This window comes from Xyrauchen texanus, chromosome 21 (genome assembly GCF_025860055.1).
Source record: "Xyrauchen texanus isolate HMW12.3.18 chromosome 21, RBS_HiC_50CHRs, whole genome shotgun sequence".
Classification (NCBI taxonomy): Eukaryota; Metazoa; Chordata; class Actinopteri; order Cypriniformes; family Catostomidae; genus Xyrauchen; species Xyrauchen texanus.
The window spans coordinates 18,329,239-18,617,596 of NC_068296.1; the positions used below are offsets into that span (position 1 = coordinate 18,329,239).

The window sequence follows — 288,358 nt, forward strand, 5'->3', positions numbered from 1 at the left end:
CATTTATAATGTAATATTTAAGCAACTCTGGTTCATCAGATATTAATGAAACATGTCAATACTATATCAAAATTATATACAGGCCATGTTGGAAAAATGTGTGCATCTTCCTGAAAGTTATAATATTAAAACTTAATAAAATATTTTCGGGTGCTGAGGGACATTGATCAGCAGATTATTCTATTTAACCATCACACTCAAATAGATATAGTTGGTTAAAGTGTAAAAGTTTTACTTCCCTCATTTAATCACTCTCAGACTCAATGCTGACAACAAATGGAACACATGGGAGGGAATTGTCAAGTAAATGAAAAAAGATGATTTAATTGCACAAATGGGAACAATGGTACAAGAGTACTAGCAAATCACTGTTATTGGCTCAAAACACAGTAGCAAAAGTAACACAGAAATTGAAAAAGAATAGACTTGTGACAAGATTGCTGAAATGTTCATATAGTTGCTGTAAGCTTTCACCTCATGATGAACTATTTTTGCCAAGAATTGCCAAGCACGTGCCTCAGAGCTGGCAAAAGATGTGGGAAGCCAAACTGGAGGGATTGTTTCATCTCACACAGTAAGACACACTCTGCAAAGAAGTGGAATGCATGGTTGTCATCCACGCAGGAAGGCACTGCTGAACCCAAAGCATAAAAAGATTGTTTATCTTTTGCCAAGGGCCATACTGAAGGTGAAGACCATTGAGAATCTATAAGCTTGTCTCATGAGCCCAAAGTCATTTTTTGTTTTTGGATCTGATGGAATCCAAAATGCATGGTGTCTCACAGGAGTAGTGCAAGGTACCCACAGTGATGTACAGTGGTGGTAAAGTTATTAGGTGTGCTGCAGCTGTGGGGGAATTGTAATTCTTCAATTGCATAATGAACTCACAGATGTTTTTTTTTTTGTTGTTGTTTTTTTCAAAACCTTAAAAGAGAAGATGCCACACTCACTTCCCACCACAAAGTCAGGCATTTTTTTTTTTTTACCATGACAACAACCCTAAAATGTTTCCAAAGCCACTGCTTCATTCCTATGGATAAACAAGACAGTATGTCACCCAACCTCAACCCTGTTTAAGCACCTGTGTGGTGCAAGTCGGGCATCACTTCTCATTAGTCAGAATACTCAGAGGTTATCCTCCAGGAGTGGAAGAGGATGTGTGTCAAAATATGTCATGAACTTGTACACTTGATGTCAAGAAGGGTCAGAGCAGTATTTAAAAGTTATGGAGGTCTTTCTAAGTACTAAATATTGTACACTATTTGAATTTATTTAAAGGTGTACTCATTTTTGCAACCCTTTACTTCAGCAAAACTGCCCAATTTCATTATTTTACAGGTATTGTAAACATATATTTAGATTATGTTTTTAAGTATATGTTAAATACATTTCAGTTTTGTCATCTTTGCATAAATTGTAATAGTAAAAATGTAGAAATAGTGTTATATCTTTATGTTCAGAGGGGTGTACTAATTTATGCTGCGTAATATTTATATATATATATATATATATATATATATATATATATATATATACACACACACACACACACACACACACACACACACACACACACACATACACACACACACACTGATCAGCCAAAACATTAAAACCACCAGCCTAATATTGTGTAGGTCCCACTCGTGCCACCAAAAGCACCAACCCTCATCTCAGAATGATATTCTTCTCACCACAGTTGTACAGAATGGTTATATGAGTTACTGTAGATTTTGTCAGTTCGAACCAGTCTGGCCATTCTCTGGTGACCTCTCTCTTCAACAAGGTGTTTCAGTCCACAGAACTGCAATTCAATGGATGTTTTTTTGTTTTTGGCACCATTCTGAGTAAATTCTAGAGACTGTCGTGCGTGAAAATCACAGGAGATCAGTAGTTACAGAAATACTCAAACCAACCCATCTGGCACCAAAGATCATGCAATGGTCCAAATTACTGAGATCATATTTCCCCCCATTCTAATGGTTGATGTGAACATTAACTGAAGCTCCTGACCCGTATCTGCATGATTGTTAGCACTTCACTGCTGCCATATGATTGATTGGCTGATTAGATAATCGCATGGATGATTGTTGGTGCCAGACTGTCTATGGTAACTCAGATAACTGCTCTGTACAATTCTGGTGTGAGGAATAGTATCTCAGAATGCTATTTTGAGATGCGGGTTTCTATTCTGAACAGCGGGTTGGTGCACAAGGGGGACCTACACAATATTAGGCAGGTGGTTTTAATATTGTGGCTGATCAGTGTGTATGTACATATATATATATATATATATATATATATATATATATATATATATATATATATATATATATATATATATATTATTACAAACATTATTTAAATCCAGTGCCAGGTATCACAAAGAAAGCTGAACAAACTCAGGATTGGTTTTAGTTTAGTTTTAGGTGATGAACCCTGATGAAAAACTAAATTTAAACTTTCCTAGCTAGCCACTTGCTTTCCAACCTAGCTGTTACCTGGTTTGTAACATAGGCCACAGGTTATTTAAAGTAAACAACCAAAATGTGACGTAGTTTACATTAAAGTAATGCTCATATGCAATCATGGTCAAATAAATAATTGTCTTCCTCGTTAATCATGTTAATACCTCTTCATGTGTTTGTGTTTGATTATCTGACGCAAGTTAAATGTTATCAATGACTGTATCACCTGTAAACACAAGTTTCGTTTAGGCTTAGGTGCGGTGCACTGTTTACACAATGACTCGAGTAGTTAGCCATTGAGAGACTAAAAAAAAAAAAAAACATCAGAACCCATTTTAGGATATAATCCAGATGGATAACAGTGGGAACTGCAATTTTAGGTTTACTTTTATGATGATAATCTGACTGCAACTCAGCTAAAAGATCTGTGAAGTTCACTGAAGATGAGAAATTGCCTCTACACTATTGGGTGTAGCCAAAGGTTGTGGCACGGACATCACCAAACAAAGGCTGGCAAATGGCCCTCAGTTGATATGGTCAGTCCACTCCTAAAAGGGAAATAAAGTAATGGTACATATTCAACAGAAGGTGACAACCGCAGTGGTCCATGGCACATCTTTGTCAGGGGCATTTGTAATGTCATTTCATGTTCATTCGTGCTGTTCAATAATTAAATACATTTGTGGTGGCACTATCCAGCTTTATCCGGAATGCGGAAGTGTTACATATCAATAATGTGATGTATAGCATATTAAATGTGTAAAAAATTACCAAATAAAAAAATTTATCTCAATAGTGCTGATACTTTAGTGCCACACTCAAGTAGGTAACTTAGTGATGGCCCAAGGATAGTTACATTGATATCATTAACTACTGGCAAGTTATGACAGCCAACAACTGCACAAGTTGAGCCTGAACTAATTTTTACTCCAATTAACACTTTAAATGGTTGTTGTTCTCCATTTGGATCACTCATTTGGATGTGGCCTGCAGGTCGCCTATTGAAGAATCCTGCCATATGCTTTTCTGTCAGTTCGAACCAGTCTGGCCATTCTCCGTTAACCTCTCTCATCAACAAGCCATTTCTGTCTGCAGAACTGCCGCTCACTGGATGTTTTTTGTTTTTGGCACCTGTGACAGGGCGAAGGGCGGGCCGGGTCATGATTCTACACACCCGGCCCCTTATCAGGCTAATCAAGCCTCCGAGAGGGATAAAGGCAGACTGCGGACAGTGGTGCGACAGAGAGAGAGCTTTTACAGGCAGCTGTCTGTCATATGTGTGTGTTTGTGTCTTTTGGGTTAAGTTTGTCATTAAATATTATTTATATTGTCAAGCCGGTTCTGGCCTCCTCCTTTCCATAACTGCCATTACAGCACCATTAAGAGTAAACTAGAGACTGTTGAGCGTGAAAATCCCAGGAGATCACCAGTTACAGAAATACTCAAACCAGTCTGTCTGGCACCAACAATCATGCCACGGTCGAAATGACTGAGATCAAATGTTTTCCCCATTCTGATGGTTGATGTGAACATTAACCCATATCTGCATGTTTTTATGCATGGCACTGCTGCCACACAATTGGCTGATTAAATAATTGCATAAGTAGGTGTACAGGTGTTCCTTATAAAGTGGTCGATGAGAGTATATCCAGTGCAAAACTTGTGATAGTATATAAATTAAGTTTAAGTTTGTTGCTTATATAGATATTAGCCAATGCATGGAGCACTGAAGCCATCAACTGGTCATAGTTGTCATTTCATGTCATTGATATTTTTATTCCTGCAGATGACACCAGAGTGCAATGCATGAAGTATTTTGATGTTTTGACACTCTTTCGATTCACTGAAATTAAGTTTTTTTTTTATAGAAGTGAAGATAACAGAAATGTATTTGAATATGAATGGAGTAATTGTGTAGAAGTAAAGAGGATAAAAAAAATTACTTTCATGTTTTTACTTTATTTAAGTTAGTGTTATTACATTTATTTCATAAATAATAACGTTATATATTAACGTTTATTGTTTTCAGGTCAAATTTGAACTGAACAGTACAAGTGTTATTTTAAAATGAACAATGCACAAGGTTACGTGAATATTAGCAGTCTATGTCAGGGACTGTTCACACCAAACTTGTTCTTGTGCGAAAAGGCAAGAGACACCAACAGGGGAATAGAACGCAAGTGTCACCTGACATGTTTTTAAAAGTTAAAGTTCCTTTTAACCTGACACAGCGTTTACAAACAGCGAGTTGTGGCGCAATGGTCAAAGTTGTCCGTTTAGCGCATGTTTACATTGGGAAACAATTTAACTATAACTGATAATGTTTCACCCATTAAACCAGAGACTATTTAGCAGAGACGGGCCACTTCTATTAAAATGAATGAGAGAAATTGGAACGCTGAAACAAGGAGCTCTGAACACCTAACGGTCAACTGATGTAGAAAGGAAGTCCCGCCTTAGAGTTAAAAGAGCCAATCGTCTTTAGGTTTAGACATGTCCTGCCAATCAACCCTAGAACGCGCATGCGCATTAGCTCTACAAGCCGGGTAAGTATACAAGTTTTTTTTAGCGTAATGTGAGGTAAAGAATTTATGATACCTTTCTTGTCAGATTTTATTGTTGCTTTGAAATATGTCCTTTGATCGTAATCTTGACCAACAGTATTTGAGAGTTTGGTCTTTCTCCTTTCAAGTTAATAGGAGCTGCACTGGTATGACAGAAAATAACCACCCGAGAGAGTTCCAAAAATGGCCGATAGTGGACTGACTTGCTAAACAAATTGCTTTAAATCCAGCAAACACAGAAAGTTCTCTTAGCGCTAGGCTAGGTTATGAACCATACTGTTTTGTATTTTATAAGGGGCACCAATTCCTAACTTTCTAGGAACGTTCTCTTATAAATATCCAAAACCTAACGTTCCCAAAACGTTCTGGGGACCAAAAGTTGATAGTTAGAAATATGGGCTGGTCCTGAGATTATTGAGGACATTTAAGACACGCCTACCTCCGCAGCTATCCAATGGCACACTAGAGCACAACTTGTCACACGGAGAGATAATGACCTATCATCATCCATTCGCTCATGCCTTCATGTACCTGTCTCTAGTTTCAAGCTAGTTTTCTGCGCACCTGTTGGTGATGTGATGGGTCTGGTAGATATTTAGTGTTCATTTACTTCACAAATTTCTCTTTTATTTTCTTCTGTTTTTAATACTACTACTTTTTGGAGGGTTGCCGGTGTACACAGGTGGAATTTGTTTGTTCTTTGGAAAGTTTAAAGATGGATCAAGCTGATCTTCGGAGACTTTTCGCGGCGTGTGATGGAAACAGTTCGGGAAGAATCGAATACGTGGACTTCATCAATGTTTGTCGAGAGCTTAATGTCCCTGCTGACGAGATCAGGACTTTATTCAACAAGTTCGACCTGGACGGAGACGGATCCATTAATTTCAACGATTTTTCGTCCAGTTTTCAGGAAGTTTCCGAAGCCCTCAATCTGGCTTTGTTGGGCAGTAGTTTGCAGAACCAGAGAAGCGCTTGGGATGAATTTGAAAACACTTTAGACGGCGATGTGGCCTTTTATTTGGGAAGGTATGAAAAATGTTGGGACATGAATATTTTGACATATGAAGTGATGTAGGCTACCACAAAACTGTTCCTGTTCACAACTGAGAAGCATTCCGATGTATCTGAAGGAAAAAATCATTTGTTTCATTGTCTGGTGATTCTCACGAAACCTGGCATTAAAATGGCCTAGTCCTACTTTACTCCACAATTATAAGATACAAATAAGGAATTGTATTTTGCATACTGTAAAGGAAGCCATTAAAGAGATTGTTCACCCAGATGTTTGACTTTTGTTTCTTGTGCAGATCACAAACGAAGATTTTTAGAAGAATATTTCAGCTCCGTTCGTACAATGCAAGTGAACGGTGACCAGAACTTTTAAGGTCCAAAAATCACAAAGGCCATAAAAGTAATCCATAAGGCTCCAGTGGTTTAATCCATATATTCAGAAGTGACATGATGGGTGTGAGAAACGGTTCAATATTGAAGTCCTCTTTTTACTATAAATGTCCACTTTTATTTCGATTATTATTGTTTTATAGTATTTTATTTTTGGCTATTTGCATATATTCATGAATATCGCCACAAACCGAACAGGGAGGAAAATGAATCGTAAAAAAGGACTTAAATATTTGTTTCTCACCCACACCTATTAAATCACTTTTGAAGATGTTGATTTAACCACTGGAGTCATTTGGATCACTAATGCGCCCTTATGTGCTTTTTGGATTTCCTAGTTCTGATTATCATTCGCTTGCATTGTATGGACCTATAGAGCTGAGATATTCTAAAAATCTTTGTGCTCAGCAGAAGAGAAATTATTTTTGAGGTTAATAATTTTTTTGCATTTTGACTATTTTCATAACAGTTTGGAGTAAAATGCACTTATGATTTTATTTTCTCTTAAAACACTATGGCAACAAAAACGAAGAGAACTTGTCTTTCCTAAACACTATATTTCATTTTTTTTTTTCTTTTTTTTTTTTTTGGTCACTGAACTACAAAATGATTCTGATTTATCTTGTGTAAGGTCCACGTAAAGGATGTAATTGATGTAATAGATCAACAATTTTATGTTTTTAAAATGTTGCAAATATACGTCTTGATGATCACTGAAAATATCACATTTGATATTCTCAAATTAAGAGGCATTGGAACTGTCTTTTAATTTGTACCTATTTTAACTTGAAACATTGTAAAACGGTATCTTTCATAATTGAAAACAATGGGAATAGAAAAAGGAAAAACCTCTAGACGAGTTATGTTAATGAGAAAAGTTGGAGTTGAATTTCATTTTTTCTTTGTATTTATTTAGGGTTAAAAATGATTGGTACATTTTCTTGACAAGTTTCATAAGATGTTTCGTGGGGGCCTTTTGTTCAACTCGTTCATCTAAATTGTCTATACCCACATAGACAACTGGATTCTAGATAACTAGATATCCTTGTGGATTATATTGTTCCTTTTTATTGTCTCTGCAGGCAGTTGGATCTATTGAGTGAGTTGTATGAACAGATCCACTCCACATCAGATGAGCTGTTACTGCAGCAATATGAGGATCTCATCAAGTCCCTTTTGGCTGAGAGCAGAGAGCACAGGATGGAGAGTGAACAACTGGAGACCAGTCTGCGACGGTGAGGGTGCTGTTGTGAAGATAAACCAATGTTGCTACAGCTGATTGTGCTCTGAGATTGTTAAATGTACAATATCTTGGCCAAGGAGTTCCCACTACAACGGATATTATGAAGGACAATCATACTTGTGACATGCTTCTCAAAGTCTTTGAATAATCCCATCACACTTCTGATTGGGTTTGTCAATGGCCATTCCCTTTACAGTACTTTAACAGAGCTTAGTACTTAATTACTAGTATTGTCACTAGATAAATTCAATCAAGTGCAATTGTGCTTTAATGTTTTTATTGCTTTAGCACTGGCCCTGCTCAAGCTACAAAAAGAGTTTCCGGACAGTTGATGGGAGTGTTGCTTGCCATGTCTGGCCAGTGACTCATCGTTACTAAATGTTACATTAGTTGTTCTTGGAAATTAAGTTGATCGAACCTTTCAAACTTAATCATTTGAATTTCGGTGATAAATTTTGAATGTTGTGACTTCTGCTTATTTCACTTAAATGAAACTGAAGTTTATTCTATTAATCTTAAAACCATAACATTATCTAGCTGGCAAATACAGAAGGTTTTGTTGAAATTGTCATAATGATTTGTGATTGTCTTTAAGGTAAGAATGGGTGGAAAATTGATCATTATTGTTTTTATTAGTACGGTGTAATTTTCCAGCAAAGCTAGTTTATTGTAAATAAAACATAACATGAAATGGAAAAATACAAATATTATTCCTAGCATATATATATATATATATATGTATGTATGCGCTATCTCATTGCTAGAAATGAATTAAAAAATGTTGTGGTAGGAAAAGCTAAACTTTTGGCAGGGCAAGGAACTCCTGATCTGACCGGCCCAACAAAAATAAGCCTTAATGTTGATTGTTGTATGATGAATCAAATGTAATTGTGCTTTAGTATCTTTTGCAGGCTTAGTATGTTTTTATTGTTCAATATTGTACTTTCAAGGATTATTCAGGGTTCAAAACAAAATTAGCTAATTTCATAAAATTTGTGGCAAAGTTGATTAGCACAAGATTAATTTGACTTGTCCCACCTTTTCTATAATAATAAAATCAAAGTTACAGTGAAGCACTTCCAATAGATGTGGATGGGTCAGTTTTTAAAGGGTTTAAAGGCAGAAATGTGAGGCTTCTTAAGTACTTGCATTAATTCTCTTAAAAATCATGTATTTGTGCTGTAAAGTTTAAGTTAAGGTTTTACATTTCATCGTCATGTCAACAAAGTTGTAAAATTGGATTTAACTTTGCACTGAAAGTTAAGCTTTTTTTTTTTTTTTTTTTTTAACACAAATCATGTTTACATGCATATTGTTTGTCTTGTGGTGCTATATATATATATATATATATATATATATTACACAAACAATGAGTTTTAACATTTATATGTATTGCCCCCATTCAGTTCCATTGTAAGTGCCTTACTGGAAACCAGATGGTTTTTTTAAAGACAAAGGAGGGTCAAGTCAAAATTTTTTGGTAATCAATATCATGCCATAAATGTTTTCAATGGAGCGTAACTATTGATCCTGAAATATTCCTTTAACACCACTTCAAACTTCCTAATCTACTACATGGTAGGGTGGTAGGGTAAGCCTGAATATCATTTCATTCTATAAGCATTTAATGGCTTCAGTTTCTAAAGCTTTCATTCAGTTTCATTTAGATCTGTTTCCTTCTTAAGGAAGAAGGAAATTGAAAAACCGTCTTGGGGTTAGGGTTACTAAGCTTGCATATCTCCACTTTTCTCAGAAACCTTTGTAAATTATTGGCAGAGTGCTTTAATAGGTGTGGATGCATTTTGAGAGCTCTGTTTTCTCTAAGATATAGTCCAGGGCCTTTACTGTGTGTTTAGTGCAATGCTGTTTGTTTCATACTTGCGGCTCCTGTTCTCAAGAGCCCTGCCTTCTTTCCTCCCTTTCCTTTCGTCAGAGGTTTGCTCAACTGCACCCACTTGATGATTACTGTATGATAAAACTTTGTAGCTTTAAGCAGTAATTCATCACTCCTCCGGGAGCACGATTATTTTGAGATCTGGATGTAGGTGAAGCTGGATGCATTAAATGGTATCCATAGAATAAGACTGGGATAAAGACTTCATAGTTTGCACTGGGTGCTAATAGTGTGCTGTTTGACGAGCTGTGCTTTTGCTTGTTATCAACAGAACAGAGGAGCTGAGCTGCAGTCAGGTAGCAGAGATGGAAGAAGACTTGCAGCAGCAGCTGGCCCATACAGAAGAGAGGGTCAGGGAAGAGGTGAGAAGACTGAAAGGTTTGGTGTGCAATGATCCGAATGATTATGAATTGGCACATTTGCATATTGCATTTTATTTATTGTTTAAAATGTAAAGGAATAATTTCTTGAAATAAAAATTGTCATTATTTACATGGCATTCTAAACCTGTGATTTTTCTTTCCTCTGTAGAAAAAAAATCAACAATATTCTGGCTACTTTTTTCTGAGAATATCAAGCACCAAAAATTAGTCCAGTCCATTTGAATTGTGCTATATATTCCAATTGTTATGCTGTCATAAGATAGCTTTGTGTAAGGTATTGACCGAAATGTAAGTCACAAATTTTCATATGGACCACAATTTGTATTGTGTTTTTACAGTCCTGGTTCTCCTTCACTTCAATTACATGGAAAGAGTGCTTCGAATATTCTTAAATTAATCTAGTTTCAAGTGACACAGTTTTCATTTTTGAATGAATATACTTTAACAAGAGAGAGCAATACTTTTCTGAATTCATGGGGACATTATTAATATAGTTTCACAGTTTCATAGATTTTGTTCTGTCTTTTTGTAAAGGGGAAAAGGGAGCGATTTCAGGTGCGACTTGCTGATTGGTTCACCTTTATTCTTGTAGCCAAGTGTGCAGTTTTTAAAAGGATGGCCAGCCATACGCAGTGCACACAAAGGCTTCTCTATGAGAGCTTGTAAATGCCTCTTTATTAGACCTGTGCATATAAAGAAAACACTCTTCTTTGGTTTCATGCATACAGGAGCAAAAGAAATTGGACGAATCCATTGCTATGCTCCAAATCAAGCACGAAAATGAGCTTGCAGACCTGCAGGCAGCAATAGAGGAGCTCACTAAGGTGAATGATTTGGTGTTTTCAGAAAGGAAGTGTGATTCTTGTTTTATGACATTGCATGTGTTTGTTTTTTTTGTTTTTTTTATATTTGGTTGTTACATTCTGTGTAACTAATGCATTGTGTTGCTCACATTGCCTCCAACATTAGCAATATCAAGAGGAGTCCAAATTAAAGAGCCCCAGAGAAGATGCTATCAAATTGAGAGTACAGATTAAAGATCTAACGCAGGTACTGTATGAATAAGATATTCTGCCCAAACCCAAGTGCTACTGTCCAAATACGTTTGTGACCTTGTCAGCTTTCATTTCTGCATTTTTCTATAGGAGAATGAAGAGCTGAGATCATCTTTCATGAAAGCCCAGATGAACATCTCCATTCTCCAAGTAGAGTTGGACAGATTAAAAAATGCCTTCACAGATCAGAAACTCCAACATGAGAGGTAAGAACATTAATTCCTGAATTGATTAATTAGTGTTGCTTGCTAAACTAATCTAATGTAATGATACCTCAAATTGTGCGGCTTGGGGAAAGGTGTGCACCCATATTCACCCACAACACATAGCATTCTAACGGCAAAATTTGCACAAGTGCCTCTAAAAAAAAAATACAACTTAAACTTGGGCTTCTCGAGAATAAGTGCCTGAGACATTAATGCAGTCATTTGTTTTTACACTTAAACTCAAAGAATTCTAATCCTATTTTCTTTAGGAAAAAAGATTGTAATGGGTGTCAATTTTTCTCACAGAGAATGTGATGACCTTCAAAAGATGGTGATGGAATATCAGTCTTACTCCAGCCATATAGAAATGCTCCAGTGAGTCTCCAGTTTTATTCTGTAATGGTCACTTTCAAAGTTTGCTGTTCTGTTGCTCAGTGTTATTGTAGTGGAGTAATGCATTCATTACATAATGTGTGTTTTAAAGGAATAGTTCACCCAAAAATTTAAGTTCTCATTTACTCATGCCATCCCTGATATGAATACCTTTCTTCTGCAGAGCACAACATTTTTAGATGAATATTACATCTCTGTGAGTCCATACAATGCAAGTGAATGGTGACCAGACCTTTCAAGCTCCAAAAATCTAAAAGACAACATAAAAGTAATCCATATGACAATAGTGGTTAAATCCATGTCTTCAGAAGTGATTTAATAGGTGTGGGTGATTTAAACTGATCAATACAAAATATCACTGTCACTGACTAAAATTTATTTAATTGATTTATTCATTTAGTTCATGTGGCTTTTTTTTAGCAAATCAACTTAAGCACAAAAAAGAAAAATCTGTTATGACCATTAGAGATTCTGCAGGGAATTTCACACAATCACCAGATGAAATGAACAAACAGATATCTTACCTTTTTACAGCAGTTTATACTCCTTCAAAAATGATCTGGATACAACAGATGTTAAATCTTTTTTGGATAATATAACTACCTAATTTAACAACAAGCAGACCTTTTAGACTCTCTGAATTACATAATGCATTAAATCAGATGACTAATAATAAAAGCCCCAGGACCAGATGGATTCCCTGCAGAATTCCTGAAACATTTCTGGCATATGTTTGAGCTTATTATTCTTCACAATGATTACAGAAATAAATGCCAAAGGCCAGATACCATCTCAAATGAATACGGCAATAGATAACTATTATTGAGCCATTCTGAAAATTCTAATATAAAAGTAATATCCAAAACTCTTCTCTCACTTAAGAGATGGTAATCAATTATCCTATCAGAATAATAAACTTCAGGTAGGACTGGACACACCTAATGTTTTTTTATATATATATTATTTGGCAAATCAATGACCATAAATATTGGATACATCCTAACATATGACAGAATATTATCAAATATAACATAAACAATTGAAAAAATCAGTGCAAAATTAAGCTATACTACACACAATCTGTTTTAGTGCATATCTTTTTCTAAGCCAGGAACCCAGAGATAGGCACAGGGCCCCTATTAGACTATAGGGCTTAAACTGGATTTTTGTTGTGTCAGACCTCACTCATCTGCTAGCGATAAATTGTAATTTATCATCAGATGCAGAGGCGTTTCCAGCATTGAAGGACATCCGTGGCTTAGCCCAGACAATTTTATTTTCATACTAGCAACCACTTCCCTGTAGTCCAAAGCTGGTGAGAGGGTATTCTTTGAGTTTTGCTCTGGCTGGGCCTGTTTCTACAGTTCCTAAATCTTCCACTCTAGTACTATCCTCAACATCCTCTCTCCTCCCTGAATCATCTGTGATGCAAAAAAACAGATACAGCACATAAGTTATTGCAAATCCGCTTCAAACATCTAATTCATCAAGTGCTACATATGTCAAATTGTAGACCAATACTATTGAAGAAAATGTATTGGGATGAGCAGATCAGTTGGATTGCCCTAATATCTATCATGATTCTTGAATTTTCATGTACATTAACAAAGTCATCGCAAGAGTTATATTATAGTGAGTAATAAAGTGAGGTAAAAAAAAATATTGAATATAAATAATTTATATTTTTTGACATAAATAGTCAAAATGATGTATAAGATCCTAAGTTAAAGCAATACATGAATGACTTTAGTCAAGTTCATTGACACATCATGGCATCGAACTGTATATAATTCTCATAATCTCTATGAGAATAATTCATCTGTCAAAATCCTTTCATTATGATCATTGAGAGAAACAATGTTTCACTTTTAACTTTCTAAAGTAAAGTGACTTATTAATTGTTAGCAGTTTCCATGCCTGATTCTGGCACAGCTGCTGCTGCTGCTCCTCAGTCTGTAGCTCATCTTTGCTACACTCTACAAAGCCATTTACTCAAATCAAAGTGTATATTTCCTACAAACTAATATCACAAAACAAGTCACACATACATTTTATGTTAATGCTTATTGGTTATCCTTAGCGAAAACAAACACCTGATAAACAAGAAAAGTACGCTCTGAACGGGGCTCAAACCGCGGTCTCCGGCGTGAGAGGTGACTGCGTTAACTCGGAGCTACCAAGCTGCGTCAATCTAAACAAGGAGGTTAGAGGCTACAACTCTTGAGGTTTAGCCTACTGTGGGTGAAAGCCAGCTAGATGATGATCTTAAGACTTTAAGGACAAAAACAAATGTGAATTCTTACCCACTGACTTCTTTCGGAAAAATCCCCAAAGCCTCATTTGCTTAATTTTTGCTGTATTTCCTGCTAATTGCTGTTAACTCCTAAGTAACGTTAGTTGATGTCAACGACTGTGCAAGCTCCTCCTCTACCTGCTGCATATTCAACAGAGAGGAAGAAACTGAGTCGCCCATAGGCTACCGACAGCAAAGGAACTTATTCTATAGGCTAGATTATGCCTATGTCTATATTTACAGGCTGTATGCAGTATGTGCAAAGCCAAAGCACAATGAAATAAGGCAACTTATGATTGCGGGGGTTTACATAGGCTTTTGTCCGGTTTCATATTTGTCAGTCAACTATTCAAAATACATTCGTGGCTACACAAAACATTCGGGTCTGAAGCCCCAGTAAAATCGGCTGCCGCCGCCTCTGATCAGATGGACAGATTATTTCTCAAATTTTCAGGGAAGGCAGAGCTTATCCTAGGGGAGGCACTGCCTCCCCCAGCCTCCCCCTAGACATGCCCCTGATACCAATTATTCAATCTCTTTACATATTCATAAATGGGGGTCTTCTCCTGACCCAAACTTCTGGTGTGAGATTTGTAAAAATACAGTTTCAGTGATTTAAGCAATACACAAAATAGGTTTATCTAACTTAGGATGTTAAGATTACATTGAGTACTGTGCTGCTTCTCTTGTAAACAATGTGCTTCCTGTCTCCTATAATAATTACCTAATAATGACGAGCTTACATCATCCCTCTCGCGCGCGTTACAGGGATGTAAAAAGTGTACGTTTTGTTTCTAAAAATAATCGGTTGGGTTCAGAAGTACATTCACTTGCATTGTTTAAAGGAGGAAGCCTGAAATAAAATCCTAAAATTCTTATATTCAGTTTTGATGAAGAAATAAACTTTGACCTTGGATGGCCTGAGGGTGAGTTAATTATCAGCTAATTTTCATTTTTGGGTGAACACTTCTTATTAAGCAGAAAACAGTCACATCTGGGATGGCATGAGGGCGAGTAAATGAGAATTTTCATTTTTGGGTGAACTAACCCTTTAATGGATGGGATGTGTTTTCAGTGACACTCAGTCAAAATATTCTGAGGAAGTTGATTTTCTTGTAACTTGCATATTAGAAATGCCATGGACTTTAATGTGATTCTTGTTCTCCATATCAGGGACATGAACAAGAAGTTGTATGACAGCAACGATGGGTTACGCTCTGCTCTGAGCCAGGATAATGCCTCTGCAAATAGACTGGTAGCTATTTCATTGGTTTTGAATAAAAAAAAATAATAATTCACTTGTGTTTGAACCTAGATACTGTCATCAAATTTTCATTTAATTTTTGACTGGGCTAAAGTTTGGAAAACGGATAAATGTTGTGGTGAGTAGTTGTTTTCAACTAAAGCAAATGGCCAAATTAAAACCTAATTTAAGGATCTGGAGAGAGTTATCCATTCCTTAATCTCATCTAGACTTAACTATTCCAATGCAGTGTATATGGGTCTAAATCACTCATCTCTGTATCGCCTGCAGTTGGTTAAATGCTTCTAGGTTGCTTACTGGTGCTAGGAAGAGGGAAAACATTTAACTGGTTTTAGCATCTCTCCACTGGTTACCGGTGCAATATAGGATCCATTTTAAAATCGTATTTGTTTTTAAAGCTTTAAATTATATGGCCCCTTATCTGTCAGAACTTCGGAGCTATCAACAATCCCCTAGAACCCTCAAATCTGCTTTATCTGTTGCTGGCCTTAGATTATTGAACAGTATACCTCTTATAACATATATACTGTATACATTAGGTCTGCCCCTTCCTGTTTTTAAATCGCACCTGAAGACATATCTGTATTCCTTGGCTTTTACATGAATGTTATTGTAGATTCTATGGGTTATTTCTTGTCTTTGTGGTGGTGTCTATCATCTTTTATTCCTCTGTATCCTATTATTGTTTAATTTGCTTTATGTACAGCACTTTGGTATACACTAGTTCTTAAATGTGCTATATAAATAAATTGACCTTTACTGTTGCACATGAAACTGGTGTTGAGCGGGTAGAATCCAATGAAGCTGTCAGCTGAGGACATGTGAGGTGTCTATTTCTCAAACTAGAGACTCTGATGTAATTGTATTTTGTTCAGTTGTACATCTGGGCCTTCCACATCTCTTTCTGTCCTTGTTAGAGCCAGTTATCATTTGATAAATGACTTTTTTTTTTTTTTCATATAGTGATAGTGCTGTTTACATCTGTAATGTCCAGACTATGCTTTGTGATCAGTTGAATGCCACTTTGGTGAATTAAAGTACCAATTTCCTTCTGAAACAGCTAAATATGTACATTATTCCAAACTTTTGGCTGCCAGTGTAATTTTTCAGTTGTGTTTTGGAATGTTCTGGAACTCATTTGAATGTACATAATAATGTCATTAAAGTATTTACTCTTCTGCAGCCCTCCCCCAAAAATGATGTCCCTCCTAGGAAAATGAAACCAGTTCGGCAGAGCACAATGAATCGGAGCAGGTGTTTATGAACCCTATTCAATATTTGTTGCAGTTATACCTTATGAGAAGGAATATAGTGTAACAATGCCACCTTGTTTCATGCCTGACATATGTCTGGCACTTTAAAGTTTTGCTAATGAAGAAGACTCCATGGCCCTGGTTAAGAGCTGGGCTGATAAGTATTTGGACAGTGGAGTATCTCTACAAACGGACACTGAGCCAATGTCAGGCAGCGATTATGACAGTGATGACAGCCATCATTTAGTGGAAACGGTGCATCATAGCTACTCTTATATTCCTACTGAGCTGGAGGTAAGCCTGCAATAAGCTTTAATATACTGTATGATGTAGTTGTAGATTTGATGTAAAAATAGAACATGTTAATGTAGTAAATGCATATCCCTTGGTTGAATAACAATGTCTCATAGGTTTCAGACCTGAAGTCTGAAGCTATGGAACCTGTAGCTCCTAGAACAGTTGGCTCAATGGCTTCTTCACTACGACGGCGGTTGTCAGCTTTTCCAGTTAAGGTACTAGATGCACCTTTTAGCTTGCACAGATGTGGTTGGAAATCTGAATTTGTATGACTGCAACAATCATTTTTGCTCTATCGCATAATATTTGTGTTCTCTGCTGAAAAGTCCATCATTACTGGTCACCAGCTTATGTTGTGTTTTGGGTGCTGGTTCCCCAGCATGGGTCGCTGTGGTGCTGGTGTCTCTACCAGGCTTTTAAGTTGGCTTAGCCAGCTTCATCAGAAAGACTGGTCAATCAGCTTCAACAGCTAGTTTTTGCTGGTGAAAAGCATGGCTATGCTGGTCCACCAGCTAGACTAGCATCAAACCAGCCTAGACCTGCATGGCAATTGCATGCTGGTTAAACTGGTCTTTTTAGAAGGGTTGGTATAAATACACTGCCTCAAAGTTACTTTCCTTTTTAAAAACATCGATTCCTCCATTTAATGTTTTTGCTGGGCAATTTTGTACTCTACAGCAAACTGAAGCAAACCTGTGTGACACAGATGACCTTGCTCCAGTGTACCGTCTGGTGTTAGCTGGGGATGCTGGTGCAGGAAAATCCAGCTTTTTACTACGACTGAGTCTCAATGAATTCAGAGGAGATATACAAACCACTCTTGGTGAGCAAATGAAAGACATAGTCAGTTGTGTTTTAAACATACCCTGTGAATACTGCATAAGTATTGAGAATCCGTTTAGCACTAAGAATTAATTCTTGCAGGTGTTGATTTTCAAATAAAGAAGATGCTTGTGGATGGAGAGAAAACAAACCTTCAGATCTGGGACACTGCTGGACAGGAAAGGTATACACTTGCCTTTGTGTGGTTGTGTTTAAAATCTTTAAGGTATAACTCACCCAGAAATGAAAATTCATTATTTACTCATGTTGTTCCATTTACATTACATTTACGCATTTGGCAGAAGCTTTTATCCAAAGCGACTTACAGTGCAATTATTACAGGGACAATCCCCCTGGAGCAACCTGGAGTTAAGTGCCTTGCTCAAGGAAACAATGGTGGTGGCCGTGGAGTTAGAACCTGTGACCTTCTGATTAACAGCCCTGTGCTTTAGCCACTACGCCACCACCACTCCATTTTTGTTCCAAAACCATATCTTTCCATGGAGCATAGACTGATATGTTAGGCAGAATGACAACCTCAGTGACCATTTACATTCATTGTATATAGAGAGAAAGAGGCAATAGAAGTGAATTGTGACTGAAACTAACATACTGCTTTGTGTCCTTTTGAAGGAAGACAAACAGGTTTTGAAGAACATGAGGGTGACTAAATGATGACTTAATGTTTGGGTGAATTGTCCCTTAATGTTGTGTGACCATGCATCTGAAGGTTAGGCAACACCTGCTTTGTCAACCTGGATTTTATTAAAAGCTTTCACACATTCCTTTTTAAATGCATTTGTTATTAATAGCATTTAAGTATCTTGGGTTGTAAAGTGGGTTGTGCCTCTAGATTTACTGTTCTGTAAATGTATTTTAAAGAGGTTAAGCAAAGAGTCTTATGATAACCCTTAACTACAGGAATGATCTGGGTTATTTTTTAACCTAATATTTATGTTCTGCATCTCTGGCATGCTGTTGATTACCACAGACAGTTTTGTACTGCTGTGTGTATAAGCAAATCGGAAAGGTTTATTTTAACTACTCAGACATTTAGCAGGCTGGCGGGTTTAAAAGAAGAAATTTGAACCTTGTATTTTGTTAGAAGCACTGGAATTTTTAAAGGAATAGTTCACCAAAAAAAAAAAAAATCCCTCATGCCATCCCAGATGTGACTTTTCTTTCTTCTGCTGAACACAAAGATTTATTGAACATCTCAGCGCAGGAGTCATATGGATTACTTTTATACTGACTTGACGTGATTTTTAAAGCTTCTAAGTCTAGTCGCCTTTCAGTTGCATTGTATGGACCTTCAGAGCTGACATTTTCAAACAAAATCTTTGTTCTGCAATAAAAGTCATGCACATCTGAGAAGGCATGAGTGTGAGTAAAATGAGAATTTAAATTTTTTAGTGAACTATTCCTTTAAGATGTTTGTTGGTTGATCTGTGCAGTTAAATGTCCCTGTTGAGGTGGAACTTGAGTTTGTATGCGATTTTACAGCTATGCTACTTGTTTAATTTATGTTCATAAGCTACTTTTTAAACCGTGTGGTAAGGGCATATATTTAGTTTATTTGTGGTTCTACCCACTTGCCTGTTAAGTTTCCATAATAAGCATATTTACTGTAAATGGATTTCCTGTATATTTATAAACACGGACACTTTGACTTTGAAAATAACTCTGAATTTTCCTTTAAACTTAGAATGTTTATACGAATGTAATAAAAATTATGTAAAATGTTACAGCAGGTAGAAAATTATTTTTCAGTTATATTCTTCTGGCAAAAATGTATTTATTCTTTTACAGGTTCCGCAGCATTGCCAGGTCGTACTTTCGCAAAGCACATGGAGTGCTACTCCTGTACGATGTCACATCTGAGAGCAGTTTCCTAAATGTTCGTGAATGGGTGGAACAGATTCGGGTACACTGACTCATTGTGTTTTTACATTGTATCAAAATGTGTTGTCAGAATCCTGTTAATGCATGACAATTGTGCTGGTTGAGCAAAGTACCCTTTTCTCTTCACAGGAGTCTACAGAGGAGGACATCCCAATGTGTGTGATAGGCAACAAGGTGGATTTGAAGGCTGAGAAACCAGAGGCAAATTGTGTGAGTGCATTCCATGGGGAAAAGCTTGCTATGGTGAGTCATGTCAGTTTTGTGTAGAAAGAATGTAATGACTATCATGACAATTCTAATGGCTGCTCTTTGACATTAGGCTTACAATGCCCTGTTCTGTGAGGCAAGTGCAAAAGAGGGGACAAATGTTGTAGAGGCGGTTTTACATTTAGCAAGGTAAGAAATCTTATCAGTTCTTTCAAACTCATTCTAACACCATTTAGAGGCTTTAAACCAGTCATTATTATCACAGGGAAGTAAAGAAACATGCAAAACTGAGACGAAGATCACAGTCGCAGGTTAAGCTGAGCCTTCACAATCGGAGGAAGACGCTGAGCAACTGCTGTGGAGTTTAAGTCTTGCTGGTCATTACTTGGATACACCCTAGTGATGCCATGATTACATTTCTTAAAATTATATTTAAGTCAGTGCTTTTTTTTTTTTTTAAAAAACCTCAATGGTTGTTAATTCTACCACAATAAGTAAAGTCCTTTTATTTGAACAAAGTTGTTGCAATAAAACTTGACTTGGTCACTTAAGATTTGTTTTTTAAACTTTGACATCTTGGTATGTTTAATAGTCATTAGTGTCTTAGGTGTTTTAGCACACTGATCAAATGTATATTTGTATATTTGCCTATAAATTATCAAGTCACTTCAGGGTTTGTTTGTTTTTTACATGCTGTAATTATTTGATTTATGTGTTTCAAAGGACATGTCCATATAAATGTTTTTAACGTTTGTTAAATAAAAAGTTTTAGACTCGAATGATTTTTTTTCTCATTATTTGGTTTTAATTCAGAACCTGGAAACCCTGCAAGTTCTGATGTGATCTGCAGCACTACTGATTTTTGCTTTCTATAGTAAACATCCAGCTTTCAAGGAAAACCGGTTTTATTTTATAAAACATTTTGCATATCTTTTGAAACAAAAGCGCACTCTAGATTTTATGTACACTTTATTCAGCAATTTCAAGAAAAGGAATGGTTTATATAAAATACAAGATTATGTAGTTCCAAGATGATGTTATTCTTGGTTTTTACATTTGTAAATACTGATCAAGAAAAGGAAGACCTGTGCACAGTGAAGTAAATGCCCAATCAACCAAAATCAGTACTGTATTAAATGCTCTGAAAGAAAAGAACATTGGTAACAGGTTTGCTTTTTGTCTTCGGACTATTTGGATGTAGGTTCCATTTTCTCATTGGCTTTCTTTTGTTTCTGTTGCATTATTTCTGCATCTCTAGAAAAAAAAAAAGAATTGAGTACATGCAATAATGTGTCCAAAAATAAACACAATAATGTGTAGCACATTTTGAATGCTTTGATTCACTGGAACAAGGCAATATCAACATCAGTTGTAGGTTACCTCTGCTTTCTGGCAGCAGCAGATAAACCATCATTTCTCTTGCCCTTGTGCATGTCAATATGCTTTTTGGCATTTTTCTGGCGAGCAAGTTCACGCTGATTTCCCCCTACAGTGGACACAGTCAGTGCTGAATATCAGTAATTTCATCTAAATTGTGCATGCATGATTAAGAAATTTAAAGTGACATGGGGAATTTTTTTATTTTTTATTCAACAGACCAGCATTATTACAAATATTAAACATTATAAAAGATATGTATGAAAATGCTTATTAAACCCAGTTTAAAAAAAAAAAGAATGAGGTTTCCAACTTTCCCTAATAACTACAGAGGCTGTGGCATGAGGCATGTTATATAAAGTATTTGATTAGAGAACAATCATTATAATGAGGCTGCAGTTGAAGAGGCGTGTACATGACGTATCATGACACCAAAAATACATGTCTATAGAAGCACGCATATGGATTTAGGATAAATATAACGTTTAAAAAATATGCGGTGTAGCAACTACAACGACATTGTTTTAATACGAATTTAGACTTTAATTCCGTCCATTCAAGCTTAAAGCTTGAGTCAGTCAAACCCACAGGCCTCACGCGTCACAACCTGAGACGATCGCTCATAAACATATTGCTATAGTGAACCCAAGTGAGACCCAGTCATTTATACTCACTGGTCATTGTTTTTATTTTTTGTCAGTTTTATCCGGTTTTCAGAGTAGCTCACCCAAAGGGCCGCTATCTTATTTCCTCGCCAACGAATCGTTGCTTTGCAGCATCACGAGAAATATCAGAACGAAGGGTAATGATTTGATTGGATGAGATGGGTGACGTCATGCACGAGAAGTGTTCTCATTGGTAAAAGCTGGTCTTTTTACTGCATAATGTTGATTAGGAGTACAAAATAACTTCAAAACGTTGGATTGATCATGAAATCCTCACAATTAAAGCTTAGGTTCTGATTATATTTCGTTGATGATATCGCTCTCTGGATATTGAATAAATGTTTACACGTACGAGTAGCTGAAGTCAACAGGTGAAAAATGTTAGACAGGTGTGGAAGAACATTAGAAAGAGCTTATTAAAGGGATAGTTCACCTAAAAATAAAAATTCTCTCATTTCTTCACCCTCATGCCATCCCAGTTGTGTATGATTCTCTTCTGCAGAACATAAATATTTTTAGAAGAATATTTCAGCTCTGTAGGTCCACACAATGCAAGTGAATGGTAGCCAGAACTCTGAAGGCCCAAAAAGCACATAAAGGCAGCATAAAAGTTATCCATATGACGTCAGTGGTTAAATCCATGTCTTCAAAAGCAATTTGACAGTATTATAATATGAAATACATGAGATCAATATTTAAGTCCTTTTTCAGTATACTTGGTACCACTTTCACTTTTAGTTCTGCATTCTTCTTTTGATTTTGTCAATTCACATTCTGCAGGGCAGGAAGGAAAATTTATAGTAAAAATGGACTTAAACATTCATCTGTTTTTCACACATATTGCTTCTGAAGATATGGATTTAACCACAGAAACCATATGGATTACTTTTATGATGCTTTTATAGCTTTTTTTGACCTTCAAAGTTCTGGCCACCGTTCACTTGCATTTTATGGACCTACAGAGCGGAGATATTTATCTAAAAATCTTTGTGTTTGGCAGAAGAAAGTTATGCACGTCTGGGATGGCATGAGAGTGATTTTTCAAACATGTTCATTTGTGGGTGAACTATCCCATTAATGGAAGAATAAAGGAACCTATTTAGCTGCTTTGTGGAGTGGTTTCAGTTTAACAAATTTCAACTAAATACTCCTAAAACACAAATAGTAGTCTCTGACTCAGATTGTATGCCTATGGTGGACTTTCAGAAAAAAAGCCTCTGTTGTACCATGTCACCTTCCTGGGTACTTAGGACTGTAACTAGGGTGTTATGCAAAAACAGATACAAGAATAAAATACCAGAGACACTTCAGTCAATTCCATTTGAGATATACAACACCTGGTGTGCTGTTAACTGGTAACAATGATCTGTGATTCAAAGTGACATGTCAGAGCCTCCTCCAACATGTCACACCAATTGGTTTGGGCAAGACAAAGGCAACAGTAGATTCATCAGCTTTAGCACCAGGCGTAAGATCCTCTGTACAGATGAATCACTTTTCAGTCTGTTTACAGGAATGCCAGAGTGTGGAGGTGGAAGAGAGAGCAATGTTTGATGATTGTGCCCAGGTAATTGATCCCTGGATTGGAACCAGAGTATATTTTTTGGGGGTTAAGCATTCAAGACTGTATGCAGCTCCACTTCACTGAGGTGCGTTATAGGGATTGGAAATGTGGGCTCATTAGCTTTTTACATTAGAAGCATCAAGCAGTGGTGCTGATGGCATTTTACCTTTTTACCATCAATAGGTATTATACATTTTAGATATTAGAATATAATAAAAAGGTCAAACATGGAAACCGTGTGCACTAAAGATACTCTTATAAAAACTAAACAATTGGCAAATAAATGTGTTATACTTAAGTAATGCAGTAATTGATTGATTATTTTTATATTTTTATTACCGAATGTTATTTTCTTCAACACATTTAGTTTATTTTATGTTAACTATTGTTAACATATGTTAACACATAAAACCTTACTATAAAGTGTACAACACAGCATGTGATGCTAAAAAAAGCTAAACAAAACTCACCAATCATATTAATATTTTTATTGTAAATATTTGAAATGTGTTTGCCTTGCCCTTGGTTTTTGTGCATACATTCTGCTTTGCACAATTCGGTGTGCCAACGGTCAGGCCGCTCATGCAGCAGCTCTCTAAACAGTTGAGTGCATTTTCCCTCCTCCTTTCCTGGCAGTTTTGTGGAATGTTTGTTTGTGAGACTCGTAGTTGATTTGCAAGTAGGTTGAGAGATCTAGTTCCATGCGGTCAGGACCACAGATGTGACTAAACTGCCCAAGGCCACCACCAAAGCTCCAAGCAGAAACTTCCAAGAAATTCCCTGAAAAAGAAGGAAACATATGACCAAAATATGGAGGCACTTGGAAGCCAGCTCTGGCACATTTTGAAAGGAAGTCTCCAGCACTTTTATTCTCTTCACTAGGTGGTCACTTACAGATGGCTTCTTTTTGGTGGGAGGCATCTGAAAGGGTGCTACATTTTCCCCAAACACATGGGCTGGTTTAGCTTGCCAATTCTGGGTCTCATTTTCGCCCGCCTGTCTTTTTACCAACTTTGACAGTTCAGCATGTATGGCCTATAAAAATACAATATTGAAGAAAAAGATTAGTGGTGGCTTTTTTGAATGCTTAAGTTTTGTACAATTCTGAGTTGTCCACCAGATGGAGTCATTTCACTGACTGTGAGCTTCATTTCAGGAGAGTCATGACTGGGTGTGCACACACAAAACAACAACACTGGCATGCAATCATGTTGTAAAAGCAACTCTCACTTAGGTTACAACCCATGACTACTTCTCAAATGTAACCTGCACATTAATGCAGAGTTTGTTGTGTAATCCCCAGGAACAGCATAAGTAAAAGGTTTGTTTGTAAGTGGTAAGAAATAGCTGTTTACTGCATAAGGTCTCATTAAGTTTTCAACACTTAAATCTATAATGAACACCTGCTTTTATCCTTGAAGATTAAACAGTTTCTTGACCTAATTTTATCAGTAGAAAGTATCTGGAATTAAATTCTGTCTGGAACCTTATTTGTACCTGAAATCCCTTTATTGAACCTAATACAGTGTTCTTTGCTTACTTTAAAACTAAATTGTCAGCCCTGACATTCTCACTTTCATCTCTTTTTGTGTTCCACAGAAAGTATACAGTAGGTTTGAAAAAACATGTATAAATAATGATGAAATCGAAATATTGTGGGTCAATACAAGTTAAGCTCAATCAAAAGCATTTGTGACTATGTTGGTTAAAACAAAAATAATTTAGACTCGTCCCTCCTTTTCTTAAAAAAATAAAATAAAAAAATCTAGGTTACAGTGAGGCACTGGGAGTGAATGGGGTACATTTTTGGGGGGTTTAAAAGTAAAAAAGCACTTACATGAATTCTTCAGTTAAAACTCATTTATTAATTGAGCTGTAAAGTTGTTTAAATTGTCATTTTTACAGTCATTTTATTGTTTGTTGACATTACATTGTCATGGTAACGAAGTTGTAAAATTGGCTATAACTTTACACAGAAAAGGTTATTTAATGATTTTATCACACTAAAAGCATTTTAACATGCATATTGTTTAAGTCTTCTGGCTATAACTTTGAAAAAGTAAGTATTTTCATGTTAACAGATTGGCCCTATTCATTTCTATTGTGAGTGCCTCACTGTAACCCAGATTTGTCTTTTTTTAAAGAAAATATGTCATTTTTGTGGTAATCAACATTAGGCTATGCCACAAATGCTGTCGATTGAGCCTAACTTATAATGAACCCAGATCATTCTGACTATTTCTTCCAACAGATAATCAGCAAAGAAGTGTCATGATTATTATAATATTTAGGAATGTCCCCATACCGATACTGGTATCAGAATCATGCTCATACACATACACTTGTATTCGTAAAAATGTTCTGATTAAAAAAACACCATCATGTGCGTCACACCCTCTGTTTGTAGCAGATGACAACAGTCAGAGCATGAGGCACATACAGTTTACATACAATATTTATTGAATTAAATAGTAGCCTTTTGCGCTTTTATATTTTCTTTGAGTCATGTAAGACTGGCTTTTTCGCAGTGGGAAGCAATAGTCATTACGTCAAAGCTCCTTGGTCTACAACACAAACACTTCTTTTCCTCCGTCAAAATAAAAGATACATTTAAAGGGAAAAAATTACTACAGAAATAGATCACTACTGTATAGTTATGCAATATTCATTAGTCTTTTAATACTACTACTACTACTACTAATAATAATAAATCAGTAGTAATTGTATTATATTTAAGTAATATTATCTGCAATGCTCTGTTATGCAGCACTTTTTGGACACAAAATAACACCAATGTTGTATTTTGGATTGTGCTGTGGGGTTCTGTATAAAATCACTTAATTTGATAAAAATAAAATACTATCATGTTGAAAATGAATTAATATAGTTTAATTTGATTAAAGTTTTAATGAATGAATTTATTTAAACATCATTTTGATGATAAAAAAAAAAAAACAGGTATCGGACATGGTATCGGCAAGTATCAAAATAGTATCGGTACTCATACTCATTCTCAAAAAAACAAAATGATATCGGGACATCCCTAATAATATTTAAAAATTAATTAAGGTTTTATATATATATATATATATATATATATATATATATATAAGTCTTAAGATGGTTATTTATATCTTCAGCTTTAGTAGACTCAAGCATTACTTTTGCACATTGAAAATATTAGAATAGAAGAACAGGACGCTCTGCAAGAGATGGTATTGCCCCCACAAACCCCCCACTGAACATTGAGTCAGTCTGGGACTACATGAAGAGACAGAAGCAATTGAGAATAAACAGATAGAAGAACTGTGGTGAAATCTCCAAGAAGCTTTGAACATCCTATCTGCCAACAACCAAGAAAAACAGTGTCCAGGTGTACCTAGGAGAATTGATGCTGTTTTAAATGCAAAGGCGGTCACACCAAATTCTGATTTAGATTTTGTATGTTTACTTGACTTTGTATGATGTTAATTGATAAATGGCATTATTTCTTTTATGGCATTCTTTTTTAAGACATCCTCACTATGCAAAATTTTTCACAAATGCCTAAAACTTTTGCAAAGTACTGTATATATATATATGTATATGCACACACAGTATATACTGTATATCTTATTTTCTTCACAGGCCCCCTTGAACTACCATTATGGGTGCAGATTCAAAGTTGCATACACTTCTAATTATCATCAAAACCCATCAGGTGACAAGCGCAGAGTAAATGCTAAAGAGACTACTAATAGATTAAAATATATCTGCACATGTATTACCATGCTTTCAATCCCATGCTATTCCTGACTCTATGATCCTAATTTCAATTTTGCAACAAGTTTTCTCTTGAGGCAATGTTTTCTCTCTGCCTTGCCATCCAGATGGGGGTGTCATTATAGCAACAGCAGATATTTTAGTTTTGTCTAGACAAGACTCAGTCTTCACCATGAGCACTCTGGGTCAAAGCAGGGTGTGAGAGGAGCTGAGTCCACTCTAGTGGAAAGACAAATGCATCTACTGCTTATGTTGTGCAACATTGCAAGAAAACATGGAACAGATATATCTTGTTACTAACTTTTAAAAGTAGAATGGGACATTATATTCTTCAGTTTTATGAATAAAGGTGATTATTCTGTTTATTGCTTCTTTCTTGTGATACACATCCACACTGTATACAGTGCTGATTCACAAGACTTTGTTTGTGTGACTTTGTGCCCATGTGGTGGCTCCAGACGGCTTTAATCTAAGTGGCTGCTCTGAGGATTTGGCAGACTAACTATTCACAAAGGCATGACAGAACAGGTTTGGGTTGTGTCAATTTTAACGCCTCACCAAACTATGTTATTCCCCAATATTACAGCAATGGGAACAAATATTGTTTTCATGTTCTACTGTATGTAATCATACTGACCCTTGAACAGTGCATCAGTTGTTTAGATTCTGTGAAATTTATTAGCACAGGATTCTTACTTCCTTGTCATTACTTTGTGCTGTAAACAAGTCTCAAACAGACCAGTTTGACGTCTACACAACACTCAACTTATAGTCCACACCTGCTGGGGGAAAAAAAGGATAACTGTTGTTCTTAGGTCTTAGCTGGTTTAAGCTGGGCTAGCAGGTCTGACAGCCTGGTCATGCCATATATTACATACACTTTCTTTAATACATAAACACTTAATACCAACCCATAATGAATTTGAGTTGGCAATGAAACTGATAGCTGTTTGGAAATGCAAAAATAAATAACTCTGTTCCAGTTAGGCCATGTATTTTCTCAATTATGTGGCCTTGGTTGATCTGTAAATAGCTACTGAGGAATTTTCTGTTGCTAGCTCATGTGAAATGTAGATGAGTTCAAGAGATATGAGAACATTTCTCACCTTAGTGGACGGCTCCAGTTTCAAAGCCTTCTTCAGGGTCTCCATGGCCTCCTCATACTCGCCCTTGTCCGATAAAAGCTGCAGACAAATATCATTGTCAGGTATGTCAAATACTTCCAGGTGACAATTAATATATTAATAGGAAAAGTGTAATCCAAATGTACAAACAAACCTTTTAAGATTAATTAACACACCAATGATGGGGCTTACACAAGCATCCATAAAAGATCTCAATAAAGTCTGACCATATTGAATCAGAATGTATTAACGCACAAAACTCCTAACTCCTACCTTCCCTTTCCTGAAGAGTGCTTTGACATTATTGGGATCGAGGAACAGCACATCTTGGCTGGTGTGTAGCGCCTCATCGAACTGTCCAAGCTTCAGCTGCGCTGCTGCCAGGTTGTTCAGACATTTTACCCGGTAGTCGTTTACCTCCTCTTCCTCCTCTGGCATACAGCTTTGGCCTTCTGTAGATGGACACAGTTGTAAAGCCCCTTATAGTAACATTTCTCCCAGAGTTCAAGGAATGTGAAAGCCATAAGGAATTTATGTGTTTACTTAAGATAAATTAGCAAATCAGATACAGATTTATCCTGATTGAAATACTTTGGGATCACCTTAGGAGAGCGAATCACTCCAGACATGCCAAGAATATTGGTGATCTGAAACAGTATCATTGTTTGTGTGTTATCCGTTTAAGCAGAATGTTTGTCTATTGACTAGACTTAGTTGAAGAACAGACCAGAACAGATCTGGGGTTCACATACTTTTTTCCTACAACTGTATATCATTCCACTGTAGACAATATACTGTAATATTCCTTGATGTTCTTTTGTAGATGCCTATACCAGTTCTTAAGCCAACACCTACAGGCAGACTTATAGAGGCAAAAATATTTTTTTGCAGAATCAGGCTTACTGTCGTAAGGTCCTGTAAAGTGTTGACGTGAATGCGTCCGATTTGGTGCAAAGTCAGAGTATGTACTGCATCTGATGAAGAACCTACTTCTGTGCCTTTAATAAAGTGTGTTCTTTAGGTATACAGTTTAGTAGTATGAATACATTACTGGACATACTTCATACAGGAACGAGGACATTGTCACGTGACCCGTATACACTCACTGAGCACTTTATTAGGAATGCTATGGTCTTAATAAAGTGCCTTTCTGCTGTTGTAACCCATCAACATCAAGGTTTGACATGTTGTGAATTCTGCAATTGTACAGAGTGGTTATCTGAGTTTCCATAGCTTTTCTGTCAGCTCAAACCAGTCTGGCCATTCCCCGTTAACCTCTTTCATTATTAAGGCGTTTCTGCCGCACACTGAAAGTGTTTTTGTTTTTGGCACTGTTCTGAGTAAACTCGTGAGACTGCTATGAGTGAAAATCCCAGATCAGCAGTTACAGAAATACTCAAACCAGCCCACCTGGCACCAACAATCATGCCACGGTCAAAATCACTGAGATATTCAAATATTTTCCCCATTCTAATGGTTGATGTGAACATTAACTGAAGCTCCTGACCTGTATCTATGTGATATATATGCATTGCACTGCTGCCACACGATTGGCTGATTAGGTAATCACATGAATAAGTAGGTGTACAGGTGTTCCAATAAAGTGCTCCATGAGTGTATATGACATAGTAACAACAACCAAGAAAATAATTTACTCTGGTATTGTTAAACAAGTACAATTTAACCAGAAGGATCAACTTTCTTGGTATGTTGTATATAGCACTTGATATATAGCACTTGAAATGAGTCGTCCGACTCACAGTTTCAAGCCTTATGGGATAATAAATTGTCAAGTGGATGCACACTTCAGAACCTCGGCAGACATAGTAGGTCATTGCTATTTCTCGCCTACTATTTTATGCACACTAAGGATTTGGACATACTACTCAACTGACATACTGCTTTTTACATACTATATAGGAGGAAACTATGCACATTCAGACATTGGGTTAGAGCTGCTTTAATCCTGAAGAAAACATAGCTAAATGTTTTAAACAGATAACGTTCTGTATTTATCATTGTATATCACTGATGTAGAGTGACTTGGGTAGGATCAATACATAAACACATGTTCTCTTGTGTCTGCTGACACAAAATCTCATTTATAAAATTACTACTTCGTGGTTAATGGGATATATATATAAATTAAATTTAAATGCAGAATAACAAGCCGTACCAAATTGTGGAGAGTCTAATATGTGATGCAGCGATGTGGAGTTCACAGCTTTATACATGGTCATTATCATGGTCTAATCCAAAGCGGCGCTTTGCACTTTACTGTCTCATTACTGTCAAACGTGCCTCTTAAGATGGGCCAGGCTTTCCAGCAATTACCATGATTAAGGAGGTGGAAATAACATGCCGATTTATTACGTTTGATTAGCTTAGGGTTTAATAAGAGCGTTATTCAGGATGGGCACAGCTTGCAGACATGACTGAGCATTCCGATGACATGATTATTGATCAAATACACTAGCTGAGCTGCTAGCTGTGGTTGGATTGAATTGAGAATTATAAGAGGTTTCCTGTTAATGGTTATTATAATTCGCCATTGAATTTTCTACTTCACCATTCATTAGATATGATGAAACCGATAGAACATTTGTGTATGTGGGTATACTTAGCTAAACATTGGGGAAAGTTCTTCCTCAGAATCCCTTTTGGGGACATTTTGAAATGTACTTATTTGGAAAAACAATTCATGAATGAAATAAATAATATATATGTATAATTAGCATTATATAAAAACAACAGAAGTCCATATTATGTCTTCATTTAAATAGATAGAAGTAAACAGGTCAACCCCACAGTGTGGGTGCCAAATGACCTGACATCATCTAGGCAATAGAAAATATAATTAGCTCAGAAAAACAAAAAAGAACAATAGAAGTCAATAGAAAATCCCTAACATGATAGAAAAACAAGCGTGTGTGTATGTGTGTAGGGGTGTAGATCTTGTGGGGATGGGGGACATATCCTTATTTACGCACATTGTCGATATTACAGTCAATATTATAAAGAAAAAATCTATTTGTTGTCCCCCCCAAAAGTTCAAATGAGATCTGTGCACCTGTTCATGTAGGATTGTTTCAGCATGTACTGCCATGTGCCTGCTTAATGCATTATATTACACAGGGGTTTACAGGTGATGGTGGGTTGGATTACCATACGTGCATGTCATAAGCACATCCAAAGCCATGCAGTAAGCTTGTGCAGCCTTGCTGTATTCTTCCCTTTGGAAGTACAAGTTGCCACGCTCTCGTTTCTGGTTGCCAATGCGGATCCGATCAGGGATGGCTAGTGAAAGGGGGTCTGGCTTGTCTCTGAAGTCTAGGAGCTGTAGCTGATAGAGGAGAGGAGCCCAGGCTGGTATATCAGGCTCCCTGCCAGTGAAACACACACAGAAAGGCAGCAGCATTATTTCACAAGATCTTAGTCCACTGCAAACATAAATCAATCAATCAATCAATCAATCTATCTATCTATCTATCTATCTATCTATCTATCTATCTATCTATCTATCTATCTATCTATCTATCTATCTATCTGTCTATCTGTCTATCTGTCTATCTGTCTATCTGTCTGTCTGGTACTTTACAAAAATCCGACAATTGTGGACATGTTGGCAGTTTGTCAATGTTATTTTTATTCTCATTAACTGTATAGATATATCTCCTTTTGAATAGGTCTGCTATTTTTGTGCTTATGGTATTGTGGTTGTTTTTGTTTAAGAGCAGGAAAGTAAGAAAAGGCTGGAGGGAGGGAGAGAGAGAGAGAGAGAGAGAGAGAGAGAGAGAGAGGGCAGTGGTTGAGCTGCTGTTTGGACACTGGTTGCCTGCTGTCTGTCTGTTGAGAGGGAAAGGTCTTATGTCCAGGGGGTGTGTTCTGTCCTCACTTTGCCCAGATCTGAGCTCTAGTTCAGGCAGAGGCTTATTTAGTAGGCCATATGTTTTGACAGGCCATGGATTATGTCAAAAGAGAAAACTGAACTATTTCAATGGTCTTTAAGCTTGTAGATGGACAATTTTAGCTTGCTTGTCTGGTGACAAATGTAAAAGAACAAAAAGGTTAGGAACAGTTTCTCTGTAATATTCTTTGAGCATTGTTATTTTCTCACAACTACACAAAACTCCACTCTTCCCCAGCTGTAAAGACAAACAGAACCCTTAAAGGGATAGTGCACCGAAAAATTTAAATTGCTTCATCATTTACTCATCCACATGCCATTCCAAACGAAAATGACTTTCTTTCTTCGGAACACAAACTATGATCTTTAGAAGAATATTTCAGCTCTGTAAGTCCATAAAATGCGAGTGCACAGTGGGCAGACCTTTCAAGCTCAAAAAATCACATTAAGGCAACATAAAAGTAATCCATATGACCCAAGTGATAAAATCTATGTCTTTAGAAGTGATAAGTGTGGGTGAGACACAGATCAATATTAAAGTCATATTTTACAATACATTTTCACATTCTGATAAAGTGGCTATTTATAGTAAAAAAAAGTATTTAAATATTGATTTGTTTCTCACACAAAGTGATTGGATCGCTTCAGAAGATATATATTAAACGACAAATTTATTAATTTTCTGCTGCCTTTATGTGATTTTTGGAGCTTGAAAGGTCTGGCCACCATTCACTTGCATTGAAAGAGCCCTAGAGAGCTGAGATATTCTTCTAAAAATCTTTGTTTGTGTTCAGCAAAAGAAAGAAAGTTATACACATCTGGGATGCATTAGGGTGAGCAAATGATGAGATGATTTTCATTTTTGGGTGAACTATTACTTAACCAAAAAATTGAAATTCTTTCATAATTTACTTTATTTAGGATCTTTTGTCATCCATATTTCAAAACACAAATGGTAGAATGCTAGGGATTGACAGCCTCAGTCACCATTCACTTTCAGTGTATGGGAAAGAGCAGCATCAACACTCTTCAAAATGTCTGCTCTTGTGTTCCACAGAAGAAAGGAAGTCATACCAATGGACAATAACACCCTAGTTCTCTCCATCACAAATAACAAGCATGGCTCTTTCCATGTGATTGACAGCTTGATACATGATATCTGCATCCCTCTATCGCATCTCTGAGCACATCAATATGTCCATCAATATTTATCATCCAAGGCATCAGTTACAAAACAAACTCTTGAACGGTCTGTTTAATGTTTTGTGATAGATAACCTTCCGATCTCATTTCCCAGCCACATATGGCAATAATAATAAGTAACCCCATTGATTTTACTCTCTGCTTTTTTCTGCCTGCATAGCACTAGAATCGGAGTGCATGTTGCTGCATAGGGCTGAGTAAGATCATGAACTTCATGGGGTTAATAGAGATTTTTCTGTAGCTGAATAGTGACACTGAAAACAGGCCATATATAGGCCCCAGGGACATACCACCTTTCCCACACAACTTTATGTGCCCTTATTATTGTCAGTACTTGGTCACATGCCCATGCATAAATCAATACGGTGAGAAATAAAAAGGCTGAAACTGAGTCGATTGAACTGTGCACATTTATTAAGTGTGCTCTCATGAGATAAAACAGGATCAAGCACAACATGAGTCAGCCAACCTGGTAGATAGTCTCAGTGTGATGTTCTACAGCCCAAACACACATGTTTGTACAGCTGGATTTTTCGCAGAGCAGTTCATAGTATTCCAGTAAATTGTAGTGTTAATATCAGAGTCAGCTGGTAAGCTGCAGTCTGCAAGTTAATCCAAGACCTCTTAAAGGCATAGTTTTCTGAAAATGTAAGAAATTCTGTAATAATTTATTCACCCAAATGTTGTTCAAAACCATGATTTTCTTTCTTCCATGAAACACTAAAGGTAGAATGTTAGCCTCAGTCACCATTCACTTTCATGATTTGTTCCAATGCAATGGAAGTGAATGGTGACTGAGGCCAACTTTCTGCCTAACATCTTTTGCATTTCATTCAAGAAAGAAAGTCAAATGGATCTGGAACAAAATGATGACAGAAGTGTATTTTTAGAGTGGAGTCTCCATTTAAATGTAACTAGATAGAATACTAGTGTAGTTGTTAATTTATGTGTGTCTGTCTGTATTAGTCTGTGAATGCTTGCCAATATGCCATTCAGGGTCCATTTTAATCAGTTAATCAATCACTTGATTGGATTTTGGTTGGAGAGGGAAAGGGGGCAATGTTAGGTAAATATTTGATCAAATTTCCACAATCCTTGACAGCTGAAAGTTTGCCAGCTTTCAGTGAACTTTGATCTTGTATAGACCTAGGCACATGAAAACACACAGAAAGCCATCTGCATGCATATTGAGAATACAGAATGTAAAAGAGGAAATGCAGACCATACTGTATTTATGCTTTATATTTATTGTTCTCAGAATCAAATTCAGAATGAGCTTTATTGCCAAGTATGCTTACACGCACAAGGAATTTGCCATGTTTCCATCCATCCATCCATCCATCCATCCATCCATCCATCCATCGTCAACCGCTTATCCTGTCCAAGTTTCCAGTACAAAGATAATTTTTTACATATACAACATATACATACAAACATTTTAAATATACATACAAGAATATGTTTAAACAGTGAAACAAAAATAAAAATAAGTTACAACAGATAAATATATAGAGGAAACTAAAGTAGGGCAAATAAATTGTTGTTCAACTATGTTATATACAGATATACATTTATGTGCAAGGTGATTTATTGTATTTTGCAGAAGAGGTAGGATATATCAAATAAATAGAAATGGAATATAAATATCATTGAATAGTTGAATATACACATGATTGTACTGCTACAATGGAGAGTATTGGCCTGAATGGCCTAAGGGAAGAAACTGTTCTGGTGCTCAGTGCTCTGTAGCGCCGGCAAGAGGGCAACAGTTCATAAAGTTAGTGTGCTGGGTGAATGGGGTCCAAAGTGATTTTTCCAGCCCTTTTCCTAACTCTGGAGGTGTACAGTTCTTGGAGGATGGGAAGGTGAGAACCAGTAACCTGTTCAACAGTCTGGACTATCTTTTGAAATCTTCTGATGTCTGACTTGGTAGCTGAAACAAACCAGACAGTTATAGAAGTGCAGAGGACAGACTCACTGACTGCTGTGTAGAACTGCATCAGCAGCATCTGTGGCAGGTTGAACTTCCTCAACTGGTGAAGGAAGTACAACCTCTGCCGGGCCTTTTTCACTGTGGAGTCAATGTGTGTCTCCTACTTAAGGTCGTGTGAGATGGTAGTGCCCATGAACCTGAATGCCTCCACTGCTGCCTCAGTGTTGTTTATAATGGAGAGCGGGGTCAATGTTTGGGGTGTTCCTCCTAAAGTCCACTATCATCTCCACTGTTTTGAGCGTGTTCAGCTCCAGGTTGTTTTGACTGCACCATTGAGCCGGCCGTTCAACCTCCCTTCTGTAAGCAAACTCATCGACATCTCGGAAGAGGCCGATGAATGTAGCGTCATCTGCAAACTTAAGGAGCTTGAAAGAGGGGTCCTTGGCAGTGCAGTCCTTTGTGTACAGGGAGAAAAGTAGTGGGGAGAGCACACATCCCTGGTGGCAGCATGGTGGTGCTGATTGTACATGTGCTGAAAGTGAATTTCCCCAGTCAGGAGGAAATTATCTCTCACTAATTTATCCTTATTAGCACATTTTGTCTTCATTGAAACCATAAAAACATTAGAACAATAGAAAGCATGAGTTCTAATCAAAGGCCCTGTAATGCGAGTCAGTTCACTCACTGACCATCATGGCAACAGAAGCTATTTTCATTCTAGGTATTAGGCATGCAAGTCAACATGATCACACAGGAAATTAACATGTTGCTTCCGAAAGTTCATGTACCCTGAAATCAATCCCATTCAGCAAGATTACTTCATCCCCCATCAGACAGTTTTGCATCAATTCAAGTGTGAACACATGTCCCTCTAGTGCTACTGATAGCACATTGCAATGGCAAGCGCAATTCAGAGGTTGCATTTTTGCTCAAATAACTAACAGACTGATTTCAGCTGAATAACTTTCGAACTTCTGTTGCCAAATTCACAGTGCAATCAATCTGCTGTCTCTGCCCTAATATTTTCTGCCCTGAAAATCAATCACATTATTTGGACTTGATTTCAACCAGATTAGAACAATAACTCTTTTTTTCAGTCAGCTTCCTTCCCTTTTCAGTGAAATTAGATCCAGTCACTGAGCCTGTATTGTTATTGACATGCAAGGCAAAGTGAAAGGTGATAGCTCTGTTGTGTGTCAACTCATGCATATTTTAACAGCGTTGTGTATTGACACATTTATGTGTGTCTAACAGAGTCTATGCATCTCTGAGGGACAGGCAGGCAGTGCGGGACAGATCTCAGTCATGTTACCCTTTCACCTCTCCTCGCAGGCTCTTCCCCTGTCTTGATATGTCTTATGCAGCTGGTGAGTTACGAGCCCCTTAGCACCAAGGGCTGATCTGTTTATCTAGGATAGATAAAGGCGAAGAGGCATTTGCACATTTTGAAATGTTTATTTTTAGGCATAGCAAGCAGGGTGAGAAAAAGGGAGTGTCAGTAGTAAGGCCACTTTTGAAATATACTACTTCCATGCTATCTTGATATTGATTAAATAAATATATCCACATGATCACATGGGCAATCGATATGTTGCTTCTGAAAGTTCATGTTGCCAGAAATCGACCCCATTCTGCCAAATTACTGGCAAGCACCATCACCCATCAGACATCTTTGCGTAGATTCAAATGCAGTCATCTTTTCCTATGGTGCTTCCGATAATATGTTTGTGAGCATTCTTCAAGACACAGGTTCTAATCCCATGGGAACCATGAGGAATCACATTCACAATAACAATGATGCGTGCGATTCGGAAATAGCACTTTCACTCAAAAATGTTAATTTGACACAACTGACGTTTAGGTGTAGGGTTGGGATTTGGTGTAGGGTTAATAAAACTGTAATACATAATTAACAACTAAAAAGACAACTTTCTTTTGGTGCCACTCATTGGACATCAGGAAACTAAAGTGCACACATAACCTTGCACACCAATGACAATACAGGCTCAATGACTGGTGCACACATAACCTTGCACACCAATGACAATACAGGCTCAATGACTGGTGCACACATAACCTTGCACACCAATGACAATACAGGCTCAATGACTGGATCTAATTTCACTGTAGAGGGGAAGGAAGTGCACTGATAACCAAAAGAGTTGTTCTAATCTGGTTGAATGCTGTGTCCAAGTTCAACAAAACTTCCAGCTTCAGCCACTGGGGAAATGGTTTTTGAATATCAGCCCAGTTTCAGCAACAGAACGTTCAACCTACTCTCGCCGAATTTACAATGCGATCTGTCTGAAGTTATACAGGTTTGAAAGACCAGCAAAGAAACCAATGTTATATACTACAAGGCCAATAGTATGTGGACACACTCTTCTAATTAATGGCTTTGGATATTTCTGCTATACCCAAATCTAGCTGGTGCATAAAATAATATGCCTTGCAATCTCCTTAGACAAAATCTTTCAGCAAAACGGGAAGTACCAAAGTCTCAGGATGCTGCCAGACAAATGGTTTGATGTGGAAGAAATTGACTGGTGTCCACAGATTTTGATTGGTTTATTTTTGTTTGCCATATAAAATGCCACCTTGTGATACAAGGGATCTGTCAAAGGGACAAGAAACTACATATTTCTATTGCCACTTGTATTTTTTTTTTTTTGTTTCAATTCAGCAGGCTTGATTTTCTTTTGTAATGCACTTGTGTGTGTGTGTGTGTGTGTGTGTGTGTATATATATATATATATATATATATATATATATATATATATATATATATATATATATATATATATAATTTCACTGAATATAAAAGAAAGGTTATTTGAGGTTCAGTTTATGAGTAATTGATCTGTTGGCTCAGTTCAACACTTCAGGCTATGCTTCGCTTTTATTTGAACTCTCTCTCTACAGTAGCTAATCCAGGGGAGAAAAGCAATGTTTACATTCATATGAATGAGAGTTTTACACAACACAGACAGAACAGCCTCATATGACCATACTCAACAGACATAAGCCACTGTAAATACACCTTTCTGTCAGGTCAAAGGTAAATAGCAATAAACCATAATAGAGCAGTCCATATAATGACAAGCTAGCTAGACAAATCAGGCCGAAGACTTCTTAATTTCTCAAGATGTCAAAGTATATTCATTATGTAACGTGGCACCACATTGGAAGAGAGCACTTTGGGATTGCACAGAGTACACACGGTCATTGAGTGAGAAAGGGCATTGTACCATAATCAACCACTTCCCCCTCTGCTTATCCTGGCCGACTCTGCAAAAATAAGGATTTGTTTCTGTGACCTTGATATTTCTTTGCTATGACTAGTCTTTTATCTAGTTGGACTCTTTATTGTTGCACTTATTATGGAATAAGAAAAACAAGTCACAAAATGAAAAGAAAAGCTGGATTTTGACATTGACACTCTTTTGATGTAATATTTGTTTACACCTTTGTCAGTGACTATTTCCGTTTCTTTGTGTGGAAGTGAGTGTGTATGCTCTTTTTGTGTTCTGTTATCAAAGGAGGATCTGGGAATTGGACACTGTCCATCACCTGTAACCATGACCCTTGTTGTGACTGACTGCCTTCTGCTTAGTATAGGACGGTACATTTATCTGCCTGGTTTGTTTTTAAAATAGTTAAAAAGTGGTTAGGTTAAGGGGTTGGGGTAGAGTTAAGGGATCTAAAATACTAATTAAATAGTAAAAATCTAACTATAAAAATAAATGTGTATATATATATATATATATATATATATATATATATATATATATATATTCATAAATAGTTTTTTAATTTCTAAAGTTGTAAATACGTAAAAATGTTTACTATTTTGATGTCATTTATGGTTTAAAATAAGTCCATATTGAACATTTTAGCATCTATCCATGTGTAAATGTTACGCATCAGGCTGGTATTGGAGCCATAGCAAAGAAACATGCTTTTTTTAAATCTTATGTAAAGATACATAGGGAAATATTAGTATAGCACATACTATAAAAATATGATTAAAAATATAAACATTTAATGATTAAATAAATTATATAAATTAGAAATGTATTTAAAATATTGCAGTAGTGATGTCCCTGTTTTTATCTCAATAGTTTCTTTCTACCTCGTTCCATAAGACACCTCTGTTTTAAACCCATCCAAGCATATTTGAATGTTATTGGCTCTTTATAATTTTTTACTTTCCTCTTACTTTCCAGTATATACTTAATAACTAAGTTGATCACTCAGTTCTTTGTTGTGACTCGCCAAACTTGTCAAAACTCAACACTGGGCTGGTCAGCAGACAGATCCTGTTGTACTAACTACTTTACCAAGTAGTATTAGTATTAGGTCTCATACTTTTGAGAAGCATATTAAGAAACACATATAGTACAAATGGAGGAATTGGCCTTAAATTGACGTCCTTGTCTCACCGGATTTTAGAAAACATCATAAAATAATACTCTTCTCTTAGTTGCGCAGAATAAATCGCTGTTTTCAAGGCATTGCGTCCTCATCATTACAGCCTTCCCTTGGGTTTGTCTCTAAAAAAGATTACCATATGACGTGACGTGTAATCTTTGTCCAAAGTGCTCCCCTGGCACATTTAAAAGCATGACTTACATGCAGGTGTAAGAGGCCTTTTATATCGCAAGTAATAACCCTTGATTGTACATACAAAGCATCCTTGTCAGACAAATGGCATGAATTGGGCTTTCCTCTGGTCCTAGCAAATTAAATTTGGGAGCACTGGATGACATCACTTTGAGCTTGAATTGAATCGACAGCCAGATTAATAAAAGTATCGTGATAATGCTAATTTGTTTCAAACTGTAGGAGTTTAATGAGGTCTGAAGTGTGATCATTATGAAATGAAACCCTGACAGCCCTCCTCACCCATGAGTCATGATTTGCTGGCCAAAAGATGTAATGCATTTGCTTTGTGCAGGCTTGAGTCATTTTTCAATTAAATCAGTTTGCTGCTTCCACCTGCTAGCTGTCGATTCTGACAGATGCAGCTTTCAAAAAGGGTAGGGCTATCACATGAACTGGCACGATTTCAGACACAGAGCAAAAGTGATATATGTATTTGTGCATGTCACTGTATCTAATGCAAATTATTTTGAATATATCTAACATAGTTGTAAAACTGTTCCATCAGGTCTCGCATCATTCGACTGCAGAACAGATTCTTCCTTCAGGCCATCAGACTACTGAACACTTACAACCAATAAAGACTATCACTGCACAACCCCTCTTCATATTTCCAGGCACATCACTTTAATAGTTTTATACTGGACACTAGATCAGATTAGCAATGCAAAGGTTGTGTGTTTGATTCCTACACTTACTAAAATGTGCCTCATAATTGTTTTGCTTTTACATTTAGCTGAAAATTCATGTGTAGATTTAAAGAGAAGCATAGATTTTGTTGTGGTGTTTGTGAAGGAGATACTGTACATACTGTGCATATATACAAATGGTACTATCACTTTGTTCTCACTTGAAAAGTACTTGTCCAGTTTTCGTACTATGTGTACACTGTGTATTATGAGTATATTTAGCATATTGGGTATTATATATTTACTGTACATTGTGTACATACTGTACATTGCATATTGTGTATATTATGGTCTGATTAACTACTACACCACTGCGTTGTTTTGTGAACATGTACCCAAGAATTTAACCCACCATTCCATATAACTGATTTATTTGATATATTTTCGATTCAACAGATTCCCACAAACAATAAATAATACAGATGGAGTACACTTGTAGTTACTTGGGTCAGGTGAGTTAACCATTTCAAGACAAATCCAGTAAGCCACAATTGACCACAGAGGTTAAAGATCACAAGAGAGTATGAAAGTGTCCTTTTATAAAAGTCCTTCTGCATCTTTTCACCTGCTACTGAAACTGTGTCACAAGCCGAAATCCATTCATATCTGTTTCTGCAATTTAACAGCGAGGAAGTCTCAGTTCTGCATTGTCCTCAAATCAAAGTTAATCTGTAAAAAGCTCCCAGCTTAAAAATTAAATATTGCATAATTCCCATGGTCCGTTGCACAAATCTGTTTTCCAGCTAGAAGTTAATGGGAAATGTGAGAATTTGATGAAGCCCTGAGGACATGAAACTGGAGAAATTTAGGTGAGAAAGGGAGGTAGTTGTAAAGGGTCCATGCATAAAGCCCCAGGGCTGATTGGTCCTCAAGGGTTTATTTGAGCACAGAGGAACCTAATTTGAGAAGAGCTCTTTGACATTTCCTAACCTTCATTCACAACATGCCTGCCAATAAACTTCAGTCTCACCTCTAAAACTCACAATCAAAGTGTATGATTCAGCAACAAGTCACTGTTGTTCAGCTTGATTCATGAGAACTTAATATTTGATAAAAGCTTTTGAAAAGTGCCAAAGAAAAGACTTGAATATGGTTAATTTTCTACAAAGATTGTCCTGCCAAACTGCAGTTTGTAAGACCAGTTAGACCAGTAGTTCTCAAGCACCAAGACCTAGATTTCAATATCAAGTGGCGACCAAACACAGTTCTAGAATTGTTTATGAAAATATCCTTAAAATCAAACAAACAAAAATAAATAAATGATTGAAAATGTATATATTTTTATTTATTTAACAAGACAAGTCACTTAAGAACAGAATTAACAAGGCAACACATATGAATTTGTGCCAAAATAACGTAGTAACATCAGCCTTTGACATCGACAACAAAAGATATAGGTTGTAAGTGTTTTCTCCTCCCATTGATAAGTTGATAAGCCTATTTATTGTACTATCCACTACTGTGTAATCATGTACAGGTGAAACTCGAAAAATTTGAATATCGTGCAAAAGTTCATTAATTTCAGTAATTCAACTTAAAAGGTGAAACTAATATATTATATAGACTCATTACAACAAAGTAAGATATTTCAAGCCTTTATTTGATATAATTTTGATGATTATGGCTTACAGCTTATGAAAACCCAAATTCAGAATCTCAGAAAATTAGAATATTACATGAAATCAATAAAAAAAAAAGGATTTTAAATACAGAAATGTCGGCCCTCTGAAAAGTATAATCATGCATATGTACTCAGTACTTGGTTTGGGCCCCTTTTGCATTAATTACTGCCTCAATGCGGCATGGCATGGATGCTATCAGCCTGTGGCACTGCTGAGGTGTTATGGAAGACCAGGTCAGGCGAGTTTGCTGGCCAATCAAGCACAGTAATACATGGTCATTGAACCAGGTTTTGGTACTTTTGGCAGTGTGGGCAGGTGCCAGGTCCTGCTGGAAAATGAAGTCAGCATCTCCATAAAGCTTGTCTGCTGAAGGAAGCATGAAGTGCTCTAAAATGTCCCGGTAGACGGCTGCGTTGACTCTGGACTTAATAAAGCACAGTGGACCAACACCAGCCGATGACATGGCTCCCCAAACCAACACAGACTGTGGAAACTTCACACTGGACTTCAAGCATCTTGGATTGTGTGCCTCTCCATTCTTCCTCCAGACTCTTGGACCTTGGTTTCCAAATGAGATGCAAAATTTGCTCTCATCAGAAAAGAGGTCTTTGGACCACTGAGCAACAGACCAGTTCTTTTTTCTTTAGCCCAGGTAAGACGTTTGACATTTGAAGCCCATGTCCAGGACCCGTCTGTGTGTGGTGGCTCTTGATGCAGTAACTCCAGCCTCAGTCCACTCCTTGTGAAGCTCCCCACACATTTGAATGGCCTTTTCCTGACAATCCTCTCCAGGCTACGGTCATCCCTGCTGCTTGTGCACCTTTTTCTTCCACACTTTTCCCTTCCACTTAACTTTCTATTAGTGTGCTTTGATACAGCACTTTGAGAACATCCAACTTCTTTTGCAATTACCTTTTGAGGCTTTCCCTCCTTGTGGAGGGTGTCAATGATGGTTTTCTGCACAACTGTCAGGTCAGCAGTCTTCCCCATGATTGTGAATTCAACTGAACCAGACTGAGAGACCATTTAAAGGCTCAGGAACCCTTTGCAGGTGTTTTGGATTAATTAGCTGATTAGAGTGTGACACTTTGAGCCTACAATACTGAACCTTTTCACAATATTCTAATTTTCTGAGATTCTGAATTTGGGGTTTTCATAAGCTGTAAGCCATAATCATAAAAATTATATCAAATAAAGGCTTGAAATATCTTACTTTGCTTGTAATGAGTCTATGTAATATATTAGTTTCACCTTTTAAGTTGAATTACTGAAATTAATGAACTTTTGCACGATATTCTAATTTTTCGAGTTTCACCTGTATACTACTGTATACATGATTATATGGTTAGTTACATTTTATTATAAATTTGCATTTAGCATTGTATTTTTTTCCTTGCTGTCTATAATCCTTTCAGAGAAGACCTGCAGCCCAGTTTTGGAACACGGCTAACCACAGAGAACCACTGATTTTGCCGTCTGAGACACATTTGGAAGATCGTAAAATATTTATCTTGTCAAGGGGCAAAATTGTCAGTCTTTGATTGCTTAGTGTGACATTTTCACAGACAGCCGATTTATTGCCTTTGCAATGAATCTTAGTCTAGGTTGAAGTTCGGGCAACATGATCACACAGGAAGTTGATATGTTGTTAGTGAAAGTTCCAGTACATTACATCGACCCTGTTCTGCCGAGAGACTTACAAGCGGCATCTCCCATCAGTCATTTTTGCATCAGTTCAGTAGTTCACTCAATCAATGATAGCAAGCCCGGTTCTAGATTAAAATCACTAAAAGAATCAGAAACTGATTATTGCCGTGGCGGGTTTCCCCGTAATATATGATCTGTCCCTGTTTGCTTACAGGGATATATAAAAAAAAAAACAATGCGTGGATAAAGGTGTCTGAAATTGTTGGTGTGCAGGTGAATTGATGAAGATAATGGTCGACATGTCTGGATCTTTTGTGGCCCCTTTAAATATAGTTAACAAAACCAAGCATTCTGAACGAACGTTGCTGCTTATCGCAACTACGTCAGAGCCTCCACGAATCTTCCATTGCGTTGTTGGCAGGGCCGCCAGAGTGAATTTTGATGCTCTCGCCACCTCTGGTCTGTTTGTCTTACATATTCAATTGAGCAGGGGTATGCAATTATTTTGGTACATGTGCCACATCAGCCATTAAGTAGAACATGGAAGAGAGAAGATAAAAGATACAACTGTGCAGAACTTTTTAAGCCCAGAAGTAATAGTGCACTCATGCACTCAATAAATGATGCACAATTTTCTGAAGTGTATACTGATGGGACCACTCTGTGATTGCTTGAAGTTTTGCTGCTACATTTCTAGTTAGTAAAACTGAATAAAGACTGACTATAATTATGAATTAAAAGGTTTATCTGGCAACCCTGAGCATATTAAAAGCTTGTAGATACGCGATAGGTCCAAAAGCCAGATAAATGAAAGATCTAATGAAAAACTTTCATGATAAATCGCCCGTGGTCAGTAGTTTGCCCTGGTCTGCAATTGAGGGTGCTCTAAGGTTTGTTTAAGCACCCCCATAGAACCGGCCTGAATAACAGGTGTGATTCGAAGGTTCCATTTTCCCTCTAAGAATCAATTTTTACTCCACTGATGGTTGAGGTTTGGGGGTAATAAAATAATATAATAAAATATACATTCCTCTTCACCTTATGACATCATTTACAACTAAAGCAAACTTGCTTTACAACTCACTTTTGGTGCCCCTCTGTGGACATCACACCTGGAAACTGGAGCTCATCCGTTCTAAAACACTTCACGCTTTGGCTACTGGGGCAGTGGTATTTATTTTGGTATGCACAGACTGATTTCAGCGGCGGAACATTTAACCTACTGTCGCCGAATTCACAGTGAGATCAGTCTAAGAGTAGCAGTGCTCAGAGGCAGTTCTCTGAGAAGAAATGCTAAACTTTCACAAGTGCTCAAATGTTTTGGGTTGTGTTGGAGCCACAACGTATAACTGATGTATCATCAGGATCAACCAAGACTCCAGTAAGGCGGCATGCCCAGTCTGATTCCAGTCAATGCATTTACTGGTGCTCATTTTGCCAGCCTAGGCCAGTCTGTTTAAAAACAGCCTTTGTGGTTTTTTGATGGCAGCACAGTGGACGGCATGGAGTTTTCAGAATAGAGTGTGGTTAGACACTGTGATAGTTAGTCAAAAAAGGAGGGGTCAGCGCTTTGGCAGTTGCTATAGAGATGAGACAGAGAGCAGCGTGGGAGACTGTACACTGTGGGAGAGCAGATGAGCGTTTCAGGTGACGCTCGCTAACATCAGGAGGGCTATTAAAGGTGGCAGTATTCAGGTCACATTCAGATATTGAAGCTAGATATGACACTCTGCGTCAAAGAGTCGAAAAAAGAATGTATCAAAATGAGGTGTTTTTGGGGGTGATTCTTATGAAACTTGTCAAGAACATGTTCTGGAAAAATATAATAATAATAATAATTATTATTATTATTATTACACCCCGACCCTCTGCCAAATGCATAAATGTAAAATGTAATAATAATGATATATATATATACACAGGTGGCCAAAAGTTTGGAATAATATACAGATTTATCTTTAATTTAATTTATTTCAACAAAGTGGCATTCAACTGATCACAAATATAGTCACGACATTACTGATGTAAAAAACAGTGGCATCACTTTTTGAAAAAGTGCATCAAACAAAGAAAAGAAAAACATATATACACAGGACCAACATTTAACCCCCATTATCACCCCTTCCCCTCCCAAACCCCACCCCGACCCTCAACAAACACCCCTGTGGTCACATGTAGGCACATACACAAATAAATAAAATAAAATAATAATAATAATCACACACATTAATAACTACACCTCCCTCCACTGCCCCACCCAAGAGCCCTCCAAGAATGCCAAATATTAGCCCAATTTTCCAAACAAATCCAAATTCTCCAGTTTTCTAGATGACCCTTCTTCAAAAGCCGCCACCCTTCCCATCTCCAAGCACCACTCCTGAAATTGGGGTGCTCCAGCCAACTTCCATCTCCTAAAAACAACTTGTCTGGTGATCATTACACTGGTCAGGATCCAATTTTTTATGTGTTTATTCCCTATATTAATGTCCGCTCCATCGCTTAAAATACAGAGTCTGGGACACAATGAAATTTGAGTGCCCAATACGCCACGCATTAAACTCTGAACCTTAAACCAAAATTATTGGATTTAACACACCACTAAAAAACATGGGTTGTGTCTTCCAAATGAAGGACTTTGCTATGTGTAACACGTTTCCAGTGAGGAAGGGACGGAAACAGCAAGCGGGTTCAGGTAAGGTTGTTTGTTTTATTTTTACACACAAATATTACACTAATATAACAGCAGGCTTCTTGGCCTTCGTGTCCGGCTCTCCTTGGGCTCTGTTGCTGCTGCTTTTTATGCCACTCTCCTCAAGCTACTGCAATGAGAGACAGGTGTTAGACATAATTTAGCTCAGGTGTGAGCCCTTACCGCTTTTCTCCGGACGGGCGCTTGACCACGCCCCGCTGCCACATACCCCCACCGCCCGACTCAGGCCGGGCGTCATCCGGCCTGCCTACCACTCCCCATTTCTGGAGAGGAAGTCAGCGGCAGCCATCTGCACCCCGGTCTGTGGACCACCTTGAACTTAAAAGGCTGGAGGGCCAGATACCAACGGGTGATCCGGGCGTTAGTATCTTTCATGCGGTGGAGCCACTGCAGTGGGGCGTGATCCGAGCAGAGGGTGAAGGCCCGCCCCAGCAGGTAGTATCGGAGGGTGAGGACCGCCCACTTGATGGCCAGACACTCCTTCTTTACGGTGCTGTACTTAGTCTCCCTCAAGGAGAGCTTCCGGCTAATGTACAGCACCGGGCGTTCCTCACCCTCCACCACCTGCGAGAGTACGGCCCTCAGCCCTCTGTCTGAAGCGTCCTTCTGCAAAACAAAAGGGAGAGAGAAGTCAGGTGCATGCAAAAGCGGCCCCCCACAAAGTGCAGCTTTAATCTGTATAAACACCTGTTGGCACTGCTCCGACCATTGGACCGGATCTGGAGCCCCCTTTTTAGTGAGGTCAGTCAGCGGGCTGGTGACATCCGAATAATTAGGCACAAATCTTCTGTAATAGCCAGCCAGCCCCAGGAACTGCCTCACCCCCTTTTTGGTCTTGGGTCTAGGGCAAGTCGCAATCGCCGTGGTCTTATCAATTTGGGGACGCACCTGGCCATGACCCAAGTGGAACCCCAGATACCGTACCTCCACACGTCAATCGCAGCATTTCTTAGGGTTTGCTGTGAGCCCGCCGCCGCAGCGATCTCAGGGCGGCCCTCAGATGTTGCATGTGCGCTGCCAATCATTGCTATAAATGATAATATCATCTAAATAGGCAGCGGCGTCGCGGTGTGAGGTCTGAGGATCCGATCCATGAGTCGCTGAAGCGTGGCGGAGCCCGAACAAACCGAAAGGAAGCGTCACAAATTGGTGTAATCCAAACGGCGTTGTGAAGGCTGTTTTCTCACGGGACATTGGTGTCAAGGGGATCTGCCAATAGCCCTTCGTTAAATCCAAGGTCGAATAAAATCGAGCAGTACCTAACCGATCGAGCAGTTCATCAACACGGGGCATTGGGTACGCGTCAAATTTAGACACCGCATTGACTTTTCTATAATCCACACAGAATCGAACAGACCCATCACTCTTGGGAACAAGAAGAACCGAGCTGGACCAATCACTGTGGGATTCCTCTATTACGCCCATATCAAGCATCGCATCTAATTCCTCCCGTACTATTTTCTTTCTATGTTCGGGTAAGCGATAGAGGCAACGCACCACCGCGCCCGGCTCGGTCTCGATGTGGTGCTGTATGATGTTTGTATGGCCCGGTAGAGGGAAAAACACATCCGCAAATTCCTTTTGTAATTCGGAAACCTCTGTGAGCTGCCGCGGTGAGAGTTGGTCTCCACAAGTAACCGGAGTGTTAAGATTGTAGTCTTTGTTTACCTCCGGTCCGAGCTCCGCCCTCTCGGAACTACCGTGGCCAACGTCACAGAGGCCGCCTCCTCCCTCCATAATTTCAGGAGGTTGAGGTGATAAATTTGGCGTCGCCCCCTCCATCGGTGCGTTTAACTTCATAATCGAGATCCCCTACACGTCGTGTGACCTCAAAGGGTCCTTGCCACTTGGCAAGTAATTTAGAGCTTCGATGTTGGGAGTAATACGAGTACCTTATCCCCGGTGCAAATTCCGTGGCCGAGCACCCCTGTCATACAGCCGGCGTTGGCGTTCTTGAGCTTGGAGCAAATTCTCCTGTGTTAATCGCCCCAGTGTGTGGAGTTTTGCTCTAAGATCGAGAACGAACTGAATTTAATTTTTGCTATTAGAAGGCCCCTCCTCCCACGCCGCGGATGACGTCAAGGACACCACGGGGCGTCAGCCCGTACAGCAGCTCAAACGGGGAGAACCCTGTGGAGGCTTGTGGGACCTCTCGTGACTGCAAACAACAGGGGTCTAGCCACTTATCCCAATTTCTAGCGTCATGCGTATGCAATTTACTGAATCATGTTCTTGGCGTTTTATTAAATCGTTCCACTAGGCCATCTGTCTGCGGATGGTAAGCGCTAGTGCTGAATCGATTTAATGCCCAAGAGCTCGTAAAGTTCGCGAAGTGTTCAGTGACATAAAAGTCGTGCCTTGATCGGTGAGGATTTCTTTCGAATCCCCACCGGAGATTATCTTGAAGAGTGCCCCGCAACACTACGTGCAGAGATGTTGCTCAGAGGCACTGCCTCCGGATATCGCGTTGCGTAATCCACTAGGACTAACACGGCGATGTCCGCGTGCTGACCGTTCTAATGGCCCGGCGAGGTCCATCCCAATTCTTTCGAAGGGGACCTCGATTAATGGTAGAGGGCGCAATGGCGCTTTTGGGGTGGCCGGTGGGTTTACCAGCTGACATTCACGCACGCCGCACACCACCTGCGGGCGTCACCGCCAATGCCCGGCCAATAGAAGCGGGCTATTAGACGGAGAAGTGTTTTCCGTTCCCCTAGGTGACCGGCCATAGGATTATAGTGAGCCGCCTGGAAAACCATTTCCCGGCGGCTCCGTGGAACCAATAATTGTGTTACTTCCTCCTTTGTTTGAGCGTTCTGCGTCACTCTATATAACCGATCTCTAATCATGGCAAAGTATGGGTATGTAATGGCGATGCCCGGCCGGAGCTGTTGACCATCAATTACTCTCACTTGGTCAAGAGCATGCTTAAGGGTTTCGTCCCGCGACTGCTCTAGAGGGAAGTCCCCCTCAGGGAATTCCCTGAGAGGAGGGGCGGCCACCTTGCCCCTTTCCTCGTCATTCTGAGCAGCCGAGGACGGCCCCGGATCCGCCTCCCCTGCCAAGGCCTCGCACACCGCACACCTCTTTATGCAGGACCCATCCGCACAAATACCCTCTAAAATATCTTTAAACTTCGGCCAATCGGTACCCAAGATTAGTGGATGGGTGAGGCGGGGACTAACCGCTGCCTCCACACTATGTTTTTTTTTCCCTTGAATTTAATCGCCAAAGTCACCATGGGATACTTGTGAACATCCCCATGCACACACCTCACCCTCACCAGTTTAGCCAATCCCAAAGCCCCGGGTTGAACCAAGCGTTGGTGGATGGTGGTCTGGTTACAGCCGGTATCCAGCAATGCTTGGTATGTACCCCCCTGGATCCTTACCGGAACATGGTACGCTCCAGCCCGATCGGGGGCAGCCTGCGGGAAGTCGGAGACCCGCACCACCGTCCCTATTTCCATCAGCGGACACTGATTCCGGAAGTGGTCCGGGTCTCCGCACCTCCAGCAGACCAGCCCAGGCGCCACGGCTGCACCCGTGCTGGCGGGTGCCCCCACCTGAGGAGGAGAGCGGCTGAAAGACGGGGAAGGGGTAGGCGGGTTCTCCCACAGCCGGGACGTTGGTCTCATGAATCCTCCGTGCCTGCGGGGGGCAGGAACGGACCCTGGGGAGAGGGCAGAGTGAGAGGGAAGAGGGGAGGGGAGAAAAACAGGGGAAGACACAGGGGAGAGAGAGAGAGAGGGCTCATCCGCCCTTGGAATCGCCGCCATGTGGTCCTCCGCGAGTCGTACGGCTTCCTCCAGCGACGCCGGGCGGTGGCACTGGACCCACTCCGCCGTTTTCGGGGCAAGCGCTGGACAAACTGCTCCAGTACCACTTGATCGACGAGCTCCTCAGCGTCGCGGTCCCCGCAAGCAGCCACCTCCGACAGGCATCACGGAGCCGTTAGGCGAACGCATAAGCGGGCGGTCGGATTTATCCAGTTTCATGGCCCGGAAGAGCTGGCGACTTTCGTCCGGAGTCCGACCAACCCGTTGCAGGATGGCTCTCCTCAAGTTGGTATAAGCCAGGAGGCTTGTTGCTGGAAGTTGTTGTGCCGCGAGTTGGGCTTCCCGGACAAGAGAGGGACGAGGCGGGCTGCCCACTGGTCGCGTGGCCAACCCCAAATTTCCGCCAGTACACTCAAAGAGGTCCAGGAAGGCCTCTGGATCATCTGCCGGCCCCATCTTCTGTAGCGTGGTGGGGGCAGTGTGGCGCTGGCGTCGGGGTCGTGGCTGCGTCTGGAGCAGCCTCCTGGCTGAGGAGGCTCGGATGGCAAGCCGGTCCTCTGCTTGAGCCCGCATGATCTCAAAGAACCGGCGATCCTGGTCCTGTCGGAGCTCAAGCAGAGACTGTTGGTGGCCCTGATGGAGCGTAGCGAGGGACTGGAGGACTTCCGCCAGCTGGGAGGACTCTATGGGGCGACTCTGTTCCATAGCTTGGAACCACTGTTTCACGCAGATATTCCGGGTTTCGGCACCAGTGTAACACGTTTCCAGTGAGGAAGGGACGGAAACAGCAAGCGGGTTCAGGTAAGGTTGTTTGTTTTATTTTTACACACAAATATTACACTAATATAACAGCAGGCTTCTTGGCCTTCGTGTCCGGCTCTCCTTGGGCTCTGTTGCTGCTGCTTTTTATGCCACTCTCCTCAAGCTACTGCAATGAGAGACAGGTGTTAGACATAATTTAGCTCAGGTGTGAGCGCCCTTACCGCTTTTTCTCCCGGACGGGCGCTTGACCACGCCCCCGCTGCCACACTATGCTATCAAATTGCTTGAAATAAGAGAGGGGGACATCTATAGGTAGAGACTGTAACAGGTAGGAATTTTGGGATACAATTAATTTTAATAAAATTAACCTTCCTAATCATAGATAAATGTAATGAAGCCCGTCTGCCCACATCACTCAAAAAACGTTTTATTAAAGGGTCAAAATTAACTCTAAATAAACCACACAAATTTGCTGGAAATGAAATACCCAAATACTTGCCCTGTTTGGGCCACTGGAAGGCGCCCAGCTGAAAAGCCATTACCAGGCAGTACGCTTTGTCAGAGACAAAGCTTCGGATTTAGACCTATTAACTCTGTATCCTGAGAAATTAGAAAAGGAATTAATAATTCTGTGGAGGCAAAGCATAGATCTAGTAGGGTCAGAGATAATAATAAAATATAATCTACATAAAGCAAAAGCTTATGTGCCACACCTCTCACCACCACCTCTGGAAAATCATCCTCCTTTTTTATCGCAGCTGCTAATGGTTCCAGAGCAAGACAGAACAATAATGGGGAAAGAGGGCAACCCTGCCAGGTGCCCCTATTCAGAGTAAAATAATCAGAAATTAATCCATTAATTTGTACCGCCGCTAACAGGTGTCTATAAAGTAACTTAATCCAACCAATAAAAGTATTCCCGAACCCATGCATTTCCAAAATCTTAAAAAGAGATTCCCATTCTACCATATCAAATGCAGTTTCGGTGTCAAGTGAGATGACAGCGACTGGAGTCTGATCATTCGCCATTGACCACATGATATTTATGAAATGACTAATGTTATCAGAAGAGCTACAGCCCAGAATAAAACCCACCTGATCTACTTGTATAAGAGATGTCATAACTTTATTTAATCGGTTAACAGATTTTTTTTTTACAATATTTTAATATCTAGCTGGATCAGGGAATTTGGACGGTAACTCTTACACTTGCTTGGATCTTTGTCTTTTTTAAGAATCAGACTTATCCGGGCTTGCATCGTGGTTGGCGGAAGCTTTCCATTCTTTAATGATTCCGTATCAACTTCTAGCAAAAGTGGAGCCAGTTCTGTAGCATAAGATCTAAAAAAAATACAACAGCAAAGCCATCTGGCCACGGAGACTTGCCTGTAGGCAAGGCCATAATTACCTCGCCAAGCTCCTCCCAGTTTATCTCAGACTCAAGTGGATTTGTTTGCTCAGCCGTCAGTTTTGGAAGTTCTAATGGTTCCACAAAGTTTCCAATATCCTCATCAGTAGACAAGGACGTGGAACTATAGAGATCAAGATAGAGTTGTTTAAAAGCATTATTCATTTCAATTTCTGAGATAAATATTTCACCACCAGCATATTTCACTGAGGGAATTGTAGGAAAAAGACTCTCTCTGTTTTATAAATCTAGCAAGAAGTTCCCCGTCTGTCGCTCTCTTCGACGGTGTGTCAGAGAAGCAACACTAGGGGTCTCTACTACTAGGGAGCACTGAATATACCTCTGATCTATGAAAAAAGGCCAATGAGAAGTTGGCAGCCAGTATTTGCATACCCCGCCCCGGACATAAGGGTATAAAGGCGAGGAAATACTAGAGTTCATTCAGAAAATTTCTTCGGAGCCGATGGTTGTGCATGCTGTTCGCGTGAAAACACACCTGTTCCTGTATTCCTCTGACGCTCTGTATGCTGTTGGATTAAGGGTGCATTACAGCTGCGATTTCGCCTTCTTGCACGGCAGTGCAGATTGCCCCTGGGCGCTTCGACAGTGCAGAAACCCAAACTCTAGAGAGTTATTTAAAAGAGTGATTTCCTCTAAAAGAGTGATTTTCTCTAAAAGAGTGATTTTCTCTAAAAGAGAACGCGTCTTTATAAAGATGCCCTTCCGCCCTGTGTAGTTCCTGGATGTGGTAGAGTGCTCTCCGCTTCAGACGGCCACAGGCGTTGTCTCATGTGTCTGGGTAGTGATCACACCGAGGCTGCGTTTGTGGATGGTTCATGTTCTCACTGCGAGGGCATGACCATGACAACGTTGCGGTCTCGGCCACTCCAGCCGCCCCCCACATTGCTCCTTCTTCCCATGGGATTGAGGACAGTGCGAGTGGTGCTGGAAGCGATCTGGGGATGGCTGCGGGTGCGGCTCCGTCGGGTACCCCCCCTCGGACCACCCGTCCCCCGGCACGCTTGTTTGACTCCAGTGTGTGCTCAAGGCAACAGCAGCTCGCCTCACAGCCAGCCTGCTTATCCACTGGAGCTCAAAGCAGATGAGCTCGCCGCTGCATCAGAGAGCGCGGCGTCTGACGCAGATGACTCCCTTGGGCTGTCGTCTTCGGGCCAGCACGCCCAAGCTGAGGCTGACGCTCAGATGTCCGACATACTTTCACGGGCTGCCGCCAGCGTGGGCTTGGACTGTAACCCTCCATCCTCCCCACAGCCATCGCGGCTGGATGACTGGTTCCTGGGGTCCGGGCGACGCTAACGGCTGCGCCCCCACCCCCCCAGTCTCGTTTTTCCCGGAGGTTCATGATGAGCTGAAGTCACTGTGGAGGGCACCTTTCCCCACATGACATCACAAAGCCACACGCTCATCCACACTTGCTAAACTTGACGGTGGAGCGGCCCATGGGTACACGGTGATTCCCATGGTGGATAGGGCTGTTGCGCTCCACTTATGCCCCAGAAACCCTACCATCTGGCGGGGTCGCCCTGTACTCCCTTCCAAGGCCTGTAGGACAACATTCTTGCTGACAGCGAAGGCCTACAGTGCCGCCGGAAATGCCGCTTCCGCCCTGCACGCCATGGCCCTCCTGCAAGTCCACCAGGCCAAGGCGCTTAAAGAATTGCACGTGGGTAGCCCTGATCCCAACGTGCTGCAGGAACTCGGGCAGGCAATGGCCACTCTCGTGGTCCAGGAACGACACCTGTGGCTGAACTTGGTTGAGATGCGTGAGACCGACAAGGTTCGCTTCGGTGACACCGCCGAGAACTTTGCCCAGCAGTTCTGGGTAAAGCAGGTGAAGAAACAGACGGAGGCGATCTCTCGTATCCTGCCCCGCCACAAGCCTGCCGCCATGGGCTATGCCCCGTCTGCTTGCCGTGGGCGTCCCCCTGCGAAGAAACAACAAGCTGCTCCGCCTCAACCTGGGCCCAGCTCTCAGCCCACGCGTTGAGCGCTCCGCAGGAATCAGGCGCCCCGTCTCACGGACCCCCTCGAGGACCCGGAAGGCTCTCAGGCGCTCCTGAGACGGACAACCCAGAGCCCAAGACATTAGTTTGGAGATGGTAAGACCACTCCGTCCCCCGGTGGAGGTCTGGGAGGAGAATCTTCTTTTGAATTTATTTCATTTGCCGCTCCCCTTAAACCGGGGAACCAAAAATTCTCAATAAAAGAGCTATTTGCTTTGTCTCTGGGTCATCTGGCCATTCTCATGGCACTCTGCCACCAGATCTCAACAATCCCGGCATGCTGGACACGGTCCCAGATCCGCATTCAGCCCCACGACTATCCCCTGGCCGGCCGGTTCTGACGAGACCAGAGGACGCCATTATAAGACCTCCTCCTCACTCACTAACCCGCCCCCTGCCGGGTGTGCGGAGCAAGGTAATTGCTTCGAGTGTTTTCTCAACACCAGAGCCTCGGGACGCGTTCAGTTTGCCAGCCCCCCGCCTCCCTTCGCGGGCGTCCACTTTACCGCAGTACACGGCGAACATTCCAAATTCCTGCGCGCAGAGATCGCTACCCTTTTACTCAAAGACGCGATAGAGCCTGTACTTCCAACCGAAATGAAGAAGGGTTTCTACAGCCCTTACTTCATTGTACCCAAGAAAGGCGGCGGTTTATGACCGATCTTGGACCTGAGAGTTTTCAACCGAGCTCTGCTCAAACTCCCGTTCAAAATGCTCATGCACAAGTATCTTAATGTTCATTCAGCACCTAGATTGGTTCCCAGCGGTAGACCTGAAGGACGCGTACTTCCACGTCTAATTTCTGCCGCGTCACCGACCCTTCCTACGGTTCGCTCTTGCCCCGCTCCGAGAAGCCGGCATCCACATACTCAATCGACAACTGGCTCATACTGGCCCACTCCCGAGAGTTACTATGTGCTCACAGAGACCAGGTACTCAAACACCTCAGCCGCTTTGGGCTTCAGGTCAACCGAGAAAAGAGCAAGCTCACCCCGGTTCAGAGCATCTCCTTTCTCGGCATGGAGTTAGACTCAGTCTCAATGTCCGCACGTCTCACCAACGAGCGTGCGCAGTCGGAGCTGAGATGCCTTGCCAAATTCAAGCCGGGCACAACGGTCCCTCTAAAACTCTTCCAGAGGCTGGGGCATATATCATCTTCCGCCGCAGCCACGCCACTGGGGTTGATGCATATGAGACCGCTTCAGCACTGGCTTCAGACTCAGCCGCGGCACGCGCCGTGTGACAATCACCCCCTCCTGCCGAAAAACACACAAACCCTGGACAGACCTCTGCTTTCTACGGGCAGGTGTGCCCCTGCAGCAGGTGTCCCGATGCGTCCTGGTCACTACCGATGCCTCAAGATTGGGTTGATCACATCCTCGGCAAACTCAATGTGATGGCGGATGCACTGTCACGACAACGCTTGCCCAGTGGAGAGTGGAGGCTTCACCCCCAGTCTGTCCAGCTGATTTGGGAATGATTCGGCTACGCAAGTACGCATTCCCCCCAGTGAACTTTCTTGCACAGGTGCTGTGCAAGGTCAGCACCTGTCAACGCAAGGTCTAAAAATCCATGTCTCACTGTCATCGCTTTCGACAGATCTGATGTGTTTGGTTTGCCGGTTAAGGCACCAAACGCTTGCTGACTCATTGTGCAATCTGTCATCCAGTCACCTTGTCAGTCTAAATGAGCAGAGCAAATACTAACAGAGGAAGGAGGAAGAGAGGAAGAAAAAAAGGATAAACAGTCGGGCCTCTGACGTCATAATGGAACATAAATGATGGAAATTCTGAAAGTGTCTCTGAGTGGTTTCCATAGCAATCACCTACATGCTGGCAATAAAAATGCTTTGTAGTTTAACATATGTTTGCTTGTACCAAGAGGGGAGAAGGAGGACACAAGGATTTATGTGTAAGTGTTGTGAAAAAAATGTCATCAAAAGATATCCAAAGTTTTGTTAAGATGCTTGTTTTTTCTCTCCTGTCGAGACATGTTGGTACACCACACAAGCTGGACAGTTTAATCTTCAGCTCAGTGCAGTGCAACAGATGTTTTCCTGTTACCTCTTCATCTATTATACATTTACTACAAAAGACACAGACTATTACCAAATTGCCACAATAATGGCCCATCCTTTACACAGCAGTTATTTATCAAGGGGAACTTTGCTTGTCAAATGCTTACTGTATTGTGTGTTTTTATTTGCTCCTTCTGTCCAGGCAATGATGGTGTAAACAGCAGGGATCAAGGCGGCAAAGTGTGCAGTGCCTCAGGGAGAGCTTTTGTGAAGTGCTCATATAATGTGGAGCAGGCTTCTTCAGCCCTTTAAAACAAACCCAATCTCAGCCTTGCGGCCACTGGTGCCAGCACCACAGCCTGTTTTATGGGTCTTTAGTGCTGTATTTGTGTATGTGTGTGCGTACCGCCAGTCATAAAGGTCTCTTTGAGGGCTGATTACTTTGTAATCATAGATGAGGAACATGGTTGTATGATGGAGGCTTTAAAAATACAGCTGTCAAATTTCATGATGACGTGTGACCAAATAGAGTTCTAACCACAACAGACAAACAACCAAACAGACTTGTCTTCTGTGCATTGCTACAGCTTTTTTCACTGCTGCAATTCTGCAGACAGATTTCCTTCTTAATGCCACCTAGGCAAGGTGACAAGTTGACAGTGCTACAAAAGACTGAAAGTGATCTTATAAGGAACTAAATGCTGATGTTTAAAAGTTACACACTTGGGATTCACATAAACAAAGTTCTGTAAGATTTCATTACAGGTCATTATTCCACTCTATATACCCCTTTATTATGTGACACAATAATGGTTTCTAAAAGAAGAATGAGTTTGGAAATGTGGGATTTCATTCAAAGAGTTCATGTACAGTAATGCAAAGATACAGTTGATTCTGTGTAACTCATAATCCTTTGCTTAGTCAAATAATAATGCCTTGATGACAGATTCAAAATTTACATACACCTTAGCCAAATACATTTAAACTCAGTTTTTCACAGTTCCTGACATTTCATCATAGAAAACATTCCCTGTCTTAGGTCAGTTAGGATCACTACTTTATTTTAGAATGTGAAATGTCAGAATAATAGTAGAGAGAATGATTTACTTATTTCATCACATTCCCAGTGGGTCAGAAGTTTACAAACAATGTGTTTGTATTTGGTAGAATTGCCTTTAAAGTCCTTAACTTGGTCAAATGTTTTGGCTAGTCTTCCACAAGCTTCTCACAATAAGTTGCTGGAATTTTGGCCCATTCCTCCAGACAGAACTGGTGTAACTGAGTCAGGTTAGGTCAGGGCTTTTTGATGCCTTGACTTTGTTGTCCTTAAGCCATTTTGCCTCAACTTTGGAGGTATGCTTGGGGGTCAATGTCCATTTGGAAGACCCATTTGCGACCAAGCTTTAACTTCATGGTTGATGACTTGAGATGTTGCTTCAATATATCCACATAATATTCCTTCCTCATGATGCCATCTATTTTGTGAATTTCACCAATCCTTCCTGCAGTAAAGAACCCCCACAACATGACACACGGTTGGGATGGTATTCTTAGGCTTGCAAGCCTCACCCTTTTTCCTCCAAACATAACGATGGTCATTATGACCTAAAAGTTAACTTTTTGTTTCATCAGACCGGAGGAAATTTCTCCAAAAAGTAAGATCTTTGTCCCCATGTGCACTTGCAAACTGTAGTCTGGCTTTTTTATAGTGGTTTTGGAGCATTGGCTTCTTCCTTGCTGAGCAGCCTTTCAGGTTATGTTGATATAGGACTCGTATTACTGTGGATATAGATACTTGTCTACTTGTTTCCTCCAGCATCTTCACAAGGTGAAGATTTTTTTCCTTTGCTGTTGTTCTGGGATTGATTTGCACTTTTCGCACCAAACTACATTAATATTTAGGAGACAGAATGCGTCTCCTTCCTGAGCAGTATGATGGCAACGTGGTCCAATGATGTTTATACTTGCATACTATTGTTTGTACTGATGAACATGGTACCTTTAGGCATTTGGAATTTGCTCCCAAGGATGAACCAGACTTGTGGAGGTCCACAATTTTTTTTCTGAGGTCTTGGCTGATTTCTTTTGATTTTCTCATGATGTCAAGCAAAAAGGCACTGAGTGTGAATGTAGGCCTTAAAATACATTCACAGGTACACCGCCAATTCAGTACACCTCCTATCAGAAGCTAATTGTCTAATTGTCAAGGCTTGACATCATTTTCTGGAATTTTCCAAGCTGCTTAAAGGCACAGTTAACTTCTGTAGTGTTTGTAAACTTCTGACCCACTGGAATTGTGATATAGCCAGTGAAAATCTACTGTAAATAATTGTTGGAAAAATTACTTGTGTCATGCACAAAGTAGATGTCCTAAATGACTTGCCAAAACTATAGTTTGCTAATATTAAATCTGTGGAGTGGTTAAAAAATGAGTTTTAATGACTTCAACCTAAGTGTATGTAAATTTCTGACTTCAACTGTATAAATTTTAGAGGCCATATAGATTTTTTTTTGTCAGGATTAAAATTTAAAATTTCTTTGGTAGTGTAAAAGTACAGCCAAATTTTCTATTTCAGTGTCTTGGGAAAAAACGTTTCATATTATTTGATTCTAGCTAAAATAGACAGAAAATCCTGATGACAGCTTATTTATACCAGCTCTGCCTTTTAATGTGTAATATTCTGTCAAGGAAATGTAAATTATCAAAACAGATATTCATTTAAAAATGTATTTCCTTTCTTTTAAAAAGCCAAACCAGTTGCCCATTGCTGCATCACTTATGAAATCTAATGATAAGGTGATCAAAGAAATGTCACCAATATCATTATGGAAAATAATTAAGCCAGTGGAGAATACAAAGTATTGCTCCTGAACCATCCACTTTGGACATGCACACCACAGTCTGACTGTGGTGTGCATGCCCAGATCTGCACACTTTGCTGCTAATGAGGGGGATGTGTTAGGGGTTGTCAAGGAGGAATTCTCCACATCTGGGAGGCTAATTATAGCAGACTTATTAGGCTGACCCACCGCATTCTTCCTCCTCTGATCACTGTAGGAAGGATGGGACCTGCAGGGCCAGCTTTAAGAGGCCAGGGAATAAGTTCCAATAGACAGGATTTGACTGAACTTGACAGCTGGTTACTTAAAGTTGGAAGGTTGTGTTTATTGCCAAGGCCTCCAGAGAGCAACTTTCACTAGAAGACAAGCACTGGAGGCTTTTGAGATAGTTAAAGTGTTTTCCTTATATACTGTATATCAAATTATACACTGGCGACCAAAAGTTTGGAATAATCAACAGATTTTTCTGTTTCAGAAGTAAATTGGTACTTTAATTTACAAAAGTGCATTCAGCTGATCACAAAGTATAGTCACAGTATGCAATAGACTGGGATGTCTTAAGGTCAATATCAGGTCAGAAATGGCAAAAAAGAAAGAGCTTTCTCTAGAAACTCAACAGATGATTGTTTTGATGAACGATACAATGCTTGAGATTGCAGAAAGATTTCATACAAAGGTGTACACTACAGTCTTCAAAGACAAAGGACAACTGGCTCTAACAAGTACTAAAAGAAATGTGGAAGGCCCAGATACAACTAAACAAGAGGATAAGTACATCAGAGTATCTAGTTTGAGAAATAGATGCCTCGCATGTCCTCAGCTGACAGATTCTTTGAATTCTACCCACTCAACACCACTTTCAGTTTGTACAGCAGTAAAGAGAAGACTCAGGGGTGCAGGCCTCATGGGAAGAATTGCAAAGAAAAAGCCACTTTTGAAACAGAAAAACTAAAAGAAAAGGTTAGAGTGGGAAAAGAAACAAACATCGGACAACAGATAATTGGAAAAGTGTGTTATGGATCTTAACCCCATTGAGCTTTTGAGGGATCCGCTAGACTGTAAGGTGCGTGAGAAGTGCACGACAAGACAGCCACATCTATGGCAAGAGCTACAGGAAGCGTGTGGGGAAATGTCACCTGAGTATCTGGACAAACTGACTGCAAAGCTGTCAGTGCTGCACATGGAGAAGTTATACACATTTTTTATAAAAATATTGTAATAGTAATTTTTCATGTATAAATGTCCTGACAATACTTTGTGATCAGTTGAATGCCACTTTGGTACATTTTGGTACCAATTTCTTTCCATAAGAGCAAAATCTGTACATTATTCCAAACTTTTGGCTCCCAGTGTATATTTTACTTGAATTAAACCAATTAATTTAGATGTTACCACATGGAGCACATTTTAAAGTTAACATTTCTTTCCAGTGCAATAATAGAGGCACAACATCCTGAATTAAAAATATAAAAATAATTTGGTGTTATAGGTGTCACCACCAGACATCATAACTAGCTTAACCCAACAATATTTGCTTGGTCAACAAGCTAAAACCATGCTGAATGAACATTTTCATGAACAAAATTTAGCTGGTCAACAGCGTGATTGTGCTAAAACACTAGATAGACGAGCACCAAACATGCACTAACCATCGTAAACCAACTTGGATCAGCATAGAGGTTCATTGGATTTCAAGCATGGTAGTTTGGTAGTTTTATTCTAAATGTTGTTATCATTTCAATGTATTTAATTTAAATGTGTGTGAAAAAATTTTCTCCCCAATTTGGAATGCCCAATTCCCGATGCACTCTAAGTCCTTGTGGTGGCGTAGTGATTCGCCTCAATCCGGGTGGCGGAGGACGAATCTCAGTTGTCTTCAAGTCTGAGACCGTCAATCCATGCATCTTATCGTGTGGCTTGTTAAGCATGTTACCACGGAGACCACGTGCCCCACTGAGAGCGAACCACATTATAGCGACATTATAGTAACCTCGAGAAGGTTACCCCATACGACTTTACCCTCTCTAGCAACTAGGCCAATTTGGTTGCTTGGGAGACCTGGCTGCAGTCACTCAGCACACCCTGGGATTCGAACTCGTGAACTCCAGGGGTGGTGGTCAGCATCTTTACTGTTAAAATAGTTTTCCTATTCCAGCTTAATATAGAGAGACACTACATTATGCTGTAAGTAAGCCATTCATAGGTTAATAAACACAAACATTAACACCAATAGTGTTCAACCAATGGTGGATAGAGGGATTGTTTGTGATACCTGTTTGAAAACCAGTCATTATTTTTGGAATTTAATTTGGTGATATTGGAAATTAAGGTTAAAACATGCTGTACTCAAATATGTGAAAGCAGATGCTTAATGCTACGCAAGCTTGATTTTGTGCATAGTTGCATTTCAAAAATCTGTCAGACCACAATTAATAACAAAATGCAAGTACGCACTGCTTTCTTAGCATTGTCACAAGGGATGCTATAGTGAGCATTAGCGTGAACTGTTCGCTTCTACTGAGAAGTTTCTTTTTGAAGCCAACCACTGTCATGGAGGAGCAATAGTTTGAAGATAATATTGCTAAGCAAGTAAGACCACTTCTATTTAAATGAATGGAAGAAATTGGAAAGCCCAAAGGTCAATGGATGTAAAAAAAGAAGTACCGCCTTACAGGTAAAAGAGCCAATCAATCATCAAAAAGCTTGTCAGTCAACTTGAGAACACCCAAGCGCATTAGCTTTACAAGCCGAGACGATTGTGTGTATTTATTTTTATTTTTTTTGCCTAAACTGAGGTAAAGAAGCTCATTTTATTTTCCAGTGTTGCCAGATTTTACTGCTGATATGAAATATGTTCTTTGATTGTAATCTTGACCAACCCTTTTGAAGATTTGGTCTTTCCCCATTCAAGTAGATAGAGTTGCTCTCGTATGTCACTTGTTTATATAGAAAAATAACTGCCCGAGAGCGTTCCAAAGATGGCCGCCAGAAGACTGATTTGCTAGATAGACTTTAGGTAAAGCCAGTGTATTTATAGCACCTTACCTGATTAACAAGGCATCCTGTTTAATGGCACAGACTTTTGAATGTAACTCTGTTGCCCTTTTGATTACTGAGGTTTGTTACTGCCAAAGTTCCACAAGAACGCATGTTACGTATGTTCTACCGGACCACGCATTAGCAATGCTTGCATTTGCAAAGGGCTTGCATTTGCTTACGCATACTCAAAGTATGTTTTTGGCCTTACACACTTCACTTTACAGATCCTTATTCTGAATACTGAGCATTTAGTAAAATGCAAGATTCGATTAATGTGTGTGTGTGTGTGTGTGTGTGTGTGCCAAATCAGTGGCTAGCTTGTAATGGATGTGTGCTGAAGCTAAGGGCAGTGACGATGATCTGACGTCTCAGTCTGACTCATTGCCATTGTGTCTGTTTGTGCGTCTGTCTGTGCATGTGAGCGTGCAAGAGGGGGATGCACCGCCCGGCATTATGCATTCTACCGTGAGTCCGCTCTCTGAGCTCAGTACCTTTAGACGATTCACCAGGCTGCTGCGTTCTCAGAGGAGAATAGCTGTGTGACGCACTCACCAGACTGACCGTCATGAATTTACGCAAGGGAGCAGACCAGAAATGACTCTCCTGTGAACATTCCTATGTGCTCTCTGAGATCAGTAGTTATATTTGCATGTGGTCGCGTGTGCATGTTTGTGTATCAGTGTCTCTGATGGGATCTGGTCAAACAGGTTGCTTATTTCCTGCATTTGTTGTGGTGCTGCACATAATTATGCATTAAAAGTAAAGAGCTGGGTGGCCTTGAGATGGTGATTTTCATTCAAACACAGCTTCCACATGGAAAACACAAGGAAGTATTGGGACCAGCTATGAAAACACAGGCCGGAACAACATATGGTTTCTTTACTGCAACAGGAGCTTTTTTCTCGATTTAAAGCATGAGAAAAACATGGTGTGGCTTGAGAAACAATGTTGTGTGCCAACTAATTTTAGCTGGTCCTTGCTATCTGTCACTTCATGTATTCAAAAACCAAAAATAATGCAACACATTGAGTGATATTTATCACGCATCCCTAAAATTTACACTTTTTTGCATATATTTAGAGCATGGTAAACATGACAAGCAATAATATACCCTATTTCAGCAGTACACCAGTTAAATTTCTATTAAATGCTTAGTAAAAAAAGACCCCGCACAGTATGTACAGTGGCCCCAACAAGTATTAATGTTTTTTCCTTAAAGGAATATTCTGGGTTCAAAACAAGTTAAGCTCAATCAACAGCACTTGTGGCATAATATAGATTACCACAAACAATTGAATTGACTTGTTCCTCCTTTTCTTAAAAAAAAGCAAAAATCTGGGTTACAGTGAGGCACTTACAATGAAAGTTAATGGGGCCAATCCATGTTAAAATACTCACTATTTAAAAAATATAGCTACAAGACATAAACAATATGTGTGTTAACATGATTTTAGCTTGATTAAATCACTTACTAACCCTTTCTGTATAAAGTTGTTATAGCCAATTTTACTACTCCATTGCCATGATGATATAATGTGGCAAAAGTGAAAATGTGAAAAATAAAATTGCGACATTTGCCGCCTTCTGCCCGTTTCCATTCAAATGGCCTTTTATCGATAAAATGGCTGTGTGTGTGATGAAATCATGCCTAAAAAAACACTTTGTCGCATTAGTTTTGGTTTAGTGCAAAAGAAATCTGCCATGAAGTCATTTCCATTCAGAAATGTGTGTTTATAGCTAATTCGCCGCCCAGAAGTCCCTGTTTTTGGTAAAATGGGGAGAGTATTGAGACAATTCATAAAAATTTGCCAGTTTACTATCATTTTAATTACACAAATAAAAGCAATCAGAAGATGAGGAATTGCAATCAAAAGGGAGCTGTTGCCATTCTGATAGGACTGTTATATTGATCCTGATGTTATGTCTATCGCAGGTTGTCATCAGTTCTGACCCAAAAGCGGATCGTCATGGCCCTGTTCAAGCTGGCAACCTGCACCAAGTAGTGGCGGAAACTTTCTGTCTCAGTATAAGGACCAACAATCGATGTGTATATGCTGTGTGCACAGCTAATAAAGAAAAAATAATATGCGGTGTAATATCAGGGTTTACATTTATGATACATTCCTGATATTCAATATTTTGAACTATCTTCTAATCAAAAGCATCGCCATCACAACTGCATTATGTCCCGCCAAAAAATTTTTTTAGTTTGGTAATATTTTTTTTTATTTAATGCTTTTTTTCATTTGGTAATAAAAAAAAAATAATTTAACGTTTTTTATTGTTTGGTAATTTATTTAATTTAATACAGGGGATTTTCCCAGCATTTTTTCAAAAGTAGACTAAACAATAATTTAATAGAATTGGGCTGTAAAAAAGCACACCGAAGCTTTTCACCTAGTATTGTGTATTTATTCTTAATTTAAAACATCTTTGTTCACAGAAATTATATGTTTTTTGTACTGTGGGCTGATTCCGTGACTACCGTCTATTATTTTGAATGGTGTGGAAAAGCAACTTTAATAAATAAACAGATGGATACTGTGATTAAATTCATCGTAAACAGTGGCCGTTCATTTGTTCAATATGCACAAGATATTTGTGTTGGCACCCCTGGAAGTGTCACGTTTGCAGATCGGCTCTATATGCCATAAAAATCAATCAATAATCACGTATAATAAATTGGTTTTCAATACTGTCGTCACGATAACATAGGCTAACAATTGGTGCAAACTCTATCATGTGACACTACATTTTATGTGCGATAATGTGCATTTCCATCAGCTTTATTTTAATGCACTAAACCTTTTTTTTTTTTTTTAATCCTTGGATGTAAACATAGTTAGTAAGAACCTCACTGTAACCTCGATTTTTGACTTTTTATAAAAAATATTAAATAAAGTTGCATGTGCTTTAAAAAAAGATAGCACAAGCATACTTTGCAAGCAAATCATTTCACAAAAATATTTTTTTTGTGTTTCAAATAATTGAATAATAGATATATTGTTCAAAATGAAGACAAATGTGTTTGGACACTCTCTGGTTGGCAAATGTTATTGGAACATGCATATAATTAATGTGATGAACTACACCTGTGGTTACTCTGCTAGGACACCTGTGTGAACATCGCCTATAGACCAGTTGATTAAAAGTAATTGCAAAAATGGCCCAGAAATAGTGAAATTAGCTCTGAGTAAAGCATCATTAAAATCTGTATAACATAAGTGTTGAAAAGTGTCTTCTTGAGTGTAAGGCCACTCTAATAGTAAGAACTGAGATTCAGCATATCCTTTCAGTAAATGGCTATGTTTGTGTGTGTGTGTGTGTGTGTGTGTGTGTGTGTGTGTGTGTGTGTGTGTGTGTGTGTGTGTGTGTGTGTGTGTGTGTGTGTGCGTAGAAAAGCTATTCATTAGCTACAGACCTTGAACTCTAAGCTGTAATCTGTGTAAATTCAGGCTCTCAGATGTCCCATTTAGCCCTTTCTAAGATCTTGAGAGAGAGCGCTCAGCTCTGGGGCAGGATGACTCTCTCTGTTGCCTTGACAGAGTTGATTCCAGGGCCACCACACATGCCCCATCGGTCCTAACCATTCTTTATCGCTGGTCTATTAACTTTATCTTTTTTAAGCAGGGCTGGGAAGTGGCGAGGGGTGAGTGGCTCTGACGTGTAATATGACGTTTATTGTTCTCACACATATCATGCTACGGTGAAGATGTTATCTCATTTATGTCACCTCACAAAGACCATTCTGTCCTGAGCATTATGATAACATACTTTACATCCGCTTGACAAGGCAAATCTTGCCATGAATCCTCGTCATACTGTATAGTCTGGTCCATTTTGCAGTTTATTCTTGTCAAGAATCACAGTTATTAGGACTGGCATGTAAAGTGACCAATCACAGTTTGTTTTATTTGTACATGCTGTTTAGGTGATTCTACAATAATAAACCACTGTGGAAACAGCATGATCACACAGGAAGTTGACATGTTGCTTCCGAATGATCCGGTACCCTGACAACAACCCTTTTGTGACAAGTTACTGACAAGCACCATCTCCCATCTCTGCATCAATTTAAAAGTTGTTTACCCCATTGCACTAATAGTACACTGCACGAGACACTGGTTCTGGTTTGACTGACGGTAGTACAGAACAAAACAGAAGAAGAAAAAACATGTTCAAATCAAATTAAAATCATGTCTATGAGTGTTAATAACTTCAAGACATAAATCATAAAACAAAGTGGTAAGTAATATGTAATTTTGCATATTGCATATCTTATTTACTAGCTAATAGGTGCCTTAAACAAAGACTCTTAGTACCTTTCAAAGATCTATTTGCTCTAACTTAGTAAATATTGCTAAATCCATTGATTAGTTCTTCCTCAAAAGTGCTTATTGTATTGTATTGTATTTTACCAGTTGTCTTGTAGAAACAATTTTGTTTTCAGGGGGACTGGCAAAAAAACCTGTGGACCTGTACTGACTCCCAAAACTTCTGTAAAGCCAGCAAATAAAATTAGAGATTGTCAGATCAACAATGTGCTTACAATATTCATCAGACAGTCAGTGAACAGACTAACTATCTCTCCATTTGTCTCTGACAACCCAAAGTTAGTAGAAAACGTAACTCATTCCATACTGTAAATACAAAGGCTTATACATTCATATACAAGCCACACAGGGAAAACGACTCGGTTACTAACGTAACCTCGGTTCCCTGAGAGGAAGGAACGAGTATTGCGTAAGTAGCTTACGCTATGGGAAAACTCAGTTTCTCGAGAAATAATGAAGTCTTTATGTAAAACGCATTGCAGCAGCACAGCAGACAGTAATGAGCGAGGCAGCTCGGTCATTGGCTGTGCTGCGCAACTGCTCGAACCAATGACGGGGCGACTCTGAACGCGCGCCTCGCGTTCGCTCGCTCAGAGCCCGCCGAAATTAGCATAGCCAGGCTATATAATGGGCACCCCGTCATACGAGTTCCTTTAGGTTCAATCGACTGAAGCGAACTGACCAAGCACAAGCACTGCAGCTTACGCAATACTCGTTCCCTCCTCTCAGGGAACCGAGGTTACGTTAGTAACCGAGTCGTTCCCTATCGAGAGGTCTCTCCTATTGCGTAAGTAGCTTACGCTATGGGAACACCATGTAAAACGCCGTGCGTACTGACTTCGCTCTATAAAGCCAGAGGCAGATGCCTGAGCCTTAAAGCAAAGTGATTATTCCACGAGCCGCCAACGGCGAGCTACATAATGGGATAGTATAGAAGCCCTTCCAAGGTGGTCCATGGTGGGGCGCTCATAGTACAAACACAAGCACATATCTTATGTACTGAGTTTTCTATGTGCTGATATGCATAAAAAATCCTTTAAGTCAGTCAGAGACGGACCTTGTAAGGGAGGAGATAATGCTCAGCATATACATACTCCAGTCCATTCTACAGTCAGGCTGATAGAATGTTGGAATGCATTTTTCTATGTACTGGCATGCATAAAAAATCCTCTGAGTCGGTCAGAGACGGCCCTTATAAGGGAGGAGATAATGCTCAGCATATACATACTCCAGTCCATTCTACAGTCAGGCTGATAGAATGTTGGAATGCATTTTTCTATGTACTGATATGCATAAAAAATCCTCTAAGTCGGTCAGGGACGGACCTTTTTAGTGAGGAGATAATGCTCAGCATATACATACTCCAGTCCATTCTACAGTCAGGCTGATAGAATGTTGGAATGCAATGAGGGGACCTGTAGGTTATAAAACCTGATAAATGTCGAAGGCGAGGCCCAGCCCGCCGCCGCACAAATATCTTAAATGGGTATCCCAATCGACCAAGCCCACGAGGAGGCCATGCTCCTCGTAGAGTGAGCTCTGACGCCTAAGGGGCATTGAAGGCCCTTGGCTTCATAAGCTAGCGCTATAGCATCCACTATCCAGCGTGATATTCTTTGCTTTGAGACTGCGAGACCTTTAGTGCAGCCGCCAAAGCATACGAATAATTGTTCCGTCTGTCTGAACAGGGCAGAACGTTCCAAATATACTCTGAGCGCCCTGACGGGGCAGAGTAAATTAGCGTCGCTTTCGTCTGCTGGGGACGATAGCGCTGCCAGAGATATCACCTGTGCTCTGAAGGGTGTGGAGAGCACTTTAGGAATATACCCGTGCTTTGGCCTAAGGACAACTCTGCAGTCGTTAGGTCCAAATTCCAGGCAAGCAGAGCTTGATGACAGCGCGTGCAGGTCGCCCACTCTCTTGACTGAAGCGGCGCCAGCAAGAGCGCAGTTTTGCTGTTTAAGGTGCACGGTTCGGAGAGGTTCTAACGGGGCACTCTTGAGTGCGTCCAGGACCGTGGCCAGGTCCCAGATCGGCACCGAGGGGGGGCGAGGAGGGTTCATCCTCCTAGCACCTCTTAGGAAACGAATGATTAGATCGTTTTTCCCTAATGAATGTCCTTTATCAGGATTGTGCGACGCGCTATGGCAGCCACATAGACTTTGAGCGTGGAGGGTGTGCGACCCGCCTCCAGCAGCTCTTGCAAAAAGGCGAGTACACTTGGTATCTCACACGATTTGGGGTTCAAGCTCTTGGTATCACACCAGTCACTGAACACTTTCCACTTTTGGGCATATAAGAGCCTCGTAGAGGGTGCTCGCGCCTCAGTGATGGTTCTCAAAACTCCACTGGGGAGGTTCTCGGGAACCCGTTGAGGGGCCATGCATGGAGGGCACTCCATAGAGTGCAGGGAGCTCAATCTAAGTCCACCCTGGCGATTTATATACGAAACTACCATCATGTTGTCCGTTCGGACCAGGACGTGTTCGTTTTTCAGGTACGGAAGCAGGGCTCTGAGAGCCAAGGCGACCGTCTTCATTTCCAGACAGTTTATATGTAGGCGCTTTTCCGGGTTTGACCAAAAGCCGGAAACAGGCCTGCCCTCGTAAAGGGCCCCCCATCCTATTTTGGAGGCATCTGTCGTGATCATTTTTCTCCGCGTGTTCACGCCCAGACTCACACCGGTTTGATACCAGTTGATGGCTTTCCAGGGCGTCAGGGCTTTTATACAGCCGTGATTAGCTCTGATCAAAAAGTGGCCCGAGCGCCACGCGTGAGTGGGGACACGGCTCTTGAGCCAGCGCTGGAGAGGACGCATGTGCAACAATCCTAGCTGGAGTACAGCTGATGCCGAGGCCATGAGACCGAGCATTCTTTGAAATTGTTTGACGGGGGCGCGCGCGCCCTTTCTGAATGATGTTGCAAGGCGTCGAATAGAGAGCGTGCGCTAATAGAGTCTAGCACTATTCCCAGAAGAGATATTCTGGCTGGGGGATAGCACGCTCTTTGCAAAATTGATTTTCAGACTGTAGAGTATGAACGGAGAATCATGAACTCATTAATTCTAAATACAGGGCACACATTGTGTGCTAGGGGTCCTAAAGAAAACCCCCACACTGTTTCTCCCCATCTAAATCACCGGGAGCGCCAGCGAGTCTGGAGTAGAATGTGCTATTGACGTTTTTACGACCCAGAGAGACACTCCAGAGACCCTCGTGACTTCGCCTTCTGAACCCGTACCATGTGAGAAAGGAATGTTCAGAGAAGTGCTGACCCTCACTTCATTCTCTTACTGAGAAAGAGAAATGAACCCTGTTAATCCTATATATATATTCTATATATCCATGTGATAAATATTGACATGTATCTAATGTGCCATCTCACATTTTCCCTTAAATGTGCTTGATCTATGTTTTCTTGCAAACTAATGGGTTAATGTTTCAGACTTTGCATACTATGGTTAACCGAAATCATATGTGTGTCATGTTTGGTCTCTATAACTTGGTATTTTGAAGATCGAATTGACTGTGTACATGATATGTCGATAACAACAACATATTAGTATTACAAGTATATTTCCTAGTTTCTTTCTTGCTCATGCAATGAGAAATGTGAGAACAAAGAGCAAATAAACCAAATTCCCGCCTGGAACCCAAACCCTTCTCATTGGTCGAGCCAATGAGAGGTGGGACATGTTTTCTAAGGGTATAAAACTACTGCGCCCACTTCCTTCTCTCTCTACTCTTAGCCCTCTCTCTTGTCTCTTATCTCTTGCTTTCTGGTTCTCTGAGCCTTGTGCTCTCTTACTCTCTTGGGCCTTCCGGAGAAGTCCTAATGAAGATGATGCTGAACTAGAGGCCCCCAAGGACTCCCAAGCGTGTGCCAGGCTACGGCCTTGTCTTTCCATTCACCAAGATCCTCTGACTCTCACTGGTTCTCTCTCTCATCAAGACAACATCATCAAAGATCAACTCAAGCCATCAACAAATTGCATCAGGACAGTTTAATTCAAATGGGACATGCAAGTATCAAACTTAGTCTCATTATTTGATACATTAAGTATCCTTAACCCCTTTCTAAAAAGGGCGTGTCAGAACTAATATGATGGTTTGCTCAGGCTGTTGATCTGCTGAACTTCAAACAATGCTATAACTTCTTGCCTTCCTGTATTCTGCTTCAGCCCTCTCTCCCTTGGTAAACTGTATGAATGTATGTATATGTATGTTAGAGTAGTTTAAATGTTTAGTCTAGTTAATAAAGTCTTGTTCATGTCACATGTAAAGTTGTCTGTGTCTCAAGCTCATATCTAAAGTCACTAATCATAGATTTTGACTACTTGCTCTTAATACTTAGTAAGAAAGACATTTCCCTTGCCCCGAAATGTACATTTCTATTAATTAATTAATTAATAACCAAAATTGAGTGTTCACGGGATGAACCGAGTATTTGGTTGTAATGTTAATGTAGCTACATCAAGTTAACCCGATTAACTGATCCAAATATTCATAATCGATTATAACAAGTTATGATTGATTATTAATATTTCATAGAGCTGATTCGCTACCTAATGGTGGAAGAATGTAGAGCTGATTCGCTACAAGACCCAGGCATTCTAGATGGCTGATAATCCAAGATCTGTGCGTCGTTAACTGACCCTCTGATTGTGCTATGATTAGCCAATCGTCGAGGTAATTCAGTATTCGCACTCCTCGCTGTCTCAGGGGGGAAAGTGCCGCGTCCATACATTTCGTGAATGTACGGGGGGCCAATGATAGGCCGAATGGTAGTACTGTGTACTGGTATGACTGTCCCTCGAAAGCGAATCTCAGAAAAGGCCTGTGATGAGGCGCTATCGGAATGTGAAAGTAAGCGTCTTTCAAATCCACTGATAGAAACCAACCCCCGGGGCGAACTTGCGCAAGGATATGTTTGGTTGTTAACATTCTGAATGAGCGACTCATAAAAGCTTTGTTCAGATGTCTGAGATAGAGGATGTATGCACCCCCACTGAAAAGCGGGGTGGTCTGCGAGCGAATTGAAGTGAGTAACCGTGTTTTATTATGTTCAAAACCCATTTTGGCATGTCGGGGATTTTTTCCCAGGCTTTTGCTCGCACAGATATGGGCTGAATGTTGGCTGGGGGCGTGTCGCAGTGACGTATGGGCCCCACCGGCAAATTGCCTTGTGCTAACACTGAGTTTACAGCTCCCAGAGGCGCAGGTGCGCTCTGAGCAGCTGTGTTGAGTGCCGAGTGCAGGGGTGCGTGTGAGCTTACAGGCACGCACGCTATCTCCGTAATGCTCGCATCGTGAGCTGGAGAAATGTTTGAAACTGTATAGACAGTGTTTACAAGTGGGGGTGCATACATTGTAATAGGCAAGCGCCACTTTCATAAAGCGGGGAGTTTCTTGGCTCGTGCGTCGCATCTGTGATGCTTGCGGCATGAGACAGAGAACTGTTTAAAACTGTATGTGCAGCGGGGGTGCATCTACTGTAGTAGGCACGCGCGCCACTTTCATAAAGCCTCCCGCTCGCGGCAGGGTGTTTTTGGCCATGCATACAGTGTTTGTAACTGTGGGAATGCGCACTTTAGTGTGGACACATGACCCCTTAGTAACACAGGCAGAAAATGTGCTAACACTGAGCTTACAGCTCTCAGAGGCGCGGGCGCGCGCTGAGCAGCTGTGTTGAGTGCCGAGTGCAGGGGTGCGTGTGAGATTACAGGCACGCGCGCTATCTCCGTAATACTCGCAGCCGGAGAAATGTTTGAAACTGTATAGACAGTGTTTACAGGTGGGGGTGCATACATTGTAATAGGCACGCGCGCCACTTTCATAAAGCTTCCCGCTCTTAGCGGGAAGTTTCTTGGCTCGCGCGTCACATCTGTGATGCTCGCGACATGAGCCAGAGAATTGTTTGAAACTGTATGGGCAGCGCTTATGGGTGGGGGTGCATATACTGTAGTAGGCACGCGCGCCACTTACATCAAAACTCCCGCTCGCGGCGGGGTGTTTTTGGTCATGCATACAGTGTTTGTAACTGTGGGAGTGCGCACTTTAGTGTGGACACGTGACCCCTTAGTGACACAGGCAGAAAATGTGCTAACACTGAGCTTACAGCTCTCAGAGGCGCTGGCGCGCTGAGCAGCTTTGTTGAGTGCAGGGGTGCGTGTGAGATTACAGGCACGCGCGCTATCTCCGTAATGCTCGCAGCAAGAGCCGGAGAAATGTTTGAAACGACAGTGTTTACGGGTGGGGGTGCATACATTGTAATAGGCACGCGCGCCACTTCCATAAAGCTTCCCGCTCTTAGCGGGGAGTTTCTTGGCTCGCGCGTCGCATCTGTGATGCTCGCGGCGTGAGCCAGAGATCTGTTTGGAACTGTATGGGCAGCGCTTATGGATGGGGGTGCATCTACTGTGGTAGGCACGCGCGCCACTTTCATAAAGCCTCCCACTAGCGGCGGGGTTTTTGGCCATGCATACAGTGTTTGTGTGTAGGGGTGCGTGCAGGACAGCAGGGACGCGCGCTACATTTATAGTATTTCCCGCTTTTACTGGGGAAGTGTTTATAACTGTGGGAACAGTGCTTGTGTGTAGTGGTGCATACATGACAATAGGCACACGATCTACATGTATGGGGAGTCCAGCTCGAGCTGGGAAAGTATTCGGCACTGTTTGGACAGTATTGATATGTGGGAGTGCGCACTTTAGTGTGGACACGTGACCCCTTAGTGACACAGGCAAAAAATTACTCTTGTGATTTCTGTGTGTTGCCGTGAAAACGGCGTTTGATTGCAGGTGAGCGAGTTCTGTGACTGGCCCATTGACTGCTGTACAGACATTTCCAGCCGCCTGTAAGGGGACTGTGTAATGTTTTACACGTTTTGCTCGCTGCAGTGAAGCGTTCAGCGAACTCTCTTACCGTGCTGGTGCCCGTGCTCGTGTCCGCTAATGTCGACGCCGCGGGGTCGAAGGCCGAGCCCGGCCAGTCGTCGGATGCAGCGCCAATTGGAAAGCCTGTCATCCTTTTCACCGTCGTCCCCTGGCGCGCCGAACGAGATGAGACCCATCGCTCTGTTGGAGGGGTGCTGGTCCGTCTGCGTGAATTGGACTGGCGGCGGGGAGTTCTCGGGTGGTGGTGAAGCACGCGTGGACTGGCCCGGCGTGACATCACTGAAGTCCGCGTGCTCTGGCGGCCTCCGTGAGCGGCGCTTTTTCTTGCTCGGCTCGAACAGAGGGGACGGCAGCATGGTGGTAGCAGGCTCGTTCACGGTGAAGGCGGCGAAGCGAGCGCGCGGCTCGTTGAGGCCCAGGGAGTCACATTCGGGGCATCCGCCTCGAGTGAAAGCAGCTTCTGCGTGGTCAGGTCCCAGGCAGCGAGTGCAGATAATGTGACGGTCCCTGTCAGGAAGAAGGCCTCTGCATGAGGCGCAGGTCGAAGGCATTTGGAACAACACCTCGAATTTGCTCTTTTACTAAATACAAAAAGTGTCGCAAAGGCGAACACTTGCAAAGTAGCTTAGTAAAAAGGATATAGTGATGCACGCCGGATGGCGTAGCAGAAGGCTTCGAAGGCGGCTGAAGGCGCCGGCGTCCTCTTAGCAGTCCTGCTGTAGGCTTGTCAACGGCGGGCGAAATGACTCCAACAATCCGGAAGATCCAGCGAAGAGGAGGTCTTCGCTGAAGGAGATTAAATCTAAAGGAACTCGTATGACGGGGTGCCCATTATATAGCCTGGCTATGCTAATTTCGGCGGGCTCTGAGCGCGCGAACGCGAAAACGCGAACGCGAAACGCGAACGCGAAAACTCGAGAAACTGAGTTTTCCCATAGCGTAAGCTACTTACGCAATAGGAGAGACCTCTCGATAGGGAACTGACTTTTTCTGCTTTCTAATTATTTATGTATTACTCTGACAGGAAAGGGTGATCTTTCTCACACATGGATAACGTTCTAGCTTCTAAAAAAGAATAAGGTCCCTGTAACAGTGGTCCTCAACATACTATATGAACTTAAATGAACCATAAATAGATGCTGTCTTAAATAACTTGGTGCAACTACGAAATCAGACATCAGAAGACTGCAGAGGACAGTTCGGACTGCTGAGCGGATTATTGGTGAGGAAAAAGTCTGTAAAAATCACTCTGGATCACACTCACCCTGACCATTAACATTTTGAACTGTTGCCTTCTGGTCGACACTTCAGAGCTCTGAGCACCAGAACCATCAGGCACAGGAACAGTTTTTTCCATCAGGCTATCCATCTCATAAACAGTTAAAGCAATAATTATGTGCAATACACAATTTAGTCTATATTATCTAACATATCCTGTTCTGTCATTACATACAAAGGGGAAAAAAAACTTTTTGCACTGTGCATAACATTCTGTATTTTTGTACTTTATATAACAGATTTGTTTTAGATTTGCACTACTTATGTGTGTATGTATGAAGGTGTGTGTCTGTGTGTATGCACGTATATATATATATATATATATATATATATATATATATATATATATATATATATATATATATATATATATATATACATATATATACATACATATATAGCATATAGTATAAGCATATTTGGCAGTAAAGCTGATTCTGATTCTGATTCTGAAACGGTTGAGTTGTGGAAGAAATATTAAAAGGAGCTCCATTATCCATCAACTTCACTCATTGCTGGAGCATGCAAATGAATACTCATTGTTTCAAAAGTATAGCCACAAGAAATAAACAATATGTGTGTTAGCATGATTTTACTTTCTAATCTTTTCTGTGTAAAGTTATAGCCAATTTTATAACTTGATGATGTAATGTCAACAAACCCCAAAATCCTAAAATGACTGTAAAAGTTACAATTTAAACAACTTTACAATACAATACATCATTTTTATCATAATAATTAATGCACATGCTTTTAGAAAATGAAAAGCTTGTGCCTTTAAACTCCATTGGCCCCATTCACTTTCATTGTAAATGCCTCACTAACCTCAATTTTTGCTTTTTTGTTTTTAAGAAAAGGACGAATGAGTAGATTTGTGTGTGTGTGTGTGTGTTAACCAACTTTAAGCAACAAATGCTGGTAATTGAGTTTAACTTGAACCTAGAATATTCCTTTAATCCCATTATGTACACAGAGATTTCAGTTATTAACAGTAATGACAACCACATTCTGCAGCTAAAATCACTCAACCATATTTTCTTGAATCATTCGCAATTTGTACATTCTGACAGTTCATAAATTACAGTCGAGGGAAAACACAGTTTAAAAGCAACATAAACAAAACATTATGTCTCTTGTCCCTAATATTTCCTTTTTCAAAAATAGCAAACACCAAACACACTGGTCCATGTTTGCATCCTTATTACCCTGATTGTGTGTAGTATGTAAACACATATACCAGTGTTCTTACCCGCTTATCCTATGCCTGTTTACATTTTGACATCAAAACAGAGAATAATCAGATGATTTCAATACTTATGTAAATATGGTTCCCTATCGAGAGGTCTCTTCTATTGCGTAAGTAGCTTACGCGAGAAATATTGAAGTCTTTATGTAAAACGCATTGCAGCTGCACAGCAGACAGTAATGAGCGAGGAAGCTCGGTCATTGGCTGTGCTGCGGCAACTGCTCGAACCAATGACGGGGCGACTCTGAACGCCCATTGGTCGCGCGCCTCGCGTTCGCGCGCTCAGAGCCCGCCGAAATTAGCATAGCCAGGCTATATAATGGGCACCCCGTCATGCGAGTTCCTTTAGATTTAATCTCCTTCAGCAAAGACCTTCTCTTCGCTGGATTCTCCGGATTGTTGGAGTCTTTTCGCCCGCCGTCGAAAAGCCTACAGCAGGACCACTAAGAGGACGCCGGCATCTTCAGCTGCCTTCGAAAGCCTTCTGCTACGCCATCCGGCGCGCAACGCTATATCCTTTACTGCAAGCGCTCGCCCCTGCGACGCTTTTGATTAGTAAAAGAGCAATTTTTCAAGGCGTTGTTGCAAATGCCTTCAGCCTGCGCCTCGTGCAGAGGCCCTCTTCCTGATGGGGATCGTCACATCATTTGCACTCGCTGCCTGGGACCGGACCACGCAGAAGCTGCTCTCATTCAGGGCGGATGCCCCGAATGTGACTCCCTGGGCCTCGCCGAGCTGCGCGCTCGCTTTGCCGCTTCGCGCAATCGAGCCTGCTTCCACCGTGCTGCCGCCCCCTCCGTTCGAGCCGCGCAAGAAAAAGCGCCGCTCACAGAGGCTGCCAGAGCACGTAGACTTTGGTGACGTCACGCCGGCCCAGTCCCCGCGTGCTTCACCGCTGCCTGAGATCTCCCCGCCGCCAGTCCATTTCATGAAGACGGACCAGCACCCCTCCAGCAGAGCGGTGGGTCTCGTCTCGTTCGGCGCGTCAGGGGACGACGATGAAAAGGATGACAGCCTCTCTATTGACGCTGCATCCGACGACTGGCCGGGCTCGAGTTTCGACCCCGCGCCATCGACATCAGCGGACACGAGCACGGGCACCAGCATGGACTCTGAGATCGTCCGCATCCTGTCCAAAGCCGTAGAAGACCTCGGGCTCGACTGGTCTTCTCCGGAAGAACCCGCCCGCAGCCGGCTGGACGAGTGGTTCCTGCAGGGCCGCCGGCAGGCCCCTCAACAGAGACCTTCTCCTTTCTTCCCCGAAGTGCACGACGAACTCACAAAGTCGTGGAAAGCCCCGCACTCTGCTCGCCTGAAGCCTTCTTTTTCTTCCTCGCTCTCCTCAGTGGACGGCGCAAGAGAAAGAGGCTACGAGGGAACTCCGCCCCTCGAGGAGGCTGTGGCCAACCATCTGTGCCCACCCTCCACCGCCAGATGGAAAGCCAAAGCTTCTCATCCCTCGAAGCCCTGCAGATCCACCTCAGCTCTCGCCGGTCGCGCATACGCCGCCGCCGGCCAAGCTGCGTCAGCGCTTCATTCAATGGCGGTTTTACAAGTTTACCAGGCCAAACTTCTCCGCACCATGGACGAGTCTGGACCTGAACCTGAAGCTTTCAAGGACCTGCACAGCGCCACTGACGTAGCCCTGCAAGCCACGAAGGCCACCGCCCAATCCATCGGCCGGGCCATGGCTAATTTGACTGTCCTTGGGCGCCATCTGTGGCTGACGCTAACAGAGATGAAGGACGCGGATAAGGCGCCATTCCTTGACGCGCCTATCGCTCCAAGCGGCCTGTTCAGATCAGCGGTAAAAGAATTCGCTGAACGCTTCACTGAGGCCCGGAAGGATTCGCAAGCTATGCGTCACTTCCTGCCCAAGCGCTCCAGCTCGTCTCACCAGAGACCGCCTCAGCAGCAGCAGCGAGCCAGGGCGGCCCCTCCCGTCTCCCAAAAGCCGAAGAGCAGACCTGAAACGGACGCTCGACGCCGCTCACGTTCCGCTGGCCGAAGAAAGCCGCCTGAGCAACGAGGTCCTTGGCCCAAGATCGCGCTGAACCCGGAGCCTCGTAAGTCTTCCTAGCAATAGGAAGAAAAAGAGAGAGTACGTGTCTCGCAAAGGCCGGACCACTCTCTCTAAAACATGTAAAACATTACCCAGTCCCCTTACAGGCGGTTGGAAATGTCTGTACAGCAGTCAATGGGCCAGTCACAGAACTCGCTCACCTGCAATCAAACGCCGTTTTAACGGCGACACACAGAAATCAAGAAAAGAGTCATTTTCTGCCTGTGTCACTAAGGGTTCACATGTCCACACTAAAGTGCGCATTCCCACATACCAATACTGTCCAAACAGTGCCAAATACTTCCCCAGCTCAGGCTGGACGTCCAATAAATGTAGATCGTGTGCCTATTGTCATGTATGCACCACTACACACAAGCACTGTTCCCACAGTTATAAACACTTCCCCAGTAAAAGCGGGAAATACTATAAAGGTAGCGCGTGTGCCTGCTGTATGCATAGCCAAAAAACCCCCGCCGCGAGCGGAAGACTTTATGAAAGTGGTGCGCGTGCCTACTACAGTATATGCACACCCACCCATAAGTGCTGCCCATACAGTTTCAAACAGTTCTCTGTCTCATGCCGCAAACATCACAGATGCGATGCGCGGGCCAAGAGACGCCCCGCTAAAAGTGGGAAGCTTTATGAATGTGGCACGCGTGCCTATTACAATGTATGCACCCCCACCCGAAAACTCTGTTCATACAGTTTCAAGCATTTCTCCGACTCATGCTGCAAGCATTTCGGCACTCAACACGGCTGCTCAGCACGCACCTGCGCCTCTGAGAGCTGTAAACTCAGTGTTAGCACAAGGCAATTTGCCGGTGGGGCCCATACGTCACAGCGGCATGCCCCCAGCCAGCATTCAGCCCATATCTGTGCGAGCAAAAGCCTGGGAAAAAATCCCTGACATGCCGAAATGGGTTTTGAACATAATAAAACACGGTTACTCACTTCAATTCGCTCGCAGACCGCCCCGCTTTTCAGCGGTGGTCGAGACAAAAGTGAGGAAAGATGTGTCACATGTTCTACGCACCGAGGTGCTCAAACTGATAGAGAAGGGTGCTATAGAAACTGTTCCTCCCTCTATGAGCGAGGCGGGTTTTTACAGCCGCTATTTTCTCGTCCCGAAAAAGGACGGTGGCCTCCGCCCCATCCTAGATCTCAGACATCTGAACAAAGCTTTAATGATTCGCTCGTTCAGAATGTTAACAACCAAACATATCCTCGCGCAAGTTCGCCCGGGATTGGTTTCTATCAGTGGATTTGAAAGACGCTTACTTTCACATTCGATAGCACCTCATCACAGGCCTTTTCTGAGATTCAGCTTCGAGGGACAGTCATACCAGTACACAGTACTACCATTCGACCTATCATTGGCCCCCGTACATTCACGAAATGTATGGACGCGGCACTTTCCCCTGAGACAGCGGGAGTGCGAATACTGAATTACCTCGACGATTGGCTAATCATAGCACAATCAGAGGGTCAGTTAACGACGCACAGATCTTGGATTATCAGCCATCTAGAATGCCTGGGTCTGAGAATCAATTTTGCAAAGAGCGTGCTATCCCCCAGCCAGAATATCGCTTTTCTGGGAATAGTGCTAGACTCAGTGCAGATGACAGCGCGCCTCTCATCAGAGCACACGCTCTCTATTCGACGCCTTGCAACATCATTCAGAACGGGCGCACACGCCCCCGTCAAACGTTTTCAAAGAATGCTCAGTCTCATGGCCTCGGCATCGGCGGTACTCCAGCTAGGATTGTTGCACATGCGTCCTCTCCAGCGCTGGCTCAAGAGCCATGTCCCCACTCACGCGTGGCGCTCGGGCCACTTTTTGATCAGAGCGAATCACGGCTGTAAAAAAGCCCTGACGCCCTGGAAAGCCATCAACTGGTATCAAACCGGCGTGAGTCTGGGCGTAAATACGCGGAGAAAAATTATCACGACAGATGCCTCCAAAATAGGATGGGGGGCCCTTTACGAGGGCAGGCCTGTATCCGGCTTTTGGTCAAACCCGGAAAAGCACCTACATATAAACTGTCTGGAAATGAAAGCGGTCGCCTTGGCTCTCAGAGCCCTGCTTCCGTACCTGAAAAACGAACACGTCCTGGTCCAAACGGACAACATGGCCGGTAGTTTCAGTATATAAATCGCCAGGGTGGACTCAGGTCGAGCTCCCTGCACTCTATGGCCAGGGAGCTCATCTTATGGTCACAACACCACCTGTGCTCGCTGAGAGCAGCGCATGTCCCAGGCCCTGAACCAGGGAGCAGACATGCTGTCCAGAGACAAGGTTCTCCCAGGAGAATGGTCTCTCCACCCCTGACGGTTCAGTGGTTATGGCAAAACTTTGGCGAGGCAGAGGTCGACCTCTTAGCCTCCAGGAAAGCGCGCAATGCCCCCTTTTCTTCTCAAAGAGCACGGACGCTTCGCCCAAGTCTGGCCGAGCCGCCCCTTGTATGCTTTCCCCGATCACGATGCTACCTCAGGTCATCAGTCGGATCAGGGAAGTGAGATGTGCAGTGCTCCTGGTAGCCCCACTCTGGAACAACCAAACGTGGTTTCCAGAACTGATGCAGATGATGCAATCTGCCCCATGGCCGATTCCGTTGAGGCTAGACCTCCTCAGGCAGGCCAACGGGATGATTCTTCATTCCCGCCCGATCTGTGGGCCCTCCATGCATGGCCCCTCAACGGGTTCCCGAGAACCTCCCTGTGGAGTTTTGAGAACCATCACTGAGGCGTGAGCACCCTCTACGAGGCTTATATGCCCAAAAGTGGAAAGTGTTCAGTGACTGGTGTGATACCAAGAGCTTGAACCCCAAATCGTGCGAGATACCAAGTGTACTCGCCTTTTTGCAAGAGCTGCTGGAGGCGGGCCGCACACCCTCCACGCTCAAAGTCTATGTGGCTGCCATAGTGGCGTCACACAATCCTGATAAAGGACGTTCATTAGGGAAAAACGACCTAATCATTCGTTTCCTAAGAGGCGCTAGGAGGATGAACCCTCCTCGCCCCCCCCTCGGTGCCGATCTGGGACCTGGCCACGGTCCTGGACGCACTCAAGAGTGCCCCGTTAGAACCTCTCCGAACCGTGCACCTTAAACAGCTCTCGCTCAAAACTGTGCTCTTGCTGGCGCTCGCCTCAGTCAAGAGAGTGGGCGACCTGCATGCACTGTCATCAAGCGCTACTTGCCTGGAATTTGGACCTAACGACTGCAGAGTTGTCCTTAGGCCAAAGCACGGGTATATTCCTAAAGTGCTCTCCACACCCTTCAGAGCACAGGTGATATCTCTGGCAGCGCTATCGTCCCCAGCAGACGAAAGCAACGCTAATTTACTCTGCCCCGTCAGGGCGCTCAGAGTATATTTGGAACGTTCTGCCCTGTTCAGACAGACGGAACAATTATTCGTATGCTTTGGCGGCCGCACTAAAGGTCTCGCAGTCTCAAAGCAAAGAATATCGTGCTGGATAGTGGATGCTATAGCGCTAGCTTATGAAGCCAAGGGCCTTCAATGCCCCTTAGGCGTCAGAGCTCACTCTACGAGGAGCATGGCCTCCTCGTGGGCTTGGTCGAGTGGGATACCCATTGAAGATATTTGTGCGTGGCGGGCTGGGCCTCGCCTTCGACATTTATCAGGTTTTATAACCTACAGGTCCCCTCATTACATTCCAACATTCTATCAGCCTGACTGTAGAATGGACTGGAGTATGTATATGCTGAGCATTATCTCCTCCCTTATAAGGTCCGTCTCTGACCGACTTAGAGGATTTTTTATGCATGCCAGTACATAGAAAAATGCATTCCAACATTCTATCAGCCTGACTGTAGAATGGACTGGATTATGTATATGCTGAGCATTGTCTCCTCCTTACAAGGTCCGTCTCTGACCGACTTAGAGGATTTTTTATGCATATCAGTACATAGAAAACTCAGTACATAAGATATGTGCTTGTGTTTGTACAATGAGCGCCCCACCTTGGGGCAAAGGCGCTCTGTGTTATCCCGTTATATAGCTCGCCGTTGGCCGGCTCGTGGAATAATCACTTTGCTTTTAGGCTCAGGCATCTGCCTCTGGCTTTATAGAGCGAAGTCAGTACGCACGGCGTTTTGCAGGGTGTTCCCATAGCGTAAGCTACTTACGCAATAGGAGAGAGGGAACGAGTATTGTGTAAGCTGCCGTGCTTTTGCTTGGTCAGTTCGCTTCAGTTGATTGAACTTAAAGGAACTTGCATGATGGGGTGCCCATTATATAGCCTGGCTATGCTAATTTCGGCGGGCTCTGAGCGCGCGAACGCGAGGCGTTCAGAGTCACCCCGTCATTGGTTCGAGCAGTTGCCGCAGCACAGCCAATGACCGAGCTGCCTCGCTCATTACTGTCTGCTGTGCAGCTGCAATGCGTTTTACATAAAGACTTCAATATTTCTCGAGAAACGGAGTTTTCCCATAGCGTAAGCTACTTACGCAATACTCGTTCCCTCCTCTCAGGGAACCGAGGTTACGTTAGTAACCGAGTCGTTTTCTTGCATTGTCGGATTTCTTAAATAAACTTTTATGATATTTATTTATTCGCGTATCTGTGCGCATGTAAACATATTCACAGCTATAGTGTCATAGGACCCTAATTAAGCTGACACAGCTTTCATTAACTGCTTAATGTAGCACTGGAAAATATTCAATATTCTAGTGTATAAGACGTTTCAGAAAAAAAAGGTTTTGGAGTCAGAGCAGTATCATGCTACAATGAATGTCAAGTTGATGTGGGTGACACAAGTTGCCTGAGGTTGCCAGGACAGTACAAGTACAGTACAAGTCAAGTACAAGCAGTAAACAGAATGGAGAAGAGGTGCACATGCACAGGTCAGACAGAAGCAAGATTGCTCAAGATTATCAAACCAAATATTTAGTCTTGCATGGAACGAAAAAAAATAATTTAGTGGACAACATTTGCTGTAAATATCAGAATCAGAATTCGAATGAGCTTTATTGCCAAGTAAGCTTACACACAAGGAAATTGTCTTGGTGAAAGAAGCTTCCAGTGCAGAGAATATAAACATATACACATACATACAAACATATACATTTAAACATATATACATGTAGTGACAAAAATAAATAATAAGATATAACAGATAAAAAAAGAGAAATATACAATAGAGTATGCAGCCAAACACTAGCTGGTTTCTATTGAGTTCAGGTTTTACTGTGATTTGTGTCAGTACACAATACAACACACCTGAGGCATGAACAGGTCACTGTTATCATTAGCGATTAATCTGAGAGATAGTATATCTGAGGTTCAGTGTACATTAATTAGCAGGTATGTGTGGGTGTCTCTCTCTGTGTGAGTGTTTACCAGTGGCGTAACTACAGGCAGTGCGGGCAGGGCAGCTGCACTGGCGCCCACAGTCTAAGGGATCCCGTGATTACCTTAAAATTTTAAACTGTCTGCACAGTTTAACTGACTATACCTTCATCAGCATAGAACGCATGCAATAGACCTTTTTCACAGACTGTGTTGATGCATTTCCGCCTTATTTTTATAGGAGTGGTGGTGGCGTAGTGGGCTAAAGCATATAACTGTTAATCAGAAGGTTGCTGGTTCGAGCCCCAAAGCCACTACCATTGTGTCCTTGAGCAAGACACTTAACTCCAAATTGCTCCGGGGGGATTGCCCCTGTAGTAAGGGCACTGTAAGTCGCTTTGGATAAAAGCATCTGCCAAATGTAAATGTTATTTAGCAGCGTAAATCTCGCAATTTTTTTATGTTATAAATCTTCTAAATATTGAGTGTAAATCTATAACATTATTCTTTGTGTTATATTACCCTGGAATTAGTTTTAAAAAACAAATTACCACAGGAAATGGCATCTTGCCGGTGGCACGAGGTGCCCTAACAGACAAGTGTGCGCCCTGAACTTCACCAGCCATCTCATTTACAGTACAATCACAAGTACAAGTTACGCCACTGGTATGTACATGTAGTCCAATTGACGTGCGTGTGGTTTCATCTGTCCGGTTCACATTTGCCCATTTGTAGGAATTTTTGAAGGAAGTGAATTGACATGATCTCATGAAAACTTTTACTGTTTGCTCAAAATGTTAATACTGGGCAATTGTTCTTTTTTAGGTTGAAGGTTCACTAAAGTATTCATGTTTCCTTGAACGATTGCTATAAATACAATAATTTTTCAGGTTAATAAAGTTAATGATGCATTTTAGAACACCATTGTAATTACTTCATAATTCTGAAGAGTTCTATAACAATGATGACGTGAGTTTTTGTCAGAAATGTAGACAGTACAGTACAGTAATTTGATGTGTCCACAATAAGAGCACAATGTACCAAATGATACAGCCTACCCTCATAGTGTAGTGTAAGGCTATAATCATTAGATTTTTTTTGTGGCAAGAATTTGTGTGTGTGTGTGTGTGTGGGCAGATTTGGGTGGTTTACGAGGATATTTTTTTAGGTTAGAAACTGGTAATTACAAGGATTTATGCTATAAATGTGGTTTATGAGGACATTTCTAGTGTCCCCATAATTCCAATAGCTTTAAAAACATACAAATATATATATATATATATTGTATGTTTTTAAAGCTATTGGAATTATGTTTTTTTGTGATGGTTAGGTATAGGCAAAGGGTCAGGTGATATAGTCTATAGTTCGTACAGTATAAAAATCATTATGTCTGTGGAGAGTCTTCATAAGGATAGCCGCACTAACTGTGTGTGTGTGTGTGTGTGTGTGTGTGTGTGTGTGTGTGTGTGTGTGTGTGTGTGTGTGTGTGTGTGTGTGTGTAGCCAGACCATACTGTGTGACAGTCGGGTGTGGCTCTGATTCAGTTTTCTGCATAAGTTTCAGCTGGATTTGACAGTCTCTTAATCTCTGAAATCACGTGACACCTACAGCTCACATCATAAATCTGCTGCTGGAATGTTTCCAAAACTGACTCTGAGTAACTCTGAGTGACAACATTTACGCTTATATTTGCATGCATTTCAAACATGTGTTTGTCTCTCTCTAAAATAGAATAGGCAGATAACAGGAATGCATCAGCATTAGCTGGAAACCGTGTTGTTTTTTTACATATCAACAATTGCACTAATTGGCTGACTGTTTCTCATATGAATATCTGCCCTTCATAACAATACAGTGTAACTACTGGATTGTACACCAGCAGTGATTGGTCAATCACCATGAGTCATGCAACCTCATGCATTCTCTCTCTGAGACACACACATGCAGTGATGCATTAGTCATATTTAATGTGCCACACTCCCACACCTCTTTGTTAAGCAATTCGCTTATTAACTACTTATTAAAAACATACTGTACAAATCATACAAATTGATAAAAGCACAACATTCTTTCACATTTATAATGAAGTCTATTATAAAGTCTCAGACAGTCATTTGGAGAGACAGGTGAATTTTGATGGTTAAGATGGTTATTTGTATGATTGAAAAGAAACATGGCTGTGGAGGATTAGCCTCATGTGTTAAAAATATTGGTATTCACTGGCCCAAAAAGTATTTGGACACTTAAACTACACTTTAAAATGTATAAATGACTTTGCGTTATATAAAAAATATATTAAGCCAAGTGGTATTTATTTTAAAGAAATATAGCACAAAGAAAATTTACTACGTTTAAAATAATATATATATAGATTTTAAGTGTGACTTAAAAGCGTCACAATACTTTTTGGGGTCATTGTCAGAGGTCAACCGATAGTGGATTTTGCTAGACTGATAACGAATTTATTGGACGATAGTTTCTAAAATTGATTTATATAATGTTAAAAATGCCATTCCTTACTATGACTGGTACAAATATAGAAGCTACAAGTGTACAAAATTAATAAAACCTCTTTATTGTGAATCCAAAACCAATAATAAACAGAAAACAAATTTGATGGGACTATGAACAACCCCCAAAATACACATAATTATCTCTCATATTTTAAATAGAATGTAGACTTGGTTGCGTTACAATGCTCTATACATAATATTTACCAAATTAATCTTTTACAGACTATATATTTACCAGATTAAGGATTATATATATATATATATATATATATATATATATATATATATATATATATATATATATATATACACATACAGAAGTGTGGCAGCAGAGGCGTGGTCGAGCGTCCACCCGGAGAGAGAGAAAGTGGTAAGGGTGCATACACCTGAGCCAGATAATGATTGACACCTGTTTCCAATGGCAGAGAGCTTGGGGAGAGCAGTATTAAAGAGACGACGCCAGCGGCAAGAGGATAGAGAGCTACCAGTCTGAAACAGTCTGTGTTGAGTTAAGCTAATGAGTGTGATGCTGAAGTGATTTTGAGTTTGTTTATTAAAAGTTATACCTTTGAGTTGAAGTATCCAGTTCCCTGTGTCCTCCTTTCTCTCCCTGCGTGAAGTCTTTTACAAGTATATATAAATTATTTCACCAGATGAGGTTTTTTATTATTTTTCGCAATATAAAGTTGGAGACACGATGTGTGTGCTGACGGGGCATGTTTTCATATAGTCACATTTTTCTTTTCAAGTTCATGTTTCAAATTAGAACACTTAAGTTATCTAATCAAAAAAACAAATTTGTATTGTAGTGAGAATAAAAATATGGATGAATATTGTGTGTCAGTGGTTAGTTGTATTTCATGTCTAGAGGCAGAGGAACACAGAGGAATAAAGAAAACTATTGGTAACTATCTGCCGATAACCGATAGTTACAAAGAGCAACTATTGGCACTGATTAATCGGTAAAATTGTCTACATCTAGCCACTGTTGGTAAATGTCAAATAAATTCTCTACCTCCATAGTGTTATGTCTCATGATGTAAGATGCAATTTCTGTTTTGTTTGATACTTTTGCAGCCTTTTGACTGATTAATCCATTTGAGTTGCAGAGAGATATTTTCTGAGTATGATGTGCAGAGGTTACTGCCAGTTCTTTTCCTCTGCTAATTCTGGACTTTCTCAAGACTTGGCCAACAAACAGTCACCAGAACCCAGGACTTTGTGTGTTGATTAAAAAACCATGCTGTGAACAGACTCATCACGTGGCTGTATGCGTATGAGTGTGTGATTATGATTGTGTGCATGAGTACGTGTGTATGTGAGAATGTGTCATATGTCAGTGCAGCCGGAAGATTGTATCAATGGCACATTCACTAACAAAATCCTCATCACATAATTTGACATTCAGATGAGAGAAGAGACATCTCATCATTTTGCACACCTACACAGCTCACACAATGTTTGCTTAAAGGCTCAGTCTGTTTGCATCTCTCTTGATGCTTCTGTCCCTCTGTAGCTCAAAGGTAGCAACATTCTCTAGAAATAAGAGTGCATGAATTTGAGTACATAAGGACCTGTGTATATCACTGGAATGTCACATATAGTAGTACTTGCGGCAAGAGTGTTGATAATTTCGCTGTACCATTTTCTGCTGGAAAGTTTTCACTAGTATTTACAAGCCAAAAGTTGTAATTATGTGTGCTTTCAAGAGATTTTGATCTGAAAAAAAAAAAAACATGAATAGTCTGGATTTCTTAATTTTTTTAAACATCCACTTGGTATGTCCAACTTTATTCTGCCCTTCATGTGCAACGAACTCGATTATACGTAAATACGATAATTCTGACATATCATGAATGTGCAATAGATTGTATGGTCGCCACACATCAGTTAGCAGATACTGAAGGTCAACAGAAGAAGCACTACAGTGATTTCATTATTATTCATTAGGTTTGTTCAGGTCAAAGTCAAATAGAAGAGATCATATCACAGGCAACATTAAAGTATATGCAAAAACTTTCCTTCAATAAAACAATTAGTTTTCAGTACAATTAAATAATCCCACGTTTGGACAAGATTTGAGTGAGTTACATTGAAAAGTTTAAAATCTACCTTAAATGCTGAGCTGATTTGCAGTTTACCGCCCCATGACATATGGTAAGGATTTGTTTTGAGCTTTATTATGGTTAACTAGAGCTTTCCCAGGAAACATGCCATAATGAAATGGGCTTAAGTGAAATAATACAGGCCAATAAGAGGCACGGTGTCTATAATACCCCAGTGACCTTTGGTTTACCTTAAGTTCTAACCAAGCACTCCACTATGCCTTCATATTTGCTTTGCTCATTGCAGCTCACTCTAGCAAGCACTGGGCCTGGTTAGGGGTCATTTGGGGACTGGATTTTGCTTAAAATGTAGCACTTAACTGAATAAAACAACTGGATTGGTTTGTGTCTGAAATTATTTCAGATTAAGCAAAGTATATTGATATAATGTTAGTCATCCACTCCAGTTCATCCTAGGCCATCTGGGCGATTGTTCATAAAATTTTATGGCATGTCCGAGTAAATACTCACTTTCCTCTCTAGCACAGCTCACTGAATCTACTGTGCTTTTCACCAAGACCAACAGGGAGGCAGACCTCGTCATCTTGTCATATAAAACAGCATCATATTCCTGCCATAACACACAAAACACTTGCACACGGCTCTGTTTGGCATGAGAACTTTAGTACTTGGCTCACACTAATTTGTTATTTGTTCATTTGTATTGTTCATGTTTATTTGTGGGAGGTATTGAATTCCAGCATGTGGACAGATAAAAGCTAGAGAGACTAAATAGGAATGTGGTTTAGAACGAGGGTGTTTGTCTATCTATGTGTGTCTTTTAGTGTGCGATAGTGAGAAAAGAGGAGTGTGTTTGTTTGTGTGATGGGGTGTGAGTGCGTGAGCAGTGATCTGCTATCGTGTTTTCCAGCAAAATGGGTGACTCATTTCTATTAGAAGCAATTTTAAAGCTGCCTGGGATTTCTGTATCTTCATTGTCTTCAGCATATTCTATGCAAATGTGAAGCACAAATCAGCCATCTATTAAATGATTGCTTGGGACAGTATGAGTCATAACAAACTGAATGTGATTGGAGGACTCTTCTTAGCACTTAAAGGGTAAACATATCAGCGTTTCTGCCATCTGCTCCAGAATGACATCATACATAATTTTTGTTTAACATACCAGCTTAGACCAGCATGAATTTCCATGCTAGTCCAGACTGGATTGGTAGTGATAATCTGGTGATGGTCTAGAGAGCGGACCTGGACAAGCTAGTTAAAGAGATAGTTCACACAAATATTTCAATTTTGTCATCATTTACTCAACTTTCTTTGCTCTGTGGAATACAAAACGAGATGTATGGCAGAATGTTAGGGACTGACAGACTCAGTCACCATTAATTTTCATTTAATCTTTTTTCCATACATTCTGGGCTGTCCTTCTGCCTGACATCTCCTTTTGCTAGTGACAAGCTATGCAAGTAATTTCAGCAGGTTCTTACACTGTTGGTCTTGTGTGAGAGTAAAGCTTTGCAGATACTGCCTACATGCATTTGTAAGCCTGCTCAGTGGGTCTTCCCAATGTCTTCGACTTTTTGGAAACTCTTGGTGACCTTTGTGTCTCTTATTTGGTCTCGGACTTAGAATGTTGAGAAAGTGATGATCAGAGTTACTTGGTTATTTCTTTGTTCTATGCTGGCAGATCAACATTGGTGCACTTTATCCTCCTTAATTCATCTCTATTAATTACAAAAATAGTTTCCTTGCTGGTCCATACAGGAATAAGCTTGCTAATAACCCTGCTCTGATAAATGCATTAGAGACGAATGCGCAAGAGAACTGCCACCCACTCTACTCTGCAACTCCTATCACAGTCAGTTGAATTAGTCTGTCTGCAGACGGCTCAAACAAAAAGCTGTGAAGTGCTCTTGGAGGACACAGGGCTGTCTGTAACAGGCTACTGACAAGGCTCAGTCAATGCGTGCTACAGCCACTGAAGAGAAACTAAATGAGATTTTCTCTCAGGCTCCTTTTAACTCTACCTTCCTCCCATCTTCCCCCAGTAGCTTCCTCTCTTTCCCTCTTTCCACCCCCTCCATCTGCCAGACTGCCACTTTAACAAGCCGTCACAGTTGTCAAATAAGAAAAACATGTTGGAGATGATATTTTTGGAGGTGAGTGTTACTTGTCAAAGGAGCCTTTTTCATGCTCGCTTCTAACCGAAAACTTGAACAGGCCTATTTACATTATGTTGACTTTTTAGAAGAGTATTATGCAGTTTTCAGTACTAGTTATATTTATTATTAAAGCTAAATTGTGCAATTTCTGGGACTGGACTGGGTGCTCAAACAAACAGAGGAAAGTTTTGATAGCATGACTGGGCAAAACTGAGCGTGTTTACATGCAGGTTCTTACACCGATTATGCTTAATAAGTAGACAATGCGTGCCGTCATGTAAACGCAATAAACTGTGTTCCTTTATCGCCATTAAGGCCATAAATGGCTTATGAATAATCTGATCAACACGGGAAATTTTTGCCTACTATGCAGATTTTGTGTGACATGTAAAAACCTTACCCGGTGTTCTTACCGGCTCACCCAATGTGCGCACATGTTGAGCGTATGCCTCTTCATGGTTTGACATCAAAAGCAGAGAATAACTCAATTATTTCAAATGTCATGTAAACACAGATTTCTTGCCTTGTCAGATTTTTTAAATAAGCTGATTTTAGAGAGTAATCCGCATAATGGTTTGCATGTAAACGGACTCACTGTTACACTTTTAGGTGAAATCAACCTACATATGGTTTACATATAGCTTTCTCTGCATATTATGCTGGGATAGAAGAAAGAATTTTAAAGGAATATTCCAGATTCAATAAAAGTTAAGCTCAATCGACAGCACGTGTGACATAATGTTGATTAACAAATATTATCCTAATTTCAACTTGTCCCCAACTTGCACTTACAATGGAGGTAAATGGGGCCAATGTGCAAACATTACAAACCTCACCATTTCAAAAGTATAATCACAAGACTTAAATAATATGCGTGTTAACATTAACAAAAAAGGGCCTACTACCATTTTCTGTGTAAAGTTATATCCAAGTTTACAACATAGTGCCATAACCCCTTAAACTCCAAAACGACCATCATATTTTAACAACTTTACAGATAATACACAAGTTTTAGAATGCTTTTATAAAATTATAAGATACACATTTCTGCCTTTAATCCCTACACAAATTGGCTCCATTCACTGCCATCGTATAGAAAGTTATTTTTAAAGAAAATAAGAAATTAGTCTAAATAATATATATATATATTATATATTTTTTTTTTTGGTAATTAACATTATGCCACATTTGCTATCGATTGAGCTTAATTGAATCATAACATAATTCTGGAATATTCCTTTAACATTGGATAAATTACACACACCACATTAAGGGGTTTAAGTCAAAACAAATATGTATTGGTTTGCTTTTAGCACCACTATTAAATGCTGCTGATTTTTAGGGAAGCATTGTTTGTTTGTGTGTGTGTGTGTGTGTGTGTGTGTGTGTGTGTGTGTGTGTGTGTGTGTGTGTGTGTGTGTGTGTGTGTGTGTGTGTGTGTTGTACCCATTCAGATCCATGGGAGGAGATGTTGTCACAGTGGCTTTGCTGTCACCCTTTTAACTGTTGGCAAGAAGACTGCAAGGTCTACCTTAGGGCCATGGCTAAATTTAAGTTTGCCGTTCACATCCCTAATCAGTAGCATCAAAACAACCATTAACTGTGGATCTGTCTGCCTCTCACAGCAGCCTGCTCCCAGTGGAGGACACTCATAACAGGGCCAAAGAGAGAGAATCACACAGGAGCATGTCCCATCAGCCCTTGTGTCTGCATTGCTACTGCCATACCTAACGATCACTCCAGAGCCCTCTCACACTCAGAGCTACACACGCACAAACACACACATACACACATGCACTTGTGCAGTCAGCATACAAACAGACTAAAGCTCAAGACCACAATCAAGATACAAGAAGAACATGACCCAGGCTTGTGTTCCCCTAGGATCTCTGAGTAATCTCTGCTCATGTCATGCTTAAAAGTAAATCACTAATAAGTAAATTAATTCCAGAATTGCAGACATGAATCCTAAATGCAGCAGCATGTTTCCTGATGATGGAATCAAAGACACACTGGAGGGAAATAATTGCACTTTATATTGAAAATGTCATATGGCTAGCCATACAATTTGATGCAAATGCAATGCAAAATTGCAAGCTCTGGAACTTCTTTACTTCTGAAAGCACATGACCAGTTCACTGCTTATCTGCATGAACAGATTTGCTTTGTGGACATCTGAATGCAATGTAAACAAATGCAAAACAAACCGACTATTGATTTCAGTACAACTGGTCTTTAAAGGAATGTTCCAAATGTAATACAAATTAAGCTCAATTGACAGCATTTGTTGCAAAATGTTGATTACCACAAAACAACTGTGGTTTTTGTAAAGCATTTGTAATGGAAGTTAATAGTGCCAATCCATAAACATTTAAATGCACGGTTTCAGTGTGATAAATTCACTTACCAATCTTTTCTGTGTACAACTATACATATATTACAATTTTGTTGTCATAACGATGTTATGTATGTAAATTTCAGATTTTATAACACTAAAATCATGTTAACACGTATACTGATTATGTCTTGTGGCTATAGTTTTGACTGGGCCCATTCACTTCCATTTGAAGTGCCTTACTATAATCGCAATTTTTGCTTGCATAAACGATGGACGAATCAGAAATATTTCTGTGCTAATCAACATTATGCCACAAATTTACAAATTTAATTTAAAAGGAGTATTCTGGGTTTAATACAAGCTGACAGCATTTGTGGCATAATATTGATTGCCAAAAAATTAATGAATTTTGACTTGCCCCTCCTTTTCTAAAAAAAAAAAAGCTAAACTCTGGTTTACAGTGAGGCACTTACAATGGAAGTGAATTGGGCCAATTTTTTTATGTTAAAATAATCACTTTTTCAAAAGTATAGCAACAAGAAATCAACAATATGCATGTTAACATGATTTTAATGTGATAAAATCACTCACCACTCTTAGTTATAACCAATTTTAAAAGGTAGTTGCCATGATGATGTAATGTCAACAAACTCTAAAAAATTATAAGCTTTACATTTCTGCATTTACACCCTCCAAAAATTGGCCCCATTTACTTTCATTGTAATTGCCTCTTTAGTGGAACTTTTTAAAGAAAAGGAGAGATGAGTCAAAATCATTTTTTGTGGTAATCAACCACAAGTCACAAGTGCTGTTGCTTGAGCTTAACTTGTATTGATCCCGAAATATTCCTTTAATTGTCATGATAAAAGTACTTATATTTCTATAGCAGCTATAAACATTATATGTAGATACTATCATTGGGCTACATACATATTTTATGTCTGGTCATATGTGTGTTAGTCATTTTTTGCTTGTCATTTGTGTCTCACTGGTTGCCTTTTTCATATGGCTGGTCTTCACAGACTTTTCAGCAAGAGGGTCCAGGAATGATAATTTGTATGCAATGAATTGAAACACTTTGTTGTGGTTCAAGAAATAAATTATTCCCGAATGTGTGTGTAATTAAGATACAAGGTCAGTGTTGCTCTGTTCAATAATATCAGCATGAGTATTTGTTGGCTGATATGGTTAGTTTTGCTATCATCTGATGTATGTGTCACACATTTCTTTCAATCTGCTAATTTAGGCAACACTGTTTTGAAAGTGAAGAATTACAACTAAGCTAAGATCTGAATGTGTGTTCACCCACACTGTGTTAATTTGTGAGTGAAGTGAGTTGTTAAACAAAATCATTGCCTATAGTTATAGAATTGAGAGGAAAGGGAATGGGAGGGGAGGGCAGGGAAGAGGAGGAGTTTCTGGCTATTCCTGAAAGCCCTCAATGGTGTTTTGGGGAAGCCATCTGCTCCTGTTCATGGTTCATTTAGCAAGCAACTGGGGACTGGACATTTGCCCTAAAAGCAACAGGTATAAAAGGACTTTGTCCCCACCCTGTGAGGATAGAAGCCACTTTACTTTTCAAACTGAAGTCACAAGAGACCTGCTCAGCAATGTTCTCCACCCTTCCCTCCTTCTTGAATTTCTAATTTATAACAGAATGTGAAAGTACCCAAATCCACCAAAAAATAAGCCTGTTTCAATTCCAGACAAATGTTTGTGGATGTTCTGCAAATAATGCTGAATAGATTAGCATATTTGGTAACAAGCACTAACCAGTATAAATCAGCCTAGATCAGCATGAAAATGTATGCTAAACTGGTCTTTTTTTGTACTTACCTTCCTAGGAGTGCATAGGTGTACTGTGAATCGGCAAGCATTAAGGCAATCTCCCCCTTCTTCATTGAAATGGCACATTCTTCCAGAGCCTATACATGCAGAACAGTCACATTTTTTACTTTATCAGATAACATCATCATCAGTGTCATCCTCTATGTCAAACTCACTTCAAAGGAACTATGCTTATTTTTGCATTTATTTTGCACACTGATAGCCTAAACAACTTGGCAAACAAGACTAACCTTTCTAACCTTCCAAAATAAAAAAAAGTGAATATATTTCACATAAGCAAACCGGTTACTTTTCCCAGCCTTGGGTAAACACATACAGAACTCAACATGTTAAAGCACAGGTTAATCCCAATGGAAAATTTAGCAGGCAGCAGGTGCAAGGTGACAGATAGCATGTGGGCAGGTGTTCCAGAGTGTCTTGTGAGTATGTGAGGCTGCCCCTCCTCTGCCTGTTGATGTGCCTCACCTGGTTGACATCTCCTTCACCAATTACTAAGACCAGCTTGCTGTCTTTCTCCACCACAGTCCTATCCTCTAGCACACCCTGCATTTTCAGTGTGACTTCTTGACCCCAAGCAGGGGTCAGGACATTCTCAGTACTGGCTTGTAACACCTTCTTCCTCAGCAGACGGTCATCTAGAAACAGTCAGGGTAGTGGTGGGAAAGGGGGAGGTGAAAGATGTCAACAAGACCAAAATACCCTAAAGCAAGATGACTTGAGCACGTATACAGTATGGTATGTAGCAAAGATATAGCTTTTGGGGTATCAAGGAGTTATTTGCAACATGATAAGCTGTGATATTTGCTATCATGGCCCTACCTGTAATGTCCACCCAGTCATCTGCCAGAAACAACTCCTCAAAGCTTTTGGTGGTCCAATCTTCCACCTCATATTCTGGAAAAAGAGTGTCCTCTGAGCTGTCACTCTCTTCCACTGCCTCAATTTCCCTAAACCGAACTGTTTTCCCAAAACTGGGAGTCTTTGTGAGCTTTCTGTTCTTCTCTATGTCTGATTCATTGGTCTCAGGTGTAGTGTAGTGGGTATTTGAGGTGATGGGTTCATTGGTGTCCTCTCTGCTTGGAACATTGTCCCCTTTGTCCATTTTGCTTATGCCGCTTAAGTTTTCAGTACACTTAATCTCGCTCATTTCCTCTGCCTCTTTATTCTCAGTTTCATATTTCTTTTCACTTCTTTCTTCATCCTCTTTGTTTTCCATTGCTTTCTTCTCATCCTCCTTTCCTGTGACATCCATTCTCTGGAACCCCATGAATGGTTCTTGTAGCACCTGCCTTGGCTGCAGAATAGCTGCCTCACTGTTTAGATCCTCTTGGTCACCAAAGCCTGGATCGGCATGCCTTACTGATTCTCCAAATATCTCAGATTCCAATGCATTTTCCTCCAGTTCTCCAGCCTCTGGTTCCATGTCCCCTAATAGTGCTAAGGATACCATCAATTTCTTCTGAAGAGCGTCTTCTAAAACTTGCAAAAGATTTGAAAAAATTATCAACAGCCAAGTTGATGAACACCTGCATCCATTAGCAATGTTGTGTAGTATATTCTAAAGCAGCGTGTCCACATGGACTTTTCATGGACATGTAGTGCCGCATGATATAAATCCCATCTGTGGCCAGTCCATTTCCTGTAAATCTTCTTAAACGGTCCTTCTTTTAATTTTTCGCTGTGAATGCTGTAACTTCACTGCTTCAGTGTGTTTCATATATCAAAGAAAACAAGAAATGATCAATGCACAGGAATTGTGTTGTAATGTAAAGCCAGCCTGGTCAGTAGGGTTGTGCAGTGGTAATCTCTTGGATTAGAAAAGAAAAATCTAATCTGCCAACGTCTGTAAGCTTCTTAGTGACTGCATCACGTCATTCTGTAATGTTGTTTCCATGAATGCGTCCACCAATAAGAAGACTTCAGGGACTCATGGCTATTCTTGTTATTTCTTCCTTATAAAATAATGCACAAATATTATAATATGTAATGTATTGTTATGTAATGTATTTTTTATAATGTATTTTAATGTACAAATTGGCAGATTTTTGTTTAGATACTGAGCAAAGGAATAATCTCTTTTAATGAGGAGAACGGACAATGACTGAAGTTAGCACAGTCCGAACACATGAACAGGTTTTTCCTGGTTTGCAACATGCCTCGGTGTAGAGGAAACATCAATGAGCAATGTTCAATTTCAAGACAAGCTCTTTCACTGTTTTGTATATGTGATTACACTTAACAGACCCACAAAATATAAGCACATACGTTTAAAAAACTAAAATTTGTATGGTGAATGCAACATATAGACTGCTTGTCCTTCAATTTGAAAAATTAGAATGTGTTGAGTACAATTATTGCAGTTTATGGTATTGTATTTTATTTAATGTAAGTATTAATGCATTTTCTTCAGGGTCATATAGATCGCATTATATGCATGTTACTTTAAATACAGTTTGAAGAATACTGATCTTGGTTTTGTCTCTACAGATGAAACACACAAGAGAGTTTGTCACTTTTTCCGTTCTCTTGAGGCTGTTGGCACTGTTTATGGTACAGTGCATTTCACCAAAGGGCAAAAGCTGATTTTTGTTTGACATGGGCATTAAAATGGCATTTAGACAGGTTTGGTTGAGCAGCGTAGTGTGCATGAATAGCCCCTAAACTCTGTGGATGACCAAACAAAATACTGACACTTTGAATAACATAACATTGAATGAAAATGGCTTATTTTGTTTGTAATTAACATTTTTATTGATTCATACAGTAAATAAAGAAAAGAAAAACATATATACATAGAATCAACATTTAACCCCAACTATTACCCCTCTTTGATCTCATGCTGATAGCAGTTGTTTTTCAACATACTGTTTTAAAGAGAATATTTCTATTTGATTTGCGGTCGGAAAAACAGATTTAACACACCAGGGCTGTTTTGATCAAACATGAAATTGAGATTTTTTTTCAGACGACTTCAATGCCCAGGTGTAATTTAATACTGAAATAAATATGCATATTCTGTGTGTCTATGACGTCGGCACAACGCTGTCTCGTAACTCCGCCCAGCAGAGAGTGACGTTTGGACGAGAATGTCGCCAGTTCACCTCAGTTCCAGACATGGCAGCGTTGAGACAGGAGCATCGGTACGGACTCTCCTGTGGAAAGATTAATAAAAGCGTTCCCAACAAAACGATATTTCACGTCAAGCTAACCGACACTGCCATCCGGACGCTGGAAGCGTATCAGAATCTCAAGGTAACGCATTTGATTTGATTTCGCAAGTGTTTTATGTCGTTAACAGTGACCTAGTGATCTCAATGGGACGGAAAGAAAAGTTCGCAGAACTTCAAAAGGGTCGCTTCCGTTATATTGTTAAATCTCACGTTTGTAAAGTGATATTTGTTTGGTCCGAGTCAGTCGCTTCAAGTGCCATATGCTGTCTTAACAAGGACAGATATATCGGGACTGGAGGAAATCGTCTAAATCCAATAGTTACTGTTGCTTTAAAGTTCAATATTCAGTGTTGCTTATTTACACTTTTATGTTAAAACAAAACTTATTTGAACCGCGATATTGTTCCGTTAGGTCGGGTGAAAATGAAATCCTTTTACATTTTGGATATAACGTAAACTCGCCGCTTTATTCTTTGACAAATCATTGGAAATGCAAGATGACAGTGATGTAATGCTGAAAAATTATTTATGTAATGTTTTAATTATCTTTTTAAACTGAGCATGAGAAATGTTTCTTTAACTTAGAGCACTCACAGGGTCTGAGAGGGGCCCAAGGCTCAAGCCCGAACTGATATACGTTTAGTAACATTTAACAGTCCAATGTTAGTACATTGGGGTTCGTTTTTTCTTTCGTTATGAACTAATTTCATTAGCTATTTCCTTGAATTAAATTCATATGAAACATTTTACGTGGCTGTTAAGGTATTGGTGAGCTATCCATAGATTTAAAGCTTATTTAACGCGCAATTAACCTTCTTTTTGCCTTTTACATTGGAATCTGTTGTTGCATTGATAAGCTTTAAGTACTGTAATAGCGATTGCCTGACAACCATGGTCTATTAAACCTAAAAATAATAAGATGCTATTCACCGAGGAGGTAATGAAAAATAACAAATAAAAACTTTCTTAATGCACCGTTCACCTCATGTAAAGAGGTTGACACCTTCCTTGTAAAGCCGTTGTTTTGCCAATTAACCGCCGCTAAACTATCAAAAATGTCTCATTGTCACTGACGGGTGGACAGCACAGATTCCAGTTATATCAATATACCTCAGCGGTAAACGTGGACGCCAGCTGGATGGGGTGCTTTGCCAGTTTCACCTCAAAGCCAGAGCTTCTGGTCGCTCATTGGACAAGGAAGGTATATTTTTGTTGGCGTGCTCTTTCGTATTGTTTTTAGTTCTTTAGACGCTTGGACGCCGTGCGGACGTCGTCGCTCATTGGTCAGTCAAGCTGGTAGAATGTTGTTTGACCCAATCAGGGCACAAGAAGATCCTCGAGCTTGTAACTGGAGCTCGAAAAAAAAAGTGAAAAGGCCAAACCGATGTAGAAATGAATGTATTTGTGCAAGTAATATTTTTCCTTGTTAAAGGGATAGTTCAGTCAGAAATGGGTTAATAGTCATGATTTACTCGTCCTCATGTTGTTCCCGACCTGCATGCCTATCTGTGTAACTCAAAAGATGCCATTAGGACTGTCACAATCATGAAATTTGTCTGATGATTAATTGTCAAACAAGTAATTGCATATATCTCATGAAGCAAAACCTTTAAGATTTAGTTTCATAATTTTATCATTCTACAGCAATAGAGTAAGCGTTTGTTTCATCCTTTGCCACTGCATGTCATTAACACTACGTATATATGAACCCATTATGACCAGAAATATTTACCATTACTCAATCATTTAAAGTGAAGCCGGAGTGGTTTGCGTTCACTGTCAAAGTTTATATTTGTTCGATTATATTTTCTCTGGTGTTTGACATGGTCACTGATGACGGCGCTCACGTCAGAGTGCTTGAGAAGCGCTTCACATGCTCTTCCGGACAGGAACTGCTCTGGTTGACATTCTCGTGCGGCTCTGTGTCATTCTGAGTTCAACTGAATGACATACGCTTTGTTGATGGCTTTTATATATTCGCTTACAATACCCTTATTTGAGCATTAAAATGTGATTGGAATTTGGTGTGCACAATAATCTCGGTTACAGCAAATAACTGTGATCAGACAGTTATTTAATAATCGCGACAGGCCTAGTCCCCATTCGCTTTGTGCATCTCATTTCATACAATGGTGACTGAGGCTGTCATTCTGCCTAAAATCTCCTTTTGTGTTCAATGTAAGAAAGAAATCATATGGAACAACATTAGGCTGAGTAAATAATGGTGAACCATCCCTTTAAATCTGTTTGTTTCTGTCAGTAAAAGTGTGTACAAGGCATTCATATCCGGCCCATTCCATTGCTGCTGAGGTTTCTTCTAATATTTTTAGAAAACCAATTGAATAACTGTCAAATGACAGTGACAGTCCATCACCTTGATGTGGTCAAGTCAGGTCACTAACTATACCTCACTGGCTCCCTATGAACTGTGCTTATTATGGGGCTTATAAGCTTTCATTTAGACAGAATAAAAAAGTTCAAGTAGCCACAACCCCCCCTCCCACCCCCCTTCATTAATGTTTAGCAACTAATCCAGCCACATGACAACAACTAAGAACCAATAAGCCTGCACCTTTGAGCTTGAGCTTCACTGTTTGCATAGAGTGACATGACTGCCTCTCCCTGCAACATCCATAATAGATAAACATGTTTGTTGACCAAAGCTCCAGCTGTACCTTGAAGATAATAAGTGCTGTCTTTTGACCTTCCTTAATGTTTTTGAGTGTTGTGGGGATTAACCCCGACCCCACCCCCTCCATCTCATACATTTTATGTTATGAATCTGTATTTTTCTGTTTATAGATATAATATATAGGCTATTGTTGATGTTCCTGGACATTGGCCCAAGAAGAGTGTTAAAAGCTCAGCTCACAGCATATTAGAGATTTTTATTATGAAAGGCCTATTTGGACACTTTGAGCTAGACAAACACAACAGGGCTAATAATGTACAGGGCTGTCTGATTGTATCCGATGCACCTTTAGAGAGAAAGGCGTTATGCTTGTATAACTTTTTTTTTACCTGTTAGTCCTAATTACAAAAGCCTAGCTGGGGGAAAGAAAAAAAATGGAAGAGAACGCAGACTTGTTGCCTAAATGCCTTTTATAGGCCATTTTCCATGCTGTTTTCTCTGACCCACCCCCACTTCTCATACATGTTTACATGTGTACACACACACACACACACACACACTCAACATCTTCACACCCATCCACTCCTCACACAATAACATTTGATTGACTCATGCAATGTCTTTCAAGTTAAGATTTATTAATCAGACACATTCCAGTGCAGATTAGCAAAGCCCAGCCTTGATCTTTAGGTTTGCACAAGCAAAACCATGACACTGCCGAGAGGCCAGTGACAGCCAGCCTTTCATTCTCTCAGAAGCAACCCCCCCTTCATTCTCAGTCTGCATGAATTAATACAGGAGAAAACTGTGCCTCTGTCAATGGGGAAAAGCAAGTAATTTGAGACTGTAATTACTGTGAAGGGAGGCTAATAGGTAGGCATGATATTTCACTAAAGTTACTACATAAACACAGCTTGTGGAAATGCAGGCATCATGGGCAAACACTCAATTTAAGGCTGGTAATTGTAAGTACATAAACACCATTTTGCATTGTTTTTATTAAAGCATCTCTTTAGCAAAGCATTGCCTTTGTTCTTTGAGAATTCTAACTCAGGTGGATTTGATGCATTTTCAGGATCAAGAGAGTTCCTCTTTGCTATGTAATTCTTTCTATTTAATAATAGTATATGCTAACCAACCTATTTTTACCTCTCTTTTTCTGTTCCTAGGAGTCCTTACCAAATCAGCCATCAATTTGCTTCAAGGGGAACCAGGGGGTAAGATGAATGTTTTTCCTCACCTCTCCTGATGCCTAAAAAAATGAATGCTTTAATTAGAGCTGATTGTTGAGTCGTGCAGCAAAAACTCACGGCACCTTTCAGCTGTCTGCATACTCTCAATATTTCATGAGCTCCTGAGCTGTCGCCTGAAACGGAGAGGGAACTGTAACTTGCAGTGACGCTACCCTTAGGGCCTGCCTAACTAGATTGGAAACATTTATATAATTATAGTTGTGTTTGTAAGCACAGTTAAGTGTATCTCGTCGCTGCCATAAATTAGGAAAATGTCATCGCTTGGATGCAGTTGTGGCATTTCATAACAACAGTGGTTTTGCATATGTGAGAGTATTGTTATTTACAACTAGTGCAATTGGCAGTGAGCTTGTGCTCTCACTGTACAGTCTAGGTGGATTTTTAGTGGGAGGTACATTCCAGTGAAACGACTGTAAAGAAAGATGCCTGTGTCTAACCGGATTAGCACATTCAGCCATAGCACCTCCCCATCACTGCCTGCTAGGCTCCTGTATGTTAAGACACACAATTGAGTTTAAAACAAGCCCATCTAATCCAAATGCCAAGTCGACTGCGTTTGAAGAAAAGTGACTTTACTCTGTAGACAATCAGTGGACTGTTCGATAAACTTGCGGTAGGAAGCCCGCGAGAAGCTACTCAACACCCCCAAGCTATTTGCCAGGTTACTGGGTCAGACTGGCGACTGGAAAGGCTTTGTCAGGAGCTTTGGGAAGAGGTGGGGGTGTTGGAAAACCCAAGGGAGCCTCTTGTATCTTTATGCCTGTTGTCTCAGCGCACACATGAAAAACCTGTGACAAGGAGGGGGATAACCACGGCCGCTGTGTCTCCTGAAGACAGCATCCTTCAACCCCCACTAATTCCACAATTACAATTTGCAAAATACTGGCACATTTAGTCAAGCTAATGAAGTTTCTTTCCATTTTCAAATGGAGTAGTGTAGTTGTGTCAAGTGCATAAAACTGAAATACGTTCTAATTGTCAAATTAGATTTAGTGATTATATCTTTAACCCATTACATATTCAAATTGGCTGCACTGAATTTAGGCGTTTATCCCCTCCTCCCCAGATAATGGGCTGCTGGGAATTAATGAGGAATTTGAGCCGTGTGTGTGCGCACGTACGTACGTGTGTGTTTGTATGTGTGTCAGGGTGACAAATTAAGCTATTACTGCTGGGGGTAGGGATTGATGTTAAGTCCACAGCACTGAAACCACGTTATCAGTTGTAAACCTCACTTAAGTCTGGCTTGACATAATATTGACCGTTATAGTTGTACAAGGGTGGATATCTTTGAACAACACTTGCATGGACCACAGAAGAGTGACACTCCCATTTTGGCCTGTCTTATCCAGGTAATAGTCCTCCACCTGCTCCCATACCAGGGAATTCCCATAAACATTGTCCTGGCTTGTCTTCAGAACTTTGCGAAGCAGTGTTGAAAGGTTAGGAAGTGACCTGCAGAGGATTTTCAGCTGCCATTTAACACTATCTTGACAATGCCCACTCATGTGGCACTTAAGAAATCATTTAAACAATGCATCATTAGGTGTCTAGAACAGATGGTGGGAGCTTTAATTCGCTCAATTTTCTCCAGCTGTGGGCAAGAATGATGCAACTACCAAGAAATAACATGAGATAAAGATGCATAGTGTTAGTAAGATTTCTTTCATATTGCTGGGAGTGATCTCCGTTCCTGGAGGATTTATGAAATCTGAATGTCTTTCATGGCCTCACTAGGGATATGGGAGCACGTTCAGGTTCACTTCGGATTCCCAAAGAGTGGGATTTCACATCGTGCAGACCCATTTTCTTTTGGTAATAGGATTTTGTCTGCACAAAATTCAGTTATCCAGAGGCTAGAAATATAGATGTCTCTCTCAATAAACAGAAACGGCTCTCATCTTTACAAGACTTTGTCAGGCATGACTGAAAAAGGCTAAATTCTTTTTGTAAGATGCTGTAAAACAATATTTATTTGGTTAGTAACATGAAATGTAAACCAGTTCTTTTTCTAATACTTTTGTTTATATGCATGCAGATTTAATGACATCATATTTATTCAGCAAAACTATTTCAATTGATTGGGCCAGGTATCGCCAATCACTTCATGATACAATACGTATTGCATTACATGCGTCACAAATCAATATATGCATCACAGTATAATACTTAAATTGGGATTTAAAATTGCAGCAAACTTGCGAAAGAGACCCAGCATGTCCATGAGACAAATAATTAATCTGCAGGTTCAGTATCAAATTCTGTTGTGTCTCATAGAAGTCAATTTGATTGCACTGCAAACGTCGCTCCCAAAAAATATTGCTAAATGACCGAACAAATCCCCTAAAATCCCCCTTGTCATTTTTCAATTGTTATAGCATTAAAATAGCCATGAGTGTGAGAAACTATTAAAGCAAGCTTCCCAGTGAACACATTGTCACTAGTGTTAATGTTACACAAGAGATGACATTTTAATTACATCAGGATGGAGTAATTTAAGCGTTCTTTGCTTAATTACCCACTAACAAGCAAAGTATTGTTGAAAATGCTGTACGCTTTTGACACAACATAGTTGCGTTCTTCTTTGCTTGTATTATTCACCATCCATGTAAAGACACTTCTGCACACATTTTTACAATTGATCAAATTCAAGCGAGGGTGAAAAAGGTATAAATGTTGCATTGCACAATATACAGTATTCACAATTTAGTTATACTAAACACTGAGTAGCAGGTCCAGCATCAGTACGAGTTTGTCTTTACATTTTCCTGAGTGCCTGTGTGCGTGCCTGTGTGCGTGCCTGTGTGCGTGCCTGTGTGCGTGCCTGTGTGCGTGCGCTCTGTGTATAAGCTTGCAGTTGGAGGTGGGGTCTAAAGCATTCCTGTGAGAGATTTTTAGCTTCCTCCACCTGTCTGTCCCTCTTGTCATCACCACATTTGTCTTTACCTGATCTTCTCTCCTCTCTCCCTGGGATTCACCAGTTTTCCATCTCACACCTCCGATGAGTGTGTGTGTGTGAGGATGTGATGGTGTCTCAGAGTATGTATTAGAGAGTACATTGCATGTCTGCATGTGTATGATAGTCTATTTTTGACTGGAGGTGACTGAGTGTGTTAAGCCAAGTGTACACTACACGACTTGCAGTTGTTGTCCTGTGAATCACAGTCTGTTGTTTTTTGTTGTGATTGTGCAAACACTTTAGGACTGTAGTGTATCAACTACATGATAATTTGTTCCCGACTTAGACCCGACTGTTAGATGGTAAGATGAGTTTTGGCTGAAAATCCTGGTTCTCCCGATGGCCAGTCTGCCCCTGGTTACAACTGGCCGTCTCTTTTGACCACATACATATTTTTGGATTTCGAGGAGAGTCTTTGATTTCATGAGGACATACAATCATTACATCTATGTTTTACTGAATGATAATGAAGCACAAAAAAAGTAAAATGAGAAAGAAAACTACAAAATAAAATGGTGAACAATTTTTTTTTAATATTCCCCAAAATTTCTTTAAGAGCTTAAGTTATTTTAGTGCAGTACCTGTAACTGAGTTTTAGTGTGTATGCTTCTCATATCTGTGTCTTTTTTGCATGTCCATGCATTTGCTTTTTTCAAATTTCCGATCATATACGTTTTTTTTTTCCTTCTTGAAAGCTAATTAGAATGACAAAAAGAGGAATGAGCATAGAACGCAGAGAGTCGCTGGCAGCAGTGTGGAGGGGAGCTGTCCCATGTGTGAATGAAAAGGCACACGCCGCTTCTTTCATCCAGATGTGACGTGCTCGGCAATGTGTACTGGGCTCTGAATGCCCGTCTCGTCTGGGGCCCTGGTGTTTTGACTGCCAGAGCTGTTTGTAGCTCCTTCTCTGATGAAGGCTTTGCAAGAGCAAGGATGATTTTTTTTTTCAGTTAACAAAGATGTCTTCAGTTAATTTTCATCCAAATGCGAATAAAAGGTGGCTTTGGCGAGTAAAAAAAAATGGCCTCAATTTTTATAACAACTGCAACATACAGTACATGGTTTAAATCACATTGTAAATATTATAGTTTGACCCTCGCTGATTTAATTAAGCGACGCAAGAAAACGAGGATTGAAGAAAACATCTGTCTCCTGGTGTTTTTTTTTTCTTTCATCAAAACTCCATGTGGTGACACATATGTGGAATAATCTTTACGTTAAGCCACCCAGATGAAAATATGGGGAACAAAATCACAATAAGTCTCCGCTTTTGTAACAGCTGTAGTTTGACAGCAAGATGTCTCCTATTATACAGTAGATAATGTATGACAAAGAACTGTGCTGTATGTCTAGACATATGAAGATATTTAAATTAAATAGCAAAATAGAACCCATTGTCATGGGTACAAAAATATTTTAAATAAAAATAGTGCAAAATGCAGTTTCTTGGTGTGTATGAAATATTAATGCAAATTTTGTCAATGTTTTTGGATCACGGAAGTACTACTGTGGGGTAAACTTTTAGCAGTGAATGGAAGACCACAGCAAATGTAATTTTTTGTGTTCACATTTGCTACAACTGCAAAAGAAAAAAGTCACTCATACATTTCCAAGACTTTCCGCAAGAGGAAAACAAAAAAAGAGCGGTGAATTATGGCAACCAGAACAGAAAAACATGCCATATTTACTGACACTCCCTCAGCAACTGTATAATATATTAATATTTAATAGATATATTGTCATGAAATAAATTAAAAAAAGTTTATAAAATAATAATAAGGCGGAAACACGTCATCACAGTCTGTAAAAAATTATCAATTCTCATGCCATTGGGCATTGTGGCAGAAAGTTTGGACCCTGATCTTAGCAATAGTGTTAGATGTTTATTTATTTTTGTGCATACCATGATCTTCATATGAAGATAAACGTGATGTGGAAAACATGCGTGTGAAAGTCTTCCAAAAAATGTAATGCTTAGCTGTGTTGATCACCTCACAATGCTTAAATGGTCCTGAGAGGAGCCAAGAACTGCATGGGAAGATCACAGACACTTCAGTCTTTTCATCCATGGACACGCATAGGGCAAGCTCGCTGTTCTGACGTGCCTGGACCGACTTCTGAAAGACCGCTGGACTGTGTACATTACGCATTGACAGACTACAGCTCTCAAACGTCGTCTACCTAGCATCTTATTTGTATTCATAACACTCTCTTTAGTTGATGCTTTAAACTTGTTTACTCCTCTTTTTTTTGTCACGATATTGCCTCACATGATAATTAAAATTGAAATGTGTTATTTATGTGCTATTAGTGGCACTAAGCAGAGTTCCAAAATATTGAATTTTCACACCGTTTTCCTGAACACACTCTCTGTCGCTTTCAATGTTTGGACAAACAGGTAGTGCCACCTCAAACTACTGGTTGAGCCAATGTTGCTATGTCAAGCTGGTAGAGATGCTCAAATAAACAGCAATGTTTTTATAGGGCCACAGAGCAACAATGTTTACTCTTTTCTTGGGAATCAACCTGTGAATGGCTTATTTAAAGTCGTCTTTGAATATTCAACTGGGATAGGAGAACATATGTTGACACTTCACCTTTAAAGAATATTTGCATCCTGTTTCCATTGACATTAATGGAATTTGGTGGTCTTCAGTCACATGAGTGGATCCATTGATTCATTGCCTGTAGCAGGGGGTATTGGCTTGACCCAGCAGGATGTTTTGCACTTAAAGTTTATAGTAGTTTTTCATCACATGGATTGTCTAAATCTTATTTAAATAGTATTCATGCTGAGGGCCTGGGTAGCTTAGCAAGTATTGATGCTGACTACCACCCCTGGAGTCATGAGTTCAAATCCAGGGCGTGCTGAGTGACTCAAGCCAGGTCTCCTAAGCAACCAAATTGGCCCGGTTGCTAGGGAGGGTAGAGTCACATGGGGTAACCTCCTCGTGGTCGCTATTATGTGTGGTTCTCGCTCTTGGTGGGATGCGTGGTGTGTTGTGTGTGGATGCCGCAGAGAATAGCATGGGCCTCCACACTCGCTATGTCTCCAAAGTAACACACTCAACAAGTCACATGATAAGATGCGCGGATTGACAGGCAACTGAGATTAGTTCTCCACCATCCGGATTGAGGCAAATCACTATGCCACCATGAGGACTTGGAGTGCATTGAGAATTGGGCCTTCCAAATTGGGGAGAAAAAAAAAGTATTCATGCACACGTCTAGCTGTCACGTGGATCCATTTAGAAACTGAAACCTCTTTCAGGTCGGTTTTTGTTTGTGTAGTTTGTCTGTCATGGCCTGTCCTGAAGTCTAGAATGTGACTGCTCGGAAAATGATCAATGTTCTTGTAAATAAACATGACCGTGAAAACATTCTGCATTTCAGGAGCGAATTGTTTTGCGCCATTTGTATTCTGTGTTTGAAGATTTAAACAAGGACCATTATCTGACATGCTTTAAAGGGAAGAACTTAGAAAATAAAATGCTATGTGCATTATGTGTTAACATCATTGATGTTTTTTTTGAGCAGTTGACTTGCAATTGTGTGTGTGTGCTTTTGTGTTGACTATCAATGCCTTATACTCTTGTAAAGGGATAGTTCACCTAAAAGTGGTATTCTTTCATCGTTTACTTCCCCTCATGTTTTTCCAAACCCCTTTAACTAACTTTCCTCAGTGGAAGAAAGTGGAAAGATGATGTTAGGAAGAATGTCTAGAGAGTTCCCATTCACTTTCATTGTATAGCATCAGTATTCTTCAGAATTTCTCATGTTCAATGGATGAAAGAAGTCCTGAAAAACAAAAGTTGATGATGCTGTACCTCCTTGGGCTGTGCTGTTAACCACTTGGTTTAGTTCACTGCTTCTGCTGGGTCTTAAAGGTGTTGCTTTGGCAGCCGACTACTGTTTCCTTGCATAGCTGCCGAAAATCTTAAAGGGGTCATATAATGCCATTTTTGTACAAGTTAATATGAATCTTTAGGGTCTAAATGAAAACTTTGTAATATACTTTTATTAAAAATTCTCATTAGTATTTTAAGAAAACACTAATTTTACCTGCTCAAAAACAGCTCTGTTTTCAGCACGCCGTTTCAGTGCATATGACTTTAAATGATAATGAGCTTTGGTCACCCCGCCCCTTCTTAGCAAAACCAGCTTTATACTGACCCTCGTTTATAAAGCAGTCTGGTGAAAAATTATTCGCGCAAACATGAACGCATTGACGTTGCTCGTGGGGAATATTCCCATCGTAAACAAAACTCAGCCACTGCGTCTTCAGCGGTTCAGATTTAGGAACATCAAAATGACTGCTGTGTTCGTTATTACACCGAAGAACAGAACACCACAATCGCTTAGGCGCCATTCTGCTCCAGTGTATCAACAATGATGACGGACTATGATTGACAGCTCGCTCACGAGCGAGGGCGGGTCTGTGTTGAAACACTGCTGTCAATCAAAAATCCTGGGAGGGGCATCCGACCGTGTGACGTCACACGGTCGAACGGCTCGATTTGAGGCATGGGAAAATATATAAGGAGATTAAAACAAAAACATTGGATAGATTTTTATCATAATAGGATGGTTGTGTACAGGCACAGCCAACACACATTTCAGTACAATCAACTTGAAAAAGTGCATGTACCATTATATGACCCCTTTAAAATATAATTTGTAATTCCCTAAAATATACTTGCAATGTTTAATTTTCTAAAAATATTTCTAGAAGTTGAGGCTGATTTATACTTCTGCATTGTACCTACGGCATATCCTCTGCGTAGTGGCCAATGCGTTGGTTTGCATTTTTAGCTCTGCATTTGTGTCTGTGTCATTCTGCGATTACACAGTCAAAATGCTAATTATACAATCATAAATAAACTAAAGCAATGTAAATTGTGGATTTAAAAGTATTTATTAAATTATTATAGCATTAAAAGTTTGTATGGAGTTTATTAGCTGTTAACAGATATATTTTGTTGTGTTTCACTTGTAACTTCATGAAACGCAAACGGAACATAAAACAGAAGATGCTCCCGATAAAGACAATTGTTGTAATGGTCCCGAGTCCAAATACAATGTGATTTAAAGCATGATATTAAAACAATCTAGGTAAAATGCAACACTACCTCGGATATAGGTTTTATCATCCTGGGGGGTGGTCTCTGGTTACAAAGTGCACCAATCACAACTGTTGTGGTCCGTGTCGAAGCGACGCGCAGTTACACTTTTGAAGAGGTGTACGTCAGACTACGGTGTAGATTTGACGCAGAAGTATAAAGCAGCCTTAAGGCTGTAACATTATAACCCCAAGTTATAATGTTACAGCCCTAGCTTTGTTACTTCTATAAATTTTAAAAATCAAATATACATACACAAAATAGAATGATATGCACTTCTAAAATGATCAGGGGAATGAAAACAAACGACAGATAAAAATAGACTTTTACATTTGAAATGTTTTTTGTTGTAAATGTAACTACTGACAGAAAATTAGATGTAGTGCAATCTGTGTTTGGGATAGCAAATCCAATGGTGAATTAACTGTGAAAATGATAAAAGAATAAATAAAGTTGTAATAAAGCTTAATTAAAATATAACTAATAAGAGAAATGTGCGAAGACATAAAATGTATTACATTTCGAATGGTTGGTATATATCAGGGGGTACTTCAAGTAAATTGTTTAGGTTAAAGCTGTCAAAAAAGTTTGGGAACCCCTAATCGAGCAAATACATAAAAACTACTACACTGCTTGCTTTGTTTTTTTTTTTTTAATGTGCAGCATTTACCAATCAAAACGTTGAGAATTGTTCCACTATTGTAATCATGGAGGCCAGTGCATCTGTGGATGCCCCCATAGACCTGCCTATACTTAATTTGTGCAGACTCGTCACTATAGTAACTGATAGGCGAGTAAAGGATGGCTCCTGGCTGCTCCCTGAATGGGCTGCATATGAAAGCAGCATGCGGAGTGCTCTCCTCCCCCATTACCGAGAGAGAGAGAGAGAGACACACACACACACAGGGATGGTTATGGAGTCAGGTTGCCCAGCGCTTACTGAGCTTGACAGATTAGCCCTCAGGTGATAGAGAAGAGAGAGACAGATTTTGCTTGGCATCCAAGGCTGTTCCTCGGGGATGAAGCCACCACAACCCCTTCCACCTCACCCCACACTTTCAGCTCTACAGCTTCTCATCACCAACCCCCCTCCAACCTCAAACCAACCCCCATGCATCAACAGACATCCATATTCACCCCCCTCTGATTCCTCCCCATTTAAATGTAACGGACTTCAACCCAGTGCCATGACACTGTGCCTCGGAGTGATTTAATGTGAAAGACAGAGGCAAGCTCATGCACTGCATCCATGATATGTGACTCATGGCACAATCATTGATTATATGGTAAACAGTAGAGTTGAGAAATCCAGAGTTTTGGAGAAAAATGACAGGGTTCACCTTAATGTAGCTTACTTTATTTTCTGTCATCTGTGTCTGCACAGGTCATAGCACTTCCCCTATTCTAAATAACACTTGTTAGCACTATTATTCATTTATCACTCATATATGGTAAGATGTTGTGACAGTAGTTCTTAGAAGAACATTTGCTTATCACAATTCCCATAATTCTTCTTTTTTGGCCCTTATGGAATAGGGATGGGTCACAATTGATGACTAGACATCAGACTGCAAGATGAGATAGGTCACTGGTATGCTTGATTATTTTTTTTTCTTTTAGAGGAGGTTCTTTAATTGGCTGTAGACAGTTTGCATGGTAAAACCCACTCTGCGAAGTTGCATTGTTTAAGTTCGGCTCCTTGAAAATATTGCATGCGAGATTTGACTCGCAACTGATTTCAATACAGGTGACGTGAGAGGAACAACACAAAACTCTGAGCATAAATACGCACTGTACACACACATTTTGGGTAAAATAGTCAGTTTTCTATGATATTAAACAATACATTAGAATTTGGGGCATTTATCTTATGAGGCAGCATAATTAAGATGCCTACCTTTTGAGTGTGCCTATGATGCATTAAATCTCAGAAGGAAGCTAGCTAGGTTTTGGAACAGACGCTTTGTCTATATATAGGCCATCACATTTTTATAATTTCACATGGTATTATTTAGAAAAACTTGTGGTGAATGTTGGCTTTTTATGAAATATGCCCTGCCTATGTTGAGAGATTTAATGCCCATATACACATACTGGTCTGCTAAGTTTCAGAGTTTATCGTACCGCTTCGCAGATTCTTTCCACTATAAAAGCAGATCTTTGTCCATTGGTTTGCATGACTTCAACAAGAACCAGATATCAATAGAATAGAATTAAAAAAAGAATCAAAATATTACAAGTGCTATACTAGGCTTTGCTTTCAAAAGCATTCACACACCATATCTTCTTCTTTCATCCAACACCTCAACGACACACCCACAGTGCTCCACAGTGGACTCACTTGTAACTTTGAGATTTGGTGAGCGATTCAGTGGAAAAGTTATGTATTCAGTGCTGCCCATGGCAGGCAGATGCACAAAGAAACATCTATTTGCGATATTCGAGTAGTGTTTTTTTTACTCGATTACTCGTGCACATACCTACTTTAAAGCACTGGTACAACCAACACATTCAGATGAGAATTTGGCTGTTAGGTCACTTCTTGCACTTCTTTTAGTGTCCTGTCGCAAATGTTGCATTTTCTTTCAAGCCAGCATGTTATGTTAAGTTGCCCAATTTTTTTTTTTAAATGTGTCTCGAGGCCCATCATTCCTGTTCCATTTTGTTGCGTTCTGGCTACCTGTTTAGGAATGCAGTAATACATCTAATGTAAATACCTCCTAAGAAATGTATACAACTTAAGTCTGATGAACCTGAAATCAGCCTAATTATACAGGGCTACTTAAATCCGATTAGTCGTTAAGGCAATCCACCGAAGTATTGATTTTAAAATATATAAATGTACACTATTGATTCTACATCTGTCATATGTGGTTAGATGTTGTGATGTTGAGGAACATTTGCCCATAGTTTCTAATGCACAGTCAGTCACAGTTGCCATAAATCTCCCATTTCGCCCCTTATGGAGTGCATTACCATTTGATGTAATAACAGCACTGTATAATCCCAGGCCCCGTTTTGTCTACTGTCTCTCTCCTCCCCCATCTCTCTCTCTCCCTCTCTCTCTCTCTCTCTCTCTCTCTCTTTTTCTCTTCTGCCCTTACTACCCCCTTTTTAGTTTTTTTTGTATGAGTGGCTTTGTCTGTTTCGGATCAGGGGTCATGTTGTGCCGTTTGTCAGTCCTGGGCAGGGATGCCCCATCTCCACCCTTCCCCCACCCCTTCCAATAGGCCACACGTTCCTGCTGCTTATTAATACAATGGGCAGAACTCCGTGCCTTTGCGTGCGGCAGGAACAAAAGATGAGTGCATTGCAGGAGCCAAAGAAGAGCACACTGCGGGAAGAGAACAATAGTAATGATCGCGATGAAGACTGACTGTTGAGTTGAAAAAAGGCCTCATGAGGAGGAACCAGTGGAACTAATTTAACCAGACCAAAGAAAACTGAGCAAAAAGCCATTATGCAGAACTCCTTAAGTAGAAGGTGCTCATTACGTGACTGGTCAAAGTCAAAGAGTCATGGCTAGCACTGTAATTGCTTTACCAGAGATGAAAGCTTTTAGTTACTACTGCAAGATTTTGGTCTGCTACAGTTTGTATCAGTGGTTCTCAACTGGACCCTGATTTTACATTAGCTGTCAAGTGGCGACCCAACACAGTATTAAAAATGCGTATCATGCAAAAACAACAAAAATGCCCTTTCAACCAAACTTTGAAATTGTATTAATATTATGAACCACATGGCTCAACAATTGCAAATTTAAATGAAAATTGTTTTTGTGACAGAATAGGATTTACCATCCTAACACAATGAAACAAACACTTGGGCAAATACTGTATTATATTAGCATTAGCCATATTACCAAGTGACGGAAGAATTTGTGCCAAAATACCATAGACTTTGATTGGATGCACAGTATTTGATATCAGATTTTCAAAGGGAGGAGAAAATAATTAGTTGTTGACAAGGCTTTTTTTATGTTGCTATCTTAACTAAGCATGACCACATGGTCAGTTGTATTGTATTATCTTCATTTAGTATTGTTTTCCCTGTTATCCGTGACCTATCAGAACTTTTAGGTTGGGACCCACCAGTTGAGAAGCATTGAATTAGTGTATGTTTGAATGGAAGTTTACATCTATAATGTTTTGAAAACAAGGAGTTAGTTAAATATAGTTAAACAATAAGTTAACTGGCAGTGGCAGTTTACTACACTTTTGTCAGTTCCAGTGCCCAGGTTTCAAATAATAATGCTAAAGTGTGAGGACAAGACTATCTGTCTCTTCTCTTGCATACACTGACCCAAAAAAAGAGAAAACACGGCACCTGAAACAACACACCAGCTTCTCTTCTTTCCACACAGATGTGCGCTACATAGGAACAAAACACAAACGTTTGAAATAAAGTATTTAGAGCAGAGAGTGTTTTGAGTTACAGCTCATTGTAACAGCTCATAAAAACATGAGAATTTTAATGCTTTTAGAAATGGGGAGAATTGTTTGTCACTGTTGCTACAGCGCATGGCCTTTGTTTTATCGCCGATGGCCAAGGACCCAGCTAAGTTGTTCTGTTCTAGGCCAGTTCACACCTTAAAACAGACTGAGAGTATTTGATGTCTCAAAACACACACGGCATTGTGCCGCAGATGTGGCAGAACATGGCTCACAGAAGAAGGATTTCTTTGTGCTTCGCTCCCTTGTGGCTTTCTTGGGAATCCTGTCAGCATGTTGAGGATTGTCAATCTAATGCCATTTAGCTGTTATGACATGGATCGGGTGAAACCCTCAAGTGTGCGTCTTAATGTTATTGATAGTGGACAAAATGTTTACCTACAACACTAGAAAAGAGCATAATGGCATCCACATAGGGAAGTTAAAACATTATCAGTATTCCAGTACCAAAATAATGCAAAAAAAAAAAGGGTAATCCAAAATTGGTAGAACGATTACTGACTGAATTCGATACCCACGTGCTGTCTAACTGACATGCAACTTTGACCCTGTTTACACTTCAGTAAGCGCTGGTCAACGCTAAATACAGATGTAAACTAGAGGTCTGCACGGGCCTTAAATGAAACCCGACCCATACCTGAGACCATGTGGCTTTACACTTCCCGGCCCGAATGATAGTCAGATTTTAAGCCCAAACCTGAAATCACTTACTATCTAATTTCTTCTCCTAGATAGTACTGTTGCAATAGGTTATATTTTACGTAAGCATATAGGCAACATTCATAACGTATTGAATCCGTAAACATGAAGTTTTAACAAGGCACGGCAGCACCATAGTACACTAGAGCAAAAGGGGAAAAAAAGCTTTGCCTTACCATTTATGTGCTGAAACTTCACTTGGTACAGAACATTCTAGAATAAAATGAAACCATGTAACAGTCCCCTCTATGCAGCCTGAACTTGTTTAGAATGTTGAATCTTCGTGACAACTGCGCTTTAAACAATCGAGACGCACCGCAATGAATAAAACAGAGCTCACGGGTCTCAACATGTCTTTTTGATAATTTGAAGTTACTTTAAACTTGACGAAGACATATGTCCAGCATGTTTAAACAATGGGAAAACAGAACATGTGTGCACAAAAACACATTTGGTGTGAGTGGCCCCTAACTCGTCCGTTAGGTGAGTCAGAGTGAGAGCGCGTGCACGAAACAAGTTAGGGAAGCCTGTTTATTTTTTCATTAATTGCAAACCCGAACCGGAAGTCCTACTTGAAAAACTGACCCGTACCTGGCCCGAAACCCGTCAGGTTCTTGAGTCCCATTGGGGGTCCTGGGTTGCATACCTCTAATGAAAACATGGTCTCAAATGCTTTGTGATTGAATCACAAAAACCAACAACAGAGGTAGTCAAAAACGCATGTGACCACATCACATTTGAGGTGTAAATGCTTATCCGTTCTGAATGCGTGCGTCCCAAACAGAAGTTAAGCTCCACCCCTCACCTGACAATCAACTGCATGCTAAAACGAGAGTATAAACTAAAAAAGGAAATAACTATCCGATCGGAAAATTTGAAAAGCAAATACAAATGTAGACAAGCAAGAGAACTTAATGGATCATCTTCAGTGTGTCTGATATCAACATGCCTCGACTAGAATGACGAGCACACACATCTAAAGCTCATCTAAAACAGGTACTCCACTAACATCACAGATAATTTTGCTCAATGTTGCGTTTGAGCTTGGATTGAATTTAAACTGCATCTGGGAGAAACAGCATGGCGGTTTTATTTGTGGTCTTTTATGATTTTCTTTTGTAGTTTAGTATAATGCATTAGCACTTTGAGATAGTGAATGTATGTTGTCATAAAATCAGAAGCCATCCTCTCGAAATCTGATCACGTGGGCGCAGGAGACTCATTTACGGGCCAGGTGTAAACAGCAATGTGTCTCATCTGGATGTGATCGGATCACCCAAGACACATCCTAATTACAGGTGCAAACAGTCTGCACATAAATGTTCAAATGCACATTATGGTCACAATGCCGATCTTGGCAAGATATTAGTTTAAACAAAGTTGATTAGTCTTAAGTGAATGTAAACAGTTGAGGAAAAAAAGTTTTTATTTCTGACTTTAATATAAATACTTTAAATACTTGAAGGCTCCATGCCATTGTTTTAATTTAATTTGTTAATAATTTTATGGTTACATTTTACAATAAGGTAACACAATAATTAACATGAACTAACAATGTTATACTTGTTATAAAAATTTATACTTTTGCAGCATTTTTTATAAATCTTGATTGGTTAATTTTTACATATACTAATACATTATTACATTCAAAGTTATACGTGTTAACATTAGTTAAAGGTGCACTCAGTAACATTTGTGTTTGTGTTTTCGGCTGGTCATGTGATTATAAAATGCAGCCCCCATGTGTGGGCCCTCTCCATATAGAATAAAACATATTTTATAAGGCTACTGATAGGGTCCGATACCGCACTCATGTACTTGTACTCATATTCGTAAAAATGCTCTGATACCAAAAACCGATACCATCTGATGTACAAATGTCATTACGTAATCATTCAGTGCACAGATTAAAATAATTTATATCTGAATATTTATCAGCAAAAGCTCCAAATAAATGAGATAAATAGCTCAATTGCACTTGCAGCATTTTAAATGTGAGTGCCTGTGAATGTGTGCAGCCGGTGTTGTGCTGACATAGAAACACAAACTGCTCATACGTTTAGAGATCCTTGACTCATACACGGAAAACGCTATTATGAGCATTGCATGTTCTGTTTGCAGCAGATGACAGCAGGCAGAGCGCTAATTCACTTTTTAGCACGAGTCACATACAGACTACATATTTATTTATTTGTATAGTAGCCTTTCGCGGTTTAATAATTGCCGTGATTCACATAGTGACCGACTTTTCCGGATTGGGAATCTGCTGAGCTACTTGATCCAACAACACAGAAACACTTCAAAATAAAATCTCTGCAATTGTAAAAGCTCAATTTAAATGGAAAAATGTATGACAGAAATAGATAATTACTGTATAGTTGTGTAATATTCACTGTTATACTACTACTACTACTAATAAATCTATCTATAAATGTATTTTTAAGCAATATCTTACATCTGTGATGCTCTATTATGCAGCACTTTATTTGACAAAAATAACTCCAATGTTGTATTATGGATTTGTGCTATGAGGTTCTGTATAAAATCACTTTATTAGGTAAAAATAATAAAATTTCATGTTGAAAATGAATTGTTATACTTTCATTTGATTTAAAGTTTTAATACATTTTTTTAAACACAATTTTGATGATAAAATTGAAATAAACTGCTGATATTGAGTTCAGGATCAGGTATTCAAAAAATCAGGTATCAGACTGTATTGGCGCATACTAAAAAAAGTAGCAGTACTCGGTCTCAAAAAAATGGTAACGGATCATCACTAGTTACTGATATGACTGGCGTCTTCAGTTTAATGTGAGTGGTCATGATTTCCTTCATATATTGCAAAATTTCAATTAATGTCTTTAGGGGTTTAATTTTTTTTAATGAGGAAAATTACTGAGTGCATCGTTAATGCATTATGAAGTAACATGAATGAACAATAGCATTTTGATAAAATTAACTTTAACTAAGAATAATAAATGCTTTAAAAGAAAATATTGTTTATTGTTAGTTTGTGATTACCAAATTAATTAAATAATGTGAATGAATAGAAACGTATTGTAAAGTGTTACCATTTATGTTTATATTTTAAATGAATAAGTGTTCTTTTTCATTTATTATAAATTATGAATACTTGTTTTTGCTGAATTATCAAAACAGATATTGAGAACCATGAAATTACATTTGGTATTATGACAACCCTTGATCAACTACTGCTTTGTTAGACTAGTTACTTACTGTAGGAACATTGAGGAAACAAGGTGAATGACACAAACATTGAGGAAACAAGGTGAATGACACAAACATTGAGGAAACAAGGTGAATGACACAAACATTGAGGAAACAAGGTGAATGACACAAAGAGCTTGAAGCTTAAGAGTCATAAACACACAAACACACAGCACTTTGTGAGAGATATAACATTTCTATAACCACCCTTGAAGCAGCCTGCCTTTTCCTTTTTATCTGATGTGCTACCTAATGTACTGATCTAAAAGCTGATAAAATCTCACCTGGCAAGCTGGGCGTTGGCTCTTGTTGAAAGAATAAACATTAAAAAAAAAGAGCGAAAATTCCAATGTATTAAAGGTGAACTTGGCTAATTTTCCATGCAAATGTATCCAGAATTCACACTTTTAAATCTTGTTCTTTGACAAGGAGTTCAGTTCAGAAGACATAGGACAAAGACTAGTTGAGCTGTGGTTGCCAGAAAGTACACATTTTCCCACAGTGTGAGGAAGGAATCCCTTTTTTGCCTTTGCACATCAGAGGCGACACGATAATGCGAAACGAGTCGCTGACGAATGGCCATTTCACATGAAAAGCAAGGCGAATGATCTGCGTTAGAACTTTCATGCTTTTTCAATAGGTGGTGCTAATCGACAAGCAATTTTACCCTGGTACATTAGGTTTTGCAAAGCACCTTTCAGCTGGCCTGCCCTTCGCCTATCAGGGATGAGAAGGACTACTTGAAGAGTTGAATAGTAAACCGCTAAATCACAGTATGAAAGAAAACGGAGTTCTCTAGCGAGCCGATCGAAAAAATAAAAAGCATTCTCTACACACTGCAGCATTGATGATGATTTTGTTGTTGATTTGCTCAATGATTAAGAAAACCATTAAGTCTCCTTTTCAGTTAAATATTCTGTCCATCATAACATGCCCACAAAATGACATTTCATTAAATTTGTATTAAAAACTTTCAGTCAGTTAATTGGATAAGTGCATAGCAAAGAGGGTTGTAAATATCAGATATCTACATCGATAGAAAGTCACTGTCATTAACTAATGAATGAATAGAATACAACAGGCATATTGTTTTACTTAGACTAAAAGCGGTTTAATTGTATACAGCACAGAGTTGCTTATATTTTAAACAGATGCGGTTTTGCTGCTTTTTTCATGAAACCTAAACAGAATATGAAAAATGTATACGCACGATTACTTAAAGCAGAGGCGCCCAATTAAAAACAAGGCCAAAAACGGTGTGATATGATGCGTAGATCCAGAGGTAATCTTCACAAAGCGTGTTGACATGCTACTGAGGGGTTAAAGGAAAGTAGGGCAGCTGCTCCCAGGTCCGAGTGCCTGCCGCAACCTCTGTTAGTGCAACTTATACAGAGATGTGACATTTTTCTCTCTCTCAACAATGCAATTTTTACCAGGTGTGCGTTTTATTTTGGGCAATATGGTACACACGGAAGATTAAATGCAAAGACAAAAATTAGCAATATGAAATGCATTATGATGAGAATCCACTTAAGATCAGAATTTTATTTAAAACAGTATGCGATGCAGAGATGAAGTAATATAATTTACATATTAAAGCGTGCCCATATAAGAAAAGATGTTTTAGTTTTTAAGACATTTGATGCAAATAAAATGCACATCCTTACTGCTGGTTCAGAGTTTAATGTCGGTTGTCAAAACAGCTGTAGCGAGACTAGTTGCATTGGTTTCGGTAACTGCAGGAGCTTCTGACGTGTTCCAAAGCTCATATTTTAATGGTCAGGACATTTCAATTTCCAGGCTAGGAAAAAAAATTGACACACAAAGCGGCAAAAATTTGCATTTGGTGTGGCATTTAGTCTCAGCAATGAGGATTTTTTTTTCATGGCATATAAATCTCCCTTACCAAGTGCCCTGGTGTGATCCTGCTTCCATGAAAAACAACATTCTCCCTTGAGATAGATGATGGGAACCAAGGGGTAAATGACATGTGGTTATGAAGATCGAGAATGAAATGGGGAATGAAAACTAGGGCAACCCCCAGAATGGGCTGACCTGCATGACATTGATTAGAATCAGAATATGAAGTGCGCATGTTGGTAGGGCCAGTTGTCGACAAGTGAATGTACCACGTGGATGGGATGGGTCCAGGAGTGGGGGACTGCTTGTCTCCTAGAGGGTGTGTAGGATATGGGGAATGTGATGCTTTGGGAAAAGAGGACTTTAGAAGGGTTCAAGGGGGTAAAGATTGTAAATCCATTCCTGTGCTGTTTGCCTCTGGGGTATCTGGCTTTTGTTCATCAGTGTGGCCATTTGTGAAACAAATGATTATTCTTTCCATTGCAGCATTGGCTTGACCTAGATCTGGGACCTTCACGAAATTACTTGTTGCTTGTGATTTGGGTGAAGATGGCTACCACTTTTGGCAGAGGCTCTCAGCAGCTGTAGTCCAAAGGCTAGTTGTTGGCCGACCAATTGTTGATGTTTTTTGTTGTTGTTTGATGTAGTTGGGGAAAGGGTACATTAGTCTAATCATGCTTAACGGTCTCATTTTGAAGCCGAGGACATAACTGGGTCATTACAGACGTTTCACCAACTCAACCCTTGTGAGTGGCCATTGGTGTAGTGAGCTACTGTTTGATAGCATGTTTTGACTGTGCGTGTGTTTTTTTTTTAGCATGGCAAACTAACAGATAATGATGGGGGCAGGGTTCATAGTGTGGGGCTGAATGTGTGTTTTGTGAGACAGAGAGCTTTTATTAGCTCCATGTGGCCGAATGTGGTTATGGTTGTAATGCGTGACCGGGCATTTGTGACAGCCAGAACCCTGTCCTGCATTGCCCATACATGCTGCTTTTAGATGTGTAGGATGTTAAATTGCTCTGTAGAGTATTTTATGTACTTCAGTAAATACAGTTGAAACGAGTCCAGTGCACGTTTCTAAAAATGAAGAGGTCAGTGTTTGTCTTCAAGAACATTTGTGAAAGCAAGTTGTAAACAAGCTGAAATGGCCCTAATTAACCTCCATGACTAAAATAATATGATTACCTTTTTTACGTTGTGTGGTAGAACAACTTCCTGAACTTTTTTTATTCTCTTTAAGGGATAGCTCACCCAAAAATGAGAATTCAATCATCATTTACTGATCTCTTGTATTTTTAATACCTGTATGACTCAGTCTCTTCAGTGGAACACAAAAGGAGATGTCTGAAAGTGTGTAAAGCCAAAAGAATTCAAAGGTTAGATGCGAACACTAGGCGCCTGCGTAAAGGATGTGTGACGCAAATTTCATTATCAGCAAAAATGCTTGAGCACTAAAAGCGTGTGGCATGATTTTCACTGAACGTGAATTATTTGCCTGGGCCTGGAATTATTTGCATTAATTAGTGTGTCTACAAGGTGGCAACCCTCACAGTTGAACAGTTGCTTTCACAAAGAAGCACTGGAAAATGTAATCGCCACTGAACCGCAGGAGTCGAAGGCGGAAAAAACGACAGTAGGTGTGCAGGTCAAGAACGCGTGTGAGGCCCTCTGTATACTTCATACAAAATCGAATATCAAATGGTAAATGGTCTGCACTTATGTAGCACTTTTTTTAACCTAACCGTGCCTAACCGGGCGAGAGCGTCAAATGGACCGGAAGTCATTCATTTTCAATGACAGCCAGCGTCTCTCGGCGGCAAGAAGCGGTGCGGCGAGTCTTGGGCGGTGTGGGCGTCAGATGAAAGTTCAAGTGCAGTCAACATTATGGGAATGAACTGTGACGCGGTTCGGCAGCAACCTATTGGAATATAGAAGCGCTCCGCTCTAGCGAAGTCTAGAGAACACAACAGTGTAAACTTTGGTTCCCACCAAACATTAGTTCCGAAGATAAAATGGAGGAGAAATTAATTATTGCCGTGGCGGGTTTCCCAGTAATATATGATCTGTCCCTGTTTGCTTACAGGGATATAAAACAACCAAGACCACAGTTATTATTATAAATGTATTTTATTTTGATAACAAACAACTATAATTGTAATCGATCGATTTCTTAATTTCACATTTTAAAGAGTTCATGAGGATATACGCTACTTGTGATAGGTCGGCAAATAGTAAATGGTCAACATGTCTGGATGTTTAAATTGCGGCCCCTTTAAATATAGTTCACAAAACAAAGCATTCTGAACAAATGTTGCCACCTATTTCAACTACGTCAGCACGTCCACGAGCATCCTGGAGCGTTGAAGGCAGGGCAGCCAGAGCGAATTTTGACGCTCTCGCCGCTTCTGGTGTGAACGCATGGTTAGAGGTTACCAAAGCGCTTTCTCCCAATCACCCATTCACATACACATTCACACTCATACACCTATGGTGGCAGAGCTTCCATGAAAGGTGCTAGCCTGCCATTGGGAGCAACTTTGGGTTCAGTGTCTTGCCCAAGGACACTTCGGCATGTGGAGTCGTGTGGGCCGGGTATCGAACCACCAACCCTGCGATTGGCAGCCAACCCACTGTACCACCTGAGCCACAGCTGCCTCATAATGGGTTTGATGTAATTTCAAACAATATCTGGCCCAAACAAAGGTGTTTTTGAGTTTGTTTTGGTGGTTTGTAACATCTGGCCAGTGCAAACTTTCAGTTTGTACCTGCTTATAAACACCTTGCTGCCATTGGTCCACGTCATTGGTAGGTATGACCTGGAGCTCAACCTACTTTGAATCCGACGGCTAATTTCAGGGCATCAATGCAGAATAAAAACATGGAAAATTACATAGTATCTTCTTCATCTATATTCCTCAAAATAATCATTGAGTGGTTAAAACAGCTTCTTTTACTGATCTCATGTAAAAACTATTCATAGAATGAGGCAGGAAGTCACATTTTAATGTGACATTAGTTTACATGTAGTCTTGTGCATCTTTGTATTTAAATGGTCCTCTATACGCCTCCCCCAGTGGCGTGGTCGCTGTCTGAATGTTTGCAAACAGTATACCGTTGCTCAGCTTTTCCAAACTTCTTTTTGGCTCTGAGCGAAGAATAAAGAAGAACTTCTCCTTGAGTGTACCCTGGCCTTGCGTAGGTTAGGACATACTTGAGTTTGCATATATTGAGGCTGAAGGAATATAAAGAGGTCTATATCTTTATAGGTCTAAACTCCTGAAGAGAAATAGTCCAGTATCTCATAGCAGTCGTTGCATGTATGCCCCAACCATCTATGCATGCACAGTCAAATGAAGTATACTTTGATAGGTGAATGTTCGACTTTACGCAGACGCTAAGTGTTCACATCCAAACCGAAGTATACTTTGGGCTTTAGTCACCATTCACTTGCATCTTCACATACAATGAAATTAAATGGAGACTGTCATTCATTAAGGTTATCAATCTGCCTAACATATCCTTTTGCATTCCACGGAAGAAAGAAAGACATAAGGGTTTGGAGCAACATGAGGTTGAGTAAATTATGACAGAATTTAAATTTGAGTGAACTGTTCCTTTTAAGCTCTAGATTAGCAGATCTATTGTCTTTTGTCAGTGGTGCATAATGTGTTCCTTCTCTGTAGACAAAGATTGCAGTATGCTTTTTGAGAGATTTAATCCCATAGGGCATAAAGGCATTCTTCAAACCAGTTTTTAAACCAAACTTGCTCATACAGCAAAACCCTGCAGATTTGAAAATGCCCTGTGGCTCCGTTTGACAGTGAGAATGGAAGGTGCAGAGTTATTCCCTGTCATTTTATTTTTTATATAAAATCTGGTAGCTTGCATACCTGAGAGCTATTTTAAATTATTTGTTTGGTCACTTTTTGTGTCCTTAGTGATTGCCTTTTTAATCTTTGGACTCACTCTGCAAACAAGTTATATACAAATGCCTCCTGAGCAAAAATAAATTCAAAGCATTTAAATTATGCAGATCTTAACTATTCATTTTCCTCAACCATTTTCCAGAAATCTAGGGCACCGCCTCTACTAAGACATCTATAATTTTTGGCTGGAGGCAGTTTGAAAAGAAATGCTGTTTTAAATGACACTGCTATACCTGTTGCTTAATGAGTTTGCATTTTGAATTGCCTCTCAGTATTAGTGAAAATAGGTTTCTAGGCCTCCCCTGAAGAATATAACTTGTCTTTTAATATCAGAAATAGTCTTCATAGAGAGCCTAAAGACCCAAGCCCATTACACGTAACTAGGCTTTAGTTACGTCACCACCATGGATCATGATTTAGGATATGGATTTAGCTAGTTGGTGGTAGGGACATTCTCATTCTAGAAAGCATTTGATTGGACATAAATCTGTGTAGTGCAGCATGAGTCATTAGTATTTTTGGTCCATTTTCCCTGAAGAGAAAGACTGTTCGCTCTGACTTGCAGTGTAGCACAGCACTCTCTCACCATGTGTTAGACAGTCTTGAAACATTCCACATCATAAGACTTTGAACATGAAGTGAGGTCACATGTCGGCATTACTTGTTCAGGGCTGCATTTGGTTTGATTGCCCTCAGATAACTGCAAGTATTATGCAACTGACTCAGTTACTGAGTCGTGACCCTTGCGTTACCTCAGAACACAAACTCGAGGTTGCAGTCGAGCTGGCATGAATCAGTCAGCTCCATGAAAGAGTTTTGCTGTTTGTTTGCTGAAGATTTGTAGCACTGAAGTGGTTGTACTTTGTTAACAACAACAACAACAACAAAAAATATACAATGTCATTGTATTTACATTTTTTTATTTAGTGCTTTTCACAGTGCATTTTTGTTCCAGATCAGCTTTACAAAGAGTGTAAAAAAATTAAATAAATAAATTAAATTATAGAACAAACAGATATTTCCATCATTATCAATATAAACTCTTTTCTTACATATTAGTTTAGGATATACAGTGTATCACATAAACTGACTATAGTTTTAGCCTTGCTACACATTAAAGTTGAGCAAAATGTTAGCAGGTACTCTAATAAGTTGTTGTTATTAGACAACAACTTATGTTGAATAAGCAGGTTTCTTTGGCTCAGTTGCTTGTTCATGCCTCCAAAAAGTCCCTGTAGGGTTCACAAATATTACAAAACACACGAACAGCTGCCACATATTAAATCCTTTTTGCAGTTTGATTAATTTTTGTGCTGATATCTTAATCCAGTTACTTGTTTGCAACTTGTATGCCACTGTTTATAGACTGTATGTAGTAGTTGAATGTTTCATTTAAGGCTCAACTAATTTGCAAATATTGTTTCTTTTGTTTCTTAAATAGGCAAGTACAAAACATCTCGTAGTAAAATCGGTTTTGGTACAGATAGTGCCTCTTCCAGAGAAGTAATGGATTTAATTTCTTTACGAGGACATGCCACTTAATGTTTTGCATAAGAGCAGAACACGGTGTTGTGGTGAGACATGCCCCTGAGTTGTAGGGGAAGCTCTTTTTACAGTTTTATTGAATGAAGGATGTTTTTCTGAATAGCCTTGTAAAGTGCATGCTGTGAGCTGGAGCTTTTCTTGATAAACAAAAGCTTGTGTGTTAAAAGGCTGAGAAAAAAAATGAGGCATTCCTTGTCTTTTATCCTCTGGCTGTGCAGTCTAATGAAACTGCTGATTGTCGTGTAATTTATGTCATCTTGTCGTTCAACTGTTTTGTTTGTTCCACAGGTGTTCCATTAAGCTTGCTTAAAAATAGCCATTTAATGGAGATTGGAGGCATAAACAAACATCCGGTTCTCTCTCTCTCTGTGTGTGTGTGTGTGTGTGTGTGTGTGTGTGTGTGTGTGTGTGTGTGTGTGTGTGAGATTTTATGTGTAAACATGTATATTTATTTAATTGACACAGGTCTAAAATGTCTTTGCATTTCTTGTCATTTAACAGTATATCAAGATTCCTGCTCCCTCAACGGATTCTCCTGATGCTTTCCGTGTCTTCTCCTTCTACCTGTCCAGTGACAGTAAAGACAAACCTCAGGCCAGCTTTGATTGTATTCACCAGTTCCTCTTGGGGTAAGATGACATGTATACCTAAATGAATTAAATTAGCGTTTTACAGGGTTATTATCGTTTCGAAAATGTCATTACTTGTATTTTAATTTAGTTTTTTTGTTTAATTTCAGTTTAGTTTTTCAGTTCAGTTTAGTTTTCTTCCTGATTTGTTTGTAAATAGTCTTTTACTGTTTTGATTTTCAATTTCAGTTCAGTTTTAGTTCGCTTTGTTTGTGAATAGTGTTTTGGTTTTCCATTTTAAGTTTCGTTTTAGTTAATTTTGTTTGTAAAATTGATTGTAAATAGTGTTTTGGCTATATATTTGAAAAATGACACTTTAAGTTTCGTTTTTATAATGTTTCACTATTGGTATTATTTTTCATCCCTTATAAGACAGCACCACAAATCATTCCATCTGTTTATGCTAGGACAACATTTTATCACAAAAGTCAACAAGTGAACAGTTCATTTCTAAATGGTTGCTTCTTTTAGACAAACACTGATTGTCTAAAGTTAGGCTTGGAGGATTCATTAAATCAGACCATCCAACATATATTGAAAATATGGAAACTAAAATTTTTTTAAATGCATGTTTTTGTTCATAGTGTAAAGCACATTTTTATAAACAGTAATAACCTTGCTCGTAGTTCATACATTTTCATTATGTGGTTGATTATGTTTACTTAATGCAGTAAAAATACAGTATTTGCATACTCTTATTATGGTGTCATTAGTTATTGTTTTTCTAGATGCTCATCCTCTGTTTTCAGCTCAAATCTGTTTGTAGAGTATAAGTTTTAGTTTGTTTGGATCAACATTTACTCTGACCCTTGAACCCCAAGTTGCATTACAGAATTTGGCATGACTGACAGTTGTGAAGTTGCTGCCTCTTGATCCGGGTGGCACTTATTTGTTCGCTCTGGGGCTGAAAGGAGACTTGTAGTTTCACAATACTCCACTTGTCTTACTAAAGAATAGCATGACAGGTTTGTGGGAGAGAGGATGCAAAGCCACTCCACACAAAAAAAGGCCATTAGTCATAAATTAGTCACTTTCCGGCTGTTGTGGATAAAGGGCCAGCTGTAACACATGCATGCTTAGCAATGGTGAGCGTGGTATTAAACATGTCAGTCATAGTGGGATGAATCTGAGAACTTTTAAGGATATTTTCTTTTGGTGTGGTCCAGGCAATTTTGATTTGGGATTTTGTTCTTATATTAAAATATTTTTTAATAGTTTTTTACTCAAAATTCACAAATCAGAAGTCCAAGATATTTGCATGTATTTTAACATTTACAGGAGTTTTTATATCTAAAATCAAATTTAAACTTTGAAATAAAAATAGTTTATTTAGGATTTTGAAACATTTAAAACTAGGAATCTATTTTAATTTGTGACACTGAGCATGCTATGTAGAAAAGGTCAGGTTGCCTTGCTTTCATTGAAGCACACAAGATGCTCTTTGGCACATTCTCAATTCATGCTGGGTGGATCATCAGGTTTTGCACAAACTTTAGGAGCCCATGCCAGTTCAATTGCATGCTGTCTTAAAATATATATATATATAGTGGGTACGGAAAGTATTCAGACCCCCTTAAATTTTTCACTCTTTGTTATATTGCAGCCATTTGCTAAAATCATTTAAGTTCATTTTTTTCCCTCATTATTGTACACACAGCACCCCATATTGACAGAAAAACACAGAATTGTTGACATTTTTGCACATTTATTAAAAAAGAAAAACTGAAATATCACATGATCCTAAGTATTCAGAGCCTTTGTTCAGTATTTAGTAGAAGCACCCTTTTGATCTAATACAGCCATGAGTCTTTTTGGGAAAGATGCAACAAGTTGTTCACATCTGGATTTGGGTAACCTCTGCCATTCCTCCTTGCAGATCCTCTCCAGTTCTGTCAGGTTGAATGGTAAACGTTGGTGGGCAGCCATTTTCAGGTCTCTCCAGAGATGCTCAATTGGGTTTAAGTCAGGGCTCTGGCTGGGCCATTCAAGAACAGTCACGGAGTTGTTGTGAAGCCACGCCTTCATTATTTTAGCGGTGTGCTTAGGGTCATTGTCTTGTTGGAATGTGAACCTTCGGCCCAGTCTGAGGTCCAGAGCACTCTGGAGAAGGTTTTCGTCCAGAATATCCCTGTACTTGGCCGCATTCATCTTTCTCTCGATTGCAACCAGTCGTCCTGTCCCTGCAGCTGAAAAACACCCCCACAGCATGATGCTGCCACCACCATGCTTCACTGTTGAGACTGTATTGGACAGGTGATGAGCAGTGCCTGGTTTTCTCCACACATACCGCTTAGAATTAAGGCCAAAAGTTCTATCTTGGTCTCATCAGACCAGAGAATCTTATTTATCACCATCTTGGAGTCCTTCAGGTGTTTTTTAGCAAACTCCATGCGGGCTTTCATGTGTCTTGCACTGAGGAGAGGCTTCCGTCTGGCCACTCTGCCATAAAGCCCCGACTGGTGGATGGCTGCAGTGATGGTTGACTTACTACAACTTTCTCCCATCTCCCGACTGCATCTCTGGAGCTCAGCCACAGTGATCTTTGGGTTCTTCTTTACCTCTCTCACCAAGGTTCTTCTCCCCCGATAGCTCAGTTTGGCCTGACGGCCAGCTCTAGGAAGGGTTCTGGTCATCCCAAACGTCTTCCATTTAAGGATTATGGAGGCCACTGTGCTCTTATGAACCTTAAGGGCAGCAGAATTTTTTTTGCAACCTTGGCCAGATCTGTGCCTTGCCACAATTCTGTCTCTGAGCTCTTCAGGCAGTTCCTTTGACCTCATGATTCTCATTTGCTCTGACATGCACTGTGAGCTGTTAGGTCTTATATAGACAGGTGTGTGTCTTTCCTAATCAAGTCCAATCAGTATAATCAAACACAGCTGGACTCAATTGAAGGTGTAGAACCATCTCAAGGATGATCAGAAGAAATGGACAGCACCTGAGTTAAATATATGAGTGTCACAGCAAAGGGTCTGAATACTTAGGGCCATGTGATATTTCAGTTTTTCTTTTTTAATAAATGTGCAAAAATGTCAACAATTCTGTGTTTTTCTGTCAATATGGGGTGCTGTGTGTACAATAATGAGGAAAAAAATGTAACTTAAATGATTTTAGCAAATGGCTGCAATATAACAAAGAGTAAAACATTTAAGGGGGTCTGAATACTTTCCGTACCCACTGTGTATGTATATATATATATATATATTTAATTTTTAAAAATGTTTTAATAGTTATGCTGATAATATAATTTGTAATGGAAAAAAGTGAGAATAATGCAAATAAAAAATGTGTTACTAGTGAATAGTAGATAAGAAACCTTGAGTATATAAAAACAATTATTTTAATGATGGTATAATTAAAAATTGAGCTTAGAGAATGTAGTAGGAGTCTTTTACAGTGTCTTCACTAATGGTGGATATTTCTTTTTTGTTCTTAGAGATAGTAGGGAACATCTGGAAGGTCAGGGCAGTATTCAGGACAAAATCACAGTGTGTGCCACCGACGATTCCTATCAGATGACCCGGGAGCGCATGTCTCAAGTGGAAAAGGACATCTGGAGTCGATCAGCCATTGAGATCAAACCCGGCTCCACACATCCAAGTAAGAATCCAGCTCATTCTGCCCGGCTTATACACACACACACACACACACACACACACACACAAACTCTTAAGTTTTCAGCAGCAATGCCGAGGTGCACATTTTTAGCGAATTAAGGAACCTTGTTGCCAAATTCTGTGTAAAGAACCAGCATAAAAGCCATAAAAAAATAAAATTATTCTCTGACCCAGTAGAAATCGGTTAAACGGGTATAATAATCTAGTATCAGAGGCTCTGTGGGCTTCGTTCTGTATAAATTGCATGCCATATCATTATGACCTTAAATTTCAATTAACGCAATCAGCATATATCTTGATTTCTGTGGCTGTGCACAAGAAAGAGCAACTTTTGAGCATGCAGTACCCTTTGTATGATTGCGATTTCGGTGTAAATGCATATCCCCTTTAAATATCCAGTTTATGAGGCTGCATGTTGGTTGTATCTATAAGATGTTGTACAATAAGCTTGTTCAACCTTTTTGTCCTTGGCTATTTAAATGATATGAAATCTCCTGCATGTTTGTTTGTACAAACACAATGTATCTATGCATAAATGCCACTGCAGATGCGCCTCTGTGCGGTTTTATCTGTATCTGTCATGTTTTGTCCTGCGAATTCTTCTCAGTAGCCAGAATTATTCATATTTCATTTAAAATCCTGATTATACATTTTTGTGGATATTTACAGAATTGTTTGACAAAGAATTGTGACGCATTAATTAATAAAAAAAATGTATATACTGTACATGTATGATCATGTCTCATCAAAACAAGCATCACATTTCTCAAACTAAATATAAAAAATGTATTTGTTCCAAAAGAAAGTAATCAATTACGATTTTAGTATTGCATCCGGTTAATAATGTTCATGAGGTGAATAAACAAGGACATTGTTGATCAAGGTTCAGCTGTGTATCAGACAAGCCATTTCATTCATGTGAGATGTGTTTCCTCCCCACCGCTACCACCTTTTACAGAATTTGTCAGCAGATGACACCGGCACGAAGCCACAGACCTGTTCCATTAATCTGAATGAGGCTGGCAGAAGTATGTGCTAACAAGACTCATGCTGGGTGGATGAAGTTTAGCCCAGGATTTTAATTACTGAGGCTGGGGATCAATTAGGTTTTCATTTGCAGAAATACTGAATTATACATGGGGTCTCTCTATGAAGCAAAGTCTGCAGTTCCCCAAACAATTGGTTTGAAAGAAGGACAGGCCCCGCTATGGCCTCTTGTGTCTAAGAAAGCTGTCTTTCTGTTGTAGGGTTCACTGATACTTGGAGATAGGATGCTACAAATGATGTTTGTTTGATCCTGGCAATTAAAAGCATTTCTTGGCTCTCACTAAGGAAAGCAAATTGTGCCTATCCTGTTTGCTTAACAGTTAATGCCCTATATATTTCCTACACTGCAATATCCCTTTTTGCCAGAATGTATCTCAATTTGTCTTGTAATGTAAACACATTTGTTCATTGCACTGCTTGCTCAAGGGCCATAATTAAAGGATGGACATTACAGGAAAACAGAATGTTGAAGGGGATGATTTGATGATACCATTCAGGAACTACAATTCAAATTTCAGGTGTGATGGGGTCATATTCACAACTGTTGCCATCTGTGTGGTGTAAATGCACATTTTAAACCACCTCAGTTCTAAATGCTACATTGGCGGTAGCAGAGGAGCCGTGTGCTTGCAGAATTTAGAGTCTGGTAGATATATATTTTTGGCTAAAACAAACATTTAATATGTTTACTGTTTAATGTCGTTTGTTCTCATTTATATAGATCTAGGGATCATTGTGTAGGCCATGTACAGTCACCACACCATTTACAGTAATACACAAACCTCTCTACAGTCTAGCAAGCATTTATTATCAGCATTGACATCTGAGTTTGACATTTGCAGCATATTTGAGCATGAAGACTTGATTAAAAAAAGTAAAGTAAAAACAATTACATTTTTGAATTTGGATTTAATGGTACTGCCTGTAATGCTAGATTTTATGCAATGTCTGATGTTGTAATGTGACATCTGTTTACAGTTTGTACTGTATTATCCCCCAAAACATGGCAGAATGTCTCAAATTCTTTTGCAGACAGAATATGTTTAATTCAGCACTTTTTGCAAATCGCAACATGTTTGGGCGTCAAGAGGAATTCAGTTTACTGTTGTTGTTTTTTTTGTCTTGTTTGCCAACACGTTGGATTCAAACATTCCTAATAAATAGGTCATTGTTCTCTTGCAGCTTCGCAGTTATCGCAAATGTATCATATGGCTAAAAGGAGTCTTCAAGTTTCAGCGGTTGTTTAAGGATCATGAATTGTGTCAGCATGTGCAATAGCAGCAACTTGGAACAGGAAAACTGTTTATGGCAAAGAAAAGGCTGTTTCAGTTATTTTAAGTCAATTGACTGACAAACTACATCTGTTTTAATGGTGTGTGCTGGACTCCTGAAATTATTATTATTATTATTTTTAAACCGAGCATGACAGCTGTGTGCATTTTCCATTTGCCTTTTTGATTTTTAACTAGTAGCACCTAATTAATCTGCCAAAAAAATAAATAAATCTAGAGCATTGTTTGTCAAGTCCTCATATGTGTACAGCAGGACTTTTAAACAATAGCTGTTGAAAGTCAGATTTTCTTTTTCAATACAATTTTTTATTTCCAAGAGTGCTGATAATTCATGTTTTTGATATGTTAAAGACATTACATCAGAAATTAGAATATATAATTCTGATAAAAAGAAATGGCCAGCATCATCCAATCACTGCCAACCATGTTAAAATAAAATTATACATTATACAATTCTGAATCTATGTACCGATTACCATTGTACCATATCTGCCAAACATGTTGAGTGGTCCAAACATCATGTGCATCCTGAAACTCAACTTTTGGTCTGATTTTAGGAGTGAATCCACTTAGCTGCGTTGAGAGCTAGGATATGCTCCCGTGCTCCCTATTTAGTGAATGACGTGACATCTAGTGTTCTGTCTCTAATCTTTCAAAGTGACTGACAAAACAGAAAAAAACGTAATTAGGTTTCTTACCAGATGTAGTTTTGTTGCCATTTCTCCCAAAGAAAAACTCGGTGCCATGTTGTTTTGTCACATGACTCCATATTTCGAAAGTTTAACCCTTTACTGAGACCCCAGAGTCTTCTGAACTTATATAAGTGGGTTTAAATTCATTTAAATTATTTGTTGTGTATAGAAAAGACAAAATACAATGTCCACGCATGTGTACTCAGGGTTGCAAGTGGTTAAAATACGAGTTTTAGTCCAGTGGAAATTAACCTTTCAGTGTGGCAAATTAAACTATTTACCTTACTCCTGGGACTATCAACAGCCAATACCAATAGTATGTTTATATTAACATGCTATTTATTAACCAAGTCATATCTGATCAATTATATGCATTTTTAAACATTGTTTTACATTATGACAGAGATTGCACTAAACTACAAAAATATGCAATAAATTACAAAAACCGTAGCAAGCATTTTTTGTGTATCTTTTATTTGTTACTACTAGATAGTTTAATCCATTCAGGTCCATTTACAAAAATTATTGGTGGGAATTATCACATTGACAGGAATCAGATAACCATAGTGCTATTGAGGCACCTGCTCTCACGTGAAATTTCACCTGTACTTCACTATTAACCTCTCACATTCAAGCCATACATGTTGGCAGAATTATCTTAGAATTTTTTTTAGTTTATAAACCATTTGATGTCATATTTTTTAATTATTAGTTTTTCTTCATTTCCTCACTCAGTTATTTTCCTATTTTATATTTTTGAGGAGGCACTGCCTTCCTTGCCTCCTCGGAGAAAACTCCCCTGATCTGTTTCTATTATTTTATCACATTTCCTCTTTAAGGACTTTAATATGAAGACTGTTTAAAATGACAGGAAAACATGCAGAGTTACTGTATTTAACCTTCATTATTGTAGATTTAACTCACAAAATAACAGTATAGTGTAGTTTGTCGCAATAATAAAGTCCTAAAGGGGTATAAACATGTACATGAACATTATGTAAAAGCACTCAACAGCTTGTGCTTCTCTTTGTACTATTGCAAATTTCAGCTTAAACTTTTAATGAGATTAGGCATGCTTGATATCTATTAGCACTCCTGTGTCCCGCTGGCTCCAGGTAAATTAGCACACTGGTGGGAAGAAGGAAAGCAGAAAAAGCTTCTATTTTTGGTGCTTTCGTTTCCACGACTATGCTGTTTGCACAGTAGAAGGAAACATTTACCGTCAGCTCTCTTTCACACCCTCCAGCCTTTTTGATGCACGCCAAATTCAGAGTGCACATCCGGAGAACAGGTCATACGAGTGCTACATGGTGTTTACTTAAAGTTAGATTTCCTAAAGTGGTCCAGCGTTTGCCGTTTACACTACTGTATGTGTCATTTGTCATGTCTCTGGCTCTAACTCCTCCGTTATCCGTGTCTAATTTCACCTCAGGGCAGCTCTGTTTTGTTTTGTGTAACGAGAGCTCAGGGATTTGAGTGGTCCCAGAAAGTTGTGCTATTTGCAGAGCTCTCAGTTTATTTTAAGTGTTGGGTTAGGCAATAATCTCTCAACCGGTTTTATGTCACTTTTCGCTTGCATTAAAGGGATAGCTCACCCAAAAATGAAAATTCTGTCATTAACTCATGATGTTTAAAACCCATATGACTTTATTTCTTCCGTGAAACACAAAATAAGTTTTGAAGAATGTTCATGTGGCTCTCTTCCATACAGTGAAAGGGGATGGTGACCAGGGGCTGTCAAGTTCCAAAAGGGGGGGAAAAAAAAAAAAGCACCCTCAGGGCTCCAGACTGGAACTAAAATGATCACAAATGCAACCAAATATAATTTATTGTGTCAATAATTAAACATGTAGTCGCCATTGGAAGACAGTCAGGTTGTGTGCGTTCATATGCGGTTTCGTCAGATATCATCTTGTGAGTTATTGAATACATGCACAACCAGTGTGTCTCATGCAGCTTTTTACCCGTTCTGCCCACATGCAACAACAAATCCAGCGTGAGAGAGTCGTGAATAAATGACTCTTTTGAACGGTGTCTTTCATGAATCACCAGAAAAGAACTGAGGGTTTGAACTCAGGAGCTCAGGCTAGCAGTTTGAATCAGATTCACTTTCTCAGCGAATCAGCCGTCAATGTCCTCACATCTGGGAGTGCAGACATTTCACAATAAGAGTCCCAAGTGTATTTGGGGCTTCTTTATAATTTAAAGTCCCATATTGTGTACCACTTTTTTATTGATTGCGATTGGAGTAGCACAATAAACGGCATCTGGAATTTTTCAATTTGCACTTTTTAGTGTCTGTGTCATCTTGAATCCGTAAAGAAAGACTAAGGCAATATTTTAAAACTATTTAAATTATATATATGAGATCAAGCTTTTGACACTTGGGACAATTGAGGGACTTGTACACAACTATTACACAAGGTGCAAACATTCATTGATGCTCAAGAAGGCAACACACTACTTTATGCATACTATACTTTTTGTAATTATCTGTAATGTATATTATGAAGAGCAGTACTGAATAAAATACAAATATTTTATCTCTTATATTTGTATAAATTATGAAAGGGGTGTGAACATTTGAGATGCAAACTTATCTCCTCAATATATTCGGTTTATTAAACTTCTGATTAATGGGTTATCAGCTGTCTTATTCCTTTTCTTCAACTTTCTATGTTGTTTCTGAACAGCAATCTAAATTGAGCAATTCTGTGATTTGGCGAACAAAAATAGCCATTTGGCTCCTTAATGTTTCAGTTTAGGAGCCAATGGCTCCTAAATATTTTATTTAGTCTGCAGCTCTGACCTTAAAAGCATCATAAAAGTTGTCCGTGTGACTCATGTGCTATATTTGAATTCTTCTGAACCCATAAAATAGCTTTGTTGACATTGACAACATGAATCAGAGCTCTATAATAAAGTATCTTAAACAATAGCACTGCATTTATCAGCAGATTGTTATGAGAAATCTCAGAATGTTTGGTTTTCTTGAGAAAAATTAGTTTCTCTACTTTCAAGTCATTTTAATTTGAATAGCAGATTTCACGATACACATCACATGACCGTGGCAAAGAAAAAAAGCTTCTTTAAACCCTTGAGAGGAACCTGACATCTGGCTTCAAGTTAAATGTACATAATACAATATTATTTTGCGTTTTGAGGGAAAACCGATCGGCACACGTGTTATTTTTGCCCTCTGTTTCACATTGCATTTAAACTTTAGCAGGCTTACCAGCTTATCCAATGCACGCAAGTGTTGTGTTTATAGCCGTTTACATTTCTATGTCAAAAGCACAGAATAATAAGTCCCATGTAATTGCGGGTTTCTTATGTTGCTGTTTTTTGAATATGCTGTTTTGTTTATTTTAAGTTTTTTATTTTTTTTTTTATCCTCATTTCTCCCTAAATTGGAATGCCCAATTCCCACTCCTTTGTAGGTCCTCGTGGTGGCGTGGTTACTCACCTCAATCTGGGTTGTGGAGGACAAGTCTCAGTTGCCTCCGCTTCTGAGATGGTCAATCCGCACATCTTATCATATGGCTTGTTGTGCATGACACCGCAGAGACTCCCAGCATTTGGAGTTTCATGCTACTCTCCGCGATCCATGCACAACTTTCCACGTGCCCTATTGAGAGCGAGAACCACTAATCACTAAATGGGGTAATGAGGAGGTTATCCCATGTGAATCTACCCTCCCTAGCAACCGGGCCAATTTGGTTGCTTAGGAGACCTGGCAGGAGTCACTCAGCACACCCTGCATTCGAACTTGTGACTCCAGGGGTGGTAGTCAGTGTCTATACTCAATAAGCTACCGATCACCCCAATATGCTGGTTTTTGATAGTTATGAGCATCTTGTTGTTCATATCATCGTGCTCAGTGTTGGCTGGGAGAGGCTGGATGTTAATTGCAACTTACTGCTGCTGTTCTGACTGACAAATCCACCGATTTGCGCGGTAATGTCGGCATAAATAAAACAACATGTTTGATTTACTGCAGCACCGGACATGACACTGTTGTTTGACAAATTTGACAAGATTTAATGCTACATTGTACTTGCCGTTTGCAATCAGATTTTGAGCTCTCAACTCACCTATGTAGACTAGCTGCTCTGTTTTCGTGTGAGCTCTCAGCTCTACCTCTCTGGGGAGGAGACTCTCAATGCTCTCAATGTGTCATTGCTTGGTTTTAATCACACTTATGTATTTATTTATGTATCAAATGATACATATATCAAATTGAGAGTGTTGTATCGAACAATACAATACTATATTTTTATAAATGACAGAATTTTCTCTTTAACGTTCATAAAAAAATTGTATTCTTTTAAGCTCATAAATTGTGAATTTAGTTTTATAGACCAAATAAAATGAGTGACCCTCTTTTGTTTTTTCAATCCTTAGGTAAATGTGTGAAGATTAAGAAGAAACAGGGCCTGCCCACAAGCTATGACAATACTAATAGACATTCACCCAGCAACAAGAGGAACAGTGGACCTAGCTTAGTGGCCCACAGGCCCTTGAGAGAACGTGTCATTCACGTTCTGGCCTTAAAGCCGTACAGCAAGCCGGAACTACTGCTCTGGCTGGAGAGAGAGAAAGCCAGCCTCAAGGACAAGGCTGACCTGAGCGCTGTGCTGGAGGAGGTAAAATACAAATGCACTCCCACATACAGCATGCTACAGTGCAAATGCAAATATGGCATATGTCAGACCTATACAAAGGAGTTAGCATGGTCCGTGAGACAAATTTGCTTATTTGATTTTGAATACCAGATTTTCAATGTGGTGTCAGACTTGGAATCTTGATGATCAGCTCAGTCAGTGTTCCAATTTTTTTTTATGTCAAAGTTCATTTATCTCTCCTATCCGCAGTTCTACATCAGATATACAACATACTTCAGTACTCCGCTAAGACGCCACAGTATATCCAAAGGCCTCTAATGTCCATCTCTCCAGCCCAAATGCAATAGAGCACGGCTGCTTCTCTCAGTATGTTTATTTGCTGAATGTTTCCTGCAGCGTTTATATTTGGGAGTTCCAGCGCAGTCAACAAGGGGAGATGGCGGTACTGGCAGTAGCAATTAGCCTGCTGCCTTAATGATAATTGGAGAATGGATTGTGTTTTGACAGAGGGAGGGTTATGGTGGGTTTATAGCCCAGTTGTAGAAGTGCTATACAGACCATCCTATGCTGCAATACATTTATGCTTTCTGTGATTTGTGAGGTCTGAATTGAATTATTTTCTTCTGGATGTATTTAAGTATGTCCTTAAAAGGCCCATCATACATTATTTTTCTGTCTCAAAAGATTCTGAAGTGTAATATTACTTCAGAAAGATGCTGACTGATGTAATGCTTTACAATTCAAGTCAATTTGTTCCCTTTGTTCAGCCAGTCACTGTTGAATATTGTTACTGAAGTGCATTTGTGAACAGAGACCAGTTAGTCATTAGGAAATAATATAATACTTTTACTGTCCATTTCCTTTCAGGTGGCTAAACTCAATCCCAAAGACCACAGCTTTACTCTAAAGGATGATTTCTACAGACACGTACAGAAAGATTGGCCTGGCTATGTGGAGGAAGAGCGGCAGCGCATTCAAAGGGTGTTGTCAAGGTGCATACTCTGTCATTACTTAATATGTTATACTTTAAACATATTAAAGTAAATGTTGTAGGGATGGGGCAATATATCGAATTTCAAAATATATCCTGAACCAAAATAAATGATGAAACATATTGAGGCAAAACTTGATATTTTTCTTGATAAAACTTGATGTCGGTTTTCTTTACGCTATTTTCAGTGATCACACAAGATCTTTCAAGTGTGTAAAATGCTTGAATTTAGCTTTTAGAAATGCAAGTACTGGAATACCTGGAAAATTGCCTTGTTTTGTAAAAAATTGCTTGATAAAAAAAATACAATCTCTTCTGTGTTAATGTGTGTCCATCAAATGGAAATTGTGATGTTACACAGTGCTAAACACTCAAATGTCCCAACTTTATTGGAGCATGTTGCAATCATTTGATTTAAAATGAGGGTATACATTTTTTGTTTAAATTTACATGGTAAAACATCAAATATTGTGCTGTTGTAGTGATTTCGATATCGCACACTGTGAATAGAATTTACACTCCTTTTTGTTTTTATTAGCATCTTCCATACTGTCTCAACTTTTTTGGAATTGGTGTTGCATTATTTACTTTAGTATTGTTAAGCATATGCTTACTTTGTAATAAACATCAGTCTTGTTTATCCTCTCTTGCAGTATTTTCAACTTTATATAATATATACAGTTGAAGTCAGAAGTTTACATTCACCTTACGTACATACCAAATACATTTAAACTCTGTTTTTCACAATTCCTGACATTTATTCTTAGAAAACATTCCCTGTCTTAGGTCAGTTAGGATCACTACTTTATTTTAAGAATGTGAAATGGTAGAGAAAAAATATTTATTTTAGCTTTTATTTCTTTCATGACATTCCTAATGGGTCAGATGTTTACATACACTTGGTTAGTATTTGGTAGCATTGCCTTTAATTTCCTTTATTACAAGCTTCTCACAATAAGTATTGGGAATTTTGGCCCATTCCTCTAGACAGAACTGGTGTAACTGAGTCAGGTTTGTAGGCCTCCTTGCTCGCACACGCTATTTCAGTTCTGCCCACAAATTTTCTATCGGATTAAGGTCAGGGCTTTGTGATGGCCACTCAAATACCTTGAATTTGTTGTCCTTAAGCCATTTTGCCACAACTTTGGAAGTAGGCTTGGGGTCATTGTCCATTTGGAAGACCCATTTGTGACCAAGCTTTAACTTCCTGGCTGATGTCTTGAGATGAAGAGAAAATGTCGAACAATTTTTAGGAAATTTCTCCTAAAAGAAAGATCTTTGTACCCATGTGCTCTTGCAAACTGTAGTCTGGCTTTTTTATGGCTGTTTTGGAGCATTGGCTTCTTCCTTGCTGAGCAGCCTTTCAGGTTATGTCGATATAGGACTTGTTTTACTGTGGATATAGATGCTTGTCTACCTGTTTCCTCCAGCATCTTCACATGGTCCTTTGTTGTTGTTCTCGGATTGATTTGCACTTTTTGCACCAAACGACGTTCATCTCTTTGTATAGTGTTTTTCACAACTTGAATTGTTTCAAAGCAGCTTTACAGGAAATCATGCATTTAAAAAAGATCAACAAAATGATATTGGAATATATTTAATGTCTTACAGTGATCATTGTGTAGTTTGATTAAATAGAATTGTAAAATTTATAGAAATTAAATAATTGTATTTAGAACCCCTCTGAGCAAGCTGAAGGCAACTGTGGCAAGGAACACAAAACTCCATATGATGTTGGTTTAAGGAGAAAAATAACCTTGGGAGAAGCCAGGCTCACTGTGAGGGCCAGTTCCCCTCTGGCTAAAGAACATGAATATAATGCCAATATTAGTTATTTGTGTGCAGTGCAAGTCATGATTTTAAATTTGTATATTAAGTAAGCATTAAGGTCCAGTATTTTAAGTAAAAATACAAATAAAATATATTTTTTTAATGAACTTTAAGATTAATGACAAATGTCTTTTGAAGTCTATTCTGGATCAACTGCAGAAGTTCACATTGATGCATTGTCCTTTGTTAGTTGGCTGATGAAGGCTTTTGCTGGCAGTTAAATGATAGTCTATGTATTCCATTTCAAGAGTGTAGTCCATCAATAGACAAAGGTTATGCAGGCAGAGATAAATGATGAGGTGTGTCACAGTTCAACCTGCAGGTAATTTCGGTGAAGTCCAAGGTTTAAGCAGTGGCACATGAAATATCCGATGTCTTACATTTGGAGTTGGCATCAGTTCATCCTCTAAAGTCAAAACTGCTGAATGATGTCTGGCTAGCACCGGCTGTAGTTTGTCATCATCTCACAGCAACGGAGTCCGACACCAAGGAGGAATGGGGCTGGATCTGGCAGGCTCTGGTAACCTTGGGATATAAATTCCAAGGTTGAGGCATGGAAAAAAATAAAAATAATATTAGCATAGATGCCATTCAATTGTATGCAGGTTTATAGATCATGATGGATGTTTCTGGTCCCGGCAGACCTAACTAAAGCAGCCAATTGTGAGTTGATGGATAAATTAGGTGTATACCTGGTTAAATAGATGAGTCTTTAGTCTAGACTTAAACTGAGTGAGTGTGAATGCATCCTAAACACTGTTACAGAGACAATTCCATAGTTTAGGAGCCAAACATGAAAAGAATCTACCTCCTTTTGTGGATTTTGATATTCCTGGAATTATTTACACGGCAGAATTTTGTGATCGTAATGAATGTGATTGAATATAGCGTGTCATAAGGTCACAAGGTCATAAGTACTGTGGCGCTAAATCATTCAAAGATTTGAATGTAGTTAACAGAACTTAAAAATGTTTAGGAAATTTAACAGGTAGCCAATGTAACGACAATAAAATTAGGCTAATATGATCATATTTCTTTGTTCTAATCAGCACTCTGGCAGCTGCATTTCGAACCAGTTGAAGTTTATGTATTGAACATGCTGGACATCCTCCCAGTAATGCATTACAATAATCTAGTCTTGAGGTCATGAACGCATTAATTCATTTTTCGGCATCAGCAACAGATAGCATGTGTCATAATTTAGCTATATTTCTCAGGTGGAAGAATGCTGTTCTACAAACATTGGAAATTAGATTTTCAAAGTACAGATTGGTATCAAATATAACACCAAGTTCTTTGCAGAAGATAACAGTGTAACAGTAAATCCATCGAGAGTCAAATTATATTTTAGCGGCTTATTTTTAGGAGGTTTTTGGTCCAGTAATTAGTACCCGATTTCTAGAAATTGAGTAGAAGGAAATTTCTGGCCATCCAATGTTTGATTTCATTGATGCACACTGCTAATTTGGAGAATTATGAATTTTCATTGGGTTTAGAAGAAATTGTTGGGTATCATCGGCATAACAGTGGAAACTTATTTAATGATTCCTGATAATATCTCCCAGGGGAAGCATGTATAAGGAGAAAAGCAGAGGTCCTAAAACTGATCCCTGTGGCACTCCATACATAACTTTTGTTTGATTTGACAAATCCTTGTTTACACATACAAAGTGGTAGTGCTCTGATAAATAAGACTTAGGACCAAGTCATTTGTAACTCTTAAGTGCATTCTCTGTACTGTGATGGGTCCTAAATCCTGACTGAAATTGTTCATATATTCCATCCTCTGTAGAAATGAACATAGTTGGGAGGAAACTTCCTTTTCTAGTATTTTCGACATAAATGGTAGATTTGAAATTGGTCTAAAATTAAAACAATTCTCTAGGATCAAACTGTGGCTTCTTAGGGTGCTTTCACACTGGCAGTTAAGTTCGAAACAGAGCACGATTCGCATGAAAAATTGGTAATGTGAAAGCTGTCATATAGAACCCTAGACTACCTGTATGAGGTGGTCTGAGTTCGGTTGCAGTGGAACTTTGTAGCACGATTCGCGTGGTTGTGGCGTAGTGGACTAAAGCACATAACTGGTAATCAGAAGGTCGCTGGTTCGATCCCCACAGCCACCAACATTGTGTCCTTGAGCAAGACACTTAATCCAGGTTGCTCCGGGGGGATTGTCCCTGTAATAAGTGCACTGTAAGTCGCTTTGGATAAAAGCATCTGCCAAATGCATAAATGTAAATGTAAATGCGCACTCATTCAGGAAGTAAAGGGACCTGCACATGCGTTTTAGCCGATAACGACATCATACGTTTTGACAACACACGAGGATCCACACATTCCTGAAAGTCCCAAAAAAGTAATGACACCACAATGACATTCAAGTACAATCAACACTATAAATACTCTGTCTATCTATCTATACACCTTATAAATACTATTATATTATATTTTTTATATTTATAACTATTATATAGGTTATAAATATAGGGTATATTAGGAGATGAAAGTGGCGATAACTTCATCTTGGACACGAGCGTGAGTAAGCGTGCAGTGTAAACAAAGATGCTAATGAATTCCTTGATATCAGCCATCTCCTAAAAAAAAAACGCTGTTTGCGAGCAGCAGCAAGCTGCCTTCCCCTGGACATCTGATGAGTTTCGCCATAAAGTTCACATATATGCAGTTGTGGATCACTCTGCTGTGCATAATGGCACCAAAAAAACAAAGTATGATGAGTCGCGTTGTGTTCACCATGCGTGTTTGTGATGACGTAAGATGAACTCAAATGGACCGGGGTTCGATTGAATCAAGTGAGTGTGAATCCAGACCAACGCTGCGGGGGGCACCGGGAACGATCGCACTTTGAATCGGACCACAGAAAACGTGCCCTGTGTGAAAGCCCCCTCAATAAGCGGTTTGATAACTGCTATTTTAAAGTTTCTTGGGACATGTCCTAAGGATAGCGATGAGTTAATAAAATAAGGAGAGGTTCTGAGATTACTGGGACTACCTCTTTTAAGAGCTTAGTTGGTATTGGATCTAACATAGTACATGATGTGACAAGATTTGTTAGCTCTTCGTGAGCTATGACAGTCGGTGCTTTATTCCTAACCAGTTTAGCCAGAGTACTGACTAAACACCTAGGATTGTTGTGGTTCTATTCTATCAGTTTGCTAAAATATGCTGACCTGGCACTATCCTTCCATGCACTGTGAAATACCTCTAATTTTGAATTATTCCACTTGCGCTCCATTTTCCGAGCTGCTCTTTTGAGAGCATGAGTGCAATGATTGATTGTACCACGGTGCAAGGCTTTTTTCTTTAATCGAAGGGTGGACGACACTATCAAGAGAGCTAGAAAAGACTATTTATATTTTCTGTTATTTCATCAAGCTCATATAGACTTTTTGGCTTTGGAGTATGTTAGACAATTCTGGAAGATTATTAGTGAAGCTATATTTAGTGGTTGAATGAATAGTTCTACCTGAGCAATAGCATGGTGTAGATTTGAGATTAGCTGATCGCAACAAACAAGAGACGAGGTAATGATCTGAGATGGCATCGCTCTGAGGTAGAATTTCTATAGTTTCAACTCCATGACAGAATTAAATGTAGCGTATGATTAAGGCAATGAGTTGGTCCTGTCTGACTACAAATATCAATAAATGCTAATCCCAATTTGTCTTTTTCATTATCTATGTGAATGTTGAAGTCACCAACAATTAAAGCTCTATCTACAGTAACTACTAGACCAGAAAGGAAATAATTTTTTTGGGGTAAAAACCGATGATAATATAACTTTTACATCTTGAGATTGCAATCTCGATTACACTTCCTAGCTCTTGATACATGCGCAGAGCACTAGATGGTGCTATGCAGTGTAATCGAGCTTGAACTCATAATCGCTAAGGAGATTGCATAAGTCAAGGTTTTTTTTGGATCGCTTCAGAAGACATGGATTAAACCAATCACAATGTAAAAAGTATAAAAGGCCCTAAAATAGGCTACTTTTTCTATATGCAAAATATAATTTCTTGGATGTTTCTTTTGATTTTGGAGTAAATATGACAAGGCATTTTCTTGGTAGATTTAATGAGATTCACTGAGCAAATGTTCATACAAATAGTTAGTTAAAAATGTCATGAAATTGTATGAAGAAATTTCTATATAATCTCCTCAGACCCCCTGAATACTCTCACATTACTACCCTTTTATTACTACTCTCACTCTGATTATTAGTATTGTTTAGTAACAATACTTTTCTAACTACATTATTCCTACTATTTCCTAACTTCCTTTTAATTAATGAAGGTTAATGATGGTTTGCTACAGTGTAGTCCTAGGCCTTGCCCCCACGGTCTGTTTTGATTCTGTTTATAGGCACTACAAGGTACAGGTTTAAGCACATATGATGTGGTTAATAGGCCTGTCTGAGCAGGAAGCTGTGCGATTCACTGCAGAACGTTTCTGAGCAGCAACATTCAGTCCCGGAACAATAAGGGGAATAAACATCAACTATCGTACAAATACGAGCTTGACAGCCATGCTTTTAGGAGGTTTTCCATGCTCCTACTGACTCACTGTGTACTTTTGTTCCTTCTTTGACTTCACCTCTATCTCTTAATTTGTGCACTGCCAATTCGGGTATAAAGTCTCCTAATGGGACTGCTCAAGTTGCTCTTGCAATACACATGGAATGTTAAAAACCAGTAATGGAAATTGCACAACATAGTTTGCTGAAAAATCCATAAACTGCCACTTACAGGTTTGAAAGTTTGAATCCACTGTGAAAATGCTTCTGTTTTGCATTTTTCTCATTTAATTTTTCTCATTAAAAATTCTATTATCAGCATAACAATTTGAGTGAAAAGTTGAAACATGAATTTCAGATTGTCTTAGTTTTTGCAATGTTAACTTTGTGCTTTAATAACAGCATGCACTAGAGCTGGCATGAACTCCACAGATTTGTACAAAATATTAGGATTCATGATATCCCAGTATGATATGAAAATGTTCCAAAGAGCTTCTTGTGTTCTTCAATGAAAGCAAGGAAATCTAACCTTTAATGCAAAGGTCTTAAGTCATTTTCACAAATCTGCATATTTAATAAACTATCTATATAGTATTTATTTTTGTAGGTTTGAATTAGATTTTTAATGTGGACTTTTGAACCCCACTGTATGTCACCTTAACTGACGAAAGTCACTCCTTTTCTCTATTTTGAGGTCCAGATTAGTTGTTAGGTTTCAGAGCAGAAACATTAGGGCGAAATGATCTCTCTATGCGATGAAAAGGCAGCTCTATGAGAGGAAGGAGCTGTAGGAAGCAGATTGCCAGAGGAAAGTTCCAGGAGAGTAAGAATGTATCTGGCACCATTGTTCTCATTGCTGGACATTAGCGAGTCCTTTGCCAGTGCCACTGCAGATGTTATCGGTTACCCGGAAATGCTAAGATAGACTAACAAGCCCTGGCATTCTGACTGACCGAATGCTGTGTATGTTCAGGGACATGCCGAACACTGTTCAGGGACAACACAAATTTATAACACTGATTAACACCCGTGTAATCCTAGACCTTGATCCAGAGATTATTCCTGTTTTTTTCCTCTGTTTCCTGTAAGCACAGCTCCACCTTTTTATAGCTTTCTGGAACTGTAAAGTTTACCTCAACTTGAAATGGTTTATTTATTTTAAAGGGATAGTTCACCCAAAAAGGAAAATTGTCATTAGTTACTCCCCTCATGGTTGTTCCTTTGTTGTACCAAACCCCTATGTCTTTCTTTTGTGGGACACAAAAGTAGATGTTAGGTAGCCTGACTGACAGCATCAGCCCCCATTTACATTCATTATATGGATAAATGAACCGTGTCAATATTTCTCCTTTTGTGTTCCATGCTAGAAATTCATACAAGTTTGGAACAACATGAGTTAATGACGATAGTTTTCATTTTTGGGTGGACTATCCCTTAAGTTTATTTGGTAAAGGTTTCCTGATGACAATGTATGCTTGGAATGGCATTTTGACAGTGTTTCACTCTCTGTTATTCTAGAAAACTCCAGCCTCTCAGCAGTAGCAGTAGCCAGTTGAAAGCCTTGCAGTCCAGCCATTCATTCCACAAAACCTCAGGGGATTCTCCGTCCCAGCTCAGCCCTGTCAAGAATCTCTCCCTGGTAAATGTGCAACCATAAAAATAACGTTTACTTTTCCCCAGTTTGCATAATTTTAATTTAGCAAAAGCATATTAGTACTGTTTTTGCTTGCTGAATCTCTTCAGTGGTTTTTGATTTATTATCTGAGAAGTGTTTCCTTGTTTCATTTTTTTTTTTTCTCATGGAGAAGATTATGTTTGGCGCCGTCTGCTCTTTATTTATGGAGATGCTGGAGGCGCTTCAGTCACTGCTCTTTGAAGGGGCCAATTAAGCTGCTGGTCCGCAATATTGCTGGTCTCCTTCAGAAGTTTGGCATGCTATTGTCTTACGTAGACAGACTTTGGACTATTTGACAAAAATTCACATTGTAGCTTATTCTAGTATGAACTGCTCACTTGGATATGACGAGACTCCCTGACCAACCAACAGTTTTATGTTTGATTGTTTTATATCTGCAGTTTATGGACCGGTTTATTTTGAAGAAAAAAAATAGAAATGACACCATCAATAGCTTGGCATGAATTTTGTTTTTTTTTTAAATAATGGTTTGACAGTCTCTGTCAACAGTTGTACAGACAACACCTGAACAATAGGGTAAAATTTGTCTAAACATTGTGTTTAGAACTTCTGCCCAACCTTAAGTAAAAGTACAGACAGTTCCATAGTTCTGATTGTAGATATCTAGTTAATTTGCTACTTGGTATGTCACTCAAAACTCTAAATATCTTTCAAAGACTTGATGCCACTAATATGGCAAACTTTGGCAAATACAATGATTAGTTCAACCTCAAAAGCACTTGTTGTGTAAACCGCACCTTGTGTATATAAAACTACTATTTCTGGGCAGACTGATGCAACCCTGTGTGTTCTTTCTCTAGGACATTGAGTAAAGTCAGCCAGATTACTTGCTAGATCAAGAAAGTTTTGTGTGCAAAATGTGAATGGAGTCTTGGCAGTCCATGTCATACTGTTTGAGGTTTAGATTAGACTTGCTTCTTACTGTTTACGAAGTTTGTATAATTTTATTTCTTTACTCTTAGAAACGCCCAGTGCCTTCCGACCATTCAGAAATTCAGATGCCGAAAAAGCAGCGGTTATTAGACCAGAACATGTCCTTGCAATCTCCATCCAATGGACATCTAAGCTTATCCATGGGCCGTAGCTCTTCCAACCATGGAAACATACATTTGCAAAGCAAACTGGAGTTTGGGAGAAGTACCAGTAATCAGCAGAGCCCAGATAGCCTTTACCAGCGGCATAAGCTCAACGAATCCAACAGTGTCCCCAAACCAGAGCCATCAGATCCAGCACAGCCTCCTCTCTCCAACCCCAAACACCCACGAACTGAAACTAAAATCTGCACTGACCAGCAACTAGCAAACGGCCAGCACAAAAAGAAGAAGTCCAAGAAGCATAAAGAAAAGGAGAGGGAACGCTTAAAACCTGAGTGGGCTGAGATTAGCCCGGACCTCAAGCAGAACCAGGAAAATATTAATGGTGGGTGTGCTGTGTCTGACGGCCTTAAAATTGTAATTAGTTCCATGTCTTTACCCTATTTCAATGTGTTCTGTCTTTAAAGTGCAGTGTCGGTTTGTTGAATCCTCATAAACTGTTATAGAGTAGAGCAGCCCCAAAAACAATTTAAACCATGTTTAAAAAAACAAAAATGAATTCCTTACTATGTGGCATTTATCAAGAAATACAGTTGAAGTCAGAAGTTTACATACACGATAGCCAAATACATTTAAACTCGGTTTTTCACAATTCCTGACATTTAATCATAGAAAACATTCCCTGTCTTAGGTCAGTTAGGATCACTAATTTATTTTAAGAATGTGACATTTCAGAATAATAGTAGAGAGAATTATTTATTTCAGCTTTTATAATGTTCATCACATTCCCAGTGGGTCAGAAGTTTTCATACAATGTGTTTGTATTTGGTAGAATTGCCTTACAATTGTTTAACTTGTGTCAAACATTTTGGGTAGCCTTCCACAAGCTTCTCACAATAAGTTGCTGTAATTTTGGCCCATTCCTCCAGACAGAACTGGTGTAACGCAGCCAGGTTTGTAGGCCTCCTTTCTCGCACATGCTTTTTCAGTTCTGTCCACACATTTTCTATAGGATTGAGGTCAGGGCTTAGTGATGGCCACTCCAGTACCTTGACTTTGTTGTCCTTAAGCCATTTTGCCACAACTGTGAAGGTATGCTTGGGGTCATTGTCCATTTGGAAGACCCATTTTCGACAGCGCTTTAACTTAATGGCTGATGTTGAGATGTTGCTTCAATGTATCCACATAATTTTCCTTCCTCATGATGCCATCTATTTTGTGATGTGCACCAGTCCCTCCTGCATCAAAGCACCCCCACAACATGTGCTGCCACCCCCATGGTGTTCTTCAGTTTGCAAGCCTCACCCTTTTCCCACCAAACATAACTATGAACATGTATATAATTATGGCCAAACAGTTCAATTTTTGTTTCATTTGACCAGAGGACATTTCTCCAAAAAGTAAGATCTTTGTCCCCATGTGCACTTACGTAGTCTGGCTTTTTATGGCGGTTTGGAGCATTGGCTTCTTCCTTGCTGAGTAGCCTTTCAGGTTTTGTTAATATAGGACTCGTTTTTCTGTGGATATAGATACTTGACTACCGGTTTCCTCCAGCATCTTCACATGGTCCTTTGCTTGCTGTTCTGGGATTGATTTGCACTTTTCGCACCAAACTAAGTTCATCTCTAGGAGACTGAATGCGTCTCCTCCCTGAGCAGTATGATGGCAACGTGGTCCCATGGTGTTTATACTTGCATACTATTGTTTGTACAGATGAACGTGGTACCTTCAGGCATTTGGAAATTGCTTCCAAGGATGAACCAGACATGTGGAGGTCCACACATTTTTTTTTCTGAGGTCTTGGCTGATTTCTTTTGATTTTCCCTTGATTACAAGCCAAGAGGCACTGAATTTGAAGGTAGGCCTTAAAATACATCCAAAGGTACAACTCAGTACACCTCCTATCAGAAGCTAATTGTCTAAAGGCTTGACCTAATTTTCTTGTATTTTCCAAGCTGCTTAAAGGCACAGTTCACTTATTGTATCTAAAATTCTGACCCACTGGAATTGTGGTAGTCAATCCACATCTGTCTGTAAACAATTGTTGGAAAAATTACTCATGTCATACTCAAAGTAGATGTCCTAAAAGACTTGCTAAAACTATAGTTTGCTAATATTAAATTGGTGGAGTGGTTAAAAAATGAGTTTTAATGACTAAGTGTATGTAAACTTCTGACTTCAACTGTATAGGTAACACTTTACAGTGAGGATCCATTTGTTAACATTAGTTAACATGAACTAACAATGAACAATACTTTTACAGTATTTATTAATCTTGTTTAATGTTAATTTCAGTTTATACTAATACATTTTTAAAATCAAAAGTTGTATACGTTTGCATTTGTTAATGCACTATGAACTAACATGAAATAAAAATGTATTAACAATAGTATTTTTATTATCATTAACAAAGATTAATAATCACTGAAAAAAAAAATATATATAGATAGATAGATAGATAGATAGGCCATGGTTGGTTCATGATTACTAATGCATTAACTAATGGAACTTATAGAATACTGCATATATATTCATTTAAATCTGTCACGATCCCCTGTTGTCCTCACTGTGTCCCCTGTTTCTCTAGTCACGTTCATGTCACGTTTTCATGTGGTCCGTCCCGTGTTTTCTGTTTCACTCTCGCCAGTCACGTTCCATGTCACTCTTCCTTGTTATCCGTCCCGTGGTTTCTGTTTCTCCTAACACGCTCCCTGTCATTTCTTCCTTGTTGTCCGCCTGTGTTTCACTGTCTCTGTTAAAACTACACTTCCCTACTTCCTCACTCCTCATCACCGCTGTCACAGCGTTATTGTCCGCACCTGTCGCTTATTTTGTTATCACTGTGTCTGTCTACTTAAACCCCGTCGTTTCCTCTCTCCATTGTCGATCGTTACCGTTTCATGTTCATGCCTTTGTCAGTGTGTGCTATCTCTCTTCGTATTCGTTCGAGGATTACCCTGCTGTTCATGGATGTTTGTCAACTCGTGTTCACCCGTGTGTGAGTTTGTGTTGAATTTACTTTTCCCATTGTGGACCCTTTTATTTGTTCCAGTGTTTTGTGTTCATCCTGTTGTTTATCTATTAAACCGCTTTTGGATCCGAATTCCCTGTCTGCCTTCTCCTTTCCACACTCGTGACAGAACGATCGACCACAATGGATCCAGCGGCTTTCTTCGTGGGACTGACGCATATGGAGCTAAACATCCGTGAGTTCTCCCATTTTTTTCTCCTGCATGGCCAGCTACACCGGTTGGGATGACAACCTCCTGAAGACCGTCTACAGGATTGGGGTACCTACACACCGGTGTTGTGTTTTGCCGGAGATTGGAGACTACACTTGGCAGGAATACGTGAGTCTTGTCGTGGAGGAATTCGCTGCCGGGGAACCTCCTCTCTCGATCCCGGCTCCTGCCTCTGGGCTCTCTACGCCTGCCCCGGTCTGCGAGCCGGTGCCCATGCCTGCCCCGGTCTGCGAGCCAGTGCCCACGCCTGTCACTGTGAGCGAGCCCACGCCTGTCACGGTGAGCGAACCTGAGCCCACGCCAGCCACGGTCAGCGAGTCTGTGCCCACTCCAGCCACGGTCAGTGAGCCTGAGGCCACGCCAACCACGAACAGCGTTCCAGCGTTGTCAGCCTCATTCGCCCGGAGGAAGAGGAGAAAAGGAAGGGTCTCTGCTCTCCAGCCTCCGTCTACCGCAGCTCCGTCCCCAGAACCCCCCGTGGTTCGGCCCCCAGCGTCCAGCGAACCCAAGCTTGCGCATACCACAGTCAACCAGCCCATGCCTGTAGCCTCAGATGTCAGTGAGCCAGTGCCGATAGCTTCAGACGTCAGTGAGCCGTGCCTGTAGCCTCAGATGTCCCTGAGCCCGCGGCTGTAGCCTCGACCGTCCCTGAGCCCGCGGCTGTAGCCTCGACCGTCCCTGAGCCCGCGGCTGTAGCCTCGACCGTCCCTGAGCCCGCGGCTGTAGCCTCGACCGTCCCTGAGCCCGCGGCTGTAGCCTCGACCGTCTCTGAGCCCGCGGCTGTAGCCTCGACCGTCCCCGAGCCCGTGGCTGTAGCCTCGACGGTCCCCGAGCCCGTGCCTGTAGCCTCGACGGTCCCCGAGCCCGTGCCTGTAGCCTCGACGGTCCCCGAGCCCGCGCCTGTAGCCTCGGCGGTCCCGAGCCCGCCTGAGCCTCGACGGTCCCGAGCCGCCTGCAGCCTCGACGTCCCGAGCCTGCAGCCTCGACGTCCGAGCCGCCTGCAGCCTCGACCGTCCCGAGCCAGCCTGCAGCCTCGACCGTCCCCGCGCCTGCAGCCTCGACCGTCCCCGCGCCTGCAGCCTCGACCGTCCCCCGCGCCTGCAGCCTCGACCGTCCCCCGCGCCTGCAGCCTCGACCGTCCCCCGCGCCTGTAGCCTCGACCGTCCCCCGCGCCTGTAGCCTCGACCGTCCCCCGCGCCTGTAGCCTCGACCGTCCCCCGCGCCTGTAGCCTCGACCGTCCCCCGCGCCAGCGTCTATAGCCTCGACCGTCCCTGAGCCAGCATCTGTAGCCATGACCGTCCAAGCGGCAACGCCTCCCGAGCTTTCCAGAGCTCCACCTCCCGAGCCTTCCAGGGCTCCTCTCGAGCTTCCCAGAGCTCCGCCTCCTGAGTCTTCCAGGGCTCCTCCTCCCGAGCCTCTCAGAGCTCCGCCCCTCAAGTCACTCGAGTCTTCTAGGGCTCCGCCCCTCAAGCCTCTCGAGCCTTCCAGGGCTCCGCCTCTCGAGCCTTCCAGGGCTCCGCCTCCAGAGCTTCTCGAGTCTTCCACGGCCCTTCTCCCCGAGCCTCCTACGGCTCCACCTCCAGAGCCTCCTACGGCTCTGCACCCAGAGACTCCAGAGCTTTCTAGGGCTCCGCCTCTCGAACATCCTACAGCTCCACCTCTCGAGCCTCCTACGGCTCCGCCTCCTACGGCTCTGCTCCCAGTGACTCCAGAGCTTTCTAGGGCTCCGCCTCTCGAACATCCTACGGCTCCACCTCTCGAGCCTCCTACGGCTCCGCCTCCCGAGCCTCCTACGGCTCTGCTCCCAGTGACTCCAGAGCTTTCTAGGGCTCCGCCTCTCGAGCAACCTATGGCTCCACCTCTCGAGCCTCCCCCAGCTCTGCTCCCAGAGACTCCTGAGCCTCCTACGGCTCCGCCCCTAAAGGCCCCTACGGCGCCACCTTCCTCAGCTCCGCCTCCTGAGCCTCCCTCGGCTCCACCCCCTGAGCCTCCCTCGGCTCCGCCTCCAGAGCCTTCCAGAGCTTCACCTCTAGAGCCTCCTACGGCGCCACCTTCCTCGGCTCCGTCTCCTGAACCTTCCTTGGCTCTGCCTCCTGAGCCTCCCACGGCGCTGCCTCTTGAGCCTCCCACGGCTCCGCCCCCTGATCCTCCAGAGGTGTCCATGGTTCCGCCTCCCTCGGCTCCGCCTCCCGAGCCTTCCAGAGCTTCGCCTCTAGAGCCTCCTACGGTGCCACCTTCCTCGGCTCTGCCTCCTGAGCCTCCCATGGCTCTGCCTCCTGAGCCTCCCTCGCCTCTGCCTCCTGAGCCTCCCTCTGCTCTGCCTCTTGAGCCTCCCACGGCTCCGCCCCCTGATCCTCCAGAGGTGTCCATGGTTCCGCCTCCCTCGGCTCCGCCTCCTGAGCCTCAAGAGCCTCCCTCAGCTCAGCCTCCTGAGCCTCCCTCAGGTCAGCCTCCTGAGCCTCAAGAGCCTCCCTCAGCTCAGCCTCCTGAGCCTCAAGAGCCTCCCTCAGCTCCGCCTCCTGAGGCCCCAGAGCCTCCCTCAGCTCCGCCTCCTGAGCCTTCAGAGCCTCCCTCAGCTTCGTCTCCAGAGCCCCTCACAGCTTCGCCCCCGGGAACTGTCCCTGTCCTGAGGCCGCCTCCCAGGCCTCCTGGACCTGTCCCTGTCTTGAGGCCGCCTCCCAGGCCCCCTGGACCTGTCCCTATCCGATGGCCACCTCCCAGGCCCCTGGACCTGCCCCTGTCTTGTGGCTGCCTCCCAGGCCTCCTCGAACTGTCCATGTCCTGTGGCCACCTCCCAGGTCCCCTGAACCGGTCCTTGCCAAGTGGCCAGCCCCCAGGCCATCTAAACCGGCCTCTGTCCTGTGGCCACCTCCCAGGCCCCCTGAACAGGCCCCTGCTCTACGGCCACCTCCCAGGCCTCCTAAACCTGTCCCTACCTGGTGGACATTCCCCGGGCCACCTGACCCGGTTCCCTGCACACACCCCCAGAGAATGCTTACCTGCCCTCTCGGCCTCCCTGGACTTCCTGCCTGCCCATTGTGCCCCCCTGGACCTCTTGTCTGTCCCTTGTTGCCCCCTGGACTGCCTAATTTCCCCTTGTGCCCCCGTGGTCTGTCTCCGTGTCCCTTGTGCCCCCTTGGTCTGTCTCCGTGTCCCTTGTGCCCCCTTGGTCTGTCTCCGTGTCCCTTGTGCCCCCTTTGGTCTGTCTGTTTTTCCCCTTTTCTAGCCCCTCTCTCCTTGAACATTTGTTTATCCCTGCTATTTTTCCTTTTCTGTTTCGTAAGACCGTCTGGAATCCTGTCCTTTTGAGGGGGGATTCTGTCACGATCCTCTGTTGTCCTCATTGTGTCCTCTGTTTCTCTAGTCACGTTCATGTCACGTTTCCTTGTGGTCCGTCCCGTGTTTTCTGTTTCACCCTCGCCAGTCACGTTCCATGTCACTCTTCCTTGTTATCCGTCCCGTGGTTTCTGTTTCTCCTAACACGCTCCCTGTCATTTCTTCCTTGTTGTCCGCCTGTGTTTCACTGTCTCTGTTAAAACTACACTTCCCTTCTTCCTCACGCCTCATCACCGCTGTCACAGCGTTATTGTCCGCACCTGTCGCTTATTTTGTTATCACTGTGTCTGTCTACTTAAACCCCGTCGTTTCCTCTCTCCGTTGTCGATCGTTACCGTTTCATGTTCATGCCTTTGTCAGTGTGTGCTATCTCTTTTCGTGTTCGTTCGAGGATTACCCTGCTGTTCATGGATGTTTGTCAACTCGTGTTCACCCGTGTGTGAGTTTGTGTTGAATTTACTTTTCCCATTGTGGACCCTTTTATTTGTTCCAGTGTTTTGTGTTCATCCTGTTGTTTATCTATTAATCCGCTTTTGGATCCGAATTCCCTGTCTGCCTTCTCCTTTCCACACTCGTGACAAAATCATAATCGAGTGCTTAAGAACAGCATCATGTGAATTCTACTCATAAAAAGAGGCATAAAGTCATTGATTACACATTTTAATTTCACATTAGTTAAGGTTTTACTGAGCGTCCTCATATTTAAATGTACCTCTAAATGCTTTTTGGGGCCAGTGCATGATGACAATAAGATTATGATATAAAAACATTATTCCTTCAAGTGCTTTTCTTTTTTTATGATAATATAAAACATTGTGTAATGTCAGGAAGTGATTTTAGCATGGATTGTGGATGCATGTATATCATTATTTATTTTCACTGTCAGAAATTAAATGGAGTCATTGTATTTCAGTGGGCATTTCGCAGGTATATTTGTAGATGTTTTTGTATGGCCTACAACTGCTGTTACATTAAAGAAATATTACATGGACAAAACATTCTGTCCAACCTCCCAAAAAGTTACTTAATGGAAAGAGAACGCCCTGTTTCGGCTCTTGCCATTACTTTTGTGAAAGTGACTGATTGTCTCAGTAACAAAGAATTGGTTTGCTGAGAGACACTTTAATCTCAAGTGAACAGGTTAGGACTTGCCAAGCAATTCAAGAAATATTCCTGTATATTTGTCAGCGAGTGCACAGATGTATGCGTACAAGGTGACTACCTGTCTGCGCCCTTCCCTAGAGCTTTGGTAGATTATTAACTCACTAACAGCTGGGTGACCCTCTGTTAGACGTGCAGAGCCCGCTTTCACCACCTGCTCAAGTTTGATGTCTTGTCAGGTGGCCTTTGTCAGGATGGCTACCCTCCACGTCCCTTATCGCAACATCTGATAAATGACTCCATCAGCCCTGGCAGCATGGGGCTTTGATACGTTTGCATAGCGAGATTATATAAACCATTTTGTCATTGTTGTTTGTTAATGTATAGACCATGAGCGGCCCAACACACCTGTCACCCGTGCATCGCCAGAGGAGCTGCCTGACTATTTATTGTGAGTAAAAACAGATTTTGGTTTATTTTACTGCTCTGTGCCTCTGTAATTACAAATGGGGATTGTAATTACAAGTAGAGATTGCCTGCAACCGCTGATGTACCAGTGAATTATACAATAGAAACTGAACAATGTTGAACATTTAAATACCTTTTGGGGTGTTTTAGTTATCTGTATGTCGTTGATGAAAATTGCTTGGAAAGAATTTATTTTTAAAGTTTCAGAGTTGAAAATATTTAATCGTAATTCTGTAACCTTTTAGTTTTTCTTTTTCTTTTAAGTAGTCGGCACTTGAACTTTCAAAACTCACCAATAGGACTGATGTTTACAAACATCATTTATATCCCATAAATACAAGACATTAAGATGGAATCTAATAGGAATGATCCAAAATTGTTTTGAGTTCTGTAATGCCATCTACTGGTTTGTTGCTATTATATCAAATGACCAGTCTTAAATGATAATTTAGTTCACTAAAACAAACCATCTTGCTTTTCAGAAAATACAACACTATTACAGACTCTGAGCAGCGACAGAGGTACAAAGAGGATTTCTGTGCTGAATATGACGAGTACAGAGACCTGCATGAGCGCATAGGGAAAGTTACTGAGATGTTTGTTCAGCTGGGATCCAAGATAAAAACACTGTCTCCTGGGACGCAGGAATATAAGGTATGGAAAATATACCTTTTTGAGACCTTAATGTCTGAGCCCATTTTAAAAATTATTCATGGATTGTTATGGAATGTGTCAGTGTTCCACATATTAATGCCTTAGCAAATGTTATGTAACATTTACTATATACATGATGTAAATAAGAGGCTATTTTAGTTTATCATGTTTGATTTGATTTCAGGTAATGGAAGATCAAATAATGGATAAGTATAGGAAGTATAAGAAGGTAAACATCTTTGTTATTATTCTTTTTATCATTATTTTGCCAATGTTTGTAAGGCACATTTGCATCTTATTTAATTGCATATTTTGCATTTTAGAATCTGTCTAAACTAGGGCTGGTAAATAAAATCCAATATAAATAAAAAAAAATAAAAAAACGATGCTAAATCTTTTTAAAGTATGCATTTTTTCTCTGGATGTGTAAAGTATTATTTGTAATCTGCATCCCATCCAGCAGATGTCACCTTTAAACTGAGCTAGCTTACTGTGGAAACTGACTTAGTACTTGCAATAGTTATCCAAGTAGTTGCCCAACATAGCAACATTGGCTCAACCAATGCTGTAAGTTTAGGTGGGGACTATCTGTTTGGTCGACCAATGGCAGACATGGTGTTAGGGAAACCTGTATAAAAACAGGCATTATTTTTGAATTTCAGTTTGGTGCTGAAATTATACACTTCACCTTGAAGAATATTTTCGTTACAAATCTTATAGATTGAATCATTTTCAAATCAGGAAATCAGAACGGATGTCTATACTTGTGAAACCATGCTCATTTTGAAATTATTTTTCGATTCGTCTTGTACTGTGTATTTACAATCTTCTTTGTCTGTTCACTTCAGAAGTTCCCAGGCTACCGGGAAGAGAAGAAGCGTTGCGAGTATCTCCATCAGAAACTGTCACACATCAAAGGCCTGATTTTGGACTATGACCGTACACTAGCACCATCCTAGTGCCAGTAATTCTTTTCTCCACCATCCCCATCTAGTCATACGGACCAAAGGACTCCTCATTGGAAATAAAAAAGGACCAAGTGTGGTTCCTTGAACATGAAAAGGCATTTCCACATCTTTCCTCTGCACAAACTGTGGATAACGGTGTGGAGGCAGCCCAAACTATCAAACAAAGGCCAAGACCTCCAACTAGTGACTTTAAAACCCTTTAAAGATTTAAAAGTTTGTTTGTGTGAAAAGTGTTGCATTGGCAAGGAATTTGGTTAGATGTCTTGAGCCAAAATAGATTTACCAAACCTAAATGCAGCATACATCTAAATGTTGCCCTTGATCTTCTAACTATGGCTTGTGCTCTGATCTTCAGGGCTGCGGGCTGCTTTTTATGGTACAATCACAAAGCCTGGACGATGAGAGATGATTATCATTACTGTGTTTGCTGTCTCTTAGTGCTTTATTTGAGAACCGAAGCACAGTTTCTATTTTGCTATTATACTGAATGTATATTTGTAAACTTGCAAGATCTTGACTTCTATAATAGAGGGTTTAATCACTGGATAGAATAAGGGAAGCCTGGAATTTTCTAGACTCTGGTAATCCTACCAAACTCTGTAGAGTATGAGGGTGCAATTTGTCAAATGAACGTCCATGTAAGATATACAAGCACCTTTGTCAGACTGCCAATAAGACCTTTATTTCTGCAGCGTTCCTCTTTTGTGGAACTACATAGTGAGCTCTGGAATCCAAATTTAATGTAGGATTCTGGAAGCTACTTGTGTAATTAGAGAAAAGGTGAAAAACATAAGCATAAGCAAAACAAAAACCTAATCTGATTCACCAAACATATAGCAGTGGTAATATTCTCATGATTTTTGTGTCCAGGGTCCAGTGCTCAAACCACTACAGCACACTGTGTCCTTAAAATAATTATGGTGATAGCTATTATTATAATTAATATTATTTGAACACTACACAGCAGAAACAATCATCATTTATTTTCTTTTAACTTGCTTTTGATTATTTTATATACACACATACATATATATATATATATATATATGTGTGTATATATATATATATGTGTATATATATATATGTATATATATATATATATGTATATGTATATATATATATGTGTGTATATATATATGTATATATGTATATATATATATATGTATATATATATATGTGTGTATATATATATGTGTGTATATATATAAATGTATTGATTAATGAAATAACATTTTCATTACCTTATCTGTTGACTGTTGTCACAGGAAATTTGAAATGTCAAAATGACTTGTGTACGTTTTATTGAAAAAGCATTTTTGTTTCATTTCTTGAAGTTCTAATGAGCTCTGCGTTTTCTACTTTAAAGGCATGAAGGCGAACCCTGATTTTGTTTGGGTAATGTTTTATGTGAATGAAAGCATACAGTATGTCTTGATTTCCCAGAATGTAGTACTTGATAAACACAGATTGACGATCTCAATGGTCTACTGTTGAACTCAACTTCAAGACCAATGCAAACAACCAAACATACCAAAAGCGAAGTCTTTTTTGACTTTTAAAGTCTGTTCACCAGTTAACTATGCCCATAGCCTGTACATTACATTATGGAAGTATTTTTGTGTCACTTTTGCGCTTTGACATTTCTCTTGTGGAGACTCCTGGTCTGTTATTTATGTCACTACAGTGTTAGTTCTTCTAATCTTTGATCCTGATTTTGTTATCTGGCTGGAAAACTGATAAGATTTGCCAAAATAGCATTGCTCTTTATATTGTTAACAGCTTGTTTCATTCTTTCATGGGGCAACTTCTTGTATTGGTGTAGATGCCTTAAATAAACTGGACCACATTAACTTAATACAATGCAATGTTTTCTGCTTTGCATTTTTTTTCTTCGTTTCACATTTTTATGTGTTTAGTACATTGTGTACCAGATCTCACAGAGTAATTTGCATAAAGGCTGTCATTATGCTTCATATTTAAAAACTGTCAAAGGATATTTGATAATCGTCTCACATATGTTGCAGGAACTCAAACTTGCAACTTGCTTTGCAAATTTCTTTTGAAAGTAGGAATGCGTATATAATTATACTAAACAAATTTTACTTAAGATTATATTTTTTTAGTGTTTAAACAGACCATATGATGATGTATGGTTTATGACAAAATAACACCATTGGCTGACGATATTTAGCGGCCAATCATTGACCAAATTAAAACCATTGGCATATGTTATTAGCATGAAGAAAAAAAATATATATATAATTTTCTCTCCATACAGATCCAATCTATTTTCAATGGAAATTTTTACTTTTAGAACAGTAAAATAAAAAACCTTTTGTACCTCTTTATAAATTTTAAAAGCATAATTCCTAAGGATAAGTGATCTGATGACAAAATAAGGTAAGTGGTAAAATATTGTTATCTGCCTATAATTGTTTGTTAAAATCTGTATCAGAATTTTTTTTTACATCGGTGTGTCCCTAATAGAAAGGATCTATAAGGAGTCCAAAGGGACTTCATACGTTACCATTATCAAATAATTGTTAAATTATACAATTAAAAAATATACAACATTTTGTTTATAGTTTTTAGTATGGATAGGTAAATAACTTACATACATATTCTGTTTTAGTCACAAAACATTAACGGTACATTCAGAACATTTTCCTCATTAAAACAGTTTAACTCCTAAAGACATGAATTTATATTTTGCAATAAATGTAGAAAATCATGAGCACTCATTAAAATATAATTTACCTTATAAACACTGTTTTATTCTAGATGGAGAGGGTCCACATGGGGGCTGCCATGTTAGAATCACATGACCAGCTGAATACTTCTCACTTAATCTCAGTAACCATCCTGTTATTTCACACTTTCACTCATTAAAGTAATCATGGCTGACTGAGAGTACTACATTTCTACAATGGCATCTAAACTGAAAACTATTGATTTCAAATTATGCTGCATCCAAGCCATCAGTGTGTCCAAGTCCAAGATGGCAAAAAGACAGAAGTTACTGAATCACACAACAAATTGCAGTCAGTTACAAGAACATAATGTAGTTATTACAAATTCATGCAACCATTTAATTACTCTGTATAAATAAGAGATGTTTTGTGTCAAAATGCATTTAGTCTTTATTACAGTATGTCCAATGGGGATAAAACTACTGACATATTTTGGGAGGGAAAAAACATTAAAATCTTTTCAATGGTGCATAAAATTCCTTTATTAAAGTTCACAGTTTTTTGTTAAAAACAGTTTGCAATGACAACCAATTTAGCAAAGTTTGTCCCCTAGTTACATCCTCAAATAAGCATCTGTAAACAACTCTGAAATCGGTCAATGAGGTAGAATATTTGCATAATTCCAGATGGTTCTCCACCTAGAGGAGCATACATGTTATTTGTATCTTAGAAAGTTGTGCATATGCCAGCATAAAGAGCACCTGTTGCCTAGAAAAAAGTCAGATCAGTGGAAATAAGCAAATACATTAAAAGGGATATGTTCCAAAATGTCAAAACATTATTTGTTCATTCACTCTCATTATTTTAATCTCATTCAAATAAGTACCAAAGTTAAAGTATCTCTATTAAAAGGTTCATAAGATTCAGGTGCATTATTTTTACTTAGGTTGCCATGACGATACATATTCACGGATGGATGCATCAAGGCACTCTATTTAATGAAAGTGAGCAGCATGTGGCCATGGGTACACTGCAAAATCTCAAGTATCTAAATAACACTCCTTTTCACTCTTTTTGTTGAGAAAATTAATGGATTTAGAGGAACAGCCCTGCAGGTGCACCGCCACATTATATTTTCTGTTATCTTTCTTATACAACAACAAAGTTCCCATCACAACAGAGAGCTTATGTTTGTTAATGGTAGTCTAAAAATCACAATAAAATTAAAACTATTTTTGTTAATCTATATTAGAGATGTGCACTGTCTCGGTGTTAGAAGACTTACAGTGTTATTAAAGGAATAGTTTACCCCAAAAATGTAATTCTCTAATAATTTATTCACCCTCATGTCATTCAAAAACTGTATATTTTTTCTCACATAGAACACAAAAAGTTAAGTTAAGCAGAATGTTGTTACTGCTCTTAATCATGCAGTGAAAGTAGTCAAATCACATTCATGTTTACATGTAAAAAATATGACATAAGACGACATGGCATATATGATATGGCATGTTTTGTCATTTTTGAAGCTTGATAGCCCCTGGTCACCATTTACTTTCAAAGTATGGAAAAGAGCAGCATGCACATCCTGCCTAGCACCTCATTTTGGGGTCTAATGAAGAAAGCAAATATTGAGGGTTAAAAACAACATGAGGTTTAATAAACGATGACATCATTTTCATTTTTGGGTGAACAATCTCTTTAATTGTGTAATATTACTCTATAAAGTATTTTTCAAATTCCCTAAATCATGGCTTGATTTTCAGGTTGGGCCTCAAAACTGACAGAATTCCTAAAACGGAGGAAATGAGCCCGCAGAACCCCACCACCCCTGCATTTGTCTGGTAAACACCAAGCCTGTCAAGCGGAATGAAAAGATCACAAACATTTTTAAGTGTATCGAGAGCCACAGATGGGTGACTTTTAAGGCTCTCGAAGAGTAGAAAGAGAAATGCATCAAGCTGAGGCACTATGACACAAGCCACATCTGGGCTCTCACTGAGATGCTGGCTAACTTTTTGCTGGTAGTGTCTATCCTGAGATCTCTGCACCATAAGCTGGGCAATCACATAGGCATCTCTGGTTAGATTCATGACCAAGGACAGAAAATAGAACCGAGAGGCATTCAAGCTCCAGCTCTCCTTGTCGATTTCTCTTATGAGCCCAATACTTCTGGCCCAGAGTATGTTGTCACAGATGAAGTAGAGGCCTCGGTTGAGATTGGCCACAGTAAGGCAAAACCGCAGCACAGGGTCAGAGATACAAAGAGTGCTCTTGGCCGCATGGATAGAGTTCACTGTGTTCCCAAGCCTCAATACTGTACAAATTAAGAACAAATAATGAATGATATTCTTTTCTTTTGTGGGAAAATATAGGTATTTTATAATAAATTTGACAAAGCCATGAAAGATTTATTTGTGTTATACAACAGTTCAAGTTTCAACAGCACTGGGACACTTCACTATTAGTATCACTTTGCTTCCTGTGTCCCTGGGTTTCCAAATAGTTTCATTCATCATTCATCTGGATTTCTTTCACTGACTCCTTCAGTGACCACTTCTTGAAATTGAATATTTACGCCAGTAGGTGGCAACAAATGAATGTATTTTATGTTACGAGTGAGATATTTAATCATTGATTCCACTGATCTGTTCACTACCGAAACAATGAAAGTAAACGAGAACAATACGTTCAACTTTCATACACATCTGGGATGGCATGAGGGTGAGTAAATGATGGGATAATTGTATTTTTGGTGAACTATCCTTTTAACAGACTCATTCAAAAACACTGATTTGCTCATGAATGAAACACCACTAGTTCGAAGCCAAAGCGGAGTGCAGAGAGTGGAGTTGTGCTTGATGCACTTCCGCTTGTCCTTGGCTTTCCAAATAGTGGTGGGGATTTTGATACATGATTCATTTTGGATTTCACTGATTAGTTCAGTAACCACTTGAGTGAGTCCCCATTGAAACAGTGGTTCACCAGAGAATCAGTGGAAATGAACGAGAACGATGAGTTCAAAACGTTCGTTTTCATTTCGCATTGCAGGGAGCGAAAAATAGGCTAATTTAGAACCATTTTGCGGGCGGAAATGAAACTCACTGGACAATTTTTGTCTGAAAATTATGTTATGTATCATTGTTTACTAGTTTATTGAACTGTTGCATAAAAGCAATATCACACTCACACAATATCACATAAATTGTTCTGTATTGTGTTCCGTTCCTGCCTACAGCCGAATAGCCTTGCTAATATACAGAACAACATTCGATATTGATTAATTATGTAATAGTAAGTGTCCATTCTTACACTTCCGCCCTGAACTCATATTAGACTCCAGATTCTGCAGCTTTTTCAACAGCTCCTTCCTTTTCGCTTCATTTCTCATGAGGTATTTCGCAAAAGCGCATGCATACTGGGTTGCCCTGTAACAAACAAACAAAAGGCTCACACATAGTTTTGCGATTCTAGCATGAATGTTTGAGGAAATAATTTTAATCCGATGTTGTTTAGACGGATGACACGCTGAGAAAAGAGACACTAACCTGAATATGCGATCCCTTCCTTGACTTTGATTTGTGAAGCTAATAAAAGTGTCCATCTGGCCGCAACCGCTAGTGTTAAACGAATTCGTGCAACGCGCAATTAGTTTAAAGAGTTCAGGAATAAAATACTAATTCAACTGAAGTTGATGCTCATACGTGAAAGATTCGTGTTCTTCGATCAATGAATGTTCTGTCGATGCTGGCGTGGCTATGTACCTAGGTTAAAGTTCATGCATGCATGCAACCAAAACACACGTGGGGAAACAGAGAACATCAAATTGCACATCCCTTTAATAAGTCATTCTTAAATTGCGCTTAAAACAAAGCTGAACATCGATTCAGACTAACTTATTATAGTCAAGTTAAACTTTAGTACAATGTTAAACCTCTTTATTACGGACAGATTCAAAGCAAGGTTGTTGGTTTGTTTAATTAATATTCCCAGCACGCTCTACATTTGGGAGGAATGTTGGAAGTTGTGTTACAGACGTAATAATTATTATAGGTTCGTTTTTAAAGTCATTATATAGATTGTTGTGTTATTGGTTTTCAAATGTTGGAAAATGCAGAGATCGAGTTCTATATCGGATCGGAACATTTTGGATGACGGACAAGCACAGTTGTACTTCCTGGTTCAACTGACCAATGACTGGCGCAGGATTGGAGAATGGAGATACCTGTATTACAAGTTTAGGTTAGTCTGTCTTCTGTTCTTAATGATACACCTATTATTATTATTATTATTATTATTATTATTATTATTATTATTATTATTTGCTTAAAGGCTGGAAATACATAGCATATGTTTTGATGATGATACATAATGAATAATTTATATGAAAAATATAACTTTGTATATGGCCTGAATACCATAGTGCATCCAATTTTCTTGTTGATATAGGCTAATCATTATTAATATTATTATTATTATAGGCAAGTCAATTACATTCTTCAGTATTCTCATTTAATTTATTTGGGCCCATGCATGTTAAGTTATTTTCCTGTCTGTTCTGTTTATGTGCATTCATAAGTAGGTTTCTCAGTGTTCTGAAAGCAGGTGTATTTATTACTGGATTTTGGCTTTTATTTGACTCAGAAAAGACTAATTGAATTGATTGCCTTGACACATATTGACATCCTTGTTTAACTTTCTCATGGAACGCCTATGATGCCCATGTGATGGATTAGCACAGAGTTTTTCTTAGTTACAGATTGAAGCAGCAAGTGCAAGGTCATCAGAGACTCTTTCACTTCTCATAGGGTGGGATCTTTTTACTGTCAATTCTCTTTTTGCACCTCTTTTTTAAAATTTATCTGAGTCATACAACAAGGGACATTGCATATATAATAAATACGGTGTGAAATCTAGGGTCTTCACTGACTGACCTGGGTGAGATTACAAGGCATAGCCTATTTCTATTTTTGTACATGATACTGCTTTGCAGTCAGTAATGCCCCGATGTGATTACCAATGGATTTACTTTGCCTTTTGAAGGTCCAAAAAGTATATGAAGGCAGCATAGAAGTAGTCCATATGACTCAGTTGTTAAATCCATATCTTCACATGATAGGTGTGGGTGAGAACCAAATCAATATTTAAGTCCTTTTTTTACTATAAATGTCCACTTTCAGTTTCACTTCCACATTCTTCTTAGTTATTTTTGGTGTTTTGCATTCCTTGTAAATATCGCCACCTTCTGGGTAGGAAGGAGTATTAATAGTAAAAAAAATAACTTGAATATTGATCTGTTTCTCACCCACACAGTGTCCAATCCATGTGCCTTCTAAAGATATGGATTTAACCACTGGAGTCTATTGATTTATTTTGTGCAGCTTTTATATGATTTTTGGACCTTCAACGTTATGGCCGCCATTCACTTGCATTGTATGGACTTGCAGAGCTGAGATTTTCTTCTAAAAATCTTTATTTTCAGCAGAAGACAGAAAGTCACACATCTGGGATGGCATGAGGGTGAGTAAATGATGATGTAATTTTAATTGTGTAAACTATCCCTTTAAAGGGCAGGGTTAATGGTTAGTTTTTGGTAGGAATTTGCTATCTGCAGTAATTTTTTAGGAAATTCTGGGTGTAGGCATACTATGTCCTTGAGATCTGACCTGGTGAAAGTTCATTGCACATCTTCTCATTTCTACATGATGATGATATAGAAGGCAGTATTTAAGAATAATCACCCATGGTATTTTTCCTTAGACTTTGGTTATTCCTTTTGATTTAATCAGTTACATTTTACATATAGGCTACATCTAATTATATTTTTCATTCCTGAAATGCTCCATGAAAGAATATTTTTTTTTTTAATTGGGCACATTATATTTTATTAAGATTATTTAATTAATAATGCCTTTAAGCCCAAAATTATGAGATAAAAGCTAAAGTTCATTAAGCCTGTCAGTCATTGCTTCAGAAAGCTTGCATTAAAATTACTGACCAGCATAGCTAAAGGTGAATACATTTATATGCATGTGTCTTTATTATTATTATCATCAGAAGCAAAGTTGTCATATATTGTAAATAGGATTATTGTTACTGATAGATGGAAACACATTCATATAGTCTTCAGAAGAACATCAGTGTGTGCTTTCATGCTTTGTTATTGTCAGAGTGATCAGTTGAATACACACCTGCAGGGGGCAGTGTTTAATCAAGAATAAAAAAAATAAATAAAAAAATTATAATTTCATCCACCTCAGAGTTGCAATATGGCATTTAAAAGGGCAGTCGTGGTAAATGGGTGCCCAAATTAAATATGCAATCACAGTTTTAGCACTTTTCTGTTAAGAAATATACTAATCTTATTATGGATTTATTTGACATTCCCTGTTTTTTCAGAACTTATTTATATGATGAGAGTTTTGGAAAAGAGAAAAGTATATTTTGGCATGAACAGATTTTTTAACATGTGATTACCCCATAGAGTCTCACCTACTGAGTTATGAAAAGCACTGGAACATGGAGGGGTGAACACAGATGGCTTATCCAGTTTATCAATTTCGATTTTAGCTTTGATTGTGTAGAAAACAGCATTAGCATTAATTGTTGTTGTTTTTTTTTTCCTCCCCTTTTCACCCCAATATGAAATGCCCAATCCGTGCATCTTATCACGTGGCTTGTTGAGCATGTTACCGCAGAGACGTAGAACGTGTGGAGGCCCACGCTATTCTCCGTGGCATCCAAGCACAACTCACCACGTGCCACTGAGAGCAAGAACCACATTATAGTGACCACAAGGAGGTTACCTCATGTGACTCTACCTTCCTTAGCAACCAGAGCAATTTGGTTGCTTAGGAGACCTGGCTGGAGTCAACTAATTGTTGGTTATTGACCAACAGGCCATCAAGCTGTGATAGATGAGTGTTAATGTGTCTTAAACCCTCACAGATATTTAATGTCACAACTTCAATTCAAGACTAGGTTCAAAATTATTACACTTGGCTGGAGACATCACAGAAATAAGCATTTGCAGTTGCAGACTCTTTTAGCATTTAGCAGATAAGCACGGACAGTCTACACTAAGATATGAATTAGAAATACTGATATTGTTAAAGAGCAATTTTCTCAAGAGGCTACTAATAGGAGAAAATCACAGAAATGAATTCCAAGAAAACAGAGTTCATCAATTTGTTATTGGAATTATTGATTAAATTGTTGTTGTTGTTGTTGTTGTTTTTTTTTTTTAAGCAAGCCTTGTAGCAAATAATACAGAAGAAGTTTTCTTATTTCTCTTTTAGACAATTGGATGTTATTTTGAGATATTTGTAATGATATTCAAAAAGGGTTGCCAGCTGCAGTACATCATGTTCTACCGTAGGTAATGCAACGTGTTGTGAATGCCCTCAAAGCTAAAGCATAAAGATTCTAGCTTAAGACACTGCTTTTTATGTCAGCAGTGTTGTGCTACATGCAAATTATTAAGGTTAAAGATGAATGTAGATGGCTTAGATTAGTATGACCTCTTGGCAAAGGGCTTTATTGTGCTCCCGTCATTGTCCACATTTAAATTTCTATATTTAGCTGTTGCCTTTGGGCTTCGGTATCAAAAGCGTGATCTGTGGTTTGTTGCTGTGCTTTGATTTGCAGAATGCAGGCTTTTTCTTTAACTTTTGAGATATTGTCCCATTCTAAAAAGAAATCCAAGATTACATCCTAGTACATACCATGATAATGACAGATGCAAACATGTAAAGGATTCTGTTTTTTCCACTTAGAATACAAATTTAGAAGAAAACTCTTTCACTAACTGTGCTCTAGTGCTATTTTTAGCTTCACACACATTAGCAGGGGCATAGAACAATTTGTGGAGGCTTACATTAGTTCCATCAGATAGTAAAAACAGACACCACTGCCACAGGAACGGTCTCAAGCAGTAAAATTAGGTTAGCCATGATTGGCTCATCCTCACTGACTTTGATACAGTGAGATTCAAATCTGCACTATACAAGATAATTGGTGTAATGTTTTTGAGTGCATTTCAATGGGCCTAAGGCCTTTCTTAGGACCATGCATGCACTTTTTAATACCTTATAGTCACAGGAGCAAGATATTTCTACTTTTCTCTCCAAGAAGGTTGTGAAAGGGTTAAAAGTTTGTAAACATTTTATAACTTTATTCTATATTTTATTGCTACGTTTTGTTTGCTTTTTTTCCCCAATATATGGACGCTAAAATTCGTATAACATGTACAGTATTTATTCCAACCTGAAAAGATTTAGAAACAGAGCCTTTCATGTTTATATATTGAGGCTACCAGCAGCCTTGTGAAGAAGCAACTGTTGAACAAGTTGAAATTAACAGAAATGCAGTCGAGCTGTGTGTTCAAATGAAAGAGACAAAAGCCATTTTAATGGAGCGTTGTTTTGGTCAAAAAGTTAATTGTACTATGTCAGCTGGGATTTCTTCAGCTAAAAAAGCTGTCAGGGATTGAATGCACTACTGTTGTTTATTGTACTGAAATGACACCATCAAACAGACTTGTTTTTATTTGTTTTTGTTTTTTAAATATAAAGGAAAAAAATAGTGTTTAGTGTATTATACTGTAATGACGTTGATATTGATTTACACTCAATTGTGGGCTGAGTACGACTTGAGTGTAAAGGTGAAATACTGCATTTAGAAAAAAAGTTTTTTTGAAGTTCAAACAGTATTTGTTCTTTTTTGAAGGTCACAAATATTAATAATGTATTTTGCCCCTCGCTACAAGAGACTACAGTAGATGAATTTCAATACTGCACTGTAGATGGAAAAAATTCTGATAAATGTGTTTTGACAAAATCTGTTATTCGGTATTATGCTGTGTAAATTAATAACGGACACTGTTTTTGAACTGTTCATACACCATATAAATTTAAAATAACCATAAGCCATGAAATAGTATGCAAATGTGATGAAGATATAATGTGATATTTTCCTTACTTTTTTCAGGTCTGGTTGCATGTATCGTTAAAGTGAAGGTTCATTATATACTGTATATTTCCCATAGCAGTGTAGCTTTGGAGCTTCTTTTATAAGCACATTATACAACATTCTGAACATTTCCTTGAGCTAGAGACTGCTTACCGTATAGGGATGATTAAGATCTAGAGAGTATGGGGCAAAACAATTCTCCCCCAAAACCTCCAGAACACAGGGTTAGACAGCGGAGAGAAGATTAGCTACTTAAGATTATATAATATCCAGTGGATAGTTTAAAGAGATAAACATTAGTCCCTTCTGATACCAGAGATTAGTAGCCAATAAGGGCCCCTGGCCAACTGCAGTAACTGCAATACAAAGAGAAAAAAAAAACAGTTAAGCAAGCCTGTGGATACAGAGTTATCTGAATCATAGTGTGTAGAAAAGATCATTTTGTCAGATAGATACATTGGTGAAATGTTTTACATTCATAGACATTTATTTATATAAGCTAAATTCTAAAATGAATAGATGTTAATTTGTGTTGCATCATTCTAACTAGTGTTCGAACCTAAAAGATAAAAATGATTTATTTTTTACTCTGCATATGAATCATCGTTACAACATGTCTGAATTGTTCTTTTAGAAGTTTTGATGTACATTTAATTCACAGAAAATGTAATTGATGTCATCATGTAATTAATGTTCTTCCAAATGCATTCATCAGTAGCACATCAATAGCAATGTATTTTAAAACTGCTAGGTTTTAAGAGCATCTTTCTTTGGTTTCTTGTACAGCCAGATGAATTTGCTTCATTCTATGACATTGGTATTTTTATACATCCTGTTGTTTAAAAGAGGCATCCAAAAATAACATGCAGTTATTTGTGTTTGCATTTGCATTTCATCCTCCTGGTTATGACAGTTGGCAGGTATTGACCTATTCTGGAAGTCTATTACTGCTTTCTGAGTGTCCATATTCTTCACATTGTCAAATGATGGGCATTGATTTCTGGTCAGCTCATAACATTGGGGTTTGTTCAATGCAAAGTTTTGTTCAAATTCAGATTTAATGCTCTTAATTCATAATGAAAAGTGCAGATAGCCTTAAGGAATAGGACTTTGTGAAAAACAATTTTCAGTGAACCTTTGCCAATAAGCATAACATTTTTCAATAGGCAGAAATTTTTAATTTCAGCACAACATTATCTTTCTTCACCTATTATAAAGGTCATGATAAATGTGTGACAATGCATGCAGAGAATGGGCGATTTTGAATATTCATGCCACTTATACAAACTGAATAATATGCTTCAAGGTTTTTTTTTTTTATTCTATTCAAAAGCAGAAACAATGTAAATCAAGGGGAGAAATTTTCATCTGCAAAAAGAGAAACTTAAAAGAAGCAAAAAACTGTTACTGCTGTTGTCATATGCAAAGTGTCTTTAAGGATCTAAATTGACAAAAGAACACAGGAAGTATTCCTTTTAACCTCATGCGACCCCACATACACATGCATGGACATTGTATTTTGGCTACGCTATATAGGCAATGTATAATTTAAATAATTTTAAACCGACTGATCTCAGTTACTCTGTACTGTTTAGCTTTGATTACGGCGTGCATTCATCATGGCATTGTTTTGACAACCTTATGCAACGTCACAGCATTTATTTCCATCCAGAGTTGCATTCATTTTTGGCCAAGATCTTGTATTGATGACGGGAGAGTCAAACCACTTCGTAAAGTCTTTTCCAGCACATCCCAAAGACTTTCAATGGGGTTAAGATCAGGACTCTGTGGTGGCCAATTCGTGTGAAAATAATTCCTCACCTGAACCACTCTTTCACAATTTGAGCCTGATGAATCTTGGCATTGTCATCCTATAATGTGCCTGTGGGAAGAAAGAAAACATTGATGGGATAACCTGGTCATTCAGTACATTCAGGTAGTCAGCTGACTGCATTTTATTACCACATAATGTTGCTGAGCCTAAACCTGACCAATTGAAGCAACCCCAGATCACAACACTGCCTTCAGAAAAGGCAGTTTTTTTAACAATTCACATGTAGAAGCCACTTTTCAGGCAGTTATGCCCTTGTTAGGGCAATTGCTTTTTATTTGTGTAAACTAGTGATGGGCATTCCGGCTCTTTTCAATGAGTCAGGTCATTCGGCTCAGCTCACGAAAAGGAGCCGGCTCTTTTGGCTCTCAAATGGCTCTTTAAATTATTTTTTTTTAAAAAACAGTTTATGATAGTTTGACTATAATTGGTGTTAAAACAATTATAATTTAATTATTAAAGGAAATCAGACTCTACCTTAACCATAATGTATTTAAAATGCATTGGTTTGTTATGAAAAAAAAAAAATGCTATTAAACCTTTGCATTTAAAGTATAACTTTTATTGTATATAAACAAAGTGCATAAAAATCTAACCATTCAAAAGAATACAGTCTGAACAGCATAACAGAATATTTGCACCATATCAAAGAAAAAAAATATAAAAATTTGCAAAACAGCAGCATCCCACAAATTGAAATAAATGTAAAAAAGAAGGATGCTATTACATGTGTGCATTTAAAGTATGATTTTTTTAATGTATATAAACAAAGTGCATATATATTTAACAATTCAAAACGAATATAATCTGAACAACATAATAAGTTGGCTCCGCCCTCCCTCACGCATCTTTGGTTCATTTGTTGACACTGTGTGTCTGATTGACCGGAACATCCGGTGAGGCTGTTAGTCTGAGCTGAGAGACAGAACAAATGTGCGCTTGAGCATTTAGGCCTATATTATTATTATTTTTTTTTTTCTGTCTTTGAATTAGTTAATTCTATTAATTTAAATCTTGGATTATTCATATCTTAATTTCTTTTATATTTTTATAAATAGATTCGGCTCTTCAGAAATGTGAGCCGGCTCCCAACGTTCACCTACAAGAGCTTAGAGCCGACTCGTTCATGAACGACCCATCACTAGTGTATACTTAGTACTTATACAACATAGGGACTGAGCACTTAAATAATATTATACATCATTTAGTTCCGGTCCTCAAATCTGATTAAACGAGAGGTGTTCCAGTGCTGATAAAGGAGTTGTATCAGCACTGGGGCGCTTTGCTATTTGTATCACTCTGCGTTCCAAACTAAAGTGTAAGAGCAGTGCAGATGTGTTGAAGCTAGATGAGGTGAACACAGTGACGTTGAAGATTTCAGCCAGCAGGTGGTGACAAAAGGCCGTCTTTTATGTGTTATGAGTGAGTTTCATTTGTTTCTTGGTCCATGATTGTTTGGATTACTACTAAACAACAGCTGAGAAATAGAGATAAAGGTGCTGTACGCAATTTTAGCCGTTCTGGAACTTCCACCAGACTTAGCCGTTGAACTGTCCATGCCCACTATTTCCAAAACCCGCACTCCAAGACATGCATGCACACACACAAACACACTTAGAGACCACACATAGGACACCATACCGGCACTTAAACATATATGGATTGCCCTGTGAACTCGCACAATGATTGACAGTCTTTTGATTGGCACCTATTTCAGTATTACCTGACAAGTAATAGGGAAGTTTTCTACATGTCATTACATAACCTTTTTTTATACTTACAGCACCTTTAAACTACCATCTTCAGCATTACTGTGTTCATCACAGCTTGGTAGTGGCGACAGATGCAGGAAATCACACACACACTCTCTCAATTAATTTGAACAGATGAGAACAAATTATAAAATTAAAAGAAAGATAAACAAACATACAGTATAATGCACAATTCTGTATGTGTGTGTGTGGGCGGGTATGGGTGGTTTGTGGGGAAATTCTTAGGTTACAAACTCGTAATTACAAGGCTTTTATGCTATAAATGTGGTTTATGAGGACATTTCTGGTGTCCCCATAATTCAAATCGCTTCAAAAACATACAAAACTATGGGTTTTTTTTTTTTTTAATGTAAAAATGCAAAAAGATTTTGTGAGGGTTAAGGTCAGGGGATAGAAATCTTTAAGTCGTACAGTATACAAATCATTGTCTATGGAGAGTCCTCGTAAGAATAGCCGCATCAACGTGTGTGTGAGTGAGTGAGTGTGTGAATGAGAGAGAGAGTGAGTGAGTGAGTCCATGGCATAAGAAAGGACTTCCACACACCAGTGCATTACCAGCTGAATCACAGCCGTGCTGATATAAAGACATAAAGCACAACTGTAAATGTGATATTTCTTTAATAATAATGTGACACTTAAACTATAAAAGGAAAGGAAGATAGATCATTTTGCTGTAATCCTTTATTATGTAATTGTGATTTATTTTATTAGAATAGCAGACGAAGACTAAGTCATAGTTCTCTGCCCCTGATCAGTCCTCCGAAGTAGAAGGTAGCAGCAGGGCTATCCAGCAGCTTTCAAGACCCATTAATGTTGCCCAAACCTTTCTGATCCTTTCCAATCTCAAACAAAGGCATTTTTCTTTCTGAACATTCTTTCAGACTCAAAAGTTGTTTAAGGGTCATCTGAGGGCAAATAAAATATATACACAAAAATGAACACATTAAGTAAAAGTTTCCTACATTTTCAAAGGAGCCATTTTGAAAATTCAGAAAGGTATGTTTTTATTTACTAAAATGAAATATACCTACATAGTTTCCCTGCTCTTTAAAAGCCATATGATATACAGTACATATTTTTTCAGTGTTAAAACACTTTCTACTATCCCAGCTAAATATGCAGAGACAGCTGTAAGTAAAATGTTATATTTACATAGACTTCAGATATTTCTAAATATATCTGGCTTTATGGACCTTTATGGAAATTGAGTACAGACTAGTAGACTTACAGAGCATGAGATTGGTTGTGGTTTCTGATCATGTTACTGAAGCATGTCGCCTTGGTAGCTGTCGGATTCATTTGAAAAAATATGCTCACCTCAGCTCACCTCAGCTCACCTCAGTCCAGGTGGCGGAATCTCAGCTGCCTCCACGTCTGAGACTGTCAATCCGCACATCTTATCACGTGGCTTGTTTAGCGTGATACCATGGACACAACTCACCACGTCCCCCACCGAGAGCAAACCACATGATAGAGACCATGAGGAGGTTACCCCATGTGACTCTACCCTCCCTAGCAACTGGGCCAATTTGGTTGCTTAGGAGACCTGACTGGAGTCACTCAGCATGCCCTGGATTCAAACTTGCGACTCCAGGAGTGGTAGCCAGTGTCTTTACTCGCTCAGCTACCCAGGCCTCGATAATATGTTTTGAAGATAACGTAAGGCTTTTCTGCAGTCAGTTCTTAAATTTCTCGATCTAGTTAGTTTTAGGCTGTAGGCGAGACTGAGAAGAGGGAGATCAGGAATAGCATGAATAACTGACTGTGCTGTATGTGTCTAGCCTTGATACTGACAATTTGATAATTTGAGTCAATATGAATTTTATGCTTTAAGGAGAAAGGTTAATCTAATTATTCTGGGGTCTTATCTTCCCACTTAGCGAGCTGATTTCTACAAAAGTGAGGCAGGAAAGCACCAATTGGATTAGATTAATGGTTTATTGGGCTGTCTGGGGTGTTCTGCCCAAATTAGTGGTGGAGTTGTTGGACGTATACATACACTCTTCACATTAAACAGTGTTTCAGCAAGTTCTATAGAGCAACTGGTCAGTTAGTGCTGGTTCGCTACTGGTCTACCTGGTGGACCAGAAAAGCCAAGTTGACCTACAGGAAAGTTAAGCTAGTTAATAAGCCTTCAAACATACTGTATGCTCTTGACAAGTAGTGCTGATATTTTCAGCCGGGATTGTGGTGTCCTGTGGTTTCAGTAGATATCTATGTCTTTAAGTCTTTGTATAAAGATTTAATTATCTCATATTTTTTTTTAAAGAATCTTTGAAACTATAGTTAGGAAATGTTTTCCTCATTAAAAGTTTTACTTCTCAAGAAATGAAAAGAAATTTTCAAACACATGTATAAAATCATGATCAAATGGCAAAATGCCATTCTAAATGACTCCTTTAACACAAAAATTATTATATTTGAATGTTCACGTATCTTTGCGCTTGATGCATGTGCATTTGCATGTTCTCACAAGAACCGACTTGTGCACTGTGCAACCGGAAGTACTTGTGAGAAAATACAAATCTGCATGTGTGAACAAGCTTCTCTCATAAACGTTCTTATGAGAGCTGGGCGGAATTGGAGATTTTTGGTTAATAAGGACTGAATCATATCCCTTCAGAAAACATGGATTAAACCATATGAGTTGTATAGATTTGTTTTATGCTGTCTTTATGTCCTTAAAAAAGTTTTGGACACCTTTGACTTATAATGTATGGACAAAAGCACATCATATATCCTTCAAAATATTTTGGTTTTCCACAGAAGACAGTCTGGGTCTGGATATTAACTAGGATATTGCTTTAATAATATACATTCATAAATTCATAAAGAAAGAAAGAAAGAAAGAAAGAAAGAAAGAAAGAAAGAATGTATTTTATGCTGAATTTGACATAAATCACATTCAACCAGGGAATAACCCTAAGGTTTGAATAATGAGTTATCTCTTTTACCCAGAGATGATAACATCACTTTTCAGGCACTGCAATAATTATGCAGTGTTCTGCTGATATTAGAATATTGTGTCCGTTAACATCCTTGACAAGTTGTTCATTAATCTGTGCCTTTCCGAAAGACATCTCATGAAAAGCTTCAAACTGTCAAGCATTTTAATTGCTTGATCTTGGTTTAGGCATTGTTTAATAACTCATTATTTCAAGGAATCCGGATCTTTATGAAGCAACCTCTGCCATCTTCAGACATCAGATCACTGGACCTTGCATTTCAATTTGTTGAAAGGAAGAAGGATATATAAAGATGTGGTGCCCTGTTTTTCTGAAATAGATCAAAGCCCAAGCAGTGGGTATGGGTGTCAGCACAGTTCAGTAGCTGTGACAGAGCCTGTGCTGTCACCTCTCATGTAGAGCACAGGTAGAGACTGTGTTTCAAATCCCTCTTTCATAAAGATGTTGTCCCATTACCCTACTTGAAAAAACACGATGCTGTAAGGGGAATTCAGTCAGAGGTCTGACACACTTAACGATTAAGAATGAAAAAGGGGAGACAGGCTGAATAACTGAGTCTTTTATTTATATTTATTTATTATTATTATTGTTATGTTTAAGTCACTGCAAAAGGGTCCGGTGGAAGAAGGAGAGAGTAAAATGTTTGGATTTGGTATGATTTTTCCCATTGAACAAGGATGCACAAAATAATGTAAATCCATATTTTTAGCTATTCCATTCTTCTGATTTAAAAACGAAGGTTTATGCAATGTCATAAAATATGTGTGTATCCGATGTGGAGTAACATTCATGTTTGTTTTAACTCTGACTTGCAAATCTGGACGACGAGAAGATGTGTGACAAATGTAAGATCTTCAAAGCTGTGTGTTTATATTGTTGCTGGAAAGTGAGTAGATAGCGGATTTTAACTAGTGCTGTCAGTCAATTAAAATATGTAATCACGATTAATTGCATACATTTTCAGTGTTCATCGCAATTAATAACATTATTTTTATAGCTAATTGCGATTAATTGCTAATTTTGAAAGTGCTGAAAATTCTATTTTATATTCTTATGTATATAAAAATGTAGGAAAACAAAATGTAGGATATTTGGTATGCAACATTTAGGAGGGAACTTTAAATGTGCCCTCATTCTCACACCATTATATGTAAAATATTTGGTATGCTAAATTTAGAAGGGAATTTAGGGTCTTGAAATAAGTGAGTGTCACGAACCCCGCTCCTCTGCCCCATCTCCGCTTCCTCGAGCACGCACACATGCACTCCGCGAGCGTGCTCGCTTCCCGCTCCCTCGCTCCGCACCCTTGAGCGCGTATGCTCTTTTTCCTCCCCCAGAACATCCTCCTCCCCTCGAGCCTCTCAGGGCTCCGTCCCTCGAGTCTCTCATGGCTCCACCCCTCGGGCCTGTCACGGCTTCGTCTCTCGAGTCTCTCAGGGCTCCTCCTCCTCTCGAGCCTCTCAGGGCTTCGTCTCTCGAGTCTTTCATGGCTCCCCCCCTCAAGCCTCTCGAGCCTTCCAGGGCTCGGCCACTAGAGGCTCCTACGGCTCTGCCTCCCGAGCCTCCTACGGCTCTGCCTCCCGAGCCTCCTACGGCTCTGCCTCCCGAGTCTCCTACGGCTCCGCCTCCCGAGCCTCCTACGGCTCCCCCTCCAGAGCCTCCTATGGCTCCACCTCCCGAGCCTCCTACGGCTCTGCTCCCTAAGACTCCAGAGCCTTCTAGAGCTTCGCCTCCCGAGCCTCCTGCGGCTCCGCCTCCCAAGCCTCCTACGGCTCTACCCCCCGAGACTACAGAGCCTGCCAGGCCGTCGCCTCGGAAACCTCCCATGACGTCAGCTCCCTTGGCTCCAACTCCAGAGCCTTCCAGGCCTTCGCCCCTAAAGCCTCCTTCGGCTCCCTAAAGCCTCCTTCGGCTCCACCTCCAGAGCCTTCCAGGACTTCGCCCCTAAAGCCTCCTTCGGTTCCACCTCCAGAGCCTTCCAGGCCTTCGCCCCTAAAGCCTCCTTCGGCTCCACCTCCAGAGCCTTCCAGAACCCCACCTCCAGAGCCGCCTACGGTGCTGCCTCTGACGGCTCCGCCTTTCACGGCTCAGCCCGGACTTCCTGACCCTCTCCCTGTCCTGTGGCCTCTTCTCTGGCCTCCGGACCCTATTCCTGTCCGGTGGTCACCTTCCAGACCCCCGGACCCAGTCCCTGTCCTCCAGACGCCTTCCAGACCCCCTGACCCAGTCTCTGCCCTACGGCTGCCCCCTAGATCTCCCGACCACCCACCTGTCCGCTATGTTCCTCCTGACCTTGCCCTGAACTGCCCATTGACCCCCATGGACTCGTTCTGCCCCCCGCGAGCTCACACGCTCGTTCTGTTCCCTCGAGCTCACACGCTCGTTCTGCCCCCGCGAGCTCACACGCTCGTTCTGCCCCCGCGAGCTCACACGTTCGTTCTGCCCCCCGCGAGCTCACACGCTCGTTCTGTTCCCTCGAGCTTAGCAGCCGAGCGCGGCCGTCAGGAGCCGTCCGTTATAGAGGGGGGAGTACTGTCACGAACCCCGCTCCTCTGCTATCTCCGCTTCCTCAAGCATGCACTCCACGAGCGCGCTCGCTTCCCGCTCCCTCGCTCCGCCCCCTTGAGCTCGTACGCTCTTTTTCCTCCCTCGGGCTTCCACGCCCGGTTTTGCTATTACGAGCTCTCGCTCGAAAACTATCTCCCCCCTCTGACTCACGTGCCCGCTTCAGCCAGAACATTATGACCACCTGCACTCACGCGCTTCCAATCCCCACACATTAGTGACACCTGCACTCGTCTCATCACTGATATTCGTTACACCTGCACCGCTCGTTAGTTCCCCTATTTAACTCACTATCCTTTCGTTTGTTTGGGGTTGGTTATTGTATTTAGATTCCCGTGTTTTGACCCCCGCTAGTCTCATCTAGTTTTGCCCCCGCTAGTCTCGTCTAGTTTTGACCCCCCTGTGATTCGTTACCTCTTAGCTTGCCAGCTCCCCATTCCTCTCGTTCCCCTGTCTTTGTTCCTGCTAGTCTCGTCTTGTTCTTCGCCCTAGTTATAAATCCTGTTTACCCCGACTTTGACCCTCGCTCCCCTCGACTACTCTCCCGGATTTGCCCCCTTTATAGCTTTGATTCCCCGGCTTTTGACCCTACGCTACCCCGACTATTCTACTCTGGATTTACTCTGTTTTGTACTTTTGCCTGCACTGTTTTTAATAACATTAAAAGCAGTTTCATCCGACATTGTGACTGTCTCATCTTGTGTGTGTGTGTCCGGGTTACAGTGAGCTATAAAATAAATGAAACTGTCCTTATTGTACCTTATTAGGTAATGAAATGTATAACGGAATTAGTCGCGTTCAACAACCATTATAAATGAGATAAATGACAAATAACTAGATTCTTTGTCTTAATAAATTCTCCACCATTAAAATTGTAATACAAAGTTTTGTTGAATCCGCTCACAATTTCTACTGTAAGGAATTAGCTTTAATAAGTGAATCATGATTCATTCACTTATTGGAGTGATATTATTCTCATGGCTTATTGAAAATAATATCACATGTACTTAGGTACAGCTTTGAAGCGAAATCTTTTAGAAACAGGGATGAGATTATTTATCAAAATATACCAGTCATTCATCTTTGAATACAGACAAACTTTATTACTATTCTAAACATAAATCTAATCTAACACATATATACATAAGACAGGTTGGTGAAAAGAGTGACAGAGTGTGAAATAAATGATCAGTACAGTGAAAATTTACTTTATGGAATCTGTTGACAATACTTTAAGGACCATTTATCCTTTGAGTCTACATCGATTTGCTATCGGATTACCCAAATTATTTAATACACCAGCACTTTGAGCACAATTTAGGAGATGTACTTGCATGTCTTTGTGGTGTTTCCTTGCGTTCTTTGTGTTGCTTGGTTCTGGGCGCTTGGTCGAAAGTTTTTGTCTGTATGAATTATGAGGTTAGCTTTGAAGTAAGGCCTTCTCATGGGTGTGTGAACCGTAGAGACTAATGGACCTGGCCTGACAAAGCACATGCAGGCAGAAGAGAGGAAGAGCGAAGAGCCTGAAGAGAGAAGAGAGGAAGAGAGAGTGTTCTTCCTGTTTGGAAATATTTGAACTGGAATTGGCCACATCCCCAAAGGTGTCCTGCGCCAATCAGAGGTGACTTTTCAGAGTCACATGGTCAACTGGGCTATCCGACAGTTGATTTATGGTCCTTTGTTCCAGAGTCTTACAAATCTCCCGCTCAAAAATAGTGCATATTTAATCTTGAACTTTTATATCCTGAGAATGGTACATGATATTCATTGTCATCAGCTTTCTCTGCATACACCAGCGAACGCTTACATACTAAACATGACATTTTGTTATGGATATTATATGTGTATGTAACAAAACTTGAAAATCCCTGGTTACAAAATCATATTGGTTTTTCACATAATTGCATTTTACCAAGTTATGACTTATCCAGCTCTAACCATTAAGCTCTACCATTCTTAGTAGAATGAGATGAATCATACAAAATTAAAGATTATATTTATCAATTATAGGTGATTGCACATCGCATAAAGCGGTCCATCAGTCTATAATCATTAATTTGTCAGGTACAAACGTTACCATAGTTCAAAGTGATTTTCAGCATTATCTAGCAAGGCTAGATTAAGATGAAATGTCTTTGAGTTGTGCAAATCTGATGGTACTTGTATCCTTAGAAAAGAGAAGTCTGCTTTAACCCTCTGGGGTCGACGGACGCGCCGGCGCGTCCTGCTGGATATTTTCATCATTACAGCGGAAACAACTTCAGATACTCCGTCATTTTGGGGCATACGGATAAGTGTAAGACATCATTAGAGACTATAAAGTGTCTACTTTTATTTGTGTACACTCACAATAACAACAAAACCTTGTGCTTTTGTAAAATAAAGAAAATGATAAAAGGGTGAGCTTTCAGCTCTCTCTGTGTTCTTAATCATGTTTCTGAAACATGTCAAAAAAATTTACTGAAACTCTGAAAGCTTAATATTTCTACTTTTAAATAAAACAATTCAAATTTAAAACAAATATTCTCCTGCAATGTAATCTGTATGAAACAAAGCGATGTACAATTTTTACCGGTTCATCTAATTATAGATAATGTGATCACACCCACCAGCAGAGCGCACCATTCATACGCTAATGTGCTGAAGTGATCGCGGCAAATGGTGAACACCCCCGACATGAGGTTTGATGTAAACAATTCATTCACTTTACTGCTCGTTTGTAATAATACACAGGCGATGAAACTCCTGGATAGTAAGGAAGAGTTAACATTTTCCTCAGAAGAAGAGTGGGTCTCCGAGGAACATTTGTATATTGAAGAGAGATTTGATCCAGCCGAGGATACAATTTCGGACGAGTAAGTCATTTAGTTTTCATTAGTTGACATGCTATTTTATATAAACATGTACATATTTTACTAGTGGGACTGTTTACAGACTTGCCAGCCAGGATTCAGAGTATTGACATTTGAAATATGTCCTAATAAGCAAGTTTTAGTTACATTTAAATGCTGTTTCGGATAAAGCAGGTATTTAGATTGTATTCTGTATGATATAAATATTATATAAAAATAATATGAATGTTTAGATTATATTTTAACTAGTGTTTATGCTGCCTCATTATCATCAACAAAGCTTGTGCTTGCAAATATCTGTTCAGGTGTAAATTAGTAAAATGCACTTTAAATATGCCCATATTAGAAAATCAGCATATTATTATGATTTCTGAAGGAGCATTTGACACTGAAGACTGCAGTAATGATGCTGAAAATCACAAATTGCATTTTACAATATATTCAAATAGAAAACTGTTCTTTTAAATTGTAAAAAGACTTCAGAATATCATTGTTTTTACTGTATTTTGGATCAAATAAATGCAGTCTTGGTGAGCAGAAGAGACTTGTAAATTGTAGTGTTGGTCTAAAATTAAGTAAAGTCTTTATTTAAAGAAAATGTATAGTCAGATTAGTTATTTTAACTTAAAACTTGATTTTGATCATTAAGTCTCCTCACATTCATTCTCTTTCTGACACATTCTTCATTGATAGGCCCAGGGGAGGGGTCTTTTGTCTCCTCAGGTGTAAATCACCGCAATATTCATGATAGTTTACGCCTCCTCGCATATGACCTTTCAACACTAAAATTGTCTTACAAAAGTTAAATTAGTATATTGTTTTGTATGAATGAGTGATCAGGATGAGTTTCACATTATTTTGTAGCAAAAACTCTAGACTACAAGATCCAGTTCTCAAAAAGCTCATGGACAAATATTTAGTATGTGTTATATGGCCTTATTTCAATGACTTGATGATGTTTTTAAACAACTGAAAAAAGCACAAATGTCAAGGCATGTCAAAAATTCTCCAGGGCCCAAAACACCCTCAGATCCTAGAGGGTTAACTCTGTGTGGAAGATCAGGTTGCAGAGGGGTCTTTCTGATCATTCAGGATGCCTGGGCCGTTTGATTTATGACAGTGAGGAATTCCAGGACTGCTAAGTTTGAAAACTCTAGATCAAGTCATATCGTTTCAATTCTTCTGCGTTTATAATCCAACAAAGCTCTAGCACTTATCAGTCAATGGATGTAGAAAGAAAGTCCCGCCTTGCAGGTAAGCCAGGTGACTGGCTCTCTTGAGCCAGTCACCTTTATACAGACATTGCCTGTCAATCAGCTCGCTAACGTGCATGCGCATTTCATGCTTTTAGCATGATATGAGGTCAACAACATTCGGTTGAGTAAAAAAATATTGAGCCATGTGTTAATACACACTGCATTAAAAATTTCAGTAAACACGTTTAGGCAGAGGGATGACAAGACTAGTCTTCCACTGGCTATGACATGACAAGGTGGGGTTCAAAATGTCACATTACAAGCGGCACTGATATTAGACATTCAAGCACAAAATCAGCCGCTCTTAACTTAACAAACACTTACATAGAGTGATATACTCACTTAATTCACAGTCTTATGCAGCTTAACTGCTCTGTGTTAGAGCTCCCTGTAACTGGGAGAATGGGATGAGAAAAACTGAATCTACATCAGTGGCTTTGAGCAACGTTCTACATCGATTGTGTATGCAGAGAAAATGTCTTAGGCATTGAGTGAGAGGTCCTTTAGCGATTTTGCAAGATGAGTTGGTAAACCCAAGTCACCTGTGAAACTGTTGGAGTATGTTAATGGCTTTCAACGCAACTTACTTGTAGCAGGTAAGTTGGCCAGTGAAAATTTGGGTAAGGCCAAATCAAAAATGAAAACCTGGTTGATCCCAGGGCTGAGCATAGAGAATTTAGCCCTTGTGATCAAGTGATGTGTTGCTCCCCATTACAGGTTCACCCCTTTTAGCAAAATTTGGGGGTCCTTACAGTTCGTCAGGTGTCTGAACAAAATGGTGTACTGTCAACTCCTGACCTTAAAAGATCTACACAGCTCTTTCATTTAAATCTATTGAAACCTTATTACGGTCATGCAACTAGGTCGGAAGCCGTTGTTCAAGGTGCTGAAGTGAAGTCCTTTGTGCTGGGCACAGAAAAGTTGTCCGCCTCTTCCTCGCATATGGTGGCAGCTTGTGCTGAGCAGGGGGATGTTCCTGATGACTGTTTTGTCCAGCCTCGGCATCATAATTCAGAAAAATTGGCAGAGTTGTAAAATATGTTTGGGCATTTGTCAAAGGAAAACCAGGAAGAATTGAAGTTTCTTTTATCTGAGTTTCCTCATTCTTTTTGTGACGCCATTGCATACAGATGTAATGCAGCACTATATAGATGTTGGTGGATTCTCCACGTCACTGCCTCCGTGTCGGAGACCATCAATCCACGCATCTTATCACGTGGCTTGTTGAGCGTGTTACCACGGAGATATGGTGCGTGTGGAGGCTTCATGCTATTCTCCGCAGCATCCAAGCACAACTCACCACACACCCTTATCCTCATTTGGCCTTTCCTTCATGTTACTGTGCCTTGAGCTGGGTGGAGAGCACACATAAATGCTAAGCATGAGATGAATGAGAGACCAAAGGTTTCATTGATTGGGATTATCCATTTCTACTCTTGACTGTGCATATTGTCTCAGTTGCATTCACTGCCACTCTGCTACTCTGCCATTCTATTTATCTTCTTTAACCGTGCAATGAATAATTTCTTGCTGTCTATTTTATACCAAGAACAATTTTTAAAAAGGGCTATTTTGCCATCCTCTACAGTAGGCTAAGACTTTTTTTTTATTTGCTTGCAGGCAGCCTTGTCTGGAAATCATTAAAGCTTTGAGACTGGAGCCAGTTGTCTGCTCATCGGCCATATTGGGTCATCTTTTTTTTTCCCCCTCTCAGTCTAGAGGGGTACAAACCAAATGCTACATGGTAGGCTATCAGAGTTCTATCATGGGCTCTTCATTTGTTTACAATAGCTTCCATATAATTGCAATAGTTCACCAAAGCAAGCATGACAGACTGAGTCATTTGTACTGTATGGCTATGCTGAGTTCCTGTCATCAAGTGGCTCCTGGCTGCATTTTTCATTGGCAGTCAGTAGCTCAATTGCCCAAGTCATTATTTCAATATGTTTCAAAAATACATGGCATTGAGGGTGTTGACACAGCTGGAGACCTGACTGCACTATATAAATAGCATGAGCTGGACATGATGCACTAAAATGAACCCAACTGCTTGGACCTTCCGATGTGGAATTTGAATGCATAAGTACAGTACACTCACAGCCAAAAATGTTTTATTGCTGTATTAAAAGCATTTATTCAACGTGATGGGGACCATGCATGTTCATGAAATCGAATGGCTTTGCCTTTGCAACCAACAAATATTGACATGATGCTCCACTGCTTGTGAGGGATAGATACTAATCCCAGTGATCTGTTTTAGAGTGACCAATGATGGGAAGGTTACTTTTGAAATGTATTCCACTACAGATTACAGAATACATGCTGTAAAATGTAATTTGTAATGTATTCCATTAGATTACTCAAGGTCAGTAACGTGTTCTAAATACTTTGAATTACTTCCTCAGCACTGGTAGATTTGTTCACTTATTTTTACTGTAAAAACTCTGCCAGTACAGTAAGACAAAATACACGTGTTAAAAATACATTCTCTGAAAAAAAGGAAATATCTTGTGCAGTGTTGTTTCTAAAACAAGATAAATCAAATTAATCTTGTTTTAAGGATTTTTAGATATTTTTTCAGGAAAACAATACAACAATTATTATCAAGAATATAATTTTTGCCCTAATATCAAAGGTCTTACCAGAAAAAAATATATAAATTATGATCTAACGTGAATTTTCTTGATAAAAAAAATATGATTGTGTCCGGTAACATGTGAATGTAAAATGGCTAGAAATAGCATTTTAGCTTAGTGTTAAGCTGACAATTTACACAAGGTTTATTTCTACTTTTTCTGCTCCAAACTTATTTCAAACGCACTTCTCTGTCTGCTCATATGAATGTAACACATCATAAGAATGTGTTTCACTGCTGTTCAAATGGACTTTGGATCGCATAATTTATATGTATACATTTTTTCCATCTGAAATGACTAAATATTAAATGAAACAAATGACAATAGAATGCAAAGTAATCTCTTCAGTAATCAAAATAATGTTTTAATGTAACTGTATTCTAATTACCAATTATTTAAATTGTAACTGTAGTGGAATACAGTTACTTATATTTTGCATTTAAATATGTTTTCCCAAAAACATGTGTTGACATAAAAAAGGAAATTTACTTTTGATACTTAAGTACATTTAAATCAAGTACTTCTGTACTTTTACTTAAGTAAAAATCTGTCTTTACAACTTTCACTTGTAATGGAGTAATATTTGACCAGTAGTATCTGTACTTTCACTCAAGTAATGGAGTTGAATATTAATAAGGATTAATATCGCCGGGGTACCACCCTGGAATCAGGGACTAATAACTAGACAGTATAGCAGTCTCACTATAGGATTGTTCTCTTAGGAAAGTTGACGTCTGGAGAACATCGACATTCAAAAGAAAAACAATGAATGCTTGAATTCGAGCACTAACAACCCCTGCCAGCCCTTGACACAGGTGCATGCAGAATAATACCAAACACTTCTCTTTATAGTATAACAAAGTTTATGAATGCAGTAATATCAGTTAATAATCAATACAATGCAGTCAATAAAATTCCAACTTCCAACTACAAACAGTAACATGATTAGATATGGTAACAAATAAGCCTATAATACATGATATGAAGGTGTGTGTGTGCGTGTGTGCGCATGAGCGTGTATTTATCACTTTGTGGGTACCAAATGTCCCCATAAAGATAGTAAAACCCGAAATTTTTGACCTTGTGGGGACATTTTGTCGGTCCCCATGAGGAAAACAGCTTATAAATCATACTAAATTATGTTTTTTGAAAATGTAAAAATGCAGAATGTTTTCTGTGAGGTTTAGGTTTAGGGGATAGAATATAAAGTTTGTACAGTATAAAAACCATTATGTCTATGGAAAGTCCCCATAAAACATGGAAACACAACATGTGTGTGCGTGTGTGTGTGTGTGTGCGTGTGTGTGTGTGTGTGTGTGTGTGCATGTGTGTGTGTGTGTGAGGAGGGAAGGGCACAAAAGGGCGGACATGGCTCTCGTGGAGTGTACGTCACGCGAAAGTGGGCGGAGAGACTGGTTAATGGTGTCTGCCCATTTAACTTGTGTCTTCACTGGTCTCCAACTCAGTTCCTCGAAGCTTGGGTAATAACGGAAGGCCTTTTCCTTGGTCTGTCAGCGAACAGTACGGCAGCTGTTTCTCGGCGGGTCGACAAATAACTCAGTTGAAGTAGTCAACCGAAATCTTTTTATTCACTTCTGCAGGCAAAAAGGGTGAAGACGCGGATTGCTCGGCGGTCTCCTTCAGATCCATTAGCATACTTATTGGAACACGGAGAAATCTCAACTCGTCCAAAGTTTCAGGTATGTACGTTACTACCTTGGGCAATGAGGCTACACCTGGGAGCAGCAGAGCTGCAACTAGTCGTGGCGCATTCTGTCCCTAGAAGCAATGCCCAGAAAGATCTCTGAGGTTTTAATACTCCCGGTAATGGTTGAGGGACACGTTCTGTTGTGCACCTCATCCAATAGGAGTTTAGGGTTCGATCCATCAAAACTTCACACATAGGTGCAAAGTGAGCAAGGCTTCATGGGATCTGTAGACTGTTTTCTTCTCCCTTTGTTTGATTTTGGCATGGTTGTTATCAGGCTGTATGTAGGCCTCAGTCAGGCTTTATGATTGTATGTAGGCCTGCCTTTGTCATATCTGAGTACATGAATACCAATACATCTACAGCTTTGGGTTTGATTAGAAAAGGATAAATGCCAGATGATCAGATCTAATGTCTACTGTCTCTTTTACAGGTTTATCTTAGTATTAATAACAGTTTATAGTCTAATATTGACTCATAATTCAACAGGATGCAAGATGAAAAAAAGTGTTGGTTTATCATAAACAGCAAACAACTTAAGTGTGTAGCGCTGTTTCTCCCCTCCTATCTAGTGCAAAGGCACATTTAAACCACATGCTCGCAGACGTGCAAACCGCCCAAGAATCCTATTTCAAATTCACAGAAAGTCGTTTGTGCTGAAAGCAAGGTATGGCCGGATCGATCCTAAAGGATCGATACTTCCGATACTGATGCTGTATCAAAAATATAAAGTCAAAATATTTTTTTTAAACTAGGGATATTATTATTTGGTTACCACAAACATGAACAATAATCATACGCTTCAAAGTGAAATAAAAAGGATTAGGCTATATTTAGGGGTGTTCGATTTCGAGTCGATACCGATTCCTGACTCCAGCAATTGGAGTCGACTCTTCAATCAGGATAGTTTCAATTCAGGGCTGTCACCAGGTATGGCCATTAGTGGGCAGTGCCTTCAAAAGTTGCATATTTTCTTTTATTATAAATATCATAGTTTAGAATTATAAAAATCGTAGTTTAATTTCCACTAGTATATAGCTCACTCGATCCACTACTTATTGCGTCCGATTGCTGCTCCGTGATAAAGCTGAAGTTTTTCTGTAACTGCTGGTCAGTTTCTCCTACCCAAATTCAAATACTAACATTAGTGTGATGGGAGACGCTTACTTTAGTCTAGATGACTTTCATGTCGATGGAAAAACAAACCGCACATATTTTCTAGCTAGATTCACTTCAATAACTACTAATAGGCATATTACGGAGACGTAATAAAAAATAATAATAAAAACCATGGTTTTACTACAGTAATAGTATTAACCATGGTTAATTGTATGGTAACTATGGTTTAACTAAATACCAGGATGAAACTATAGTTACTGAAGTGAAACCATGGTTAATTTTTATAAGGGTAAACAAAACAGAAGTCTAATAATTTTCTGTTTAGGCTCACAAATGTAAAAAAATAAATAACAAATTACCCATTTTATCCCAAGAAATAAAAAAATAAAATAAATACATTTTATTGAAGTATCGGTGTTGGTATCGGTATAGACGATGTTGGACTTGAAATTATTGATATCAGATTGAAAAGAAAAGTGGTATCGCCTATCCTTACGTGAAAGCTTGAAGGCGACGTTACCCTGGTAAGTAAGGCATATAAATGAATTTGTTGATTTTGTTATATTTATTTATTTTGACCTAACTCCTTGTAATTGCAATTGCATGGTTTGCGTGGTTGTTAAAACCGCTACTGCATAGAATTGACATTAAACATACAGGAAAGCAGAAAGAGAACTGTTTTAAAACAGTTTTATTAAATTGATAGTTTAGACAGTCAATTCTGATTAAATGAGCCACATCCAAAGTAGTAGCATACAGATTAAACTAACACCCGTAACTGAACATTTGATATTAATGCGCCAAGTTGTTATGTTGCTGGGCAACTCCAAACAGCCTACAATTGTTAGGCTAATGCACTATAATGCCCGGAGGAAGATTTATTTATTCCCATAATTATTAGTAATAAATGTAACTGTTTTTTGAACAGTGGCATCATGACAACTCATGTTGTATGGATTTCTTTTTTCTTGTCTACTGAAATGTCTTGGAAATACATTTTTACAATGTTTAACGCGAAAAATATTTCGACATATCCCTCCTTTTCTTTCAAATAAGCACAAATCGAGGTTACAGTAAAGCACTTGCAATGGAAGTGAATGGGGCTGATATTTTTTAGGGATTTAAGGCAGAAATGTGAAGCTTTTGATTCTATAAAAGCACTTACATTAATTATTCTGTTCAAACTTGTGTATTATCTGAGCTGTAATGTTGTTTATATCATTTTTGTGGTCATTTTATGGTTTACGGGTCTACAGCATTTTGTTGTAAAACAAATTGTAAAATTAGATATATCTTAATATAGAAAAAGTTACTAAGCGTTTTTATCACACTAAAATCATATTAACACGTATAACATTTACATATTTTGACTATAATTTTACAACAATGTGTATTTTAGTGTTTATGGATTGGCCCTGTTGACTCCCATTATAAGTGTCTTACTGTAACCGCATTTTTGCTTCTTTTTTTTTTTTTAAATGAGGGAAAAGTTGAAAATATTTTTTGTGGTCAAAAATATTATTACACAAAAGCACAACTTGTATTGTACTTGGAATATTCCTTTAAGCCTTTCTTTATATAGAATCAGAGTTCACATTCTGTTCAAATGTGGTTCTCTGGTACTTGACTCAATAATTGTGACAATCAATTCCCTTAAACGAACAGTTCACACAAAAAAAATGTAATTATGTCATAATTTACTCATCCTGTTAGAATTTTTTTCTGTGGAACATAAAAGTAGATAAAAGGCAGGATGTTAGACTCAGTCGCTATACAATTATATTGTACGGGGGAAAAAAGTAAATTGTGACAGTGGCTAATATTCTGCCTAACATCCTTTTGTGTTCCACAGAAAAAAGAAAGTCATAATAGTTTGGAGCAATATCAGTGTGTGGGTAAATAATGGCAGAATTTGCATTTTTGGGTAAAGTAGATGTGTCTATATAAGACAAAGCATAAGTGATGAGGAATTCATATGATCGTGCAGATTGCTAAGCATTGCCTCCACTGTGATCTTACCCTGTCAATGAGATAATGCCCACCTGTCATGTTCTCAACTGGTCCGCAAATCATTTATCACCAAACCGTGAACATTTATATTAGTTAATTTGACAGACTGCATGTTTTCTCCTTAGCCAATGACAATGTTTTTTTTGCACGAATGTCTGCATTGGAGGGGAGGTCATGAAAAGAATCAATATTTCAATTGAAATTTATTTGTACACTGCTTTTCACAAAAAGCTCCAAAGCAGGCTTACAAAGAGTATGATTCGAAGACATTGCTATATTACTGCTTCTTTTTCTGTTAAAGCATAATTTTCTGTAAAGCTGCTTTGAAATTATGTGTTGTTGTGAAAAGCACTAAACAAATAAAAATTACTTGACTGTAAATACATTATAAATGAAAAGTAGCACTCATGGGCTCATTAAAATTGTAAACGAAAGCAGTATATTTATCACTGCTACACATAAAACAAAACAAACAACATAACAAATGACACAAAATACAATATCATCAAATATTATGCACAATTTTTTTAAATTGATCCTTCTTTTCATATGACACTCTTTATATAAGATAAACTCATTAGATAGTAGATAACAATTATAAATATAAATTACATATTATCACAAATCATATTCACAGCATGATGCAACAATGTATATCCTAATGTAAATAATGGGCATAATGAATATGAGTAAATTTGGCATACAATAGCTAAATACTTTTTAAACCTCACTGCACAAACATTGGGCCCTAATAACTCATTAATCCTACAAGTAATATTTCAATTTGTTTGGAATACATCTCAGAACATGTAGGTGCAGATGTGTTTTTCTTAGCAATGACCATGTATGTATGCAAAGTGTGTGTGTGTGTGTGTGTGTGTGTGTGTGTGCTGGAAGCACAACTACGGATGTCACATGTTTCTCACACAAATACACTCTCAAACATACAACAACGATAATGGTTCTGTTGGGGTTATAGGCATTTTCAAGCACCAAAGCTAACTACACATCAACAGAGATTACAGTATTCACATGGCACTAAAATGAAAGAAAGCTTTACAGTTTGTCAGTCTCCAGCTGGACTTCAATACCCTGTGACAAAAGAAGCACCTTCCCTGAGAAGTACGATGTATGTAAAACACATTCATAACCTATTCATGCATCAATCACATATAATTTTAAAGCTATAAAGCCAAGATAAGTGGTCCTCTTTGATAACATCTAAATTGGAATTGCAAGGTATGACAGAATGTTTCCAATGAACAAAAGAAAATGATCCAAGAGCCAATGTACATTGATTTGCATATGTAATATTACACAATCCTCAAAATCCCTCAAATAACTTGAAATCCACACATCTTATTTGTGTATAGATTAAACTAATTTCCTTACAGACAAGCAATTAAGTGCTATGCCCTTTTTAATAGCAGGTAGAGATGATTAATTTCTTGGATTTGTATGAGATGGAAAAAACTTTGATGTAAATTACGTTTTCAACAAGTAGAAATGGTGATGGTCTAATTAATCTGCAGAGAAAAACATCTGATTGGAATATTTAATAAACAGCAAATGATTACAAAAATTAATCACCTGTATCATTAGAATAGATGGTTATTAAACATAGCTAGAGTAATTTATAGAGTAATTTAGGCAGCTCATTAGTTAAAGAATAAAGATTTTTGGTGCACTTGGTTGGGCTAAATTCAAATTTGTCTCATGCTGTTGAGCAAAACAGGCAGGTATGCTGATGTTTTGTGAGTAGCTAGACATCCAGTACAAGGCCTGCCTTGTCACATCCATATCTCTGTATTCAAATGACACTTTTAGGGCTGGACTGGTAGGGTTGCCACTACTCCTTGTATTTACTGTCAGATGGCATCTTGTTCTCCCCACTAACAAAATTCTGCATTCGGTCAGCTCCCGAACAACACTTGTTCAGTCTTTTTAGGCGAAAGGGGGATGGTGAGCATTTTAACGAGCCAGTCATTATGGTGTTGTTCTCCGACTCGGTAAGTACGACTGCGTTCCGACAGTAGCGCTTCAGTCCTTTGCGGAAATGGATGGTGAACAGGCCATAAGTGATAGGATCCAGAATGGCGTTAAAGAGCCCAAAAATAAAAAGCAAATGAGTCAATGAGTGAGAAACGGTCTCCTCTAAATCATCAGGAAGGAACCAGTACCACAAACCCAGCAAGTAGTAAGGGGTCCAACATACGATGAAAGAAGTCACAATGACTATGCTCATTTTCAATGTCCTCATACGTGCCTTTGGGATGTTGCTGTTGGAACGCCGCAAGTGGACTTCCTTCGAAGATACTGCAAAACAAGAAGATTATTTATGAGCTTTAATGCTATGATTTTTAAATGTTCATGCTGGTGGTATTTAACAATGCAGTGGACAAGATTCTCCCACATTAACATACTTTAGAGTAATTCTAGTTAAGCATGACATGTTGATTCGTATTGTGATCATTACCATTTAACTTTTTTCCCCCTAAAATGTAAGTCTACCTACTATTTCCTATGGTCATTCTTCGAGAGATCTCCACCAATATCCTTGTGTAGCAGAAGATCATGATGGCCAGAGGTATGAGGAACAAGCAAATGAAGGTGAACATATTGTAGAGCGTCTCCTGCCAGTGCTTAACAAAGCTCCCTCGGGTGGTGCATTGAGTGAAGTTGGCAGGCACTGTGATGGTCACATTATGAAACAGGAACATCTGTAAGCAGGTCAGCAGATTTTAAGCACTCGTTCTTGATTGTGTGTATATATATATATATATATATATATATATATATATATATATATATATATAAACATGATGACATGTACCCTTAAATCAATCCAATTCTGCCAACTGACAAGTGCATTCCCCCATTAGACATTTTTTTTATTTTCATTAGAAACGGTTTCTCTAGTGCTACAAACTGCTGCCTCAGAGACATGGGTTCTGGTCCCATGGAAACAAGGAAGTAATCACATTCAGATTATGGTGAGCATGATTCAGAGTTTGCTTTTTCTCTCAAAAAATAAATTTTTACTCCACTGATGTTTAGGGTTGGGGTTGGATGGAAAACTATCATTCTCACCATTGGGGCTGCAACAGCCAACTGAAAGGGAATGCTACAAATGACTCCCAGTGTGGCTGCACAACCTGTACTGCCTTGAGCTATGCTCAAACCCTAAAATCTGACTGGTTGATTGAAATATTGTGCCAGGACAAACAATATTGTTTATCCAGGAACACTACTTGGCAAAATCATATTCCTCTTCAAGGTAAGGTACAACGGGGTAAAAGGCTCCTTTGATTTGATTTTCTCCCAAAACACAAAATAGCAACAAAAATGACCACAGTACTTTCCTTAACATCTTTTCCTGATCCATGAGATATTTGCATGTAATGTCTAAAGGTTGATTTTGAGGCAATTTGATCACATTTTAATAAACACAATTATTTTGAGACAAAATACTTATTTATCATTTTCAGTTTGTCCAAGGTCATTAAGTCAAACTTTTATTATTAACTGTCCAATAAGTGAAAGGATTGTATTTGGGTTAAAAAGCCCTTATAAAACACATTGTTTGTTTTTTTAAGGGGAGCGAATAGATTTGATATGAAAAATGTTCAAAATGTGCTCACATTGACTGATCCAATCACAATGGAGATTCATTTGTTTTTAGAATACTTGAGATGTTATAAAATGTCAAATTTGTTGAAACAAACAGGAAATTGTGCACCCTTTTTCAAAGTAGTTATTTTGAGTAAGCATTATCCTAATTTGTTACTCAAAAAGCATATTGCTGTAACAGAATTATTTGCATTAGTTTACAAATTGTCCATTATATCTTTTATAACTAAATGCTCCTCACCAAAACTTAATTTTAATAAAATAATCTTCAGTTATTATTTATTTTCACACAGATGATGTTGCTCCATCGATATTCAATAATAAAAAAAATTGTGACCAGAAAAATGCAAATTTTCCATATTTTCTGCCTTTAGCCCCATTGAACCCTACATTATTTAAAAACATCAAACCATCAATCAAAATGAATTTTCAAAGAACATCCACATTTGTGAATCTTAGTAAAATGTCTTACTTTTAAGCAGGACCTACCTGTCCAAAACATATACTTCTAAATTTGTCTTATCTGTCCTTAATTCTAAATAACTGTTAAATGCTAGATGTCATGCACGTCTAAAGCCAACTAATCAAGTGAGCCCTGTCAGCTGTAAATATACAGTAATTAGATGTGACATTTCCCCTTTAGCAAGAGGCTCAATGATTCAGTACGTTCCCATGGTTTCTTTTCAGAATATTCCGTAAATATTATGATGTCTGGCTTCAACATATTCTCTCTAGGACAATCCAAAGTGACAAATAAAGATTGACACGGCTTCAACAAAGTCCTGGTGACATATGGTTAAAGCCATCTGTCTGTTAATGGTTCAGAAACGATTCACAAATACACAATCAACAAATACTGTAGATAGAAATGATGGCAACATATTCATCATAGCCTATCCTGACCTTGTGTCTAGTACCATATCTGCCTAAAATTACCTCATTCAAACACATTCTGCTGTCATGACATTATGATTTACTGTGGAAATTTCGTACTTGAAATCAAAATATTCCTTCTATTATAACCACATTCTTTTTCCTAGCTGACCTGTCGTCATCATCAGCATCTAAACTTAGAAGCACACTAATTTTGAACACGCTGCTTAATCAAGTTGAGAATTTGGAGGAGCAATAATGTGGTCTTGCCATTTATTACTTCAACTGCAGACTGACCTAACATGTACACGGCTACACTGATTGAGAATCACCCCTTATTAGTGCTGATTCCAGTGATTCTACTTTTGTAGACACATTAGTCTGGCTTGCTTCCGTCATATTTATCACTTCAGCTGCTGTAATTAAAGGCTGTAGACATCAAGCTATTTTTATCAGTATTAGGTTTGAAGGTCATTAGTGTTTTATTTAAGAAAACTAGTCTTAAAAAAAAAACACCTGATTAAATTACAAACTGCATAATTTCACTAAAATGTTTTAAAGTGATGGTAATGTTTAGTAATGTGTCTCAATAATAACCAGTCAATAGTTAAATCTGAGGTGAAATTAAAGAGCTGATGAGTTTGTGTACTGTAATTTTAGAACTAATCTAACAGCCATTAATTTACAACACTTTCTTGTATTGATCTAATTTTACAACAGGTCTTTGGGAAATACGAAAAGCTAAATATGCTATTGATACACATACATGATCAAATTCATCTGAAAAATAATCTAATCAGAATTTTTTCAATAAAAAAATGCAGTAATGCAGTAAGACATTTTTTACATTTGGTATCATGCATTTCCAAATTATTATTTTTTTCTTCTATACTAAAATTTATTTGTAGAGCCTCTTTTTTCAAAAACAAAGTTTTTACTCAGTTGCATTACCCTTAAATGACTACGCTGACAAAGAGAGGAACTGTACGTATAAGTGAGTTATTATGAGTTATTATTTTTTCACACTTTCTGTAGTTCTTTCCTTTGATCTGCCATGTTCTTAGTTAAAAAAATTGGCAGCTTTGGAAAATGGGAATATGTCATCAAAATCACAAAACGTAATAAAGTGTATGAGGCTTCAAGTAAATGAAGCAAATAAATAGTAAAATGCATTTTCCATTTAAAAGCATTGGTAAGCATGGTTAAAAAAATTGACTGAACATAAACAAATATGAATATGTAAAGCTGAAGTATATAACTTTTTCAGTGTTAAAATACTTTCTTCTATCCCAGCTTAATATGCAGAGACAACTATAAGTATGACATTTATAGGTTAATTTTCTCGAAAACTGTAAACACTGTGTCTATGTAGCGTTATAAAAATTACTGTTTGAGCAACTTGCTTAAAACCGCCCCAACAACATTACTCAACCAATGGTGTGAGTTGGTTGCTGGACTATCTGACTGTTTGAACAACAAAATACGTGGGGCATATTCAGAATGCTGTATTGAAAACATTGTTTATTTTTGCAATTCCGTTCGGGGACGCTAGTGTCGCCGAAATTACATACTACAGCTTTAAGGTCCAAGCTTCATTTTTAGAAAGCCAGTTATATAACCTCCTGTCATTTTAATTTCAAACTATCTACTTGATTCAGGTGTTACTCCAGATTCTGGAGTTTTTGGTGATTGCAACTAATAGAGCACACAGAGATAAGACACAAAGAAAACATGAAAAATCACTCAAGAAGTTCCTCACCTGGGGTATAGAGAGAACAACACTCATCCCCCAGGCCACACTCAGCATTATTTGGTTCTTCTTCTTAGCCTTATTGATGGCCAGAGGGTTGAGAATGGCCGATTGTCGGTCCAGGCTTATGACCACAGTCACAAAGGCACAGGAGTACATGGCCACAAGCTTTAGAAACATTAACAACCTGCAAGCCAGGTCTCCTGCTAGCCACTGAACTGTGATGTTCCAAGCTGCATCAACAGGCATCACAATGAAAGTTACCAGCAGGTCAGCCACAGTTAGGTTTATGATTAAAATTCTTACATGGGATTTGCGCTTGTTGTTAGTGCTGGCAGACCACAACACAGCAAGGTTGCACACGGCCGACACTGCGCAAAGATTGAAGGTAATTATCACCCTCACTTTTGCTGCCATGGAGAAGGTAGGCAGCTGCAATGCTGCTTCACCTGTGCTATTGTTATATGTGGGCAAGGTATAGTCGCAACTACCATTAAGAGCATCTGTAGCCAATTGATGAAACATGATGTTCTCAGATGTTGGAGGGCTGTAATTCATCACTGAAGAAAGAAAGCGCGTGTTTGCTTCATTCGCTCAGTTATCTTCTGCTCTTTGTGATTCATAGAGGATTCATGACAGTTCAGGAGAGGATACATGGACAGTACCTGGAAAGGCTCCTTTATTTGACAGTACTGTAGTGGGATTAAAAAAAAAGTTAAGATAATTTTTTTTCTCAGACATCAAACATGTCATCGAATCTTTATAGTACAGCATGCACTGAAGAAATATCTAAATAAACTGACTGATTCAATTCCAAATATAATTTAACATCACTGAATCAGCATGACTACATTAAGTTACAACAACAAAACACATTTTAAGGGTTAGATCAGATAGTAATAGCTTCATAAGATAACAACTGCTGTTTACCACTTTTTATAGTGTATATATAATGTGTTTCACAAAAACAATACAAGATTGATATTATCTATCATTGATAATATCAATAATATCTATCAATTGATATTATCTATGGAGGACCCCCTCGAAAACGAGATGCTTCATCTCAAGGGGTTAATCCTCGTAATAAAGATATGTTAAAAAAAAAAAAATAAAAAAATAAAAAAATATTAATTATGGTCATTTATTATCTTTAAAATGATTGCTGAAACAATATGTATGTCATGCACATATAATGTGTCTACTGGTTTTTGAACATGTATTAGCCTACAGTCCAAGGCAGGTGTCTACAGTATTTACTTTAACTTTTTTATTCAAATTTAAATCACTCTCAGACTTACCTGATACAATTCACTCAAGGCTTAGAAGAAATCCATTGACCTTGAACTATTGTTTGTAAATCTCAATGGCTAATCACATAGAAAAACTCTTGGTTAATTACCATCATCCATGCCTCTCCTAAATCCGATCTGCAATACGTCCAAATGTGTTCCTCTTCTGAAACACTTGTCCAGATAAATGAGTAGTTTCAATGTCGCCGGGTGACATTCGTCTTGATAGGAAGCAGCGAGTAAAAATGTGTTATTCAGTCTGGATTTTAATCTAATAAGAAATGCACCAACTTGAAAATATAGTGTTGTCTACTTTTTACATTTTTGGAAAATACTGTTTAAATAATATGAAATAGTCGGTAGAAAGTTCTAAGTTTGAGATATTATCAACCGGTATGTTAATCATTTCGTATGACTTCGATAGCATCCTCAGTTGGTGCTTTCTATTCCAGCTGGGGTGTGAAGTGTCTGTGGAGGTCTGTGCGCGTCTTCTCACTCTGGTGCAGCGAGCGCATTCACGGACTTTCCACCATTCCCTCGCGCGTCACTTGACAACACCCGCGCGCACTCGCTCTCTCTGCGCATGTCAATCAGAACCGTTATCACAGGTCAATTCTGTTGGGATAATTGATGTTATATCAGTTTACATTCAGTAGTTTAACCTAAACCACTACTGTTTAACTATTTCTATTAGTGTGAGTAGTTCAATGTTTTTAGTATTGGTTTAGGTAGTAATTAAATTATATTAGAATATAATTATTGGCACCGACGAGATTTTGCTTGATGATTTGTGGTTCAGGCTAAAACAGTATCCTACAGTTATTTGGGATCTCTAGCAATGCGTTGAGCAGACAAACACTTAAAGATGTTAAACCTTGATATACTGAGCTGCAAATGTAACAATTGTGAAGACAGTTTAATTGACCAGGATGAGTAAAATAAATAAATAACGACACATTTGATCAAAAGAGATACACTTGCCACCTATTTGAAATGAAGCCAAATGTGGAGGATGGAAAGTGGGGGATTGGTTTATCAGGAATGTATTATTAAGAAAAAATATCCAAGGTACAAAAATAAAAATAAACATCAGTCAAGAAAAAATTGCAAATTATTTAGATATAATTGTTTTTATATGACCACTCACAGGTAAAGTAAATAACGTTGATCATCTCCTAACAAGTCCACAGGTCAAGGTCTGGGTAGATTAGATGGTAAGCAAACAATCAGTTCTCATAATCTACTTGTTAAATGCAGGAGAAATAGGCAGAAGTAAAGACCAGAGCGACTTTGACAAGGGCTCGATTGTTATGGGTCAGAGCATCTCTGAAACGGCAAAGGTGCTCCTGGTTAGCAGTGGTGAGTAATCACCGAAAGTGGTCCAAAGAGGGACAAACCACAAACCAGTGATAGGGCAATGAAGGCTATCCCGTCTGGCCTGAACTGACAGAAGGTCTACTGTGGCACAAGTCACAGAACATTTTAATGATGGTTACAGGAAGAATGTGCCAGAACACACTGCGTATGGGGCTGTGTAGATGCAGCTTGGTCTGAGTGCCCATGATGACTCCTGTCCAGTGTTGAAAGCACCTACAATGAGCATGCGAGTGTCAGAACTGGACCTAGGAGCAGTGAAATAACGTTACTTGGTTGATGAATTTTCTTTTACATCATGTGGACGGCTGTATACATGTGTGCCGTTTACCCAAGGAAGTGATGGCACGAGGCTGCACTGTGGGACATACATTCATGTGAACATCAATATGAATTGTGCCACCTACCTAAACATCGTTGCAGACCAGGTACACCCCTTCTTGACAATGGTATTCCCTGATGGTGGTGCCTTCTTTCAGAAGGATAATGCACCCTGCCAAACATTGTTCAGGAATGGTTTGAGGAACATAATGAAGAGTTCAAGGTGTTACCCTGGCCTCCAAATTCCCCAGATATCAATCTGATTGAGCATCTGTTGGATGTGGTGGACCAACAAGTCCGATCCACGGCAACTCCACCTTGCAACTTACAGGACTTGAAGGATCTGCTGTTAATGTCTTAACACCTTCAGGGGTTTTGTAGAGTTCATGCCAAGGCAGGTCGGTGCTGTTTTGGCAGCAGGTGGGGGACCAACAGGATATTAGGCAGGTGGTCATAATGTTTTGGTTCATCAGTGTGTGTGTGTGTGTGTGTATGTATGCATGTATATATATGTATATGTATATATATATATATATATATATATATATATATATATATATATATATTATTATTATTACAAATATATATTATTATTATTATCATTATATATATTTGTTTTCTCTTTTTTTTATTATTAGGCTTCTTATGGTCTGAGTGAAAAAAAAACTTTATTTTCTATAACTTTTTCTTTTATTTTTTTTATTTTTTTTTATTTTGGACCTGTCACCAGAATTTGCAGTTCTCTTTCACATCTATAACTCTTTAATTAATTGTATAACCCAGATTTTAATTATAATGAGCCGTAATTATCACTGAGCCATGATGTGAGCGCGTTGCACATGGCTATTGTGATGAATCCTATAGGCCTTTATGGGCCATAAAATTAAACCCGAACCTGACCCATACCCGAGACCGTGTGGCCCTACCCTACACGGCCCAAATGATACCGTCAGATTTTAAGCACAAACCTGACCCGAACCCAAAATTGCTTATTATCTAATTCCTTTTCCTAGCAAGTAGCCTACTGTTGCAATGGGCTGTATTTTATATATGTAAGCATATAGGCAACATTCATAACAATACTGAAACAGTAAACATACACAGTTGAGCAGAAGGGGGAAAAGAATTTAATTTGAATTTAGTGCAAAGAATTAAACAGAGCACAGGTGTCTCACCATGCGTTTTTTAAAATGTGAAGTGTGCCAGTCCTGCGCGAGACACTGAAGAAAAAGCAAAACGCATTGCAAATTTCTAAGACATTCGTCCAGCATGTGTTTACAAAGGAAAACAATGGGAAAACATAACAGATGCGCGCAAAAACACGTTCGGTGTGACCGGCCCCTAACTCGTCTGTTCAAGTGAGTCTGTGAGTGAGAGCGTGTGTGCAAAATAAGTTCAGTAGGCCTACTTGAAAAACTGACCCACTGGGTTCTCAGGTCCCATAGGGCCAGGTCAGGTTGCAGACCTCTAACGAATCCCCAAACAGGCCACAACATCTCCCCCAGTGATGCACAGCATGCTCTTCTGATTAAAATATATGTCCTATAAATTACTGTGACAGTAACAGTGAACTGTGATTTCAGTGAGTATTAAAGAAAGTTGTCAGCATTGCCGCTGTAAGGGAAATTAATTGTAAGGGAAATTAATTTCTTAGTGACCTGAAGGGCTCTCCTATCCACCCAGACCAGAAGACAGGAAGGGGTACCATGGCAGAAGGCAAGCTCAATTCAACTTCAGAAGGTGTCTCAGACAGATCTGAGCTCCAACCTGAGTTGGCCCCATTTCCCTGCTACAGGGTACTGAGCTGTCTGGCACATCAGCACTGCAACAAATTCAGCTCTCTCCTGTCTCCTCTCATTAAATCTCACCATGTATAAACAAACACACAACCTGCCCTCCCCAAACACACAAACGTATAGACATCCTGTCACAAGTAAGAACTGGAGAACTTATTTAACCCTCTCCACAGGTATAAAATGAACAGCTAACTTGCTAAGGGAGGAATTGCAACCAGCTGAGGATTTGAATGATGGACTTTTGAACTTTCCTCTTTTGGTAGAATTTCATATTGTGAGATAACCTTAATATGAAAAAGAATGAGTGCTTTTGCAAAAACTGGAATTATTGTATACTTTATTCTTTCATTTTCCTATTTCCTATATAAGGTTAAGCTCACCCTAATTTGGAGAGGGCAAAGAAGATTAATTTTCTGAGAGTCCATAAAAAGAAAGTTACCCTTACAGCAAAAAAGAGGAGCATAAATTGAAATTAATATTACTTCCACTTACATTTCCACTGGGTATGCAGATTGCCCCAAGATATGCACACTCTCTTGCTCTGTTCAAAGGTAAAACTTAATCAATCCTTACTTTGTTAATAAAGCATACAATAAAGAGTTATGTGTGAGTCCACCTCTATCTATTTTTGCCTATACAAGAACTTAAAGCACATTTTTCACATGGTCATTCTCTGGGAGGTTCTGTCACAATCAACATAACATTATATTGATTTGCTGTATAGAAATCTTTCTGCATTGTAAACCCTAAAGTTGTCATTACTGGAAATATCAATTGTCTTAGTTAAGTTTTTAAGTCAAGTTAAGTTTTAAGGCTCATGACTCAAATTGTACTTATTTATCTTAAAAAATAATAGAATTTAGGCCAAGACTTTAAGTGTTAATAACTTAAACATTTGAGTATATAATTGATACTATGGTAAGTGTTAGGATTGAGACAGTTTCCTCCACCTCTCTCAGGTTGTCCATGTACATTTGTTTTCTTCCTTCCCTTGTGTTTTCCACAGGTGCTGCTCAGCAGCGCAATCAGCGTTGTCATGGCATCACTGATTCGTGCTGCTTGTGATTATTGACAGCAACTGTGTGTTGTTTTTATTCTTGTCCAGTTCTCCTGTCAGTTCATTCTTAGTTCCTTTTGTCATGATATTGTGTGTCTCTCTTGTGAGAGTTTCGTTTTGTGTTTGTTCAGTTCTCTTAGTCGGTTTGTTTTTGTTCTATTTTTATCTTGCTTTGGTTTTATTCTCCCTCATGAGAGTTTTGTTTGTATTTTGTTGATTTTGTTTTTTTAAAATAAAACACCATTCACTGCCATCCTACATCTTGGGTCCTAACTCAAATATTCTGCGACACATTCTATATTAACAGCAAGTTAATTTAATTTAATTATATATGTTTTGGAGATGCCATTACTCAGTTCAATTGTGGGAATAAGTTTACTAAATAAAATGAGTAGAGTCAACTTATTAGGGTTTTTAGTGTGTCCTAACAGTCCCTTATACTGTTTAAGCCCTGATGTAATCAGACTAAATCCGCAGAAGCATCAAATGTTATATGCAAAAATATATTTTAATATGCTTATAGTTTACTATATACTGGACCCCAGGTTTTATTTGATTAACAGAATATAATAACTGGCTAACTGTACATTACACAGCTACCTACCAAATAAATGGACATGAAATATTTATTTGGATTTAAATTGTTAGAGGAAAGAAATTGCGGCATCATTAGAGCTGAATTCCACCTCTGGTTTGCGTCCTAGTTCTGTTGGTGTTTCTTTTGTGAAAATGACTATTTGACTGCTCATTATCCAACTTATTGCAAGACTGCCCAATAAATAAATAAATGGACATGAAACATTGATTTGAGTTGAAATATTTTATTAGCTTACAATACTTGTAGAGATTGCAGAGTGATGAGAGAAATGGACGGAATACCCGGATGACCGCTCTGATATCACTTAACCGCTGGATGTGCGGTTGTTATTCAGAAATATCTGACTGCTAGATGGCACAATTGACCAATCAGAATCAAGTATTTCAGAGAGTCATGTTTTAATATACAACTGTAAACAGATATGCCTGTGTAGTTTATGCAACCAAAATGGCTATGTGCTCTCCGAGCTGGCCCAGGCACTGGCTCAAAGCAATTAAACGGTAAAATCAAGAGTCAACAAACCAATTGAGTAGGTCATGCACTTACACACACTCTTGTACACAATCAGATTTTATTCTAATTTACTCATTACAGTTTGACCTACTGAGTCTGCTATGATATGTTTCAAAAACTGAAAGGGGGTTGAAGGATTTGTCAACCCCATTATTGTTGAAAAGGTAATTTCCCTGTCTCGTCCCATTGATGCTTTTCATTACCGTTCTGTATCATCAGCATGTGTGATCATTAACTAATACAAAGTCTTTTCATACCCTCACATGTAATATCTGTTCTCTTTACATTATTGCTATTGTAACCAAGGTAACATAAAGTATCCAATCTTCCTGTGTGAATGTGCATACATACAGAAATAAACACATACACAATGGGTTCATGCAGGTGTTTTAATACAGAGCAACGAAGAAATCTTGTACGTGTAACTTGGAGAGACTGAAAAACTTTGTGATAAGAGCATGGCACAGCAAAAGAAAAACCCCTCCAGGCAAGACTCAGATGAAGCCGAGAACTTGCATTTAAAGAATAAAAAGCACTCTGAGATTTTGACTGAGATCTTGTTTTGTGAGTTTGATTTTAATAAAGTTCCCCACCTTAAATTGCCATTTGTGAAGCTCATTGTGATGAGATTGTGATGCAATGGAGATACATTTTTTCACACTTTTATTTTTTTAATGGTTGTTAGTATTTTTTCTGTGGAGAGCCAGTCTATCCATTTCAGTGGGATTCTAAGTATAATTTTAAGACTCTTCATTACAACACATTTAGAGACCCCATTATATAGCTTGAAGAGCAACATGATCTCACAGGAAGTTGACATGTTGGCACAATGTAATCAGTGACAAGCATTTGTAGTTTTGTAGAGACATATAGTTTTAAGTTTGTGGAGACTCTTAGGTTTAAGTTTTGTCATATTTGAATATTTTTTTATTTGTTATGTCTGCCTTCCTGTCTATAGCCCTAATTTGTATCCCAGGTGTTCCTCGTCTTCTTGTTAGCCCTTGTATAGGGCATCCCTTATTTTGCAACACAGAAGTAAGCAGCGGCTGCATTTCCAGCAATTGTGAGAAAGTTTTGCTGGCATTGACTGCAGTGTAAATAACTAGAAGGTTATAATACCAGGATTAGTGATCTGGGCTTATAAACTATCACACAACAACAGGATGATGCCTTTATTTATTTCCAAAGGAGATGTTACATAAGTCATGGTGAATGCAAGATCTGCGTGGCTGTTTACTATGCACCGCTAAGAAAGTAATAATGCTCTCTGACAAGAACTGAGAGTAAAAAGCATTTATTTTTTGCTAAGAAGAAACGAGCTGCAGTTTTGGTACAAAGAAAGCTGAAGCAACATTTCCCTAGCATCTTCACTCTGCTGGTTGTGTAAAGTTTGTGGAGGCATATCAGACAGCGAGGAGGACTGTCCATGTCAGCACCTGATTTCATTCATTCTGTCAGTGCAACAGTGTGTGATTAAATGATGGCAAAATGTGATAAATGATAAAACAATGTGCACAAACCAATGCATTTATGAAAAGCATAATTAATTATAATATATTGACATATTTTGCCAGCCTATTGAAAGGCTGCTGGCACCAAGATGACTATGCAACTCTGTGAGAACCAAGCCATAAAAACTCTCACATAGAAGAACATCTCCACATGACAAAACACCCTACCGAGAAAGGACCATAAAACACAATTCTCACTCACATCTGCCCCTCTCTCTTACATACCTCACTTCAAGTAATTTTAGTCACCAAAAACTAAGTAAGGACTTATCCTGTTTTGTAATGTAAAAGGGTTTTTTGATCATACATGTTTGGTATCATTCAAGAGGTCTCTGTGCAACTGTTAACATCATCTCATTCCCTTTCAGCAAAGTCAAATCTCAAGTAAGATTTAAGAACTTTGTAAAATACTGCATTCTATCAGAGGCATAACCCCTCCCAGGTCTCTCACAGAGACTAGATGCCGTATGCAGATTAGATGCATTCTTTGTAAACATCAAAAGACCTACGCAATCACAAGTTTCACAGGTCCACCTTCAAACCCATAAATTGTAAACCAAAATCAATTACAATTATTATTTAATTATTACATTTTTATTCACATTTTACAATTAGATTTAATCAAACTACACAATGATCACTGTAAGACATTATAGATATTACAGTTAAATCTTTTTATGCATGATATCCTGTAAAGCTGCTTTGAAACAATGTGTGTTATGAAAACCGCTATACAAATAAACAACTTGATTTTTTATTCCTGAGAACTCTTCCTGTGCTTTCTCGTCTACTTGGAGGACGAAAGTCATGCAGTGGATGATCTGTATCATGCATGTCAGTATTAAGCTATTTTGCAGTCTACTCTCTTCTTTTCTGCAGTTCAGGAATGATTGGAGGGAAATCCATTTTTGCCATTATCTTGATTTATTTTATTTGTATTTAACATTTTTTGTAAACTTTTCAAAGTTTTTTATACTTGCTTTAAAACTTTTTTGGGGCCCCTCTGTGGATATTTCACCTGAAAACCTGTGCTTTGTGTGCCCATCCTGTATATACAGAAATATTTCCTGCTTTGGACACTGGGGGCAGTACTTCAAATTTCTGTAAGCACAGACCAAATTAGCTCAAGAATTGTCAACATCAACAACTGTTGCCGAAATCACAGTGAGGTCTGTCTGTGAAGAGCGCAGATTTCCACCATGTGTTGATAGAATTCCTACTCCTGCATACAACATGTTTTGATGCAGGTACATACAAGCTGATCCAGGAATGTGAGCAAACAAAAGTGAAGTTAGTCTTGCATAGCCAGACCATGACAGGGGTCTGGGGTGTATTGCCAAGGTGGACAATTATTTATAAAATGGTGTGTGTGTCTCCAGAAACGACTGCACAGAAAACACATAGGAGAATAGCAGAAAATGTGTAGAGGGTCTCATTATACAGTCGGGGTGTAACGGTTTTAATTTCTGAATTTCAATGATAACAATCATTTTTTTACAATAGTTGCCATAGTTTAACCATGGCATTTGTAGTAAAATCATAGTAACTACAATATAAACATGTTACTGTCATGGTTACAATATATAGTAAAATCATGGTTACTATATAGGAACTACAGTGTAACTGTTATAAAACCATGGTTAATTGTATCAAAACCAAGATTTCTGCTCAGAAAACCATGGTGACAGCAGTCATGGTTACTACAATATTACTATAGTAAAACCATCGTTAATTTTCGTCAGGGTCTTAAATTAAAAAAAAAACACACATTTTCTCTAATCAACATTTTAACTTAATACCTACACTATTACGCTACATGCATCAACATAAAATGCATTTCAAACTCATCTCAACATAAATTCAATATTTGGAAGCTGTGCATCACTATGGAAGGAATAACCTTGCTATTAATATGCATATGAGAATGGATTTTGTGATAATGCTGCTCGAGCTTTTAATCATATGTGGAAATCCCACATGAACATCCCAAGTGCTTTAGTTATTGTTTCGTGTCTGTCCGAATTAGCACTGCTTAACTGTCTGCTTAAAAACGCAAGTTAGAGTGTGCAGTTTCAGCTCACCTACGGCTCTTTTCCTGGGTGATGTCGGCATAAACTATTAATTATGTATTAAGTATTACTATAACAGCATCTTAATGCCATTAATCAAAGTGCATAATTGACGCTCACGACAAATTACAGCCATGAGAGGAAACAGGAAGAACTTGTGTGCACGTTTTAAATAAACCATCACGTGCATTATTGACATTTATTACCTGTATACAGCACATATGTTGAGCAATGACTGTTTTGTAAACGTCTTTTGATCATCGCTGTTGTAATTGACTGCAAAAAGAAAATGTTCCCAGAAAGGAGATATGCAGGGGGCTTCCCTATCAGCAGCTCGTTTTCTCCACTAGCCTTTTTCAACTACACACATTGCGTGAAGAACAGTTCAAAGGTTGTAACTGTGCCTGTCTGTTTGAAGCTTTGTTTTCTTGACCAAAACTTGTGCTCCAGATGCATCATTAAACTTGAGGTGAATCGAATGCGGTGCCAATCCTCCCCGAACCATGGGTGGCGAACCGTAAGGTTCCATTTTTTTACACAGTATATAATAAAACCTCATTATAGAGAATTTCCCAGACATAACTAAGTAAACAAAGCAGAAAATGCAGCCCTGCTTGTAGATATCTACTTAAATTTCTACTGCATGACTCAAATTAAACTCTAAATACCTTTAAAAGATTTTATGTTACTTATCTGCCCAAATTCTGTGATTATTTCATCCTCAAAAGCATAATTCTATCGACACGGAAACTTGTGAACACAACTTGACTTTCACGTTGACTGATAAAACCTCCATGCATCTCTAAGCAATTTGCAACTTTGTATTACAGCACTTCTCTTATTTCTGCCTCCTTAGAATTGCTTCTATTGTTCTATTCGGTTATCTGAGTTATCGTAGACTTTGTAATTTCGAACCAGTCTGGCCATTCTCAGGAGACCTACATAATATTAGACAGGTCGTTTTAATGTTGTGGCTGATCAGTGTATTTTGTATTTTAGATTTTTCCAAAAATTATTCTGGGCTCTTGTTGGCGTGTGTGTGGGGGAGTTAAGTGACCCCCTATACAGCTCAAAAAAATTATCTTGGGGAATCCCCTGGTGTTTCATCAAAACCAGAAACCTTTTTTTCAAATGATTATAGTGACACAATGCAACATTGTATATTATCTGTCCCAGTTATTAAAAATAATAAAAATTTGAATTATAAACATGCCCGAGTGCACCAAGTGCTGTCTTCTGACGAAACTTACAGATGGTGAATGAGTGACTCTGTCAGAATTTATCCTTATTTTCACCTATTATAATGGTAAGAAATAATTCTTCTTTGATTTATGGTTCTTTGTACACCTTAAATACAAACTTTAAATAAACTTTTATGTTAGATCTGAACCTTCGCAAGAGGTTAACTGATATACACGCGGTTAATACTCGCATAGTTTTGCCGTTATTTTTCTAATACTACATTTTAGCTCACTATCAAACAGTTGTAAAATTATTACATGGATGCTATGTGGGGAAATTTCCATTAATTATGCTATGCCCTTGAGCTGTCCTCCCCTCAATATCTTTAAAAATGCAAGCCATGCTGATAAATGATAGCGATAAGTTTTAAAGAGATAAGTGTAAGGGGACCCCCCAAGAGCTCTGCCTTAATTTGAACACTGCTGCTAGCAGCTCTAACCAAAACCCCAAACTTAAACCTAACCATTAACTTGTCTAACATGGAAAAAAGAAAACGAGGGCTTGGAATGAGACGAGGAATGCGTATTACAAGATATTGACATAGATCAGTAATATGTATTGCATAAATAAATGTGGAATGAGTAACCAAATTTGTTCACTGATGTTTCCATTCTTTAAAATAATTGTAGGATAGGAGGCTAGCTAAAATTTGATGCCTGTGTTGAATTTATTTGAAATAGTGGTTGTTGAATGGTTGGTGTCTATGTGGAAATTGTTTTTTACCTTGTCTGATGAGCTAAGCCATACAATATCTTACGATTTCGCCATCTCGTGCGAATTATTACAAGTTGTCATGATACTTTGTTGGAAGCAGTTGAGTGCATTTTTAAGGTCCATTCAGGTGCCCGGCATGTTTGCGCCTTTACCTGATGTGTAATAAAACGTAATTTAAAAAAAATCTACGCAGGCAGCATGTGCAAGTAAATGGTGCTATCAGCAGCTGCAATTAATTCTTAGTGAATTGCAAAATGTGTAATTTTAATAAACAGCTAAGGCACAAAAAAACTTGTTAGGAAAACAGAAATAAGAAATATTAAAACATAATCAAACAGCATTGTGAGACATTTCATTCATATAATGTTAAACATTTGCAATGATAAGCTAACAGCCTGTTTTCCGATTCATTTTAATTGGGCTGTGTGCAGGCCTGTAAAATTGATCAACACCCATCTCAAAAGCAATTTGTGCAAAAAGGCATTGTCATGCTACAACAAGAAAAGGCTTCTCTCAAAGGGCTGCCACAAAATTATGTTGAATATCACTGTAAGCTCTTGTTGATAGACAGTGTTTCAATCAAACAAGGAAAAAATAAAAGCCAGATTAAAAAACAGCCCCAAAACATTATTCCTCCTCCCGGCAACTACCAGACCCAAATTAATCTGACAAAGAATGCATTACCACTAATCCAGAGTCCAATGGCAATTAGCTTTCCACCCTAGCCTATGCTTGGCATTAAACACTTGTGATTTTAGGCTTGTGCACAGATGGAATCCCATTTCTTGTGCTCCTAATGGACAGTTCTTTGGCCAGCATTGCTTCCTGGAGCAGTTTGGACAGATAATGGATCATTACCAGATGGTCCCCTCAACACTTTCTGTCCTCTTCTGAGTCTACACTTTACCGCATGGACTGTTGGGAAATACAGTTGAAGTCAGAAGTTTACGTACACTTAGGTTGAAGTCATTAAAACTAATTATTTTAACCACTCCACATATTTAATATTAGCAAACTTTAGTTTTGGCAAGTCATTTAGGACATCTACTTTGTACAATTTTTCCAACAGATTGTTTCACTTTTAATTGACTATATCACAATTCCAGTGGGTCACATGTTTACATACACTAAGTTAAATGTGCCTTTAAGCAGCATGTAAAATTCCAGAAAATTAGGTCAAGCCTTTAGACAATTAGACAATTAGCTTCTGATATGCTAAATGGTTAATTGGAGTTCCTTACGCTTGCCCATTTTTCCTGCTTCCAACACATGAAATTCAAGAACTGAGTGTTCACTTGTTGCCTAATTGTCAGTTGTTCCCACCCCTAGACATGTGCCATTGTAATGATATAATCAATGTTATTCACTTCACCTGTCAGTGGTTTTAATGTTGTGGCTGATCAGTGTACACAGCTTTCAATGAACATGTGATAATAATCTTAGTGACTGTAGAAATTTACAAGAACCAAAACTGATAAATGCTGCAACTGTGTTATTCATTAAAAATTATGGTTAGTCAGAGACATGTTCTAGCGTGTATAGTGTACAAGCTCTAACATATTTGTTCTGTTCCAAAACCTTCTGAGCTGCCAGAGGCAGCATCATAGGTATGCTCATTTAACAAAAAGGAAAGCAAAAAAAGGGGGAATAAAAAAAGAGACAAAAAGTCAAAGACCATTTATGAACTACTTTAACAGAATGTTAATGGTGTAACAGCCTAAAGAAGTTTAGAAATTACCTCCAGTCAGCTGGATGTCTTGACCGGTTACTGGTAGTCTTCACTCTGCGGTCATATAACTTTGCCACAGGTTTGTATAGTATATGCTTGTTTATATCTGTCACCTATGTAGTGACAAGTAATAAATAATTGCAAGAATTTAATGAAAAAAAGGATACAAAATAATAACAAGCAATACACTATAGGCTGAGAAAATAATGCTGCAAAAAATTAATAACACTGTGGGCCCATTGTGCGCTTAACCTTGAATGTATTTATATAGTACCAGTTATGACAAAACACAGACATACAACATTCCTTTTGTTAAAATAGTTTAATGTGTTTCTGGATAATACAGGGGTTACAGGACTTTTCAAACAGCAAAACATTTTTAAGAGTGAGCATCTTGTCTTGGAGCATGAGAGTTCTGACTTGATGCAGAAAATGGCTTAGGGAGAGAATATTCCATTAGTTTTAATGTAAGCCCAAGATGGAGTCATACATTTAACAATGTAAAATGCTGGAAGGCCAAAAAAGGGGTTTCAACTGTAAACTGAGGCAGCTGTAGATCTGTGCCAGATCATAAATAATAGTGAGAATAGAGAAGTACAGAGGGAACTTAGGAAGAGAATATTCAGCAGTTTGTATCAGAAACACATCACATTTCAAAAAAGACTAAAATAAATACTATTTACTGTAAATAGCGTGAATGACAAGTCTGCCAGCTGAAAGTAGCATAACAACATTTGGTAGGAGACCTGTTTGTTCCTGGCACAGCATTACTGTTTAGACTCAATGTGAGAGATTCAGACAGCAACAGACATGGACTGCTGGTGTTGCTGGTTTAAGGACAAAAGGGCAAAGAAAGTGCAGACTCTGTGAGATGAGTTTAGTAGCAACATAAACATTCAGCTTGGAAGTCAAGCAAATAAAGGTTGGATACAATTCAAGTGTTATTCAAATTAAAGAGCAGGCATTTCTCTCAATGACAATAGTTTGTATGGGTTGAGGAACAGTGTATTTAATTTTTAAATAAAAATTTGGGTTTACATTAAAAGATTAGTGCTTACAATACGAAACCTCCACTGCAAAGGTAACAGATTTATTATAAGAGATAAGTGTTTAGCATAATTGCAATTTAAATGTTATATACTGTACAATAGCCCCAAAAAGTATTTGGAAACTTAAGCCAAACTTATAAATACAAATTGAATTGCATAGTACCAAAATACCAAACCAAGTGCCATCTTTATTTAGTATTCATTATTCTTTAAGGTCTATTTACAGAATACTGAATACTAAATAAAGATGTTGATCATTATCACCTTTAAAGCTTAAGTGTAGCTTTTTCGATGCCAAAATACCCAGTTTAATATGCAGAGATGACTATTAGTAAACCATTTGTGGGATTTCTTTTGTGGCACTATAAAAATATTGCTGTTTGTTTGAGCGTTTGGTAGTGCTAGTGTTGCAGAAATAACACACTTCAGCTTTAAGGTTTTCACACATCAACAGGTTTGGTGTTTGCAATTATTTAAGGTCTATATTGTTTTATCATCGAGGTCTAAGTATATATTTTCAATTTGACAGATTAAGGGAATTTGTGTCACTTCTGCTATTTTGTCAATTGTGCTTAAAGGGTGCCCTGTGTGAAATTTAGAGTGTCCCATAACTGTTCATATTGTATGCTCTGCCACTTCCCATTGATGTGAATATCAGGTATGACTTCTTGCAGACTTTACAATGAACCAAAGCCGTTCTCACAACAGCTCAAACACCTCAAACTTAGATTCATCCCTCCCAAAATATTATTTTCTGATTTATTTTCATTTGCCCATTTTAAACTTTTTAACGTATTTGCAAGTTTAAGTATTGCTTTTCCAAAGGGGTTAATTATGTGTAATGTTCACTGAAGCTGCCCATTGAGAACATGTGACGGGTCTATTTCTCAAAGAGATGTACTGATGTCCTCTTGTTGTGGTGCTTCTGTATCATCCACTTCTCTATCTCTGTCTAAGATCCAATCTGCTGTCTTCTTTAAATACAGCAGTGCACATTGATGCATAGAAACAATCTTCATCTCTCAAAAGAACTGAGAGAGAGAGAGAGAGAGAGAGAGAGAGAGAGAGAGAGAGAGTGAGTGTGTGTGTGTGTGTGTGTGTGTGTGTGTGTGTGTGTGTGTGTGTGTGTGAGCGTGTATTTATCACTTTGTGGGGACCAAATGTCCCCATAAGGATAGTAAAACCCGAAATTTTTGACCTTGTGGGGACATTTTGTCGGTCCCCATGAGGAAAACAGCTTATAAATCATACTAAATGATGTTTTTGAAAATGTAAAAATGCAGAAAGTTTTCTGTGAGGGTTAGGTTTAGGGGTTGGGTTAGGTTTAGGGGATAGAATATAAAGTTTGTACAGTATAAAAACCATTATGTCTATGGAAAGTCCCCATAAAACATGGAAACACTACATGAGTGTGTGTATGTGTGTGTGTGTGTGTGTGTGTGTGTGTGTGTGTGTGTGTGTGTGTGTGTGTGTGTGTGGTTTACAAGGATATTTTTTTAGATTACAAACTGGTAATTACAAGGGTATTATGCTATAGATGTGGTTTACGAGGACATTTCTAGTGTCCCTATAATTCAAATAGCTTAAAAAACATACTAAACAATTTTATTTTTTTTTATGTAAAAATGCAGAAAGTTTTTTGTGAGAGTTGAGTTTAGGGGTAGGGTTAGGGTTATGGAATAGAATCTATAGTTTGTACAGTATAAAAATCATTATGTCTATGGAGAGTCCTCATAAGGATAGCCACACCAATACATGTGTGTGTGTGTGTGTGTGTGATCAGCAATACAAATGTATTATGGAACACTATATGACAGTATATGACAACAATTATTGGCGAATAGATCCTAAATTATCGATCAGTGGTGAATTCTCAGAGCCAGCAAAGCCTTCTCTGCTAGCCTAACATTTTTGTAATTTTTCATCCTTTCATCTAATTCGCCTTTTTGCCTATTTATTTCCAATCGCTTTCCACTCCTAATTTATCTAAAAAATGAATAGCAAACCACGAATAGTTTATCAAATCATGACATGACTGCTTCACAAATCACATGCCCGAAGCCATGCTCCTTAGCCGAAGCAGCGTGTTAGTCTGAGCTCCACACCGTTAGGCCTAATTTCTACAGAATCCCTCAACAGTGCAGTGAATAGGCGTCTAAAGTCAGATTGTCTGATTCATTAGCCAATCAGATTTATTTATTTGTTCTTGGTGGGTGTGGTCTTTAGGATATGTCCCAGTCGAGATCTAGCTGGCCTTGAGTGAAGCAATCACACTTTAAGTGATGTATGTAATTTGAAAATGAAGAGCGTCAGATCTTGCTGACAAGTTGGCTGTCACTGCTGCTATCAATATTGAGAAAGAGATTCTTATGGATTTAAAAACCTGAGATGTAAACAGGAAAGGAGGGCTGATTTTCACTCATGTAAATAGGTAAGTGCTTTTTGCATTGTTACAGCAACATCTGGAGTTTTCTAAGTGTAAATTATCACATCCACATAGTTGTTAAAGACACATTATATAAAGTGGGACCACAATTCCTTTTAAAAACAAACCTTAGATGGTAATTTGTACAAAACAAAAATGGAGACAAAGGTCATGAAAAGGAGACGTTTGGAGACTGACTCTAGAACCTCTTATCGGGGGGTTGTAATCTCTGAAGAAAATAGGTTTTTATTAGGGCTGTCAATCGATTAAAAATGTTAATCGAATTAATTACATGGTGTCGCATTTAATCGCATATATAAATATTTGCTGAGAAAGCCTCTCATATAACAATAATTCAATATATAATGATGAAATAATGATACAAAGTTATCTTTAAATATTGAAAAATTATATATATATATATATATATATATATATATATATATATATATATATATATATATATATATATTTATAAAAATAAAATAAAAAAATATTTAGATAATTATAGTGTATTACATTCTTGTGGCAGAAGAGTTAATCATTGATAAGACAATTCAAAAAATATTGTTTACTACCATATTATTGATCATAAGTCAATCATTGGCATACAGTTCACAGCAATCCATTTCACAAGTGAATTTGTCAATCAGTTTGAGATTTATTATGAGGGCTTGTTTAAGGACCTGTAAATTAATAGCTGCGTCAAACATGCTTGTGTAGCGTCTCGTATGCGTTGACACAGTGACATTTTTAGGTCACTGTGTCAAGTTAAATATATTTGAATACTTGGAGCACATATTGAGATCTCTTAGTTCAGATTTGCGCTCCATCAAGTGTTTTGAACGCAAGAACGTAACGCATGTCTGTGTTGTTCTGCTGCTCAAGGGTCTTTTTCTTCACTATATAAACTGCACGTTGCCCATACAGCTGAAATTTAAATTACAGCCCTCTGGAGTAAACAGGTGGTACTACAAGCTTGCATTTCTCAGGAATCTCCCATATTATGGTCCGGGGGCATTTCGATTAATGGCGTTAATTTTTTAACACGTTATTTTTTGTCAAATTAATCACACTGAATTAACGCGTTAAATCGACAGCCCTAGATTTTATAGGAAGATATCACCAGGAAGTACGATGCCCCCTATACCTGCATCTACAATTTCCATCATCAGACCTCTCTCGTACTGTCTGAATATATATTTTTCTTTATTTGAAGAGCTCAAGGTTCCACTATAGGATACCCTCTCTAAGAAGGTGTTTAGTATTCTCTGTTGAACTTTCCTCGATTGCTAGGACTCAAGAAGAAAGACAAATAGGTGTTTACTAGCTTGACTTTTGTGGAGATGGGAGATGTATTCATTAAGGTGACATATTTGCCTATACTGTTAATAAAAAAAATATATATATTTTACTCAATTTTACCATAAAATTACACTGTAAAAAATTGCTGTAAAAACACAGGAAATTTTGTTCAGTAAATACAGTTAAATGCTGTAAATGAGGATGCCTTTGAGGAACAAAATATTAACAACAAGCTACTGTTCAGTCTGGTATAATACAGTATTTTTTTCTTTTTCAGTTAAATCAGACCCGCATTTGACTCTGTTGCTTGACCCTGCAGTCAGCGTTATCTTGTTATATCATTTATTTTATTGAATGTTTTTGCCGAAATGACAAGCCTAATAAAATGAAAATGACATTGACATTACTTGGACTTAACCGCATGATGCAAGCATGCATGCACATGTTTTCTGTTAACATTAGCTACTATCTGCTGAGTGGACAAAATGTTGTATATATCCATTGAACCACATTGCCAGTAACATGTCGATGTATTTGTTTTTCATAGAATTTCTAAGCAGTCAAATCAACAAACTAATTTAGCTAGCTTGCTCATTTGCATTCAACTTTTGTTAATTCTCAATCTGGGCTGTTATTTCAAGTATAAAGGTTTGTAGGATGTGTCATGTTTCTTTTCTCCCCACCTAGAGAGGGAATCTTTCTTGTTATGCAAGTTATTATGTATTATTCTGTGAGAGTAGCTTAAAGAGTGTCTGTATTGGACCTGTGAGATTATTTTGCTTTAAAGGCCTGTAGGCAGTAGCAAAAAGATGATAACTTGCAACATATATGGTAAGACCTGCAGCAATACATTTGCATATCTCAGGCACATGAGAACTCGTAGATTTTTGCCTAATGCATCTTTTAATTGTGGTTACCCTGAATGCACGAGAGATTTTTTCAGCCTTCAAGTTTCACACTTATCGCCATAAAGATAAGTAATAGGAGTAAACTGGATAGTGCAGGACATTTAACATGCCATATTGTCTGATGTAGCTCTAAATGTATGGATATCTGGGGTCTTCTCTTAAATCTGAAAAGTCATATTACTGAAGGCAAGACAGATACATGCCCTTTCAGACAATGTGACAAAAAATTTAAAAACAGAGTCAGAAAAGTATACTCATTACATCCTAACACATAGAGTAATACACCAGATAGTTATACAGAATGTTATTAGCCATGTTTGCCAATAAAGGTAATTTACATTTGAATTTGATATCAAAAGAGAGAGAGGAGGATAGAGAGATTAAGAAACATAGAAATCGAGTGATAAAATAGTTTATCAAAATGAGATCATTCTCTCATAACTATGAGACACAGAGGTCATTATCATAAGAAAACATCTTAGACGTTTTATTTGGTCAGTGCGATGGGGTCCCGTGCAAATGATATTTACTTACCACACCTAATATCTCATATGCTTTCTCTGTTTCTACATTTTTGGAACTTCATTGGTATAAATCCCTAGAGGAGAACTTAGGCCAGCCAGATAAAGGTGGTGTCAGACAGGGAAGCTGGTCCAGAAAAAGGCAGCAACTGTGAATCCCCATGTTGCCACCCTTATACAAAACCTCATGTAGTCCACAACACATTTGATACTGTATTGGCATTAATGGAAGCCTAATTTTGTAAGGCCATCTCTTGACCGAGCCATTTCTATGCAATTAATTTTTAGGTGTTTTAATTTTAAAATGTAACATTTTTAAATCATTAGCTTCTAGCAGTGTTATACTGTAAAGATCACATTATACAGTATTTTAATTTTACAGTAATAAACAGTTCATTATTAGATTACAGTAGGAACACTAAAATAACAGTATAACGGCAACCAAACTGCTGACAGGATTATACTGTAAAGCTTATATTTTATACAGGACAGTACTGTAATGTTTTTACAGTAATAAACTGTTGTTGTTAATAACAGTAGACACTGTAGCATAACAGTTTTATGCTGGCAAATGTAGCTGCCAGTACTTTAATATAACAAGGAAATCATTTACAGTGTACATGTATTGTCTTTTTAAATATATAAAGAAAATGTAATGTATATTTTCCGATAACTACTTCTTAATGAATTTAAATTTTTTTTACTGTAGCATTTTTAACAATCCTTTACCATTAAAATTACAGACATTTTTTACAGTGTTGGTTTAACTGCATTTAGTCATGTGTGACTGTTTTTGTTTGGTTTTGCTTACCTTTCTCTAATGTTTTATTTTCTCCTGCGTTTGTGTGTGTGTGCTGTGATTTCCTAGAACTGAATCATTGATTGATTTGATGATTGAAAGATTGGATAGCTCCACCCCTCAGTGATTACGGCTGGCTGACTAAATGGCATGGTCGGTTTATAATCAGGAGAGCTGCTCTCTGGAAAAGTGGGTGTTGTGACTTCGGGCTGGTCACTTATCTCCATGCTCTCAGACCAACAAGAATGACAGCAAATTGTGTTATGTTGTCTTGTGTTAATTCGTTTATGTCATTAGTTTACATTTACATTTATGCATTTGGCAGACGATTTTATCCAAAGCGACTTACAGTGCACTTATTACAGGGACAATCCCGTGGAGCAACCTGGAGTTAAGTGCTTAACTGGAGTTAGCCCACTACACCACCACCACACTTGTCTTACTGCTTCTGCATATGAAATATTATGCATTGTCTTATATTTCATATTTAGACACTTGGAGACGTTTTTGGTCAATAAGATAAATTAGTTTTGTAATGCTAAAAATAATAAGTTTAATGCAGCAACCTGTAGGGGTAACCTGTCCTTTTCTTTTAAGAACTCTTTTGACTTTGTTTATTGTCAGTGTAGTTAGGTTAACTGGTATGTACTGGTATTTTTCCTTTCATTTGTTAGGTAATTTATTTATCTGTCTTTCGTTTTAAGTGGGATTTGTTTGTTGTTTTGGACCTTTGGTTACCTTGAAGCCAAAAGAGATCTATTGCTGCTTTAAAAAAAAGACACTGACTACCAACCATGGAGTCGAGAGTTCGAATCCAGGGCATGCTGAGTGAATCCAGCCAGGTCTCCTAAGCAACCCAATTGGCCTGGTTGCTAGGGAGGGTAGAGTCACATGGGGTAACCTCCTCATGGTCGCTATAATGTGGTTCGCTCTCAGTGGGGCATGTGGTAAGTTGTGTGTGGATGCCACATTGAATAGCCTGAAGCCTCCACATGCGCTATGTGTCTGCGGTAACACGCTCAACAAGCCCCATGATAAGATGCATGGATTGACGGTCTCAGACACGGAGGCAACTGAGATTCGCCCTCCGCCACCCAGATTGAGGCAAGTCTCTACGCCACCACGAGGACTTAGACTGCATTGGGAATTGTGTGGAGAAAATATTTTTAGCATTACAAAACTAATTTATCTTAGTGACCAAAAGCCTCTCCAAACAATTAAAACATAATAAAAGATCTGCCTATCTAGGATGTAAGGCTCAGAAGCAAGCCACGGAAGCTATGAAATATAAGACAATGCATAATATTTAATATGCAGAAGCAGTAAGACAAGTTCAAACTGGACATGGAGATGTCAGGAATAGTAGCTCTACCCAGATACTGGATGGTATTGGAAAAGTAGCTTGCAAGCATAAGCGCCCTGTTAATGAAAATACTCTTGTGGTTAATCAGGTCAAGTTTGTATAATTTATTGCTGAAGTCATTAATTGTATTGCTCAAACAAATAAAAGAACTGAAAAACTGAAAATTATAATATCTGCAGCTGCTTGTCATCTCGATAAAAATTATACTACAGTTGATCAGATTCAATCACTACTTGGACAATCAGTACAATTTTACAATGGAATGCTCTAAGTTTAATTGCAAATGGTAAAGAATTCAAAAAATTTATATATGACAACAACTTTACTGGCTATCTTATTTGTTCAGGTAACTTGGCTTAACCCGCAGTTGAACTTTCAAGGATATACAATGATTAGGAAGGATAGGATAGAGTCGAGTGGTGGTGGGTGTGCAACATTTGTGAGGAATGGGGTGGCATGTAGAGAGATAATAATTGATACACAAATGGAATATGTTGTTATTGAAGTGCTGTATATTGGGAGTGTAAAAATAGTGAATTTATAATCCATGCAATCAATTAACAATTGAGAGCTTGAACATTATAGGTGGTGATGGTAAAGTAATATGGTGTGGGGATTTGAATGCTCACAATGTTCTTTGGGGGAGCTCTAATACTGATAGAAATTGTGTAATAATAGAAGAATACATGGATGAACAAACATTGGTATGTTTAAATAGTGGAAAAGGAACCAGAATTAATGTTAGAAACTCTGTCCTGCATAGACTTAACATTAGTATCAGGAACTATTTCAATAAAATGTCAATGGGATATAATAGAAGATACTTTAATAGGGAGTGATCACTTCCCGATAATGTGTAGAATTGATATGGAAATGACAAAAACCAAAAAACCAAGTGGAGATTTGATAATGCAGATTTTTAGAATATGTAATGATGAACTGAATAAATTCAACATAGGAGGATATAGGAATATGCAATTAATAAATTAACTTCTGTTATAATTAATGCAGCAAAAGAGACAATTCCTAAAACAAAGAGTAGTGGAATGAAGAAGGTTTACCCATGGTGGAGTCAGGAATGTTCTGAAGCTATTAAACAGAGAAATTAAGTTTTTAGGGTTCTTAGAAGGACTTTAATCCCTGAATCCCTCATTAACTATCAGAGGAAAAGAGCACAGATGAGGAGAATTATCAAGCAGGCTATAAGGAAATACTGGCAAACATTTTGCTCTTCAATAGGAAGAGAAACGCAGCTGGGAGATTTATGGAATGTGTTAAAGAAGATGACCGGAGTATATCGATCCAACAATATACCTGTATTAATAGGTGAAGGGAGAACAGCAGTAACAGAGGAAGAAAAATCAGAGCTGTTAGTCCAAACCTTTAAAAAGCACATAGTACTGAAAATCTAGATGAAAAAGGAGAAAGGACATTTTGGAACAGAATCAAGATGTATATAATCAGAAACCTAATGGACAGACAGATTTAGATGCTAAATTTGAGATGTTTGAATTAAAAAGAGTACTAACTCAGGTTGGCTATACAGCCCTGGGAAAAGATAGAGTGTGTTACATTATGTTTAAATATGCAGATGAAGTGTTGCTTAAAGCAGTATTGGATCTATTTAATAAGGTGTGGGTAGAAGGTAGATTGCCAAGGGAATGGAAACCGGCTGTAATAACTCCTATAGCTAAACCAGGAAAAGAACCATCAATAGCAGGCAACTATAGACCTATTGCCCTTACATCTAACCTATGTAAATTACTGGGAAGAAAGATTGCAAATAGGTTCTACTATATAATAGAGAGGAAAAAACGAATAGCATCATACCAATATGGTTTTTATTATTAAAGTTTCAGAAAATTGGAATTGGAGGAAGACTATATAACTGGGTCTTGAGTTTTCTGTATGGTCATTCAATTCAAGTGAAGGTGGGTGATATACTATCAAATATGCTCAATGTAGAGAATGGCACACCTCAAGGAAGTGTTATCAGTCCCTTATTATTTAGTATTATGATTAATTATATATTTGAAGTTAATCCAGACATCATGATGGAGTAATGTGGAAAAGGGGAAGATTACATTCGTTACTCCAAAAATTAAAAAAGCAATAAGGAATGTTGAATGTTGTCATTAAAATGGGGTTTCAAATTTTCTGTATCCAAATTTTGTTGTCAGTCCTTCACCAGGAAAAAGATAGGTTCAAATACTTATGTATAGACAACCAATGGAAAGAGTGTCAACGTTTAAATATTTAGGCTTATGGATGGACTGTAAAATTACATGGAAGAAAAGAAATGTTACAGAGTACTTAACTTAATGAGGAGTGTAGCAGGACAGGATTGGGGTGCAGACAAACAGTCGCTGATAGGAATATACTACGCACTTCTTCGCTCCATAGTAGACTATGGATATATAGTGTATGAGTCTGCATCCCAATTGTTGCTCAAGAAACTGGATGTTATACAAGCTAGAGCATTAAGATGCTGTAAAGGGATCAATGGAAAGGAGGAGGCGAGAACCGGCTTTTCAACATAAATAATATTTTAATAATAAACTTAAACAAAGGACAAACACACACATGACGGACATGTCCGTAAACGATCTCTCTCTCTCCCGCACAATCCTCTGCAGTCGAACTTTATCCCTCTCGAAGGCTTGATTAGCCTAATAGGGGACCGGGTGTGTATGATCACGACCCGGCCCTGCCCTCCGCCCTGCCACAGATGCATTTTAGGAGCTGCTAAAACAACACCAGTAGCAGCAATGCAGGTCGAGTTGCTAGAAATGCCTTTAAATTGATTTATCTAAGGAATATTGGATAAATCTAAAGGGCCACAATAAGGAACATCTAGCAAGGAATATATTAGAAGAAAGTTGGGAGATAAAACATTCAAATGGATCATTATGGATCTGGAAAGCTAAGGAGGGGGCAAAAGAAATGAAACTGGACTCAAGAATATTTGGACCAACTGTTGCAATATCTCTGGTACCCCCTTTTCACAGATCTCAGATTGCATGAAATCTCTCCTATGCACCCACACACATACACCCTACATATAATCATACACTTTTGGCCTAATAAATGTGTTTGTTTGATTTATTGGACTGTTAATTTTGAGTTGTTTTATTTACCTATTTCATTGTTTAGAATAAATATACTGAGTTTGAGTCAAAGCCAATTTTAGACAATTTATTTTCTCCTTAAAAGTGTATAATTTTTCTGTGGCCAGTGGCTTATAAAAAGCTATCATGGGACTAAAATATATTTTTGACTGGCCCAACCCTGTCTGGCGCATGATTGTTTTAATTCAATTTATTTCATTTAATTGAACTGGGTCAGAGTAACTAAACTTAACTCTAACTGAAACCCTGTTTTGTGCAGGTGAAAACTGTACTTTGTGTAAAAAAACATTATTTTTTTTAAATAACTGCTGTATAAAGAGTAACCCTCAAATAACCCTCTGTTCACATGCACTGATGGACTGAAACTGCTGTAGATATTGCTGTGGAGTTGGAGTAAAAACTTTATTAGATACATGTAAACACTTCCACCAGCTACTAACGTTTATATATATATATATATATATATATATATATATATATATATATATATATATAGACAGACATCACTGCTCATTTACATTTCCCCTGCATGCTACCTTGTAGAACAATGGTTGATACCCAAGCCCCACAATCAAATGTTGTGGAGATTGAGTCTCCTGAGGTGGCAACTCCAGTCTGGCCACCTGTTCACCCTCAGGTTATGCCACAATATCGAATCCCTACCTACCTTCATGCTCCTACCAAGTCAAACAGTTAATCTCCATCACCAGGAACTTCTGCAGCCCGGGTTGCCATGTCTTCTAGTCCACACTATGACCATCGTGGAACACTTCCAACTTTGGAAGAGGTGATTAATCAACTCGCTGCAAAGATTTACAATCTTGCTGAGATTCATGTGAATAACCAGCAAAAGACTTTCACCCTTCCTATCTACCACCAAGGAAATGATTGAAATGGAGATGGACTACCTCAGGAATGCAGCAAAGCTGATGATTTCTGAGGAACTTCAAAAACTGAAGGCTAGCTTGGAGTCAGAGGTGTGGTCCCTGATGAAACGGCTCCAGAGGTCCATCGAGGATACTTTGTAAACTTCTACAAAAGTCATGATTCACACTCCAAGGAATCTTCATTCATTCAGTCATCAGCCCAACATTCTTTTGTTAAAGCAGCAGCCTAACATCCTACCAACATAAGTTCAAACCAAAGCCTTACTCTTTTCAGTTCCATTCCTCCCTGTCAGCCCACATTGATTTCAAGCTGTGTGGATGATACAGACTTTCACATTCCTGAAAGAAAAGCCCACTTGCCTCATGCCCGTAAACCACTATGCTTAATCTAAGAGATCAATGCTCTAACATGTGACTTCCAACCTGTCTGTACTTGACATTTCACACACCTCTTAACGAAGGTGTGTCAAGAGGTGTGTGTGAACTGAGGTGCTGAGGTTCATCGTCACATCCATATCCCTGGAGGCCTCATTCCAAGAGTCCTACAACATTGCCATGCCAACCACATGAGTGGACAAGTAGGAGCCTACAAGACCTACAAGTGACTCAAGGAGGTAGTATTTTTTCCCAGAATGTGGACCAATGTGAGGAACTTTGTCAAGAGGTAGGTGAAATGTCAAGCTGACAAAATCCAACAAATCAATGTCATGTATTCTCAACAACAAGACACTTCAAGGCTGAAAACATACTATAAAAAAAGAAAAAGTAAGTGGAGGAAAGGAATCTTCAACGTTCATCACCAACCAGGGGTTGTCTTCTCTGAGGAGGAGATCCACACATACACACACACACACATCCTACACATAATCATACACTTTTGGCCAATTAAATTTGTTTGATGTAGTAACTGTGTTATTTGATTATTAGACTGTTTATTTTGAGTTGTTTGATATACCCATTTCATTATTTAGAATAAATATATTTAGTTTGAGTCACAGCCACTTGTGTTTTTATGGACAATATATACAGTATCTCACAAAATTAAGTACACCCCTCACATTTTTGTAAATATTTGATTATATCTTTTCATGTGACAACACTGAAGAAATGACACTTTGCTACAATGTAAAGCAGTGAGTGTACAGCTTGTATAACAGTGTAAATTTGCTGTCCCCTCAAAATAACTCAACACACAGCCATTAATGTCTATACCGCTGGCAACAAAAGTGAGTACACCCCTAAGTGAAAATGTCCAAATTGGGCCCAATTAGCCATTTTCCCTCCACAAGGTCTCAGGTGTGAATGGGGAGCAGTTGTGTTCAATTTGCTGTCATCACTCTCACACTCCCTCAAACTGGATTGGAACAAAAGAATTGTTGCTCTACATAAAGATGGCCTAGGCTATAAGAAGATTGCCAAGACCCTGACACTGAGCTGCAGCAAGGTGGCCAAGACCATACAGTGGTTTAACAGGACAGGTTCCACTCAGAACAGGCCTCACCATGGTCGACCAAAGAAGTTGAGTGCACATGCTCAGCGTCATATCCAGAGGTTGTCTTTGGGAAATAGATGTATGAGTGCTGCCAGCATTGCGGCAGAGGTTGAAGGGGTGGGGGGTCAGCCTGTCAGTGCTCAGACCATACGCCGCACACTGCATCAAATTGGTCTGCATGGCTGTCGTTCCAGAAGGAAGCCTCTTCTAAAGATGATGCACAAGAAAGACTGCAAACAGTTTACTGAAGACAAGCAGACTAAGGACATGGATTACTGGAACCATGTCCTGTGGTCTGATGAGACCAAGATAAACTTATTTGGTTCAGATGGTGTCAAGCGTGTGTGGCAGAACAGATGAGGAGTACAAAGACAACTGTGTCTTGCCTAAAGTCAAGCATGGTGGTGGGAGTGTCATGGTCTGGGGCTGCATGAGTCCTGCCGGCACTGGGGAGCTACAGTTCATTGAGGAAACCATGAATGCCAACATGTACTGTGACATACTGAAGCAGAGCAGATACTGTATGTATGTATGTATGTATGTATATATATATATATATATATATATATATATATATCATTATTATTTTATTTACTTTTTTCTCCTGAAAATGTATATCAGTTCGCTGTGGCCGGTGGCCTTTAAAGAGCAATCCTGGAACTAAAATTTATTTTTGACAGGCCCAACCCTGTCTGGTGCCCAATTAATTTAATTTAATTTAATTAACTGTTTAAATAGCTATTTTGAATTCGCTACCGTTAGAATACTACATGTCTTCCTTTTGGATTACACAGTTCAGACACAGCTCAAGGTTGAAAAAAATATCATATTAATAGCACTGAGTACAAAAGAGGTGGGTACATCTGGACTATGGATCTGGCTCTCAACACCACTTAGATGAATGGAGTAAAAATTTCTGCTTGAAATGTTGTATAATAATTAGGCCATTATGAGGACCTTTTTAGGAAAGAAACTAAATGACAGAGGAGTGAATTCAAGTGTGTGTTGTAATGGATTTCACTTTTTTCCTTATTGTTTTTAGTGCTGGGTGCCAGACAGGGACCACCTATCGAATGTTTGAGGTATGTCAAGGTACTTGATTATGTGTGGTTAATCAAGTCAGTAGTTTGGTCAGTAAGGAAAAGATAACAAAATGTACAAAGGAAGAATGTGAAAACCGTGATAAAATATTTTCACATGAACCCCTAGAACTTGGAAAAGATTACAAAAATTATTTCACACTGCACTTTTAATATGGTAATAATACTGTACAGTATTGCTCTATCAGTTCTTCACACCCACAATAAACAGAAAAGAGGGAGATTTTTTTGGTATGTGCAATTTCCAATAATATGTGTGTGTGCGTGTTTGTGTGTGTAGGCTGTACGGAGGTTCAAGAAACTCATTCAATCAATAAAAGCTATCTATCCAGTTTTTTCATTTTTATTAGTTGCCTCAATGTTTTCAACATTTTTCCTCTGTATTGTTCAGTTGATATCTAGCAAATGCACACCAATAATAAAGAACAGACAATATGTTTAATTCGAGACATTTCCTGAGGCAGGAGCCGTTTCAAGCCAAAGCAACAAATGACCAACCATTTCAGCAATATGCACTGCTTCCCCTCACAGGAATACATTTTAGGTGGGCTTCTGTCTGGCTTGCTGCTATAGATTGAGCCGGTGTGCAGTTTTGCAAAGTCTTCCACAGGCTCTGTTTTTTTAGTATTTGCTTTTCTCACAATCAGTACTCAATCTTGTTGATCCTTCCTTTGGACTGTAATCACATTTCAGATACTATTACAAACATGGACAGCTGGATCCATGTCATTGAGCGAGACACCTGTGCAGTCTTATATCAGCTGCAGCCTGCAGCACTGCTATTCAATTATGTCACAATGTGTCAGTGAAATGTAAATCACAATTATTTGTTTGGCATGTTGGGAAATGTTATTTGTCAGTTTTGTCTTTTTCAGATTTGTCTGCCTCCACCATTTAGGCAGAATAGATATAAATCCATTACATACAATCAGGCCTATAGTCTAAACTGATATATACTGTATATACCTCAAGGTTATAGAAAAGTCTGTTATTCAGCCTGTCTCATTAAGTTGAGCTTTTCTCTAAACAATGATTTCCAATGATATTTCAGTCTGTAACGTGCATGAGCTGGTATAACTCTTAGGAGTCTGTTAGTAATCCCCATTGAAATGATCTGTGCTCGGTTGTAAGAAGCCCCTTAAGTTAAGAAAACCCTTAATTATAATTGTCAGGGAATTGTAATGAAGGGATTCCTTAACTCTGTTCTTAAAGGCATTTTTACAATTATGCTATAAAAAATGCCACGATCAGTTACACCAAGTTGAAGTGTGTTTATTACCTTAAAGTCCCTGTGGAGTGCCTTGACAATCGCAGTTCGATTTGCATTCCGTCCGAATATTCATACTTCTCTACTATATAGTATGCCAAAAACAGTATGCCAGTGGTATTGTTTGTCCGAATCCACAGTATTCATGAAGCAGTAAGCGAGAAATACCCAGATGACCTACTATTTCTGGTGAAATATTTTTAAGTGCGGATCGACTGGATGATCCCACAATCCCTCGGGAGCTGATGCGACGTGACATTCAAAACCCTGGATTTAAAGGAACGGCTGTGAATCGTGAGTCAGACACCTCTTCTTAACTGGAAGCGCTATATTTACAAAGATAATTGTGCCTTGTGCTTGCATTTAACAAAACCAAAGATAGTTTTCCTGGTAATTGTTATTACATCATAGATTTGGGTCACAAGGTGATGCCAACGTCCACGGATGAAGTATGTCCGAAATCGATTCATACTACTCGCATGCATACCTAAAAGAATATACTGTTTTGCCGGCAGATAAGTGCATCATTTATCAAATAAAGTACAAACTATGTTGGTACGCGGTTTCGGACACAGCATTGGTGTTGTTATGTATTTTCTATTGAAACAGGAAGTGTGGGCAGGACATGTCAAAGGTCTTGCCCATTTTTAAAAATAGCCAATAGGCTGCAGTTTACATCCACACACACAAACCCATTTCCACCTTGCTACTCATGTCAGAGAAGGAAACTCAATACGATAGTTTTTCCAAAGACTCTGGAACCAAACGATGATCTAACTGACAACATTAATCCATAACCAGCCCACAACGCATACATGAGGTAAATGTAAAACGACGAATGTGCTCTAAGGAAACACTGACATCTAGTGGCGATACTGATGATGAAAGTAACAGGTGCTAGTGAAACACTGATATCTAGTGGCGATACTTATGAAAGTAACAGGTGCTAGTGAAACACTGACATCTAGTGGCGCATACTGATGATGAAAGTAACAGGTGCTAGTGAAACACTGACATCTAGTGGCGATACTGATGATGAAAGTAGCAGGTGCTAGTGAAACACTGACATCTAGTGGTAATAGACGTTATAACATCACAAACGAAGTTTCTTACAAAACATTGGCATTTTGCCAGACGGCAGATCCTCAGCTATTTCACTTCCTGCCCTCCATCTGAATTGCGCGCTCTCGCGATGCAGCAGCGTGACGTCACGTGAAACCAACTGTATAATACGACAGGTTTGAGCCACCAGTTAAAGGAGTAGTTCACCTAAAAATAGAAAATTGACTTTTTCTCACTCATTTAGGCTACTCATCTTTATGTTGTTCAAAACCCATATAGGCCTACTGCTACTTTTCCTTGGAACATAAAACTAGATATTTTAAGCAGCTCTATTCCATAGAATTCCATGAAAGGTTCGGTATAAAGACATTATAACAGTAGTCCAAATGACTTGCACTATGTTCAAAGCTTTCTGTGGCCACAGAAAAGCTTAGTGATGTATGGACTACTTCTATGGTATTTTAATTATGTTTTCTTGTTTTGTTTGTTTGTTTGTTTTTCATCTTTGGATCTTGACAGCAGTGGTCAAAATTAAGCGTTTTTGTATGTAAAAGAATATCGTTAGGATTCTTGAAAAAAATATTGATATTTAAGATTCTATGAGGCATAACTTGAGGACAGTAAATCATTTTGTGTATTTTCTTTTTGCTAGCCAGCAGATGTTATATCATCTTACAGATACATAAGTGATGAAAAGAACTTCAAATTATATTCTTATTTTCTTTTGTAAAGCACAAAAAAGAAATAAAAGATGACTGAAACAGGCATATTGCTAGCAATGGAGACTATGGCGTTAAATGTTGGACAAAACAGCACAAGCGCATAAACACAGCGCGCAAGTGAATTACAACAGTGTGAGCACCATGACACAGCTTGCACGTAAAATGTAAACCTGCAGAACATGCAAATACCAAACTCTAGCACAAAAAATATGATTGTGCACCCAAATTAACAACTCGCAAGCAGAAATAACAAGACCGCGAGTAATGATAAGTCCCACACACGTGCGCAGATCTGAACACACGCACAAGTTATTTTCTGCACACACATGCTGCTGAAATCTTTACGCACACAAGTCGGTTTTGACACAGGGGCGGGGCCCAATCCTTTCTGTTAACAAATGCTATTGGCTGCTGACCAAATCCTGTATTGATTGGCTGCATCTCTTCGAATCTCTCGTGATTTTCATTTATGAAAACACATTTAAAGTCTTTATTCAGAAAATTATAATTTCAACACCTTTACTATTTTAAAGGACCAATTATTTAATTTTATTTAAAATGGTGTCCAATCAATTGAGTTCATTAAAACTTAATTCAAATAAAATAGAATTATGTAAAAACATTTTTTAACATAACATTGCATTATTTTTTTTATCAAATACAGTGCTTTTGGTTGTTTTGCACAACAAAATTTGAAACAACCAAGAGGGCAACAGAGATATTTTTGTCAAATGAAGTGCAGCAGAACATAACATCACAGATTTGAGATAATTCTTTAATAAATTATTATTAATGAATTACAGTAAACATTACTTTGTTATATCGTAGTAAAATATTTTTGTCTTTTTTCCACATTTCACGCGTCCATTTAAATCAGGCTTTTATTTTGTTTTTATAACCGTAGTTTCTCACCTCTGGATAAGCAGTTCACTACATGGCCAAGTGTGATTATTAAACCCCAAAAAGCTACGATTTTATTAAATATAATCTAGATGTGCTGCGCACCTGCTGTTTAAGTATCATCACTTAAACTATTTAGTCGGCGCAAAGCAGAGATGACTGCAGATGAGCAGAGAATGGGCAGTGCTTTATGACAGTAAACTAATGATATTGTTTCACACTGCACAGCTGCCAACAATGACAAAATTATACTTATTTATATATTTGACACTTATGCAGATGTCTGATCGGTCCATCTAACCACTAATCTACAAAAGCCCTGGAATGGCTTTTGTAGATTCAATTAAATTGTATGGAAAAATGCTTCCATGCATTTAATTTTTTTTTAAATGGCAAAACAGCCAATCTTGTTATGACAAACTTAACATCAGGTCAACATCAACACATCCATGAATAATCTTGAAAAAGGTCATTTAAAATAATTGAAACAATTGTGTGTGGGTGTTGTATGTGTTTGTGTGGGTGTTGTCCGTGTCTGTGTGTGTTATCCGTGTGTGTGTTGTCTCGTGTGTGTGTGTGTTGTCCGTGTCTGTGTTGTGTGTGTTGTCCGTGTCTGTTTCTGTGTGTGTGTGTGTGTGTGTTGTACATGTTTGTGTTGTGTGCGTGGTTTGTCCGTGTCTGTGTTGTGTGTGTGGGTGTTGCGCGGGTGTTGCCCGTCTGTGTTGCCGTGTGTGTGGGTGTTGCTGTGTGTGTTGTCCGTGTCTGTGTTTGGCTGTTGAATGTGTCACAAATTTACAAGAAAATAAACATAGATGTCTCCTGAGATTAAAGTGGTAAATCCATAAACAAACAAATTTGACCAGAAACACCCACTCAAATGTACAAGAAACGCAAACAAACAGGATCTGTTTCATCTGCCTAAATCAGTGTTTCTCAACGGGGGCGGTACCGCCCCCTAGGGGGCGTTTGGACAGTGTTGGGGGGCAGTGTGAACGAGGCAGCAGAGAGGGGGGCGTGCAGGCACAAATGGGGGGCGTTACTCAGAGGTACTCAACAGGCGGCCTGCGCAAAAATCTTTTCAGCTCTTCTCCTTAGCCTATGTCTTCGTCTTGCTTGGATTACTGCTGCCACTTCACCAGGAGGATATGCCAGGAGAGCCGCTTCCTAAGTTACACATGCTTTTAAGAGGCGGAGAATTTTCAGCGCAAAATAGAGGCGCTTCCACCGGCTTTTTCTGTACATAACGCTGAATACATAATTAGGCGCATAATTAGTGCTCAGGGCTCACACTAATGACTGTAATTAATAAAAAAAATGTGGCTGTTTTTGACGTCGTTTTTTGTTCGGTTCAGTTCAGGTGGCCGAGCTGTTGTCGTCTTTGTTCGCTCATTTGAAATCAAATGACCGTTTGTAGGCTATTCAAATTTGAAGCCTAGTATATATTGCCTAATTGAGTGCGCGAACGACCGCTGCTTTTTCATTGGCCATTTAGGTTAGTTACGTTATTGTTCACGTGATTGGTTCATCTTAAAAAAATTTGTGTGTGAGCCTGAATTTGTTTGAATTTCTAAATACATTTGCAATACCTTTCAAACAATCCATGTGTTTTTGCATTTTTTTCCAAACACAATATTACTCAACTTGAGGCTTTTACATGTAGTTTAAAGGGTAACTAAACCCTAAACCAACTTTTTTTAGTTAATGATCTGTAAGAATGGGGCTTTATTAGTACTGGTCATTGATTCAAGTAATTATTTTGACATTTGTGTATAAAGTGTTTTAATTCTACAATATATGGTGTAAAAACGTCTGAGTGCTGCCCTCTTCAGGTTGAATGGTGGCTACTGCAGTTGAATTTTCCTATTGGCTGTTTGCGGTAGTTCGTAAGCGGTGAGAGCTGACGTAAGCAGGTTCCAGCTCACCACGCCCTTGGTACGAGCTAGACACTGGCCCCATTCTCCCTTGCGCGGCTGCTTCGCTAGCATCGTCGGATGCCGGTCGCGATGCGGGAGTTAAAACCGCAGTTTGAGTCAGCGGCTCGAATTGATATGGCTCCGGCCCTGTGTCCACAGACAATTCACCCTCCTCCACTTCAGGTGAATGTGGGGGAGAAAAGTCCTCGACTTGAAAAGACCGCTCCGTGGCAAAGCTACTTGCGTCACTCCAGTCACTGTCCATTTTAGAGTCTGACAGCAGCTGTCAATTAATCCGTCACTACGGGTCTCAGGTGCACCCCCCCCCCCGCGGTTCGTCCCCTCTATCCCCGCTGGGGTCTGCCCACTTTTCCAGCATTTTTCAAATATTGCTAGTGGGTGGAGTCAGACTCTGAGCAGGTGTTTAGTTACCCTTTAAATACAATAAGAAAATTCTGTTTCAGTTTGTTTTTTTTTACCAAAAACTCAGGCTTCAGGTAACAGTGTTGCAATTGTTTGGCTGTAATAGTATTTCTGAAGTGTTTTGTTTTTTTTGTTTTTTTTTTAGGGGGCGTTAAGAGGATCATGAAGAGGTCAGGGGTGCATTTGTTCAAAAAAGGTTGAGAACCACTGGCCTAAATGAAGAGAGGCCTGAGCTTGAACCAACAGACTATCATATCAGAACAAAATTTGATTCCATCTACATAGACTGGTGAAGAACTGAAACAATAATGTCTTGTCTTTCTGCTACAACTCAAGTTTTCACACAAGTCACATCCTACAGCATGCTTCCTACAGCACTTAAGTGTGTGTAGGTGTGTCAGTGTTGTCTGTGTGTGTTGTGTGTGGGTGTTGTACGTGTGTATTGTGTGTGGGTGCTGAATGTGTCTGTTGTTTGTGTGTGATCTGCGTTTTACGTGTGTCTGTTTGTCCACTTGTTTTACAGAAATTAAAAAGGTTTACCCCACAGGTAAGAAAGTATTTTACTAGTGTGGCAAAAAAAAAAAAAATGTAGTCAACAGCTTCTTACAGTAGACTTGACATCTCTTTACATTGCAAGCTGATTTTTCAAAGTCTGTAGCTTTGGCTTTAGGTCAGTGTGGCCTAACAAGAGCAATACCTGTTGGATGAACTGAAATGTGAGCTTCATAGTCTTGGGGTAGTTAAGATGGAGTGCATACATGAGTCCAAACAGAATGCATATTGCTTTTGGCAGATCTTGAATATTGTCCATCACGACTTCTCCCTCAATGATGATTTTCAACGAGGCTGGACTGAGATGCTGGGAAGATGTGAGCACAGCACCTTCACGCTCAATAAGTAGTATCCCAACGTCAAGGTCACGAAAATAATCATCATCATCAGATTCCTAAATAAAGAATAACAGAAGAGCACAATCATTACATTATATTTCTCATTAGAAAAAAAAAAAACTATCAATATAAGAGTGTCATGGTGAAACATAAATAATGATAAAAATTATAAGAAAGCAAGAGCTTACTTACAAAGCCTGCTTTGAAGAAGTTTGTGGGGTTGTCCCCAAGGATGATAGGAAGCCCTCTGAGCACCTATGTCCGGATCGCAGTTGGCTCTGTAGTCTTTTGAGAATTAAACACAGTAACAAAAATTTGCTAGCTAAAATAAAAAACAAATAATAATCTATAAAAAAATAAAGCTTAGAAAAAAAACAAGCAATGTTTGGATTGAATTATACAACTAATAGAGTAGCATTGTGATATGAAGTTTATACAAAACCTGAGAAAAACAACGGCAAGTACAGAATGTGTAGGGACTTACATTGGTCTGTTGTGAAATCTGTGTCATTCCCTCTCTTGGATCGAAATAACTCGAGGAGACGAGGACTGTACCGATCGATGCTCTCATAGAATTCCAGCTTGAGGTTCTTCCCCACAATCCTGCTGAACTCCATGAACACCTGAAAAATACAGAGAACAAAAAAACTGAACTTAGAACAACTGAACTATACAAGACAGCTAAGCCATCTGCAAAGTAGTGCTGAAAAACATCCATTAATGTCCTTTTTATATGATTTGCAATGTTGATTAAAAACATCATGCCCCAAATTGAAAATACCAATGTTTTCCGTAAACAGGACAAGAGAAATATACATCTAGACACATTATATAATAATAGAAAGATGTTATGTTCTCTTTCTTAAACATACAGGGTGCAGAAAAATCACATGACTGACAGTGAAAGGTTACTTGGGCAGTTTCACTCAGTAGTGCACCCTGGATTTTCTGGTGAATCTTTGCTAAGTGGACCTTAAGTGCATTAATGGAGTTGAATGTGCACACACATTGTTGCTGTAAGCAGGGAAATGGGACAGTTCTACCATAGTTTCCGTGTTTTAACCGATAATGTTTTAAAAGGTAACCCGTTTTCTCACACACAAACTCACAGTACTTACACTTCCACAGCATCCTAACACCAAAAGGATCTGTAAAAAAAAGAAAACAAGAAAACGTTTAGCTCAATGACTCATTTCAGCAATGTCACTGTTTTAAATTACATTTATATCTGCATTTATGTCAAAACCTAGAGAATTTCATATGCCAGTATTATGTATTTGTGTCAAAATGACATAAACATCTTTTCCTTTTCTATTTTGCCTAGAAACGCTTCCAACACGCTTGCCTGTTGTGTGAAAAATAGGCGTCGGTTCTATTTCTAGCAGGCAGTGTGTAAGTGTGCCACATTATTTTTTCACTCAATTATGTCATAATAACGAGATGTTATGTCGTTATGCTGCCTTTTTATGCCGCTCTCCCCATGCTTACTGAAATTAGACACCGGTGTTAGACATAATATAGCGCAGGTGTAAGCGCCCTTACAGCTTTTCTCTCCCGGACGGGTGCTTGACCACGCCCCCGCTGCCACACACGGCTTGTAATAAAACATTTGCAGTAAATAGTAGCCTACCAAGAAAGTCATTGGTCACTATCTTCCTCGTCCTGTGCACTGAAACCACTGAAGTCATCTCCTTCGGTGTCGGAGTTGAATAGCCTCAGATTTAGTTGTCTTTTTCCACTGAGTCAATTCCTCACGTTGCTGTTTCCAACGTCTTATCATCGACTCATTAAGACCAAGCTCCCGTGCAACAGCCAGATCAATCGCCTTCAACTTGAAAGCAGCATCATATGCGTTTCTCCATGTCTTTGCCATGGTGAGGGTGACAAAATGACTACCGTAATCAGAATGATGGGAAGTTTGAGCGCTTCGATTTAATCTAAACAGTAAACAAAAAAGTTGTTTTGACCTTAACCCGTTCGGCAATTTCATTGGTCTAATGAAAGCTTCACGCCGCCAAAAAACTGAGCACGTCACAGAATGTTTTTATATATATATATATATATATATATATATATATATATATATATATATAAAACATTCTGTGACGTGTATATATATATAACATTTGAAAGCAGGAAAAATCCATATATTAGCCGCGTCATTGTATAAGCCGCGAGGTTCAAAGCGTGGGAAAAAAGTTGCGGCTTATAGTCCGGAAATTACGGGTAATTAGAAACAAAATCTGGGTTTACAGTGCATTTCAGAGAGAGAATTTTACCAATAAGTTACCAGAACAGTTAGTAAGGGCCATTCACTAGCAGTGTTATCGGTGGAGGTGGTTTGTGGTCCTGTCCCAAAATACTTTAATAGTGTTCCTGAGGAGAAGAAGGAAATTATACCAAAAATGGATGGAAGGAGCATTACAATTAACCCTCTGGGGTCTGAGGGTGTTTTGGGCCCTGGAGAAGTTTTGAGATGCCTTGACATTTATGCTTTTTTCAGTTGCTTAAAAACATATGAATGGCTAATGTCTGATAACACTGTAGGACTACAATAATATGTGAGCAACATGTATGTACATGTTTGTATTTTTGAGAAAATAAAGTTTATGCTTGGTTTTTGAAAAAACAAAAAAATGTAAGTAATTGAAATAAGGCCATCTAACACATACTCAAAATTTGTCCACAAGACATTTGAGGACTGGATCTTGTAGCCTAGAGTTGTTGCAACAAAATGATGTGAAAACCATCCTGATCACTCATTCATACAAAACAATATAGTCCTTTAACTTTTATAAGACACATAGTGTTAGAAAGGCCATATGCGAGGAGGTGTGGATAATCATGAATATTAATATGATTTACAGCTGAGGAGACAAAGACCCTCCCCTGGGCCTATCAATGAGGAATGTGACTGAGAGAGAATAAATGTGAGGAGACTTAATGATCACAATAAAGTTTAAGTTAAAACAAGTAATCTAACTATACATTTTCTTTACATAAATACTTTACTTAAAAACTGAAGACCTACACTACTGTTTAAAATGTTTAGATTAGTAAGATTTTTTTATGTTTTTAAAAGAAATCTCTTCTGCTCACCAAGGCTGTTATTTGATCCAAAATACAGCAAAAACAGTGATATTGTGAAATATTTTTACAATTTAAAACAACTGTTTTCTATTTGAATATTGTAAAATGCAATTTGTGATCAAAGCTGAATTTTACACATTTACATCAGAACAAATATTTGCAAGCACAAGCTTTGTTGATGATAATGATGCAGCATAAACACAAGTTAAAATATAATCTAAAAATTCACATTATTTTTATATCATATTACATATTATATTTATATCACACGGCATACAATTTAAATACCTGTTTTAGCCGAAACAACATTTTAAATGTAACTAAAAGGACATTTTTTAAGGACATTTTTCAAATGTCAATACTCTGAATCCTGGCTGGCAATTCTGGAAACAGTCCCACTAGTCAAATATGTACATGTTTATATAAAATAGCATGTCAACTAACATAGCTTTGTTTCATACAGATTAAACTGCAGGATATTATTTTAAATATACATATTTTAAATTGTTTTAAATTTGTATTGTTTTATTTAAAAGTAGACATTTTAAGCTTTATTTAGACATATGTTTCATGTTTGTGTGATAAGTATTTGCAGAGTTCCAGTTCATTTTTGTGACGTGTTTCAGAAATATTCTTGTGGAGACAGAGACGGATGTATTTTCTTTATTTTACAAAAGGTTTTGTTGTTATTGTGAGTTTACACAAATAAAAGTAGACCCTTTATAGACTCTAATGATGTCTTACAATTCTGTATTCCCAAAATGACGGAGTAGTTTAAGTTGTTTCCGCTGTAATGATGAAAAAATCCAGCACACCAAAAGGAGCAAACAATATTAAAAGAGCTTCTGGCATGCACTATCGTCTGATTCGGGAAAACAGCATTTCTCTGTTCCAGGTGGGTACGTTCGCTTCATGATGGCTGGATGTCTGTTACTTATAGCTACTGCTCCTGGCAGTTGACAAACAGAAACAGCAGAGTGCTGCGCGCATCATCCTCTCGGCACCCACACAATTTAAAATCCTCCATCCTAGTTCCAAAATTAGGTTTAAGATATTTAGAAAAATATACGAAATGAAACATACTACGTTTCATTGATACGGTTGTGTGTTTTGTTGATTAGAGTAATTGATTTTCAAAAAATTAAATAATTGGGGGTGGTGGGGGGCCCCGAACCAATCGTGGGGCCCTAAACAAATGTTTAGTTTGTTTTTTGGGTCGGGCCGGCCCTGATCAGAACTATTTGTCCAATGAGTTCACTTTCAGAAAACGAGCTTTTGAACATTTCAAAATGTTTAAATATTTTAAATCTAACCCTCCTTACCTCGGATCGCATTTGATGAGCTTCTTCAGAAAATGTAAATGCATTAATTCATACCTTTTAAATGACAGTCAAGTTCAGTTTGTCGTTAAAAGTTGCCGGAGAAATATGCGGGACATAATGCAGTTGTGATGGCGATGCTTTAGATTAGATGATTGTTAAAATTATTACACCATATAGCCTAAATGTTTCTTTAATAGCTGTGCACACAGCATATACACATAGATGGATGGTCCTTATACTGAGACAGAAAGTTTCCCCCACTACTTGGTGCAGGTTGCCAGCTTGAACAGGGCCATGAAGATTAGCTTTTGGGTCGGAACCAATGACAACCTGCGATAGACGTAACATCAGGATCAATATTACAGTCCTATCAGAAGGGCAACAGCTCCCTTTTTATTGTAATTCCTCATCTTCTGATTGCTTTTATTTGTGAAATTAAAATGATAGTAAACTGGCTAATTTCAAAGAATTGTCTCAATACTCTCCCCATTTTACCAAAATTCTGAGGAAAACAATTAGGGACATCTGGGAGGTGAATTAGCGATAAACACACATTTCTGTATGGAAATGGTTTAAGGGCAGATTTCTGTTGCGATAAACCAAAACATATGCCTCAAGGTGTTTTTTTAGACATGATGTTTTCACGCACACCATTTTTATCAATAAAAGGCCACTTGAATAGAAAAAGACAGAAGACAAATTTGGCCAAATTTCTTTACACATTGTGAAACATTTATGGAAACTAGGCTATTAACAGTTGCTAAGCAACCATCAACCGTTGGAAAGATTAATAATAGAAGTCCTGTGCGGTCAGTATGACCGTGTCTGGTAGTTATAGGTATAACTGATAATTATTTCATTTTTTTTTTTTTTGTTTTGTTATTTATATAAAAAACTTTATAAAAGAAAATACAGACACTTTGAGGAAAAGTCAGGTACCAGCAGGATTGTATTTTTATATTTGACAAAATTATTACTAAAATTATATTTTCAGAATATGCATAAGCATAAACATTTTACTTTGTTCCCTAGGCTCAGCATTTAACTTTAATTTAAAGAAGAAGAAGCAGCAAAATAAATGATTCTATTAGTAGGCTATACAGTATAGTACTGACATGTTGCATCGTTACTTTGCAGATGAGATAAGAGTTAGGGCAGATGAGAACAGCAGGCCAATTAAAGACCTAGAGCAGCAGCTAGCAGAGGCAACTGGTCAGACCATTACTGATCTAGGAGACCCGGACATAGGCCCTAAACAAGTACAGCTACCTCAATATCCTCTCAAATGTTTTGGATTGAAAAAAGGGCCTTTTAACACAAGTGGTTTAAAATCTTTGATTGGCTTGAATACTCGATTGAGACCAGGAAAGAGACAGAAAGGCAACAAATAGCACAATATGATGGAAACACAAGGAAAGAGAGACACAGACAGCAAATAGATGGAGACACCAGAAAAGACACAGAGACAGACAACAATTAGTAAAATATGATGTAGACACTATGAAAGACAAAGAGTATGGTGTGCATTAACAGAAAAGGGTAGATACAGGAGTTACTGAAACGATATAAAGTGTTCTTCCAAAACCAGCAATTTAGCTGTATTTTGTGCTTGGGGTGCGGTGGGTCTGTGTCTGGGCTAAGCCCCTAGTCTCTTCAAACGCTAAAAACGCCCCTGCTTTGGACTTGTTTATTTAGTAACACAATTATTACAGAGTCAATTGTGAAAGACATGCCGGTGTTATGGCCATCTTTAATATTTTCTTTAGTCACTTTGATTACGGCTGTTAAAAAATGGTTGTGACTTCGGTTGTTTGTTCATAGAGACAGTATTTAAGCAGCTAGTGTAAGATGTATGAACAGGGTATTTCAAGACTTACAGACCTGTAAGTAAATGCGGTTGTCAATCCCAAGCACTGACTGTGTGAACGTAGCCTTATGAGATTAATATAATGAATGCTGTTAAAGCATTTAAATACCTAATTCAGCATAAATGTTTCATCATGTTCTTTCCATGGTGTTGATGCATTTTGATGAGTATATAATCTGTGTTTTTTGATGTGATTGAGATGAGTAAAGAGCACTATTGCATAGCTAAATTTATGTCCTATTTATATTTCCACATGTGTTTCTCTACGAGTATCTTCCAAACGTGCTCCAGAACCCAGCTTCTCTTTTTATAATGCCTTGATAATATAACACAGGGTACAGTGATATGAATACACGTGGAATAATGTACATTAAAAATAACAGTTTAGTACAAAATAGTATTCTTATAAGTAAAATAATATAAAATACTGCCTTTTCTTTATTTAAATTATTGCAATACTTTGTTATATTATCCTTGCAATAAAAAATAGCAGTGTGGTTCTCCAATTCCTTTGTCTAAAACGTTGCATATTACAAATCTTTTTTATGAGATTTTACTACGAGCTTAGTCCAATCGAATTGCTGAACCTCGATGCTATGTTTAATGCCATGAGAATATAACAGACACAGTGATACACATATTAAATAATGCACATTAAGACAAAACACCATAAGCAGACTTTCAAAAGCAGAACAGGTTTATGTTTGCAGTACCAAGGGTTCATGACAACTATTTATTTGTATGTATATAATTTCAGCTGCACGTCCAATGCCTGTGTTTGCCAGTTCATTAGCGCCACCAACATGCTGGACTGAGCAGCTGCAGCAAGTGACAAAAATCTCAACAGCATGCCTGTCTGCCTGGCCGAGCAGAGAGCTGACAGCGCTCTGACTCTGACAATGTGCCTGTTGACTAGCCTTCCTACATCCTTTTTAGCAGAAAAGTCGAGATGTTGAAAAGTTTTTACGGATTGCTTGGTATTTTAGTTTTGTATTTTTTACGCACAGGTTTGGAACAACATGAGGGTGAGTAAATGATCAGAATTTTTATTTTTGTGTGAACTGGCCCTTTAATGTGGCTCCAGCGAAATGTATCATGTGCTTTTAAAACTGAGCACTAGATGTCGCTGTATCATTATTGTTAAAGTGATGAAGTCCAGAAACGTGACATTTCTGTTAAAAGAGTTCAGATGAGTAGCATTCTGTCAAATTTAAACATAGTCTTTGTCCTCCTACGTTCATGTCAACCATATTTAGTGTTTAGTGTATAATCACATGTTTTGAATTGCATTGTTGTAGTTAATGAAAGTTTATGAATGCGAGGAAAAAGCCTGGATTGAATAAAAGGTGATCTAGTGAGTCATGGCCATCTCCTGGAAGAACAATAGTAGCCTTGTTACCTCATTGCTTTCTGTTTATTTTACTGTTTCAGTTTTAAGTATACACTGTAGGTCTGTTCCTCTCAGAGATGTGTCCACAGACATGTATTCAAACTTGCATCATTCACACTTCTGAATTTCATCATTTGTTAATAGAATGTATAAACAGGATGTTGTTTTCACCTTTGTTTATGTAGTAGTCCTCCCTCTCTTCCTGTCTGTCTAACACTTAGTCTCATTTACACAACCTATTTGTTACAAACCCATATGACTTACTTTCTTCTGCAGAACACAAAAGGGGATAATTTAATGATAAGACATGTTGGCTCAATTTAATAAAATATCATTTGACACTGACTCACTTTAATGCTTCATAAAGCACCCAAAAGTGTCATTTAAGTAGTCTGTGCATCATATTCCAAGTCTTCTAAAGGAATATGCTCACTTTGTACAGACAGTAATTTACGTTGTTTTCCACTATAAAATCAAAACTAATCATTGATAAAATATGTGAACAGCAGTGAATCTAATATGGCAGTGACATTGATAAGATCAAACCTCATTGATTTTTGTGTGTCTCATGACTAAAATGTCATGACGTCAACAAGTTACCTTTTCATTTTTGAGTAAACTATAAATCTTCAGGCTAGTGGGTAATGCTGGTCCCTTGTGTTGTGTTTCACAGTGTTTTGTGTCTAATAAGAGGACAATACCTCTGGTTGTCTAAGGACACAGTCAAAAGTTACATGACCAGTGCTCCTGACCTGTTTAGCTTCAGCACTCAATGCAATGGGTACAGTGCCTTGTGGTATTGCAAGGAGTTGTTTGATTATATGCTAAAAAGTAATAATCTGCCTAACAATGAAAATTCCTTGATAATTTGCTCACCCTCATATTGTTTCAAACCAGTGTGACATTCTTTCTTATGGGAAATCATTCCTTTAAAGGGATAGTTTACTCAAAAATTAAAATTATCTTATTGTTATTTACAGCAGAACACAAACAAAGATTTTTAGTAGAATATCTCACCTCTATTGGTCCACACAATGCAAGTGAATGGTGGCCAGAACTTTGAAGGTCCATAAAGCAAATAAAGCAGCACAAAGGTTACCCATACAACTCCAGTGGTTAAATCCATATCTTCAGAAGCGATATGATAGGTGTTGGTGAGAAACAGGTCAATATCTAAGTCAATTTTCACTTTAAATCTACATTAAAATGCAAAAAGAGTTCTTCTTCTTGTGTTTTTGCCGCTTTGCATTCTTTGTGCATATCGCCATCTACTGGGCAGGGAAAATACATAAACCAAAGGGAGGGAAAAAGCAAAGGAAAATAATACATAAATCATATTTGCACAACAGCCCAGTTGGTGGCGATATGCATGAAGAATTTGAATCAGCAAAAAACACAAGAAGAACTCTCATTAACGTGGGTCTGTTTCTCGCCCACACTTTTCATATAGCTTCTGAACTTATGGATTTAACCACTGGAGTCTTATGGATTACTTTATGGTGCTTTTATATGCTTTTTGAGAAATTGAGAAATTGTTCGTTTTTGGGTGAACTATCCCATGAACTTACTTAGACACTTTACCACTTAGAAGCGATGATTCCTTTGAAATAAAAGTTCATAGGCTCTCAGCATTTTCTCTTTGGTTGATACTTTGATTTTCCATGAGTCTGAAAGTGTGTCACCAGGGGTACTTTCTTCTTCACGTGGCCCTAAAAAGCAGCACGTTGCTAGGTATTTCTATCCCAATAAATGTTTTTTCATGCTTGTGTTTTTCTATTGCCATGTTTAATGGTACATTCAGCAGAGAAAATCTATTTAGTGTGTGTTTTGTTTGGCTTTGCAAATTGAATTGAAAATCATTAATGCTGGATATTGAGCAAGAAGACCTGAATGCTTCTGTAGCCCAGAGCTTAGTGGACCTTGTGTGTCATTATTACATCAGAGTGTATGTTATGTTTATAAAAAGGGAAAAAGAGGAAGTGCTTCCTGAAAAACGTATCCTTTTGGCTTCCATTTAGATAATCTGTAGCATTGGCCAGAAGATACAATGCTGAAAAAATCTCCTCACTTTTATGTAATTTCCAAGCCTGCACAAATTAATTTTCCACACTTTATGTCAAAGAAGCAAAGAGGAAACACAATGTGATACATTTCATAACGATGATGTTAAAGGTGTACTCAGTATTTTTTCTATATTGTTAAACTTTTAAACTGAAATAAATAGTATAATAGTAGTTTTTGAATAGTAGTAATTTAGTGCACCTTTAAACTCCTGCAATTAGATGCTTTAAGTCTTGGAATAAATAAATCATGGCTGACTGCTTGGTTTTATAATGACATTAGTAACTTGAGAAGTTTTGTTTTTGCGTGTGATGCTGCTAATGACTAATTTGGTGATCGCGGCAGTAGAAAGCCTATTCTGGTTGAATAACAACTGTATGCCATTGACTGGCAGTGAATATAAAAATAAATTTGACTGAAAGCTCCTTTAAATGATAACTTCATTCAAAATGTAAATTCTTACTCACCCTAAAATCAGTTCAACCCTGTATGACTTACTTTTGTTGGACACAAAAGGGAAATATTTGAAGAATATTCTGCCCACTTTTGCTTTCAAGCTCCAAAATGACAATAAAACACCATAAATGTGGTCCATATGACTACAATAATCCTGACAGATAGATTTTATATGGCTTCAGAAGTCAGTACTCTTATATTTTGCCATTTTGGAACTTGACAGACCAAGTTCCCATTCACGATATGGAAAATAGCGACCGGATATTCTCCAAAAATTCACCATTCGTCTTCCATGGAAAAGAGAAAGTCATGCAGCTTTGGAACATGAGGGTAATAAATAATAACAGAATGTTCATTTTGGGGTAAACTATTTTAATTAAGCCTTTTTAAAATGTAATTTACATTAACTATTCTGTCTGTTTTATTTCTGTCCTTTTGTAACTATTTTAATGAAACTGCATGAAAAACCATTTTAACCACTCTGTGACCCTTTCACATTCATTCATCACAGAGAGCGCAAATGAAGATGTGTGTTTTTGGACTGCTATAAGAGTGTGAAGCAGTTGAAATGCCTCCTATTCGCTCTTTATGTGCTCACATAAGCAGTAAGCTTATTCTTTTCTTTGCAGAAGATGATGGGAGAGTAGGAGAGCAGGAGCCTGATGTTGGAGCCTCTGGCCTAAAGCCCAGCCTCAGATGGCTGGGAGCGCTGCCTGCACTTTCTATAGACGTGCTTTTGAGAAGACAGCTGCACAGCTCCAACGCACTAAATGTCAAGGTCAGGAACTGGTCACATGCATCCCTGGCATGGCTCACCTGGTAAGCAGCCATCGATATTCATGTTTTAGTTTGTCTATGCAATGTTGTGCCCATTTAGCCCATTCAATTAATCTCTTCACCAAACCCACAGAGAAGTAGGGCGCAGCAGTGTTCCCCTAAAATGTGCACATCCACATCCATCCGCATGTCTATTGATTTTCAGTATGGAACTTTAGTATTCTAGAACTGTAGACATATTTCAAGTTAATAGTGGCACTAAACCGTGGTTATATGCATACCAATCGTTCAGTTTATACATTCAGTTTAACACAACGCTATGTATCCACACCCTGCCAATACAGAGAGAGAGAGTTATGGCTCTCGGGAGCATGCATAAACGTCACATCCTTTGGATTTTCCCGGCAAAAGTGACCCGCTCCCTTCGCATGGAAATCGGTCTACAGTCTTTAATAGGCAGCCTAGGATGTCCGGGAAGGGCTCATTTTTTAAGTCGCGTATCAAGCAATACACACATTGGTAAAACAAGATGAATATTACATGAAAATTGTTACATATTGCACCTTTAACAAATGAAACCACATTTCAAAGTCTTTACCAAAAAACATGCCATTTAAGATTTACATAATTACTACTTTTACTTTTTAAGTAGTTTCTTGGCATTTTATGTACAATAATTGACAGTTATACAACGAATGTTCATACCTCAAAATAAGCCTTTTAGAATGTTTTTTATTTTTATTTTTTGCCTCTCCCTTTGAAATACCTTTAAAGATTTCCTACATTAACCAAAAAGATTGTTTGAGTATGTATTTCTAGAAACCATTCTTAACTTTCCTCACACATTCCATGTTACTACCCCCACAGGACCCTAAATTAGAATAATAGAGAGGAGAGTTTTTTCACAACACATGTTGTTAGCAATCTGGGCAAGAAGCCCAGTCTGAGGTAAACCTAATAGATTTATATGTTGTATATCATTGTGTAGCATGCAGTAGTACATGTTGTTGTCCCCATTACATATGCAGTGCATTCAGAAAGTATTCAGACCCCTTTATTTATTTATTTTTTCACATTGTATGTTGCATCCTTATGCTAAAATGCTTTAAATTATTATTATTTTCACATCAATCTAAACTTCATACCCCAAAATGACAAAACAAAAAACAGATTCTTGACAACTGCAAATTTATTAAAAAGAAAAAAAAATATCACATTGACATAAGTATTCAGAACCTTAACTCACTGCTTAGTTGACGCACCATTGGCAGCAATTACAGCATCAAGTCTTTTTGGGTATGGTGCGATAAGCATTGCACACCTGGATTTGGGGATTTTCTGCCATCTCTGCAGATGCTGTCCAGCTCTGTCAGGTTGGATGGGGACCGTCAGTGGACATCCATTTTCAGGTCTCTCCAGAGATGTTCGATTGGGTTCATGTCTGGGCTTTGGCTTGGCCACTCAAGGACATTCACAGAATTGTTCCGAAGCCGCTCTTGTATTGTGTTGGCTGTGTGCTTAGGATCATTTTCCTGTTGGAAGTTGAACCTTTGCCACAGTCTGAGGCCTTAGGGCTCTGGACCAGGTTTTCATTAAGATATCTTTGTATTTGGCTGCTTTCAGCTTTCCTTCAATCCTGACCAATCCCCCAGTCCCTGCTGCTGAAAAACACCCCCAAAGCATGATGCTACCACCATGCTTCATCGTTGGGATGGTATTGCGCAGGTGATGATCGGTGCCTGGTTTCATCCAGACATGACGCTTTGAATTGAAGCCAATCAGTTCAATCTTTGTTTCATCAAACCAGAGAATCTTGTTTCTCACAGTCTGATAGTCCTTTAGATGATTTTTATTTACTAAATTTACTAATTTTAGTTTAGTATTTTAATAATACCAAGTGGGCCTTCAAGTGTCTTGCACTGAGGAGAGGCTTCTGTCTGGACACTCTGTCATATAGCTCAGATTGGTGGAGTGTTGCAGAGATGGATGTCCTTCTGCATGTTTCTACATCTCCACACATGATCTCTTGGGCTCAACCAGAGTGACCATCGGGTTCTTGGTCACCTCTCTTACCAAGGCTCTTCTCCCCCGATTGCTCAGTTTGGCTGGGTGACCAGCTCTAGGAAGAGTCCTGGTTGTTCTAAACTTCCATTTCAGAATGAAGGAGGCCACTGTGCTCTTGGGAACCTTCAATGCAGCCAAAAAAATGTTTGCCTTCCCCAGATCTGTGCCTCGATACAATCCTGTCTCTGAGGTTTGCTGGCAGTTCCTTTGACGTCATGGCTTGGTTTTTGCTCTGATATGCATTTTCAGCTATGAGACCTGATATGAGACAGGTGTGTGCCTTTCCAAGTCATGTCCAGTCAATTGAATTTGTCACAGAATGATCCAGAGAAATGGGATGCACCCGAGTTAAATTTCAAATGTCATAGCAAAGGGTCTTAATACTTATGTCAGTGTGATATGTTTTTTATTATTTGCTAAAATCTGGGGTATGGAGTGTAGACTGATGTGATTGATTGCATTTTAGCATAAGGCTGCAACATAACAAAATGTGAAAAGAATGCAATGTACAATAAACAAAGCAATGCTTATTATTTTTTCTATAACAGATTAATGGGATGCAGAGCCTGGTCACAGGATTAATGCAGCGGTTACAGAAGGCCTATACATCTACGTATACTGGTAAATGTTAAGAAAGCCCCTCAAACCAGTTTCAACCTGGCAAAGGATGGAGTCAGCATCATCATTGGGTTCTTTATCACAGCCAGGGAGAGAGCACTCCACAACCTTTCTTATTATGGACTGGTGAGTAATTCATCCTTGAGCCTGATTTGATTTGGCCTCTCACGTGCTGTGAAGTGTCTGGAATTCAGTTCACGTGGACTTCACATGTGGATAGACCCTCTCCAACATCTCAAGCATACACAAACAAACACACACGCACACCAACCTCATTACCCACTACTGATGTGATCACATGCCTAGCTCTGCATAGCACAGTCCGAATAATTCCCTCATAGACTGAGGGCAACTCATTGAATTAAAGTAGAAAATTGTGACCATTCTCTAAGATTTTAAAGGTCACCAGATGTCCTTAATATTTTACACCTAACTTCAGAAGGTTAGTCTATAGAGTTTATCCTAGGTTTGTAGCTAATCATATTACTTAACTGAATGGAAAAGCATATTGTAGTTCTAAAACAAGAGTTACAATATAATGCCTAATATAATTAAAGCTGGAGTAATTTCTCCACCACTTCTCAACAAATAGAATTGCAAAACTAATGAATTGTTTTCTTAAACACTATTTTTTTCTTAACACACTGTTTTTCATAGTTTCAGTGTTTTTACTGCGTTTTTGCATTTGTCAGCGTGGTGTTAGAATTTTTTGTGGAAATTAACTTAAATGGCTTACTTTAGTTGTCTCTGCATATTAATCTGGGATAAAAAGTATTTTAACATTAAAAAATACACACTTCAGCTTTAAAATAAATTTTAAAAAATGTATGCGTAAAGAAGGAAGTAGAAACTTTAGTTCATTTGAACATATTACACAAATGTTTAAATGTTTTTCTTTTCTGATACAATTTTGAGTCATATTCCTTTTGAATGGGGGGGACCCAACAACAAGGTCTGAGGCTGAGTTTTATAACTCATGACAAAGTTTAATGTCACTCGAGTCCTGAAAACTTCCTGTGTTGTCTTAAACATTACTGTTACCAGCCCCTGCTCTTTGGCTTCTGTTTTTTCCTGTGTAGGCTGCCAATCATATGTAGGTGTAGGAGGTGTTCGCTGTCCTTTTCTGCATATCGCGGCACCGTTTTGTGGTCCGTTCTGCATAACGCGGCGGCTCATTTTAGCTTATTGCATTTTGCATTTTGCAGCCGACCCACCAGGCCACTTGGTTTTCCGATGGCCAGTCCGTCCCTGATCGGACCCAAAGTACATCGGCCCACTGTGAAATTGCCCATTATGCCAGATTACCAGTCCAGCTTGTCCACTGCGTCTTCAGTGGCTCTGATGCCAGGAGTACATGAAGACTCTTATGTTCACTTTTACAGCCAACAACAGAACACTTATTACACTTAAGAAGCTGAGACAATATTCTTCTCACAGTATCTGCTCCAGCACGGAAAAAAATGGCGGACTGTGTGTAGATGGGAGGAGGGTGGCGTCTGTCACCAGTCGTGGGCGAGGCCTGCTCTAAAGTGACGTCACTTTAGAGCGGAAACGAAAACCGTTCATTTTGACACACTCTTTTTGATTGATAGAAATATAAGAAAAAGGAGTGGGTGGACTTTTACCATTTGTAGGGTGGTTGTGTACACACACTTCTGACTCACATTTATGTCCAAACACCATGTAAAAGTGAATTTTGCATAATAGGTCCTGTTTAAAGAGGCGCTGGATGCACTTCATGGCTGCTGCTGCCCCAGTAAACTTACTCCAGTGTTTAGTGTTTGTTTGAAGTTGATTTTGATTTTAATTTCATATTTTATTTTAAGAGGATGAGGAATGTTGTCTTATATAGTTAAAATAGATTACAGTAGACAGAGTAGGATTAAACTGTGCACAAGACATTGTTTTAAAAATATAAAAACATTCAAATGCATTTACAATCAAGAGTTCAGCATGAAACCATGAAGACGTTAAACACATGATTTACACAGTACAAGCAATAACTGCACGTTAAACAATTAAAAACATTAAACATTTTTAACAAAAAGTTTCATCGCTGCTACGAGAGCTCAAGTGCACTGCTACAAACACATTCTTAATGTGATAAAATATATTAAACAGCTGGTATATCAATGCGTAAGTGAATTCATATAGGCCCACATTAATTTTAAAAATGTAAATGTATTTAAAATACAAAAGCTTTTATATTTATTTGAATTTAAAACTTTATATACCATTAAAAACTATTGCAAATAAATATTAGCTACTACTGATTACAAAACAAATAGAGACAATAAAGATTCATATCCTTCCTAAGTTTATTTTCTTATTCAAAATCTACCAGTTAGGGTATCAAAAAGTGTTTTAGACAATGGAATAAACTACTTTGTAAATATAAATGGGATAATATGAAAACTAGAATTAGTCTTAAAATTATTAAGTTTTCGGCTGTCAATCGATAACAAATTTTAATCGAATTAATTACATGGTGTCCCGATTAATTAATCACGATTAATCGCATTTAATCGCATATACATAAATGAGCTAAGAAAGCCCCTCATATAACAATAATTCAATATATCATGATGAAATAATGATACTTAGTTATCTTTAAATATTACAAAATTATAATATATTTATATATATATACTGTTCACAGCAATCCATTTAGCAAATGAATTTGTCAATCAGTTTGAGATATATTATGAGGGCTTGTTGAAGGACACGTCAATGTACACCTGCGTCATGCTTATGTAACGTCTCGGGTACGTTGCATCATGAACATAAAATATTTAGGTCACTGTGTCAAGTTAAATATAGTTTAATACTTAGAATACATCTTGAGATCTCTTAGTTTGAATTTGCGCTCCATCAAGTGTTTTGAACGCAAGAACATAACGCATGTTTGTGTTGTTCTATCTGCTGGATGGTTGTTTTCTACACTGTATAAACTGCACGTTGCCACACAGCTGAAATTTCAATTACTGCCCTCAGGAGTAAACAGGTGGTACTACAAGTTTGCATTTCTCAGGAATCTTCCTTTTTACAATCCGGGGGCATTGCGATTAATTGCGTTAATTTTTTTAACGCATTATTTAAAGAAAAAATTAATCATGCTGCATTAACGCGTTAAATCAACAGCCCAATATATATATATATATATATATATATATATATATATATATATATATATATATATATAAAATCAAGCTTTTGACACTTGGGACAATTGAGGGTAACTATTAAACATTCGTTGATGCTCAAGAAGACAACACATTACAATATGCATGCTAAACTTTATGTAAATATATGTAATGTAGATTCTGAAGAGCAGTACTAAATAAAAAATATATTTATCTCTTATATTGGAAAAAATTATGAAAGGGGTGTGAACATTTATGAGACAAAGGGGAATGCAAACTTATCTCATCAACTATATTTACTGTTTATTAAACCTTCGATTAATGCAACTGAATTCCCTTTCATCAGCTTTCTGTCTTGTTTCTGAACAGCAATCTAAATCGAGGAAATGTGTGATTTGGCTCCTTAATGTTTCTGGCTCCTAAGTCATTTTTTTAAGTCTGGAGCCCTGCAGTTAACCTTTGTCTGGCACGACACTTCCAGTAGGCTTCCTGATGTGGGTATAGTGATGGAGAGCATCGGTCCTCAATCTCTAACACTATTTTTTCTTTTTTTTGTAGTGTTGCTAGGCAGTGTAGTGATCTGACCCTACTCTGCCCTTTCCTTATCGTCTTACTCCACAGAATAGACACCTTAGCAACATGGCACAACACTAATCACACACTTCAGAACCACCCCCAAAAAAGGCTAATTCAATAGACATAAGTGGATGCAATTTAATTACATTTAAATCATAAATGCTTGTATTTTTGCTGTGATATTTAGTCCATCAGGTTAGGTTTCAGTTTTTTGAGAAGCTGGGGCACCCAGACATAGCACAAGCATGTGTGCAGACATGTTTTCTAGGAATTTGTGAAGTGTTGTGTGAAAAGGAGATGCCCACATGTGGATTGAATCAAAGACAGATGAGAGTTTGTCTGTAGACGTTGTCTATATTATAGATCTGACTGCTCTTGCTGGCCAAAATGTGACTACTGTTCCTGTCCAACTCTTTTAACTTTTAATAATTATATTTTATACTGAAGATCCTGAAGGTATTATTTGCACAAAGCTAATTAAAATGTTAAGGGTGTTAATAAAATATTAGGCTACAGAAAAGGTTGATAAAATGTAAAAGGCTTTGGGCAGGTGCCATAAAGGTATTTAGATTAAGTATGTTTGGGAATTGGATCTGTAGGGGGTCTTTTAAAGCTCTGCTGGTGAGCTCCAAAATGGCACAGGGGTATTGGATAACTTGAATTTTTGAACAGTTAATTAATTTATTTATTTTTTAGCAAGAATGTCCACACAGGCACAAAGCTTTTACAGTTTGCACATTCCACCTTCCATATGCACTTGATGACTGGAAAAACAGGATTTGAACTGATGTCTAGTGTGAGTGATGTCCTGGAGCTGTCTATATGTACTACATGTAGCCTAAGCATAAATCTTGTTTATGCCTCGTTTCCTAAAACCATAATTAAATACATTACTTAATTTAAAGATCCAAGGAAATGGGTGGACAAAAGTTATTTTCTTTACTGTATGTTGACAAATTTCCTGTTGAAACAAGGTTGGGTGGGACATATCGACGTGGTTGTCCCTTTTTTCAAATAACCAAAAGGCACATTAACAACACATCCCAGCAAAACCATGATTTGCTAATTCTAGTCCTTTAGAAGGTGGTATTATGATGAGAGAGTGATCAGCTCTAGAGTGAATTTATTTAACAAATATTTGAATAAGCTCAGAGCATGTGTTGATGTTAAGTCCTATTAAGTCATTATTTCAATGCAACTTTACAAAACATGATGCTGTAATGTCTTAAAGTCCTCATTGAATAGTTTAAATGAAAAATGTGATTACAAATCATGCTTTAAAAATTATGCAAACATTTTACAATAAGGTTCTATTTGTTAACATTAGTTAATGCATTAGGTATCGTGAGCAAACAATGAACAATACATTGTTTACAGCGTTTATTAATCTTTGTTAATATCAGTGAACAAAAAACTATTGTTCATTGTTAGTTCATGTAAATTAATAGTGCAATAACTAATGTTAACACACACAACATTCAATTTTTAAAATGTATTAGTATATATTGAAATTAACATTAAGATAAATAAATGCTGTAAAATTATTGTTTGTTAGTTCATGTTAACTAATGCTTTTAACTAATGTTAGCAATGATTAAAAATAAAGGATATTGGACTGTAAGATAAATGATTAAGTGTCTTTGAATTCCATCCAGTGTACTCACGAAGGCTAAATACTATGAATTTCTTGGTCCATTTTCCCAGAGAAGAAAGACTTGTAAATTTAACATGTGAGTATTTGCTCCAAGTTTACTTTGTCAGCTTTTAAGAGTAGCCTATACTAGCACATATATATCCTCAAAGCTAATATGCATGGACTAATAATATCCAGTAGAGGATATTACTATAACAGTAAAGCGCCATGATGCTGCTTCGGAAAGAACTGTGGCAAGGCTTAACAAGGCCACATTTATAACTTAGAGCTGTGGGAAAATTCCTTTGTTTCCATAGCAAAAAGATGCAGTGTTTTGTCTGAAAGGGGAGGCACCTGCATCTAAGCGTAAATTTAGTCAAGGTGAAAAGGTATACTTTTGTACATTTCGGTCTATCAGAATTGATCTTTGTTCTCTCTCTCTGTGTGTGTGTGTGTGTGTGTGTGTGTGTGTGTGTGTGTGTGTGTGTGTGTGTGTGTGTGTGTGTGTGTGTAGCGTGTATTTATCACTTTGTGGGGACCAAATGTCCCCATAAGGATAGTAAAACCCGAAATTTTTGACCTTGTGGGGACATTTTGTCGGTCCCCATGAGGAAAACAGCTTATATATCATACTAAATTTTGTTTTTTGAAAATGTAAAAATGCAGAAAGTTTTCTGTGAGGGTTAGGTTTAGGGGTAGGGTTAGGTTTAGGGGATAGAATATAAAGTTTGTACAGTATAAAAACCATTATGTCTATGGAAAGTCCCCATAAAACATGGAAACACAACGTGTGTGTGTGTGTGTGTGTGTGTGTGTGTGTGTGTGTGTGTGTGTGTGTGTGTGTGTGTGTGTGTGTGTGTGTGTACTGTATGTGAGTGGATGTGTGTTTTGCACTCTGGATGTTTTATAGTCTCACCCTTTCATTTCTGTGTATGTTTTTCTCCATTGTGGCTGATTTATTGATTGTATTTACATTTACATTTACATTTATGCATTTGGCAGACGCTTTTACCAAAGAGACTTACAGAGCCTTTATTACAGGGACAATCCCCCAGAGCAACCTGGAGTTAAGTGCCTTGCTCAAAGACACAATGGTGGTGGCTGTGGGGATTGAACCAGTGACCTTCTGATTACCAGTTTACCAGTTATGGGGTTAGACCACTACATCACCACCACTCCATTTTGACTGATCAAACAAAATTGCTCTGTGTTATGGTCTTTCCCATTCATTTTTAATGATTAGTAAATTTTGACCACAAAGACAAAGTCACTTTTACACTTGAACTTGTCAAATTATGCCCAAATAGTTTTTGAATATTCAGATGGCAAGTGGAGATAAAGTCACCAAGTCTTGTACCGCTCAGATAAAGGAAACCATTTATATGAAATCTGCTAATGTTTTTCCGGTCAAAAATAACCAAAGGCCATAAGAGGGATAAAGGTGTATACTCGGTTTTCAGCTGTTTTGCCAACTTCAAATACTTGTGCTGTGTTCCATTCAAAGTTGGATGTAGGATATTCCTACTTGATATCTCCATCTTTGACCATTAAGGCATTCTTTGGCTCAGTGATTGGAAAATGTGTATAATGAAATTAATCTGCTGCTTCCATTAGCTCAGTAGGTTTTCTACTGTCAACAGAAACATCTCCTAGTAACACAATTGTGGAGGATGAACAATGCTATTCAATGCAAGCATATGTTCTACAGGTTGACAATAATCAAAAAGAGCATATTTTACCATATTTCACACACACCTGTCTCTGCAAATATTGGCTAAACAAGTTTTATTGTCATTTAATATTGGAACGTTTACACATTGATGCTATTTATTTGCTTAAATGTTAATATTTATCATTTACTTTGTACAGTACATTTACCTGGGTGCCGAGCCATGCTTGTGTCATGTCAAGCAAAACTGGAACTGAGGATTTTAAAAGTCGCAAGTCTGACTTCAAGTGGTGTTCCATTGCACTTTTCCAAGTAGGAAGTTGGAATTTCTGACTTTTTGAGTTAAATGAAATGCACTGAATTAGACCACCCCATCTCTTCGACCACATGTCCTCTCTCCAAAACCCTGCCCTGCAAAGACATGTCAGCTATTCCAGAGCCATCTCAGAAATTGAGAGAGCATAATGTGATTGGCTAACTTTTCTGATTGCCAAAAAAAGTAAACTGCCTGGCCAAAAAAATATTTGCTGTTTGGATTTAAATAAGCAGATACTTAAGAGCCTATGACTGGATCATTATTGCAGTGATTAATAAGTTTCAGCTGGCAACAAATGTTTTAACTGTAACTGATGTGTAGCTTCTCATTTCTTAAACAACCATGTCAGAAGACATGTCAAAAGATATCCTGTGGTTGTGAAAAAGAAGTTAATGTGTTTCAGGAGGGACAAATTATTGGCAAAGAAAACAACTAAGGAGATTGCTGAAATCACTGGAATTGGGTTAAGAACTGCCCAACGCATTATTAAAACCTGGAAGGATAGTGGTGAACTGTTAGCTTCACAGAAGAAATGTGGTTGGAAAAAATAATGATCGGAGATCACTATAATGCTTGGTGAAGTCATATTGTAAAACAGTAGAAATTATGGCTATGTTTAATAGTGAAAACAAATAGCATTTCCACATGCACAATGCAACAAGATCTTACAGGATTGGGACTAAACAACTGTGTGGCCACAAGAAAGCCACTTGTAGTGAGGCTAATAAAAATAAAAACTTCAATTTGCTAGGGAGCATAAAAATTGGACTGTGGAGATTTGAAAAAAGGTCTTGTGGTCTGATGAGTCCTGATTTACCCTATTCCAAAGCGATGGGCACACCAGGGTAAGAAGGGAAGCACATGAAGCGATGCACTTGTCATGCATAGTGCCCACTGTACAAGCCTCTGGAGGCAATGTCATGATCTGGGGTTGTTTCAATTGGTCAGGTCTAGGCTCAGCAATGTTACGCAGCAATAAAACAAAGTTAGCTTACTACCTGAATGTACTGAATGACTAGGTTATCCCATCAATGGATTTTTTTCTTCCCTGATGGCAAGGGATATTCCAGGATGATAATGCCATGATTCATCTGGCTCAAATTGTGAAAGAGTGGTTCAGGGTGCATGAGGAATCATTTCCACACAAGAATTGGCCACCACAAAGTCCTGACCTTAACCCTATTGAAAGTCTTTGGAATGTGTTGAAGACTTTACGCAGAGGTTCGACTCTCCCATCATCAATACAAGATCTCGGCCAAAAACTAATGCAACTCTGGATGGAAATAAACATTGTGACATTGCATCAGGTCAACGATGCGAACAATGTCACGATGATTGGGTGCTGCAATCAAAGCTAAAGGTGGTCCAACAAAATATTAGAGTATGCAACTTTTTTTCTGGCTAGGCAGTGTATTTGAACTGTCTTGTAGGGAAATGGTTATGGTATTCCTTGGAATTTCAAAAATTATCTTACAGCACCTCTATGGTTTCTTCAATATAAATTGTAAAACTGTATATGATACATTGGTACTAATATCAGTTTGCCAGTATTTGTACTCTCATTTTAAACAGGGTTTACTGTTAGGACAATAAGGAGAATAATTTCAAATTGCTCTGAGCCAGCACAGCTATTAAGATGTAATAACCCTTAGAGTACATTTTTGTATTGTCTTTGGATAGTTTAACCAGCACAAGGATAGGAAGAAAAGAGAGACAGAGTGGGGATGTTTTCATAATGGGGCCTGTTTGGGTAAAAGTCATTACTGTACACATACCTTTGGAAGTATTGCTGTCTTCAACAGTGATACATTTGCAGGAACTTAAACTTGTTTTATTACTTGAACAGAGATAATGCTTTTATATGGCCATTTTGTTTTCTTGTCCTCCTGCATGTTTCCAGTCTTTAAATTCTACCACATAATTTAAATTGGGAGTTTACTGCATTTTAATCACAAGAAATCAAAAACTTTAGTCCACCATAAATGGTGTACTATACATTACAGGTGAAACTCGAAAAATTAGAATATCGTGCAAAAGTTCATTAATTTCAGTAATTCAACTTAAAAGGTGAAACTAATATATTATATAGACTCATTACAAGCAAAGTAAGATATTTCAAGCCTTTATTTGATATAATTTTGATGATTATGGCTTACAGCTTATGAAAACCCCAAATTCAGAATCTCAGAAAATTAGAATATTGTGAAAAGGTTCAGTATTGTAGGCTCAAAGTGTCACACTCTAATCAGCTAAACACCTGCAAAGGGTTCCTGAGCCTTTAAATGGTCTCTCAGTCTGGTTCAGTTGAATTCACAATCATGGGGAAGACTGCTGACCTGACAGTTGTGCAGAAAACCATCATTGACACCCTCCACAAGGAGGGAAAGCCTCAAAAGGTAATTGCAAAAGAAGTTGGATGTTCTCAAAGTGCTGTATCAAAGCACATTAATAGAAAGTTAAGTGGAAGGGAAAAGTGTGGAAGAAAAAGGTGCACAAGCAGCAGGGATGACCGTAGCCTGGAGAGGATTGTCAGGAAAAGGCCATTCAAATGTGTGGGGAGCTTCACAAGGAGTGGACTGAGGCTGGAGTTACTGCATCAAGAGCCACCACACACAGACGGGTCCTGGACATGGGCTTCAAATGTCAAACGTCTTACCTGGGCTAAAGAAAAAAAGAACTGGTCTGTTGCTCAGTGGTCCAAAGTCCTCTTTTCTGATGAGAGCAAATTTTGCATGTCATTTGGAAACCAAGGTCCCAGAGTCTGGAGGAAGAATGGAGAGGCACACAATCCAAGATGCTTGAAATCCAGTGTGAAGTTTCCACAGTCAGTGTTGGTTTGGGGAGCCATGTCATCGGCTGGTGTTGGTCCACTGTGCTTTATTAAGTCCAGAGTCAACTCAGCCGTCTACCGGAACATTTTAGAGCACTTCATGCTTCCTTCAGCAGACAAGCTTTATGGAGATGCTGACTTCATTTTCCAGCAGGACTTGGCACCTGCCCACACTGCCAAAAGTACCAAAACCTGGTTCAATGACCATGGTATTACTGTGCTTGATTGGCCAGCAAACTCGCCTGACCTGAACCCCATAGAGAATCTATGGGGCATTGCCAAGAGAAAGATGAGAGACATGAGACCAAACAATGCAGAAGAGCTGAAGGCCGCTATTGAAGCATCTTGGTCTTCCATAACACCTCAGCAGTGCCACAGGCTGATAGCATCCATGCCACGCCGCATTGAGGCAGTAATTAATGCAAAAGGGGCCCAAACCAAGTACTGAGTACATATGCATGATTATACTTTTCAGAGGGCCGACATTTCTGCATTTAAAATCCTTTTTTTTTATTGATTTCATGTAATATTCTAATTTTCTGAGATGCTGAATTTGGGGTTTTCATAAGCTGTAAGCCATAATCATCAAAATTAGATCAAATAAAGGTTTGAAATATCTTACTTTGCTTGTAATGAGTCTATATAATATATTAGTTTCACCTTTTAAGTTGAATTACTGAAATTAATGAACTTTTGCACGATATTCTAATTTTTCGAGTTTCACCTGTATTACTTCAACCATAATCTGTGTAAACATCAAATAAAACTGGAACTTGGTTTTAGACTGAACTAAAGAAACCCCAACCCAGGGAGGTGATTCAGTTCAGAAGCCCACTGGTGGATACATACATGCATTTAATCCAGCCGCTTTGCTCTAACACAGTTAAGGTTGGTCAGATCCAGTCAATGGAAAGGAAATAAAAGTATAATTGGTTAGCTCATGCCACAGAAGATAGAATAAAACCCAAACCAGAATGAGAATATTAAATTAATTGAATTAATTTGATCATAGTCCCTGCCTAAGCCTCACCGAACTTAATCAGAACTGAATTATTTTTATCCTCATGATGGTACTCAAGTATTGGTTTACATACATTTTAGCCCTTTTGCCGGTCAAACTGGAACCGGGTGTTAATATTTACTCAGCCTTAATTGATTTGTTGCAATTAATCTTTCTACTTTGTCATCCACATGTGCTGTGAAGTAAGAATAGCTAGCTCATTTTAACACTTGGCCATGTGACACTGCAAAAGCTGATGGTTCCTAAAGTTGCAAGTGAAATTTAGCCATGGTCATCGATTTTTTTTATGACATTCTAAATATACATATTGGCAGGTACAGTGTGTTCTTTTACCTAGTATTCATCTAGATATAATAAAAGATGTTTTTGATCCCTGACCTTGATTAATTATATTGCAATGTGTATACCAGATAAGCATCAAAAGCAGTGAATCATTCAAAGTTTCCTATCTGTCACTCACTCGACCCGGGGCTCCGTGCGCTGCTTACAGCCGTGCCCCGCCCCCGTACCTTTCTTCCCAGAAGTGCATGATGAGCTCACGCGATCGTGGTGGGCACCTTTTACTGCCCGGACCCGGTTTGCGGGCTCGTCTTCTCTTACTACCTTCGACGGTGGGTCTGCCAGGGATTGCTCGGCGACTCCGCAGGTTGGTAAGGCGATCGCGGTGCACTTGTGCCCGCAGAGCGCCGCCACCTGGCGGAGCCTTCCGAGTCTCCTGTCCAGGGCCCGTGGGTTTACGTCGTCACCCACGACAGAGCCTACAGTGCCGCTGGACAGGACCAACTTGGTCAAACCAGTTTGGCCCATTCGGCAGCACCGTAGAGGATTTCGCCCAGCAATCCTCAGTGGTTAAAAGGCAGACGGGGACCATTCAACACATCCTGACCCAGCGCGATGCAATGTCTCGCACCCCCGTCTGTTTGTCGCCAAGGGCGTCCCCCTGCGGCAGCAACACTGGCTCCACTACAGCCCGCCCCAGTAGGCTGGCCCCGGCATCGAGCCACCCGCAGAAAGCAGACGCCACCCGTCTCATGGCCAAGTTCGCCAGGCCCCCGCCCAGGTTCAACAGCGTCCGCTTCACTGTGGTGAAAGGCGAGAATGCCGCTGCCTTGCGTGCGGAGATCACCTCCCTTCTATGAAAGGATGCGATAGAGCCTGTCCCTCCAGCTGAGGTGAACAAGGGGTTTTACAGCCCCTACTTCATCGTACCTAAAAAAGGTGGCAGGGTGCAGCCAACCCTAGACCTGCGAGTTCTGAACGGGGATCTGCACAGACTCTCACAATGCAAGGTCAGGGAGGACGAGGAGCAGATCCTCTTAGTGGCCCCTAATTGCTCCTCATGACAGCCCCCCCTGGCGAAATCCCCTGTGAGAGGTCCTTCTTCCTCGGGGACGGGGCACCATCTGGCACCCACGACCTCTGGAATCTTCATGTCTGGCCCTTGGATGGGACACGGAAGACTTAAGTAGCCTACCACCCGCGGTGGTAGACACAATCACTCAGGCCAGGGCCCCCTCAACAAGGCGCCCTGATGGACTGAAGTGGCATCTGTTCGCTCAGTGATGTTCTTCCTGAGGTGAAGACCCCCAGAGATGCGCAGAAGAGTCAGTGCTTTCCTTTCTGCAGGAAAAGTTGGAGGGACGGCTGTCCCCCTCCACCTTGAAAGTGTATGTCGATGCAGTGGATGGTAAGTATTAGGGAAGCACGATTTGATCATCAGGTTCCAGAGAGGCATGAGGAGGTTAAACCCCCCCAGGCCGCGCCTCGTTCCCTCGTGGGACCTCTCCGTGGTTCTTCGAGGCCTTCGGGGAGCTCCCTTCGAGCCCCCAAGAGGTTAGGGGACCTGCAGGCGTTCTCTGTCAGCGAACTTTGCCTAGAGTTCGGTCCGGCTTACTCTCACGTCATCCTGGGACCTTTCAGGGATCAGGTGGTGAACCTACAAGCGCTGACCCGGGAGGAGGCAGATCCAGCCTTGGCGTTGCTGTGTCCTGTGCGTGCTCTTCGCATCTACTTGGATCGCACGCAGAGCTTTAGAAACTCCGAGCAGCTCTTTGTCTGCTTCGATGGACAGTGGAAGGGAAGCTCTGTCTCCAAACAGAGGATTTCCCACTGGGTCGTCGATGCCATCACTATGGCATACCACATCCAGTATGTGCCACCCCCTGCTGGCCTACGAGCCCATTCTACAAGAGGTGTTGTGGCTTCTTGGACATTGTCCCATGGCGCCTCTTTAGCAGACATATGTAGAGCCGCGGGCTGGGCAACACCTAACACCTTTGCAAGGTTCTATAACCTCAGGTTTGAGCCACTTTTGTCCCGTGTGTTATCAGGTGACACAAACAGGTAAGTTCGGGTCAGCTGGCTGGGTGTATCGCTTGTGCATAGCGCCTTTCCCCTCCCTTGAGGCGAAGACGTACACTTTTTCCCCAGTTGTGTTCGCAAGAAGTGTGAACCCTGGACGTTCTTCCTCCCTAGCATAGTGGCCATTGAGTCTTCGGAGAGTCGTCACCAGGCCCCCGTACTGAGGTAAGTGCTCCACACGTGCTGGTTGTCCCCCTAGGCAACCCCGTGTGATGTATATTCTGCAAAATGGTTTCCATGCCGGTAAACCACGTCTTCCTTGGGCAGAGGGCCCTCTGTCCTTGGTCGCTGTGTCTGTAGTGACTCCTCCCCCCTTGGGTAGGATCTACCATGACGCCGCTCTGCACGATGTGCTTCCGCTCCTAACCGGTAAAGATTGTGTGTTGTATTCAACCTAAAATGGTTGACAGATAGGGAACGACCCCAAGTGTCAACTCATCGACACAACGTCTTGTTCCCTCCATCAGGGAACGGAGGTTACGTCAGTAACCGAGATGTTCTCCATTTTTCTTTTTGCCATATCAGTCTTAAATTGCTTGAGCGAGTCTTGCTGGAAGATGTCCATCAGTAGGACAAACCCCACAGGTTTCTAGTCACAGACTGTTAGCACAGACATCTTTTAGGCAGAGTGACAGGACTTGGCAAGGAGGAGTTGACAATTGCATCACAATACCAGGAAATCAGCTGGAAGATGGCATGTCTGCTAGTGAATTTTAATTCAGATTAGTGCAAGGAAATAACATGCATCACATATAAATAATTTGGCCAAGAGCTAATCAATACAATCTAAACATTTCTGATTTATTGATGACTATTATCTCAGTTATGCACCTCAAAGAGAAAAATGCATTTGGCTTTCAATTTCTTTTAAAACCTGTTTATAGTGTTTTAGGCATGTGTTGTTGCCTTCATGTTGTTTTTAGATTTTGTTAGATTGAGTAAGGTCTCAAAGATGATCTTATCATTCAGTGAGTATCTTAGTTGTTTTGTCTGAAAGTTCCTTTGTTTTTCAGTCATCAGCTTATCTGTAGAAGTGAGAGGGAGAGATATGTTGATACTTGTATCAGCGTGTTTCTTAAGGATCTGTTTGAGTTTAACCGAGTGGAAAATCTCCAGTGGAAGATCTCTGATAGCAATACAGTGTTAATAGTGAAGAGCCGAAGCATGTTTCTACACATTCTTAGAAGTAGATATGGTGCTCTGCTCTGGTTGGTTATGGTTGACTTTCTTTGTTTAGGAGTTCCAAATTTCTTTGCTTTTGATCCAAAATTTTCTCATTCAAGCCTAGACAGACTTCATCCTCTACCACAAACTTGACGATCTGTAGATTTAAAGGTGCTTTCAGTATTTTTCTTATTAAAAATATACCCCTAAAGAACTGAATAATACTTTTGAAAATATGTTTAGAATCATTTACACTCTAATGAGATGATAATTCCTGTCATATGAGAAGTTGCCTAATAAAAGCTGTTTTATTTTATATTTGAGTTGAGTTATTTTTAAGACTTTATCTGTTTGATATGAGGTTGGGAAGTTTTTATTTTTATTTTAAACTCAATAGAGTTAAGAATCGATTTGGGATCAAATTGAACTTAGCCTCGTCTAGCTTCCATCAGGCGATGAAGCAACCTGATTACATTAATTTGGCTTTATGAGCGCATATGCTTTTCATGTGGGACACGTTTGTGCGCAGGGTCCTTGAAGCCAAATTGTGCACTGCTATCCGTGCGGCGTGCGTGCGCACGCGTCAACCGGGTTTCCCGCGAAATGCGAGCTCCATTGATAGGATCCGTGCGAGTGCTTCAACTTGCACTCCTTAAAATGTGAGCTCTTGTGACAAACGCAGTCGGCTTACATGCGCGATTAATTTGGGCTTCCATCTATATCGTTGTGCATTTGACCCATAATTTTACATGAGAATTTGCTATTTTAAAATGACGTGGAGCAGTTCAACCATCATGTGAAACGTATTGACAACGCCGACATCCTGCACAGCACTATCGAGAGAAAGAGAAACACCTGCTCAGCTCCAGCATCAGTTTTAAGACTTTACACATCAGCACCCTTACTAACATTTATCTCAGTTAACTGTAACATTCATTACAACTGTCGAATTTGTAGCCAAGAAAACCGCGGATAGATAGTTGGAAACAAGTCATGGGTAGCCTAAGTATTTTGAATTGGACTAAACTGAAAAATTAGCAGACTGATGATCACTTGTGTGAATTTATATTATTTATCAGTATATACTTTTTTAAACATTTGAAGAACCTTATTTTGTTGCGGATGTCCCAGCGTGTATACAGAGAGCTGAATAAAATTATCAAAATATATTTTGGTTGCAATTGAGGGCAAAAATTAACTTTTTACTGATTGTGTAAAATAGGCACATAATATCGATCGCAGGCCCCTGAATCGAATGGTATCGTGGCAGACTATTAAGTATCGGATCGCAGGTTAAGAGAATCGATTCAAGATCGTATCGTGATCCAATTTACACCCCAGCAGCCAAACACTATTAATTTGACATAATGCTGTATCAATGCCACTAATGGCACTTTTCCATTGCAGGTTACGGTTCGGCTTGACTCTACTCGCTTTACTTTTCTGAGCTTTCTTTTCCACTGCAGTTTAGTGCCACCTCAACATGGGTGGGATTAGGCTGATCGTCATAGTTGCGCTGCCTCTACTGCCGTGACATCATCTTAAACGTGACACAAACATTACTGACCATAAACAATAACACAACCGCTAGCTGTTAACTACTAGCTTATTGTGCTGCATGAAGCAGTTGTTGCATGGTGTATTTACACATGTGTAACAGTTAAATTGGCCTGGTTGTTTTAGATGCAAACTTTCCAGTAGCTGGTCAACTAAATTAAGTGAATCTTTCAAGCAGAATATAGAGTTAACATAACAAAACATACCATCCTCCATTGTGGACTCCAACAACGTTCAGGGCACTCTCCCTCCCATTGCTCATCTGTCTATTGCCATAGATAGCGTCCATTTAGTCAAACCACTTCCACTTTCTTCAGTTTGAACCACTCCGGCTGTTGTGGTCCTTGATGGTTCTGTATTCACATAAAAAAAAAAAATTCCTTACACTGTTGTTAGGTCCAGTGGTAGCCATGTGCTGCCAAAAGCTGAGACACTTCCTGATACACTTTTTCGTTTCACGTTGTTTCGTTTGACTCTAATGAGAGGAACGTCTGCTCCTCGTTTATTGACCATAGCGTGGTTTTGCGCACAGCCATTTCTTTTTACATTTCGAAAGTCACATGAACAAATGATACTGCTATCGCTGTTGCAAACTTTAAAAACGGCGGGTTGATGTCCCGTGTTGCAAATCCAGTGACGCTGGTAGTGACGATTCTCTCTGACCAATCAGTGATCTGCAGGTTTTTGACGTCACATTTAATATTAGTACTAAAAAAGTACCAGGTACTATCCACAGTGGAAAACCCCCAAAAAGCGAGCAGAGTCGAGCTGTACCATACAGTGGAAAAGCCCCATAAGTGTCAGTATAAGAAAACTGCCAGCACAACATAAAACATTACTGAGTGCACCTTTAATTGAATGTAATCTGTCTGTACTTATAATTTCACAATATCCCTTCACATAAGTTTTGTGCTTGTAAGTTTTAATGATATGGTTCTTAAGCTTTCACTGTAGCTTAGACTTCAGACAATTAGACCTATGTGGTAATAGAGGTCAGGGAATGTGAGGAAAAATCTGTAATTGGTCACAGACAGACCAATCCCTCCCTAATTAACCCTTGGTCTGGGACTGGTTGGGATCCCATAAAATAGCTAGACAAAAGGAGACTCCAATAGGTCTGGCACCAGAGTTACTCTGCCCTCTAGCAGCTGGCTATCTGTCCATATGCAGAAAGCTCCAGAGAGATATTAGGTGACTTTTCCCTTGTGCCTGCATGATGGAATTTTCCGGGAAAGAAAGAATCATTACTTCCCAAATAATGTGTTTGCAATGTTCTAGTCAGAAAATGGTGTTTTGAACTAAACTGAAGTGACAAGGCCAGGCCAGGCCAGGCCAGCAATGTCTGGGTGGAAATTAAATGGCTGGATTTTGGCATAACTGTTGAAAACAATATGAAAATTCCCCAGACAAAGTGTTTATACCATGTGGACTTAAACTTAACCTTAACCTTTTCAACTGTGTTAATTATATCATTCATAGGCTTAGGCTCTTTATTATTAATGTCTCACATAGAATACTTGTTATTCTACATCTTCATGTGGATTGCTCCAGGACATTTTGCATCTTTTTTTTTAATGTTGAGTGTGAATGAACAGAAATATGTGATTGCCAAGTTTCATAATCTCTGCTACCTTTGAGGGCCTTCATATGTGGAAAACGCAACAATGGCTTTGTTTTCTTTAATAACAGCTTCCCAGACGATCTTCCAAGCCAGAAGAAGATTCTGAATCTACAAAGAAAGATGGAGTAGAAAAATGTCAGTGTGGCTCCCCAGCACTGGAGTCTAACAGAGCAGACCACATGCACAACTCCAATGACAACTCGCCTTACACTCGCACAGTTCAGAACAGCAGGAACAACACCCCACTGCAAAGTGAAAATGGAGCATCATTTATAGGCCAAAAGTAGACATTCAGAGGTGGGATGCCCTAAGGCAATGTGGGAAGTTTTGAGAGCTTGGCAGGTCCTGACTCATGATTGCTAAAATGTTGACCGAAGGGTTGCTTAACACCTTCACATATATTAGATATTTTAACATATATAGAAACTCCAAAATGTGTTTTCCTTTGCATTTACTGTCTATTATAAAACAAGGTTGTTTTGTGGCACAATAATCACTCTGGAGGATTTAAGGGACAGTTCACCCAAAAATTGAAATTCTCTCATCATTTACTCACCCTTATGCCATCTCAGATATGTATGATTTTCTTTCTTCTGCTGAATACAAATGAAGATTTTTTTAAATAATGTCTCTGGTCCTTACAATGCAAGTGAATGGTGAAAAGGCCATTTGGTGTTCAAAAAAATCACATAAAGGAAACCTAAAAGTAATCCATAACGCTTCAGTGGTAAAATATATATCTTCAGAAGGGTTATGATATGTGTGGGTGAGAAACAGATCAATATTTAAGTCATTTTACTATAAATCTCCACTTTAACATTCTTTTACATTTTGGAAGTAAAAATGTAATTGAAGATTTTCATTAATGTATTAAACCACTGTCTTAAAATGTATTAATCCAAAGTCTCGTGATTACATTTATGTGGCTTAATGTGATTTTTGGAACTTCAAAGGTCTGGTTACCATTCACTTGCATTGTAAGGTCCAACAGAGCTGAGATATTCTTCTAAAAGTTTTTTTTTGTGTTCTGCAAAAGAAAGAAGCTCATACACAATTGGGATGGCATGAGGGTGAGTAAATGATGAGAGAATTTTCATTTTTGGGTGAACTATACCTTTAAAATAGTTTAAGAAAAGAAAGAAATTGTAGTGTGACTGAGCATTGCATATATAATTATATTAGTAATGATAGATGACGGGCAAAATGATGAGTGATAGCTTAAAGTAAAGAAGACTCTTGCATAATTTGTGACTGATTGTATAATTACTAACTGTAATTACAGAAATGGTGCAAATCTCATCAATGACTCTGGGCAAAGCCTTGGTTCTTTTTTAATTGTATTGATATTGTAACAACAGTCAGATCACAATTGTGGATTATTCATTTTAAATATAGGTGTTTTGATTTTGCTTCAGTAAGTCAGGACAGATCTTTTTCCATCTTACTAAAAATCCCTTGAAAAACCAGGATAAGGAGTATAATAAAGTGTTTTTCTCCATGAAATCAGTGTTCCACCAGTCTCACAAATTAAAAGAAATTGTTTCAAATAGGATTCGCTACTAATTGTGCATTTTTGTTCAATTAACAGCTTTCATTGTTTTCTTTCCAAGATGTTGATCCATATTGAGGAGTAGATAATCTATGTTTTTTACAAGTGATATGAGTAAAGCTTGCTGTTACATTATTAGGTGAAACTCGAAAAATTAGAATATCGTGCAAAAGTTCATTAATTTCAGTAATTCAACTTAAAAGGTGAAACTAATACATTATATAGACTCATTACAAGCAAAGTAAGATATTTCAAGCCTTTATTTGATATAATTTTGATGTTTATGGCTTACAGCTTATGAAAACCCCAAATTCAGAATCTCAGAAAATTAGTATATTGTGAAAAGGTTCAGTATTGTAGGCTCAAAGTGTCACACTCTAATCAGCTAATTAATCCAAAACACCTGCAAAGGGTTCCTGAGCCTTTAAATGGTCTCTCAGTCTGGTTCAGTTGAATTCACAATCATGGGGAAGACTGCTGACCTGACAGTTGTGCAGAAAACCATCATTGACACCCTCCACAAGGAGGGAAAGCCTCAAAAGGTAATTGCAAAAGAAGTTGGATGTTCTCAAAGTGCTGTATCAAAGCACATTAATAGAAAGTTAAGTGGAAGGGAAAAGTGTGAAAGAAAAAGGTGCACAAGCAGCAGGGATGACCGTAGCCTGGAGAGGATTGTCAGGAAAAGGCCATTCAAATGTGTGGGGAGCTTCACAAGGAGTGGACTGAGGCTGGAGTTACTGCATCAAGAGCCACCACACACAGACGGGTCCTGGACATGGGCTTCAAATGTCAAACGTCTTACCTGGGCTAAAGAAAAAAAGAACTGGTCTGTTGCTCAGTGGTCCAAAGTCCTCTTTTCTGATGAGAGCAAATTTTGCATGTCATTTGGAAACCAAGGTCCCAGAGTCTGGAGGAAGAATGGAGAGGCACACAATCCAAGATGCTTGAAGTCCAGTGTGAAGTTTCCACAGTCTGTGTTGGTTTGGGAAGCCATGTCATCGGCTGGTGTTGGTCCACTGTGCTTTATTAAGTCCAGAGTCAACGCAGCTGTCTACCGGGACATTTTAGAGCACTTCATGCTTCCTTCAGCAGACAAGCTTTATGGAGATGCTGACTTCATTTTCCAGCAGGACTTGGCACCTGCCCACACTGCCAAAAGTACCAAAACCTGGTTCAATGACCATGGTATTACTGTGCTTGATTGGCCAGCAAACTCGCCTGACCTGAACCCCATAGAGAATCTATGGGGCATTGCTAAGAGAAAGATGAGAGACATGAGACCAAACAATGCAGAAGAGCTGAAGGCCGCTATTGAAGCATCTTGGTCTTCCATAACACCTCAGCAGTGCCACAGGCTGATAGCATCCATGCCACGCCGCATTGAGGCAGTAATTAATGCAAAAGGGCCCAAACCAAGTACTGAGTACATATGCATGATTATACTTTTCAGAGGGCCGACATTTCTGTATTTAAAATCCTTTTTTTTTAATTGATTTCATGTAATATTCTAATTTTCTGAGATTCTGAATTTGGGGTTTTCATAAGCTGTAAGCCATAATCATCAAAATTATATCAAATAAAGGCTTGAAATATCTTACTTTGCTTGTAATGAGTCTATATAATATATTAGTTTCACCTTTTAAGTTGAATTACTGAAATTAATGAACTTTTGCACAATATTCTAATTTTTCGAGTTTCACCTGTACGTCCTGTTTATATTTGCACATGTATTTTGCTACGAGTAGGGCCTACTTTTAAAACTCCTGAGCCCAACTATTTTTATTATGTCTGGATTAATGCCTTGATAATATAGCACAGGCTACTGTAATACAAATACATGTGAAATTGTACAGTAAAAAAAAAATAAAAATGATGCACAGCCTAATATAAAAAATTATATATGTATATATATATATATAAATATTGCAATCATTTGTTATATTAACCTTAAGAACAATAACAATGCTAACTATGTCTAATAGTTGAATCTGCAATTAGGGAAAGTGCAGGGAGAGATCCCATTTGGAGATGAGCAGTAACAGTTGACTCGCATGGAGGACATGGAGATCCAGATTGTTCATACATGTATTTTTTTTCAGCAGGCAACGTTGTGTAGTTTTGTGTACCTGTATACAAACAAAATGTTCATAATTGTCTGAATAAATAAAACAGGCTACTAGTACTTAGAAAAATAATACAAATCAGAATATTTATGCATGACTCTTTTAATAATAAAAGCAACAATAGTATTAATAATAACAATAATAATAGCAGCAGCACAAACACTTTGTCATTACATCAAGAGTGACCCTTGACTTTGTATTGTTGACAGAATTTGGACTGTGGTGAAAACCACAATTGGGGAATTAATTAAATTTTTTATCTTACCACGTCACAGCCTTTAAAACTGTATGAGTGGACTCCTTAGGTGGTAAAGTCATATGTATATTTATTAAAGGAATAGTTCATCCAAAAATGAAAATTCTCTCATCATTTACTCACCCTCATGCCATTCCAGATGTTTATGATTCTTTTTTTTCTGCAGAGCAAAAATGAAGATTTTTAGAAGAATATCTCAGATAGAAAATGAATCCAATGGTTTAATCCAGGTCTTAAGAAATCAAATCGATTTTGAGTGAGAACAGACCAAAATAACCTTTTTCACTGTATATCTTGCCTCTAGACACAATCATGATTTCAACCTCGATTACACTTCCTAGTGCTTGACCACATGCACAGAGCACTAGATGGTGCTATAGGAAATGCAATCGAGCTTGAAAGCATGATCGCCAAAGGAGACTGCTGATTTCAAGGTTTCTAGTGAAAAAGGAGTTATAGTTTGGTCTGTTCTCGCCCTAAACTGATTAGATCACTTCAGAAGACATGGATTAAAACACTGGAGTCTAATGGATTACTTTTCTGCTGCCTTTATGTGCTTTTTGGTTCTTCAAAATTTTGGTAACCATTCTCATGCATTGTGACCTCCAGGGCTGAGATATTTATCTAAAAATCTTTGTTTGTGTTCTGCAGAAAGAAAGAAAGTAAAACGCATCTGTGATGGCGTGAGTAAATGATGAGAGAATTTTCACTTTTAGGTGAACTATTCCTTTAAGATATTAACAATGGGCACAGGAATCATTCATTTTTTTAAATTTCTCTTTAATCAATGAAAAAAAAATCTATAAAAAGCCATGCGTACTTGTGATATATGAATGTGATCTATTAATATACTGTACTATATAAAATTATGATTTTTTTTTTCATTCAGATTATCTTCATCAAGTTAACATGGGAAATAGTTTGACCACTAATTTTGATAGTGACAATATACTCCCAATTATTTAATCTTTTACAAATACAGCATATTCATTGACTGATGATGGTAACATTTTTCTGTAAAATGACACTCGTGGCAAAACCTTCTTTGGGGTTATTGGTTTTGTATTGACAATGTGTGGTCTAGAAATCAATACATGTGAGTATTTTTCATAAAGCACTGACACGGCCTCAAAAAGCCAGGGAAAATGCATACTTTGTTTTTTTCTGTGGATAAGAGAGTATGTAGGGGTGAAAGCACATCTTCAAATAGTCCATTGTTATTTAACTGCAAGATGGCCTTGAACGACAGCTCTTTGTATGATGATACCTCTAGTGTGGCAGACTAGCTGTATTTCATAAATGTAGCAGAAGACAATGTTACCTTGCATCTGCTTATATTTTTAGACCACCGCACATCAGAAGAGTAGCACTGACACGTGAAAAATTCCCACAGCATTTATCACCAGTGTTTACCAGCCTGTTGCCAACACCACTAAAGTTTATATGCAGAAGCATTGCTGCCTATTGTGCTTAAAGCAGGCAAAGGATTTTAACATATTTCCCACTTTACAGTGAAATATTCACTCCACTTTTGATAGATAAAATCTGGTCAGTGTTTTGCCACAATTATATCACTTCATTGACCATGCATGTTCTCAGAAAGAGGCCACCACCTTAGCAGACCCACTAGGTCTTCTGGAGTACTCTTCTGTTAGTATTCCACTCCAGCTGTAGTCATAGGAGATATCAGGGGCTCTTGTACAAGCCTCAGCAATTGGCCAAGCATGACATGTTCCTCTAAAATGGGTCATATCAGACCACTTAAAGCTTTATTTCCAGAGCTCCCACCAGCTTCACAGCGAATCCGTTCGCCTGCGGGTGAACACTGCAGACATGCTTTTCACAATGCCCTTGATGCCTGCTAATTTTTTCACAGACACCCTGGACTCCCTGATGCAGTTCACCAGTCCATGGAAAACCATCAGAACACTGTGGTAGTTCTCAGCAGCTGAGACCTCATAGAAGTGACAGTCTGCGGAGAGTGCAAGTAGCCTGCCCTCCTCACTAAGGACTGTACGGCGATGGTCCAGATCCCTCTTGTTTCCCACGATAACTATGGGCATCTTCTCAAATCCCAGAAATTCCTTGGAGGTTTTGATGGTATGAATGAGTCTGGTGACTGCGTTGAAACTGGCTCGGTCACAGATGCTGTAGACCAGCACAAAACCATCTGCCCACTGGACTCTTTTCTCACACATCAAGGATCCATAAGACATGTCCTGCTGAGAGAAGAAACTTTTCCTCAATACTTCTTTTCATAGGGTATTTTTATCAACATCTGAGATTGCATATCTGATATTTGTTGTGTCTATTCACTAAATCAACACCTCACAGAAATAAATCAATAACAACAATACTAGTGACTCTTTACAAAAAGCTTCTGAAATGTTGAATCACCTGTGACTGTGAATATGGTGCATCCCATATATTCAGAGTTTGCTCTCGTCTATCCACAACAACACTGTGACTGTAAAGGGACTCTGTAGAGGACAACAGTTCAAACTAAATGTAATTTTCAAAAATAATAAACGAAAATGATAACGCAGTCAAAATGAAGGGGTAACTTACCAATATCTCCATATTCACCGATGAATCTACGAGTCAGGAATCGGACAATGAGTGCTGCAAAACAAAAGTCGTTTATAGTCTAGTCATTGGCCAACAGTTCTGAAATTAAGGATGTTCAACAAAGTAACAAAGTAAAGTAGGCTACACCAAAGAAAATAAATGCATTTTTATGGATGCACAACACGTAGTTTCTTACCAGATTTTCCAACATTATCTGTGCCGAGTACCACGACGTTAGCTTCCATTCTCTGAGTGTTAAGTCCGGTCATGTCCTTTGAAGAGATGCTGCGAGAGATCAGGCGCGTGTCCTCCGCGGTTAACCAAGTTAAAGAGAAGAGGCGGGGCTTAGACGTGCTCGCTCCTGTGACGCTAATATGCTTGTGATGAGTCTCAATGAACCAGGAAACAAGATAAGTGCTGATACGTAATATGTTATGCTTATATATACCTGGTGACCTTCTTTCTTTTTCCTTTTCTAATGCAACAGTGTTTAATCTAAGTCTAAGTACACTTGAACTTCACTTCTTTCATGTATTTGAATGTAGTTGTTGTTAAAACCCTGGCAATAATGTGTCTTAAATGTTGCAGAAGAGAAGTATGTGGATAACTTGATTTAATTTCAGATTAATAATCCCATAATGAAATCTTTGGGGTTTTTTTTTACTTTTGAAAAAAGCGGGGGCTATACGTGATGTTGAGATACTTCTTCACGAGGGTAAATTCAATATATACGGTGTTTAAGCACATTGTTTTCATGTTGGAACATCCAGTGTGTGAAGGTGTTTATAGTGTTAGGTATGTGTGTGTCCAAACTTTAGAATTGTAATAATGAATTGGTATGGAGTGTGTATGACTTTTGCTATTCTGCAGAATACAAACAAAGATTTTTAAAAGAATATCTCATCTCTTTAGGTCCATACAATGCAAGTGAATGGTGACCCAAACTTTGAATCTCTAAAAAGCACATAAAGGCATTAGAAAAGTAATTCATATGACGCTAGTGATTTAGTCCATGTCTTCTGAAGCGATCCAATTGGTTTTGGTTGAGAACAGACAAAACTGTAACTCCTTTTTCACTATAAATCATGACATCTGCAGTCTCTTTGACGGTCATAATTTCAAGCTCTGCACATGCATGATTGATGATGTCAATCGAAAATATTTTGCTCTTGCACTGAGCACTTTTTTGGCCTCTTAATATATATCCTTGAAGATTGATTCTATGGGCACTGTGTGCAAGTCTTTTCTTTCCCTCGATGTACAGTGAAAAAGGTGTTACATTTTGGTCTGTTCTCGCCCCAAACGATTAGATCACTTTAGAAGATATGGATTTAACAACTGGATTCATATGGATTATTTTTATGATGCCTTTATTAGGTTTCTGTAGCTTCAAAGTTTTGGATCACCATTAATTTGCATTGCATGGACCTACAGAGCTGAAATATTCTTCTAAAAATATTTGTTTGTTTTCAACAGAAGAATGAAAGTCATACACATCTGGGATGGCACGATCATGAATTAATTATGAGATAAAATGTATTTGTGGGTGTACTATCACTTTAACGACGCTTAAAGCCACAAGGTGGTGCTAGTAGATTTATGAGAGTTTGAACATTTTACCTCAGCTCATGTGAAATTCGAGTCTGCTCGATTATTGCTTCTTTTTTCATATAAAATTACTTTTAACAACATTTTACTGCATGTTAATTTAGAGACGTCATTGAATATTTGTAGTATTAAATATTAATCTGCTTGAACCTTTGTGTAAACTGAAAAAAACTAAAGGATGATTAAAAAACTGAGAAATTGGTCAAAGAAATGGTGACCAGATACAGTACCTAATAAATATATATATATATATATATATATATATATATATATATATACAGGGATGGGAGGGTTACTTTTGAAATGTATTCCGCTACAGAATACATGGTGTAAAATGTAATTTGTAACATATTCCATTAGATTACTCAAGGTCAGTAATGTGTTCTAAATACTTTGGATTACTTCTTCAGCACTGATAGATTTTTTTTCATTGGTTTTACTTTAAAAACAGTAAGACAAAATACACATGTTAAAAATACATTTGCTGAAAAACCTAAATATCTTATGCAGTGTTGTTTCTAAAACAAAATAAATCAAATTGATCCTGTTTTAAGGATTTTTTGATATTTTACAGGAAAACAATATAAAATTATTATCAAGAACACTATTTTTTCCCTAATATCAAAGGTCCTACTAGGAAAAAAAAATTATGATCCAATGTGAATTTTCTTGATAAATAAATATAAATGTATCTGGTAACATGTGAATGTAAAATGGCTAGACATAGTATTTTAACTTAGTGTAAAGCTGACAATTTACACAAGGATTGTTTCTATTTCTTCTGCTCCAAACTTACTCTGTCTGCTCGTATGAATTTAACCCATCATAAGAATGTGTTTCACCGCTGTTCAAATGCACTTTGGATCGCATAATTTAGATGAATACATTTTTCCATCTGAAAGGACTAAATATTAAATGAAAATAATGACACTAAAATGCAAAGTAATCTCTTCAGTAATCAAAATACTTTTTGAATGTAACTGTATTCTAATTACCAATGATTTAAATTATAACTATAGTGGAATAGAGTTACTTATATTTTGTATTTTAAATACGTAATCCCGTTACATGCATTCTGTTACTCCCCAACAATGTATGTATTTATATTCCCCTGCACATATTTTCCTATGCTTATAAATTAATTAACCTCATGTTTAAAATTAATTACAGAGGGGTACTTAAATATATTTATATTGTTTATTGATACATAAAACAGCATTTTTAGAATAATTATTAAAACAGCAATGGCAAAAGCATTCACTGGAAAGGACACCCTTTCAAAATTAAGGGCTTTTTTCTTTCTTTCCACAAGGGGTCACTATAGTAACAATAATTTGGCTGTGTACATTGGACACATTGGATTTGTAGAAGTGCCATAGCACAACAGAAAATCTTTTATATTTATGTTTATATTTTGTCTGCAGTATTAAGATGATAATTTAAATCCCTTACAACAGGCACAATTTTGGATCCCCCCAATGTAAATACTCAGCTCAGGTTCATTTTGTGAGCAGTGTGTGGTCATCAGAAGACAAAAAAAGTAAATAGATAAACATTTTCAAATTCACCAATAAATATGTACCCAAATGATAACATCCTAAAAAAAAACACCAAAAAAAAACAAACAAGATCTCTAGAAATATTATAAAAAATCTGATCTGTGTAAATATAACAATATGCAAAAAAATATGTGTGCTATGTACACGGACAGATGAATGTGCTTACTGGGAGTCTGTTCAGGTTTTTGTGTTGCTGCTTCACTATATTTTGGTCATCATGCAGTGTGCTGGCCCCTGGCAGTGTACATACTAGATATGGGTGGCCTGGGGAAAGCAGCTCCATCTTAAGATTTATGGATAAGCCAAAGTCTATGGTAACAAGGCTGTGGCTGTTGTCTGGGTGAATGGGTTTTTCAATGATATTCCTGGCCTTTTTTGCCAGTAGCTGTCCTGCAGACTATATCCCCAGTCATGCACTCAGCTGACTGGCTGCACGATTTTACATCCTGAGTGGTGCTGCTCCTATACCAGGCAGTAATTCTACCTGACAAGATGCTTTAAATAGTGCTTATGCAGAATGCTCACAGTAGCTGGGGGTCACCCTAAACTTCCTCTGGCTTCTGAAGGGATCTGTGCCAAACTTATCGAGCTGTTGTGTTTGATCCATATCCATTTGTTCTGTTATTGCAGGTGTGTGAAATTGCTCACTCTCTCCACTAATTATAAGGCAGCTGTTGTTCTTCAATGTTCCCACTGGAAATCCACTATCAGATTCTTGATAGTCTTACAGATATTTAGAGAGAAGGTTTGGCCTGCCAGGTTCAACCCATCCAGGTAGTTCTTCTAATCAATGTCTATGATCAAGCCCACCCCGTTTATTTAATGAATAGACTTTACAATGGTACTAGAGACATTAAAGGCCATATTCATACAGTATGTGCACGGAGAGCACAGTCATGGCAAATATTATTATAATTTGTTTTAAATATATAATTAGACTCAATAAGTATTCAAGTTTAAAGACGGATACACTGATTTTAGAAAATAAAATACTGGATTGTCACTCACTCTGGTGTCTGACAAAAAAAACAGGAACAATACAATTCTGAAGTTGTTTGTTTTGTATTATTTCATGTATTATATGCTATATATGTATTTCAACTGGAAAAAAAATCACAGAAATTAGAATGTTGAACCTATGTTCACTCAAAATATTAACGACTGGTGACAATGGGTCTGACTCAAAATGTCAAGCTGTCTAACCTGTCTGGTGAATAAAACATTTCTTCACAGTAAAAAGGTCATGTCATATCATAATATACAGTTTGTTGATTATTCATTCACGTTATTAGATGTATAGTATTAATCTAACATAATTTATTTTGTGTTTTTTATCAGATATAATGTGTTTTCGGTTGCCTATTAACTTGAGAATAGATGTCAGAAATAAAACAAAAACTATTAGTAAGCTATTAATGGTGAATAGAAATAAAATATTTCTTGTAAGCATACTAAAAGAGTATTCATCTCAAATTGTCTTTACAAAGCCACCTCTTACCCACTTGGAGCCCATTGCAAATACCTTGGTTATTATTTCTATACTGCAAGTACTGTATGACCTCATAAAATGCCAGGTGCACAATCAGATTATTGTGTATGCAGTTAAATCAAACTAGTCACTCTTTGAATGGCAAAATAAAAAATTTAAACACTGTAAAAGCTGAACAGCAGAAAAAGGCTCTCCTGAACAGTGGGATGTTCCAGTCAATAAATTCAATCGTATTAGTGTGAATTGTTTACAAATGACCAATATATTGCTCACTCTCACCTGAAATGTTGAATGTTTCCATTTTTAGCTATCTATAAAATAAGAGAATGTGGAGAAGTCAAAGCCACGGCAATTACAAGAAATTGACTGAATACATTGTACACTAATACGTAGCTCATTACATGCTTGATAGATAGTGAAATGTAGTTGTATAGAAGTCAATGGAAAGGAGGAGGCGAGAACCGGCTTGATAAAATAAATAATATTTTTAATATAAAACTTAAACAAACACACACATGACAGATATGTCCGTAAACGATCTCTCTGATTAGCCTAATACGGGACCGGGTGTGTAGGATCACGACCCGGCCCTGCCCTCTGCCCTGCCACAGTAATATTCTGTAGTATTCTTGCTGCAGGGTTAAAATTGCACCAAATGTGAGGTCATTACGATTCTCTTAGGAAAACTTTTTAATACCCTGCAAAATGTATATATATAAGGGGGTGCTCACCCTACGGTCTGTGTGGGTCCTAATGCCCCAGTAGTGACGGGGACACTATACTTTAAAAAAGCACCGTCTTTCGGATGAGACGTTAAACTGGGGTCCTGACTCTCTGGTCATTAAAAATCCCAGGCACATCTATTAAAGAGTAGGGGTATAACCCCGGTGTCCTGTTATATATATATATATATATATATATATATATATATATATATATATATATATATATACTGTATATTGTATGCTGGTGACACCAGAGGGAATGTACGTAGATAATATTGTACGCACCCAGAGGCAAGCTTCTCCATTTCTGAGCTGTCAGAGGTTATATTTGTTCTAATTACCACACATATGTGTGAAATACTGCATGAGTGCCTCATATCCTGCAGGTTCACACATGTCATATTCAATTGTAGACTGAGCTTAGCATGATTAGCATATTTCATGATGAACTTTATTTGGTGAAGTCTAATTAATTTATTCTTAATGAGGTATTTAGCTATGTGGTTCATATTTAACTATATATTTAATTAAGAAAATAATGTATCTAATGTACTGTATATATATCCATTATTTTATCATATAATGGATATATATTTTAAAGCTATTTTTTCTGTAATTTTTATTTCTAAATGTTTATTTGCTTACGTTTCCTGAAGTAACCACATTTAGTTTTTCTCCATTGCCCTACGATGTATTAAAAATGATCAAATAAACCCAAATTTGACTTTGGAAATAAGTAGGCTACTGAATTTGCTCATGTTTTTGTCTAAATTGTCTAAATTCTAACTTATCATGTTTGAGGTTTAACTGTGGTTAGCTCAGAATTTTGGCTGCTGTGGTCTATTTTATCTTCCATAAAATTTATTTGGTGGTATTTGAGGGCATAGGATGAAATAAAATGTTAACTGAAAGCAAGTGTACATTTGAATATTGAATTATGATAGACACCATAATAATGGATTTTGCATGAACTTTAATATCTGCAGTAGTTAGAATACTTCTAAACCTCCACATATTGCAAAGCCAGTCCACAAAAATCAGCTGAGTCCTTTCGTGTACTTATGCAAATGAATCTCTTTATGGACTAAGCTAAACCCCCTTCCATGTTTGATAATTCCACACATGTGTGTATTATTTGGTGAGTAAAGGCAATGGATTTGACAGTTCTAGTAGAAAACCTGCCTAAAAATTGCACTGGATTAGCAATCCGCATACATATAAACCTCTATTTTCTGTCCGAAAAAGAAAGTGACTTTGATGTCTTACAACGTACTACATACTGTACATTATACATAGTTACATTCATTTTATTTAAAGTCACACCACTGAGAAATGCTTACACTATTTGGTGAAATTTGACAAGCACAAGTCTTGCTGCATGGAGCATGTAGCATGCTGCTTCTTCACTATTAGACATATGATCCTATGTAACAGATCTAGACTCTTGAAGCTGGGGAGGTGGAGGTTTTAAGAGAAAACCTTTCCTTCGCAGCGCACTGCAGTAAAACAGGATTATCTGCAAAACTGAGCAGTGTAAAGCTGAAGTGTGTAACTTTTTCAGTGTTAAAATACTTTCTCCTATCCTAGAATAATATGCAGAGCCAACTATAAGTAAGCCATTCATAGATTCATTATCTCGATAACTGAAATACCTGTGTCTCTGTGGCACTATAAAAATTCCTTTGTTTGTTTTGAGAGGCCCACTTAGACCCACCCCAACAGTGTTACTCAACCAGTGGAGTGAGTTAGGGGTGGGACTATCTGATTGTTTGAAGAACAAAAGATGAGGGGCGTATTCAGGAAGCTGTTTTGAAAACATTGTTTAGTTTTGCAATTATATTTGATGGCGTTAGTGTTGCAGAAATTGCACACTTCAGCTTTAAATGTTAGAAAATGAGAGAAAACTCAAGTTGACTGGCAAACAGATTACAAGGCTTACGCCGGGTTCACACATCCTCCGTGAGCAGGGCGTGAGCGGCACATTTTCGTTTCAGCGGCCATATTAAGAGATTACACCATTCCCATTGCTAGTGGGAGTTGTGAGGAGATGCGTCCCAGATGCGGCAATGAGTGGATAGTTTCAGCGTTGAGCCTATTTTTGCCGCATGGATCACGCAGAGCTCAGCGGCTCTGGGTGCAGTACAACACTAAAATAATCAGAAGATTATAGAAAAGACACAAAAGCAAATCAAAATTATTCAAACCGAACCTATAGTACACTACAATTTATATGTCTACATGCAAGTAAAATAAAATAAATAAAGAATTAATAAACTGCCGGACTCAAACAAGTGTGCTGATAAAGATTAAGTGTATGTGACTGCCAGCTGTTGCCCTTGAAGCAGCAATAACCTCAGTTTATTATAACCTTATTAAAGAAAAGTTTTTGCATAGGATCCCATAGATATCTTTATTTTCTGTCCAGAGAATGTGAACGTCCTTGTAAACATTTCAAGTTCCACAAATGGTTGCACCAGCACCTGATTTGGTAGGGTTTTTTAAAAACAAATAAAGGACAGGAACCAATAATAATAAAAGATATTATTATTGAATCGCAATTGCAGTTAACAATATTAATATTGCATTTTTTAGATTTTGAGTTGGGCAGCTGATGTGAATTTACTTATATTAACAGCAGAAAAATCTGTAAAAAGTTCATTAACACACAATTTATTTAAGGCTATGAATTTCAAACATTTCAAACATTCTGGCAGTAGGACTCCATAACTGATATTGTTTTCATTTTATTAGGCTCTTAATTATTGAATTAACTTTTCCCTTCAATTAAAGTTCATTAGATCTGAACATATTTACAGGGGAGAAAAAGTAATTGCTCCGCCTTTAATTAATTGGGTGCAGGTTTAAAGCTCTTTTATTAAATTCTCCTTAGTTGCCCTTATGAAAATGTGCCATAGTTCTTGCATAGTATCCAGAGTTTGACTGTGGTATTACTAGTAAGATCATGGTAATCACATGTAAAACCATGCTCCTCAATCCTATAGTTTCTAGAGTTAGTGTTCTTGCATTAACTGCAAGGTAAATTTCTATAAGAGTGCGTGGATTGAAAAGAGTGCAAATTATCGTTCCGCATGGCAAGCTGTTTTACTGTTTATCTTTTCACTGCTGTTTAGAACATCGGGGCTATTTGATATGGTTTCAACTATCTTTACTATGGAGCCTTTAAGATTCCAGGCATTTTTCCAGAATCGGGCGTGAGCCAGACCACCAAACCCTTCCCCTAACCAGAACCGTGAGTGGAAGTGACGCCCCTTTTGGAGTAACCACGACCCGTTCTGGAGTAACCCCGTCCTCTTTTGGAGATCCCGCCCCTATTAAGAGGTCTCCGGCCTGCAGCTATACCTACTTGTATCATCGGTGTGTAACAGATTATTCTGTCAAATTCAAATGGGTCACATGACCCTGCTTTGTTTACAGAGTGTCACGAGCACAGAGCAGGTTCGTAGGTGCTTTTTGGGTAAGACAGATCCCATTGGGCTCTCGCCCACTACTCGACCGACCGGTCCACTACCCAACCTATTGAAGTATTAAAATCACTGGCACATGCAGTCAGATATTGATATCTGCCCAATACCACATTTAATTTCATTTTGTTTCATTTAATGTTTTGGAAGTAATTACCCTCATGCTGAGGCAGAAGTCTTTGCTGCAGTGTGATCAGTGCATCCTCCTCTACAGCCCAGATGTGCTGTTGACTCCCAGAGGAGGCAGATGGAAGAGAGAGGTACTTAGATACTTTGACTTTGCATAATCATAGAGGTTTTTTATGCACTTCAATTATTCAGTTGGATGCATTTTCTAAAGGAGCCGTCAAATGAACTTTTATCTTTAACTGAGCAATGGAATTTAATGCTATAAGATACATTATACTAAATCACGCCTTTGTATCCCTTTCAGCACACAGGCCATTGAATCCCATCCCAGTCTCTTTTTTTCCTGTCCCAGTCTGCCCTTTCATAAGTTTATTCCAGATGATTTTAAAAAGAAATTGTATTTGCAATTATGTTTTATATTTGTGGACACCTAAATTGTGACATAATCCAAAAACATATTACCAACATCCAAAAATATATTATCCAAATTATCGTTTGCATTTTTGTTTACCCAAACATTCAATGTATGCCAAATATCAAATGGAAAAGCAAAGTCCAATTGCAATTGCATTTCCCATGTCTGAAATAGCAAAAGTAATAACCTCGTTTGCAATTTCGCTTCCCATATGGAGCCTGCCAAAATACAAATGGAATCGCAATTCCCTTTGCACTTGCATTTCCAATGCCTTACAGCAGTGGTTCTCAAAGTGTGTGGGGGGATGTATTGCAAGGGGGTTGCAGAATACTGACCCATCCTCAAATCTCGTTCACTTTTGCACATTCAACAAAGAAAGTGAAAATACACATAAAAACCGATCATACAATTTATTTTCCTCTGCCTTTTCTCTTACCTTGATTAAACTTTCGCCTGGCACCACAGGCTCATGTAATTGGACAACCACGAACACGATCCTCTCTGTCCTCAATCATGTGTTTCATGGATAAAAAAGAGTGAGTAAATGATAGTGGAAAGGTACGTTTTTATTTAAGTTTATCGGTATCATTATTTAGGTGCAAATTATTGTCCAGAGGTACTGACCGCTAGTGAAACAGCGTGTAGACTGTACTGTCATGTGATACTTGTTACTTTTTCAGCGCTGGCTAGGATGCGACAATCACAGTCATTTAATATTAATTAAAGTATAAAACTTTTTGGTAGTTAAATGAGGATGAATGGAGGATTCGGTTTTTTGAAGTGCCCTCTGGAGTGAAGTGTAACTTTTCATTCAGCTTTCATTGTATTTTTTAATTAAAAAAATTAACATGAAAGAATATGTAGTTTAATCTTTTAAAAGCATTTTTTCTTTTTCAGTAAAAATAAAATTATTTTCTATTAGATTATTTGGATAGAGGGTGGGGGCGTTCTTATTTCAAAGGGGGATGTGACCTGAATAAATGGAGAACCACTGCCTTACACAGACACCTGTCAATGAGTGTTGTTTTAAATGGGAACACGCCCCACAGTATAAACTCCCACCCTCAACACTGATTGACAGGTGTCTGTGTAAGGCATTGGAAATGCAAGTGCAAAGGGAATTGCGATTTCATTTTAATTTTAGCTGGCTCCATACGGGACGCAGATGAAGTGGAATAGCAAATGGGGTAATTGCTTTTGCTTTTTCGATATGACAGGGTCATAACTCGTAAGACATGGGAAATGCAATTGCAAATGGACTTTTCCATTTTAAATTTGGCAGACATGTTACGTTTGTGCAAATGGAAATGCTAATGGTAATATGCAATTTGCAATTGCATTTGGATTATGTCACAATTTATGCATCCACAAATAGAAAATGCAATTGCAAATACAAATAGTCCGGAATATACTTCCATACTTTCAGGTCTCCTAATATCATCTGTTGTGCTTTTTTTTTACCGGTGCTTCATGGTCTTCATCTATTACCTTAGTATCCTACCTGACAATTCAAGCTAATTGCTATTCTCTAGCCTTGAAGATGGATTATGACTGTTAAAAATTAAATGCAGTTAGATTTTCATACAGCATGATTTGCGATTGAAAAACCTGAACATTCTGTCTTTATTGACAGATTTTTAGCAAATGTATGTACATGTCATTTATTATGTGTGATATATGCTCACTGAGCACTTTATTAGGAACACCTGAACACATATTTATTCATGCAATTATCTAATCAGCTAATCATGTGGCAGCAGTGCAATGCATAATATCATGCAGATACAGGGTCAGGAGCTTCAGTTTATATTCACATCAACCATCAGAATAGGGAATAAATTTGATCTTAGTGATTTCCACCGAGGCATGTTTGTTGGTGCTAGATGGGCTGGTTTGAGTATTTCTGTAACTGCTGATCACTTGGGATTTTCACACACAACAGTCTCTACAGTTTACCTAGATTGGTGCCAAAAACAATCAGTGAGCGACAGTTCTGCGGTCGGAAATGCCTTGTTGATGATAGGGGTCAATGGAGAATGGCCAGACTGGTTTAAGCTGACAGAAAGGCTACGATAACTCAGATAACCACTCTGTACAATTGTAGTGAGCAGAATAGCATCTCAGAATGCACATCACATCAAACCTTGAGGTGGATGGGCTACAACAACAGAAGACCACATCAGTAGGACCATATTCCTAATAAAGTGCTCAGTGAGTACCGGTATTTATATCGGCATTATATCTGCGGCCATTATATATATCGGCCATCCTGCTCACTATATATGAGGATTGGCCATTAAAAAAATCCTTACTGGTCGATCATTTATAAGAAGATTTTTTGGCACATTGAGGAATGCATGAAGCAGTCATTGAACAAGCTAGCTTCCACCCCCTTCCCACCAAAATACATCTAGTGCCACTACAAGCAGCTGTTTGTGAATATCTGGGGTGGTGTGATTTTGCCTCCTTGCTGCACAGCTTGCGGCTTTACAACAAAGTAGCTCAAGCATTTCCTTCCTAAGGGGGATATGAAAAAGAAATGGTCTTATCTTTCCCTTTTGTAACGGTTCCTCCACAGATGTCTAATGAGCCAATACGCTCATCAGCTGCACTTAACAAAGAACAGTTGTTATCAATGTCTCAAGGCATCATATAAGACAGGCTTGTGCATTTTAGCCCCAAGCAAAAATAGATTATTGACTAGGTCAAAAGTCATATGTTATGTTGTCAAAACTATGTTTAAATTGAAATATTTTACAATAGAAAAACTTTAGTGGGCAAAAGCATTTGTCAGTGTTAAGTACAAGAGCAAAGACCAGAAACAACAGGATGTTTCATTTAATAAGATTGCAGCCTTTGTGGTTGAATACTCGCAAATTAATAGATATATTGCGTATTTTTGTACGTATTTTAATGTTTTGATTTCAAATCTGCATATTTGTGGACTGTACATGATATATGTTTTACTGTAGTACTATTTGCCTTTTTGTCATTAGAAAAGACAGTTGAAAGTTATAGGAATCTGTTGAGAAGATGGTACTTGTTTAAATGAAACTGTGTTGCATGCTAGTTTATTATTGTTGTAACACAAGGGCACATGACAACAAAACGAACTGTGATTGGTCGTTTACATGCCTCAGACAGATCCTTCACATGCAAATGAGTGATTCTCGGCCAAACTGGAAAATTTATCGCAATGCCAATAATTTAAAGATAAATGCGAAACTGTTCCCAGTTTAAACCTATCCTATTAATTTTTGTTGGTGACTTTTATTGTACAGTGAATTACATTAGTCTCCTGAGAGGGTAATTTATGCTTTTCATCTCTTGAATGGAAGACAGAACCTAGGGTTGCACATTTTATATCCTTATGAAGGGATTACAATAAAATTGACTTTTTAAAGGTGAACTTGTAAAAAGGAATTTATAATCTGACAGTTGAAAACGTGTCTGTGCAGGAGATTTTAAACAAAGAAAAAACTGTCATCACTGATATTGTAAAGCTCTGTGTTGGTACCCCTGAAATTATCACAACAAGCTAATAGGACATCAATAAAGGACAAATCGGGGTTCATGGTTTGACTGGTCATCTTCAGTGGTTGACCCCTTCTAGTAGATGCTGTATCTACACCATTATGCAGCTAAAAAATGTGTTTCTCTGTGGATATTCAAAGGTAGATTTGTATTCTAAAATAAGAAGTTTTGCAAGGCAACAAATAAATCACAAAACTTTTATTATATCATAATATTTTCACTGTTTTTGGAGGGGTTTTTAAAGTGGAAATATTATTCCATCAGAAAAATCCTTTCCATTGCATGGAGTTCTAAAATACTGTACAGTAAACAGTCACATGGTATTTATGGCTCAAAATAAATGTTTATGGAACTAACCCACACTTTGAAAAGTGGTAAACTGCAGTTGTTTCAGTACATTAAGGAGCTATTTCTAACTGATCTAACCCTTAAAATTAGGGTTGACTCAGTGATCAAAGTGGACAAATCAATCTGAAAATAATTACAATTATATTTTCATTTAATAAAATACTGTATATTTCTCCAGTCTTGGTGATTCAGTTCTTATAGAACAGTTTTTCCTCTTCGTGAGAGCTCACTGCACCAACGCAAACAAGGGCGTAAATTTGGCTTGAAAATTGGGGGATGGGAATTGCCTGTGAATAATTTACCCATGTTTCCATGGGTATATTGGTTGGGATATTTTAATTGATTGTTTTGATTACTGGGAGTGACCTAGAGACTATGGGGGAAAATTGTATACAGTATCATCTAGTAATTCTAGTAAGTCTGTTGAGAATATCAGCAAGGATTTTTATAGGTGTTACATTATTGCTTTTGGTGTTAAATGCTTCTGACTTTACAAGATCTGTCTACTCCTATTGTTTATATCAATTCCTCTATTCACAAAATTGTTCAGCTCGTTGTGGGAGAAGTCTCTAATAAAATATCCACATGATGTGGTGGAATGGTGTGGGCTCACAGGGTTGCTTTCATATGTTAGTTGCATTTGACTAATTTGAAAATGTGCATGCTTGAGGGAAAAGAAAAAAATGAATAATTCATCACATAAATATGGTAAGTGCTTCAAATGGTCCCTAAACAGTCACCAAAACTACTATAATAGTCCCCTCCCCTGTCTTTTATGCTCACTCGCGTATACTGTTCATGCATGATTGATTCACTTCAACACTGGCATTTACTTCATTATTAAACACTGTAAAATGGATAGCGTAAACCCCACTTATGATCAGAACATCTAGCTGAGGTCAGCTTTGAGACCTCACAAGCTTTGAGAGAATTCGCATACAAGCTTTGAAGAAAATTCTTGTTCAATACAAGAATAGCAAGCTCCTGGCACACTTAGTCATCTGTGGTAATCTTTGTTTGGTGGGGAGTGAGAAGCTTTTGTGTCTAAAAATGATGATGGGACTTCATATTGAACTTTGAGCATAGTTTGAGATTCTTAAAACTATTACCTTTATAGTCAGGATGAAATCAGAATTGACCCTGTTTATTGAATGTATGTTCCTAGCTTTGTTTTACACAGTTAATTTGTGCACATGTTTCCAAAGAAAATAGATGGATGTGTAAACATATATCAAAATGTAATGCATATTAAGAAAGAAAGACATATTAAAATTGGCTTTTCGGCATCACAATTGCCACATCCCCTACCCTCCCATCTTTGTGTGTGTGTGTGTGTGTGTGCGCATGTTTATTTGGTTTACGAGGAAAATTTTTTAGGTTACAAACTGGTAATTTGAAGAGTATTTTGCTATAAATGTGGTTTATGAGGATATTTCTAGTGTCCCCTGTAACGTAGTCAATGGAAAGGAGGAGGCGAGAACCAGCTTTTCAATATAAATAATTCCAACTCAAACAAAAGACAAACACACACGACGGACATGTCCATAAACTATCTCTCTCTCCCGCACAATCCTCCGCAGTCGACCTTTATCCCTCTCGGAGGCTTGATTAGCCTGATAAGGGACCGGGTGTGTATGATCACAACCCGGCCCCGCCCTCTGCCCTGCCACATTCCTCCCTCGTTCTCTCAGCCTGGGGAGGGGCGTGCCTTTTTGCCCCACTCATCCCAGTCTACCTGGACAACGGAGGGGACAAGGGGAGGGAAACAAATAATTAAGGGGGGGTACTTCCTGCAACAGTGTAGTACCCCCAAAAAAACATTGTAAAATTTAAATGAGAGGGAAAAGGAGTGGCAGAGAGAGAGAGAGATAAAAAAAAAACACTTTCTCGCCAGTTCTCCGATACGCCGCAGCTTGTTCCTCGGCCACTACTCCACCCTCTAACGGACGACAGCCGCGCCTCTCCGGGCGGATCGGAGGCAGACCTCCAGCCCCTGGCGGACGGAACACCCGCCAGGGGCAGAAGGGGGAACAGAAGGGGTCTCCTCCGCCCCTGGTAGCGGTTCTCCCGCTCCAGGCAGTCGGCAGCGAGCCCCTTCTCCCCTCGCCGTCATCCTCTTCCAGGCGGCAGGGTTCCTCGTCCCCCGGCAGATGGCCGCGGCTGCTCCATTGGGGTGGACAGTAGTGGCGAAAACTCTACTACGGCGTATCCCTCCTCCTTCCCGGATTTCAGCACCAGTGTAACGTAGTCAATGGAAAGGAGGAGGCGAGAACAGGCTTTTCAATATAAATAATAGTTTAATTTCCAACTCAAACAAAAGACAAACACACACATAATGGGCATGTCCGTAAACTATCTCTCTCTCCCGCACAATCCTCCGCAGTCGACCTTTATCCCTCTCGGAGGCTTGATTAGCCTGATAAGGGACCGGGTGTGTATGATCACGACCCGGCCCTGCCACATCCCCATAATTTAAATAGCTTAAAAATCATATTAAACAATGTTTTATTGAAATAGGAAAAATGCAGAAAGTTTTTTGTGGGGGTTAGGTTTAGGGGTTGTGTTAGGTTCAGGGGACATAATCTACAGTTTGTACAGTATAAAAATCATCATGTCTATGGAAAGTCCTCATAATGATAGGTAGACCAGATAGTGTGTGTGTGTGTGTGTGTGTGTGTGTGTGTGTGTGTGTGTGTGTGTGTGTGTGTGTGTGTGTGTGTGTGTGTGTGTGTGTGTGTGAGCGTGTATTTATCACTTTGTGAGGACCAAATGTCCCCATAAGGATAGTAAAACCCGAAATATTTGACCTTGTGGGGACATTTTGTCGGTCCCCATGAGGAAAACAGCTTATAAATCATACCAAATTATGTTTTTTGAAAATGTAAAAATGCAGAAAGTTTTCTGTGAGGGTTAGGTTTAGGGGTTGGGTTAGGTTTAGGGGATAGAATATAAAGTTTGTACAGTATAAAAACCATTATGTCTATGGAAAGTCCCCATAAAACATGGAAACACAACAAGTGTGTGTGTGTGTGTGTGTGTGTGTGTGTGTGTGTGTGTGTGGTGTGTGTGAATGGCGTTCTCACTTCTTTCTCTGCTCTATACATATACAAGTTTCATTCACTATCTTGTAAAGAGGAAAGGCTTTATGCCTTTGTATTTTCAATATTCCTCTCCAAAGACACATTTACCCTATTTGAATTTTATTGTCCCTGACTGGATCCACAGAGAGAACAGTTTAACATTTGTAAATATCTCTAAAATGTCACCCGTTGAATGAGAGCAGAGGTGGTTGCCATGACAAAAGGGCGAGTACATGCCTGGTTTGCATTGTTTTAAATGACAAATGAAATCAAGGAGCCTTTTCCTCCTTTAAAGCTGCACAGGTTGTGAGCAGACCAGGTGTGAGCAGTTTGGGAATGTAAAATGCCAAAATACAAACTTTTAGTTATTTAAAGGGGTCGTGCCATGACTTTTTTATTATTTTAGTATGTTCCTTGAGGTTCTCTCTTAATATTAGTAAAGTGTTTGCACACACAAAAAAAGAGTCATGTATTTGTAAAACATGATCATTTTCTACTGTCATTCTGACCCTCAGTTTTGGTGCTGCTTCTCTTTTAAGACTTGACAATAGACGGCCACTGTTATGATTGACTCTCTGCTCTTGACTGACCTGCTCTCCCTACTTTCCATCTCACTTCTCACCACTGCTGGGCAGGCTAAGGAGGTTATAAGGTAAAGTATGTGTTTATGTGTAGTTGTGGAAGTGGTCAGATGCAAATGTCTACCACAGTGTGACATCACAATGTGGAGGAATTAGAGAACAAGTCATTTTAGTAGCTTGGTTTCAACAAATGCTCTTTTTTCAGTGAGGAGGAAGTTTTGAGTTCTTAAACTTACAGTATGTTTTTATGGTAAAGTGACCTCTTACATGGAAAAAGATCAAGGAAAATGTTATTCTTTATATCATTATCCCTTTCAACTTTATATTTAAAAACAGAAACAGAAATTTATATTACAGTATCAGATCTAAATAACAGACAGCAGATGTTCTTCACAAATTATTATTAAATATTGTAAGTCCAATGAAAAACATTTGTTTGAACAATATATTTTTTGTTTGATTATTTGTTTACTAGATACTGTATGAAGCCATAGCAAAAATTAAATTTTATTTGGCCTGGTTGCTTTGAAATTCTTAAGATTAAAGAACTGATTAAAGACGTAAAAATTGTAGGGCTGTAAACTAAACAAAAACTATATGACTAAAATATTTACTATTTTACCATTAGTAATTGAGGCATTTCATTTATTTATTAATGTAATTAAATCAACATGGTTTCAAAGAATCATGTTGCTATAACTAGGCTAAATTAACCCTCCTAATGCGTTCGGGTCATTTTTAACCCTGGAGAGGTATGTAATAATCTTTAAATAACACTTAGGTTTTATTATGGAAACCAAACTTTGTGACTTTGTCAAGACTATCAAAATACATATACTAAAATAAATAATTAAAAAATGTTACAAAAATAACCATTTAAAAAAGTTTTTCACATCTTTTGTGTCCTTGAGTAAATTTTTTTGTATATCTATGAATTCGATTTTTTTTCTTATAACACTTTAATTGGAGGTGAGCTTCCCTCCCTCCAGGACATATATACAAGGCGGTGTGTGAAAAAAGCTCGGAGGATCATCAGAGACTCCAGCCACCCGAGTCATGGTCTGTTCTCACTGCTACCATCAGGCAGGCAGTATCGCAGCATCAGGACCCGCACCAGCCAACTACATGACAGCTTCTTCCACCAATCAATCAGACTTCTGAACACTTGATCTCTCATGATTGTGGCAGCGGGGGCGTGGTCAAGCGCCCGTCCGGGAGAGAGAGATCGTTAGCGGACATGTCCGTCATGTGTGTGTTTATGTCGTCTTTTAAGTTTATCATTAAAACTATTATTTATATTGAAAAGCCGGTTCTCGCCTCCTCCTTTCCATTGAATACGTTACA

At 38.9% G+C, this 288,358-nt stretch overlaps 7 protein-coding genes across 8 annotated transcripts; 2 read left to right on the plus strand and 5 right to left on the minus strand.

The window, feature by feature from the left end:
* The first annotated feature begins 5,578 nt into the window (after nucleotides 1–5,578).
* LOC127661452 (ras and EF-hand domain-containing protein-like) lies at nucleotides 5,579–20,418 on the plus strand. Its single transcript, XM_052152178.1, has 17 exons — nucleotides 5,579–6,058; nucleotides 7,516–7,668; nucleotides 9,842–9,932; nucleotides 10,682–10,777; nucleotides 10,923–11,003; nucleotides 11,099–11,214; nucleotides 11,521–11,589; nucleotides 15,074–15,155; nucleotides 16,348–16,418; nucleotides 16,528–16,711; nucleotides 16,828–16,929; nucleotides 17,393–17,537; nucleotides 17,639–17,720; nucleotides 19,346–19,460; nucleotides 19,568–19,681; nucleotides 19,758–19,834; nucleotides 19,911–20,418. Exons 1-17 carry the CDS (start codon nucleotides 5,748–5,750, stop codon nucleotides 20,011–20,013), a joined length of 1,992 nt encoding a protein of 663 aa, XP_052008138.1. The 5' UTR covers nucleotides 5,579–5,747; the 3' UTR covers nucleotides 20,014–20,418.
* A 179-nt stretch (nucleotides 20,419–20,597) lies between these two features.
* LOC127661902 (small EDRK-rich factor 2-like) lies at nucleotides 20,598–22,140 on the minus strand. The gene is made up of 3 exons (XM_052152859.1): nucleotides 21,697–22,140; nucleotides 21,026–21,131; nucleotides 20,598–20,899 (listed from the first exon to the last, which is right to left on the minus strand). Exons 1-3 carry the CDS (start codon nucleotides 21,701–21,703, stop codon nucleotides 20,833–20,835), a joined length of 180 nt encoding a protein of 59 aa, XP_052008819.1. The 5' UTR covers nucleotides 21,704–22,140; the 3' UTR covers nucleotides 20,598–20,832.
* Nucleotides 22,141–23,811: 1,671 nt separating this feature from the next.
* Nucleotides 23,812–95,878, minus strand: LOC127661862 (peptidyl-prolyl cis-trans isomerase FKBP8-like). Its single transcript, XM_052152793.1, has 8 exons — nucleotides 95,248–95,878; nucleotides 94,894–95,063; nucleotides 94,417–94,505; nucleotides 31,303–31,520; nucleotides 28,411–28,589; nucleotides 28,120–28,197; nucleotides 24,146–24,286; nucleotides 23,812–24,031 (listed from the first exon to the last, which is right to left on the minus strand). The coding sequence occupies exons 1-8, from the start codon at nucleotides 95,876–95,878 to the stop codon at nucleotides 23,945–23,947; spliced, it is 1,593 nt and encodes a 530-aa protein (XP_052008753.1). The 3' UTR covers nucleotides 23,812–23,944.
* A 1,644-nt stretch (nucleotides 95,879–97,522) lies between these two features.
* Nucleotides 97,523–158,049, plus strand: LOC127661861 (RNA polymerase II elongation factor ELL2-like). Its single transcript, XM_052152792.1, has 12 exons — nucleotides 97,523–97,680; nucleotides 101,400–101,447; nucleotides 125,779–125,906; nucleotides 129,343–129,506; nucleotides 136,959–137,200; nucleotides 138,047–138,171; nucleotides 146,053–146,173; nucleotides 147,193–147,649; nucleotides 155,332–155,395; nucleotides 155,895–156,066; nucleotides 156,251–156,295; nucleotides 156,915–158,049. Exons 1-12 carry the CDS (start codon nucleotides 97,543–97,545, stop codon nucleotides 157,023–157,025), a joined length of 1,815 nt encoding a protein of 604 aa, XP_052008752.1. The 5' UTR covers nucleotides 97,523–97,542; the 3' UTR covers nucleotides 157,026–158,049.
* Nucleotides 158,050–160,218: 2,169 nt separating this feature from the next.
* On the minus strand, nucleotides 160,219–163,493 carry pex11a (peroxisomal biogenesis factor 11 alpha). The gene is made up of 3 exons (XM_052152691.1): nucleotides 163,273–163,493; nucleotides 163,037–163,152; nucleotides 160,219–162,041 (listed from the first exon to the last, which is right to left on the minus strand). Exons 1-3 carry the CDS (start codon nucleotides 163,326–163,328, stop codon nucleotides 161,473–161,475), a joined length of 741 nt encoding a protein of 246 aa, XP_052008651.1. The 5' UTR covers nucleotides 163,329–163,493; the 3' UTR covers nucleotides 160,219–161,472.
* A 27,387-nt stretch (nucleotides 163,494–190,880) lies between these two features.
* Nucleotides 190,881–197,035, minus strand: LOC127661627 (putative gonadotropin-releasing hormone II receptor). The gene is made up of 4 exons (XM_052152421.1): nucleotides 196,964–197,035; nucleotides 195,672–196,354; nucleotides 191,925–192,129; nucleotides 190,881–191,725 (listed from the first exon to the last, which is right to left on the minus strand). Exons 2-4 carry the CDS (start codon nucleotides 196,218–196,220, stop codon nucleotides 191,259–191,261), a joined length of 1,221 nt encoding a protein of 406 aa, XP_052008381.1. The 5' UTR covers nucleotides 196,221–196,354; nucleotides 196,964–197,035; the 3' UTR covers nucleotides 190,881–191,258.
* Nucleotides 197,036–267,210: 70,175 nt separating this feature from the next.
* LOC127661800 (ras-related and estrogen-regulated growth inhibitor-like protein) lies at nucleotides 267,211–270,399 on the minus strand. Of its 2 annotated transcripts, none has more exons than XM_052152696.1 (4): nucleotides 270,261–270,399; nucleotides 270,065–270,118; nucleotides 269,894–269,976; nucleotides 267,211–269,715 (listed from the first exon to the last, which is right to left on the minus strand). In XM_052152696.1, the coding sequence occupies exons 1-4, from the start codon at nucleotides 270,331–270,333 to the stop codon at nucleotides 269,290–269,292; spliced, it is 636 nt and encodes a 211-aa protein (XP_052008656.1). In that variant the 5' UTR covers nucleotides 270,334–270,399; the 3' UTR covers nucleotides 267,211–269,289. The 2 variants fall into 2 exon arrangements, with proteins under 2 accessions (XP_052008656.1, XP_052008655.1); XM_052152695.1 differs by having other exon boundaries at nucleotides 267,211–269,718.
* Nucleotides 270,400–288,358: the final 17,959 nt, after the last annotated feature.

What these genes read in the sequence shown, in the direction of transcription:
- LOC127661452 (XM_052152178.1), top strand. Translation starts at nt 5,748, where the DNA reads ATGGATCAAGCTGATCTTCGGAGACTTTTCGCGGCGTGTGATGGAAAC. An exon ending in CAGAAACTCCAACATGAGAG is followed by an intron (nt 11,215 to 11,520) that starts GTAAGAACATTA and finishes TTTTTCTCACAG; the next exon opens with AGAATGTGATGACCTTCAAA. An exon ending in AGATATACAAACCACTCTTG is followed by an intron (nt 17,538 to 17,638) that starts GTGAGCAAATGA and finishes TAATTCTTGCAG; the next exon opens with GTGTTGATTTTCAAATAAAG.
- LOC127661902 (XM_052152859.1), bottom strand. An exon ending in GCTGCTGCCAGAAAGCAGAG is followed by an intron (nt 20,900 to 21,025) that starts GTAACCTACAAC and finishes TTTTTTTTCTAG; the next exon opens with AGATGCAGAAATAATGCAAC.
- LOC127661862 (XM_052152793.1), bottom strand. Translation starts at nt 95,878, where the DNA reads ATGGTATCCTTAGCACTATTAGGGGACATGGAACCAGAGGCTGGAGAA. An exon ending in GTGAAGGAGATGTCAACCAG is followed by an intron (nt 94,506 to 94,893) that starts GTGAGGCACATC and finishes CTGCATGTATAG; the next exon opens with GCTCTGGAAGAATGTGCCAT. An exon ending in ACCTATGCACTCCTAGGAAG is followed by an intron (nt 31,521 to 94,416) that starts GTAAGTACAAAA and finishes TTTCACTGGCAG; the next exon opens with GGAGCCTGATATACCAGCCT.
- LOC127661861 (XM_052152792.1), top strand. Translation starts at nt 97,543, where the DNA reads ATGGCAGCGTTGAGACAGGAGCATCGGTACGGACTCTCCTGTGGAAAG. An exon ending in AAGCGTATCAGAATCTCAAG is followed by an intron (nt 97,681 to 101,399) that starts GTAACGCATTTG and finishes TTCTGTTCCTAG; the next exon opens with GAGTCCTTACCAAATCAGCC. An exon ending in GAGCTGCCTGACTATTTATT is followed by an intron (nt 155,396 to 155,894) that starts GTGAGTAAAAAC and finishes CTTGCTTTTCAG; the next exon opens with AAAATACAACACTATTACAG.
- pex11a (XM_052152691.1), bottom strand. Translation starts at nt 163,328, where the DNA reads ATGGACACTTTTATTAGCTTCACAAATCAAAGTCAAGGAAGGGATCGC. An exon ending in GGAAGGGATCGCATATTCAG is followed by an intron (nt 163,153 to 163,272) that starts GTTAGTGTCTCT and finishes TGTTTGTTACAG; the next exon opens with GGCAACCCAGTATGCATGCG. An exon ending in TATGAGTTCAGGGCGGAAGT is followed by an intron (nt 162,042 to 163,036) that starts GTAAGAATGGAC and finishes TAATTTGTACAG; the next exon opens with TATTGAGGCTTGGGAACACA.
- LOC127661627 (XM_052152421.1), bottom strand. Translation starts at nt 196,220, where the DNA reads ATGAATTACAGCCCTCCAACATCTGAGAACATCATGTTTCATCAATTG. An exon ending in TTGTTCTCTCTATACCCCAG is followed by an intron (nt 192,130 to 195,671) that starts GTGAGGAACTTC and finishes ACCTGCTTACAG; the next exon opens with ATGTTCCTGTTTCATAATGT. An exon ending in AAGAATGACCATAGGAAATA is followed by an intron (nt 191,726 to 191,924) that starts GTAGGTAGACTT and finishes CTTGTTTTGCAG; the next exon opens with TATCTTCGAAGGAAGTCCAC.
- LOC127661800 (XM_052152695.1), bottom strand. Translation starts at nt 270,333, where the DNA reads ATGACCGGACTTAACACTCAGAGAATGGAAGCTAACGTCGTGGTACTC. An exon ending in AGATAATGTTGGAAAATCTG is followed by an intron (nt 270,119 to 270,260) that starts GTAAGAAACTAC and finishes TTTGTTTTGCAG; the next exon opens with CACTCATTGTCCGATTCCTG. An exon ending in CGGTGAATATGGAGATATTG is followed by an intron (nt 269,977 to 270,064) that starts GTAAGTTACCCC and finishes TGTCCTCTACAG; the next exon opens with AGTCCCTTTACAGTCACAGT.